At 44.2% G+C, this 255,964-nt stretch overlaps 6 protein-coding genes and 1 long non-coding RNA gene across 11 annotated transcripts; 2 read left to right on the top strand and 5 right to left on the bottom strand.

Moving 5' to 3' along the window:
* Window positions 1-4,040: 4,040 nt before the first annotated feature.
* Window positions 4,041-11,803, bottom strand: LOC139530937 (uncharacterized). The gene is made up of 2 exons (XM_071327746.1): window positions 7,927-11,803; window positions 4,041-6,999 (listed from the first exon to the last, which is right to left on the bottom strand). Exons 1-2 carry the CDS (start codon window positions 11,801-11,803, stop codon window positions 6,287-6,289), a joined length of 4,590 nt encoding a protein of 1,529 aa, XP_071183847.1. The 3' UTR covers window positions 4,041-6,286.
* Window positions 11,804-35,071: 23,268 nt separating this feature from the next.
* On the bottom strand, window positions 35,072-46,217 carry LOC139584585 (uncharacterized). The gene is made up of 2 exons (XM_071416609.1): window positions 45,833-46,217; window positions 35,072-38,048 (listed from the first exon to the last, which is right to left on the bottom strand). Exon 2 carries the CDS (start codon window positions 37,737-37,739, stop codon window positions 36,330-36,332), a length of 1,410 nt encoding a protein of 469 aa, XP_071272710.1. The 5' UTR covers window positions 37,740-38,048; window positions 45,833-46,217; the 3' UTR covers window positions 35,072-36,329.
* A 49-nt stretch (window positions 46,218-46,266) lies between these two features.
* Window positions 46,267-81,161, top strand: LOC139584584 (lysine-specific demethylase RSBN1L-like). Of its 3 annotated transcripts, none has more exons than XM_071416606.1 (8): window positions 46,267-46,811; window positions 47,067-47,195; window positions 47,350-48,032; window positions 77,077-77,214; window positions 77,373-77,515; window positions 77,737-77,904; window positions 78,036-78,144; window positions 78,341-81,161. In XM_071416606.1, the coding sequence occupies exons 1-8, from the start codon at window positions 46,349-46,351 to the stop codon at window positions 80,117-80,119; spliced, it is 3,612 nt and encodes a 1,203-aa protein (XP_071272707.1). In that variant the 5' UTR covers window positions 46,267-46,348; the 3' UTR covers window positions 80,120-81,161. The 3 variants fall into 3 exon arrangements, with proteins under 3 accessions (XP_071272707.1, XP_071272709.1, XP_071272708.1); XM_071416607.1 differs by having other exon boundaries at window positions 46,321-46,796; XM_071416608.1 differs by lacking the exon at window positions 47,067-47,195 and having other exon boundaries at window positions 46,309-46,811.
* A 7,077-nt stretch (window positions 81,162-88,238) lies between these two features.
* LOC139584582 (transmembrane protein 60-like) lies at window positions 88,239-90,909 on the bottom strand. The gene is made up of 2 exons (XM_071416605.1): window positions 90,545-90,909; window positions 88,239-90,242 (listed from the first exon to the last, which is right to left on the bottom strand). Exon 2 carries the CDS (start codon window positions 90,167-90,169, stop codon window positions 89,765-89,767), a length of 405 nt encoding a protein of 134 aa, XP_071272706.1. The 5' UTR covers window positions 90,170-90,242; window positions 90,545-90,909; the 3' UTR covers window positions 88,239-89,764.
* Window positions 90,910-104,883: 13,974 nt separating this feature from the next.
* Window positions 104,884-169,192, bottom strand: LOC139584581 (proline-rich protein 5-like). The gene is made up of 12 exons (XM_071416604.1): window positions 168,985-169,192; window positions 163,616-163,744; window positions 127,200-127,327; window positions 125,174-125,299; window positions 124,969-125,049; window positions 107,837-107,885; window positions 107,665-107,722; window positions 107,309-107,400; window positions 106,929-107,069; window positions 106,675-106,813; window positions 106,294-106,581; window positions 104,884-106,125 (listed from the first exon to the last, which is right to left on the bottom strand). Exons 2-12 carry the CDS (start codon window positions 163,625-163,627, stop codon window positions 105,857-105,859), a joined length of 1,383 nt encoding a protein of 460 aa, XP_071272705.1. The 5' UTR covers window positions 163,628-163,744; window positions 168,985-169,192; the 3' UTR covers window positions 104,884-105,856.
* A 6,105-nt stretch (window positions 169,193-175,297) lies between these two features.
* On the top strand, window positions 175,298-176,273 carry LOC139584580 (uncharacterized). Its single transcript, XR_011676787.1, has 2 exons — window positions 175,298-175,821; window positions 176,073-176,273. It is a non-coding gene; the product is annotated as an uncharacterized lncRNA (long non-coding RNA).
* A 1,470-nt stretch (window positions 176,274-177,743) lies between these two features.
* Window positions 177,744-246,708, bottom strand: LOC139584579 (serine/threonine-protein kinase WNK1-like). 3 transcript variants are annotated; one of them, XM_071416601.1, is made up of 26 exons: window positions 246,588-246,708; window positions 242,358-243,617; window positions 198,842-199,014; window positions 198,477-198,697; window positions 196,663-196,820; window positions 194,696-194,784; window positions 194,305-194,524; window positions 193,950-194,051; window positions 193,477-193,846; window positions 193,196-193,356; window positions 192,976-193,053; window positions 192,588-192,623; window positions 192,038-192,175; window positions 189,743-189,822; window positions 189,360-189,519; window positions 187,540-187,656; window positions 187,230-187,355; window positions 187,082-187,133; window positions 186,837-186,980; window positions 185,566-186,608; window positions 185,339-185,413; window positions 184,523-185,148; window positions 183,833-184,020; window positions 183,559-183,660; window positions 183,199-183,407; window positions 177,744-183,021 (listed from the first exon to the last, which is right to left on the bottom strand). In XM_071416601.1, exons 2-26 carry the CDS (start codon window positions 243,138-243,140, stop codon window positions 182,668-182,670), a joined length of 5,805 nt encoding a protein of 1,934 aa, XP_071272702.1. In that variant the 5' UTR covers window positions 243,141-243,617; window positions 246,588-246,708; the 3' UTR covers window positions 177,744-182,667. The 3 variants fall into 3 exon arrangements, with proteins under 3 accessions (XP_071272702.1, XP_071272701.1, XP_071272703.1); XM_071416600.1 differs by lacking the exon at window positions 246,588-246,708 and adding an exon at window positions 246,259-246,485; XM_071416602.1 differs by lacking the exons at window positions 192,588-192,623; window positions 246,588-246,708 and adding an exon at window positions 246,259-246,485.
* Between the last annotated feature and the right edge of the window lie 9,256 nt (window positions 246,709-255,964).

Here is a 255,964-nt window from a genome sequence, read left to right as displayed (position 1 = left end):
GGACCCCGGCCATGGAGCTGGGTTCGACGCCGCACACGGACTGGGCACCGGCGCCGAGGAAGGCTCCGGCCATGGAGCTGAGTTGGCCGCCGTGCCTGGACTGGGCATCGACGCAGAGGAAGGCTCCGGCCTTGGAGCTGGACTGGACGCCGTGCCCGGACTGGATCCCGACGCAGAGGAAGGCTCCGGCCTTGGAGCGGGACTGGATGCCGTGCCTGGACTGGGCACCGGCGCAGAGGAAGGCTCCGGCCTTGGAGCGGGACTGGACGCCGTGCCTGGACTGGACATCGGCGCAGAGGAAGGCTCCGGCCTTGGAGCGGGCCTGGACGCCGTGCCTGGACTGGGCACCGGCACAGAGGAAGGCTCCGGCCTTGGAGCGGGACTGGACGCCGTGCCTGGACATCAGCGCAGAGGAAGACTCCCGCCCTGGAACAGGACTGGACGCCTTGCCTGGAAGCTCCGGACCGTTGACCGTCGCTGGCTTTCCGGACCGTTGACCGTCGCTGGGAACTCGGGAAAAACGAGCTATGACTGGGAAAATACATTTTGAACTTTCATCCAACTCGGAATTGTAAATCGGGAACTCTGCCTCTTTCTAGAGCTAGGACCTGAAGATCACTGACGTCATCATGATTCAACCTTTTTTTTTGGTGCTTTCAAGTTCCCAGTCTTGAAAGCACAATAAATCCAGAGAATGCCAGACTTTGATGACAAAGTATGATGACAGAATTCACAGACAGTGCCACCTTCCTGTTCAAGTGAGCACAGCACAACAAGGTGAGTCCAAAAATGTGAGTCCAACAATGTCTTGTATGCTGCTGCATAAATGATGTAATACGCCAGGGAGATATATATACTGTAGCTAAGAAAGTAATACTAAGTGTATGTTGTGTAGTAAGCTGTTAGTAGACCATGTGCCTCACCATAATAATTTGGTCTATTTTCACCTCTTAATTTCGCCTACTGTTCTGACTTGGTGGTGCACATGTAGCCTGCAACCTGTTTTTGAGAAATGTAATCATCGAGTATTGTAAGAGCTTTCATTGTCTGCTTATATGACCCCTTTATTTATCCTATGGTTCTGACTTGGTGTACAGGGAGAACACTGTAAGAATGGCCCATGTTCTGAGTTCTGTCACTGTACATTTCAAAAGTGCTGAACAAATAGTTATATTGACTACGTCCATCCTAGCTCGCTCATTAATGTCTTAATTGAAATTACAGATTGCCTCTTATCCACGTGTTGTCCCCTTATGCCATAGTTTGCACATCTCAAATGTAGTAGAAACCACATTTGTTTAAGCAAGTCAGCCATATCAGCTATGTTTTTTTTTAAAGGCAGTAAATGAGGCTGAATGAACTATTTAGCTGCCAGACAATGCTCTGCTGATAGCCAGCTGTAGCAGTGGTAAGGTGTTGGGACTGCTGTTGAGACTCTGCTGTTGGGACAGCTTTATGTAGGCCCAAACAGTTTGTGGGCACCGTTTGTCACCGTTATAGTGCAATTCATGTATTGTTTAGTGTTGTGTAGTGTAGCTTTGCTGGCATGCATCCCACAATTTCTTTTTTTGCCCCACCAAGATTTACACGCTAAAATCGGCACTGTATAGTAGGGTATTTGAATCAGAAGAGTAATAGGTATACTTCATTTCCTGGGCTTAGTTCCAACATGTTTGTATAGAAAGTCAAGAGACTGAACACATCAAAAAAGGAAATTAAGTTATGTTTTTTTGACCTCATTACATTTTTTCCCGTAAACATGACTGATAATTAAAAAAACATTACAACAATCATCAATCATTCCAGTACAATGAAAAAGTCTTTCTACATCTTTTCATTACAATAATGTGTGCCATTTAGCAGTGACTTTTATCCAAAGCGAGTTACAGCAATGCGTGCATACATTTTATGTGGTCCCGGGAATCTAACCCACAACCCTGGCAGTGCAAGCGCCATTCTTTAACAACTGAGCCATACAGGACCACCCTCTGAGTATTTTTCTTTCTCGTCGCAGGCGAAAGACTTCTACGAAACCGCTTTCCAACAATACTTTCACACAGTAACCTTACATACCATAGATAATAAGGTATTTTATAATACATTACTTCAGGAACTCTATACATCTTTTCCACAGATTAAAATTGTTCCATTTTAATCCATAAAAAAATGGTGTTTCATTTCAGAACACTATGTGGCAGTATTGTACCAACAGAACAGGCTTTTCCAAGGCCCACTGATATTAATTTTATTTCAATCCCTTTCGTGCAATTTTCACAATTTCCTCCATGCCATGGATGAGGCATGCATTGACATCAATCCAGACCTATGCTATTGTTCAAAAGTTTTAGAACCTCTATTCATTCAAGGGTTTTTCTTTATTTGTACTATTTTCTACATTGTAGAATAATAGTGAAGACATCAAAACTATGATTTTAGATTTTTCAAATAGCCACCCTTTGCCTTGATGACAGCTTTGCACACTCTCAACCAGCTTCACCTGGAATGCTTTTCCAACAGTCTTGAAGGAGTTCGCACATATGCTGAGCACTTGTTGGCTGGTTTTCCTTCACTCTGCAGTCCAACTCATCCCAAACCATCTCAATTTGATTGTGGTCGGGGGATTGTACAGACCAGATCATCTGATGCAGCACTACATCACTCTCCTTCTTGGTAAAATAGCCCATACACAGCCTGGAGGTGTGTTATGTCATTGTCCTGTTGAAAAACAAATGATAGTCCCACTAAGCCCAAACCAGATGGGATGGCGTATCGCTGCAGAATGCTTTGGTAACCATGCTGGTCAAGTGTGCCTTGAATTCTAAATAAATCACAGACAGTGTCACCAAAAAAGCACCCCCACACCATAACACCTCCTCCTCCATGCTTTACGGTGGAAAATACACATGCGGAGATCAGCAGTTCACCTACACCGCGTCTCACAAAGACACGGCGGTTACAACCAAAAATCTACAAATTGGACTCCAGACCAAAGGACACATTTCCACTGGTCTAATATCCATTGCTCGTGTTTCTTGGTCCAAGCAAGTCTCTTCTTATTATTGGTGTCCTTTAGTAGAGGTTTCTTTAAAGCAATTCGACCATGAAGGCCTGATTCACAGTCTCCTCTGAACAGTTGATGTTGAGATGTGTCTGTTACTTGAACTCTGTGAAGCATTTATTTGGGCTGCAATTTCTGAGGCTGGTAACTCGAATGAACTTATCCTCTGCAGCAGAGATAATTCTGGGTCTTCCATTTCTGTGGCAGTCCTCATGAGAGCCAGTTTCATCATAGCGCTTGATGGTTTTTGCGACTGCACTTGAAGAAACTTTAAAAGTTCCTGACATTTTTCCGTATTAACTGACCTTCATGTCTTAAAGTAATGATGGACTGTTGTTTCTCTTTGCTTATTTGAGCTGTTCTTGCCATAATATGGACTTGGTCTTTTACCAAATAGGGATATCTTCTGTATACCCCCTACCTTGTCAACGTACGTTACCCCCTAACGTATTAAGAAGGAAAGAAATTCCACAAATTAACTTTTACAAAGGCACAGCTGTTAATTGAAATGCATTCCAGGTGACTACCTCATGAAGCTGGTTGAGAGAATGCCAAAAGTGTGCAAAGCTGTCATCAAGGCAAAGGGTGGCTATTTGAAGAATCTCAAATATAAAATATATTTTGATTTGTTTAACACTTTTTGGTTACAACATGATTCCATATGTGTTATTTCATAGTTTTGATGTCTTTACTGTTACTCTACAATGTAGAAAATTGTAAAATAAAGAAAAACCCTGAATGAGGAGGTGTTCTAAAACTTTTGACCGGTAGTGTATTGTCAGGCTTATATTCACCATGCCAAAACGTTTTTTCCCCATGTGGATTAACAATGACGACATTTACTGGGATGTCAATGAGAACCTTTGGGCAAATGTTCAAGACATCCTAGATGCAAACTAGTCCATGTTAAATGTTATGTTTCTTTAATTAATTTAATTTGTTTAATTTGATTACAGTACACCTAAACTCAGCAAAAAAATAAACGTCCTCTCACTGTCAACTGTGTTTATTTTCAGCAAACTTAACATGTGTAAATATTTGTATGAACATAACAAGATTCAACAACTGAGACATAAACTGAACAAGTTCCACAGACATGTGACTAACAGAAATTTAATAATGTGTCCCTGAACAAATCAAAAGTAACAGTCAGTATCTGGTGTGGCCACCAGCTGCATGAAGTACTGCAGTGCATCTCTTCCTTATGGACTGCACCATACTTGCCAGTTCTTGCTGTGAGATGTTACCCCACTCTTACACCACGGCACCTGCAAGTTCCCAAACATTTCTGGGGGGAATGGCCCTAGCCCTCAACCTCCGATCCAACAGGTCCCAGACGTGCTCAATGGGATTGAGATCCGGGCTCTTCGCTGGCCATGGCAGAACAAAGACATTCCTGTCTTGCAGGAAATCACGCACAGAACGAGCAGTATGACTGGTGGCATTGTCATGCTGGAGGGTCATGTCAGGATGAGCCTGCAGGAAGGGTACCACATGAGGGAGGAAGATGTCTTCCCTGTAACGCACAGCGTTGAGATTGCCTGCAATGACAACAAGCTCTGTCCGATGATGCTGTGACACACCGCCCCAGACCATGATGGACCCTCCACCTCCAAATCGATCCCGCTCCAGAGTACAGGCCTCGGTGTAACGCTCATTCCTTCAACGGTAAACGCGAATCCGACCATCACCCCTGGTGAGACAAAACCGAAACTCGTCAGTGAAGAGCACTTTTTACTAGTCCTGTCTGGTCCAGCGACGGTGGGTTTGTGCCCATAGGCGATGTTGTTGCCGGTGATGTCTGGTGAGGACCTGCCTTACAACAGGCCTACAAGCCCTCAGTCCAGCCTCTCTGAGCACTGATGGAGGGATTGTGCGTTCCTGGTGTAACTCGGAAAGTTGTTGTTGCCATTCTGTACCTGTCCCGCAGGTGTGATGTTCGGATGTACCGATCCTGTGCAGGTGTTGTTACACGTGGTTTGCCACTGCGAGGACGATCAGCTGTCCATCCTGTTTCCCTGTAGTGCTGTCTTAGGCGTCTCAGTACGGACATTGCAATTTATTGCCCTGGCCACATCTGCAGTCCTCATGCCTCCTTGCAGCATGCCTAAGGCACGTTCACGCAGATGAGCAATACCCTGGGCATTTTTCTTTTGGTGTTTTTCAGAGTCAGTAGAAAGGCCTCTTTAGTGTCCTAAGTTTTCAGAACTGTGACCCTAATTACCTACCGTCTGTAAGCTGTTTGTGTCTTAACGACCGTTCCACAGGTGCATGTTCATTAATTGTTTATGGTTCATTGAACAAGCATGGGAAACAGTGTTTAAAGCCTTTACAATGAAGATCTGTGAAGTTATTTGGATTATTACGAATTATGTTTAAAAGACAGGGTTCTGAAAAAAAGAGTTTATGTTGTAATTGTATCTGAATAAAATATAAATTTTTTGCATCAATGATTTTGACCTTTGATCACACATTGGATAGAAATTATGGAAATTCAATTTTTTTTGTCAATTGTGATGGGTAGTGCAAGTGTATTACCTAATGCTAAAACTGTGTAACGTACTGTAATTTACAGTACTGTAGCATATTACATTCAGAGGGCAATTTTGGACCATGTATCTTGCATATTTTGCTATTTAATTAACTGGTTGTTAAAACAACTAAATTGAGAAGATATCATTATGTTGTGTTTTGGTGATTAAATCAATGTTATCATGGTATTTCACTGTAAACTTATATGTTGGATCAATGGTTGTGTGGTGAAAGATGTCTCCAAACAAAATGAATGCACAGTAAAAGGTTTTGAATAAAATATTTGCTGTGTTATATGTGTTAGCAGTTTGGAGTTTTGTTCTAAGATTTTAGAAAATTTACCACATACTTGAGAAAATAGCACCAAAGCGATTGAAAAAAAAACTGTGTCAAGCAATCAAGAAGATGTAGGGGTTGACCCACTATAATATTTCAAAGAGTAAATAAGATACAATATATTCAAACTGCTTGTTAAACAACAGCCACTATAAACACCCAAAATATGAAACAGCAGTACAATCTGAATGTCTGCATTTGCACATTAATAAACAGTGCTCCTACCAAAAAAAATACATATTTTTCCTGTTTTTGTCACGGACCCATTGAAAAATTGCTGAGGCCTTATAGGGTTTCCCAGCCCCCCTGTTTGACAATTGCAACAGCTGAGTACGCCAAACGAAGAGCCAGCCGTCTAGCTCACTTTGCATAGCCTCTCGGCCTGATCATCATTCTGACAGTCTTGAAAGATTGTCTGTCATTTGTTGGGTAGTACTCTGTAGATATATTATGCCATGTCCCCCAGTAGATCCCGTTCCTCACCCCTTTGTACTTTCCCACATAATATATCCCGTTGAGATTGGCAGCCATGCAGGCATCAAACCACCAGCCTGAGTCGTAGTAGGCCCCACAGTTCCCTGAAGGGTAGCGGTCATAGTCCCTGTCAGGAGTCGTAAAGAACCTGTTGTTGTGGTTGTAACTCTTGCTGAATTGAAGTGCATCTCCCGCCGTGCCTGAGTACCCACCCACAGACAGGCGGTACCGCAGCCGTTCGCCAGCCACACGGAAGAGCCTGTACTCTGCGTACTCCCTCACTCTGTTAAAGTCTTCCAGCTCCACCCTGAGGACCATCTCCCTGTGTCGGGTCAGGAGATGGATCTGGTCATTGCCCAGCCAGAACTCCCCAGCCCTCATGTTACCGAAGCCCGTCCGGTATTCAGCCCATGTCCTGTTGAAGTTCACACTGCCGTCCTGACGGAGCTGAATGACGGTCCACCCTCCGTCATGAGACTCCATGTCACAGAACACTGCGATGGTCACATTCTTAGGGTCAGGGATCACTTGGTAGACCCCACTGTTCCTCTCCCCCTTGACCATGTGGTCAGAGCAGTCTCTGGGTGCCATGGTAACTGCTGAGTGGAAGGATAGTGGAATGAGAAAATTAGAGTAGTCTGTCATCCTTTCTGAAAAAAAGGTGCTTTGGCGCGTAACACAAACACAAATGTTCTTACTGCAGGCCTTTCTTACTGTAGGACTTACTGTAGGCCTATGTTCGGTCATTTCCTGCAGTCAATGACCGAACGTGCCCTATTTGGCCTCATGGGTGGAATGTTATTAAAATATTTTTTTAAACAGACAAAAATGCTGTGTTTCTATGTCAAAAAGTGTTGTTATATTTCAGTCTTCTGTGATGTATATACAGTGTAATATTGGAATGCAAACTCAAAAGTGAATACATTTCAACTCTATATCTGACATGGTACAGGTGTCTTATTTTTTAAAAGCCCAGAACCATGTGTGTGAGGTGTATACCTTTGTTTAATGTTTTCACTGGTCTTTGAAGGGTCAACCAGGAGTAGAAAGAATAAAATGGTAAACAAGGAAAACACCAATCATATTTAACAGCCCTTGTTATTCAAAAGGTATTGAATACCTTTCCAATGAGTGTCAATAGAAGTTTATAATTTATCTTAACCACTGAGGATAGCAATAGGGTTTTCGTAGACAGTATTCTGAATTTTTAATCGCTATATCTGTATAGCAGGATTCTATATAGTTTACACATTTAAAAAAATCTTACTATGAATAAGTCAGCACATTTTGTTTCTACTATAGCCTACCTGGTAACAAATGGTACATAATATGGCTTGATATGGCTTCATTCAGTGAACCCTTAAGAAAGATTGACTTTCAGTTTATTTGTATTTTTACAGGAACAGTGCACATGAATCAACGTTAAGTTCAAACTAAACTGTATGTATTCATCAACTGCAATGTAATTATCATAATCCATTTAAATAGCAGACAATAGCAGGTAAAGTAAAATGTATTTATCTTACCTCCTGGTGAAATCTGTGCAGGGTTTTGAGGCTGGTTCCCTGTTCTGTCAGTCTTGCTGCCTACCTGGTCCTTCTCCGTGAGCAGGACCTTTGGGTGCCCTCCTTGTAAAACCTTTGGCCCTCCACTTGTGTCCTTTGTGTCATTCAGACTAGCAGATACCCGGCTGGTCTTCACACGAAGTTCTCTCACACTGGGGGTGGAAGACTCAGGTATTGGGCTGGGGGTAGAGGACTCAGGGTTGGTGGTAGTTGGACTATGGTTAGAGTTGGCCAATGGGATGGGTTTAGTAGTGGAAGTTTCGGGGCTAGGGTTTATGCTAGTCTGTTGGCTTGAGCTGGTCTTACATTTTAGACTGGCGATAGTAGTGGTAATTGTGCCAGGGCTAGTGGTTGTTTTCCGGCTACTGTTAAAGATGTTTTTTGAGCTAGAGCTGAAGGTAGTTTGTTGGTTAGGTCTTGTAGTTCTTGAGCCAGGGTTTGCGGTCATTTGTGGGCTGGGGTGAGTCATGGTCCTTTGGCTTGAGGTACTAGATGTCTTGGGGCTAGGTGTGGGGGAAGTGGTCCTTTGACCTTGGGTGGTGGTTTTGGGCTTTTGGTCTGGTTTGGGTTTTAGGCCAGGTTTGGGCTTAATGCTAAGTCTGGTGATTGTTGAGCTGGGTTCAGGATGTTGTGCAGAATTTGTCTCTGGACTGATGCTGGTACTGGGGGTCCTTGAGCTGAGGCTAGTGAAGCTGGTCATTGAGCTGGGGCTAGTGGTGGTTTTGGTTTGGTTTAGTTTGATGATGCTTGACCTGAAAGAGCCTGTCCGGATCCTTGAACTGGTGATCTTTGAGCTAGAGCTAGTGGTGGTTGCTGGAGATTGACTTGGTGTGGTTCTGCTGAGACTGCCTGGACTGGGGGTAAAGCTAATCCCTGTGCTGGAGCTGGTAGTCCTGGAGCTTGGACTGGTGGTCTTTGGGGTGAGGCTAGTGTTGGTGTCTGGAGTTGAGCCAGGTCTGAAGGAGCTGGTTGGACTGGGTGCTCTGGGCTTAAAGGCAGGTTTGAGCTTTGGTTTGGGTCTGGGTTCTGGAATAGTTATTGTGCCTGGTTTGGGCTTTAAGCCGGGTCTGCGAGTCCACCAGGACCCAATTCTGGAGCTTGGACGGGTGATCCTTGAGCTAGGTCTAGCGGAGGTAGTATTTCCTGGAGTTGGGGTACTGCTACTGCTGAGGTTGGCCCCAGGGCTGGAACTAGTGGTCTTGTAACTTGGGTTAGTTATCTTTGGGGTGGTGCCTGGAGAGTGGCCCGGTGTGGTGCTACTTTTGCTTGTCGTCATGGTCTGTCGACTGTGGCTTCTGATCCCAGGTCTGAGGCTAGTGGTGGGGGTTAAAGTTGCACCAGTTATGTTACTGGTCTTTGGATTGAAGCTGGTTGGGCTGGGTGGTCTGGGCTTTAAGATGGGCTTTGATTGTGGTCCAGGTTTAGTCCTTAAGCCTGGAATAGGCTTTGGGCCTGGTTTGGGCTGTAGTTCAGGTTTTAGGCCGGGTTTGGGCTGTGGGTCAGGTCTGGGCTGTAGGCCAGGTCTGGGCTTAATCCTAGGTCTGGTAGTTGTTGTGTTGGGTTCAGGGTTTTGGACAGATGTCATCTCAGGGCTGGAGCTGGTACTAGTGGACCTTGAGCTGAGAGAAGTGAAGCCAGTCCTTGGGCTGGGGCTTGTGGTGGTTGTTGTTTCTGGAGTTGAACTTGAGCTGGAAGAGCTGGCCTGAATGCTTGAACTGATGGTCTGTGGGCTAAGGTTAATGGTGGTGGCTGAAGGAGAACCAGTTCTGGGATTGGCCTCTGGAATGGAGCTGGAGGAGCCAGTTGGACTTGATGGTCTGAGCTTCAGGAGAGGCTTTGGTTTTGGTCCAGGTTTAGGTCTGGGGCCTGGAATAGGCCTTGTGCCTGGTTTTGGCTTTAGGCCAGGTCTGGGGGTCCACCGGGACCCAATTCTGGAGCTTGGACTGGTGGTCCTTGGGCTAGGTCTAGCGGTGGTTGTAGTTCCTGGAGTTGAGCTACTGCTACTGCTGGCCACAGGACTGGAACTAGTGGTCCTGTAGCTTGGGCTGGTAATTTTTGAGCTAGGACTAGTGGTGGTGGCTGAAGAGTGTCCCGGCATGGTGCTGATTTGGCTGGTACTTGTCTTAGTGGACTGTAGACTGGGTCTTGTAAAGCTGATTGCAGGGCTAAGGCTACAAGTAGTGTTTGAAGTTGAGCCAGTTCTGAGAGTGGTCTTAGAGTTGAAGCTGGAGGAGCTGGTTGGGCTGGGTGGTCTGGGCTTAAGTCTGGGTCTGATGGCCTGTTTAGCATGGTTGGGCTTGTGCTTCTGGACAGGTCTGTTTCTTGGGCTAGTAGTCCTTTTTGATGAGCTGGTGGTTGTTTGGTTTGTGCTTGTTGTGATACTTGGGCTGGTTCTGGCAGTCCTGTAGCTGGTGCCTGAACTTGGGGTTGTGATGGGGTCAGACCTGGTGGTTCCCTGGTGAGGTAAAGAGGAGATGGTCCTTTGACTGGAGCTTTTGTTAAGGCTTGAGCTTGTGCTGGAGATGGAGGAAGATCTGGGGCTAGAGGTTGAGCTGGAGGAAGGACTTGAAATATATCCATGGCTGGTGTCTGAGTTAGATCCTGGGCTGGGATTGGTGGCAGGTCTAGGGATGGAGTTTGATGTTTGATCTGGTCCTGAGGAGTCAGGTCTGGGGATTGAGTCATGTTTAAAACCAGTGCTTGGGCTAGGTGAGGTCGTGTCCTGATCATCTGTCATCACCGGCCCTATGCTGTCTCTCTGCACACTTTGGACAGTTTTTTCTACCTCTTTCTCTATCTTCTTCCCGGTCTCTTCTTGATCACTTTCTTTCTTTTCTTGATCACTCTCATTCTTTATCTCCTTCCCTTGCCAAGGATGTTGACTCTGCCTCTCCTTCTCTATCTTCCCCTCCCTCTCCCTCTCTATCACCACCTGATGTTCTTCCTTCTCCTGGATCTCTTCTCTATTTCCCCTCCCTCTCTCTTCCTCTTTCTCTCTATCCCCCTTACGCTTTCTCTCAGTCTCCAGCTCCTTCTTCCTTACCTTATCCCCCTGACTCTCCTTCTCAGTTTGCATCTTTGTTTCCCATAACCTCTCTCTTTCATTTTCACTCCCCCTGTCTATCTCACCCCCTCTCCCCCTCTCCCCTTCTAAAATGCTCTCTTTCTCCCTCTCTATCTCCCATTCCCTGTTTTCCTCCCTATCGGTCTCCTTTTCCCTTTCCCATTCGCTCTCACACCCTTTCTCCCGTTCTCTCTTTCTCTCCTCTACAATATTCCTCTCATTCTCCATGGCCCTTTCTTCCACTCCGTCTCTCTCTTCCACAATTTTTCTCTCTCTGTTTCTTGCCCCCTCTCTGTCCTTCTCCATCTTCCTTTCTCTGCCCCCTTGTCTCTCTGACTTCTTTTCCCCCTCTTTCTCCTTCTCCCTCTCTCTGTCTCCCAATCTCACCTTCTCCTTCTCTTCTTTCTCCTTCTCCCTCTTTCTGTTCCCCAGCCTCTCTCTCTCTCTCTCCCTCTGGCTCATCTTGCACTCCATGCAGGCTCTCTTCAGCTGCTCCACAGTCTCCTTTAGCCTTTGCACCTCCTTCACCGTCCTCTCCAACTCCCTGAGCTGCCAGGGCAGCATGATGTCCAGCGGAGGCAAGATAAATCGGTAGGGGCATGCTTCCTCTTCTATCCCCTCTCCCCCACACTTCCCTGCAGGCTTTAGAGTTACTAGGCAGCTCCCAGATTCTGTACCCCACTGGAAGGTTCCCTCGCTGGGGTTTGCATAGTTCCCAGGGGTCATGGAGATGGCCAGCAGGGCTCCGCACACGTAAAGCACAGCTAACCTCATCGCTATCCTGAGTTATAAGAATGGTGAGAGGGTGAAAGCCCCACCTCGGTGTGTGGGAAGCTGTGACAGAGAGAGGGAGGGAGGAAAGGAGGGGAATAAGGAGGAGGGGGCTGAGGAACTTCTTAAGAGTGGTGTCTGCATATGTGAGAGGGATGGAGAAAGAGAGAGAGAAAAACGGAATGGACATGAGGGATAAAGAATTGGGCGTCCACTTCAAGGGGGTATCCATGTCTGTGAGAGAGACAGGAAAGGAGAAGGGAAATAGTTTTGGGGGATTAAAGTAGTCTTTGGTTGCTTCAGCATGTCACCAAACAAACAGGTGCAGAGCTAAATCGGTCCTAAAAAGAACAAGGCACGGAAAATCTTTAAAAGCGAAAGGCATTAATACAGCATATTGTAATCCTATTATTATTTTCCACATTATCTTTAACGTAATCAAAACATCTAATGAGGGCCATTCACAACGCATTCTCACTCCATGCTGTAATGATAAGCACACATTGTTTTCTTTCCTTGTATATCACTTCTGTGAATATGCATGTGTGACAGTTGCTTTGGCTGGCATTTACCCATGCTTCCTGACAATAGGGCTGACACACATGTGAATGACAGATGAGACAGGTCCAAATATACATTTAAAGCACAACCTTGTCAGATCCTGGGCTGTAGACAAATGTTTGTTGCATTACTGTTCATAAATACTGTATCTCATATCTTTCTCTCTTCGGTTCTTTCTGGCTTCGGTTCTCTCAGGCTTCAAAGAAATAGCAGGCAAGAATTGATCTTCACATATTTATCCCAGAGGGTTTGTGGTTGCTAAATACAGTGTATGGGTAATGATTTGTCTTAGTTAGAAGAATTGTAGGCCAATTATACACATTCTATTCATGGAAATAACAGAGTTTTATTGCTTTTGGAATGTGAAATACAATACTGTACTTTAGATTTTTGTTTAAAAATGAATATGGAAAAACAATACATTTTGGGCCGGTTTCCTGGTCCCAGATTAAGCCAATTTCTGAAGATTCAATATTGAGCTTTATAGTCCAGGAGTAGGTTTTACCTGGACCTGAGAGGCTGGCCCGTTGGGTAGAGTTTCACCACATTTAAAGTCCCAGTTTATCCCCTGGTGACAACACAACAATTACTTTGTATCTCCCTCTTTGACCTTCCTTGACCTCTGCTCTGCTATTTGATGCTGGAGAGTATGCTTCTCAGATGTGTTTCAGCAAAGACAACCAGAAGTTGTATTTTCCTTTTGTTTGACAAGGACAGTGTGATGGTGTAGAGAGAGACATTGAGGGATGTAGGGAAAAGAGAAGGAGCATCTGAGGATATCTCAGGCTCATGCGTCAAATGATAGTGATAAATTAAAGGCTTAAAAAACATACTTTTTTGGTGGTGTCACTATTTCTTGCCATGTAATCGACCTCCAATCCTATTTATCACGTATTATAGTGATTGAATGCAGCAACAGGATTTTAACCATAGCACTACAGCACACTCCTTCCTGCAGTGGTGTAAAATACTTAAGGAAACTACAGATACCCAAAAAACGACTTAAGTAGTACTTTAAAGTATTTTTACTTAACTAATTATATTTTTGACAACTTTTACTTTTACTTCTCTACATTCCTAAAGAAAATAATGTACTTTTTACTCCATACATTTTCCTGACACTCAAAAGTACTCGTTACATTTTGAATTCTTAGCAGGACAGGACAATGGTTCAATTCACGCACTTATCTAGGAGAACATCCCTGGTCATTCCTACTGCCTCTGATCTGGCAGACTCACTAAACACACATGCTTGGTTTGTAAATTATGTCTGAGTGTTAGATTGTGCCCCTGGCTATACATAAATAAAACAAAAACAAGAAAATGGTGCTGTCTGGTTTGCTTAATATAAGACATTTGAAATGATTTATATTTTTACTTTTGATACTTAACTATATTTTAGCAATTACATTTACTTTCGATACTTAAGTATATGTAAAACCAAATACTTTGAGACTTTTACTAAAGTTGTATTTTACTGGGTGACTTTCACGTTCACTTGAGTCATTTTCTATTAAGGTATCTTTACTTTTATGACATTTGGGTACTTTTTCCACCACTGCCTTCCTGTTCCATAAAGGTTTACTCCTCTTCACTGATGCTGTAGTACATTTCAAATAAACAACTATACATAAAAGGGATGCTTGGCCGCGTTCTCTCTTTCAAAGTGGCCATGACAAGGACACAAACCAGGACCAGTTATCCTGTCACCACTTAGCTGAAAAGCTAAAAGCAAATCCAGCCGTCTCTCAAGGATTGGTGTGAGAGAACTGTTTACACTCTAGCCATCTTTTCTCAAGAGGACCACAATGGAAATAAGTCCAAGACTTTATTGTGTGTTCTCCTCGATGATTTTACTCATGTAGATGTATCGCTTTTTCTAGTTTTATGTGTGCTTGTTTTTTATAATGGTTGAATTAATAAACAAAGCCGTACGTACTAACCCTAATCCCTTGACTGATGGGTATTCATTTAACAACCAAGAACAGACTATTTATAACACAACCTGGTATAAACTCACAATGCCTACGTAGTTGAAGAATGAAGTTGTCCCGAGACCCTAGACTAGACTCCTCACCCAATGGCTCAGGTTAGGATTTTGGTAAGAGAAGGCTGATCTTCTAGATCTGTGCCTAAGGGCGATTTCTACCCAGAGCGATAGCACTACACTGCACAGCCAATTTCCTTTATCATTTTTTATATCCAAGCCATTAATACCCTCTGCTGTGGCTGTAGCCATGTATGGTCAGGAGGTGTTTTTCATCTTCAGGGTGCCCTCTCTGAACACAGTGTTTTGAATTCCCCTGGTAAGCTGGCTTGGCCCACTCTCTGTCCTGGGTTGTGTAAGCACTACGCAGCACTGTAGTTTTTCCATAAACCGGCTAAAATAAACATCTGACCATCAGTGAGGCTTCGCTGCCTAGACTAGACTAATAGATCAGGCCTCCTGGCAGGCCTCTCCATCTCTATCCACTCTGGGCAGAGAAGTGACGGTCGTCTGGCCTGTATGTCCGTCTGTGTGTAAGTGCCCTATTCCTGACTGAGCTGAAGTCACATATCTGTCTGTGACGCCATGCCACTTCCCTGTAATGCCATACTTCCTGGTAGGCCACTCCAACTCTATAGAGAGAAGTGGCAGTTATGCCGGCTCTATGCTTAAGTTTTTTTCCTTAGCAAACCAACCAGAGTCTCATCTGTCTGTGACACCATGCCAGTCCCCTGTAATGCAGCACTTGATCTGTGGATCTGATAGCATAAACACAGTAATATAATGAAGTATTAGGCATGACAAGTCACCTGTCATTGCCATGAGGTTATGTTCACTCTAGAAACTGTAGTTGAGGCTGATCAGCTGAGTTCTGGCTAGATAGGACAAGGTGAGGTTAAGTACTCTGACAGAAGCTGTCAAATAATTACTATACTAGTATCCACAAAACACACACACATACACACAACCAGTAATAATGAATTCATATCTTCCCCAGCCTCTGTCACAGTCAATGTCACGATCGTGTGGAAGAGATTCGGACCAAAACGCAGCATGAGGAAAATAAGCCATCTTCTTTTTATTATTGAAGAAGGCAAAACGAAACAAAACACTTACAAACTACCAAAACAACAAACGATCGTGAAGCTAAATAACGTAGTACACACACAGGCTACAAACGTTCTACATAGACAATTCCCCACCACAAACTAAAGCCTATGGCTACCTTAAATATGGCTCCCAATCAGAGACAACAGAAACCAGCTGTCTCTAATTGGGAACCCATTCAGGCAACCATAGACTTTCCTAGACAACTACACACAACATAGACACAGCTAGACAACTATACTAAACATAAAGCCAACTACTCTAAATAAACCCCCTAAACCTTACAATCACCCTGGACACTACAAAACCCACATAAATACCCATGTCACACCCTGACCTAACTAAAATAATAAAGAAAACAAAGAATACTAAGGCCAGGGCGTGACATAGCCCCCCCCCTTAAGGTGCGAACTCCGGGCGCACCAGCACAAAGTCTAGGGGAGGGCCTGGGTGGGCATCTGACCACGGTGGTGGCTCAGGCTCAGGGCGAGGTCCCCACCCCACCATAGTCAATCCCAGCTTATATCTCCCCCTACAAATGACCACCCTCATATTACCCCCACTTAATCTTTTGGGTAACATCGACACAAGGGGCAGCACCGGGATAAGGGGCAACACCGGGATGAGGGACGGCAGCTTCGGGCTGAGGGACGGCAGCTCCGGGCTGAGGGACGGCAGCTCCGGGCTGAGGGACGGCAGCTCCGGGCTGAGGGACGGCAGCTCCGGACTGGCTGGCGGATCCTGGCTGGCTGACGGCTCTGGCTGGTCATGGCTGGCTGACGGCTCTGGCTGGTCATGGCTGGCTGACGGCTCTGGCTGGTCATGGCTGGCTGACGGCTCTGGCTGGTCATGGCTGGCTGACGGCTCTGGCTGGTCATGGCTGGCTGACGGCTCTGGCTGGTCATGGCTGGCTGACGGCTCTGGCTGGTCATGGCTGGCTGACGGCTCTGGCTGGTCATGGCTGGCTGACGGCTCTGGCTGGTCATGGCTGGCTGACGGCTCTGGCTGGTCATGGCTGGCTGACGGCTCTGGCTGGTCATGGCTCGCTGACGGCTCTGGCTGGTCATGGCTCGCGGAAGGCTCTGGCTGATCCGGTCTGGCGGAAGGCTCTGGCTGATCCGGTCTGGCGGAAGGCTCTGGCTGATCCGGTCTGGCGGAAGGCTCTGGCTGATCCGGTCTGGCGGAAGGCTCTGGCTGATCCGGTCTGGCGGAAGGCTCTGGCTGATCCGGTCTGGCGGAAGGCTCTGGCTGATCCGGTCTGGCGGAAGGCTCTGGCTGATCCGGTCTGGCGGAAGGCTCTGGCTGATCCGGTCTGGCGGAAGGCTCTAGCGGCTCCTGTCTGGCGGACGGCTCTAGCGGCTCCTGTCTGGCGGACGGCTCTGTAGGCTCATGGCAGACGGGCGGCTTTGCAGGCTCATGGCAGACGGGCGGCTTTGCAGGCTCATGGCAGACGGACAGTTCAGACGGCGTAGGGCAGACGGGCAGTTCAGGCGCCGCTGGGCAGACGGGCAGTTCAGGCGCCGCTGGGCAGACGGGCAGTTCAGGCGCCGCTGGGCAGACGGGCAGTTCAGGCGCCGCTGGGCAGACGGGCAGTTCAGGCGCCGCTGGGCAGACGGCAGACTCTGGCCGGCTGAGACGCACTGTAGGCCTGGTGCGTGGTACCGGAACTGGAGGTACCGGGCTAATGACACGCACCTTAAGGCTAGTGCGGGGAACAACAACAGGGCACACTGAGTTCTCAAAGCGCACTATATGCCTGGTGCGTGGTACCGGACTGAGGGCACGCACCTCAGGACGAGTGCGGGGAGAAATAACAGTGTGTACAGGACTCAGGAGACGCACAGGTGGCTTAGTGCGTGGTGCCGGAACTGGAGGCACTGGGCTGGAGACACGCACCATAGGGAGAGTGCGTGGAGGAGGAACAGGGCTCTGAAAACGCACTGAAAGCCTGGTGCGTGGTGTAGGCACTGGTGGTACTAGGCTGGGGCGGGAAGGTGGCGCCGGATATACCGGACCGTGAAGGAGGACACGTGCTCTTGAGCACCGAGCCTCCCCAACCTTACCAGGTTGAATGGTCCCCGTAGCCCTGCCAGTGCGGCGAGGTGGAATAGCCCGCACTGGGCTATGCAGGCGAACCGGGGACACCACCTGTAAGGCTGGTGCCATGTACGCCGGCCCGAGGAGACGTACTGGAGACCAGATACGTTGGGCCGGCTTCATGGCACTCGGCTCGATGCCCAACCTAGCCCTCCCAGTGCGGCAAGGTGGAATAGCCCGCAGTGGGCTAAGCACGTGTACTGGGGACACCGTGCGCTTTACCGCATAACACGGTGTCTGACCAGTACGACGCCCTCTTACTCCACGGCAAGCCCGGGGAGTTGGCTCAGGTATCCAACCCGGCTTCGCCACACTCCCCTTTAGCCCCCCCCCAAGAAATTTTTGGGTGTTACTCACGGGCTTCCAGCCACTCTGCCTTGCCTTTGCCTCATAAAACCGCCTCTCCGCTTTCGCTGCCTCCAGCTCCGCTTTGGGACGGCGATATTCCCCTGGCTGAGTCCAGGGTCCTTTGCCGTCCAGGATCTCCTCCCATGTCCATGAGTCCTGTTTACTTTGCCGCTGTTGTTGGTTCCGATCATGCTGCTTGATCCTGTTGTGGTGGGGAATTCTGTCACGATCGTGTGGAAGAGATTCGGACCAAAACGCAGCATGAGGAAAATAAGCCATCTTCTTTTTATTATTGAAGAAGGCAAAACGAAACAAAACACTTACAAACTACCAAAACAACAAACGATCGTGAAGCTAAATAACGTAGTGTACACACACACACACACACACACACACACACACACACACACACACACACACACACACACACACACACACACACACACACACACACACACACACACACACACACACACACACACACACAGGCTACAAACGTTCTACATAGACAATTCCCCACCACAAACTAAAGCCTATGGCTACCTTAAATATGGCTCCCAATCAGAGACAACAGAAACCAGATGTCTCTAATTGGGAACCCATTCAGGCAACCATAGACTTTCCTAGACAACTACACACAACATAGACACAGCTAGACAACTATACTAAACATAAAGCCAACTACTCTAAATAAACCCCCTAAACCTTACAATCACCCTGGACACTACAAAACCCACATAAATACCCATGTCACACCCTGACCTAACTAAAATAATAAAGAAAACAAAGAATACTAAGGCCAGGGCGTGACATAGCCCCCCCCCTTAAGGTGCGAACTCCGGGCGCACCAGCACAAAGTCTAGGGGAGGGCCTGGGTGGGCATCTGACCACGGTGGTGGCTCAGGCTCAGGGCGAGGTCCCCACCCCACCATAGTCAATCCCAGCTTATATCTCCCCCTACAAATGACCACCCTCATATTACCCCCACTTAATCTTTTGGGTAACATCGACACAAGGGGCAGCACCGGGATAAGGGGCAACACCGGGATGAGGGACGGCAGCTTCGGGCTGAGGGACGGCAGCTCCGGGCTGAGGGACGGCAGCTCCGGGCTGAGGGACGGCAGCTCCGGGCTGAGGGACGGCAGCTCCGGACTGGCTGGCGGATCCTGGCTGGCTGACGGCTCTGGCTGGTCATGGCTGGCTGACGGCTCTGGCTGGTCATGGCTGGCTGACGGCTCTGGCTGGTCATGGCTGGCTGACGGCTCTGGCTGGTCATGGCTGGCTGACGGCTCTGGCTGGTCATGGCTGGCTGACGGCTCTGGCTGGTCATGGCTGGCTGACGGCTCTGGCTGGTCATGGCTGGCTGACGGCTCTGGCTGGTCATGGCTGGCTGACGGCTCTGGCTGGTCATGGCTGGCTGACGGCTCTGGCTGGTCATGGCTGGCTGACGGCTCTGGCTGGTCATGGCTCGCTGACGGCTCTGGCTGGTCATGGCTCGCGGAAGGCTCTGGCTGATCCGGTCTGGCGGAAGGCTCTGGCTGATCCGGTCTGGCGGAAGGCTCTGGCTGATCCGGTCTGGCGGAAGGCTCTGGCTGATCCGGTCTGGCGGAAGGCTCTGGCTGATCCGGTCTGGCGGAAGGCTCTGGCTGATCCGGTCTGGCGGAAGGCTCTGGCTGATCCGGTCTGGCGGAAGGCTCTGGCTGATCCGGTCTGGCGGAAGGCTCTGGCTGATCCGGTCTGGCGGAAGGCTCTGGCTGATCCGGTCTGGCGGAAGGCTCTAGCGGCTCCTGTCTGGCGGACGGCTCTAGCGGCTCCTGTCTGGCGGACGGCTCTGTAGGCTCATGGCAGACGGGCGGCTTTGCAGGCTCATGGCAGACGGGCGGCTTTGCAGGCTCATGGCAGACGGACAGTTCAGACGGCGTAGGGCAGACGGGCAGTTCAGGCGCCGCTGGGCAGACGGGCAGTTCAGGCGCCGCTGGGCAGACGGGCAGTTCAGGCGCCGCTGGGCAGACGGGCAGTTCAGGCGCCGCTGGGCAGACGGGCAGTTCAGGCGCCGCTGGGCAGACGGGCAGTTCAGGCGCCGCTGGGCAGACGGCAGACTCTGGCCGGCTGAGACGCACTGTAGGCCTGGTGCGTGGTACCGGAACTGGAGGTACCGGGCTAATGACACGCACCTTAAGGCTAGTGCGGGGAACAACAACAGGGCACACTGAGTTCTCAAAGCGCACTATATGCCTGGTGCGTGGTACCGGACTGAGGGCACGCACCTCAGGACGAGTGCGGGGAGAAATAACAGTGTGTACAGGACTCAGGAGACGCACAGGTGGCTTAGTGCGTGGTGCCGGAACTGGAGGCACTGGGCTGGAGACACGCACCATAGGGAGAGTGCGTGGAGGAGGAACAGGGCTCTGAAAACGCACTGAAAGCCTGGTGCGTGGTGTAGGCACTGGTGGTACTAGGCTGGGGCGGGAAGGTGGCGCCGGATATACCGGACCGTGAAGGAGGACACGTGCTCTTGAGCACCGAGCCTCCCCAACCTTACCAGGTTGAATGGTCCCCGTAGCCCTGCCAGTGCGGCGAGGTGGAATAGCCCGCACTGGGCTATGCAGGCGAACCGGGGACACCACCTGTAAGGCTGGTGCCATGTACGCCGGCCCGAGGAGACGTACTGGAGACCAGATACGTTGGGCCGGCTTCATGGCACTCGGCTCGATGCCCAACCTAGCCCTCCCAGTGCGGCAAGGTGGAATAGCCCGCAGTGGGCTAAGCACGTGTACTGGGGACACCGTGCGCTTTACCGCATAACACGGTGTCTGACCAGTACGACGCCCTCTTACTCCACGGCAAGCCCGGGGAGTTGGCTCAGGTATCCAACCCGGCTTCGCCACACTCCCCTTTAGCCCCCCCCCAAGAAATTTTTGGGTGTTACTCACGGGCTTCCAGCCACTCTGCCTTGCCTTTGCCTCATAAAACCGCCTCTCCGCTTTCGCTGCCTCCAGCTCCGCTTTGGGACGGCGATATTCCCCTGGCTGAGTCCAGGGTCCTTTGCCGTCCAGGATCTCCTCCCATGTCCATGAGTCCTGTTTACTTTGCCGCTGTTGTTGGTTCCGATCATGCTGCTTGATCCTGTTGTGGTGGGGAATTCTGTCACGATCGTGTGGAAGAGATTCGGACCAAAACGCAGCATGAGGAAAATAAGCCATCTTCTTTTTATTATTGAAGAAGGCAAAACGAAACAAAACACTTACAAACTACCAAAACAACAAACGATCGTGAAGCTAAATAACGTAGTGTACACACACACACACACACACACACACACACACACACACACACACACACACACACACACACACACACACACACACACACACACACACACACACACACACACACACACACACACACACACACACACACACACACACACACACACACACACACACACACACACAGGCTACAAACGTTCTACATAGACAATTCCCCACCACAAACTAAAGCCTATGGCTACCTTAAATATGGCTCCCAATCAGAGACAACAGAAACCAGCTGTCTCTAATTGGGAACCCATTCAGGCAACCATAGACTTTCCTAGACAACTACACACAACATAGACACAGCTAGACAACTATACTAAACATGAAGCCAACTACTCTAAATAAACCCCCTAAACCTTACAATCACCCTGGACACTACAAAACCCACATAAATACCCATGTCACACCCTGACCTAACTAAAATAATAAAGAAAACAAAGAATACTAAGGCCAGGGCGTGACATAGCCCCCCCCCTTAAGGTGCGAACTCCGGGCGCACCAGCACAAAGTCTAGGGGAGGGCCTGGGTGGGCATCTGACCACGGTGGTGGCTCAGGCTCAGGGCGAGGTCCCCACCCCACCATAGTCAATCCCAGCTTATATCTCCCCCTACAAATGACCACCCTCATATTACCCCCACTTAATCTTTTGGGTAACATCGACACAAGGGGCAGCACCGGGATAAGGGGCAACACCGGGATGAGGGACGGCAGCTTCGGGCTGAGGGACGGCAGCTCCGGGCTGAGGGACGGCAGCTCCGGGCTGAGGGACGGCAGCTCCGGGCTGAGGGACGGCAGCTCCGGACTGGCTGGCGGATCCTGGCTGGCTGACGGCTCTGGCTGGTCATGGCTGGCTGACGGCTCTGGCTGGTCATGGCTGGCTGACGGCTCTGGCTGGTCATGGCTGGCTGACGGCTCTGGCTGGTCATGGCTGGCTGACGGCTCTGGCTGGTCATGGCTGGCTGACGGCTCTGGCTGGTCATGGCTGGCTGACGGCTCTGGCTGGTCATGGCTGGCTGACGGCTCTGGCTGGTCATGGCTGGCTGACGGCTCTGGCTGGTCATGGCTGGCTGACGGCTCTGGCTGGTCATGGCTGGCTGACGGCTCTGGCTGGTCATGGCTCGCTGACGGCTCTGGCTGGTCATGGCTCGCGGAAGGCTCTGGCTGATCCGGTCTGGCGGAAGGCTCTGGCTGATCCGGTCTGGCGGAAGGCTCTGGCTGATCCGGTCTGGCGGAAGGCTCTGGCTGATCCGGTCTGGCGGAAGGCTCTGGCTGATCCGGTCTGGCGGAAGGCTCTGGCTGATCCGGTCTGGCGGAAGGCTCTGGCTGATCCGGTCTGGCGGAAGGCTCTGGCTGATCCGGTCTGGCGGAAGGCTCTGGCTGATCCGGTCTGGCGGAAGGCTCTGGCTGATCCGGTCTGGCGGAAGGCTCTGGCTGATCCGGTCTGGCGGAAGGCTCTAGCGGCTCCTGTCTGGCGGACGGCTCTAGCGGCTCCTGTCTGGCGGACGGCTCTGTAGGCTCATGGCAGACGGGCGGCTTTGCAGGCTCATGGCAGACGGGCGGCTTTGCAGGCTCATGGCAGACGGACAGTTCAGACGGCGTAGGGCAGACGGGCAGTTCAGGCGCCGCTGGGCAGACGGGCAGTTCAGGCGCCGCTGGGCAGACGGGCAGTTCAGGCGCCGCTGGGCAGACGGGCAGTTCAGGCGCCGCTGGGCAGACGGGCAGTTCAGGCGCCGCTGGGCAGACGGCAGACTCTGGCCGGCTGAGACGCACTGTAGGCCTGGTGCGTGGTACCGGAACTGGAGGTACCGGGCTAATGACACGCACCTTAAGGCTAGTGCGGGGAACAACAACAGGGCACACTGAGTTCTCAAAGCGCACTATATGCCTGGTGCGTGGTACCGGACTGAGGGCACGCACCTCAGGACGAGTGCGGGGAGAAATAACAGTGTGTACAGGACTCAGGAGACGCACAGGTGGCTTAGTGCGTGGTGCCGGAACTGGAGGCACTGGGCTGGAGACACGCACCATAGGGAGAGTGCGTGGAGGAGGAACAGGGCTCTGAAAACGCACTGAAAGCCTGGTGCGTGGTGTAGGCACTGGTGGTACTAGGCTGGGGCGGGAAGGTGGCGCCGGATATACCGGACCGTGAAGGAGGACACGTGCTCTTGAGCACCGAGCCTCCCCAACCTTACCAGGTTGAATGGTCCCCGTAGCCCTGCCAGTGCGGCGAGGTGGAATAGCCCGCACTGGGCTATGCAGGCGAACCGGGGACACCACCTGTAAGGCTGGTGCCATGTACGCCGGCCCGAGGAGACGTACTGGAGACCAGATACGTTGGGCCGGCTTCATGGCACTCGGCTCGATGCCCAACCTAGCCCTCCCAGTGCGGCAAGGTGGAATAGCCCGCAGTGGGCTAAGCACGTGTACTGGGGACACCGTGCGCTTTACCGCATAACACGGTGTCTGACCAGTACGACGCCCTCTTACTCCACGGCAAGCCCGGGGAGTTGGCTCAGGTATCCAACCCGGCTTCGCCACACTCCCCTTTAGCCCCCCCCCAAGAAATTTTTGGGTGTTACTCACGGGCTTCCAGCCACTCTGCCTTGCCTTTGCCTCATAAAACCGCCTCTCCGCTTTCGCTGCCTCCAGCTCCGCTTTGGGACGGCGATATTCCCCTGGCTGAGTCCAGGGTCCTTTGCCGTCCAGGATCTCCTCCCATGTCCATGAGTCCTGTTTACTTTGCCGCTGTTGTTGGTTCCGATCATGCTGCTTGATCCTGTTGTGGTGGGGAATTCTGTCACGATCGTGTGGAAGAGATTCGGACCAAAACGCAGCGTGAGGAAAATAAGCCATCTTCTTTTTATTATTGAAGAAGGCAAAACGAAACAAAACACTTACAAACTACCAAAACAACAAACGATCGTGAAGCTAAATAACGTAGTGTACACACACACACACACACACACACACACACACACACACACACATACACACACACACACACACACACACACACACACACACACACACACACACACACACACACACACACACACACACACACACACACACACACACACACACACACACACACACACACACACACACACACACACAGGCTACAAACGTTCTACATAGACAATTCCCCACCACAAACTAAAGCCTATGGCTACCTTAAATATGGCTCCCAATCAGAGACAACAGAAACCAGCTGTCTCTAATTGGGAACCCATTCAGGCAACCATAGACTTTCCTAGACAACTACACACAACATAGACACAGCTAGACAACTATACTAAACATAAAGCCAACTACTCTAAATAAACCCCCTAAACCTTACAATCACCCTGGACACTACAAAACCCACATAAATACCCATGTCACACCCTGACCTAACTAAAATAATAAAGAAAACAAAGAATACTAAGGCCAGGGCGTGACATAGCCCCCCCCTTAAGGTGCGAACTCCGGGCGCACCAGCACAAAGTCTAGGGGAGGGCCTGGGTGGGCATCTGACCACGGTGGTGGCTCAGGCTCAGGGCGAGGTCCCCACCCCACCATAGTCAATCCCAGCTTATATCTCCCCCTACAAATGACCACCCTCATATTACCCCCACTTAATCTTTTGGGTAACATCGACACAAGGGGCAGCACCGGGATAAGGGGCAACACCGGGATGAGGGACGGCAGCTTCGGGCTGAGGGACGGCAGCTCCGGGCTGAGGGACGGCAGCTCCGGGCTGAGGGACGGCAGCTCCGGGCTGAGGGACGGCAGCTCCGGACTGGCTGGCGGATCCTGGCTGGCTGACGGCTCTGGCTGGTCATGGCTGGCTGACGGCTCTGGCTGGTCATGGCTGGCTGACGGCTCTGGCTGGTCATGGCTGGCTGACGGCTCTGGCTGGTCATGGCTGGCTGACGGCTCTGGCTGGTCATGGCTGGCTGACGGCTCTGGCTGGTCATGGCTGGCTGACGGCTCTGGCTGGTCATGGCTGGCTGACGGCTCTGGCTGGTCATGGCTGGCTGACGGCTCTGGCTGGTCATGGCTGGCTGACGGCTCTGGCTGGTCATGGCTGGCTGACGGCTCTGGCTGGTCATGGCTGGCTGACGGCTCTGGCTGGTCATGGCTCGCTGACGGCTCTGGCTGGTCATGGCTCGCGGAAGGCTCTGGCTGATCCGGTCTGGCGGAAGGCTCTGGCTGATCCGGTCTGGCGGAAGGCTCTGGCTGATCCGGTCTGGCGGAAGGCTCTGGCTGATCCGGTCTGGCGGAAGGCTCTGGCTGATCCGGTCTGGCGGAAGGCTCTGGCTGATCCGGTCTGGCGGAAGGCTCTGGCTGATCCGGTCTGGCGGAAGGCTCTGGCTGATCCGGTCTGGCGGAAGGCTCTGGCTGATCCGGTCTGGCGGAAGGCTCTAGCGGCTCCTGTCTGGCGGACGGCTCTAGCGGCTCCTGTCTGGCGGATGGCTCTGTAGGCTCATGGCAGACGGGCGGCTTTGCAGGCTCATGGCAGACGGGCGGCTTTGCAGGCTCATGGCAGACGGACAGTTCAGACGGCGTAGGGCAGACGGGCAGTTCAGGCGCCGCTGGGCAGACGGGCAGTTCAGGCGCCGCTGGGCAGACGGGCAGTTCAGGCGCCGCTGGGCAGACGGGCAGTTCAGGCACCGCTGGGCAGACGGGCAGTTCAGGCGCCGCTGGGCAGACGGGCAGTTCAGGCGCCGCTGGGCAGACGGCAGACTCTGGCCGGCTGAGACGCACTGTAGGCCTGGTGCGTGGTACCGGAACTGGAGGTACCGGGCTAATGACACGCACCTTAAGGCTAGTGCGGGGAACAACAACAGGGCACACTGAGTTCTCAAAGCGCACTATATGCCTGGTGCGTGGTACCGGACTGAGGGCACGCACCTCAGGACGAGTGCGGGGAGAAATAACAGTGTGTACAGGACTCAGGAGACGCACAGGTGGCTTAGTGCGTGGTGCCGGAACTGGAGGCACTGGGCTGGAGACACGCACCATAGGGAGAGTGCGTGGAGGAGGAACAGGGCTCTGAAAACGCACTGAAAGCCTGGTGCGTGGTGTAGGCACTGGTGGTACTAGGCTGGGGCGGGAAGGTGGCGCCGGATATACCGGACCGTGAAGGAGGACACGTGCTCTTGAGCACCGAGCCTCCCCAACCTTACCAGGTTGAATGGTCCCCGTAGCCCTGCCAGTGCGGCGAGGTGGAATAGCCCGCACTGGGCTATGCAGGCGAACCGGGGACACCACCTGTAAGGCTGGTGCCATGTACGCCGGCCCGAGGAGACGTACTGGAGACCAGATACGTTGGGCCGGCTTCATGGCACTCGGCTCGATGCCCAACCTAGCCCTCCCAGTGCGGCAAGGTGGAATAGCCCGCAGTGGGCTAAGCACGTGTACTGGGGACACCGTGCGCTTTACCGCATAACACGGTGTCTGACCAGTACGACGCCCTCTTACTCCACGGCAAGCCCGGGGAGTTGGCTCAGGTATCCAACCCGGCTTCGCCACACTCCCCTTTAGCCCCCCCCCAAGAAATTTTTGGGTGTTACTCACGGGCTTCCAGCCACTCTGCCTTGCCTTTGCCTCATAAAACCGCCTCTCCGCTTTCGCTGCCTCCAGCTCCGCTTTGGGACGGCGATATTCCCCTGGCTGAGTCCAGGGTCCTTTGCCGTCCAGGATCTCCTCCCATGTCCATGAGTCCTGTTTACTTTGCCGCTGTTGTTGGTTCCGATCATGCTGCTTGATCCTGTTGTGGTGGGGAATTCTGTCACGATCGTGTGGAAGAGATTCGGACCAAAACGCAGCATGAGGAAAATAAGCCATCTTCTTTTTATTATTGAAGAAGGCAAAACGAAACAAAACACTTACAAACTACCAAAACAACAAACGATCGTGAAGCTAAATAACGTAGTGTACACACACACACACACACACACACACACACACACACACACACACACACACACACACACACACACACACACACACACACACACACACACACACACACACACACACACACACACACACACACACACACACACACACACACACACACACACACACACACACACACACACACACACACACACACACACACACACACACACACACACACACACACACACACACACACACACACACACACACACACACAGGCTACAAACGTTCTACATAGACAATTCCCCACCACAAACTAAAGCCTATGGCTACCTTAAATATGGCTCCCAATCAGAGACAACAGAAACCAGCTGTCTCTAATTGGGAACCCATTCAGGCAACCATAGACTTTCCTAGACAACTACACACAACATAGACACAGCTAGACAACTATACTAAACATAAAGCCAACTACTCTAAATAAACCCCCTAAACCTTACAATCACCCTGGACACTACAAAACCCACATAAATACCCATGTCACACCCTGACCTAACTAAAATAATAAAGAAAACAAAGAATACTAAGGCCAGGGCGTGACAGTCAAACCTTTGTACGTACTGTAACTGATAGATTCCTGCTCGTCGGTGTGAAAGTTTTCCAATTATTCATTGGTCAGTGGCCAGATTTTTTTTTCCAATGAGAAAGCGAGGACCTAGAGTCCACATCTGGGCTGGATTTCCTACACAGCATCAAAAACAGATTTTTGTTTCCATTTCCAAGAGCCTGGACCTCATTAAGACCCTTAAGACCTTCTCAGATTCCCTGAGTCGATGCAGGGTTTCGAAAACGTGCTTTAAAGAAGGAGTGGGTTGTTTGGTTCTAACACCTCTCACCCAGGGGAGTCTGGTGGGCTTCAAGGTACGACTGGATTGGACTGACTCAACCACCCACACAATCTTTATAAAACAAAGTTTATATTTTTCAGGGTTGGGTCAATTCCATTTCAATATCAGTAAATTCAGGAAGTACACTGAAATTCCAATTCCAAATCTGTTTAAATACTTAAACAATTTGGAAAATGTGGAATTGAAATTGGAAATTGGTTTACTTCTGAATTGACTTGAATTTAAATGGATATAACCCTAACCCTGATATTCTTCACCTGAAGGAGATGTGGTGTACTGGAAAACAGTGTGTTTGTACCTTTATGTTTACCAGCAAATTTACAACGGGACATTCTATATTTATAATCCTCATTGTGTGTCCTGGGGGACCACTGTATAACTGTATAACTGTTATTGTTCAACTGTGCATGTCTCCATTTAGTTTCATAGTGCATGCAGGGCCGTAACCAGGATTTGAGTTTGAAGCTCATTTACTGCATTTCTATACAATTAAAAAACTTTAAAATGGTATTTAGAGAACAGCAAAAACAAGAAGAAAATGACCCCAGACATTATCACCTTGGCTGCTGTAGGCTTATTCACCTCAGTCGATCTACAAACACATAGCCTATTAGCTATACAATTGTAACGTTATACCTCTTTTTGTTTGTTTGGGGGATGTCTGTAGACGCTGCAGGTGGTCGTGGGACAGTTTATAAATTGCTTTTTTGTCCAGCATCTTTTACACGTCTCAGGCTCTCGGCCTGTGCCGCGAGAGGGTGGAGTTAGCTGAGAGAGTGGCGAATGTTCTGCTAGTAGAAGTCTTCACAGGTCCACCCAAACGCAAATACCCGAGACCCGACCCGGGACCCGAGCGGACCGAAAATTCTAACTTTTTCCTCGGGTCCGGGTCAGGTCCTGTTTGATTGTTATCAGGTCTCTGGTCTATGTAACTACAGCTGAGAGACCAAAGCGGACCTGAATGGACCCAACCACGGCTCTGCATAGCCTATAACATATTTATTTTATGATGAATTTATTGACTTATAGAAGGCCAAGCCAACATATCTGTTCAGAAGAGCAACTTGGCTGATAAATATGATATTTTTGTTACTCAGGTCCAATCGGGTCTGGTCTAGACCTGAACCCATTGGGATATGGGTCGGGTCTAGGTCTGATTGTCGTCGGGTCCATTTGGGTTCGGGTCTGATTGTTCTCAGGTCCGGGTTTCCTTTAAAAAAATTGTATCGGGTCCGTTCGGATCCTGGTCTGATTGTTCTCGGGTCCGTTCGGGTCCAGGTCCATCTTTTTGGACCCGAGAAGACCTCTAGCTGCTAGGGCTAGGCAAATCTGGGAGGGAAATCCGGGGGACGCAGGTGAACATTACGAACAAACCACTGTTTGTGATTTCACTCGATCACAAAGAGGCAGCTAGGCGTGATTATTTACTCAGTCAGAGCAAGAATATAAGCGTTCTGAGCTTTGATCAGCGCTGGGAGCAATATTTAGATGTTGACCCGTAATATATTTTCTTTCTTGTGTACAAAATATATATTATATATATATAAACTTCAGGACCCTGTCTTTCAAAGATAATTCGTAAAAATCCAAATAACTTCACGGATCTTCATTGTAAAGTGTTTAAACACTGTTTCCCATGCTTGTTCAATGAACCGTAAACAATTCATGAACATGCACCTGTGGAACGGTTGTTAAGACACAAACAGCTTACAGACGGTAGGTAATTAAGGTCACAGTTCTGAAAACGTAGGACACTAAAGAGGCCTTTCTACTGACTCTGAAAAACACCAAAAGAAAGATGCCCATCTGTGTGAACGTGCCTTAGGCATGCTGCAAGGAGGCATGAGGACTGCAGATGTGGCCAGGGCAATAAATTGCAATGTCCGTACTGTGAGACGCCTAAGACAGTGCTACAGGGAGACAGGACGGAGAGCTGATCGTCCTCGCAGTGGCAGACCACGTGTAACAACACCTGCACAGGATTGGTACATCCGAACATCACACCTGCGGGACAGGTACAGGACGGCAACAACAACTGCCCGAGTTACACCAGGAACGCACAATTCCTCCCTCGGTTTTGTCTCACCAGGGGTGATGGTCGGATTCGCGTTTTCGTCGAAGGAATTAGCGTTACACCGAGGCCTATACTTTGGAGCGGGATTGATTTGGAAGTGGAGGGTCCGTAATGATCTGGGGCGGTGTGTCACAGCATCATCGGACTGAGCTTGTTGTCATTGCAGGCAATCTCAACGCTGTGCGTTACAGGGAAGACATCCTCCTCCCTCATGTGGTACCCTTCCTGCAGGCTTATCCTGACATGACCCTCCAGCATGACAATGCCACCAGCCATACTGCTCGTTCTGTGAGTGATTTCCTGCAAGACAGGAATGTCATTGTTCTGCCATGGCCAGCGAAGAGCCCGGATCTCAATCCCATTGAGCACGCCTGGGACCTGTTGGATCGGAGGTTGAGGGCTAGGGCCATTCCCCCCAGAAATGTCCGGGAACTTGCAGGTGCCTTGGTGTAAGAGTGGGGTAACATCTCACAGCAAGAACTGGCAAATATGGTTCAGTCCTTGAGGAGGAGATGCACTGCAGTACTTACTGCAGCTGGTGGCCACACCAGATACTGACTGTTACTTTTGATTTTGACCCACCCTTTGTTCAGGGACACATTATTCCATTTCTGTTAGTCACATGTCTGTGGAACTTGTTCAGTTTATGTCTCAGTTGTTGAATCTTGTTATGTTCATACAAATATTTACACATGTTAAGTTTGCTGAAAATAAACACAGTTGACAGTGAGAGGACATTTATTTTTTTACTGAGTTTATATTTATATATCTTTTTTTAGAACGAAAAAGGAGAGGAGAGGATGAAGACAGGATGAGGAAAGGAGGACACTTCAGACAATTGACACACACCCTTAAGACCTCTGATGGGTGTGTGGACGGAGAGTGTGTGTGAGGGTCAAAAGGGAGTTACTGACTCTTACTATTGAGTCATCGACGTATCCATGGAAACCCACTCACTGAGTGTCATTTCTCTATCCAATATACACTCACAAATCATTTAGGGCCTGAGAAATAAACAAACTCTGTTGGAGTAATTCGCTGTCAGGATTTAACTATGCTGTGTTTTCTCTATTCTCTATTCTCTATTCTCTATTCTTTCTGATGGATTTTGAGCCCTATACAGAATTATTTAGATATGGTACAGTTTGCATATTTTCACTGTGTTTATTTGTTGATGTATGTTACTGCACATATAAGACAAACTTAACTTTTCCATATTAGAAGTGCATTACTGGAAACGTTTGAACACTGTTTATAGCACTTAGTTTTTTTGCCCTGTAACTGAGACACAAGATATGTAATATAAATAATTAATAAATGTGAAGAAGAAAATTGCTGAAGTTGAGAGTAAACAGGCCTATTATTATTATCAAGGTTGTAAATTAATCTGAATCATGTTTTGGAATGACATCTCTCTCTTCCTCACACTATTTGGGTTTTTACTAGACCTATGAAAGGTTAAGGGTTGAGTAAGTTAGAATTTCGTCCAGAAATTTACCCAAATTTCTATGTAAATAGTTTATGATTAGTGAATGGTATAATGTAGTTATTTTGATAGATACTTCTCCCTATTATTACAAAGCTATTTCAGCAGTCACACTAGCTGTTTGATCCAAACAGATTCACAAATAATGGGAATTTGTCGCTCTATGCAGATGTTGCTTCCCTCGAGGCAACTATTGCTAGGCAACCCCCCTGCACTTAAGCCAGTGTGAGAGATTTGCTTGCAAACGTTTATGCTATGAAACTAAAGAAATACTTATTTGCTAGATTCATGATAGTGTTGTTAGACAAAGCAAGGAAAGTGAACTTCAAAACGTAATGTTGTTTTATTGTGATTTGCAACTTTTGTTGGTAAGTAATGAGTCTGCTAGCTTCTGAAATAACTTAATCATATTTTAAAGTGCACCTGATGTCACTCCCCAGCTAACATCAAATGTTCCCACAACTTTTGAGAAAATAATTTCAGACATGAGTTTTGAAAGTAGTTCTCACGAGCCAAAACGGATCCATGAAAATTGTACACAACTGTGTACTACGTCATCCATTTTTTTTATTTTTAAATGTGTATGCAATTCATATGATATGTTATGAATTTGTAAGTGCTTAAGATCCCAGGCTGCATCTTTAAGAGTCTCATTAGGTCATTCCCAAACGTTTTCTTAGGAATGTTCCAGTGATTTTCCAGAATGTGGTTACCATGTTCTGAGGATATTCAATATTAATAATCTAGACAGTGTCATTGGAATGTTGCAAGAACATTAATGTGTCCAGTTTTCTGAGGGTTAGGAGAATATTTCACCAACATCATGCCAAACATACACAGAACATGGTTGCCATGTTCTCAGAATGTAAGATATTAATGTTCTAGACTTTTCATGGGAGCGTTGTGTCTAAATTATGTTTAAAACATAGGACGTTTGAAGCTTAGAAATTAAGAGCATTGTACCAGTAAACAAAAGGTCGCTGGTTCATATCCCTGAGCCGATTAGGTGAAAAATCGTATCCCTTCTTGCTCCTGTAAGTCATTCTGGATAAGAATGTCTGCTAAATTATAAAAACGTCAAATGTATTCAAGACCCTGATTGGGCTTTGGAGGGGTTCCAGTGCGCTGGGACAGCACTGCCCCGACTCCTACTTTGGAGGGGTTCCAGTGCGCTGGGACAGCACTGCCCCGACTCCTACTTTGGAGGGGTTATAGTGCGCTGGGACAGCACTGCCCCGACTCCTACTTTGGAGGGGTTATAGTGCGCTGGGACAGCACTGCCCCGACTCCTACTTTGGAGGGGTTATAGTGCGCTGGGACAGCACTGCCCCGACTCCTACTTTGGAGGCATCCACCTCGACGATGAAGGGGAGTGAGGGGTCGGGATGTGCCAGCACGGGAGCAGTGGTGAAGCGTGCATTCAGCGTCTCGAACGCCCTCTCCGCCTCCGCCGTCCGACGAAGCCGCTGGGGACCTCCTCTCAGCAGGGAGGTAAGAGGCGCGACCACTGTGCTGAAGCCCCGGATGAACCTCCGGAAATAGTTGGTGAACCCCAGGAATCGCTGGACTGCTTTCACGGAGTTGGGGATGGGCCATGACTTGACTGCGCTGACACGTTGCTCCTCCATCTCCACTCCCTCTGTGGATATGAGGTAGCCCAAAAGGGACACGGACTGCTGGGAAAAAAATGTTTTTTCTAGTTTAACATATAGATTATGCTCCAACAGTCTTTCCAGCACAGACCTGACCAAAGAGACATGCTGGGTGCGGTCAGCAGAATAGACAAAAATGTAATCTATATCAACCACAACACCCCGTCCCAGCATGTCCCGAAACACTTTGTTAATAAAGGCCTGGAAGACTGAAGGAGCATTAGACATGCCAAAGGACATCACGAGATACTCGTGATGCCCCGTGGTCGTGGAAAAGGCTGTTTTCCATTCGTCACCTGTACGAATGTGCACCAGATCGTAGGCACTCCTCAAGTCCAGTTTCGTGAAGTACTGTGCCCCGTGCATTTGTTTGATGATAGTCGGGATGAGGGGTAAAGGATAGCTGAACTTAACAGTGGCTTTATTCAGTGTTCGATAACCATTGCAGGTGCGCAGTCCCCCATCTTTCTTCTTAACAAAAAATAAGCTAGAGGAGGCTGGTGACATAGAGGGGCAGAGAAAACCGTGCTGGAGGCTCTCCTGTACGTAGGTCTCCATGGCCTCAGTCTCCGCATAGGAGAGGGGATAGACGTGTCCTCTCGGGAGGGCTGCGTCAGACAGCAGGTCAATGGCACAGTCCCAGGGGCGATGAGGAGGCAGGCGTGTAGCCTGGGTCTTAGAGAAAACCCGGTGCAGATCCTGGTATTCCTCCGGTAAATCCACTTGAGGGGTGTGGTCCGGACTTTCCACCGTAGTGGTGCTGACAGATCAGCGATCAACCCAGCAGTCTCCTCTTGGACCAATGAATTACAGGGTTATGCCAACTCAACCAGGGGAGACCTAAAACAATGGGGTGCGTGGGGCTGTCTATAATCAAAAAGGTGATCTGTTCTAAATGAGTGTCATGGGTCAGCAGAGAAACGGGAGCAGTGATGTGATGTACGAGCCCTGTCCCTATTGGACGATTATCCAGGGCTTGAACCGGAATGAGTGACTGTAGGGGAACCAAAGGAATGCGTAATGCAGTGGCCAGATTGGTGGATAGAGGGCAGGTTGGGGAGAAATTACCCCTTTCTCCACAATAGGAGCAGAAACCCAGATTCCTCCTTCTCCTACGCGCTGCCTCGGGCAAACGTGCAGAGCCCACCTCCATCGGGACCACAGGAGGTTGTCCAACCGGATCGCCATACTGATGAGCTGGTCGAGTGACAGGTTGTCATCACGGCAGGCTAACTCTGTTTGTACATCCTCCCACAGTCCGCTGCGGAAAACAAAATGGTGACCAGAGCCGACTTGTTCCATCCGGTGGAGGCCACGATGGTCCGGAACTCCAGGGCAAAACTAACACAATACGTAAACTGTAATACAATGCAAAGTAAACGTAGCATGAAAGCGGATACCACAGAGCACAGGTACTCACAAGAACAATGGAACCATAATCGACAAGGACAATGGGGAACAGAGAGCACAATTATACACATACTAATCAGGGGGAATAGGAACCAGGTGTGCGTAATGAGACAAGACAGACCGGGGTTGGTGGTAATGATCCAGTTCAGTGACACCTAGAAGGCCGGTGACGTAGACCTCCGGAGCTGGTGAACGAAATGAGCAGCAGTACTGGGGGGATCCATTACAAATGTATTATTCAAATTCAATACTTATATATTCATTTTCACTGTTTATTGCATTCATTATCTGCGTATTAAGTTTACAAACTGTCATTTTAAGTTTACAAAAGTTGAATATATTCAACTTCTCAGATTCAGGTCTCAAAATTCTGAGAGTGACCATCGGGTTCTTGGTAACTTCCCTTTCCAATTGCTCAGTCTTGGTGGTTCCAAAATTCTTCCATTTAAGAATGATGGAGTCCACTGTGTTCTTGTGGACCTTCAATGCTGCAGAAATGTTTTTGTACCCTTCCCCAGATCTGTGCCTCAACACAATCCTGCCTCGGAGCTCTACGGACAATTCATTCGATCTCATGGCTTTCTTTCTGCTCTGACATGCACTGTCAACTGTGGTGTGTTAAATAGACAGGTGTGTGCCTTTCCAAATCATGTCCAATCAATTGAATATACCTAAGGTGGACTCCAATGGAAACAGGATGCACCTGAGCTCAATTTCAAGTCTCATAGTAAAAGGTCTGAATACAAATATAAATTCACCTTTCAGAAGGACATTAACCTAAAACACAAGGCCAGAAGACAGTGAATATTCCTGATTGGCCGAGTTACAGTTTTGAATATAATCTGCTTGAAAATGTATGGCAAGACTTGAAAATGGTTGTATAGCAATGATCAACAACCAATTCGACAGAGCTCGAAGCAATTTGAAAATAATAATGGGCAGATATTGTACAATCCAGGTGTGCAAAGCTCTTAGAGATTGACTCATTAAAACTCACAGCTGTAATCTACGTCATCAGAGTGTGCAGCTGAACACTGCATGCTGGAAACACTTGCTTTGTTATTTTAACTAAAACATAACCAACCATAATTTGCAAATAAATTCATTAAAAATCCTACAATGTGATTTTCTGGATTTTTTTTCTCATTTCGTCTGTCATAGTTGAAGTGTACCTATGATGAAAATTACAGGCCTCTCTCATCTTTTTAAGTGAACTCATATGACAGGCAAAAACCTGAGCAAAAATCCAAACAGGAAGTGGGAAATCTGAGGTTTGTAGTTTTTGAACTCAGCCCCTGTAATGAACGTCGTCAGGAGAAGGAGAAGAGGACCAAGGTGCAGCGTGGTAAGTGTTCATATTACTTTTAATAAAATACGAAACACTTGACAAAACAACAAAACGACAAACGAACAGTTCTGTAAGGTGACGACACACAAAACAGAAAACAACTACCCACAAACACAGGTGGGAACAGGCTACTTAAGTATGGTTCTCAATCAGAGACAACGATATACAGCTGCCTCTGATTGGGAACCATACCAGGCCAAACACATAGAAATACAAAACAAGGACAACATAGAACACCAGACATAGAATGCCCACCCAAACTCACGACAGTACCTCCCCCCCCCCAAAGGTGCGGACTCCGACCGCAAAACCTGAACCTATAGGGGAGGGTCTGGGTGGGCATTTCACCGTGGTGGCGGCTCTGGTGCGGGACGTGGACCCCGCTCCACCTTAGTCTTGGCCCACTTAGGTAGCGCCTCTGGAGCGGGGACCCTCGCAGCGGGCCCCGGACAGGAGGGCGACTCTGGCTGCTCCGGACAGGAGGGCGACTCTGGCTGCTCCGGACAGGAGGGCGACTCTGGCTGCTCCGGACAGGAGGGCGACTCTGGCTGCTCCGGACAGGAGGGCGACTCTGGCTGCTCCGGACAGGAGGGCGACTCTGGCTGCTCCGGACAGGAGGGCGACTCTGGCTGCTCCGGACAGGAGGGCGACTCTGGCTGCTCCGGACAGGAGGGCGACTCTGGCTGCTCCGGACAGGAAGGAGACTCTGGCTGCTCCGGACAGGAAGGAGACTCTGGCTGCTCCGGACAGGAGGGAGATTCTGGCTGCTCCGGACAGGAGGGAGACTCTGGCTGCTCCGGACAGGAGGGAGACTCTGGCTGCTCCTGACTGAAGCCCGTTGCTGGAGGCTCCGGACTAGAGGGCGTCACGGGAGGCTTTGTGCCATGGATCATCACTGGAGGCTTCGTGCCATGGATCATCACTGGAGGCTTCGTGCCATGGATCATCACAGGAGGCTTCGTGCCATGGATCATCACAGGAGGCTTCGTGCCATGGATCATCACAGGAGGCTTCTTGCCATGGATCATCACTGGAGGCTTCATGCCATGGATCATCACTGGAGGCTTCGTCCCATGGATCATCACTGGAGGCTTCGTGCCATGGATCATCACAGGAGGCTTCGTGCCATGGATCATCACTGGAGGTTTCATGCCATGGATCATCACTGGAGGCTTCGTGCCATGGATCATCACTGGAGGCTTCGTGCCATGGATCATCACTGGAGGCTTCGTGCCATGGATCATTACAGGAGGCTTCGTGCCATGGATCATCACTGGAGGCTTCTTGCCATGGATCATCACTGGAATGGAGAGACACACAGGAGGCCTGGCTCTGGGAGAAGGCACAGGACTCACCAGGCTGGGGAGACATGCAGGAGGGTTAGGGCTTAGCACAGGCCTAGGACTCACCAGGCTGGGGAGACATGCAGGAGGCCTCTTCCTTGGCCGAGGCACCGGATACACTGGGCCGTGGAGGCGCACTGGAGGTCTCGAGCTAAGAGCCTGCACAACCTGTCCTGGCTGGATGGTGACTTTGGCCCGGCACGTACGGGGCGCAGGCACAGGACGCACTGGAGACACAGTGCGCAGAGCCGGCGCAGGATATCCTGGGCCGTAGAGACGTCCTGGAGGTCTGGAGAGCAGGGCTGGCACACTCCGTCCTGGCTCGATGCCCACTCTAGCCCAGCCGATGCGAGGAGCTGGGATATAGCGCACCAGGCTAAGAACACGTACTGGAGACACCGTGCGCTCCATGGCATAACACGGTGCCTGACCAGTACGACGCCCGCCACGGTAAGCACGGGGAGTTGGCTCAGGTCTCCTACCTGACTCCGCCAATCTCCTCGTGTTCCCCCCCCAAAAAAATTCTGGGGCTGCCTCTCGTGCACTTTTCCTCGAGCCAATTCCTCGTAGCGTCGCCGCTCCGCTCTAGCTGCCTCCAGCTCCTCTTTAGGACGGCGATACTCTCCCGGCTGTGCCCAGGGTCCTTTGCCGTCAAAGAATTCCTCCCATGTCCAGGAGTCCAATCCACCACGCTGCTTGGTCCTTTGGTGATGGGTAGTTCTGTAACAAACGTCATCGGGAGAAGGAGAAGAGGACCAAGGTGCAGCGTGGTAAGTGTTCATATTACTTTTAATAAAATACGAAACACTTGACAAAACAACAAAACGACAAACGAACAGTTCTGTAAGGTGACGACACACAAAACAGAAAACAACTACCCACAAACACAGGTGGGAACAGGCTACTTAAGTATGGTTCTCAATCAGAGACAACGATATACAGCTGCCTCTGATTGGGAACCATACCAGGCCAAACACATAGAAATACAAAACAAGGACAACATAGAACACCAGACATAGAATGCTCACCCAAACTCATGCCCTGATCAACCAAAATAGAGACATAAAAAGGATCTCTAAGGTCAGGGCGTGACAGTCCCTATCGCATACACAGTGGGATATGGGTTATTTTGTACTTCCTAAGGCTTCCACTAGATGTCAACCGTCTTTAGAACGTTGTTTCAGGCTTCTACTGTGAAGTGGAAGCGAATGAGAGCTGTTTGACTAAGGGGTCTGGCAGCAGCCTCGTTCTCAGTCACGCACGTTCACATGAGAGGTAGCTCTCGTTCCATTGCTTTTCTACAGACAATGGAATTCTCCGGTTGGAACATTATTGAACATTTATGATAAAAACATCCTAAAGATTGATTCTATACTTAGTTTGACAAGTTTCTTCGACCTGTAATTTAACTTTTTTAACTTTTCGTCCGACTGGACCTGAACGCTTTTGGATTTGTTTGCCAAACGCCCTAACAAAAGAAGCTATTTGGACATAAATGATGGACATTATCGAACAAAACAAACATTTATTGTGGAACTGCGATTCCTGGGAGTGCATTCTGATGAAGATCATCAAAGGTAAGTGAATATTTATAATGCTATTGTTGACTAATGTTGACTGCGCAACATGGCAGATATTTATTTTGGCTGGTTTGGGCTCTGAGCGCCGTACTCAGATTATGCTTTTTCCGTAAAGTTTTTTGGAAATCTGACACAGCGGTTGCATTAAGGAGAAGTGTATCTAAAGTTCCATGCATAACACTTGAATTTTCATCAACATTTATAATAAGTATTTCTGTGAATTCATGTGGCTCTCTGCACAATCACCGCATGTTTTAGAACTACTGAACGTAACGCGCCAATGCAAAATGAGATTTTTTGATATAAATATGCACTTTATCGAACAAAACATACATGTATTGTGTAACATGAAGTCCTATGAGTGTCATCTGATGAAGATCATCTAAGGTTTAGTGATTCATTTTATCTCTATTTGTGCTTTTTGTGACTCCTCTCTTTGGCGGGAAAAATGGCGGTGTTTTTCTGTAGCTTGGTGGTGACCTAACATAATCGTTTGTGGAGCTTTTGAAATCAGACACTGTGGCTGGATTAACGAGAATTGTATCTTTAAAATGGTGCCTAATACTTGTATGTTTGAGAAATGTGATTTATGAGATTTCTGTTGATTTGTATTTGATGCCCTGCAATTTCATTGTCTGTTGGAGAGGGGTTCCGCTAGCGGAACAGGTTAAGAAACATGGTTCATGAAATTAAGAACTTGCTAGTAACAGATTCAATTCATATTCTGACTATCTCTGAAACTCACTTAGATAATACCTTTGATGATACAGTGGTAGCAATACAAGGTTATAACATTTACAGAAAACACAGAAATGCCAGTGGTGGAGGTGTTGCTGTTCATATTTAGAACCACATTCCTGTAAAGATTAGAGAGGAGCTGATGTTAAATACTGTTGAAGTAATATGGCTACAGGTTCATCTACCTCACCTAAAGCCCATTCTTGTGGGAAGCTGCTATAGACCACCAAGTGCTAACAGTCAGTATCTGGATAACATGTGTGAAATGCTTGATCATGTATGTGACATCAACAGAGAGGTATATTTTCTGGGTGATTTAAATATTGACTGTCTTTTATCAAGCTGCCCACTTAAGAAAAAGCTTAAAACTGTAACCAGTGCATGCAACTTGGTTCAGGTTATCAGTCAACATACCAGGGTAGTTACAAACAGCACAGGAATTAAATCATCAACATGTATTGATCACATCTTTACTAATGTTGCAGAAATTTGCTTTAAAGCAGTATCCAGATCCATTGGATGTAGTGATCACACTATAGTAGCCATATCTAGGAAAACCAAAGTTCCAAAGGCTGGGCCAAATATAGTGTATAAGAGGTCCTACAATAAGTTTTGTAGTGCTTCCTATGTTGTTGATGTAAAGAATATGTGTTGGGCCATAGTGTGTAATGAGGAGCAAACAGATGTTGCACTTGACACATTTATGAAATTGCTTATGTAACGGATGTGAAATGGCTAGCTAGTTAGCGGGTACGCGCTAGTAGCGTTTCAATCAGTTACGTCACTTGCTCTGAAACCTAGAAGTAGTGTTGCTCCTTGCTCTGCAAGGGCCGCGGCTTTTGTGGAGCGATGGGTAACGACGCTTCGTGGGTGTCAGTTGTTGATGTGTGCAGAGGGTCCCTGGTTCGAGCCCGTGTCGGGGCGAGGGGACGACGTAAAGCTATACTGTTACATTGATGCTGTTGACCCGGATCACTGGTTGCTGCGGAAAAAGGAGGAGGTTGAAAGGGGGGTGAGTGTAACGGATGTGAAATGGCTAGCTAGTTAGCGGGTACGCGCTACTAGCGTTTCAATCAGTTACGTCACTTGCTCTGAAACCTAGAAGTAGTGTTGCACCTTGCTCTGCAAGGGCCGCGGCCTTTGTGGCGCGATGGGTAACGATGCTTCGTGGGCGACCGTTGTTGATATGTGCAGAGGGTCCCTGGTTCGCGCCCGTGTTGGGGCGAGGGGACGGTTTAAAGTTATACTGTTACACTTATCCCAGTTACTAATAAGCAAGCACCTATTAAGAACATGACTGTAAAAACTGTTAAATCCCCGTGGATTGTTGAGGAATTTAAAAATTGTATGGTTGAGAGGGATGAGGCAAAAGGAATGGCAAATAAGTCTGGCTGCACAACCGATTGGCAAACGTACTGCAAATTGAGAAATCATGTGACTAAACTGAATAAAAAGAAGAAGAAACTACACTATGAAACAAAGATACATTTGGGGAAAAAAGGCTAACTCAGATCCATCATTCATTGAATCAGATGGCTCATTCATCACAAAACCGACTGATATTGCCAACAACTTTAATGATTTTTTCATTGGCAAGATTAGCAAACTTAGGCATGACATGCCAGCAACAAACGCTGACACTACACATCCAAGTATATCTGATCAAATTATGACAGTAATTGTAATTTTGAATTCCGTAAAGTGAGTGTAGAAGAGGTGAAAAAAGTATTGTTGTCTATCAACAATGATAAGCCACCGGGGTCTGACAACTTGGATGGAAAATTACTGAGGATAATGGCGGATGATATTGCCACTGCTATTTGCCATATCTTTAAGCCTACTAGAAAGTGTGAGCCCTCAGTCATGGAGGGAACCAAAAGTCATTCCGCTACCTAAGAATAGTAAAGTCCCCTTTACTGGCTCAAATAGCTGACCAATCAGCCTGTTACCAACCCTTAGTAAAGTTTTGGAAAAAATAGTGTTTGACCAGATACAATGCTAGTTTACAGTAAACAAATTAACAAATTGGTATTGGAGTAGGGGCCTGAGGGCACACACTTAGTGTGTTGTGAATCTGTTATGAATGTATTTGTCACGTTCGTCGTAGTGAGGAGACCAAGGCGCAGCGTGATTTGAATACATTGTTCTTTTATTAACGAAGACCACTTAAACAAACTAACAAAACGAACGTGAAGCTAATCAAACGAGTGCTGACATGCAACTACACATAGACCATAACCCACAAAACCTAAATGGAAAATGGCAACCTAAATAGGATCCCCAATCAGAGACAACGATAAACAGCTGCCTCTGATTGGGAACCAATTCAGGCCACCATAGACCTACAATAACCTAGACTTCCAAAAAAAACATAGATCTACAAAAAACCCGAGACAACACAAAACACGCATACCCACCCACGTCACACCCTGACCTGACCAAAATAATACAGAAAACATATCTAACTAAGGTCAGGGCGTGACAGAATTGTAATATTTAAAATTGTATAACTGCCAGACCCCAGGAAGATTGCCTTGGCAGCAGCAAATGGGGATCAAAAATAAATAGAAAAACAAATCGCTGACAAAGGTGATTCAAACATGTATTGGCTCAGGGGTGTAAATACTTATGTAAATTAGATAATTATGTATTTCTTTTTCATTAAATTAGCAAACATTTCAAAAAGCATTTTTTTACTTTGCCATGATGGGTTATTGTGTGTAGATGAGTGAGAGAAAATCTATAGAATCTATAGAATCCATTTTGAATTCAGGCTGTAACACAACAAAATGTGGAATAAGTCAAGGGTATGAAAACTTTCTGAAGGCACTGTATATGGAGGTGTAGGTGATGTCATTGTTCAGTTCTGCTTCCACCGTGTGGCACATTTTAATATTTCAGCATGGCCGTGATCTCATCCCATTCATATTGCCTCAAATTGTAGTGATAGTACACTGAGTTCCCAAGCAAGGATAACCAAACAAATGTGGATGGAAAATTACTGAGGATAATAGCAGACGATATTGCCACTTTTAGAAAAAGTAAGCTACTAGAAAGTATGTGCCCTCAAGCCTGGAGGGAAGCAAAAGTAATTCCGCTACCCAAGAATAGTAAAGCCCGATTTACTGGCTCAAATAGCCGACCAATCAGCCTGTTACCAACCCTTAGTAAAGTTTTGGAAAATATGGTGTTTGACAAGATACAATACTATTTTAATGTAAACAAATTGACAACTGAATTTCAGCACGCTTATAGGGAAGGACACTCAACAAGCACGGCACTTACACAAATGACTGATGATTGGCTGAGAGAAATTGATGATAAAAAGATTGTGGGAGCTGTTTTGCTAGACTTCAGTGAGGCTTTTGACATTATCGATCATAGTCTGCTGATGGAAAAAAGTATGTGTTACGGCTTTACACCCCCTGCTATATTGTGGATAAAGACTTACAGTTGAAGTCGGAAGTTAACATATACTTAGGTTGGAGTCATTAAAACTAGTTTTCAACCACTCCACACATTTCTAGTTAACAAACTATAGTTTTGGCAAGTCGGTTAGGACATCTACTTTGTGAATGACACAAGTGATTTTCCCAACAATAGTTTACAGACAGATTATTTCACTTATAATTCACTGTATCACAATTCCAGTGGGTCAGAAATGTACATACACTAAGTTGACTGTGCCTTCAAACAGCTTGGAATATTCCAGAAAATTATGTCATGGCTTTAGAAGCTTCTGATAGGCTAATTGACATCATTTGAGTCAATTGGAGGTGTACCTGTGGATGTATTTCAAGGCCTACTTTCAAACTCAGTGCCTCTTTGCTTGACATCATGGCGAAATCAAAAGAAATCAGCCAAGACCTCAGAAAAAAAGTGTAGACCCACAAGTCTGGTTCATGCTTGGGAGCAATTTCCAAATGCCTGAAGGTACCACGTTCATCTGTACAAACAATAGTACGCAAGTATAAACACCATGAGACCACGCAGCTGTCATACCGCTCAGGAAGAAGACGCGTTCTGTCTCCTAGAGATTAACGTACTTTGGTGCGAAAAGTGCAAATCAATCCCAGAACAACAGCAAAGGACCTTGTGAAGATGCTGGAGGAAACAGGTACAAAAGTATCTATATCCACAGTAAAACAAGTCCTATATCGACATAACCTGAAAGGCCACTCAGCAAGGAAGAAGCCACTGCTCCAAAACCGCCATTAAAAAGCCAGACTACGGTTTGCAATTGCACATGGGGACAAAGATCGTACTTTTTGGAGAAATTTACTCTGGTCTGATGAAACGTTTGGAGGAAAAAGGGGGAGGCTTGCAAGCCGAAGAACACCATCCCAAACGTGAAACATGGAGGTGGCAGCATCATGTTGTGGGGCTGCTTTGCTGCAGGAGGGACTGATGCACTTCACAAAATAGATGGCATCATGAGGCAGGAAATGTTGTGGATATATTGAAGCAACATCTCAAGACATCAGTCAGGAAGTTAAAGCTTGGTCGCAAATAGGTCTTCCAAATGGACAATGATCCCAAGCATACTTCCAAAGTTGTGTCAAAATGGCTTAAGGACAACAAAGGTATTGGAGTGGCCATTACAAATCTCTGACCTCATTCCTATAGAAAATGTGTAGGAACAACTGAAAAAGAGTGTGTGAGCAAGGAGGCCTTACAAACCTGACTCAGTTACACCAGCTCTGTCAGGAGGAATGGGCCAAAATTCACCCAACGTATTGTGGGAAGCTTGTGGAAGGCTACCCGAAATGTTTAACCCAAGTCAAACAATTTAAAGGCAATGCTACCAAATACTAATTGAGTGTATGTAAACTTCTGACCCACTGGGAATGTGATGTAAGAAATAAAAGCTGAAATAATTAATTCTCTCAACTATTATTCTGACATTTCACATTCTTAAAATAAAGTGGTGATCCTAACTGACCAAAGACAGGGGATTTTTACTAGGATTAAATGTCAGGAATTGTGAAAACCTGAGTTTAAATGTATTTGGCTAAGGTGTATGTAAACTTCTGACTTCAACTGTACCTGTCTAACAGAATACCGAGGGTGTTCTTTAATGGAAGCCTCTCCAACATAGAATCAGGAATTCCCCAGAGCAGCTGTCTAGGCACCTTACTTTTTTCAATTTTTACTAATGACATACCACTGGCCTTGAGTAAAGCCATTGTGTCTATGTATGCGGATGACTCAACACTATACACATCAGATACTACAGGGAGTGAAATCACTGCGACACTTAACAAAGAGCTGCAGTTAGTTTCAACTAAATATTGTAACCTCAACTAAATATTGTAGTAAATAATGTGGAAATTGAGCAAGTTGAGGTGACTAAACTGCTTGGAGTAACCCTGAATTGTAAACTGTCATGGTCAAAACATGTTGATACAACAGTAGCTAAAATGGGGAGAAGTATGTCCATAATAAAGAACTGCTCTGCCTTTTTAACAACACTATCAACAAGGCAGTTACTTCAGGCTCTAGTTTTGTTGCACCTGGTCTACTGTTCAGTCTTGTGATCAGGTGCCACAAAGAGAGACCTCGGAAAATTACAACTGGCTCAGAACAGGGCAGCACGGCTGGCCCTTAAATGTACATGGAGAGTTAACATTAATAATATGAATGTAAATCTCCCATGGCTCAAAGTGGAGGAGAGATTGACTTCATCACTACTTGTTTTTGTAAGAAGTGTTGACATGCTGAATGCACCAAGGTGTCTGCTAAACTACTAGCACACAGCTCGGAAACCCATGCATACCCCACAATCCCCAAGTAAAGAACAGACTATGAGAGGTGCACAGTACTACATAGAGCCATGGCTACATGGAACTCTATTCCACATCAGGTAACTAATGCAAGCAGTAGAATCTGATTTTTTTTAAATAGATAAAAATACACCTTATGGAACAGCAGGGACTTTGAAGAGACACACACACAGGCACAGGCAGAGACACATAAGACACACACTCTACACACGTACACATAGATGTTGTATTGTAAATATGTGATAGTGGAATAGTGGCCTGAGGGAATTCACTAAATGTATTGGATAAAGTGTTAAGAAATGTAATGTCATGTAATATTTTAAATAATATATAACTTCCTTAATGTTGCTGGACCTCAGGAAGAGTAGCTGCTGGGGGATACTTAATAAATACAAATACTCACATCTTTGTGGCGCAGAGGTTTAATGCACTGCATCTCAGGGCTAGAGGTGTCACTACAGACCCTGGTTTGATTCCAGGCTGTATCACAACCGGCCGTGTTTGGGAGTCCCATAGGGTGGCGCACAAATGGCCCAGCGTCTGGGTTGGGATTTGGCTGGGGTAGGCCGTCATTGTAAATACGAATTTGTTCTTAACAGACTTGCCTAGTTAAATAAAAATGTTCTAATGTCCTCATTTATTTCACTATCTCAAGTATATCTCTCACATTGAGATAACGTTACAGTGACAATGTCCATTATATAAATGCATTGTAAGAATGTAGTTGACTTACATTGTGCATAGTGTAAATTGTATAAATGACATCTCGATTTTCCCGCTTGCAACATGTAAACAACAGTGTTTACTGTTTTCACCCCCCGCTTCTTGTCTTCTGACGTACTACACAAGGGACCGCCCCTCCTCTGTCTCTCAGTCACGCAGCAGCTACGTGTGAGCGTAAAAAATAGAAACTTCCAAGATGGCCGAGTCCGTAGGTTCCATGCATTTCTCAGCTAATGGCAAAACAAATCCCCTAAACCCCTTGGCACCCAAAATACCACCAGAGAGTCGACTACAGTCTTCCAATGACGTCTACCCTCCACCGCCAAAGAAAGTCCGAATCGAGGAGAAGAGTTTGAAACACAATAAATTGAACGGGGACTTAGTGTGTGCAGGGGAAAAACACAACGGGAAGCAGAGTTATGGAAGCCCAGCGAAATGGAGTTTCGGCCCGGCCAAGCCGAGCAACTCCACCGCGCCAGCTCTCACACGAAAGATCTTCAAGATCAGCAACTTTCTTGCCTCTCCTGCGAAAGTGAAGAAACCGAATGAGAAACGGCACAAGGAAAAGGAGAAGAGCGCTAAAACGCAGAGTTCACTCATGGAGAAAGTGAACCCTGGGAGCTGCCATACAAAGACGGAGAACGGTGATACAGCGTGTGGTAGGGTCAACATTGTCAGTCTTTTGATTCACAGATGGAATGTAAAAACTATGTTTGAAATAACTAAAGCCAGCTGATAACATTAGTTAAGCAGTGCTACTGTACAGTAGGCCTACATAATGCTACTAGGCCCAGTAGATTATTATACCACTGATTGACAGAAAGGCCTACAGTTGAGATTAAGTTGAATTAAATGTTGATGGTTCAGAATCAATGTGTTTGTTACTTAAACTGTATTAAATTTCTGTATTTTAGACCACACTGGCAAAGATGAGAGAGAGAAGAGAAAGGAGAGTGATAAAGAGAGGGACAGGGAGAAGAAGAAACACCAAGTTATGGTTGTGAATGAGAGGGAGAACAGAGAGGTGAAATCTCCACTGAAAGGTATGGATTAAAAATAAATAATGGTGAATAGGTGAGTTGTTGACACTGTTTTAGTTTCCCTCATAATAAATTGAGTCAAAAGCTGTGAAGTAGGTAGGTCATGCACACATCTTATTTACACCTGTTGGCTTACACTGTCTTCTCTTCCTTGCAGAATCAACAGAGAAGCCAAAAGTCAACTCGGAGGACGAGCTCCTCTTGAAAAAGCTAAAGAAGAAGAAGAAAAAGAAGCACAAAGACTGTGAGAGGGAAAGACGCAGCCGGCCCAAGATGTACCACCGCTCCAGTCAGACGGTGTGTTCTGGTGTGTCTGTGGACCTGCCGGACCTGCTCAACACACCAGACAGGAGTAACTACAACACCAATAACAGTTTCTTCCACACCTTCCCAAGTCCCCATCAGGATCCTTCCAGCATCACCACTACTACCTCCGTGTCCACCTCCACTACCTCCATGGTCAGGGAGAGGTTGGGCTACGGCTCCCCCCTCCACAGTGCCCAGTCCCAGGGCATGTCAGGGCTGGAGTTTGGCCATCTGATCCACGTGGAGCAGCAGGCCAACGGAGGAGCCTCGGTGGCCCACGCCTACTGCCAGCAGCTGGCTTGTCTCTCCCCGGCCGAGATGCAGCGCTTCGCCCAGGAATTTGTCACCCTGTCATTCAGCGAGGACCAAGCTGAAGCGGCCCACTACGTCATGGGCATCATCCATGGAGCGGCCTCCTACCTACCAGACTTTCTGGACTACTTCTCCTACAAGTTCCCCAACGCGCCGGTCAAGATGGAGGTGCTGGGGAAGAAGGATATAGAGACCACCACCATGGCCAACTTCAACACTCAGGTCAGTGGATAGATGAGAATGCTTTATAATCATCCCAAAGAATCACCACCTCAGTACCAGCCACTTACACACACTGGTGCTGATGTATATGTGTGACTTTGAAGTGCATGACTCTTCCCTAGGTTCTACTAATGTAAATCATTGACTCTTCACTAGGCTCTGCTAGTGTGACACCTTGACTCTTCAGTAGGTTCTGATAGTGACTCCTTCACTCTTCTCTGTGTTTTTGTTTACTTTCAGAATCTGCATTTATATTTCCTCTCGACCAGGGATTCTTAGTCTTGTATCCTAGCAACCCTGTTTCCTTCCTCCCTGCAGATAGTTTGAAAGGTCTACTGCTCTCTGTGAGACACCACATGGTTGAGCATTCAGCGATGCTGAAGCTGAAAGGCCGTCACTTACTACTTAATGTGATTCTATCATGTGAACAAACATTGCAGCATGTTGAAGGATTATTAGTGGGCTTCGGTTGCCATTAGCTATGTGAATTGGAGCGTAAGACAGACACTTGCTACTGCTAGATGTTGCTGGTATGAATTAATTATTTATTCAAAACATTTTCTCAATATTATTGAATGGCTAGATGAATTCCCTTGATCAATTACATGACTACTCACCTTGTGAGCGGGTTAAAAAGTAGCAAATCTGCATGACCACAGATGGTTGAGTTCCTCACGTTTTAACCTTAAGAGGTCATTCCCTCCTAGTTCCAGTTTTACAGTTAAGAATAAACACACGGCAGCAGTTTGTTTTGTTACAGAGCTTGCACAGGTTTCAGAGTTGTCTCTACTAGCAGACACTATCACACGGCTGCATGAGATGTACACCGGGTTAGGTAAACAAAGCTTTTATCATTACAGTGGCATGTACCAACTCAGTGATATCTGGCAGAGAAGCATGAGTTAAAATGGGCTTTAAGAAGTACAGTTGTAAATGTAATCTCCCAAATAAAGCCTGAGTAATAGTGGTTGGATGACTGTGGGACTGGGCTTACACATTACAAACAAGAACATAATCAACTTGCGCATTTGAGGTGTTTTCCTGTTTGTGTTTGCATGCGGCGTCAGGCCTCCTGAGGTAAGGCAGGTGAGAGGTTAAAGATTGTTGATATGTGAGGTCAGCGGAGATTTGTAAACCGAATGGTGAGAGGGCAGTGTTTAATAACTCTCTAGAATCGAAGCCCTGTCTAAACAAGGGGGGGTTCTAAGCTAACATATGGAATTGTTTTAAGATTGTGATACCAACGATTATTTAGCGATTTGATTTAGAATTTTAAGACCCTTAAGGTATATAAAATAAAATAAACATGAAAAAAAAAAATGATTGCATGAATTTGGCATTGTTGCTCATAGCCAATAGAAACTCATTGAATGGCTGATTTACTACATGGAACAACAGATAGTCCCCCAAAAAATCAAAAGGAAGTTTATTCTGAAGTGTCTGTCCTATATTTGAGAGAGATAAAGATCAGGAAACAATTTTTATTTGTACATGTATTTATCCCCTTATTTTAGGCAGTAAACTATCTCCATACTGGTATGGTACCAGGGACCTTCAGATGAATCTTGTGCAAAACGGAGTGCACCATCCTATTCATGAGTCTCATCTTTCAATAGTGTTTTCATAATAGTTTTTAGGCCAACCCGTTCGAACGCTACAGACGCTACAGTTTTCGTGAGAAGAGCGATTTTCGGGATGTCTCATGATCTGACAAACACCACTCTAGCTCTGCCACCTTTCACTGCAGATACAGAAGGGCGATATCTGCGGATGTGATGGATTGAGATTTCCGCGGGGGCACACACATTTTAGTCTAAGGGTTTTAAAGGACCCTCCAGAGGAAGTTCCTGCCGCTATTTCAATGTAATTTCCTGTCCTAGCGAGTTTAGGTTTCACCTCCGAAGAATGACAAAGGCTACTTGTACTTATTCACAAATTGGGTGTGGGAATTTCCACGTAGTTGATAAACAACAAATAGGCAGTAGCGGTGCGTGGGTAAAATCACTGAGGAAGCCAAGCCCCCCGACCCATAGCCATATTACGACCTACAGTTGCAAGAAAAAGTTTGAGCCCTTTGGAATTACCTGGATTTCTGCATTGATTACTCATAAAATGTGGTCTGATCTTCATCTAAGTCACAATAATAGACAAACACAATCTGACTAAACTAATGACACACATTTTTATTGAAGACATTGAGTAATCATTCACAGTGCAGGCTGGAAAAAGTAAACCCTTGAATTTAGTAACTTGTAGATCTTCCTTTAACAACCTCCACCAAACGTTTCCTGTAGCTGCTTATAAGACTTGCACAACGTTGAGGAGGAATTTTGAATCATTCCTACTAGTGATGCACCGATATGACATTTTTGGACGATACTGATATCCAATATTTTCCTTGCCAAAAAATCCGATACCGATATTTAACATTTTTGCGCCCTTTCAAGCATTCTAGTACAGTTAAATAGTTGACACACGCGGATGCATCGGTCTAAGGCACTGCATCTCAGTGCAAGAGGCGTCACTACAGTCCCTGGTTCGAATCCAGGCTGTATCACATCCAGTCGTGATTGGGAGTCCCATAGGGCGGTGTACAATTGGCCCAGCGTTGTCCAGGTTTGGCTGGGGTAGGCCGTCATTGTAAATAAGAATTTGTTCTTAACTGACTTGCCTAGTTAAATGAAGGTTACACCACACATACCAAAAAATGATTTTGTTGTCATTTAAGTATGTCCCCATTACCAGTAAAACATAATCACAACTCACTTACTTGCTGTGCTGTTTCGTTGTTCATTTGTTCAGTCATTTCATTCTCAACCAGGATTTCTATGGTCTTTGCATGTCAAAAAAGATAAACGTCAAATAACACTATTTGACGTGTCAAATAAGCTTGTTAACCAATCAAGACCTGAATATGACTGCACATCACATAATCATTTAATGCGTTCATACATTTTTTAAGTAGTTATTACACATAGTGTAATCAATCTCTCGTATTTCATATGTCACAACGATTCATATGCTATGATGCTGATAAAATTGTCTCGTGCACCTACTGTGCTGGTCATAAAAAAAGCTAGCTAGCTCATGGATGCAAACAATGTTCTTCCCCAAAAACATGGCAAAACAACATCTGTTTCAGTAGCTATAGTTAGCTAGCTAACTATATAGCTAGGTGTCATCTAAAATAACTCATTTATAAGACAGTTCTTATTTGATTAATGGTGGTGGGACCCATCTATGTGACGCTAGCCACAATAAGGATTAGCCACAATAGTGGACTTAGGTTAGCCTTCAAATTAAAAGTGTCATTGACAGTGATGCAAATTAATACAAATAATAGAATTATGCCATAATTGAATAGATCATGCTAAACGAGATTGGAATGTTATATAAAATCAATAAAAGACAATCATTTGGTAATTTGACAAAAATCTGTTGAAATCACACGATCTATTATACTTTAGAATTGCATTGGGGGGCATAGTTATTTCACTGTACAGTTTACCTATGGATTGTGGATCAATGACATGGGGTATCAGTCTACTCAGTGACACCCAGAGAACATTAGCGTCGTAGCTCTTATTGTGGGACCCTGAAACAACTGTGAATTGAAAAACATTTATTGTCAACTTGTGTGTATTGAACACTATTTCAGAGTAAAAACAATACTGCGTGGATGTTTTGGAGTCTGATAACTCTGAGGATGACGTTGGGAAAAAATAGCTTGGGTATTGAGTAGACTGTTACCCCATTTCATTGATCCCCAATCCTTAGGTAAAGCTGTACAGTGCAATATGAATGTCAATACACACAATAGGCTGACTGGGGAGGTGATTTCACACAGTCACAGTCCCGCGATAAGAGCTACAACGCTAATATTTGCATTTATTTATTTATTTTTTATTTAACCTTTATTTAACCAGGTAGGCAAATTGAGAACACGTTCTCATTTACAATTGCGACCTGGCCAAGATAAAGCAAAGCAGTTCGACACATACAACAACACATAGTTACACATGGAGTAAAACAAACATATAGTCAATAATACAGTGAAAAAAAAAAAAATAATAAGTCTATATACAATGTGAGCAAGTGAGGTGAGATAAGGGAGGTGAAGGCAAACAAATATATGTATAAATAAATAAAATAAATAAATAAAAATATAAAAGGCCATGGAGGTGAAGTGAATACAACACAGCAAGTAAAATAAAACTAAAAAAAAACCCTGGAATGGTTGGTTTGCAGCGGAAGAAAGTGCAAAGTAGAGACAGAAAATAATGGGGTGCAAAGGAGCAAAATAAATTAATAAAATAAATACAGTAGGTAAAGAGGTAGTTGTTTGGGCTAAATTGTAGATGGGTTATGTACAGGTGCAGTAATCTATGAGCTGCTCTGACAGCTGGTGCTTAAAGCTAGTGAGGGAGATAGGTGTTTCCAATTTCAGAGATTTTTGTAGTTCGTTCCAGTCATTGGCAGCAGAGAACTGGAAGGAGAGGCGTCCAAAGGAAGAATTGGTTTTGGGGGTGACTAGAGAGATATACCTGCTGGAGCGCGTGCTACAGATAGGTGCTGCTATGGTGACCAGCGAGCAGAGATAAGGGGGGACTTTACCTAGCAGGGTCTTGTAGATGACCTGGAACCAGTGGGTTTGGCGACGAGTATGAAGCGAGGGCCAGCCAACGAGAGTGTACAGGTCGCAGTGGTGGGTAGTATATGGGGCTTTGGTGACAAAACGGATGGCACTGTGATAGACTGCATCCAATTTATTGAGTAGGGTTTTGGAGGCTATTTTGTAAATGACATCACCGAAGTCGAGGATTGGTAGGATGGTCAGTTTTACAAGGGTATGTTTGGCAGCATGAGTAAAGGATGCTTTGTTGCGGAATAGGAAGCCAATTCTAGATTTGACTTTGGATTGGAGATGTTTGATGTGAGTCTGGAAGGAGAGTTTACAGTCTAACCAGACACCTAGGTATTTGTAGTTGTCCACATATTCTAAGTCAGAACCGTCCAAAGTAGTGATGTTGGACAGGCGGGCAGGGGCAGGCAGCGATCGGTTGAAGAGCATGCATTTGGTTTTACTTGTATTTAAGAGCAGTTGGAGGCCACGGAAGGAGAGTTGTATGGCATTGAAGCTCGCCTGGAGAGTTGTTAACACAGTGTCAAAAGAAGGGCCAGAAGTATACAGAATAGTGTCGTCTGCGTAGAGGTGGATCAGAGAATCACCAGCAGCAAGAGCGACATCATTGATGTATACAGAGAAGAGAGTCGGTCCAAGAATTGAACCCTGTGGCACCCCCATAGAGACTGCCAGAGGCCCGGACAACAGACCCTCCGATTTGACACACTGAACTCGATCAGAGAAGTAGTTGGTGAACCAGGCGAGGCAATCATTAGAGAAACCAAGGCTGTCGAGTCTGCCAATGAGGATGTGGTGATTGACAGAGTCAAAAGCCTTGGCCAGGTCAATGAATACGGCTGCACAGTATTGTTTCCTATCGATGGCGGTTACGATGTCGTTTATGACCTTGAGCGTGGCTGAGGTGCACCCATGACCAGCTCTGAAACCAGATTGCATAGCGGAGAAGGTGTGGTGGGATTCGAAATGGTCGGTAATCTGTTTGTTGACTTGGCTTTCGAAGACCTTAGAAAGGCAGGGTAGGATAGATATAGGTCTGTAGCAGTTAGGGTCAAGGGTGTCCCCCCCTTTGAAGAGGGGGATAACCGCAGCTGCTTTCCAATCTTTGGGGATCTCGGACGACACGAAAGAGAGGTTGAAGAGGCTAGTAATAGGGGTGGCAACAATTTCAGCAGATAGTTTTAGAAAGAAAGGGTCCAGATTATCTAGCCCGGCTGATTTGTAAGGGTCCAGATTTTGCAGCTCATTTAGGACATCAGCTGACTGTATTTGGGAGAAAGAGAAATGGGGGAAGCTTGGGCGAGTAGCAGAGGGGAGGGCAGTGCTGTTGTCCGGGGTAGGGGCAGCCAGATGGAAAGCATGGCCAGCCGTGGAAAAATGCTTATTGAAATTCTCAATTATAGTGGATTTGTCGGTGGTGACAGTGTTTCCTATCTTCAGAGCGGTTGGAAGCTGGGAGGAGGTGTTCTTATTCTCCATGGACTTTACGGTGTCCCAGAACTTTTTTGAATTTGTGTTGCAGGAAGCAAATTTCTGCTTGAAAAAGCTAGCCTTGGCTGTTCTAACTACCTGTGTATATTGGTTTCTGGCTTCCCTGAAAAGTTGCATATCACGGGGGCTGTTCGATGCTAATGCAGAACGCCATAGGATGTTTTTCTGTTGGTTAAGGGCAGTCAGGTCAGGAGAGAACCAAGGGCTATATCTGTTCCTGGTTCTAAATTTCTTGAATGGGGCATGCTTATTCAAGATGGTGAGGAAGGCATTTTTAAAAAATGACCAGGCATCCTCTACTGACGGGATGAGATCGATATCCTTCCAGGATACCCCGGCCAGGTCGATTAGAAAGGCCTGCTCGCTGAAGTGTTTCAGGGAGCGTTTGACAGTGATGAGTGGAGGTCGTTTGACCGCTGACCCATTACGGATACAGGCAATGAGGCAGTGATCGCTGAGATCTTGGTTGAAAACAGCAGAGGTGTATTTGGAGGGCAAGTTTGTTAGGATGATATCTATGAGGGTACCCGAGTTTACGGAATTGGGGTGGTACCTGGTAGGTTCATTGATAATTTGTGTGAGATTGAGGGCATCAAGCTTAGATTGTAGGGTGGCTGGGGTTTTGAGCATGTTCAAATTTAGGTCGCCTAGCAGCACGAACTCTGAAGATAGATGGGGGGCAATCAGTTCACATATAGTGTCCAGAGCACAGCTGGGGGCAGAGGGTGGTCTATAGCAGGCGGCAACGGTGAGAGACTTGTTTTTAGAGAGGTGGATTTTTAAAAGTAGAAGTTCAAATTGTTTGGGAACAGACCTGGATAGTAAGACAGAACTCTGCAGGCAGTCTTTGCAGTAGATTGCAACACCGCCCCCTTTGGCCGTTCTATCTTGTCTGAAAATCTTGTAATTGGGGATGAAAATATCTGAGTTTTTGGTGGTCTTTCTAAGCCAGGATTCAGACACGGCTAAAACATCCGGGTTGGCAGAGTGTGCTAAAGCAGTGAACAAAACAAACTTAGGGAGGAGGCTTCTAATGTTAACATGCATGAAGCCAAGGCTATTACGGTTACAGAAGTCATCAAAAGAGAGCGCCTGGGGAATAGGAGTGGAGCCAGGTACTGCAGGGCCTGGATTCACCTCTACATCACCAGAGGAACAGAGGAGGAGTAGGATAAGGGTACGGCTAAAAGCTATGAGAATTGGTCGCCTAGAGCTACTGGAGCAGAGAGTAAGAGGAGGTTTCTGGGGGCGATAAAATAGTTTAAAGGAATAATGTACAGACAAAGGTATGGTAGGATGTGAATACAGTGGAGGTAGACCTAGGTATTGAGTGATGATGAGAGAGATATTGTCTCTAGAAACATCATTGAAACCAGGTGATGTCATCGCATATGTGGGTGGTGGAACTGAGAGGTTGGATGAACTCTTGACAGTTGTGTTCTGTTGGTGTCACCGAGTAGACTGATACCCAATTTCATTGCTTCACATTCCTACCTTGTTTAACGTTATCTAGTATAAATATGGCATGATTCCACTAATTGTAACATTCTGCATCACTTTCAAAGAGGTACTTGTATTTTGAAAGGCAGACCGCAAATTGCGCTATTGTGCCTAATCCTACTTCTGGTTAGCTTCACAACACATAATCTGGTCAGGTCGAGCCTCACTAGCCAGATGAAGCTAGCTGGCTGCTTATAACGTTAGCTTTGGGCAACATGGTTAAGTAGCTGGCTAGCTATTAATTTTCATGAACTAAAGTTCAATTTCAATAGGCGAACAACAAGTGGCTACCTAGCTAATAATTACTCACAAGGATTCCTATGTCAGTGCTAAGAATAGTGAAAATGACTGCAGGTTCTACTGGTCATTGTTTTCAGGCTGGTTGTATTGGTGCTAGCTAGGTACCAAGCTAAATCAAGCTAGCTACCCCAGAAGTTGCGGTCGAAGAAATTATGCATTATTACCAACATCGTTCGTGGCCGGTGTTTGCTTGTTTGCAGACTTTTTTGTATAGCTTTGACAGTGCTACTGATAGTAGTGGTGGCGCTTGGCTTGCACGTGCAAATTCAGAACACACAATCTATAATAGAACTGTTATTTGCCGTGTCAAACTAAAAGCTTATTTAACGCGTCAAATAGTGTTATTGTTAAATAGTGTTATTTGTCATATCTTTTTTGACTCGCAAAGACCCAAACGGTGTTCCATAGTAGGTCGTGAAGCTAATAGCAGTGGTGCTATTACTGTGTAACTCCGGTAGGGCGACATCTGAACAATAGTGCACTTGGTAACGTTAGTATGTACCGGTGCTCAACCAGTCGCGAAAACCAACATCACCCACGAATGACTGCTCGACTTGTTGACTGCTCGATCCACACAGCAGACATTGTGGGCTAGGTTAGGAATGTTGTGTTTTATGTGGCGTCATTACGTCATGTACCTACGTTATATAGGTATGCACGACAGCTTTGACATCGGTTTTTCACATCGGCGTTAAACTAGACATTGGGCCGATATCGATGTTGGCATTTTTAGTTAATATCGGCCAATAACCGATATGTTCACTGATATATTGTGTGTCCCTAATTCCTACCCTCAAATCTGTTTCAGTACATCAATATTTCTGGGTTGTCTTTATTGCACAGCCCTCTTCAGGTCATGCCACAGCATTTCAGGGGCGGCAGGGTAGCCTAGTGGTTAGAGCATTGGGCTAGTAACCGAAAGGTTGCATCACCCAACCTCTCTTAAGCTTGAGGTCATAGACTGCTCCCCTGACATTCTTCTATAAAATGTCTTGATTCACTTGAATTCATTGTTCCTTCAATGATTACAAGGTGTCCAGGCCCAGAGGCAGCAGAGCAGCCCCAAACCATGATGCTCCCTCCACCATGCTTCACAGTTGGGATGCGGTTTTGGTGTTGGTGTGCAGTGCCCTTTTTCCTCCACACATAGCGTTGTGGCATTTTCCCCAAATTTAAACAAATAAATCTCATCTGTCCACAGCACATTTTCCCAGAAGCGTTGTGAAACATCTAGGTGGTCGGTCTTGGGCAAACCTGAGACATGCCGCAATTTTTATTTTTAGACAGCAGTGGTTTCCTTCATGGTGACCATCCATGAACACCATTGTTGTTCAGTGTTTTTCTGATAGTGGACACATGGACACAGACTTCCATTGTTTGTACAGTTTTCTGGAGGTCTTTTGCTGTTACCCTTTGGTTATTTCTCACCTCTTTCATGATTGCCCTTTTTTCCTCTTGGAGTGATCTTTGCAGGACACCCACTCCTAGGGAGAGTAGCAACAGTCCTGAATCTTCTCCATTTGTAGACAATTTGTCTTACCGTGGAATGATGAACACCAAGGTCTTTAGAAATGCTTTTGTAACCTTTTCCATCTTCGTGCATCTCTATAATGTGTCTTCTAAGGCTCTGTGAAAGTTGTTGGGATCGAGGCATGGTTCACACTAACCAATCTTTCTGGAGAAGAACACATTTGTCAGTAACCAGGCTTTGTGTGCATTTATTTAAAGGGCAGGGCACCTGTGCAACCCACACCTCCAATCTCATCTTAATTGAAACACCTGACCCCAAATAGCTTTTGGAGAAGTCGTTAACACAGAGGTTCACTCACTTTTTCCATCCTGCATTGTGAATAATTACTCAATGTCTTCAATAAAACTGTTTGTGTGTTATTAGTTTAGTCAGATTGTGTTTGTCTATTATTGTGACTTAGATGAAGATCCGACCACATTTTGAGTAATCAATGCAGAAATCCAGGTAATTCCAAAGGGTTCACAAACTTTCTCTTGCAACTATATGTCAAATCAAATCAAATTTTATTAGTCACATGTGCCAGATAACAGTGAAATGCTTACTTATCAGCCCTCAACCAACAATGCAGCAAAAAAAAATTGGGGTAAGAATAAGAAATAAAAGTAACAAGTAATTAAAGAGCAGCAGTAAAATAACAATAGTGAGACTATATGGGGGGGGGGGGGGGGGGGGGGGGAGTACCGGTACACAGTCAATGTGCGGGGGCACCGGTTAGTTGAGGTAATATGTACATGTAGGTAAAGTTTTAAAGTGACTATTAGTGGTGTAACGGACCCTAGTTGATCCGTACGGATCAGCCCCCACGGTTCGGCACGGATGTGAACCGCGGATCAATTGCAAAGTTTAACCATCATAGTGTGAAATACAGTTTTACTGCCGCTGTTACTTTTTAAAGTAGTAATTCCCTAAATATCGATGCAGAGTTGCAGTGAAAAGTTAAGACAAGACAGATGCGTGCTGTGTTTTACTCTGAAGGTTGATTTGATAATTTTTTTAAAAGCAGTTGTGTGTACTGTTCACGTGAACGAGGCATGTTGAATCAATCCTGGATGCTCGTGTTGCAAAAAGCAAAGAATAAAAAAGAGCAGTGACAGCCATGGCTAGTGGAGGAGCTAAAGAACTGGAAAAGCCTCCCGCTTCATTTAAGTCTCATGTATGGGAGCATTTTGGCTTCCCTGTCAAATATGATGACAGAAGAAGGGGGGTGGACATCACCATTACGGTGTGTAGGCATTGTGCCGCAAGAAAGCTGTATGATCATGGAAATACATCGAGCATGGCCAAACATTTAAAGCGTCATCAACCTGGTGTGTCAGTGACAGGAGCCAACTCAGCCAAGAGACAACTTTTCACCGCGGCATTTAAGCAGCCCTTTGCTGCAGAATCAGACTGGGCTAAAGCCTTCACCAAATCTATTGGGATGTTTACCGCTGCAGACATGAGACCATACTCTGTTGTGGAAAACAAAGGATTAAAAAATATGGTGAAATTGCTTGAGCCACGCTACAAAATTATTTGTCATATTTTTGACACGCAAAGACCCAAACGGCGTTCCATAGTATGTCGTGAAGCTAATAGCAGTGACGCTATTACTGTGTAACTCCGGTAGGGCAACATCTGAACAATAGCGCACATACTCTGTTGTGGAAAACAAAGGATTTAAAAATATGGTGAAATTGCTTGAGCCACGCTAGGAAATCCCCTTACTTCAGTATGAAGATCGTGCCAGATCTTTATGAACAGGAAAAGATGAAAATTGTTGACTAATTATCCAAGGCATCCTCTGTTGCCCTCACCACATACGGGTGGACCTCCAGGGCAATGGAAAGCTATGTGACTGACTTCTCACTACACCACAGAGGAGTGGCAGTTGCGAAGTCCGGTGCTACAGACATGCTCCCTCAGAGTCACACAGGCACAAATCTGGCGCAGGTACTGCTAGGAGCATTAGAAGAGTGGAAGCTAGAGAGGCCCAATAGCAATATCCCAATCTCCACAGATAATGCAAAGTAAATGCAGTGATAGAAGCTGGACTGTGGCCACAGATAGCTTGCTTTGCACGTGATCTATTTAGCATCCCAAAGGGGAATCTCAGTGGACCAGATGGACCGCCTCCTTGGGAGGATCAGGAAGGTGGTATCCTTTTTCCACCGCAAGAAATGCTACAGCTACCGACCCACAAGCTCATACACAATGTCACACCCTGGACGGTTCTGACCTGGAATATGTGGACAGCTACAAATACCTAGGTGTCTGGCTAGACTGTAAACTCTCCTTCCAGACTCACTTAATCTCCAATCCAAAATCAAATCTAGAATCGGCTTTCTATTTCGCAACAAGGCCTCCTTCACTCACGCCGCCAAACTTACCCTAGTAAAACTGACTATACTACCGATCCCCGACTTCGGCGATGTCATCTACAAAATAGCTTCCAATACTCTACTCAGCAAACTGGATGCAGTCTATCACAGTGCCATCCGTTTTGTTACCAAAGCCCTTTATACCACCCACCACTGCAACCTGTATGCTCTAGTCGGCTGGTCCTCGCTACATATTTGTCGCCAGACCCACTGGCTCCAGGTCATCTATAAGTCTATGCTAGGTAAAGCTCCGCCTTATCTCAGCTCACTGGTCACGATAACAACACCCACCCATAGCACGCGCTCCAGCAGGTATATCTCACTGGTCATCCCCAAAGCCAACACCTCCTTTGGCCTCCTTTCCTTCCAGTTCTCTGCTGCCAGTGACTGGAACGAGTTGCAAAAATCGCTGGAGCTGGAGACTTATATTTCCCTTACTAACTTGAAACATCAGCTAACCGATCGCTGCAGCTGTACATAGTCCATCTGTAAATAGCCCACCCAATCTACCTACCTCATCCCCATATTGTTTTTATTTACTTTTCTGCTCATTTGCACACCAGTATCTCTACTTGCATATCATCATCTGCTCATTTATCACTCCAGTGTTAATATGCTTAATTGTGAATAACTTCACTACTATGGCCTATTTATTGCCTACCTCACGCCATTTGCACACACTGTATATAGACTTTCTTTTTTTCTATTGTGTTATTGACTACGCTTGTTTATTCCATGTGTAACTCTGTTGTTTGTGTCACACTGCTTTGCTTTTTCTTGGCCAGTTGTAAATGAGAACTTGTTCTCAACTAGCTTACCTGGCTAAATAAAGGTGAAATAAAATTATTATTTTTTCCTCGAAGTGAGTATTGAAGTAGTTTAGCTTGTCTGTTCGGCTCGTGTCACTGGGCAGCTCTCGGCAGTGCTTCCTTTTGTAGTGTGTAATGGTTTGCAAGCCCTGCCACATCTGACGAGTGCCAGAGCCGGTGTAGTACGATTCGATCTTAGTCCTGTATTGATGCTTTGCCTGTTTGATGGTTCGTCGGAGGGCATAGCAGGATGTCTTATAAGCTTCCGGGCAGCTCTAGCCTTTAGATCAGTGTGGATGTTGCCTGTAATCCATGGCTTCTGGTTGGGGTATGTACGTACGGTCACTGTGGGGACGACGTCATCGATGCACTGATTGATGAAGCCAATGACTGTTGTGGTGTACTCATCAATGTCATTGGAGGAATCCAGGAACATATTCCAGTCTTTGCTAGCAAAACAGACCTGTAGCTTAGCATCTGCTTCATCTGACCACTTTTTTTTATTGGCCACTGGTGCTTCCTGCTTTAGTTTTTGCTTGTACACAGGAATCAGGAGCATAGAATTATGGTCAGATTTGCCAAATGGAGGGCGATGGAGAGCTTTGTATGCTTCTCTGTTTGTGGAGGAAAGGTGGTCCAGAGTTTTTTTTTTTTTCTCCCTCTGGTTGCAAATTTTTAACATGCTGATAGAAATTTAGTAAAACAGATTTACGTTTCTCTGCATTAAAGTCCCCGGCTACTTGGAGCGCAGCCTCTGGGTGAGCGTTTTCTTGTTTGCTTATGGCGGAATACAGCTCATTCAATGCTATCTTAGTGCCAGCCTCAGTCTGTGGTGGTATGTAAACATCTACGAAAAATACAGATAAACTCTCTAGGTAGATAGTGTGGTCTACAGCTTATCATGAGATACTCTACCTCAGGCGAGCAATAGCTCGAGACTTCCTTAGATATCGTGCACCAGCTGTTATTTCCAAAAATACATAGTCTGCCACCCATTGTCTTACCAGAAGCCGCTGTTCTATCCTGCCGGTACAGCGTATAACCAGTCAGCTGTATGTTGATGGTGTCGTCGTTCAGCCACGACTACGTGAAGCATAAGATATTACAGTTGTGAACGTCCCGTTGGTAGTTTAATCTTCCGCGTAGGTCATTGATTTTATTCTCCAAAGATTGCACGTTTGCTAGCAGAAGGGAAGGAAGTGGGAGTTTATTAGATCGTCTACGAATTCTCAGAAGGCAGCCCGCCCCCTGGCCTCTTTTTCTCTGCTTCCTCTTCACGTAAACCTCGGGATCTGGGCCTGTTCCCGAGAAAGCAGTATATAATTCGCGTCAGACTCGTTAAAGGGAAAAAATGGATTCTGCCAGTCCGTAGCGAGTTATCGCAGTCCGGATGTCCAGAAGTTATTTTCTTTCATAAGAGACGGTAGCGGCAACATTATGTACAAAATAAGTTTACAAAAATAAGTTAAACAACGTAAATAAACTAACAAAAATCACAATAGGTTGGGGACACGTAAAACGTCAGCCTTCTTCTCCGGCACCATTTTGATTATGTGTTGTGATAATTGCGTTGTTTGCTTTATAACCTGTTGATTCATATGCCTTGCGATCGTGATATATAGGCCTAAAGGCCGAGACAATAAGAAGACAGTGGCACAATAAATTTAACCACACCTTTGTTTTATCACAAAACCGGATTCCAACCTCTGTCAAGTCCACAAAGCATATTGCATGTAGCAGACCTACAGCATGGTCAAGCAAATTAATGTTTCCGGCATTTTCGTACGACTTAACAACTATTGATTTAGAACCACAGCGAGTTACCGCAAGTCACAAAGAAAACAGGAGCTGCCTCCACTATTCCAGGACCATTTCAACATCAAATCACCTCTGCTTAGTCTAATACAGTGACAACTAAAAGATACCAAAAACAATTTAGTCCAATCAACTTAAACTAAATATGTGGCTGTCCATGGTTCTGATTTCTGTGTGTGTGTGCGCGTGTTCGTCCAAGTAGAAAAACATGTTGACGCACCCTAATTGTAGAGAAACGCCAATGCCACCCTTCTCTCTTTCATAATGACGAAATGGTCTATCACTCTGTCAGAGAGTACACACTTTTATTTTTTGTTGTCCTAGGCTACCTGACTAAAATGCTTGCTCGCTAACCTAACTTCTTCTTTTCATGGGCATCGTTAGCTAGTTAACTTCTTCGGGGTAGGGGGCAGCATTTTCACTTTTGGATAAATAGCGTGCCCAATTTCAACTTCCTTCTACTCATCCCCAGAATATAAGATATGCATATTATTAGTAGATTTGGATAGAAAACACTCTGATGTTTCTAAAACTGTTTGAATCATGTCTGTGAGCATATCAGAACTTATGTAGCAGGCAAAACCCAGAGGACAAACCATTCAGAATTTTTATTTTTTTGAGGTCACTGTCTTTTCAATGAGTGTTCATTGGGACACCAGATTTCTAAGGGACTTGTTTGCAGTTCCTACCGCTTCCACTGGATGTCACCAGTCTTTGGAAGTTGGTTGAGGTTATTCCTTTGTGTAATGAAGAAGTACGGCCATCGTAAAGGAGGGTCACTTAAAGTAAATTGTTTGAGAGAGGCACATTACCAAAAAAGTTGTGTCAGTTTGTTTTCTTTTTGTATTGAACACAGATCATCCCGTCTTCAAATTGATCGATTATTAACGTTTGAAAATACCTAACGTTGTATTACAAAAGTAGTTTGAAATGTTTTGGTAAAGTTTACATGTAACTTTTGATATATTTTGTAGTAACGTTGCGCAAGTTGGAAGCTGTGTTTTTCTGGGTGAAACGCGCCAAATAAATTTACATTTTGGATATATATCGACGGAATTAATCGAACAAAAGGACCATTTGTGATGTTTATGGGACATATTGGAGTGCCAACAAAAGAATTTCGTCAAAGGTAAGGCATGAATTATATTTTTATTTCTGCGTTTTGTGTCGTGCGTGCAGTGTTGAAATATGCTACTCTCTTTGTTTACTGTTGTGCTATCATCAGATAATAGCATCTTATGCTTTCGCCGAAAAGCCTTTTTGAAATCTGACATGTTGGATGGATTCACAACGAGTGTAGCTTTAATTTGGTATCTTACATGTGGAATTTAATGAAAGTTTGATTTTTATATCATTTTATTTGAATATGGCGCTCTGTATTTTCCCTGGCTATTCGTCCCACCTACCCCAGAGAGGTTAAAGTTAGCCTTCTACATCTAGCTACATTTCCATCCTCTCTGTCCAGGGGCACAATGTATGAATTTATGGTTGGATCAGAATCACCATTATAATTATTGGCCTGTACGAAGAATTAAGTAAAACCAGATGTCCAAATCCCTATTTTCATCTATGGCTAATTTAGGGAAGGGACAATTTTAGCTAGCTAGCCACCGGAGGACAACAACACAACAATATGCAACAATTCAAGTTTTTCTATCAATGACGTATGTTCTCAATGGGATTTCATAGGAGTGACGCCAAAATCCAAGCTCGCTTCCCTTGACTGTTTTTTTTGGGTGCGCCAGGACCATTCCCAGCTGAGCTCGCACAGTTTAGCTCAACGCTGATTGGCAAATGTGTTTTATACTTTTTTTTTGTTATCAAGGGAGGCCAAATGCTTGCTAGCCTGCTAGCTTCCCTTGCCTTCAATGCTATGGGCAGCTACAATGTCATACTCGTTTGGACCAGACCGCATCAATTAGATGGCCTAAACGTAGAGAGAAAGAGGGGTGCTGTTTCGCTCACTCTGATGCTTTCTCCTGTGATACATTCCACCTTTTGCGAATTGAAGGAACATGATGAAACGCAGAGAGACAAAAGATAAATAAAAAATGTTTTATTGGTAAATGTTTTTGGGACACCTGGCTTCCCTTGGCATCCATGAATACATGCCACTGCAAATAGGGCACTGACAACTATCAGTGTAGCTAGCGAGCTGCTAACCTTAGCTAGCTATCTTTCTAACCTTATCTAGCTAGCAACCGTTATCTGTTACTGTTTTTTTTTTTTTTTCACTGCATGCAAAGGATTTGCCAGCTGACTCTATGGCTGGTTCTGGAGCTGGATTTGTCATAAACATTGATTTAGAGAGACCTTTGCCACAGATGGAAACCACTGCCCTATTTTTGACTTTGCCATCAATTGTTATCTCAAGTTTTGACATCTTCCATCAATTGCGGCCTGTGTGTGAACTGCTGACTGCTCATAATTAGCAGATAGTTGTTTACACATCAACCAGGATCAAGGGGGGGGGGGGGGGGTTTGTGACTTTGTTTGGTAATCAGTGGCTGTCTTGGAAAGTGGTTTCACCTCTCCTAGGCAATCATCAATTAGTACAGGGAGGTGTGCTCTCCACCTCTGCTAGGCAATTAGTGTTAGTACTTCAGTCTCCCCTGGTTTCTCAGCGGAAGCTTTATGCGGCAATCGTGTCAGTGACACTTCTGTCACAAAATGAAGATCGTCGCCGAAACAAAGACGGTTCTGCCGAGTTGTTCAAGGAAAGAGAGGAAGGCTCTACACCACTCCCACTTGATTATCTTACCTAGTTATTTCCAGGTCAAATTTTTGCTCTTTTTGCAGCTTTGGCAACCATGTTTTCTGTACCTGTTCACTCCTCTCCCTATAGGCTTTACAGATGCTCCCCACCCCTTGGCTGCAACCCTTCTAATTTAGTGTGCCCTGCGTGCACAACCCATGTGGCATTCCGGGTCTCTGGCAGTGATGTCAAGAACGCTGAGTTCATCTCTGCGGGGAGACTTTGTCAACCACTTTGAAAAGAAGGTTGATGACATCCGCTACTCATTCATTCCGCCTATTGAGTCAACTGGTCTCACTCACACAGAACTATCCTACACCTTGACCTCTTTCTCCCCTCTCTCCAGATGACATCATGTGACTAGTGATGTCTGGCTGCCTGACAACCTGCCCGCTCAACCCCATCCCCTCCTCTCTTCTCCAGACCATCCCTGGAGACCTTCCCTCATTCCTCACTTCCCTCATTCCTCACTTCGCTCATCAACTCATCCCTGACCACTAGCTGCATCCCCTCTGACTTCAAAATGGCCAGTGTTGCTCCCCTCCTCAATGAACCAACACTCGACTCATCTGACGTCAAAAACTAGGGACTTGTATCCCTTCTTTTCTTTCCAAAACACTTGACCATACTGTGTATCTGATCAACTTTCTCGTTATCTCTCTCAGAACAATCTTCTTGACCCTAACCAGTCAGGCTTCAAGACGGGTCATTCAACCGATACTAATCTTCTCTGTGTCACGGAGGCTCTTCACACTGCTAAAGCTGACTCGCTGTTCTCATACTCCTAGATTTATCCGCTGCCTTTGACACTGTTAACCATCAGATCATCCTCTCTACGCTCTCAGGGCTGGGCAACTGCATACTCTTGGATTGGATCCAACCTGTTAAGTCGCTCCTACCAGGTGACGTGGCAAAGATCTGTGTCTGCACCACATAACCTCACTACTGGTGTCCCCCAGGGCTTCTAGGCCCTTTCCTCTTCTCTCTATACACAGTCACTCGGCCCCATCACATGGTCTCTCCTATCATTGCTATACGGGTGACACTCAACTACTTTTCTCCTTCCCCCTTCTGACACCCAGGTGGCAACACGTATCTCTGCGTGCCTGGCAGATATCTCAACATGGATGTCAGCCCACCATCTCAACCTTGACACGGGAGAGCTGCTCTTCCCCCCGGGAAGGCCTGCCCGCTCAAAGACATCTCCATCACGGTTGACAACTCCACAGTGTCGCCCTCCCAGGGTGCAAAGAACCTTGACATGACCCTGGACAACACCCTGTCATTCTCTGCAAACATCAAAGCAGTGACTCGCTCCTACGGGTTCATGCTCTACAACATCTGTAGAGTACGACCCTACCTCACACAGGAAGCGGCGCAGGTCCTAATCCAGGCATTTGTCCTTTCCCGTCTGGACTACTGCAACTCGCTGTTGGCTGGGCTCTCCGCTTGTGCCATCAAACCCCTGCAACTTATCCAGAACACTGCAGCCCACCTGGTTTTTAACCTTCCCAAGTTCTCTCATGTCACCCCGCTCCTCCGCACACTCCACTGGCTTCCAGTCAAAGCTCGCATCCACTACAAGACCATGGTGCTTGCCTACAGACCAGGTAGAGGAACTGCCCCTCCCTACCTTCAGGCTATGCTTAAACCCTACACCCCAACCCAAGCACTCTGCTCTGCCCAGTCCAAGCTCTTCTCTGTCCTGGCACCCCAATGGTGGAAACGGCTTCACCCTGAAGTTAGGACAGCAGAGTCCCTGCTGCACTAACTCTAAGTCGCGCTGGATAAGAGTATCAGATAAATGACTAAAATGTAAATGAAACACAGGCTGAAAATAATTTGTCATATCACAGGCTCCCGAGTGGCGCAGCGGTCTAAGGACTAACTTACAGTTAGTGCTGCCTGACCCTTTACTGCCGACACGGAGCCCCGCCGATCCATCACGACTGGTCTGCCGACGTAATCGTCCGTGGTGGTTTCAACAGGCTCTTCCGTTGCAACATCGCCGAAGGCCCATCTGCTAGCTGAATCGCAGTGTCTCCAGCTCGCCTAGCATAGTAGCGACTACTGAATAGGCTCCCTGACTCACCTATTGCTACTCATTGGACCCTATAATCACTCGGCTACACATGCCTCTCCCTAATGTCAATATGCCTTGTCTATTGTTGTTTTGGTGAGTGATTATCTTATTTCACTGTTGAGCCCCCAGCCCTGCCCAATATGCCTTAGATAGCCCTTTTGTCCCACCCCCCACACATGCGGCGACCTCACCTGGCTTAACTGGTGCCTCTAGAGACAAAACCTCTCTCATCGTCACTCAATGCCTAGGTTTACCTCCACTGTACTCACATCCTACCATACCCTTGTCTGTACATTATGCCTTTAATCAATTCTTCCACGCCCAGTAATCTGCTCCTTTTACTCTATGTTCCGAACACACTAGACGACCAGTTCTTATAGCCTTTAGCCGTACCCTTATCCTACTCCTCCTCTGTTCCTCTGGTGATGTGGAGGTTAACCCAGGCCTTGCAGCACCCAGCACCACTCCCATTCCCCGGGTGCTCTCATTTGTTGTCTTCTGTAACCGCAAAAGCCTTGGTTTCATGCATGTTAACATCAGAAGCCTCCTCCCTAAGTTTGTTTTGTTCACTGCTTTAGCACACTCCGCCAACCCGGATGTCCTAGCCATGTCTGAATCCTGGCTTAGGAAGGCCACCAAAAATCCAGAAATGTCCAACTACAACATTTTCCGACAAGATAGAACTGTCAAAGGCGGCGGAGTTGCAATCTACTGCAGAGATAGCCTGCAGTTCTGTCATACTATCCAGGTCTGTGCCCAAACAATTTGAGCTTCTACTTTTAAAAATCCACCTTTCCAGAAACAAGTCTCTCACCTTTGCCACTTGTTATAGACCCCCCTCAGCCCCCAGCTGTGCCCTGGACACCATATGTGAATTGATTGCCCCCCATCTATCTTCAGAGTTCGTACTGTTAGGTGACCTAAATTGGGACATGCTTAACACCCGGGCCGTCCTACAATCTAAGCTAGATGCCCTCAATCTCACACAAATCATCAAGGAACCTACCAGGTACAACACTAAAAATGTAACCATGGGCACCCTCTTAGATATCATCCTGACCAACTTGCCCTCTAAATACACCTCTGCCGTCTTCAACCAGGATCTCAACGATCACTGCCTCATCACTGTCAAACGCTCCCTAAAACACTTCAGCGAGAAGGCCTTTCTAATCAACCTGGCCCAGGTATCCTGGAAGGATAATGACCACATCCCGTCAGTAGAGGATGCCTGGTTGCTCTTTAAAAGTGCTTTCCTCACCATCTTCATTAAATAAGCATGCCCCGTTCAAAAAATGTAGAACTAAGAACCGATATAGCCCTTCTTTCACCCCAGACTTGACTGCCCTTGACCAGCACAAAAACATTCTATGGTGTTCTGCATTAGCATCAAATAGCCCCTGCGATATGCAACTTTTCAGGGAAGTCAGGAACCAACATACACAGTCAGTTAGGAAAGCTAAGGCTAGCTTTTTCAAACAGATATTTGCATCCTGTAGCACTAATTCCAAAAAGCTTTGGGACACTGTAAAGTCCATGGAGAACAAGAGCACCTCCTCCCAGCTGCCCACTGCACTGAGGCTAGGAAACAATGTCACCACCAATAAATCTACGATAATGGAGAATTTCAATAAGCATTTTTCTATGGCTGGCCATGCTTTCCACCCGGCCACCCCTACCCCGGCCAACAGCTCTGCCCCCCTGCAGCAACTTGACCAAGCCCCCCCCCCCCCCCCCCGCTTCTCCATCACCCAAATCCAGACAGCTGATGTTTTGAAAGAGCTGTAAAATCTGGATTCCTACAAATCAACTGGGCTAGACAATCTGGACCCTCCCTTTCTGGAATTATCCGCCGAAATTGTTGCAACCCCTATTACTAGCCTGTTCAACCTCTCTTTTATATCGTCTGAGATCCCCAAAGATTGGAAAGCTGCCACGGTCATCCCCCTCTTCAAAGGGGGAGACACTCAAGAGCCAAACACTTTATAGACCTATATCCATCCTGCCATGCCTTTCTAAAATCTTCGAAAGCCCAGATCACCGACCATTTCGAATCCCAGTGCAGTCTATCACAGTGCCATCCATTTTGTCACCAAAGCCCCTTATACCACCCACCACTGCGACCTGTATGCTCTAGTCGGCTGGCCCTCGCTACATATTCGTCGCGAGACCCACTGGCTCCAGGTCATCTATAAGTCTATGCTAGGTAAAGCTCCGCCTTATCTCAGCTCACTGGTCACGATAACAACACCCACCCGTAGCACGCGCTCCAGCAGGTATATCTCACTGGTCGTCCCCAAAGCCAACACCTCCTTCAGCAGCCTTTTCTTCCAGTTCTCTGCTGCCAATGACTGGAACGAATTGCAAAAATCGCTGAAGCTGGAGACTTATATTTCCCTCACTAACTTTAAACATCAGCTATCTGAGCAGCTAGCCGATCGCTGCAGCTGTACATAGCCCATCTGGAAATAGCCCACCCAATCTACCTACCTCATCCCCATACTGTTTTTATTTACTTTTTTTGCTCTTTTTGCACACCAGTATCTCTACTTGCACATCATCATCTGCTCATTTATCACTCCAGTGTTAATCTGCTAAATTGTAATTCTTTGCTACTATGGCCTATGTATTGCCTACCTCATGCCTTTTGCACACACTGTATATAGACTTTCTTTTTTTCTACTGTGTCATTGACTTGTGTATTGTTTATTGCATGTTATTCCATGTGTAACTCTGTTGTTGTATGCGTCACACTGCTTTGCTTTATCTTGGCCAGGTCGCAGTTGTAAATGAGAACTTGTTCTCAACTAGCCTACCTGGTTAAATAAAGGTGAAATTAAATCAATAAAAAAAATAAAAAAATGTAAACTCTCCTTCCAGACTCACATTAAGCATTTCCAATCCAAAATTAAATCTAGAATCGGCTTCTTATTTCGCAACAAAGCCTCCTTCACTCATGCTGCCAAACATTCCCTCGTAAAACTGACTATGCTACCGATCCTTAACTTCGGCGATGTCATTTACAAAATAGCCTCCAACACTCTACTCAGCAAATTCTATGTAGTCTATCACTGTGCCAACCGTTTTGTCACCAAAGCCCCATTTACTACCCACCGCTGCGACCTGTATGCTCTCGTTGGCTGGCCCTTGCTACATATTCGTCTCCAAACCCACTGGCTCCAGGTCATCTATAAGTCTTTGCTAGGTAAGGCCCCGCTTTCTCACCTCACTGGTCACCATAGCATAACTCACCCGTAGCACGTGCTCCAGCAGGTATATTTCACTGGTCATCCCCAAAGCCAACTCCTACCTTGGCCGCCTTTACTTCCAGTTCTCTGCTGCCAATGACTGGAACGAATTGCAATAATCACTGAAGCTGGAGACATCTCCCTCTCTAACTTTAAGCATCAGCTGTCAGAGCAGCTTACCGATCACTGTACCTGTACACAGCCAATCTGTAAATAGCACACCCATCTACCTCATCCCCATGTTGTTATTTATCTTCTTGCTCTTTTGCACCCCAGTATCTCTACTTGCACATCATCATCTGCACATCTATCACTCCAGTGTTAATGCTAAATTGTAATTATTTCGCCTCTATGGCCTATTTATTGCCTTACCTCCCTACTCTTCTACATTTGCAAACACTGTACATAGATCTTTCTATTGTTTTATCGACTGTAGGTTGTTTATGTGTAACTCTGTGTTTTTGTCGCACTGCTTTGCTTTATCTTGGCCAGGTCACAGTTGTAAATGAGAACTTGTTCTCAACTGGCCTACCTGGTTAAATAAAGGTTAAATAAATAGGAAATAGGCTTGGGTGGTATCCAGATTGTCATACTTTCATACCAAGCCACTTCCTCAATTTGTGGACTCTAATATTAGGGACATGGTACATATGTTTCCCTTTTACCTCAAGGGCACTACAGACTTTTTAAAGAAATTAGAGACTTGTTCGGTGGACTCAAATGACTTGTTGTGTACTATGGATGTCTCTAGCCTTTATAGAAATATTCCTTATCAAGAGGATTTATGCAATGAAACATTATTTGAATCAAAGAACATAACTGGATCCTGCCACTGACTTACTGTTGAGCTTGACTAATGACATATTGACTAAGAATTATTTAAGACCTTAAGGAAAGAACTGCTATGGGAGTGCCAGTTGTGGCCAACTATGCAAATGTGTTTCTGGGGAAATTTGGGTTAGACTTCGTTTACAATAATAATCCCTATTCTAAGTTTTTCAAAGTGTTTATGAGATATATATATTTATTTTCTTTTTCATTTGGTCAGGTGATGATCTTGAATTGGAGGAATTCTTTACATTCATGAATTCCAGGATACCGTGTATTGAATGTATGTTAGTATCCGATAAAGAACATGTTTTGGTTAAGAAAGATGGCACTGGCTTGCATACTGAGGTGTATAGAAAAGAAACTGATAGAAATACCTTTCTTCATTTCAGCAGTTATCATACATCTTCATTAAAAAATGGTTTACCATATAGCCAACTCCTTCACATTAGGTGCATTTGTGACTCTGATTTATCATTTGATGTACATGCCAAAGGTTTATGTGAACAATACAAAATAAGAGGGTATAAAGAATAATTATTGGACAATTGCCTTAAGAGAGTAAGACAAAGTGAGCGGAATGCATATTGCAACCACGTCAAAGGAATCCCCTTCCACCTACAGTCCTATTTCAAGGTTGATCAAGGAAGTGAGTAATAGACATTGCCACATCTTACACAGTGACCCCAGCTTTGGTCATGCATTGGTCATGCATTTTACACTGCTGCTACTCGCTGTCTATTATCTATGCATAGTCACTTTACAAATTACCTCAACTAACCTGTACCCCCGCACATTGACTCGGTACCGCTCCCCACTATATAGCCTCGCTATTGTTATGTAATTTTCTTGTTATTTATTTATTTTTACTTTTGTTTATTTAGTAAATATTTTCTTAACTCTATTTCTTGAACTGCATTATTGGTTAAGGGCTTGTAAGAAAGTATTTCATGGTAAGGTCTATTACACCTGTTGTGTTCGGTGCATGTGACAATAAAATTTGATTTGAGATAGGGATAAATTACTTGTCCAAAGAGAGACATTGGATAGACTGCTTGGCCACTCTTGCCCCAGCAGGCCTTAATGAGGAATGTTATTTTTCTTGTTTTTTTGTGGTAGGTTATAAATAGGCTGAACATTTAGGTAATGACATAATTTATTTGTATTGTGTCTGTCTTTATTTGATTCTCATGTTTCCCCCACAGCTCCCTCTGCTGGGTACTCTTGATTGGGCCAATACTGACTGTGAATTTGAAATTATGCCCACCTGTGTGGTATTGTTGTTGTGACATTGATTGCCATTGCCTTGCACACTGAAGGCCTCATACCCAAAACGTTTGTGCGGCAATAAAAAAAATATTTTTTTACCAGTGCTTTCCTATTTCCATTCATCATACCGGCCTTGTGCCATACCGGGATATTTGGTAGTACCGGCACTGAACACAAGGGGCGCTATTTTCAAACCCCACTGAACCTCTGTAATCTCATAGAATGCTAACTAAATGCTAACGAGCGCATTGCAAACATTTTTATAGTCTCTGACCTAAAGTATTTGCAGGAAAAATGCTACTCACAGTTTGCTACACGCACAAAACAAATATTAGCCACTCCGACATTGCTCAATATAATATTTATATATTTCTTAATTCCATTATTTTACTTTTAGATTTGTGTGTATGGTTGTGAACTGTTAGATACTACTGCACTGTTGGAGCTAGGAACACAAGCATTTCGCTACACCCGCAATAACATCTGCTAAATGTGTACGTAACCAGTCAAATTTAAATTGATTCAGACAGCAAGGCGTTTGATCTGCTGTTAACAAGCAAATCTTGATTTTGGAAGAAGCTAACCACTTAGCAAGATAGCTAACTAGCTACTAAATTAGCAAACCAAATGCACAACTGCAGAGCATTTAGCATATTTCAGACAGTAAACTTAATAGCTTTTAATTATCTAGCTTGCGAACATTTATTTGTGAATACCATACTGTAACTAGATCACCTGGCACATGCTCCACAAAAGTGAGTGATTTACAAGGCTCCGGTCTCGCATCATTGTGTGCTTGTCAACAAACACCATCTGATTTGGATTTATGGCAAGCTTCATAATTAACATTTATGTTACAGGTGAAATGAAAAATGCATCTTTATCTCCCTATGTATTGCACAAGTTGACTGCAGGTATTTACAGTGAGGGAAAAAAGTATTTGATCCCCTGCTGATTTTGTACGTTTACCCACTGACAAAGAATTGATCAGTCTATACTTTTAATGGTAGGTTTATTTGAACAGTGAGAGACAGAATAACCACAAAAATATCCAGAAAAACGCATGTCAAAAATGTTATAAATTGATTTGCATTTTAATGAGGGAAATAAGTATTTGACCCCCTCTCAATCAGAAAGATTTCTGGCTCCCAGGTGTCTTTCATACAGGTAACGAGCTGAGATTAGGAGCACACTGTTAAAGGGAGTGCTCCTAATCTCAGTTTGTTACCTGTATAAAAGACACCTGTCCACAGAAGCAATCAATCAATCAGATTCCAAACTCTCCACCATGGCCAAGACCAAAGAGCTCTCCAAGGATGTCAGGGACAAGATTGTAGATCTACACAAGGCTGGAATGGGCTACAAGACCATTGCCAAGCAGCTTGGTGAGAAGGTGACAACAGTTGGTGCGATTATTCGCAAATGGAAGAAACACAAAATAACTGTCAAACTCCCTCGGCCTGGGGCTCCATGCAAGATCTCACCTCGTGGAGTTGCAATGATCATGAGAACGGTGAGGAATCAGCCCAGAACTACACAGGAGGATCTTGTCAATGATCTCAAGGCAGCTGGGACCATAGTCACCAAGAAAACAATTGGTAACACACTACGCCGTGAAGGACTGAAATCCTGCAGCGTCCGCAAGGTCCCCCTGCTCAAGAAAGCACATATACATGCCCGTCTGAAGTTTGCCAATGAACATCTGAATGATTCAGAGGACAACTGGGTGAACGTGTTGTGGTCAGATGAGACCAAAATGGAGTTCTTTGGCATCAACTCAACTTGCCGTGTTTGGAAGAGGAGGAATGCTGCCTATGACCCCAAGAAACCATCCTCACCGTCAAACATGGAGGTGGAAACATTATGCTTTGGGGGTGTTTTTCTGCTAAGGGGACAGGACAACTTCACCGCATCAAAGGGACGATGGACAGGGCCATGTACCGTCAAATCTTGGGTGAAAACCTCCTTCCCTCAGCCAGGGTATTGAAAATGTGTCGTGGATGGGTATTCCAGCACGACAATGACCCAAAACACACGGCCAAGGCAACAAAGGAGTGGTTCAAGAAAAAGCACATTAAGGTCCTGGAGTGGCCTAGCCAGTCTCCAGACCTTAATCCCATAGAAAATCTGTGGAGGGAGCTGAAGGTTCGAGTTGCCAAATGTCAGCCTCGAAACCTTAATGACTTGAAGAAGATCTGCAAAGAGGAGTGGGACAAAATCCCTCCTGAGATGTGTGCAAACCTGGTGGCCAACTACAAGAAACATCTGACCTCTGTGATTGCCAACAAGGGTTTTGCCACCACGTACTAAGTAATGTTTTGCAGAGGGGGTCAAATACTTATTTCCCTCATTAAAATGCAAATCAATTTATAACATTTTTGACATGCGTTTTTCTGGATATTTTTGTTGATATTCTGTCTCTCACTGTTCAAATAACCCTACCATTAAAATTACAGACTGATCATTTCTTTGTCAGTGGGCAAACGTACAAAATCAGCAGGGGATCAAATACTTTTTTCCCTCACTGTACTTTAAAAGTAGCTACAAATATAAACATGTATTAAAACAAATTCTAACAATTGTTTCAATGGCATTGGTAAAACCCTCCCCTGGCTATTTCCAAATACCCCGGTATACAGTATACCGCCCAAGCCTAATAGGAAAAGACACCTCATTCACACTGATTTGCACAAAGTAGGCAGTTCTGATTTGTCACTTCAAGCCCAAATACATCATACTTTGACTAAAACGATGACTTAAATCATTGTGCAACATCATGGGTAAGTGATTTGCACTAACGTGTATTTCTATCCTTACTGTAATGATATAAAGGTAAAACCATCACATCCTTAACTGTGCAAGAGATGGCATGGATGACATCACTGGCACTTTCTAAAGGGTTTCACTGTTGTGATCATCTGCTGTTAAGATTGAATTCAGGAAAAAATGGATCACTAACCAGGTCTCCATGTGAGCAAAGTACTTGGACAAAAATAAATCACAGGCCTGATGGAAACAGCACTTTTTTTGGCAACCCCTCCAAATGTCGACAAAACAAAATACACTAGACAAGGAGGATCTTCCTGTGTCTGCTCAATTAATTATGCGTGAAATGGTGGTGGAAATGCCTCCATGCGCAAACACTGATTAGAATAACCATCATATCAAAGTAAACTCTGAGTCATGTGATGACATGTTCTGTGGTCCTCCCACCACAACATGGGAAAACATGCAGCGCACCAGGCCACAGCTGAAATAAGTCCTAATGAAACCCCACAGGGTGGTGAAAGTGCACAGTGATGAGCTCGATGCTCCTCTACAACATATTGAGGGTCTTATTTTGGTGACGTTATGATTGACGCCTGACCGCCGACAAACAAAAACAATCTCGCTTTTTTGTCCATAATAATCTCATGTAGGTAGCTAGCCCGCAATGCGTCCGCGACACGCTGCCGAGACCAGGGTGGGCGCACTGCCACACAGCGCAACATTTTCCCTGACAAAACCATCAGCAGAGCCGAAAATGCGATGGAAACCCACCTAACCTGCATTTTATTCATTTTTTTTACATATGGATTTTTGATAGACATACAGAATAGCGGGAACCGGGTTACTGAGATTTACTAAGATTTACAGCCAAAACCCACTCCCTAGGATAAATAACTTAGAGAAACCAGTAAATTATAAAACATTATTTCTAGGAATGAACAGCACCACGTGAAATGGAACTGTTATATTAAATGATACATCTGGATTCTCTATTGTCTTCTCTGCTCTGGTATCTTCATGATCAATCATCAACGTTTAGGGTGGGTACAGACGGCGCATCTCAGTATGGAGCGCAGTTCACAATGCTAGTATCTCATCAGCTGGTAACTTTTTGTCTTGTGACCGGTACATTTGCTGCAGCATAGCCTATGCTACATTACTGTTAGGACTAATATATCTGAATTCACATCTAATTTACACATCTTCATTTGTGTTTCTGCAGTCACCTTGTTTTTTTGCAGCCTATCAGTCGAATATCGCTGCTTTAAATCACTGCTCACGCGAGCACAATGTGTTTCTCTATAAATTCCATTAAAATTGCATCCAAAATAGATAATCCTGTTCAAGATGTCCTAGTACCTCTTTCAGGTAATACATTCAATGCAGTGTTAGCCTTATATTTAGCTAATGAATGATGGGTTAATATGCTTCTAATTTATAGCCTCTGTCTTAAAGGGAAAATCCACTCAAACTATCTTTTGGTACTTTTTTATTAGGCCACTGTTGATACAATCCCAAGATATTTTGCATGTCAGCAGTTAAGTTTATTAAAGATATTGGACTTTTATGAAGCAGAATGTCACCAGCTACATAATCATGGTAATGCAAAAATATTCTAACCTGTTTGTCCCCTGTGCCTGCCCCCAGGTGAAGCGTACCTACTCCCAGGGGACGTACCGTGCGGGGGCCATGCGGCAGGTCAGCCTGGTGGGGGCCGTGGACGAGGAGGTGGGAGACTACTTCCCCGAGTTCATCAACATGCTGGAGGAATCTCCCTTCCTAGAGGTTGGTTTAGAGTGTATGTCTGAGAGAGTGTTTGTAATTTCATCAGCACTGTGCTATTCTACTTTTGTTTATTTGCACATAAAATAAACTGAAATAACATAAATAAATATATACCAGTAAATGAGCCTATGTATGTGTGTGTGTGTGTGTGGTCCCAGCGTACCCTGCCCTGGGGCACGTTCTCCAGCCTGCGCCTGCGGAGCCCCACAGAGAGTGACGACGGACCCATCATGTGGGTCAGACCAGGGGAACAGATGATCCCTGTGGCTGACATTCCAAAGTCCCCCTTCAAGAGAAAGAGGTACATTGCTTGGTTTTGTTTGGCATGGTTGTTTGTCCACCATTGTGAAAAGATTGCTGTAGGTCTAAGTTTGCTAGGGACAAGAACCAAGTCATTGCAGCAAGCCACCAACATGACATAAGACATTCAATTTAATGAAGCAGTCTGTGGTATCCTCATGCCACATCCTATGGCATTTAGTTTTCACTTTAAAAATGCATTTACATTTCCCTCTGTTCCAGGTCGACCAATGAGATCAAGAACCTGCAGTACCTGCCGCGGGCCAGCGAGCCCAGGGAGATGCTATTTGAGGACCGGACCAGAGCCCACGCCGACCACATCGGACAGGGCTTCGAGAGACAGACCACCGCCGCCGTGGGGGTGCTCAAGGCCGTGCGCTGCGGAGAGGGGTGGGTAGACATCTAGTCTCTAGCCCTGACCTAGTGTGTGTATACACACACACACAACCCCCTTCCGTACCTGTACACACCGGAGTTCCTCTTTATGACAGTCTCTCCCTCTCCATTGTCTCTCTCTGTAGTGATGCTCCTGCCAGGGTAACCAAAGACGTGGTGTGTTTCCACGCTGGAGACTTCCCAGAGGTGGTCCAGAGGCTCCAGCTAGACCTGTACGAACCACCCCTCTCACAGGTACGTCTGAGATCAATGGATTCTACATGGATCCTTAGAACAGATTATTAACCAATGATTGTGTGTGAATGGTGGCTTTAACTAACAAAATAATCTCCTCTACTGCCCTTTCCTCTCCCTCCTCCCATTCTACTCTCCTCCCTCCTATTCTCCTCTCCCTCCCATTCTCCTCTCCTCCCACTCTCCCCCTCCGTAGTGTGTGCAGTGGATAGATGATGCCAAGCTGAACCAGCTGAGAAGAGAGGGCATCCGCTACGCCCGTATCCAGCTCTACCACGATGACATCTACTTCATCCCCAGGGGAGTGGTGCACCAGTTCAAGACTGTGTCTGCTGTCTGCAGCCTGGCCTGGCACATCCGCCTCAGACAATACCACCTGGACCAAGAGAGGGAGGAGGAGAGCTGTACTTCTACAAGGGCAAAAAGTCAAGTCATAGAAGAGGAGGAAGAAACAGAGGAGAGTGAGGAGGAGTGGGGGAAAGAGGAGGACACTCCTACACAGCCACGGACGCAGGTGAAGACTGAGGAAAAGGAAGAGGGAGGGGAACGGACACCCGTACAGGAGCCGCCACTAGTTTGCAAGGAGGAAGACGACACAGAGGAAGAGAAGGGAGGGGAGAGAGGAGGCTGTACACCTACACTGACATCACCTTTGGTCAAGGAGGAGAGAGTGGAAGGAAACCCACTCACAGAGACACTACTGGAAGTCAAGGAGAGAAAGGAGGTTGATGAGCATCACAAGATAGAAGAGATGGAGAGAAAAGGAGCAAGAGATGTCAGCACATCCACACAGATGGCACCACAAGTGCAGATGGAGGGAGAGAGAGATGGAGAAGATATGGAACTCTCAAATGCATCACAGCAGGCTGGGATAAAGAGAGAGGAGGAAGAAAGACACCACAGGACACCTCCACAAGTCCAGAAAGAAAGAGAGAGGGGAAAGGATGGTAGCACAGCCACACAAACACCACCAGTCAAGAAAGGGAAGGGGAAAGATTTGGAGAAAGATGGAAAAGAGAGGGAGAAAGAGGAGAGGGTGAAAGATAAGGAGAAAGTGGAGAGGATGAAAGAGAAGGAGAAAGTAGAGAGGGTGAAAGATAAAGAGAAGGAGCGGGAGAAAGATAAGAAAGAGAGGGTTAAAGATAAGGACAGAGAAAGGGAGAGAGGGAAAGATGGAGAGAAGGTGAAGGGGAAAGATGAGAGTGTGATGGAAAGCACCACACAAACACAGACGTCTCCACCCATTAGGAAAAAGGAGGATGAGGAGAGGAAACACACACATCCATCCCAACACGCCCAGAGGGAGGAGAAGGGAATGAGGGAGGCAGACACAGCCTCAAAGACACAACCTCAAATCAAAAAGGAACGAGACAGGGACAGAGGTGGTAGTAGTACACAGACACAGTCTCACACACGGCTAGAGAGAGAGGAGGGCAGAGAGAGCAGCACACATGGACAGAAACCCTCACATGGAAAGAAGGAGAGAAATGGGTACAGGGAGGGGAAAGAGGGTAACCCATCCATACACACTTCACACACCAAGCCAGGGAGAGAGGAGGAAGGAAAGGCTGTCATTTCTAGAAACACACCGTCTCATGTGAAGAAGGAGGGGAAGAGGGATAGAGGGGTCAACCATAAGGAGGAAAGGAAGAAACCGCCCCCTGCCCCTAGCTGCCCCCCCTCGGACCACAAACCCCCACGGACGCTTGTAACCTTTGACCTCTTTAAGCCTATGGAGGCATTTCAAGCCCCGCCCCTCTCCCTGGCAGACAAGTCTCACCACCACAGCGACTGTCGAGGTGCTCTCTCCAAGTCCGAGAGCCGGACGCTAGCACCCTCTAAAGGACCAAAAGTAAAGGACACAACACAGACCAAACCTGCAGTTCCTTTCCAGGACACACGGCCGCAGCACTCCCTAAAACACCCCATGAAACCACACACCACACACGCACAGCAGAAAGCCTTTTTATTATGAATGTGTAGTTTTCTCTCTTACTTAGTCTGCTCCCAGATCTGTTGCTGCTTCAGCCATACTATCATTGTCATGCCATAGTACATATACAGAGGAGTTGAATTGGCTAAAGCACATACAGATCTGGGACCTAACCCTGTTTGAAAACTTTGAAAATCCTTTCCTTTCCTCCATTCCTTGAAGTAATCACTGATCTAACACAGTTGGGTAAGTAAACGCAAATGTTCCACCACGTAGCTCATACCAATAGTCATGTCAGCATCAGATCTGAGGAAGGATGCATTTCATAGCATCCGAAGAGGGCTAAAGTAAGAATTTACGCTAAGTAGCTCACTTTACGTTTGTTAGTGAATGTACGTAGTAGGTTCTTTATATGAAAACCGTTGTGATCTGTGCACTACTTAGCTACACTATTCTCTTAAAGCACCTACTCTAGGTACTATACGACTCAGTCCCAAAACAGCCCCTTGGTTCCTTTGTCTTCTCCTAGCCTTTCCTACTTTGAAGTTTGCAGATCTGACAGGACCAGATTGTTGTACTTTGGCAGTATGGTTCCCCATCTAGACAGGATTCAAATCCCCAATCCCTTAGTCTACACTAGACTATACAGAAGTGGGTAGTAGGGGATAGGCGTGTATTTTAAATAGAGAACTAGCCTGCCTGTATGCTATGGGGAGCTTCTACCACGTTCCTTATACCTATCCAGGCACTTCAGTTCTGCCAACACCGAAGGGCTCAGAGCTAGGGGTTGTTTTTGGACCAGGCTTACATGTATGATTCAATACAGGGCTGTAAATGATATGTACCGAATCTGTACAGTATGGATGTACTAGTACTGATGTGAGAAAATGTATACAGAAATGCATATATTTTTTGTAAGACAAGTTTTATTTTCCATAGAACTTATTTATCATTTTATGTATTTTTTTGTTCAGATGTATGTGAGAAACTCTTGTAAATACCTTTTATTTCCTAAAATTAAGACTTGGTAGTGTGATTTATACTTTGACCAGAACCTCTCAATAAAAGGTTCCTAATATTACAATGGCCTCTTATTCATTGTGCGCATTCTCATCTGACTAAGTTGAAAACTGAATTGACCCCAGCTCTGATCACACACACTCACTGAATCCATCATCAAAATAGTGTAGTTTTTAATGCACATGTCTGTTAAAGGGCAATTCCACCACTTTTCAACCTCATTTTCATTATATCCAGCGTCAACATATGCAAAAACGGTGCATTTCTATGTTTTGTTGAAAAAAAAAAAAAGTAATGAGTTTTTTGGTGACTTGGGTAGCAAGAACATACACTCGCTTGGGCTAGAAACTCGATCCTACCCTGTGTTGTCACAGAGAATAATTTCCCCCCTTATCTTTTTAACCACATATCATAGAAACGTGCTGTTTTCACATATGTAGACACTGGTTTGGTGCTGGAGATTATGAATATGCGGTTGAAAAGTGGCAGAATTGCCCTTTAACCTTGTACAACCAACCGGAAATCTTGCGAGCTTACATTCTGTTTCGCAATGCGGATGGCTCCGCAGTAAAAAGTCTAGTAAAAAGAAAGTTAGACGCACAAATATCATACCCCTGCAAAATGCTAACCTTATTGTAATGGTGAGAGGTTAGCATGCCTTGAAGGTATAATATTTGTGCGTCTAACTTTCATCATTATTCACGATTGATTCAGGACTGTCTGTAACAACCAAACAACCAAAACAAACAGCAAATGCATCCAACAAGTTTCTAGAGTCACAAGCTTGATGTAATCATTGCGTGCTAGGAATATGGGACCAAATACTATACTTTGACTACATATAACTGAATTTGTCCCAATACTTTTGGTCCCCTAAAATGGGGGGACTATGTTCAAAAAGTGCTGTAATTTCTAAACGGTTCACCCAATATGAAAATTCTCTCTAGTTAAAGTGGACAGTCTGCACTTTAATCTCGTAGTCATTGTATCATTTAAAATCCAAAGTGCTGGAGTACAGAGCCAAAACAACAAAAATTGTGTCACTGTCCCAAAACTTTTGGAGCTCACTGTACATTTAAAGTGAAACTCCCAACACATACCATGGGCCCAACAGACAAAGCCATGGCCGGGAACATCCAAGATCCCCTTCAGTGTCTGCAGATCTGATGGAACCTGATAGGTGTAAGGCTGCCGACAATGGGATTTTGTGTCTGAGAATTTCGGATGCTTTTTCAATGGGAGTCATCTGTTCCCCGATGAATGACAAAAGACGGTGATTCTCTGACAAAAAAGGCACAAATGGTCCGTCTTTTGGCAGACAAACTTGTGCGAAAATAGTTGACTTGAGTTGATCTACATCATACTAAATCATACTAAATGATCTAAATCATACGATTTCATCTATGTTCAGGAGTATGAGTTTGGCCGTAGCCCGTTACAGATAGAATATAAAGGAATGTTCTAAGAAGTGTTGTCAAACCAGGCACACCCCAGCCGGTGTTTCTCAATCCATTCCTGTGGGACTCTAAAGGGATGCACAGTTTGGTTCGAACCCAGCATTAGCCTTATTCAGCTAATATGGCTTGATGATTCCTTGCTTAGTCGAATCAGGTGTGTTAGTGCTGGACTAAAGCAAAATAACATGCACCCTCCTGGGTGTGCCACAGGAATATATTGAGAAACTCTGCTATAACAAACACAACAAAATATCACAGAAGACAACATGGCGTTAATATGGTTATAGATCCCTTTCTAACCCTGATTCCCTGGTTGCCAGTAACAGTAGGAATCATTCCACCAATTTGGTGCCTTTTGAGATGTGTAATTTGTGGAAAAAAAACATAGATTTCATCAAATTGTAACATTCTGTCATAAAGAGGAAATGTTCAACTTAATGAATAACACGTTTTACCATCTCAATACTATATTAAGTCTCAAATAAAGTAACAGGGTTGACAATTTCATCTTAAATCAGCCATAAATCCCATTGCAACAGGGAATGGGGAATGGAAGCATGTTGTGTGCAACAGGTAGTGGCAATTGAATGCAAGAAAATGTTAAAACATTTCTAGCCTGTCTATGGTTAACAGGGTTGAAGTGTTATGCTTGACCAGCTCAGTTTTACACCACTAAACACCAGAAAATGTCCAGAAAGGGTAGAACCAGCTCACCTGCTTTTACATTATGATTTGACTATTAGATGTTCAATGTTCCTATTTTTGAATGAATCACTAATCATATGAAATAAATAATCTTCAGATATGTCTTTGTCAAAGCAACAAAGTAAGGGATGGATCGGAATTTACAGAACGGTTACCCGGAGGAAAATGGGGGAGGGTTACGCTTTTTTCAATTTCAGTCAAGGGGAGGGTTAAGTATTTTTAAAATATAGTTTAGGGGAAGGTCATGTCATTTGTAATTGATAACATGTCAATATTTCTCAATGTTTTAGAATTAGTTGCTTATTAGGCTATACACTGAGTATATAAAACATTAGGAACACCTTCCCCCTTTTTCCCTCAGAACAGCCTCAATTCGTCGGGGCATGGACTCTGTTCAAAGGCACTGACATTTTGCGCATGGATTAGCCTATAGCCTATGTTCTGTTCAGTTTGAGGAGGACTGCTTTGATAGCTTGCTACTACTAAAATGTATTTTATTAAAAACAATATGTTTCTTGCCCATGATGTATTATCAGAGTTATTGAATTCACAATAAGCCAGATTCAAGTAACTTACATTGTGGTGTGTGCCTCCTAATTGTCCCTTGAATTTCTAAGCAAACAGCTGGAGGCAGGGCTTTCTCCTATAGATCTCAATTTTTATGGAATGGTCTGCCTACCCATGTGAGAGACGCAGACTCGGTCTCAACCTTTAAATCTTTATTGAAGACTCATCTCTTCAGTAGGTCCTATGATTGAGTGTAGTCTGGCCCAGGAGTGTGAAGGTGAACGGAAAGGCTCTGGAGCAACGAACCGCCCTTGCTGTCTCTGCCTGGCCGGTTCCCCTCTCTCCACTGGGATTCTCTGCCTCTAACCCTATTACAGGGGCTGAGTCACTGGCTTACTGGTGCTCTTTCATGCCGTCCCTAGGAGGGGTGCGTCACTTGAGTGGGTTGAGTCACTGACGTGATCTTCCTGTCTGGGTTGCCCCCCCCCCCCTTGGGTTGTGCCGTGGCGGAGATCTTTGTGGGCTATACTCGGCCTTGCCTCAGGATGGTAAGTTGGTGGTTGAAGGTATCCCTCTAGTGGTGTGGGGGCTGTGCCTTGGCAAAGTGGGTGGGGTTATATCCTTCCTGTTTGGCTTTGTCCAGGGGTATCATCGGATGGGGCCAGTGTCTCCTGACCCCTCCTGTCTCAGCCTCCAGTATTTATGCTGCATTAGTTTATGTGTCGGGGGGCTAGGGTCAGTTTGTTATATCTGGAGTACTTCTGTCTTATCCGGTGTCCTGTGTGAATTTAAGTATGCTCTCTCTAATTCTCTCTTTCTCTCTCTCTCTCGGAGGACCTGAGCCCTAGGACCATGCCTCAGGACGACCTGACATGATGACTCCTTGCTGTCCCCAGTCCACCTGGCCGTGCTGCTGCTCCAGTTTCAACTGTTCTGCCTGCGGCTATGGAACCCTGACCTGTTCACCGGACGTGCTACCTGTCCCAGACCTGCTGTTTTCAACTCTCTAGAGACCGCAGGAGCGGTAGAGATACTCTTAATGATCGGCTATGAAAAGCCAACTGACATTTACTCCTGAGGTGCTGCACCCTCAACAATTACTGTGATTATTATTATTTGACCATGCTGGTCATTTATGAACATTTGAATATCTTGGCCATGTTCTGTTATAATCTCCACCCGGCACAGCCAGAAGAGGACTGGCCACCCCTCATAGCCTGGTTCCTCTCTAGGTTTCTTCCTAGGTTTTGGCCTTTCTAGGGAGTTTTTCCTAGCCACCGTGCTTCTACACCTGCATTGCTTGCTGTTTGGGGTTTTAGGCTGGGTTTCTGTACAGCAGTTTGAGATATCAGTTGATGTACAAAGGGCTATATAAATAAATTTGATTTGATTTGGTGCTGAAATTTGAAGCAGCAGCCGCAGCACTATCAATCAGAAATGGACTGCTCATAGTGCTGAAAGTAGGCAAATTCGAGTAGACATAAAGCATATCAACTTCTTTATTTTAATTAGACTTCACTAACAACAAGTGGGCTTTGTGTTGGAGCTCTTTCTTCCTTTTTAAGAAATAATTGGTAGGCCTACCTGTTTGACAGACTAAATTAGGCTGTAGGCTGCTATATCCATACATTTGCCAATCAATTCCGCCACCAACCATGCACTATAAATAGTCTACCTCCTTTAAATAGCCTACCTCCGTCTCAGTGAAGGGCTGTTATGAGAGGGTATAGGTCTACCTTTTATTAAAGAAAATGGCAAAAAGCACAGACATTAGGAATACGTTCCCCTTTTTACCATTATTAGCTTAAGATTTTGAAGAAAATAAAACGGATCCGACTATATAAAGTGATTTATAACAGCGCTTTGGTCCGTGATGCTTTATGCTAGAAACAAGCTGTAACATTCCTGGGAAAGATGTGACGCCAATGCATATGGAGATATCATTGTTTAGCTTCTTTGACATTCAGACGCTGAGATACAACCTTCTATAGCAGAGACCAAAAATAACTTTGCTTGGGAAGTAATCTAATTCTGTTACTATCAATTGATTAGGCTATTCACTTTCTGTACAATAGAATATGTTTAAACCCAGCCAGCTTTTATGGAAACACTTGTGACCGTCTCTCGTTGTGTTAAGCCACGGAAGAAGAGTAGCCAGAAGCCAAAGCTTAGATTTTTCTACATCGGTAGGTCTACTTTGTCTGGGGTGGAAAGGTAAGCCTAACTTTTTTTGAAAGTACCATGCTCAGATTCTTAACGACGTCTCCGATTAAATTATTTGCAAACAGGGACAGTTTTGTTGCAAACAAGACATACTGATTTGGCTTTGGAGAAATATGAAAAGATGTACACATAGAACTATGTCCGTTCTTAGCCTGTGATTTTGGTAATTTGTGTGGTATTAAAAGATTCTGCTAATATGTAAAATTATGTTAAATTGCATTAAATGTTTATAAACTGCAATTTTTTTCTCTGACCTGCAAAAACGATTATATATTCATGCAATGCTTTTACTATAAAAAAAGATTTTCCCAACACTACTCTTGTCCACAGTGGTCTGTGAACCCACAACCTTCTGATATCAAAATTCTGGCGTTGCCATGTAATGCTTACAGGACAAAGAACAGTTTGTAAAACTCCATATCTACAGTGCCTTCAGAAAGTATTCATACCCCTTGACTTATTCCACATTTTGTTGTGTTACAGCCTGAATTCAAAGTTAATTAAATATGTATTTTTTCTCACCCATCTTCACACAATACCCGATAATGACAAAGTCAAAACATGTTTTTAGACATTTTTCCAAATTTATTGAAAATTAAATAGAAAAATATCTAATTTACATAAGTATTCACATCACTGAGTCAATACTTTGTAGAAGCACCATTGGCAGCGATTCTTCAAGCTCTGTCAAATATGCTGTTGATTATTGCTAGACTTCAGGTCTTGCCATAGATTTTCAAGTAGATTTAAGTCAAAACTGTAACTCGGCCTAGAAACATTCACTGTCTTCTTGGTAAGCAACTCCAGCGTAGATTTGGCCGTGTGTTTTAACTTATTGTCCTGCTGAAAGGTGAATTCCTCTCCCAGTGTCTGGTGGAAAGCAGACTGAACCAGGTTTACCTCTAGGATTTTGCCTGTTCTTTGCTCCATTCCATTTATTTTTTATCCTGAAAAACTCCCCAGTCCTTAATGATTACAAGCATACATGATGCTGCCACCACTATGCTTGAAAATATGGAGAGTAGGACTCAGTAATGTGTTATATTGGGTTTGCTCCAAACATAACACTTTGTATTCAGGACGAATAGTGAATTGCTTTGCCACATTTTCTGCAGTATTACTTTAGTGCCTTGTTGCAAACAGGATGCAAATTTTGGAATATTTTTATTCTGCACAGGCTTCCTTTTCCCACTGTCAATTAGGTTAGTATTGTGGAGTAAATAAAATGTTGTTGAGCCATCCTCAGTTTTCTCCTGTCAAATACATTAAACTCTTTAACTGTTTTACAGTCACCATTGGCCTCATGGTAAAATCCCTGAGCAGTTTCCTTCCTCTCTGGCAACTGAGTTAGGAAGGAGGCCTGTATCTTTGTAGTGACTGGGTGTATTGATACACCACCCAAAGTGTAATTAATAACTTCATTCTCAAAGGTATATACAATGTCAGATTTTTTGTTGTTTTACCCATCTACCAATAGGTGCCATTCTTTGCGAGGCATTGGGAAACCTCCCTGGTCGTTGTGCTTGAATTTGTCTTTGGAATTCACTGCTCGACTGAGGGACCTTACAGATAATTCTATGTGTGGGGTACAGAGATTAGGTATTCATTCAAAAATCATGTTAAACACTATTACTGCACACAGAGTGAGTCTGTGCAATTTATTATGTGACCTGTTAAGCACATTTTTACTCCTGAATTGATTTAGGCTTGCATAACAAAGGGGTTGAATACTTATTGACTGAAGACATTTCTGCTTTCAATTTTTTATTAATTTGTAAAAAAAAAAAAAAAAAATACAAACATAATTCCACTTTGACATTAATGTTGTATTGTGTGTAGGCCAGTGACCAAAACATCTCTGTTTAATCCATTTTAAATTCAGGCTGTAACACAACAAAATGTGGAAAAGGTCAAGGGGTGTGAATACTTTGAAGGCACTGTAAGGCTCTGGTCTGTCCAATAAGTGAGGGTAAACGGTAGACATGTTCTCTGCTATCCACTTTGTTTTAATTATTATTTTTGGTATAGGGTCATTTTTTTGTAGTTCTTCAGCGTTCAGGGAGGGTTTATGTAAAATATATTTTGCTGCAGTGAGGTCTGCTTTTCTCCATGTAACCCTTATTTTAAATAATGTTCACTCCCTAACTAGGGCTTTACAACAATGGTAAAAACGTTGAGATTTTGGGGATAAGTGGGTTAAAATCTTCCTGGAAGTCACATGTAAAAATGCTGAATTTTTACACTTTAGCAACTCTTTATTCAAATAAAAAATCTGATTTATTGAATTCTCCATGTGGTCTATATTAAAGGGAACTTCATTGAATATAACAGGCTTTTAAATTTTCATGCTTTTAAAATGTCTACTTAAAATATCAAAGGCACTCATTTTGTGGAACGATCCAGTAACAGTACACCCAGTAACAGTACAAGTCCTGTCCCTGAGTCACCAGTGACCTCTTACACAACACAACGGAGGCCAGGCAATTCCTCCCTCCATACTCTCTGGATTGGGTCAGGTTACCAGTTATGTAATTCACTTCATATCAGACTCTGAGCCATGTTCCAAACCATAGAAAATGTACACCTTCTCCCTTCTTTGAGGTAGTCACTGATCTGCATGTGATTGGATAAATGAAAGCAGGGACATCCTGTTGTATAATCAGTCATTCTGCTTTCATCAATCCAACCCAGGCAGATATTAGAAAACTTCAGCAAAGTGAAGACATTTTATGATGTGTGTTTCTTCATGGTCTCCAGGGGAAAACATATCCCTATCACACTTCAAAGAAACATAATCAATACCAATGTTCACATATAAACCCATTGGAACTAACTGTCCCAGTTATCAGAGAATAACACAGGCACATGCACAGACCAGTCAGTTTGTCTGGAAAGCAAGGGTTCGAGTCTGCTTACGAATACTCTGAATTCTCAACCAACACGTCTCGAATATCACACGGCAGAATAATTATCCACTGGAGCATCAAATGAGTCAATTACCACTGAGTTTCACACATATATTTGAAAAACAATGAAAAGTTAGTTAACAAAATGACAGTAAACAGCACAAAATGTAATTCAGTTACCAAACTTTGCATTTCTTCAAGTAAATGTATTTTCGTAACATTTTCTGAAGAAACAGGAAAAAGTTTCTGCACACTTCCAGTCAGATGCAAATGTTCTTAATTATAGCTGAGCAATAACAAATCAGCTGTGGGTTTGCGGTAGATTCTGCCTATTATCTACAGTAACATTTTCTGTGCAAAATATTAAAAGTAGTCCTTGTGCATGGAGTTTGCAATCATTGTTTTCTGTTTCACATACATTTTAAAGTCGAAGATCTGAGTCTCAGCATCACTCGGTTACCGTGGAATAGTCCCAGTCTTGACTTCAGTTCCCCTGGCAGAGACCATCATGGCTGCAACATTGCTTGATGCATCACTATGGCGAAATAAAGATTACATTTGGGAGCATTATAAACTCAAATACATTGTCATTAGTGCCATTTCACTACTCTCTCCTTCCACTCGGTCTCTCTTGTAGTAGTCTTTACATCCTGTACTAGTGGGAGCAATCTCCCTTCCCCCCCCTTCTTTCCATCTCTGCTGTAGTAAAATAAACCAATCCATTTGTTATCTTCATCACAGTCCTTTTCAGTTCAGTTTCTCCTGCAGTGGATTACAATAATCTCCCATTCACCTCCCTTACAGACTCACTTGCAGTCTTTAGACTGAGTAAATAAAATCCATCTCCATCTTTCTCCCTCTCCATCCTCTCAGTCTCTCCGGTAGTGAAAGACATTGTAGCCAAGCTCCACCATGGCCCCGACCAGCATGGCCCAGAGGGGGACACACACCACACTGAGCCAGATGTCCGTCAGCCTCTCCAACCGGGCGCACAGCGTCAGACAGAAGCCCAGTTTCAGCAGCATTGCCACCAGGTACAACACCCTCTGCCGCAGGTTCTGCTGGTCGTCCCGTGGGTCATAGCCGGGCTTGCACCGACCCGCCATCTTCACCACCAGCATAAGGATGAGAATGGTGTCAAATGTCCATACAGGGAGGAAGATGAGGAACCAGTTCCAGTGGATCTTGGAGTCCAGTTTGAGGACCAGCATGATGAGGAATATGATGGTGAAGGTCCATGACAGGAGGACTCTCTGGGCCAGAGACATTCTCATTTAAGTGAGGGGTGGCCTGGAGGGGGAACGTTAACTGTGACACTGGCAGGTTCTGGTCAAGCGTGAGATGAGCCTGAAGGTGGGACACACACACACACAACTAGGATGAGAGACAATATTTGCTAAACATGCCGAATTACACTGGTTGTAGTAGGAGGGAGTAGCAATGTTGTCTTCCTGGCAATGGTGGATCATCATCATGATCAATCTAGTTTGCCATTGATATGACAATTTCCACTTAGTCAATTAATGACAACAATATATTGGTTAGCGTATTTAGCTATAGTTCAGCAACTGCCGGTAGCTAGCTAGTCGAATTTAGCCAAATCTAATCTAGCCGAATTGACATTTGAGACAGGCAGCCATTCTCCTTACCTGGATCAGAGGATTTGTCACCCAAAAAATGTATCTGTAAAATCCATATCATGAATAATACTGTGTTTTCATTGGAAGTTGGTTACGACATGGCTACCGCATTTTCTAATGTTTAGGTTTATCTTCCGGGAGTAGTTAGTGGAAAATAAATTGGACCCTCCTATAAACCACTACGATGAAATATTGTCTGTCAATCATACAAAACACCCCTCTGATTGAAGGAAAATAAAAATGTGAAACCGTAAAGTACACAAACGCTGTCCATACTTTGTTTAGTTCAGTCAATAAATTTAATTAAATATCGTCTATTATATCACAGATAAGCCATTATATTGTCCAGACCCTCCATTGGCCACTCTAACATTGAAAATAAATGTCTTCAAAAATGGAAGGAAGTCGGGGAGGCAAGATCAGGTGGGACCCTTCTAGCCAATGAGAGGGCAGATACGAGTGTGATAACAGGCACAACTTCGGCATAAAGTGTTTTCTCTCAAAATGTCTACTTAAATCCGTACACTCTTAACAACCTAAGTATTGTGAAACTTTTATTTGCTCAAAAAAGCCACACGAAACAAATAAACCATGACATTTTTTGTTTACTAAATTCGACACTCATTGACCTCCATACAAAAACTCCTCACTTAGTGACCGAATAAAACGCCACCTGCTGGAGAAGACAGATTTTGGGCCCAGTTATCCCTCGCATCGCCTCTGCCTCTGATTATATTGACAAGATAGACATGTGACCGCTCTAACAATGGAAATACATGTTGTCCTCACAGATGGAAGGCAGACGGTAGGAGGCGAGATCAGGTGGGACCATTCTAGCCAACGAGAGGGCAGATACGTGTGTGAGCAACACGCCATAGAGATAGTTAGGACTCAATCTTTGTATCTGTGCCATTATAAACTGGGTGGTTCGAGCCCTGTATGGCCGTGGTATATCAGACGGGTATAGCACGGGTAAGGCAAAATATAATTTTTTTACTGCTCTAGTTGCGTCGTGCCTAAGAACAGCCCTTAGCCGTGGTATATTGGCCATATACCACACCCCCCGGGCCTTATTGCTTAATTATAGCATCTGTAACAGCATTGGCAGCGCCTTCTAGGCCATCTCCATTTTTTATAAATAGTTTCACATTTAAACATCCAGTCAAATATCTGTCTCATTGTTCTATCTGTGGTAGTAGTAGTATGTCGCTAGGTAACGATGTAAATTATAGCACTTTTTATGAACGTGTATGTTGTTTACCATATCATGGGCAGGAGGATCTAACAATGGGAATTCCAAATCACCTGTTGTATTCACCTCTGTCACTCGGTCGCATTTTTGCCATTGTTAATAAAGCAATTGTTCACGAGAGGGCGTGCTAAACAACAGTTGTTTAGCACGGCTGTGCTGCGGTCATATGAACGCCCTCTAGTGTACAACTACTTTAAAACCTCTTAAGGATCCAACCCTTTTTTTCACCTTTTGCCTAAAATTACATACCCAAATCTAACTGCATATAGCTCAGGACCTGAAGCAAGGATATGCATATTCTTGATACCATTTGAAAGGAAACAGTTCGAAGTTTGTGGAAATGTGAAATTAATAATGAAAGCTCTGCGTGTAACAAATCCGGTATCAGGATAAATAAAAAGCAAGGTCTGCTAACTTTCTTTAATTATGTTTAATTAACGCAAACAATGAATGGCAAATGCAATTTTCGTATATACGGGTTCACTGTATCTCCACGCAGGGTAGAACAGGGAACTGGCAGGAAGTACGTAAACAGCTGTTCTTATACCGTGATGACGTAGTTCCAACGCGTCTTTTGGCCTATCACAGTAGAGGCTGAGCGCGGTTTAGACTTTGCCCAGCCTATGCTGGCACTCGGACTTGTCCAAGTCCCTTAGTGCTCTCCTCTGTCCACATCTGGTTGTTGGGTAGATTAGATCCGTCTTGTGTCTGTCGATTCTACACTGAAACAGTTCCTAATATGGTATTGTCCAGTGCCATACCCCCCCTGGTTGGCCTAGAGAGATGCACCCCTCACCTCTCCAGATTGACCACAGCTTTTATGGCCTGTCACTCAATGTTGGTCAGTCTTTACACACATACATCTGTATTGTTTGTGTGTGTGTGTGTAACAAAACAATATGCATACAATATGGTAGCAGGCTATAGTGCATAAACATAAATCCTAACAATTACAATGGCAATGACGCCACCGAGTGATTGCTTACAATTGCTTTTCTACAACTGGTTTACATTTAAATAAAAAACGTTATTTTGATAAATAGGCTACTTTTTCAGTCGTTAAGTCTTTTTGTTCCAAATCTATGGACGCCACACAGTTGTTCATTCTAAATGTTCCGTTGCCAGCACTTATCGCTTGCTAGCTAGCCAACTACAGTTAACACAGTCAATTCAAACCATGCAGCTAGAATATCAGCAAAGTAGCTGCATTTCATTTCGTTTGACCTGTTTTTCTATTGGCATTTATTTGCATATATAGATTAAAATTATGTTGATTCATTTCGACTGGCTGAGAAAAGATGTCCTTCTAGTCCTGATACATAAATTCAAAATAGAACAGTGGAGATCGAATTTCAATATTGAAACAATGCTGCAAATGTCAAGAGACAGACAGCAATGTTTGTACAAACCTCGGTTGTTACAAACCAAATGTTAGGCTAGAAGCAAGGGGAAATAATGTCTATATGCGTTTTACAGTGGAGATCAAGCTAATGAATTGGCTGGGCTGAAGGGACACTGGATGCGCAGGAAATTCTCAGATGGAATGGAAAACAAGATGCCCATTTTTGCATTATAGGAGTACCCATGCTAAATGTTTTTTTAGTATGTGTCTTGTTTTGGACACTTTGTACAAAATAATAAAATGCAGTACTACAGGATATTTCTTAAAGTAGCTCTTTATTAGCTAGCTATAACTGGCATGTTAACGTGATTGTGAAGTCGTATTTTTGTAGTTGAAGGATCATTCTCTGTAGCCTTGGCGGGGCTGTGGCTAGTGGTTTCCTCATAATTGACTCAAGGGGCTTGTGGTCTGATTCCACAATGACTTGTCGTCCATATATGTACTGATGGAAACGTTTACATCCGAACAGAATGGCGTAGAGCTCCTTTTCGATTTGAGCATAGTTGATTTCACAGTCTGTGGGAGATTTGGAAGCGTAGCCGATGGGCTTTCCTTCTTGAAGTAGCACTGCACCTAGTCCATACTTTGACGCGTCCACTTGGAGTCTGAGGTCTTTGTCGGGGTCGTAGTAGGCAAGGATTGGTCCTGGTTCTCTCGTGATCAAGTCTTTCACATTCTGGAAAGCAATGTCGTGTTGCTTGTCCCAGAGAAACTCACTGGACTGCTTTAGCAGTTGACGCAGGGGTGCATTAGCATTGGAGAGGCTGGGTGCGAACTTGGCTAAGTAGTTGACCATGTCAAGCACTGTTTCCAGCTCTGCACGGTTCTTTGGTGGCTCCATTTCTTTTATGGCTAAGATCTTCTGTGGATCTGGCTTGATTCCAGTCGCTGTAAGAAGATGTCCGAAGTAGCTGACCTCTGTAGCGCCGACTGTGCTCTTCTCGGGGTTGAGCTGGACTCCTCTCTCGCGGGACCTTTGCAGCATCACGCAGAGGTTTCGGTCGTGCTCCTCTTTGGTTCGACCATAGACAAGGATGTCGTCCACAATTGCCACAACTCCGTCGAGGCCTTCGTACACTTCGTCGATCTTTCGCTGAAACTCGTCTTGGGCTGAGATAATCCCAAAAGGCGACGGAACCTGTAGCGTCCAAACGGTGTGTTGAATGGTGTGATCTTAGATGACTCTTCTGTGAGCTTGATAGCCCAGTAGCCTGATCTAGCGTCCATGACAGTGAAGTAGTGTGCTCCCGCTAGCTTGTGTGTGATGCCATCTAGCGTCGGTAAAGGATAATGGGGGCGTTTGATAGCCTTGTTCAAGTCTCTTGGGTCGAGGCATACTCGGAGCTTGCCTGTGCGTGGTTTCTCCACCACCACTAAAGCGTTTACCCAGTCAGTCGGTTCTGTAACCTTGGTGACTATGTCAGATTGCTCCATGCTCTCCAACTCTTTCTTCAGACTGGCACGGAGAGCAAGGGGAATCTTTCTCGGTGGGTAGACCACAGGGATTGCGTCTGGGTCAAGGTGAATGGTACATTCTCCTGGGAATAATCCTATTCCTGTAAAAACATCAGCAAACTCCTCCAGTACATTGTCTGTCTCTACTGGTGCTGTCACTGATAAAACTAGCTTGATGAGGTCCATGTCTAAACATGCTTTAAGACCTAGCACTGCAGGTGCTCTATTGTCAACAACATAAAAGTCCAACATCATGTCACTTTCCTTGTATTTGCATTTGAAAGTGCATGTGCCTTTTACTGGGAGCTGTTCACCACCATAACCAGTCAGTCTGCGCGTGGTGGGCTGTAGCTCGCACTCAGATGTCAAGCTGCGGTACTTATTCAGAGGAATAATGTTTACTTGTGCACCAGTGTCTAGTTTGAACTTTAGCTTTGTGGCTTGTGTTCCTATCTCAATGTCAGCAAAGGCTTGCTCTGTCTCTGATATTTGACTTTTCTGTGTCACTGAATCAATAAACAGTTCATCAGCGTTTGACTCTTTACTGCAGCGTTACTGCATTGTCGGAACTAGAAGCACAAGCATTTCGCTACACTCGCATTAACATCTGCTAACCATGTGTATGTGACTAATAAAATTTGATTTGATTTGATTTGATTGACATTTCATCTTCACTCACTGTGTGTACTGTTTTTCCACGGTAAGCTCTGCACACTTTTGCAAAGTGATTCCATTTTCCACATTTAGTACACTGTTTGCCTTTAGCTGGGCAATTTCCTTGTTCGCCATGCACTTTGTATCCACAATATCCACATGTTTTGGGGCGTTTTGAGTCTGTGTCTGTTTTGGAGTTATGTCTCTCTCCGTTCTAAAACGCGCTCTCTGCGCACCGGAGGTGTGCTTTGATGTCTGCCTGACTGCATGCACTGCTTGTTCACGTGATGCGCTCGTGCTGCAGCGCGAAATGGTTTTCATCTGAGCCTGTGGTAGCTCGTGAGATCTGGCTATGTCGATAGCTTTGTCCAGCGTTACCTCAGACCCAACATTCAAAAGTTTCTCTCTCACTCGCGGTGAGTGTATTCCAAATACAATACGGTCCCTGACCATCTCATCCTTGTTTGCATAATCACAGTCTTTCACAAGCAGACGCAGCTCTGTCACAAACTGTTCAAAAGACTCGCTAGCTCCCTGTACTTTCTCATGGAATTTGTACCTAGCGAATATCGTATTGGTCTTTGGCACAACATATGCTTCAAAACGATCGTAGTGTTTCTCTCCCTTTTTCACCGATCCAGAGGAGCAGGTAGCTACACTTTTCCTCTTCTCCTCTTTCCTTCAGAGGACCCGTGAACATTAGCTCCACATGCTGTTTGTATTTACGCCATGCATCTGGTAAGTTTGTAGACTCCCAGTCCATTCGAGGTGAAGGAACTCCAGAAAAATCCATATTTTAAGACCTTTTACTCTGACACCATGTCTTGTTTTGCACACTTTGTACAAAATAATTAAATGCAGTACTACAGGATATTTCTTAAAGTAGCTCTTTATTAGCTAGCTATAACTGGCATGTTAAGGTATTGCCAACCAGGATCAAACTGACCATGACCTAACCATTTGGGTGGTCTTAACCAATCATAGCACAGTATGATATGGCGGTAAAATGCATCCAATTATAATTCAGTATGTTTACACATATGAATATTACAGTATGGTTTAGAATATGTCTCAACCAATCACAATGCTTTTTTTGACCAACCCTTTTTAGAACAACGTTTTTCAGCCGCCATATTGATGCTCGAAGGTAGAACGGGGCTAAAGACTTTAAACCGGGGCTTGTGACTGTTTCATCTAAAGTATACTATAGGGGCTTGGGAATATAATGACATTGCTAAAGTAGGCACATATGTTGTAGGAAACAACTTTGCCATCATCATATTGTCAAATTTACTTTAGACAGATCGCAATGTTGTCATTAGCTAGCAAAGCTTGTGAAAAATAGATAGCAATGCTAATGTTAGCTAGTTAAAATCTGGAGGTCTCCCCTCAATCGTAGTTAGGTAGTGTCGTGGAGAATCGTCTCAGAAATATAACACTCTTACAAGAACTTGTGAATTCAATATTGGCTTTTAATACAAGTTATCAAGAGCCGTGCTGGTCCGCGGAATAGCCGACCCTTCTTAGCACTGGCTGTGTTCTTATACACATACAGCATATGAGTCCATCCCACATGCAAATGAAGTTCCTTCCCTCAGTCCATCTGCCACCATTATCTTTTAGTTTAAGCTTCCTGCTTGTTCACGCCCAATAACGCCCATATCTGCTTTCAGTTAGGTTATAATGGTGGCAGGACCCCTTCTTGTCCTAAAAATATCCTATGGGCCTATGTCTTTGGCCTTCGTACTTATGTTTAGCTTGGTGTGCTCTTTGGTATGTTTGCCCTTATTAGGACCAGCAGACTATGTGTCCCTCTAACATTAGTATGTCCAGCTGTCCTATGCACTTAAGTGTCGCCTTCTCCTCCTGTGGTCTGATGTACACATGTTTTTGCTCTATGGTATTATATCTGTCCCTATATGTGACAATAACTCCCACAGTAGCTAACGTTATACTGCATCTAAAGTCAATCTGGCGACAAAAGGTTTCCTCCTACTAATTATTTGCCTTTAGAAATGTCATCGTGTTTTCAAGCCACAGTAATGCACTTTAGAAATAAATCTTCATCACCGCCCAATGTGGATGCATTGAGTAGAATGCTCAGTTGGGCATTAGTCCTAAAACTTTATCAATAAAACGTCACAATAAGGTGCTGAGGGCTAGATTTGCCTGCTGAGGGGCAATGAGATCCTCAGCTAAAAGCATTGACAATTTGGTGCCGTTTTCAAGGTGTTGTTAAATAAATGTTAACTACGATCAACAAAAATACAAACGCAATATGTAAAGTGTTGGTCCCATGTTTCATGATCTGAAATTAAAGATCCCTGAAATGTTCAAATTTTGAGCAGAAATTTGTTTACGTCCCTGTTAGTGAGCATTTCTCCTTTGCCAAGTTAATCCATCCCTTTTACAGGTGTAGCATATCAAGAAGCTGATTAATATATTGTAATGAAACAGCAGGGCGCGGGTCTCGAACCCTCGACCTTCTAGCCCGAGGTCCGGTGCGCTATCGACTGTGCCGCAAAAGCATGCTCGTGCGATTTCCGCGCTTATAAACCCAGGGTCGTTACAATATTGATAAAAGTCATCTTGTCCGAAAGAGATTTACAAGGTCATCAAAACGTCACGCCAGGGTAAGCCTACACATAACACAGCCCTTTAAGTGTTAGGTTTTATGGGTATTATGACCCCTCCTCTTAAACGAAATGACGGCTTACCTCTTATCCAATCATCGTTCCCTTATGCCATAGTTTGTACATCTCAATTGTTATATTGCTTAAATAGGTCTCTCATTAGTATCTTATTCATAATTTTAGGCAATGTTGGAATGATGCATTTCACTGTTTTGCTTACTTTGTGTATTATAATTAGCTCATGTGCTTTTCTTCACCAGGAGGGGACACTATATAATGTTTTTGGGTCTGTAACCATGTTTGCCAGTGACAGTTCAAATCAAATCAAATCAAATCAAATCAAATTTTATTAGTCACATACACATGGTTAGCAGATGTTAATGCGAGTGTAGCGAAATGCTTGTGCTTCTAGTTCCGACAATGCAGTAATAACCAACAGTAATCTAACCTAACAATTCCACACTACTACCTTACACACACACACAAGTGTAAGGGATAAAGAATATGTACATAAAGATATATGGATGAGTGGTGGTACAGAACGGCATGGCAGATGCAGTAGATGGTATAGAGTACGGTATATACATATGAGATGAGTACTGTAGGGTATGTAAACATAAAGTGGCATAGTTTAAAGTGGCTAGTGGTACATGTATTGCATAAAGATGGCAAGATGCAGTAGATGATATAGAGTACAGTATATATACATATGAGATGGGTAATGTAGGGTATGTAAACATTGTATTAAGTGGCATTGCTTAAAGTGGCTAGTGGTACATTTTTACATAATTTCCATCAATTCCCATTTTTAAAGTGGCTGGAGTTGAGTCAGTATGTTGGCAGCGGCCGCTAAATGTTAGTGGTGGCTGTTTAACAGTCTGATGGCCTTGAGATAGAAGCTGTTTTTCAGTCTCTCGGTCCCTGCTTTGATGCACCTGTACTGACCTCGCCTTCTGGATGATAGCGGGGTGAACAGGCAGTGGCTTGGGTGGTTGTTGTCCTTGATGATCTTTATGGCCTTCCTGTGACATCGGGTGGTGTAGGTGTCCTGGAGGGCAGGTAGTTTGCCCCTGGTGATGCGTTCTGCAGACCTCACTACCCTCTGGAGAGCCTTACGGTTGTGGGCGGAGCAGTTGCCGTACCAGGCGGTGATACAGCCCGACAGGATGCTCTCGATTGTGCATCTGTAGAAGTTTGTGAGTGCTTTTGGTGACAAGCCGAATTTCTTCAGCCTCCTGAGGTTGAAGAGGCGCTGCTGCGCCTTCTTCACAACGCTGTCTGTGTGGGTGGACCAGTTCAGTTTGTCCGTGATGTGTACACCGAGGAACTTAAAACTTTCCACCTTCTCCACTACTGACCCGTCGATGTGGATAGGGGGGTGCTCCCTCTGCTGTTTCCTGAAGTCCACAATCATCTCCTTTGTTTTGTTGACGTTGAGTATGAGGTTATTTTCCTGACACCACACTCCGAGGGCCCTCACCTCCTCCCTGTAGGCCGTCTCGTCGTTGTTGGTGATCAAGCCTACCACTGTAGTGTCATCCGCAAACTTGATGATTGAGTTGGAGGCGTGCATGGCCACGCAGTCGTGGGTGAACAGGGAGTACAGGAGAGGGCTCAGAACGCACCCTTGTGGGGCCCCAGTGTTGAGGATCAGCGGGGTGGAGATGTTGTTACCTACCCTCACCACCTGGGGGCGGCCCGTCAGGAAGTCCAGGACCCAGTTGCACAGGGCGGGGTCGAGACCCAGGGTCTCGAGCTTGATGACGAGTTTGGAGGGTACTATGGTGTTAAATGCTGAGCTGTAATCGATGAACAGCATTCTCACATGGGTATTCCTCTTGTCCAGATGGGTTAGGGCAGTGTGCAGTGTGGTTGCGATTGCGTCGTCTGTGGACCTATTGGGTCGGTAAGCAAATTGGAGTGGGTCTAGGGTGTCCGGTAGGGTGGAGGTGATATGGTCCTTGACTAGTCTCTCAAAGCACTTCATGATGACGGAAGTGAGTGCTACGGGGCGGTAGTCGTTTAGCTCAGTTACCTTAGCTTTCTTGGGAACAGGAACAATGGTGGCCCTCTTGAAGCATGTGGGAACAGCAGACTGGGATAAGGATTGATTGAATATGTCCGTAAACACACCAGCCAGCTGGTCTGCGCATGCTCTGAGGACGCGGCTGGGAATGCCGTCTGGGCCTGCAGCCTTGCGAGGGTTAACACGTTTAAATGTTTTACTCACCTCGGCTGCAGTGAAGGAGAGCCCGCAGGTTTTGGTAGGGGGCCGTGTCAGTGGCACTGTATTGTCCTCAAAGCGGGCAAAAAAGTTGTTTAGCCTGTCTGGGAGCAAGACATCCTGGTCCTCGACGGGGCTGGTTTTCTTTTTGTAATCCGTGATTGACTGTAGACCCTGCCACATACCTCTTGTGTCTGAGCTGTTGAATTTCGACTCGATTTTGTCTCTGTACTGAGACTTGGCCTGTTTGATTGCCTTGCGGAGAGAATAGCTACACTGTTTGTATTCTGTCATGCTTCCGGTCACCTTGCCCTGGTTAAAAGCAGTGGTTCGCGCTTTCAGTTTCACGCGAATGCTGCCGTCAATCCACGGTTTCTGGTTTGGGAATGTTTTTATCGTTGCTGTGGGTACGACATCGTCAATGCACTTCCTAATGAACTCGCTCACCGAATCAGCATATTCGTCAACATTGTTGTTGGACGCGATGCGGAACATATTCCAATCTGCGTGATCGAAGCAGTCTTGAAGCGTGGATTCAGATTGGTCGGACCAGCGTTGAACAGACCTGAGCGCGGGAGCTTGTTGTTTGAGTTTTTGTTTGTAGGCTGGAATCAACAAAATGGAGTCGTGGTCAGCTTTTCCGAAAGGGGGGCGGGGGAGGGCCTTATAAGCGTCGCGGAAATTAGTGTAACAATGGTCTAGTGTTTTTCCAGCCCTGGTAGCACAATCGATATGCTGATAGAATTTAGGGAGTTTTGTTTTTAGATTAGCCTTGTTAAAATCCCCAGCTACGATGAATGCAGCCTCAGGGTGTGTGGTTTCCAGTTTACAAAGAGTCAGATAAAGTTCGTTCAGGGCCATCGATGTGTCTGCTTGGGGGGGAATGTATACGGCTGTGATTATGATTGACGAGAATTCCCTTGGTAGATAATGCGGTCGACATTTGATTGTGAGGAGTTCTAGATCAGGTGAACAGAACGACTTGAGTTCTTGTGTGTTGTTATGATGATCACACCACTTCTCGTTAATCATAAGGCATACCCCCCCGCCCCTCTTCTTACCGGAAAGATGTTTGTTTCTGTCGGCGCGATGCATGGAGAAACCAGCTGGCTGCACCGACTCCGTTAGCGTCCCTTGAGTTAGCCATGTTTCCGTGAAGCAGAGCACGTTGCAATCCCTGATGTCTCTCTGGAATGCTACCCGTGCTCGGATTTCATCAACCTTATTGTCAAGAGACTGGACATTGGCGAGTAGTATGCTAGGGAGTGGAGCGCGATGTGCCCGTCTCCGAAGCCTGACCACGAGACCGCCACGTTTTCCCCTTTTTCGGCGTCGCACAGGGTCGCCGGCTGGGATCAGATCCATTGTATTGTGTGGAAGGCAAGACACTGGATCCGTTTCGGGAAAGTCATATTCCTGGTAGGAACGATGATGAGTTGACGTTAATCGTATATTCAGTAGTTCCTCCCGACTGTATGTAATGAAACCTAAGATTACCCGGGGTACCGATGTAAGAAATAACACGTAAAAAAACAAAATACTGCATATTTTCCAAGGAACGCGAAGCGAGGCAGCCATCTCTTTCCGGCGCCGGAAGTTTCTGTATACTGAATACTGTATTCTCTTTCAACAAGAATTTTAGTAATAGACCCATGTAATTTCAGTTGATATAGCCAGGGTTGTGCTGTCTGTGCGTTGGTATATGGTCTATAAAAGGGGATCCTCGTGATTGTATTTTCCTTACTTTTTAGAGCACCTAATAAAATACTTAAAATGGTAGGCTAACCGCATCTCTCTCTCTCTCTTTGTGTCTTTGTGTCTGTCTCTGTGTGGTGACTTAGAAAAGAGTAAAGTTAAGGCCTCAAAATCTTGCTGAATTATCTGACTAACATCTATCTGAATTTCTGTCCATTTTGAAAGTGCTGAACGAATAGGCCTACCTCGTCACAGCTCGTATGCTTGCACTTAAAAGCTAAGTGTTAATGATATAAGAACAAACATTATGAATCTACTGAACATAAACGTAATAAGGTTTGTGTATAGTTCAAAAGTCAAAACTCATGTCCACAAGAAGTCAGTAGAAACCATATTTGTTTAAACAAGTCAGCTATGGTTTTTAAAAAGGCAGTAAATTAAGCTGAATGAACTGCCAGACAAGTCTCCGCTGATAGCCAGGTGTAGCGGTGGTAAGGATTCACTACATGGTGCATCTCTCTTCTTCTGTTTTCTTGTATGGCTCAATTGGTAGAGCATGGTGCTTGCAATGGCAGAATTGTGGGTTTGATTTCTGGGCCGCCCTTGTGTAAAAATGTATGTTGCTTTGGATAAAAGCATCTGCTAAATGGCATGTTATATTATGAAAGGAAAGCTCTGCTGTCAGGATAGCTTTATGTAGGAACTAACAGTTTGTGGGCACCATTTGTCACTGTTATAGTGCAATAAATGTATTGTTTAGTGTCATGTAGTGTATTGGCTTTGCTGGCATGCATCTAAAAAAAAATGTTGCGTTTTCCCCACCAAGATTTACATGCTAAAATCGCCACTGTAGAGAAGTGTGCTGTTCACGGATGAATCCTGGTTTCAACTGTACCGGGCAGATGGCATCCTTGTGGGTCGAGCGGTTTGCTGATGTCAATGTTGCGAACAGAGTGCTCCATGGTGGCGGTGGGGTTATGGTATTGGCATGCAATAACTACGGACAATGAACACAATTACATTTTATCTATGGCAATTTGAATGCACAGAGATACCGTGATGAGATCCTGAGGCCCATTGTCGCGCCATTCATCCGTCGCCATCACCTCATGTTTCAGCATGATAATGCTGTACACAATTCTGTACACAATTCGTGGAAGCTGAAAATGTCCCAGATCTTCCATGGTCTGCACACTCACCAGACATGTCACCCATTGAGCATGTTTGGGATGCTCTGGATTGACGTGTATGACAGCGTGTTCCAGTTCCCGCCAATATCAAGCAACTTTGCACAGCCATTGAAGAGGGGTGGGACAACATTCCACAGGCCACAATCAACAACCTGATCAACTCTATGAGAAGGAGATGTGTCGTGCTGCATGAGGCAGATACTTACTGGTTTTCTGATCCACGCCCCTACTTTTTTTTAAAGGAATCTGTGACCAACAGATGCATTTCTGTATTCCCAGTCATGTGAAATCCATAGATTAGGGCCTAATGAATTTACTGATTTTCTTATATGAACTGTAACTCAGTAAAATCTTTGAAATTGTTGCGTTTATATTTTTGTTCAGTTTGGTTGTAATATAATCACCTTTTCAAGAGCATAGTCAGAACTACAAATGTTTGATTATTCCATGCAAAACAATTGCGCATATTTAGCTCTATCATCAGAGTAATTCAGCAAGTAACTTCATGCTTTTCGTGATCGGTAAACATCAATTGATCATGTAATTTCAGATATGTGATGGTATAGCCTCACGATATCGCTCAATATTGGCCACCGCCATTAATTGGATATTTGAGTGATATAAAAGTGAGCTATACCGGAGTATATATAGTCCTTTTTGGCCTCTGCCTGTCAAGCAGGAGAAGGGTGAAATTTGCAGATGTAGGCTACTGTTAGCTGATAATGTTTACTTTGCAAACTAGCAAACTACTGGTTGAAACTTTGTACAGTTGGCTAAACATAGTGGTGAGTAGACCTAATGTACTTTTTTCTCCAACCAATGTAGGCCTACCTAGCAAAGTTAACTAACATTATCCCCTTTTCAACATTGTTTTTAAGAGCGTATTTAATCACAATTGCTGCTAACAGACATGATAGGCTACATTGATTGATTTACCACGTCGAATTGGCTAGCTAACATATCACCTCAATATGGCTAGTTAACGAACTAACTTTAAGGAGATAAACTAGATGGCTATATACAAATATTGTTTGAGTTGCTTGCCATCTATAGTGGTGATGACCGTAGTTCGACTGACAACTTTACCAGGACGAGGGTTTGCCGATGTCAAGCTCTTTTCAAAAGCCTAATCTCTGATAAAGCAAGCTAAATGTTCTTTGCTTAGCTAGCTAGCTACATGCCAAATGGATAGGCCCTCTAGTATCTGAAATTACATGATCAATTGTTTACTGATCATGAAAAGCATGCAGTTACTTGGTGCATAACTCTGATGGAACTAAATGTGGAATAATTGGAAATGTGGTGTTCTGACTGCTCTTCAAGAGGTGATATTAAAACCAAATAGTCGTAACATTTATTTAATAATCTCTAGAAAACGGCATGCAGTTGTCAATGGTTTTAGCAGAGCTGGTGGTCTCCTTGCCCCCAGCAGCCAAATCTAAGGCACTGCACTGTATTGTGAAGTTTTGTTGATAACGACCTATAACGGGTTATATCCATGATGAGTACTCTATCTATCTCTATGACAACAGGCACAACTGAGATATAAAGTCATTTTTTTCAAAGTTGCTTAAATGCCACGTGTGTCCACTTACTGTATATTAGTGCATTAGTAACACTCTAACCATTATGAAACTTCCTCACGTAGCAAATTAGCAATTACATTTGTTTTTGACAGTCTTTGACCGCCATACAAAAATTCCTTACTTCATGGGTTTATTTTCACGGACAGATTTATTTTTTTGTTGCCCTGAGTGAAACCTCTTGCTTTGCCTCTTCCTCTCTGATTAAATTAAGTCAATGGACTAAATAACATTTTATTTAAGAAGGCAATGGAAATCTGTACTTAGCCACTGAAATCTTTATTAAAATCTGATATCACAAATTAATGATAATTTACAATCATGGATAAAAACTTCTAATTACAGATTTTTAAAAAAGCAAAGTATACAAAAACGGTTGAGGTAAAACATCATAAAAATAGCTTCAGTTAAAAAGGCCTTATTGAAGTCACAAGTTAAGTTAAAAAGCTTACTTCACAATATCTAGCTGTCCTAAAAAACAAAAATGTATTTACAGTTGAAGTGCCGCACAACACAGTGAATGATACAACATTCAATATCATTAAACCCTCATTTTCTCTTCCTATGTAAACAGGAAACAAACAGTTACATTTCATTATTAAGTAAATCATAACATGACTGCTTTATGACCTTTGAAAAGAGGATGATAGACCGATCCCAGATGTATTTTAGCCATCTCTGACTATCATTTTCACGCCATACATGTTTGGCATGACAGTGAAAAATCACAGAGGGGGGAGGGAACATACAGATGGGACAAGCCAGGTTAATACATACTGAACTATGCAGGTTCTTAGAATGAGGAGCAAGATGTGACCAAATCATATTCACATACTCTATTTACTCCAAAAGCTTTTCTGGTAACTGCAGTTCTCCCAAGCTTTTGTAGAAAACCCAGACACAATCCAAGGGCCCACAGGTTATGGCATCATAGTGGTGAGAGTTAAGTTTCAAAACACACAAAACAAAACACATCCCAAAAAATGCAGACATTATCAGATCGAATCAAATGCTTACAAAAGTTAGTTTTTTCTTCTCCAAGGAAATGCTGACTAAAAAGAGGTATCTTGTGGAGAGAAGTATGGAGTGCACTTAGCCACAAAATCCTTATAAGGACGAGGTTGCCTCTAGCCTAAAGACTTCCCTCCAATGTCTAAGCTAAGATATTTGGGGAGGGTAAGCTGATCCTACACATGTGTGCCTAAGGCGCATCTTCTACCCATGATTCCCTCTCTACACAGTGCTCTGCCTGCTCTCCCGACCATATCCCACTGACTCCGAGCAGCAGGGTGGGAATTCTATGAATATCCCATCTAAATCTGTGTCCAGGGACTCCAGCACCTGTCCAATGATGGTCTCTGGGCTGGAAGATCCGCTGGGGAGAGAGGAGGGGGCACCCTTGACCATGTCTGTGAGGGTCATTGTTACCTCCGTCCTGTGGAGGGGTCCTGGGGAGTGGAGAGGGGGGATTAAGGGGGAGGGGAGAGGAGACTCCATAGTTCCTGCCAGAGGGAAGGTTGTCGGTTAGGATCAATCAGTCTGGCAAGAATATTTTTCTTATTTTTCCTACTATGGCAACTTTTCCACCCTGCGCCTCTGGAAGTTTACAGTTTGTAGTGTATGCATAGCCTAACCTAGTAAGGACCTAGTGAGGAGGACTGAGGCCCTACCTGTGGACTGTGGAACCACACAGAGCTTGTTAGCAGAGGCGCTGGAGGTGGAGGGATCAATTCCAGAGGCAATGTCGGCGTAGGCCAGGCCCTGTTCCTCTAGGCAGGAGATGATCTCACAGGCAGAGTGGCGTCTGATGCCCCCGCTGCCCACCGAGCTGGCATCAGGGTCGTACTCTGCCACGGGCGTCAGGAGGAGAGGGATGTTGTAACTCTTAGAACGAACCACAGGGTTCTTAGATGGCTGGTCCACAGGCTGCTTAGGCCAGCACCACTGGAAACGATTCTCTGTGGGAGGGACAGAGTGTGTAAGAGAAGGAGAGTAAAGGAGAGGGAAAACGTAGTGGAAGAACAGTGAACAGGGCAGTATATGTATCTAACCAAGCACACAGGAGCAGTGTGCCACGCTGCCCTCTCCAGAGTAGAGGCCGTGGGTGCCCAGGTAAGGAGAGACCACCCTCTGGACCAGAGACTCCAGACGCAGGTAGTCCTCACTCACACCCCGCGACTCATGGACACCCTACAGAGAGAGAGAGAAGACAGGTCAGAGCGTGCATGTGTGTGTGTGAGTGAGGGACATAAAGAGACAGAGAAAAGGGGAGAGAAAGACAGAGAGAGAGGTGTTCTGTACATGCCTGCAGTATAAGCAGCATTTGCGTGATGGAGGGGGGAATGCGGGCGCGAGGCCGAGACAGAGCATCCTCCAGCTTCACACTCAGAACTATGGTGTTCCTGAAATGGAGCAGAGACAGCTGTCTCACACTAGGCTCCTTACCCTGCAGAAAGAAAGGAGAGAAGAAGGGGAGAGGTAGAAAGAGGAATGGAGCGAAGGGTGAGGCGAGGGGGATGTAGGGTTATGAAAATGCAGCTTTAATTCCCTGAGAGAATGTTCTTCTTTATTGTCTGCTGAGATAGAATCAGAGAGCGAGAGAGAGAGAGAACAGGTTAGAGGAGAGTCAGGACAGAGAGAGACAGAGAGATAGAGTGAGAGAGAGATGAGGAAGGAGAGTGATACCTGTACTGGGTGAAAGATGGCCTGTAGCATGTTGAGAACATCACAGAAGAAAAAGTCCCATGTCTCTGCCAGAGAGTCCAGTAACTTCTGACCTTAACATCAAAGGAGGAGCAAACCAACTGCTGTTAGTACTAAAATAATCTCACAAAGCACAGCAGTTTGGGACCTATTGACTTTGGTGCGTTAAGCACAGAACATCACAGACCCTGACAATGGTAACCCTGACAAAGGTAACCCTGACAAAGGTAATGTAAGCTTCAGTTCAATTATTTTTATTTGGAGCACTGACTGCTCTCTCTACTGTCACTGTTAACACATCTACTAAAATTATATGAAAAGTAAGACACCACAAATACCTTCGTAGAATCTTATTTTGTCCCGGAGAATGACCATGCCCTTTGTCAGCAACTGGTTCTGAGTGACAGAGAGGTTCAATAAAAAAAGCATTGGTAAAAATGTATATTATGGCCCAATCAGAAACAATCTATCCATTATATTATTTCACCATTTAGCAGTAACATCACTTACCTGGAGGTATTCTGTGAAAAATGACCCCAGCTCTGTTTTCAATAGGTGCCTGAGTAAACAAAGTCAAGAGAGTTAACACACATGAACAGAGCCTACATTTGTCTAGTGCAATACACTAATAACACAAAACAGGTCAAAGCTTCAAAGCCATCTATGTGAAATTAGATACTATATTATTGTGTAGATATATATACACTACATTACCAAAAGTATATGGACACCTGCTCATCGAACATCTCATTTGTATTTGTATTTATTATGCATAGGCAGCAGCTACTCTTCCTGCGGTCCAGAAAAATTAAGCCAGTTATACAATTTTTAAAACTTGACAATACATTCACAGATTTCACAACACACTGTGTGCCCTCAGGCCCCTACTCCACCACCACCACATAGCTACTATACAAAATCTATGTGTACGTGTGTGTATAGTGCATATGTTATCGTGTGTGTGTATATGCATGTGTCTGTGCCTATGTTGGCTTCACAGTCCCGGCTGTTCCATAAGGTGTATTTTTATCTCTTTTTTTTAAATCTAATTTTACTGCTTGTGTCAGTTACTTGATGTGGAATAGAGTTCCATGTAGTCATGACTCTATGCAGTACTGTGTGCCTCCCATAGTCTTTTCTGGACTTGGGGACTGTGAAGAGTCCTCTTGTGGCATGTCTTATGGGGTATGCATGGGTGTCCGAGCTGTGCACCAGTAGTTTAGACAGACAGCTCAGTGCATTCAACATGTCAATACCTTTCATAAATACAAGAAGTGATGGAGTCAATCTCTACTCCACTTTGAGCCAGGAGAGATTGACATGCATATTACTGATGTTAGCTGTCTGTGTACATCCTAGGGCCAGCCGTGCTGCCCTGTTCTGAACCAATTACAATTTTCCTACATCCCTTTTTGTGACACTTGACCACACGACTGAACAGTAGTCCAGGTGTGACAAAACTAGGGCCTGTAGGACCAGCCTTGTTGATAGTGCTGTTAAGAAGGTAGAGCAGTGCTTTATTATGGACAGACTTCTCCCTATTTTAGCTACTGTTGTGTCAATAATGACGCGCCCACCTCAGAGAGAGACACAGCTTAATGTGAGCTCTCACATCTTTCAACATGTTTTTTTACAAAAGGATAGATTTGGAGTTAGATAAACTTGGATTTTTCGGCAGGTACATATGCAGGATGCTACTCTCCACAGCATGGCCTTCGCTCCAGATCAAAACTCCAAACCTACGGCATCATTTTGACCAAAATTAACCGGAGAGATTACTGCTTCCAAGGTTTTCTTTTTCCAACCTATACAGAGGGTGCTCTAGCCAACAAACAGCAGAGACCTGAGGACACCATTCCAACCTGGAACTGAGCCAGATACACATTCAATTAGCACTAAGGTGTGAAGTAAAAGGTCTTTGGTCCCAACAAGTGTCAGGAGTCTTTGAAGCGTCCTCTGAAGCCCCCTCCTGCTGTTCAAAGACCATTCACTGGCATTTTCTACAAGCAATCTGCCTCCAGAAATAAAAGCTTCTCCCATTGCCTGCTGCATCGCTGCTTGGATTCCCCCTGGCGATCTGTTCACTGTCTGCCCTGGCCTGTCTCCGCCTGTCTGGTACAGGTACCTCCACCTCACTCTCCCCTCTCTCCCGAGCTTTCACTCCCGAGCTTTCACACTCCAGCACACACGCACTGTTGGGGCGAGTGGCTCTGAACTTACAATGGCTAGCCCCAAGTCGTTATATATATTTTTTAATTATTGTGCATTTTGCTATTTGCCTCATGACTCCTGCATACTTTGTTGACTACAAACTTTCTTTACCCAACCATGGGACAGACTGTTTGTTCCCACAGTCGGTATTCTGACTCTCTATTGGTTACACGGACTTTTGGCCTCCCGTCCTATTCTAACCACCTCTCGCCGGCTTTGTATTCATGTTACCTGATGAAATTGCTGTACAATATGATCTTGTTGCCATCTGATGCACATTCAGATGTCATAAATCAGCACTGTAGAGTTCTCCCTTTATTTATTTTTTATATTTAACCTTTATTTAACCAGGTAGGCCAGTTCTCATTTACAACTGCGACCTGGCCAAGATAAGGCATAGCAGTGTGACAAAAAACACAAAGTTACACATAAACAAAAGTACAGTCAATAACACAAAAAAAAGAAAAATGGAAAGAATCGTTGTACAGTGTGTGCAAATGTAGGAGAATAGGGAGGTAGACAATAAATAGGCCATAGAGGCGAAAATAATTACAACTTAGCATTAGTACTGGAGTGATATATGTGCAGATGATGATGTGCAAGTAGAGATACTGGGGTGCAAAAGAGCAAGAGGGTAAGTAATAATATGGGGATGGGGTAGTTGGGTGTGCTATTTACAGATTGGCTATGTACAGGTACAGTGATCGGTAAGCTGCTCTGACAGCTTATGCTTAAAGTTAGAGAGAGAGATAAAAGACACTCATTGGCAGCAGAGAACTGGAAGGAATGTCGGCCAAAGGAAGTGTTGGCTTTGGGGATGACCAGTGCAATATACCTGCTGGAGCGCATGCTACAGGTGGGTGTTGCTATGGTGACCAGTGAGCTGAGATAAGGTGGGGCTTTACCTAGCAAAGACTTATAGATGACCTGGAGCCAGTGGGTTTGGCGACGGATATGTAGTGAGGCCCAGCCAACGAGAGCATAGAGGTCGCAGTGGTGGGTAGTATATGAGGCTTTGGTGATAAAACAGACGCACTGTGATAGACTACATCCAGCTTGCTGAGTAGAGCGTTGGGGGCTATTTTGTAAATGACATCACCGTAGTCAAGGATCGGTAGGATAGTCAGTTTTACGAGGGTATGTTTGGCGGCATGAGTGGAGGCTTTGTTGCGAAATAGGAAGCCGATTCTAGATTTAATTTGGGTTTGGAGATGCTTAATGTGAGTCTGGAAGGAGAGTTTACAGTCTAACCAGACACCTAGGTTTTTGCAGTTGTCCACATATTCTAGGTCAGAACCGTCCAGAGTAGTGATGCTAGTCGGGCGGGAGGGTGCGGGCAGCAATCGGTTGAAGAGCATGCACTTAGTTTTATTAGCATTTAAAAGCAGTTGGGAGGCCACGGAAGGAGTGTTGTATGGCGTTGAAGCTTGTTTGGAGGTGTGTTAGCAGTGTCCAAAGAAGGGCCAGATATATACAGAATGGTGTTGTCTGCGTAGAGGTGGATCAGAGAATCACCAGCAGCAAGAGCGACATCATTGATATATACAGAGAAAAGAGTCTGCCTGAGAATTGAGCCCTGTGGCACCACCATAGAGACTGCCAGAGGTCCGGAACAACAGGACCTCTTGCATAGTGGAGAAGGTACGGTGGGATTCGAAATGGTTGGTGATCTGCTTATTAACTTGGCTTTTGAAGATTTTAGAAAGACAGGTGTCATGACGTGGCCCTCTTTGGGTATAGCGAGTTCCTTCCCCCCCTCTCCTCTCCTACACCCAGGTTCTGTTATCTCAGGTCGTAAATTCCTGGAGGAGACTCTCTCCCCCTGGCCATGCAGAAAGAGACACATAGAGAGAGAGAGTTTCACAGTAGAACAAAGGAACTTCTTCTACATCACAGAACTTGAACTGAACAATATCCATGTTTTTGAGAATGTGTAAACGGTCGGTGGAGAAGTCAGCTACGACCCGGTCCGTTTTGTTTCATGTTAATGACCTCATGAAGGACAATACAGCCACATTACCATAACTCTGTTTATACAGGAGCCTCCATTATGAGGTTTGCATCTAATTATTTTATCAAATTAATGAGTAAAGATGAAACTATTTGTGAAATTATGCTATGTTAAACCATTAATGTGAGAGAATTGTATTCCCTTTAAAGTTTAACTAAGCCATTGACCCGCTCCCATGAGCACAGACATGATCTGGCTCATGGGACAGCCCTTTTCTACTGTTAAAAATTTTAAAAAACGCCTGAAGAAATCCTCTTCAGACCATGCATACCTCGGTCAGCTGAGGGGGTTTGAGTAGAGACCACAAAAACCTCAGTCTAAGCTAATGTTGTAATGGTTGTTGAATTCCTAACCATACCACGTGGAGCATTGGCTACATGGGTGGAAATGGTTCAACTCTGAGACTATCGATCCCGACAGAATAAGAGCAAATCTTAGATACTAATTACTAATTGTATGGTCAGGGCGTGAGTTGGGGTGGGCAGTCTATGTTTTCTGTTTCTATGTGGGGTTTCTTGTTTGGCCTGATATGGTTCTCAATCAGAGGCAGGTGTTAGTCATTGTCTCTGATTGGGAACCATATTTAGGTAGCCTGTTTTGTAGTGTGTTTTGTGGGTGATTGTTCCTGTTCGTGTGTTCCTGTTTTGTCTGTGTTCACTAGTTCGGGACTGTAGCTTCGTTGGTGTTCGTCTGTTTATTGTTTTGTTCATAATTGAAAAGTATTCAAATAAATATGGATACGTACCACGCTGCGCATTGGTTCTCCGATCCTTGAAACGAAGACGAAAGCCGTTACAGAATCACCCACCAAAACCGGACCAAGCAGCGTGGTAAAGGACAGCAGCAGGAGCGGCAGCGATCGCAGGACTACTGGACCTGGGAGGAGAATCTGGACTATACAACTTGGGAAGAAATAGAGAGGTGGTCGGTCGACCCAGGGAGAGTGCCGGAGCCCGCCTGGGATTCGCTGGAGCAGTGCGAGGAGGGTTACAGGAGAATGGAGTTGGCGACACGCACATGGCAGCGCAACAGGAGAAAGAGGCAGCCCCAAAAATGTATTGGGGGGAGGCACACAGGGAGTGTTGTTAAGCCAGGTAGGAGACCTGAGCCAACTCCCCGTGCTTACCGTGGAGAGCGAGAGTACGGGCAGACACCGTGTTATGCAGAAGAGCGCATGGTGTCTCCTGTACGTGTGCATAGCCCGGTGCGGTACATAGCAGCACCTCGTATCGGCCGGGCTAGATTGGGCATCGAGCCAGGTGCCATGAAACCGGCTCTACTCATCTGGCCTCCAGTGCGTCTCCTCGGGCCGGGGTACATGGCACCAGCCCTACGCATGGTGTCTCTTGTACGTGTACATAGCCGCACTGGCATGGCTACAGTGAGCATCCAGCCAGGTAGGGTTGGGCAGGCTCGGTGCTCGAGACCTCCTGTGCGCCTTCACGGTCCGGTCTATCCGGTGCCTTCTCCAAGCACCAGCCCTCTTGTGGCAGCCCCACGTACCAGCCCTCCTGTGGCAGTCCCTTGCACCAGCCCAGTACCACCAGTGCCAACACCACGCACCAGGCTTCCTGTGCGTCTCCAGAGTCCAGTACGCCCTGTTCCTCCTCCCCGCACTCGCCCAGTGGTGCGTGGTGCCGGAACTGGTGGTACCGGACTGGGGACATGCACCACTGGGTGAGGAACAGGCAGTTTACTTTGGGCACGCTTCTCATCCAGATGTCGAAATACTGCCCCCAAGCCATAACAAGTTAACCTTGTTCTGAACACCTCCAATACAAAGGTCATGTGGTTTGGTAAGAAGAATGCCCATCTTCCCACAGGTGTTATTACTACCTCTGAGGGTATAGAGCTTGAGGTAGTCACCTCATACAAGTACTTGGGAGTATGGCTAGACGGTGCACTGTCCTTCTCTCAGCACATATCAAAGCTGCAGGCTAAAGTTAAATATAGACTGTGTTTCCTCTATTGTAATCGCCCCTCTTTCACCCCAGCTGCCAAACTAACACTGATTCAGATGACCATCCTACCCATGATAGATTACGCAGACATAATTTATAGATCGGCAGGTAAGGGTGCTCTCGAGCGGCTAGATGTTCTTTACTATTCGGCCATCAGATTTGCCACCAATGCTCCTTATAGGACACATCACTGCACTCTATACTCCTCTATAAACTGGTCATCTCTGTATACCCGTCGCAAGACCCAACTGGTTGATGCTTATTTATAAAACCCTCTTAGGCCTCACTCACTCCTATCTGAGATATCTACTGCAGCCCTCATCCTCCACATGCAACACCCGTTCTGACAGTCACAATCTGTTAAAGGTCCCCAAAGCACACACATCCCTGGGTCGCTCGTCGTTTCAGTTCGCTGCAGCTAGCGACTGGAACGAGCTGCAACAAACACTCAAACTGGACAGTTTTATCTCAATCTCTTCATTCAAAGACTCAATCATGGACACTCTTATTGACACGTATGGCTGTTTTGTATGATGTATTGTTGTCTCTACCTTCTTGACCTTTGTGCTGTTGACTTTGCCCAATAATGTTTGTGCCATGATTTTGTGCTGCTAACATGTTGTGTTGCTACCATGTTGTTGTCATGTTGTGTTGCTACCATGCTGTGTTGTCATGTTTTGCTGCCTTGTTATGTTGTTGTCTTAGGTCTCTCTTTATGTAGTGGTGTGTCTCTCTTGTTGTGATGTGTGTTTTGTCCTATATTTATATTGTATTTATTTTTTTAATCCAAAGCCCCCGTCCCAGCAGGAGGCCATTTGCCTTTTGGTAGGCCATCATTGTAAATAAGAATTTGTTCTTAACTTCTCTAGGGTAGGGGGCAGCATTCGGAATTTTGGATGAAAAGCATGCCCAAATTAAACTGCCTGCTTCTCGGGCCCAGAAGATATGATATGCATATAACTGGTAGATATGGATAGAGAAAACACTCTAAAGTTTCCAAAACTGTTAAAATAGTGTCTGTGAGTAAAACAGAACTGATTTGGCAGGCGAAAACCTGAGAAAAACCTATTCAGGAAGTAGTTTCTTTTTCTCAATGCCATTACAGTATCCATTGACTTAGGACTCAAATTGCAGTTCCTATGCCTTCCACTAGATGTCAACAGTCTTTAGAAATTGTTTCAGGCTTGTATTCTGAAAAATGAGGAAGTAAGAGCAGTCTGAATGAGTGGACCCTAAAGTGTCACAGAGCTTTTTCATGCGCTCGACCGAGAGAGTGCCTTTCTTGTCTACCTGTTATATTGACAACGTTATTGTCCGGTTGAAATATTATCGATTATTTAGGCTTTGACATATTTCTATGAACTTTACGGATACAATTTGGATTTTTTGTCTGCCTGTTTTGACTGCGTTTGACCTTGTGGATTCTTGAAGAAAACGCGAGAACAAAACTGAGGTTTTTGGATATAAAGAGACTTTATCGAACAAAAGGAACATTTATTGAGTATATGAATGTCTGCTGAGTGCAACCATATGAAGATCATCAAAGGTAAGGGATTAATTGTATCTCTATTTCTGACTTGTGTAACTCTTCTACTTGGCTGGTTACTGTTTGTAATGATTTGTCTGCTGGGCTATGTTCTCAAATAATCGTAAGGTATGCATTCGCCGTAAAGCATTTTTTAAATCTGACACCGTGGTTGTATTCACAAGAAGTTAATCTTTAAACCTATGTAAAATATGTTTTGTTTTCTGAATTTTTATAATAAGTATTTCTGTATTTGAATTTGGCGCCCAGCAGTTTCACTGGCTGTTGAAGAGGTGGGACGCTAACGTCTCACGTACCCAAGAGAGGTTAAATGACTTGCCTAGTTAAATAAAGGTTAAATCAAAAATGTCAAATATGTTTTGACCATGACAGTTTACAATCCAGGGTCACTCCAAGCAGTTTAGTCACCTCAACTTGCTCAGTTTCCACATTATTTATTACACAATTTAGTTGAGGTTTAGGGTTTAGTGAATGATTTGTCCCAAATACAATGCTTTTAGTTTGATAAATATTTAGGACTAACTTATTCCTTACCATCCACTCTGAAACAAACTGCAGTCATTTCTGTCGTTGTAGTAGCTGACGTGTATAGTGTTGAGTCATCCACATACATAGACACACTGGCTTAGGGGGCTTAGACAGCTGCCCTGGGGAATTCCTGATTCTACCTGGATTATGTTGGAGAGGCTTCCTTTAAAGAACACCCTCTGTGTTCTGTTAGACAGGCAACTCTTCATTCACAATATAGCAGAGGGTGTAAAGCCATAACAAATATGTTTTCCTAGCAGCAGACTATGATAGATAATGTCAAAAGCCGCACTGAAGTCAAACAAACAAGCCCTCAAACATTTGATCATCAATTTCTCTCAGCCAATCATCAGTCATTTGTATAAGTACTGTGCTTGTTGAATGTCCTTCCCTGTAAGCGTGCTGAAAGTCTGTTGTCAATTTGTTTACTGTAAAATAGCGTTGTATATGGTCAAACACATTTGAATAAATAGAAACCCTTGAATGAGTAGGTGTGTCCAAACTTCTTACTGATACTGTATATTGAAACAATGTTAGGACTAGACCCTACACAGCAAACTGGATAGTTTTACCTAGTGTTCATTTTTCAGTGTAACACTTCTAGTGTTGATTCAGGAGTTAAATTAACTTTCTAAGCGTGAAATTAACACTCAGTGGTGTACAAAGAACCTCAGTGTTGGTGTTAATAAGTGTTGAGTGTGACAGTGTGATTGTGTCAGTTTTACTCTGTGGAGAGTAAAACATTCCATCAAAATCACAGCCCTCATTATCATATTTCTCAGCATGCTCTACTGCAGATAGATGTTTTATATATGTGTTTTTACATGTTCATTTATCGATTGATTAATCTTATGCCATACAAAGATAAAACAATACAAAAAATAAACTTATTCAATCAGTTACTTATATTTATTGCATCCATTACTGAAATGGTTGTTCCAGTTTAAATTGTTTAGCTAGTCTCCTTTATCAATGTTCCTAACCATGACAGTCATTCTGAATGCAGGTTGCGGGTGAATAAAGATTCCAACTGTTGGATGTTCTAACTCTGGCTGGATTCCAATAGGAAGTATACATCACTTTGCAAGCCAACATAATGTGACTTGCAGGCCTGATGTGGCCTGTAAACCAGGAGGTTTACACCACTGTGTTAGGGTAAAACATGGCCATCAGAGTAAGGCCTTATGGTGTACAGTGCATTTGGAAGGTATTTAGAACCCTTGCCTTTTTCCACATTTTGTACTTTACAGCCTTATTCAAAAAATGATTAAATAAATGTTTTCCCCTCATCAAAATACACACAATACCCCATAATAACAAAGCAAAAAATGTTTTTAGAAAGTTTTGCATATGTATTAAAAATAAAAAACTGAAATACCACTGTAATGGGAACTGTAATGTTCGTGCTTTTTTTTTTTTTTTTTTTACATACATTTTTCTTCAAGAGCATATAAAGAACATGTACCATATATTTCAAGAGTCTGAATAAGTATACAATTTGGATTAAGTCACACAAAAACAACAGAAACAAACAAAAAGCCCAGAAATGACAGAATAAGACCTGTACGATATGTCAGGAACTCTGATCAGACACCTTTATACCTATGCTGGCTATGCTGCAAGATTGATGTAGTTCTCTCCATGTCAGCAAGTTCCCCGCATAGACCTAACCAAATATCTTTTGAGGGTGCATGTTAATTTTTCCATAATTTTGTTACACATTTCCTTGCTGCTGCTAAAAGATAATCTATCAATTTAAGTGGGGAGGATTGGAGTGTATCCACAGGAACAATACCTAGAAGGAGATGACATGGGTCTGGTTGAATAATAATACCTGTGATGTCCTGTATAACATGGAAACCTTTAGACGAAAAAGACTGTATTTTCAGACATTGCCAAAATATATGTGATAAAGTACCTATTTGTCCACACTGCCTCCAACACTTTGCTGATATTCCTTTTTTACATTTTATTAAGTTTATCAGGGCTCATAAAAAACGACGTAGTACTTTGAATTGAAACTATCTTGTTCGGTTACATGTAGAGTGGCTTTATATACTGTTTTCCATATGTTCCCCCAGCTCTCCTCTGATATCTGAACCTGTAACTCAACCTGCCATGAGTTCCTAAGATTATCTATTCATGTACTGTTCTAATAACCAATTTCTGTGTTCATGCAAGTGGCTGACTGTACAAATCCTCACTATCAGTAGCTGCAATTTGGCAGTACACCCAGACCTTGTTTTGAGAACGAACAAAAGATATCTCAGTTTCAAGGTCTCAGCTTACAGAGAAGAAGCCTCGTGAGGTATTGGTCTGTCACATGTTATAAACCAGTATTGATCTGTCACATGTTATGAACCAGTATTGATTTGTCACATGAATGAAACAAAACGATAATGATGAATTAATTATGCTAAATCATGCAAATACAGTGGCGTGCCGTGGGCCTGGGGCCTGGGCCTTCAGTGACGTCCTACACAGTCCCACCCAAATTAATCCACCTCTTATTACCATCATTATGATGCCATGGCTCTAGACACTATACATTTAGACAGAAACGCAGTATAACCAGGCGTTGCGTCACCTTGAAATTGACATTTTTATTCAGAGAATTGCAGGGGAAGAGTACAATACAGTACAGTTCAACTAATAGGCAAGAACATAGTCGAGTGCAACAGAGTTATATTAACATTCTTCTTCTATCCATTTCTGGTCCACAAACTTTGAGCTTTAAGTCCCCCCCCCAAAAAATACAGTGTGTTCACTAAACAGCGCATTGTCGCACCCAAAGCAGTTTCACCGTGATGATAAAGACACATAACTATTCACTGAAAATAAAAGAAAGAAAACAAATAATTTGCAAGATAGGCTATTTGCCATTTTATTTTGTTAATATATAGGCTATTTAATATTAACAAAATAAAATGCGAAACATACATACACATTTAATAAAAAATAAAATGCATTGTATGCCTACTCACCAAAGACTGATTATTTGAACACAAAATCCTTCCTCCTTTCTTTCCTCAAGAAGACTTCAATGACTCTGTTGTACAGTCTATCTGTGCATTTTAGTTTCACCAATAAGTCCTTTTCTATCGACATGGAGGCTAATGCTGAAAGCCGAGTCTGTCCAGTAGCATTTCTGGAATACGTTTTGATTCGCTTTAAGGCCGAGAATGACCGCTCGACAGAAGCCGTGGACACAGGGATAGTCACTGTCACACATGCCAATGTGTAAAGTTGCCCCATGTCCTCATTCAGATTTTTCTGCTTAAGGAAATCAAGGAGATCAGAGGGACTTTTCCCTTCAAAATCAGTCATAGCATACATTACAGTCAGTTCTGTTTTTAGCTTGGATAGGTCGAACAGTGTTCCGTGACTCTCTGTTAAGCTGGAGAAGGCTGTTTGCGGGAATTCTTTCCGATAGGTCTGAAAGTGCTGGGGGTCCAGGAGGGAGAGAAACATACATTTTTCGTGGTCTTGAAACCTGTTTCGTATCTGGTAAAGAATGTTGTCCAGAATATTGCTGTGGAGTTGTTGGTAGTATGTGCGAGGGTCTCCTTGTGCTGGGCCTCTGCGTGCGCTAGGTGAACTTGAGATGCGCGCTGTGTCATCGTAGATTTGACTGAACCTGCGCCTCTCTCGCTCAATTGTGTCACAAAACTCGTTCACCCTTGTCAGGCAGAATTGTACATCCAAAGTTTGTTTCTGTAGAATTCCAAAAAGCATATCCGAATAATTAAAAATCCCATTGAATGTTTCAAGCAAAAAACTAAACTCAAAATCATCCAAACATGCATTAAATCCATCAGCCATAAGCACAGTATCCCCGTCATGGTCATCATGATGTTCCAGTAAGTGGTTAAACAGCTCCTTTAGGGCAACTCTCTTTTCAAAGACTGCATTGACCAATCTAGATGTATATTGCCACCTCGTTGGTGCAACCTTAGGAAGACGACGCTTGCAGATGTCATCCAGCAGTTGCGTGCGCTTAGGGGATCGTGAGAAAAATGCTGCAAGGCCATTGAGGTTGGCAAAGAAGACCTTGCATTCTTTAAGCTTTGAGGCTCCTTGAGTCAGTACTACATTTAGTCGATGTGCATAGCAGTGAATGAATAAGGCCATCGGTGCCCTCTCCTTAACTTTAGCCTGCACCCCATTGAGTCCAGCTGCCATGACTGCTGCGCCATCAAAACACTGTGCCACAACTTTATCCAGACTACATTCATTTTCCTCCAAGAAACGGAAAATAAGAGCGGCAATGTCATCAGCTCGCTTGCCGCTTGTCACATCTTCAAATCGGATAAATCGCTCCTTGACTCCTGTGTCCGTCACATAACGCAGGACGAGTGAGAGCTGTTGTCTCGTCCACCATAATAGCGACAAAGGGAGCTTTTTTAATCTCCATTTTGATCTCTTCTCCCATCACTTCAGCAATAGCATAAATTAGGTCATTTTGTATTTTGCCTGACGTCCCAATGAACACTTTGTTAGTGGACAGGTGATATTGTAAATCTGTGTTGCTTTCAGAAAGAAAAGAAAGAAGCTCCATGTAGTTCCCTTTGTTTGTGGAGTCAGCACTTTCATCGTGTCCCCTAAATGAAAGTTCCTGTTTACCCAAAAACATGACACAATCAATGAGTCTTTTCAATATTTCCCTATGTTTCTTCACCTTTTCATTGTGCAGCTCCGTTGCCCTGCGCGCTTGTTCGTTGAGCTGTAGATCCACTCGGGTGTCCCCAAAAGTTTTCAAAAGCACCATTGCTTGTAAGTGCCCAGCCGTACTTTGGTGTCTCGTTGCTGCCTTGGTTAGACAACTCAAGTTTGCAAAGCCAGTGTGGCTCCAAACACCAAATCGATCACTTGCAAATAATAGGCATTCCCAGCAGTACAGTTTGCAGTGCTTCTCGGAGCCTGTGAGCCATTGATAGCGCTCGTAGTTGGAACTTTGAAAGTGGCGAACGAACCCCTTTCCCGCCTGTGACAGGCTTTGTAGCGTCGGCGTCGGGCGACCTCTCCTTACAATGTCTAACTTTTCTTGAAAAGTTCGTCTTGAGAATGGCGTTATAATTATATCCTCGACCAAATCGATATCTTCTCCTCCTTCCGCCATTGTGGGTTGAAAAAACAGCTTAGTAGTACGCGAATTAATTTGTTTATCAAATTCAGTTTCCTAGTTCTGAGGTTCTGCATAGACCTGCCCATAGGACCTGCCTCTCAATATTGGTAATCCAATCAAAAGACGTGCACGCACTACGCCTGCTAGCTGGCTCCTGTGTAACACTGGAGCCAGCCAGCAGGCGTACAATAGCCAACTCTAAAGCTGATTGGTTGACACTAAATTTTCATTTCCATTCACTTTAAGCTACAAGCGCCCGCACTGTTGATTCTGAAGGCCTGAGGGCAGATTTTAGACCCCTGGCAACACATGATGGCTGAATATGATTGGATAAAAGATCTAACATAAAGACCAACCCTCCAAATCTCAACCTGGGGCTGGAAGCAGTGCAACCAAGAGGAAAGCTATGAAATGAAGAGTATAACTCTTACTCTGGGGAATAATTTAATACATATTTGTGGGAAAATATATATATTTTTAAAGTATATTCTGATGATGTTTAGGCCAGCAGAGAAGGCCTTGCTGGCCCTGACGGCCCACCACTGTGCAAATATAACATGTCTGTGTATAGCCGTATATAAGACAACTGCTGGATCTGCCCAGGCAGAGTTTCTGATTGACATGTGTACTATGGTACAGTGAGTTGGTTGGAACCTCTCCAGCGCGCTGACAATAAACAATGATTCATTTAAGATTGACTTTGAATGTCCCTGTGTAAGAATTTCCACAACACCACATTTCCATAAGTATTCAGACCCTTTAATCAGTACTTTGTTGAAGCACTTTTGGCAGCGATTACAGCCTTGAGTCTTCTTGGATATGATGCTACAAGCTTGGCACACCTGTATTTGGGGAGTTTCTCCCATTCTTCTCTGCAGATCCTCTCAAACTCTGTCAGGTTGGATGGGGAGCATAGCTGCACAGCTATTTTCAGGTCTCTCCAGAGATGTTTGATCGGGTTCAAGTCTGTGCTCTGGCTGGGCCACTCAAGGACATTCAGAGACTTGTCCCGAAGCCACTCCTGCGTTGTCTTGGCTGTGTGCTTATGGTCGTTGTCCTGTTGGAGGGTGAACTTTCGCCCAGTCTGAAGTTCTGAGCGCTCTGGAGCAGGTTTTCATCAAGAATCTCTCTGTACTTTGCTCCGTTCATCTTTCCCTTGATCCTGACTAGTCTCCCAGTCGCTGCCGCAGAAAAACATTCCCACAGCATGATGCTGCCAACACCATGCTTCACAGTAGGGATGGTGCCTGGCTTCCTCCAGACGTGACACATGGAATTCAGGCCAAAAAGTTCGATCTTGGTTTCATCAGACCAGAGAATCTTGTTTCTCATGGTCTGAGTCCTTTAGGTGTCTTTTGAGCAAACTCCAAGCGGGCTGTCATGTGCCTTTTACTGAGGAGTGGCTCCGTCTGGCTACTCAACCAGAAAGACCTGATTGGTGGAGTGCTGCAGAGATGGTTGTCCTTCAGGAAGGTTCTCCCATCTCCACAGAGGAACTCTGGAGCTCTGTCAGAGTGGCCATAAGGTTCTTGGTCACCTCCCCGACCAATGCCCTTCTCCCCCGATTGCTCAGTTTGGCCAGGCGGCCAGCTCTAGGAAGAGTCTTGGTGGTTCCAAAGTTCTTCCATTTAAGAATGATGGAGGCCCTGTGTTCTTGGGCCCTTCAATACTGCAGACGTTTTTTGGAACCCTTCCCCAGATCTGTGCCTCGACAAAATCCTGTCTCGGAGCTCTACAGACAATTCCTTCGACCTCATGGCTTAGTTTTTGCTCTGACATGCTGTCAACTGTGGGACCTTATATAGACAGGTGGGTGCCTTTCCAAATGATGTCCAATCAATTGAATTCACCACAGGTGGACTCCAATCAAGTTGTAGAAACATCTCAAGGATGGTGAATGGAAACAGGATGCACCTGAGCTGAATTTCAAGTCTAATAGCAAAGGGTCTGAATACTTATGTAACTGCGTATATTTTTTTACATTTGCAAACATTTCTAAAAACCCGTTTTTTCGCTTTCTCGTTATGGGGTATTATTGTGTACAGAATGCTGAGGAAAATTTTTTATGGAATCCATTTTAGAATAAGGCTGTAACGTAACAAAATGTGGAAAAAGTCAAGGGGTCTGTGTGCTTTCCGAATGCACTGTATGTATTGTCATACATTTTTTAATTTGAATGACAATATTCGCCTGCAGTAGGAACTAACTTGGTGAAGTCCACAGAACAATAATTGAACAAATTCAACAACCATGTCTTTTTCACTAACAAATACAGTCATGGGTGGTATATCTGCAATTCACCCGAAAAGGCAAGGCACCTTGGGAAATTATATTGGAGGCGTGGCTTAGTGGGGGCATGGCTTTCAATTAGTTATTTTTGGCCACCAGTGAGTATAAGTGTTGTACCAGTTGAAGTGGTGTATGGTTATGTTAATTAAAGTTAAGCATGTCTGCTGCCACTTCTGAAGTCTTTATAAATGCTTACATAAGATCATTCGACGATAGGAGATCCCGTACAGGGAAGAAATTAAATCTACTTTCACCTCTGTGTATATTACTGTGTAGTAGGATTGGCGCAGACCAACAACCAGACCAGGCATCATCAAGACCCAAAACAACACCCACCTGAGCGAGATGGCCGTGATTAACCTAGGAGCGGTGCGCTGCTACAACACAGTGAGGCTAAAGCTGATCCCCAACAAGGAGGCTGCTGAGGACGGAGGCACCAATCGCCGAGGAGCAGCAACAGCAACCATAACCGCCAGACCAGAAACCATGACCCGCCTGGAATTCAGCAGGAACTGCCTGGTGAAACCCCAGGGGCCACAGGAATCATTTGAAGCCAGTTTCAAGACCCCCCAGTCACTAGAACAGTTTTAGTAAAATTTCAGAAATTGTAAAGATTCAGCCTCATTTAACAGAATCAGAGCATACCTCCTTTCCGACACTGAATCCAAGGTAGTTACAGTACGGTTAACAATGAATGCATCCAGGACTATGACACACATGTTTTGTTAAGCAGGTTCGCCACCCTCAAGTCAGTGGCTAGGAGGGTCCTGGACTGGGGCACAAAAATGGCTGGTCCAGTTAAGACCACACCCAACCTGAGTGGGCAGAGTCCAACACCTCCCAAGCACCATCACGCTGGGGAACAACAGAGGCTCCGTCCACTACTACGGCATGACCAAACTGTGCAGGAACTGGACCATCTGGCCACAGCCTGCACAGGCATCATCTGCAAGATCTGTAAAGACAAGCATCCCAACTCAGACTGTACGTCCACACGCTCCTGCAACCTGTGCGGGATAGGCGGCCACCTACTTCAGAACCTGCCCCAGTTCCTATCCCGGCAGAGCAAGGGCCAGCGCCACAAACCCTAACCCAAATCCCAACCCCACCAACCCACTCCGCCAGACAACAACAACGAAGACCCAGAACCAGACCTTTCCACAGGTAATGGCCAACCCACTTCCCAATATGTCCCACTCCTGTCACCACCCAAGACCCTCCAGAAACAACCCCTACCCCTGCCGGCCCCTCTATCTCTGCCCCATCCCAACAAATCCCTTCCTAGCCACCTCCACCCCCATCAAACCCCAGGTCAAAAATTACCAAATGATAACTCCTCCCCCTGCTCCTTAGTGGCCCAGATCCATCCTCCTTAGCCCTCCCTACCCATAATCCCGCACAGCAGCAAGCTAGCCTCAGTCCAGACCCCCCGAACCCTCCAAACCGTCTTCACCCCTCCCAGCACCCTCAATTCTATCACCAAGTCAGTACAGGGGCCACGAGGTAATCAGTGGGGCGGCATGCCAAGACCTGTGAACAGCCAAGAACCACCCAACAACACAAACGACCCGCTAGAGGCCCCTCACCCACCTCTGCAATGAAATGATCAAACACAGACCTGGTTCAGACTAAAGATCACACCTTCAAGTGTGAACCCATATAGACACTGGCCCAGTGTTTAACACTGAAGAATTTGCTGTGTATGATTGACTCAGCTCTCTGGCCTGTTGGTTTTCTTCTATAGTGTGTGATATGCGTGACTTCAGTTGTTTACTGGGCTGTAATCGAGGCTGACATGACAGAACTGACAGCTCTGGTCTGGTCTTGAAAGATAATGAGATATCTGGCAAGACCACATGGCCTCCCACAAACACACACACACATACACACACACATACATACACACACACGTGGCAGATAAACGCCATGCTAGCAAACAGATGTGTGTGTTTGCTTGTGTTTGTAACTCACCTGACACCTTCGTTGAGGACATAGAGTTCATTGTCAGCCAGACCTTTCTTCTGGAAGACGGCAATGACAGCATTGTGGATGCTAGTGGACACACACACAAACATCAACATGTACCACTCAGATTCCATTTACCCATTTACCCATTAAATTATATTTAATATTCTACATCTACATATACTACATGCATGGTCAGGCTGCAGCATACCTGTTCCAGGTAGCGTTGGCCCCAGCCCTCTTCTGTTTCTCTCCTCTCTCCTCCGGTGATCCCTTCTCACTCTTTCCTAGCTCACTAAGACTGGGAGAGCTCATCAACTTCAGCCTGTGTAGAGTTCTCATGACGGAAGAGAGGGAGGGAGAGAGAGAAAGACAGCAGACTAAGCATTGAGCTACAGCAAAGACTAGAAACTGAACAAGAAGGAGATCATTCAAATAGGGAAATAGAGAGAGGGGCGGGGTTGTGAAGAGAAGCGAAGAGTATGAACCAAGAGTGTAAAGTGAAAGACGGAAGAGAGACTGTGCATCTGGCCAAGGCAGAGACCAGAGCAGAAGACTCAATGAGACACTGAGGAGAAGAGAGAGAGGGGTGAGGGGAGGAGGAAGAAGGCGGGGCCATGGTCTGTGACTATTGCTTATTGTCTGAGGTCTCAGGAGAAAAAAAACAATACCATTTCCTTGCTTCCCCCTCCCCTGGCTGGAGCGGAATTAGTGGATGGTGGTTTCCACATGGTTTCCATGTGTTTAATGCCATTCTATTTGCTCCGTTCCAGCCATTATTATGAGCCGTCCTCCCCTTAGCAGCCTCCACTGATACACACATACATGCAGACATACAAATACAATAAATTCATTCACAGCACAAAATCAAATGCATATCGGACCGCAGAGAAAGGGAACTAATATATATATTTTTTGCTGTTTACCTGATAGCGACACCATGAGCTTAACAGGAAGAAGTCTAGCTCTTTGACAACAAAAACAGGGACAGGAAACAGTGACACAATAAGGCACAATGAGAGACGGTTTCCTGCATGGTAGGGGATGTATCGCGGGACAAAAGATGCAGCGAGACAAGCTAGGATAAAGGAAGTAGCCTTGCTAGGCTTCTAGGCTCTCCTGTTAGAAGCATAAGACAGTTTGAGGTTAACAACAGATCTTGGATCAGATTACCCAACCCCCAATCGTAACCTTAAGCGGTAGTAGGATGAAAACGATCTGAACCTGTATCATTGGTTATGGGCAACACGGCCGGGAATGAGACGAGAAAGCAATGCTCTGATGGGAGAAGGACTAAAAAGACAGAATTAGAAATTACCGCACAGAAAATAGATTAAATACAGTGATATGATTACTGAGGGCAGTTAAAGGGTTGAAGTCTGGTTGGTTAGAAGGTTAGAGGTTGTCTGATTGGTGAAACGGATTGAAAATGTGTATTCTGATCGGTGGAGGGGTTAAAGTACAGTGTGAATAAATGCTTGTGTTTCTGGTCAAACCCACACAGTCCAGGAGAAGTCTGCTGACACCAGACCACTGAACAATAGACCTTTTCAACACCCCACTCCCACTCTCACAGACGCAGGAACACACACAGGCATTGAGTACGCATAGGCATTTGGATAGACGTAGAAACAAGCTCATACACACCAGCATGCACACACACACGCGTGCACACAAGCACACACACACTCACTACACACACAGGGTGTAACCACATTTTCTGTGCTGTTCTGATCTCTCTCTGTGTGTGTTTCACTATACCTCACCCACAAAACCCCACACTCAGTCTCTTCTTTTGATTACTCCCTTTAGCCATTTCTGCAGAACTTTTCAGTATTAACTGATGAAACAACTCAGCAATGTTGCGTAAGGCCAGCAAAATGTTACACACAGTCAATGGGTCAAAGTTCAAAGACCCATTATCCAATAGGCCAGATGTGTTGCACACTTATACAATCCTTAGAGGGAGTAGGGACAGGTGGGTAAGGATTGGATAACTATATGGTCAAATCTTACCCTTTGACATGCAAACTGGAGTTTCTGCCCTATCGCTTACACCCATCATTTTTTTTCTAATTTCCAGTTATTGCATGTTAGGTGTACCATTGAGATGGTAGGGAAACTCTCCGTAGTATCATCTGCCATCCACTACATAAGGAATCGAGCTTGGGGTTGATTTCAGACTGGCTATAGTTTTATGACCACCCAAAATGTTAATCCTTGGAATTGATCCTCACCTCCTGATTGGATGATCGCTATTGTCCACATCATGGCTTGGGGGCGGGGCTGAGAAGGTGGTGAAGTTGAGTGACAGGGGTCGGGGGGAGGGGCGAGAGCCGTGCCGCCGACGGAGTCCATCCAACATCTGTCAAAGGAAACATTGAGAAAACAACAACATAAAAATTAACCAACAAGAAACTTCAAGAAACCCTTGACTCGCCAGGGTCTTTCTATTCAGGGTGGGGTCAGGGTGCAAAGTGACAAAGCATGCTCAGAAAGAACCATATTATAAAGAACAGGCATTCCTCTTCATCATGTAGAATAAGGAATTGATTGTGTCTGTCAACTTAATATTTTATAGATTATTATTATTATTGTCACAGCAGCTAGCCAACCAAGAAACATTCAACACACGGAAAGAGAGAGAGTAGTCAAAACCACAATGAACTCTGAACGGCCTCTCGATACTGTTGATGTAGCAGCCTATCATTTGAGACGTGTAACAACAGTGGAATTTTGAAATCAAAAGGGTGTGTAAGGCTTACTCAATACTCATACAAACTCATTCAGTCTACACACACAGAGATGCACGCAGGCACACGCACACACACACGCACACACACACAAACAGGGCCAGTTCCAGGCATAAGCAAAATGGGTAGAATTGCAAAATGGGTAGGTTTGCAGGAAATTAGCTGTAAAATTGCACATTACTTCTCTCCGCCCATGGCAGAATGTGTAGAATTGCAGGATAAAAAAAAAGTCCTCTCCACCATCAAGAGGGGGGTCACAATTTGGCTGTAAAGAAAATACAAAATAAATACCATTGCTAAATAATTTATGGAAATACTTGTAGATGTAAATACATTTGACCTCATGCTTATTGGTCTATAGGTTAATTTGCATAATTTTGTGGAATTCATTTTATTTTGAATTTTTTTACCTTTATTTAACCAGGTAGGCTAGTTGAGAACAAGTTCTCATTTACAACCGCGACCTGGCCAAGATAAAGCAAAGCAGTGTGACACAAACAACAACACAGAGTTACACATGGAATAAACAAACATACAGTCAATAATACAATAGAGCAAGTCTATATACAGTGTGTGCAAATGAGGTAGGATAAGGGGAGTGAGGCAATAAATAGGCCATAGTGGTGAAATTATTACAGTATGGCAAATTAAACACTGGGGTGATAGATGTGCAGAAGATGAGTGTGCAAGTAGCGGTACTGGGGTGCAAATGAGCAAAAATAAATAAATAACAATATGGTGATGAGGTAGTTGGATGGGCTATTTACAGATTGGCTATGTACATGTGCAGTGATCTGTGAGCTAGTGAGGGAGATATGAGTCTCCAGCTTTAGTGATTTTTGCAGTTCATTCCAGTCATAGGCAGCAGATAACTGGAAGGAATGGCGGTCGAAGGAGGAATTGGCTTTGGGGGTGACAAGTGAAATATACCTGCTGGAGCGCGTGCTGCGGGTGGGTGTTGCTATGGTGACCAGTGAGCTGAGATAAGGCGGGGCTTTACTTAGCAACAATTTATAGATGACCTGGAGCCAGTGGGGTAGCCAGGTGGAAAGCATGGCCAGCCGTAGGAAAATGCTTATTGAAATTCTCAATTATCGTAGATTTATCGGTGGTGACAGTATTTCCCAGCCTCAGTGCAGTGGGCAGCTGGGAGGAGGTGCTCTTATTCTCCATGGACTTTACAGTGTCCCAGAACTTTTTGGAGTTAATGCTACAGGATGCAAATTTCTGTTTGAAAAAGCTAGCCTTTGCTTTCCTAACTGCCTCTGTATTTTGGTTCCTAACTTCCCTGAAAAGTTGTATATCGCGGGGGCTATTCGATGCTAATGCAGAATGCCACAGGATGTTTTTGTGCTGGTCAAGGGCAGTCAGGTCTGGAGTGAACCAAGGGCTATATCTGTTCCTGGTTCTACATTTTTTGAATGGGGCATACTTATTTAAGATGGTGAGGAAAGCACTTTTAAAGAATAACCAGGCATCCTCTACTGACGGAATGAGGTCAATATCCTTCCAGGATACCCGGGCCAGGTCGATTAGAAAGGCCTGCTCGCTGAAGTGTCTTAGGGGTGGTCGCTTGACCGCAGACCCATTATGGACGCAGGCAATGAGGCAGTGATCGCTGAGATCCTAGTTGAAGACAGCAGAGGTGTATTTGGAGGCCAGGTTGGTTAGGATGATATCTATGAGGGTGCCCGTGTATACGGATTTTGGGTTTACCTGGTGGGTTCATTGATAATTTGTGTGAGATTGAGAGCATCAAGCTTAGATTGTAGGATGGCCGGGGTATTAAGCATGTCCCAGTTTAGGTCACCTAACAGCACGAGCTCAGAAGATAGATGGGGGGCAATCAATTCGCATATGGTGTCCAGGGCACAGCTGGGGGCAGAAAGTGGTCTATAGCACGCGGCTACGGTAAGAGACTTGTTTCCGGAGAGGTGGATTTTTTAAAGTAGAAGCTCAAATTGTTTGGCCACAGACCTGGATAGTAAGACAGAATTCTGCAGGCTATCCCTGCAAATCTCTTGTCGGAAAATGTTATAGTTAGGGATTGAAATTTCAGGGGTTTTGGTGGTCTTCCTAAGCCAGGATTCAGACACGGCTAGGACATCCGGGTTGGCAGAGTGTGCTAGGGCAGTGAATAAAACAAACTTAGGGAGAAGGCTTCTAATGTTAACATGCATGAAACCAAGGCTTTTACGGTTACAGAAGTCAACAAATGAGAGCGCCTGGGGAATGGGAGTGGAGCTAGGCACTGCAGGGCCTGGATTAACCTCCACATCACCAGAGGAACAGAGGAGGAGTAGGATAAGGGTACGGCTAAAGGCTAAAATAACAGGTCATCTAGTACGTTCGGAACAGAGAGTAAAAGGAGCAGATTTCTGGGCACAGTAGAATAGATTCAAGGCATAATGTACAGACAAAGGTATGGTAGGATGTGAATACAGTGGGGGTAAACCTGTGCATAGAGTGACGATGAAAGAGATATTGTCTCTAGAAATATAATTTAAACCAGGTGATGGGAGGTGGAACTAAAGTGTTAACTAATGCGTATTGAGCAGGGCTAGAGGCTCTACAGTGAAATAAGGCAATAATTACTAACAAAAACAGCAATGGACAAGGCATATTGACGTTAGGGAGAGGCATGTGTAGCCGAGTGATCATATTAGTCCAGTGAGTGGCTTCAGGCAACTAGCGGGCCGGGGCCAGCAAGCTAGCAGAAGGGCCTTTGAGGGACGTCGCAATGGAAGAAAGTCTGTTGTGGCCCCCTCGTGTTGTTACGTCAGCAGACGGATCAGCAGGGCTCTGTGTGGTAAATCAGGCCAATTGGCAAAATAGGTATAGTGGGCAAAGAATTTGTCCGATGGGCCTCTTAAGCTAACAGTCCGATGTGCTCTAGACAGCTAGCGGGCCACGGCTAGCAGGCTAGCGGATGGGCATTCAGGGGACGTTGCAACGGAGGAGCCAGTTAAGAAACCCCCTCGGGCGAACCACTTCGGTAGTCCAGTCATGATGGGTCAGTAGGGGTCCAGGCCAATCGGCAAAATAGGTATTGAAGCCCAAGGAGTGGCTGATGGACCTCTTCCGCTAGCCGGGAGATGGGCCTATCAGATGGGCCTAGCAAGGCTAGCTCCAGGCTAATTGCTTGTTGCTTCGGGACAGAGACGTTAGCCAGGAGTGGACACTCGGATAGCAGCTAGCTAGCTGCGATGATCCAGGTGAAAAAAAAGGTTCAGAGCTTGCGGTAGGAATCCGGAGATATGGAGAAAAATAAGTCAGATTTGCTCTGGTTTGAGTCGTGCTGTGCAGACTGGTAAGAGTTGTCCGGGCTAAAGGTAGCTGAAGGTAGCTGAAGTTGTCCGGGCTAAAGGTAGCTGATGACTGCTAGCAGTGGCTAGCTGACTACTAGCTAGTAGCAAGCTAGCTGGCTAGCTTCTGTTGGGGGTTCCGGTTCAGAGGACGGATCAGCAGGGCTTCGTGTGGTAAACCAGGCCAATTGGCAAAATAGGTATAGTGGCCGATAAGCCTCTTAAGCTAACAGTCCGATGTGCTCTAGACAGCTAGCGGGCAGCGGCTAGCAGGCTAGCGGGTGGACATTCAGGGGACGTCGTGAAGGAGGAGCCAGTTGAAAAGAAAAACTCGGGGGCGGAGCTAGCATGTTGGAGTGAACGGCTGTGTGTGAGAGGCTCCTGCAACTTTTTTGCGAAATAATCTAACTTAACCTACTTTATGACACTTTTTACAACAAACGTTTCTTTCTAATACAACATTGTAACTTTCTGTGTAAAAATGCCGAGTAATAAGCGACCAAAGGACAATAAATCCTTATCGGAGGCCTACTCCTCACCAAACAACGAGACAGACATGGCGGAAGGCACAGGCAAAAACGTGACACTTACAGAACTTACCCGGGCGTTGGGAGAACTACGTGTTGCGTTAGCTGAGGATCTTAAAGCTACTATTGCTGAACTGGACACCAAAATCGAGGGCACCATTCGAACGGTCGCGTCGCAGGGCCAGAGTATTGTGGACCTTGAGAGGGCTTCTGAATTCAACGCTGGTAGGATCGACGAGTTAGAGAGGCTGTGCTCGTCACTGCAGGGTAGGGTGCAGAGGCTCTCTGTGAAAGTGGTCGACCTGGAGGGCCGTTCCAGACGTAATAATCTTCGCGTTGTTGGTCTGGCAGAGGGGGTAGAGGCGGGCTCTCGCCCCACCGACTTCTTCGCCAAGCTACTGAAGGATGCAATGGGATCGGATGTTTTGGCTTCGGACCCCCAGCTGGACCGTGCACATCGCGCCCTTGTTCCGGTGCCTGGACCGGGCCAACGTCCTCGCCCAGTCATCATCTGTTGTCACAGTTTCAAGACCAAGGATCTTGTCCTGCGCGAGGCCCGAATGAGGGGCAACCTGTTACATAAAGGGCACCCCTTCCGTGTCTATGATGATTATGCGCCCGATGTGGCAAAGGACCGCGGCGCCTACAGAGATGTCATGACCAAGCTCTACAAACTCCATCTTCGCCCAGCCTTGCTCTTCCCTGCAAGACTAAGAATTACCCCGCCTTCCGGTGAGAAGATCTGGCTCTCCTCGGTTTTGGACGCAGAGAAGTTTATCCGGGAACATACGCCAATCCCCCGTACAGGTTAGAGTGCATTGTCATTGTGTGTTAGGGTCTGCTCATGGAATCGAATCCATACTATACCATAACGGGTGAAACCGTAATGAACGGTCTCAACGAGGGCTACCGAACATGTAAGATGCTGTGGAGGGCGGTCAGTTAAAGTCACTTTCATTCTGGCTGTGTTCAGAGCGATGCCTTCCAGGTTTGACCATTGACACTTTCGGTTGAACATACTTATATTCCCCCATTTTTTGTTGCTGTTTGGTTTCGTTATTTATTTTTCAATTCTTACATTTATTGTTATTACAATACCATTTATTTACTGCTTGCATGGGACTGGGGGTGACGGTTGGGAAGGGGCAGACACAGACACCTGGATAGCAAGTTGAAGTTTTGTGCCGTTCTGCCTCTGTCTTAGCCGAGGGCCGCTCTCCCGATTTAGACCCCCACCAGCCCTCTGTAGTGTCTGTATAGGTGTGTGTACATATAATTACTATTCGTACTTTATAATTATTTTCTCTTAGCATGTTACCATAATGTATGTGTATATTTTAAACTAGTGTAGATTATTATTCTGGGGCATGAATGTTTGTGTAGGTATGTGTATGTATGCATATATATATGTATATATATTTTTTTATATATTCTTTTACATGTATTTTGGGTGTGGTGTGTGTGTATGTGTATGTATATATATATATATGTGTATATTGTGTATGTATGTGTGTATGTATGTATATATATATATATATATATATAACCTTTTTATTTTTTATTTTATTTTCTGGTTGGGGGTACGTTTAATTTAGAAAAATTCTTGTTTCCTATCTAACCCACAATATGTAAATGTTCTGCTGTCTGTCGGTTGCTGATGGTTCATGTTTAGACCGGCATTGCTTAGCAATATAATCTTGTGCTGCTATATCTTGCTTATCTCAGGGATTGACCCAAGATGACGCTTAAGTGCGCAATATGTTTAAGTTGCAACTTATCCTCTTTAGGTTTATTAGATGTTAATTGAACACTTTACTCGCGGGAGCCTCCTCAGTTCATATGTTAGTAGAAGTTCTAGGATAGTGAGAGGTGAACGTATAGTTGGGATTTTATTTTTGTTTCACCTCTTGTTCGAGGTCGCGCCGTGCTTTTTTGGCATCGGCCAGACAATGTGTTTATTATTTTTATTTTTATATTTTTTTCTCTCCTATTTGTGTATGCCTGTTAAAGGTGGGTTGATCGGGGGGGTAAATGGTGGGGAAAGTAGGGGTACAGGGTGGGAAGTAAAGGTGCTTGTAGGGGGGGGGGGCTGGTTGGACACTGCTCGGGTGTAGGTGCTACATATGCTGATCGTGACGGTTTGGTGCGCTTGCTTACCTTTTTACTGAGTTACATGTTATGCAGGCCACCATAGGAACTACAAATGAGATTGGTGCGGGACTCACATTCACTTCCTGGAATGTCAAGGGTTTAAACGAACCAATTAAGAGAGGCAAGGTCCTAGCCCACTTGAAAGCACTCTCGTCTGATATTATATTTTTGCAAGAAACCCATCTGAAAAATAATTCTCATAGCAGACTTAAATGTAGGTGGGTGGGGCAAGTGTATCACTCTAACTTCTCTGCCAAAACGAGAGGCACAGCGATTCTGGTACGGAAAGGAATTCCCTTTCTACATAAAACCACTATTGTGGATAAAGAGGGTCGTTATGTGATCGTAATAGGAGAGATCCACTCTACTTCTGTAACTCTACTAAATATCTATGGGCCAAACATTGATAACCCCTCTTTTTTCAAAAGAGTCCTTGCCCTGATTCCAGATGTCTCCCACACTAACCTGGTCATCGGAGGGGACCTTAACTGTGTGCTAGACCAATACTTGGACAGATCCTCTACCCGGCGAACCCCCACCTCCTATTCAAGTGAATTCTTGAATACCTACATAAAGAATTCTAACTTATTTGATATATGGAGGATCACTAACCCTACGGGTAGGGAATACTCCTTTTACTCTCATGTTCACAATGTTTATACTCGAATTGACTACTTTTTGGTTGATGCTAAACTACTCCCCTATACCTGTAATGTGAGGTATCATGATATTATAATCTCGGACCACAGTCCACTCACCTTCTCCCTGAGACTGGCTGACATCGTACCAAACGAGAGGGTCTGGAGGTTGAATCCTCAGCTCCTCACAGAACCAACATTCTGTGAACATCTTAAAGACCAAATTGCATTTTTCTTTGATACCAACGACAACACAGAGACTTCCCCAACATTATTGTGGGAAACACTGAAGGCTTATTTGAGAGGCTGTATCATCTCCTTTCAGACTACCAGGAGTAGGCAAAACAGGGGAAAATTGGTAGAACTGGAGGGACAAATTCACTTACTGGATAGGGACAATGCTAGACATCCATCTATGGAGAAACATAAAAAAATTACCTCTTTAAAATTTGAATATAATCAGATTCTCTCAGCTAAAATTGCTAAATCCTTTCTCTACGCCAAGCAAAAATATTTTGAGTTTGGTGACAAACCACACAAATTACTCGCCAGACAACTTCGAAAAAATGTGAGCGACCGAATGATTCACAAAGTTAAATCGACTTCTGGGGAATTACTCTCTTCCCCCAAAGACATCAATGACAGATTCCGACAGTTTTATGAGACTCTATATACATCTAAAGCAGATCCTAACCCCTTAATTATGCAAAACTTTTTGGAGGACTGTAATCTTCCTGCCCTGAACCAGGAAGATTCTAACTTCCTGAATAAGGAAATTTCTCTAGCAGAAATTCGAGAAACAATTAAATCTCTAAAGAGTGGCAAGACCCCGGGCCCAGATGGATACCCTGGTGAATTCTATAAAACATTCAGCAACATGCTCTCTCCCTACCTGCACAAAATGTTGGTTCAGGCCAAGGAGGAGGGAGCTCTCCCATCTACTTTGGATGAAGCATTCATTACAGTTATACATAAGAAGGGTAAAGATCCGGAAGAGGTAGGGTCATACAGACCAATATCCCTCCTTAATACAGACCAAAAGATTTTAGCAAAAACCCTGGCTAACAGGCTTAGCACTTTAATTGGCAAATTGGTCCACTCGGACCAGACCGGCTTTATCCCGAACAGAAACTCATACTTCAATCTCAGGCGCCTCTTCAACATTATGTATTCTCAGAGGTTAACCAACATGGACCTTGCCGTGATATCTCTTGACGCCGAGAAGGCTTTTGACCAAGTTGAGTGGTCCTATCTGTTCAAAGTCCTACAGAAATGTAATATTGGAGATGGGTTCATAAATTGGATCCAGCTTTTATATAGGAACCCCTGTGCGAGAATACTCACTAACCAATCACTGTCGCCCCGATTTAACCTTTACAGAGGGACAAGGCAGGGTTGTGCGCTGTCGCCTATGCTCTTCGCCCTAATCATTGAACCTCTCGCTCAGGCGATTAGATCTGATCCAGCAATACACGGCTATAATACTAAAGATACTCTAAATAAGATCTCCCTATACGCAGATGACATTCTCCTCTATGTAACAGAACCCCAAGCTAGTATTCCAGCTATTCTTGATGTGATTAATTTGTTTGGTACCTTCTCGGGATACAGAATAAATTGGAACAAGAGTGAATTAATGCCCATACGGTTACAAAACACCTCCTGGCTAGAACATCTTCCAGTTAAGTCTTCAGAAAAATTTACCTATCTAGGAATTGTAGTTACCAAACAATACTCCTTACTATTTAAAGAGAATTTCCCCCCTCTGATGCAAAAACTCAAGACAAACATACAATTTTGGAGAACTCTCCCAATTTCTCTGCTCGGAAGAATTAACGCCATTAAAATGGTCTTCCTCCCACAACTACTCTACCTATACCAGAACATCCCAGTATTCATACCTAAATCCTTTCATAAACAACTGGACTCAATTATCAATCCTTTCATCTGGGATTATAAAACACACAGGATAGGTAAAAAACACCTCTGCAAATCCAAGATGGAAGGAGGATTGTCTCTCCCAAATTTTATATTTTATTACTGGGCCGCTAACCTCCGCGTGGTTACGTTTTTGCTGGATGACGCACGTCCGTCACCCAGCTGGCTTAGTATGGAACGTGAGGAGTGTCACCCCTTCTCTATCGGTGCTGTGATTTTGTCGCCTGTCAATCTGGAGAGGTCACTTTATCGTAACAATCCTATTATAGATAGCACAGTCCGAATCTGGAAGCAAATTAAAACCCACTTCGAGCTTAGACCAATGTCATTCATGCTCCCTGTTGCCAGGAACCCCTCCTTTTCCCCCTCTAACCTTGATAACACCTTTGAGCAATGGGGAGAGTTGGGGATAAGTACCATAGGGGATTTATATATAGAAGGGACCTTTGCTTCCTTTGAGTTGCTGAGGGAAACTTATAATCTTCCCAGAAGTAACTTCTTCAGATACCTACAAATCAGAGACTATGTTAGAAAACACCTCCCAACATTCGGGAACGCTAAGCCTTCCATGTTTGACGGATGCCTAAAAACATCCCCCACCTCAGACAAACTGATATCTCGTTTATATGATGCTTTTCAATCTGTTAGCACACCTTCTACAGATGCCATTAAGGCAAAATGGGAGGAAGAACTAGGGACTGACATCTCAGTGTCAGACTGGGAAGATAGCTTGGAGTACATCCACACCTGCTCCATTAACTCCAGACACCGTCTCATACAATTCAAGGTATTACACAGATTACACTATTCCAAAACCAAACTGCATAGGATATTTCCTGATACATCCCCTATGTGTGATAAATGTCAGGCTGCACAGGGTACACTACTCCACTGCTTTGCCCTATGCTCTAGCTTGTATGGATACTGGAGTGGAATTTTTAGGATCCTCTCGGAAGTTTTGGAGACTTCAATTGATCCAGACCCGCTTCTGATAATCCTGGGAGTGTCGGATTCCCTAAACGGATTAACCAACCCCCAAAAACAACTCATCTCTTACAGTCTCATTTCGGCAAAAAAAATAATCTTGTTGTTTTGGAAAAAGAGGGAAGCGCCCACTACCAAATTATGGCTCAGCGAATTGGCAAACACTGTACACTTAGAAAGAATTAGATATATTCTGAACAATAAATTATCAACATTTGATCAAATCTGGCAGCCTTTCCTCTACTACTTAGACCATGTGGCGCTGTGAATTTGTACTGTTTAACGCACTCTCAATTGTAATATTTTAATCCACCTTTGGTCAGCGTGTGCTGGCACCGCCACCCGAGCAGTGGGGAGGGTAATAAGGGGTAGGGATAAAGGGGGGGAAGAAGGGGGGGAGGGATAAAGGGGGGGAGGGGTAAGGGGGGACACCTACCCTCTTTCTTTATACCTGTCCATGTTCTGTATGTCTTGTTTTGTAATATTTGTTTTGTACCCGGAACCCTGGGTCTTTTTGTTTCTGTCTGCTATTTTATGTATAGATAAGAACTGTATACCTGGCTTTTATACCGATACACCATTCTTGTATGTGTTCAATAAAAAATATTTGAACGAAAAGAAAAACTCGGGCGGAATTATGTCAGGTAGTCCATTTGGCATATGTATTTTAAATAGCCTTCATGTATCTTATTATCCAACACAACTATTACACACACACACACACAGCATACAAAGTATATTTTGATTAGTATTTCTCCTGCAGCTCCTCAGCTGGTTGCTGCTGGAGTAAAACATGTGCTTTTATTAACCCATTCATTGAGCAACAATTTTAAATGCAATCGCATGTTAAAAACTGTTTTGGTGCACGATTAAAAGAGCTACTATATTTTATTTCTCAACTGATAATTTAATGCTCGCCTCCGATTCACCATTTAAGTGCAGGCAACAGATTATCAGCGCATCAACATGTGAGCTGGAGGCATACTTAATTGTTTGAAACCGGCAAAGTGTACTTCATATTATGAGGCATGTCTACTTACCTTGCTTCAAAGTAGCCTATAGGCAAAATCCGACGATGGAGGCAATTATTTTATAAATAGCCTACTTCATAGGCAGCATCTGTGTTTCAAGTTTGTGGAAGCTTACAATTTATCTTACAATTTTACCTATCTGCGTCCTAGTTATGATTGAATATGCACATTTTCGTGGAACAGTTTCATTTCAATGATAATGTTTCTACAAATCACTGTTAATCATACAAATCTACAATAAAGTGATAAAAATCAACTAATTTGAATTTGAAACATTTGTTAGAAAATTTGAAACTAATTTGGGATTTGAAACAATCAACAGATATTTTTTTTAAGAAGCTAATGATCCTCGATTCCTCTGTGGCTAAGTCATGCTTTCTGGTGAAGTATTTTATTTATTTCTGTATAATTTTGGCAAATGTATTTTAATTTACTACCCCAGCTAGCACATTGGACCTGCCGCTATGCCATTTCTCTCCTGTTCTATTGGCTCATACTTTATTTATTTGTCCAGAAGCTAAAAGCAATCCTAGTCATATCAGCCACTCATTCTTGCGGTTTATCTTTAGATTCCCCTTCTTTCTAAGTTTCTAACGGAGATTTTCATCTCTGTCAAATACAGAACCACTCTCATTTTGGCAAATGTTTGAAAATTACGTTTTACTGGCTGCTTCATTACAGGAATTGCATGTTCTGTTAAGAGGAATTACCATAATCTAAATGTGATTTCTGTCATTCTAAGCACCGTAGGTTATTATTATAATATTTTTTTTTCACCTTTATTTAACCAGGTAGGCTAGTTGAGAACAAGTTCTCATTTACAACTGCGACCTGGCCAAGATTAAGCATAGCAGTGTGAACAGACAACAACACAGAGTTACACATGGAGTAAACAATAAACAGGTTATGTACCCAATGCATATGGGTCCGGTAAATCTCTCACAGAGTGCAAATTACACCATGACATTCAGGGAGTCTCTATTGAGTGCACTGCTTGAATACATTTTATGGGCCTAATAATAAAGACAATTAAAATGGTAAAAATTAATTACCTTTAATTGTGGTATGAACACAAACACTCAAGATATTTTCATCTGATTGTCAAACAAATCACTTCAAAAGTAGGCTACCTGGCACCTACTTCAAAAGTAGCTCAGCAGTCATGTACATCCACTCCAAAATAATACCATCACCCAAACTGCATGTATACTTGCCATTTGATCAATGGAAATAGACATCTGTTAACACCAAAAAGTGTTCCTAATGACATTCAATGGTTGTCATTGATTAGGCATACATAAATTGATGCGTCTTGCTGACAAATTTACCTTTTTTGTAGTCTGAAAGTCGCGACACCTGAAATGGGGCTGAAACTGTCCCGGGAAAAACAGGATGGTCACCCTAACACACATGGTCTTACTAGACTAGGCTACAATGTGTATTACCAGGAACTTCAAACAGGCCTACCGGTAGCCAGTGATGTAGTGGTGAAAAAAGTAACGCTCCCTATAATTTCAATGCATACTTATCTGTGGGCCGGCTAAGGAGTATTGGTGTCTCTGAGGGGTCTTTGGCCTGGTTTGGTAACTACCTCTCTCAAAGAGTGCAGTGTCTGAAGTCAGAACATCTGCTGTCTCAGCCACTGCCTGTCACCAAGGGAGTACCCCGGCTCGATCCTAGGCCCCACGCTCTTCTCAATGTACATCAACAACATTGTTCAGGCAGTAGGAAACTCTCTCATCTATATATATGCAGATGATACAGTCTTGTACTTAGCTGGCCCCTCCCCAGATTTTGTGTTAAACGCTCTACAACAAAGCTTTCTTAATGTCCAACAAGCTTTCTCTGCCCTTAACCTTGTTCTGAACACCTCCAAAACAAAGGTCATGTGGTTTGGTAAGAAGAATGCCCTTCTCCCCACAGGTGTGATTACTACCTCTGAGGATTTAGAGCTTGAGGTAGTCACCTCATATAAGTACTTGGGAGTATGGCTAGATGGTACACTGTGGTTCTCTCAGCACATATCAAAGTTGCAGGCTAAAATTAAATCTAGACTTGGTATCCTCTGTCGTAATCGCTCTTCTTTCACCCCAGCTGCCAAACTAACCCTGATTCAGATGACCATCCTACCCATGCTAGATTACGGAGACGTAATTTATAGATCGGCAGGTAAGGGTGCTCTCGAGCGGCTAGGTATTCTTTACCATTCGCCCATCAAATTTGCCACCAATGCTCCTTATAGGACACATCACAGCACTCTATACTCTTCTGTAAACTGGTCATCTCTGTATACCTGTCGCAAGACCTGCTGGTTGATGCTTATTTATAAAACCCTCTTAGGCCTTGATCCCCCTATCTGAGATACCTACTACAGCCCTCATCCTCCACATACAACACCCATTCTGCCAGTCACATTCTGTTAAAGGTCCCCAAAGCACACACATCCCTAGGTTGCTTGTCTTTTCAGTTCGCTGCTGCTAGCGCTGGAACGAGCTGCAACAAACACTCAAACTGGACAGTTTTATCTCATTCTCTTCATTCAAAGACTCAATCATGGACACTCTTACTGACAGTTGTGGCTGCTTTGTGTGATATATTGTTGTCTCTACCTTCTTGCCCTTTGTGCTGTTGTCTGTGCCCAATAATGTTTGTACCCTGTTTTGTCGGATCGGATGTGCATTGGTGTCTAGCTGTAGGCTAGTTGTCCAGTGATATTGTCGACCATCATCAGCTGATCCAGGAAAGAAAATAAATATTGATAAAAAATAATAAAGCTAAATAAACGGTCTGCTACTTCTGGCCACAGATGGCACGGAGAACACCAGTACCTGCGTGCACCTGAAAAACAAAGTAATGAGCGCTCTAAACAGCTGACCGACAAAAGCAAACAATGATAAATCAACAAAGGAAAATCGGGAAAATCGATGCATAAAGGAGCTCAGAAGAGGATGAAATTCAGCACTACTGAGTGGACAGCGCCACCACATAGAAATAAATGGTTTAAACAATGACAGAGAGGTGGGGGCGTTCGTTTCATTTGGAAGCTTTTATTTTAATATTTACCACTGCATTTTAAAAATAGAAAGAGTTAAATGTAGAGACCCCCCCCCAAAGCTAGACTTTTGTTGTATTTAGGGAGGCTAACGTCTCATTCGGGGGAGCTGAGCCCTCCCTTGCTCCCCCGTAATATGCACCCTGCATGCAAACAAACACACACTCTAACAAATGAAAATACAAGGTTTAGTTTATAATCTTTTGCATGAAGGAGCATGTTCTCCAGGCAGCAGGGAAAACACAGCTCTCCTACTAAGGCAACATCCAACTCTTCCCTGACTACACTGTGGAGGTATCCAAAAAGCGAGCGTAATTTAAGAAGGTTAAATCTGCCCTCTACAATGATGAAATAAGATTCAAACTACTCTACCCGGCGAGTCTCAAAATCACCCACAAAGACCGGGACATAACCTTCCAATCTGGCCATGACGTGGATAGACACTTGCCTGATTAATATTGAAACAGAACTTGATAAAAACTGAACTGATTATGGCAAAGCAACCACGCTGATACAGTATCAGTCAAAAGTTTGGACACACCTACTCAATCCAGGGTTTTTCTTTATTTTTCTTTTTTTTGACATGGCATAATAATAGTGAAGACATCAAAACTATGAAATAACACATATGGAATCATGTAGTAACCAAAAAAGTTTTAAACAAATCAAAATATATTTTATATTTGAGATTCTTCTAATAAGAGCGTCTGCTAAATGACCTTAATGTAAATGTAAATGTAGTCACCCTTTGCCTTGATGACAGCTTTGCACACTCTTGGCATTATCTCAACCAGCTTCATGAGGTAGTCACCTGGAATACATTTCAATTAACAGGTGTGCCTTGTTAAAAGTTCATTTCTGGAATTTCTTTCCTTAATGAGTTTGAGCCAATCAGTTGTGTTGTGACAAGGTAGGGGTGGTACACAGAAGATAGCCCTATTTGGTAAAAGACCAAGTCCATATTATGGCAAGAACAGCTCAAATAAGCAAAGAGAAACAACTGTCCATCATTACTTTAAGACATGAAGGTCAGTCTATCCGGAAATTTTCAAGAACTTTGAAATTTTCTTAAAGTGCTGTTGCAAAAACCATCAAGCGCTATGATGAAACTGGCTCTCATGAGGACCGCCATAGGAAAGGAAGACCAAGAGTTACATCTGCTGCAGAGGATAAGTTCATTAGAGTTACCAGCCTCAGAAATTGCAGCCCAAATAAATGCTTCAGAGTTCAAGTAACAGACACATCTCAACATCAACTGTTCAGAGGAGTGAATCAGGTCTTCATGGTCAAATTGCTGCAAAGAAACCACTACTAAAGGACACCAATAACAAGAAGAGACTTACTTGGGCCAAGAAACACGAGCAATAGACATTAGACCGGTGGAAATCTGTCCTTTGTTCTGATGAGTCCAAATTTGAGATTTTTGGTTCCAACCGCCGTGTCTTTGTGAGACACAGAGTAGGTGAACGGATGATCTCTGCATGTGTGGTTCCTACCGTGAAGCTGCCTGCTTTATTGTTGACTGTCTCCTGCATTCTCTCTCCTCGTGAATTAAGTAAAAATGTAACTTTTGCATTATTTAGGGGGGGTAACTTCCTTCTTGAGATATTTATTTTGGGACATTTTGCATCTCGGGTCTGAGATTTTTAAATTATTATTACTATTATTTTTAATATTCATAATACATTTTGGGGGCTTTGGGGTGCCGAATAATATTGCTGGCGGCCCAGATTTGGCCCGCGGGCCGCCAGTTGGGGAACCCTGCGATAGCCCAATCAGTCTTAGGTAGGTTATGTTCGTCATTTTCCCATGGAAATATCAAGTTCATATTCGCAAGATTGGGGAAGTAGGCTACTAAAGACATGTATACCTAAAAAAAGGATTAAAGCAGAGACAAATTAATTAATTAAACACAAAAGATTTCCAAAGACAAATATTAAACCAAACTGTAGCACTTTAGAAGAAGAAAAAACAGTTGAGAGAGAATGCAGGAAACAGTCAACTAATAAAGCAGACAGTGGACCATTTGGTGGTGCTGAAATGTAAAGCTGCAACCGTAGCACAAACAATAGGTCTGGTGGTCTGGTGCGGAAAATATAGCTAACTTGTTATGCAAGTGGCGCACAGCAACAGATGGAAAGAAACTACACCAGTTGAGTAATTAATTTAAACAATCATTTTTATTGGTGGAGAAATTACAAAATTATGTTATAATACTGTAATTGCATCAAATGGTTGTTTTATGCAACAGAATAGAAGGTTCTTATAACTCTATTGTGTCTGTGTGAACTGAAAGTGGGCCTCTGGGAGATTTAACACTGACAGTTATCCCTCAGCTGCTTGATGAAATCTTCCATCACCTCTGTGACAATACTGCGGCCTGGTCCCTCTGCCTGTTGTTTCTTCAGTGTGCTGAAGTGCAGTAGCCTTCCAGTCCAAATCGAACAACTCAAGCTTCCTAGTAAAGGCCTCAAGTTTTTCCACCACGTCCACAACTGTTTTCCCTCTTCCTTGTACCTGCAGATTTAGCCCATTTAAGTGACAGAATATCACCAAAAAAAGCAACACTGGAGAGGAATTCCTATATTTCCAGAATACGAAGATGGTCAGCTGCTGCCCTCATTTAGATTTTTCTGAGAAAATCCACAACCTGGTCATGCAGCTCACAGAACTGCTCCAGCGCTTTTCCTTTACTCCGACAGCGCACGTTGCTGTGAAGCAGGAGATCATCGTAGGTGGCCTCTGATTCTGTCACAAGCTTGTGGAAAAGACGGTGTTGGGTGCTTGATGTCACCGGTAGCCTAGTGGTTAGAGCATTGGACTAGTAACCGAAAGGTTGCATGGTTGAATCCCTGAGCTGACAAGGTAAAAATATGTCGTTCTGCCACTGAACAAGGCAGTTAACCCACTGTTCCTAGGCCGTCATTGAAAATAAGAATTTATTCTTAACTGACTTCCCTAGTTAAATAAAGGTAAAATAAATAAAACCCTAACAAAGTTGATTATGCGGCATTACTTTATCCATCACATATTTTAGCTTGCCGTTTAGTCTGGTATAGGGCTGTTACAGTGACCGTATTACCGCCACACCGGCAGTCATGAGTCATGATGGCAGTCAGATTCCATGTGACCATTTAGTCATGGTAGGCTTCTCCAAGCTCTGATGCTGCTGATGGTCATTAGTAGCCTACCAAACTTGCTAGCTGCATGGTACTCCGCACTCTATTGTCCCTCTAACCACTTTGACATCAATGCAAATGTAATCAAAAATCTAATCAAACACTTCATGAGAGCCCATGAGCTCATGTTGCGCAACATTTCTATAGGCTATGCAATTGCATGAGAAAACTGTGTGATGGCCTCTATTAAAAAGAGGAGGTTCCCAACAGCTTTCTATAGGCTAGGCCTAGTATATTTATTTCTCAACCTTCCTAATATTAAGTACATTGCATCTCTTTAAAACAGGATTATATGAAAATTAACCACAGGAAAAGCGTCCTCCATTCGCTATTTAAGTGCAGAGATAACATGTATTTTTCCCCTGGCCCCTGTTTCGAGACAGGTGCATGATAATGGTCCATTCTAAATCAAAACAAATTTCACACATATATTATTTAGTATATGTAAAGACAAGATTAAATCAAGAATAGTCTGATCGGTGACAATATTAGCTGATCACTTGTGAATGATATATTATCACTTGTGAATGATGCCCAGCTTTAGTAAAACAGTGCATGTTTTTTTAGCGAATTTTTCAAATCATAGTCACACACCTCAAGTAGCCTAGCCAATAGGCCTATATGTTTTGATCAGGTTTATTTCACAACTAGTGGCCAAATAACTTCTTAAAATTAAGCACATTAATCCGCTTTACAAGCGGTGTATAGCCTAACTGTAATACATACGCAGCGCGTGAGTTTCAAGTTTAAGGATGTCATGACGTTGCCCTCTTTGGGTACAGCGAGCACCATCCCCCTCTCTCTGCACCATCCCCCTCTCTCTATACTCCCTACACCATGCTATGTTAGGCAGGTCATAAATTCCTTGAGGAGTTCTCTCCTCATGGCCAGAGTATAAGAGAGAGTGAGTTTTCATAGAGAGAACAAAGGAATTTCTTCCACCTCAAAGAACTTGAGAACCGAACAATATTCATGTTCTGGAGAATGTATAAAAGGTCGGTGACGTAGCCAGCTACGAACTGGTCCATTTAGTACAATTTTGTGAAACTCATGAGAGACAATACAGCCACATTACCATAACCCTGTTTATACAAGAGGCTCGGTTGTGGGGCTTGCGTCTAATTGTTGTATGGGGTGAATGAGTAAATATGAAACTATTTGTGAAATTATGAAATTTGATTTTAGACTGTTTAATGAAGGAAACTCCAATTCCCTTTGGAGTTCAACCTAATCAGAGGCCCGCCCCATGAGCACAGGCCTGATCTGGCGTCGTGGGACAGCCCCTTTCTGCTCTCCCGAATATAACACCCACCTTGGGAATTTATCTTTAGACCAAGCTTAACTCGATTACCGAGAGGGCTAAGGTTTGAGTATAGACCAGTACCTCATCACAGAGGGCTAAGGTTTGAGTAGAGACCATGCATTTCTCTTGCTGAATTCTTAACCATACCACGTGGTTAAACTCTTAGACTATCTAACCAACAGAATAAGAACAAATCTTTGATACTAATTACTAGTCTGCAGCTAGGAATTCGGTATCATTGAACGCGAAGACCGACAACCGCCGAAACATCTATTCTATAACGACATTGCTGAATGTTACTCTGAACTATCCATTCTAACCACGGCAGAGAGAGAGAGAGAGAGCGAGAGAGTGAGAGAGAGAGAGAGAGGGCGGACAAACTCTCCAACAAAAACAAACTTTCCAACAGAGATCAAGACGATACACTGAGCGTAAATATATATATTGATTGCAATTATTCCCGAATGAGTGAGCGTTCATGTGCAAAGGATTAGCATTTCAATTGTTATAATTATCAACTTTGTAGTGTCTTTTATCTCAGTCGACCCCCACTTCCCTTTTGTCCACCAAGCCGCGATGCCGGTTTAGCCCACTAGGGCACATCCGCTATCATTTCCTTGTAACTATACCTACTGTTTGTTTATGCGTTTCTGTGATTTATTTAGTTAGTAAATAAATGATTTAAGACAATTGATGTATGGATGACTCATAGTGAAGACTGGGTTCGTGCAGATAACCAACAATTTACGACGTTTGGAATGAGACTAAAGTGAGGTAAAGAATAATTCATTAATTGGAAGACTAATTGATCAGATATTAAAATATCTTTGTAATCTGAATATTTTCCTTGGTGCCCCGACTTCCTAGTTAATTACAGTTACATGATTAAGTTAGTTTAATCACGTAATAATAATTACAGAGAATTTTTGATTAGCCTAGCTGGCTCGGCGGTCTTAAAGGGAGGCCGCTATTGAACGTTTCCAGTATTGCAGGAACTGTGTTTACTTTGCTTTGTTCCGGGACAATGTGGACTGCGATTTTTGATAAAAATAAGTCTTCAGTTTAATGATGCCAAAGACACGACAGGGAAGAACATTTTCAACATAAAAATGCACCTTTATAATAAAATAATTACATGCATAATCTCATTTGTGGTCACTTTTGATGATGGTGTTTTCCTGCTAATGGAACATTTGTGCTTATAGCCTACTTCCGTGTGCGCAGTGCTGCACTTATAATGTGAAGAAATAGCCTAACAGTTCATCAACATTTTAAGCTAAATGTTCTCATCTGTTGCACCAGGCAAATCTTTTAATAACAGGTTTTTTGATGCTAGTGGTTGTATTAATTTGGGAACTATCGCATCGGGCTATGTTTGGAATATTTATTTCTCGCACAGAATGGAATAGGTCAACTTTTGTACTATGGGGGATAGTAGATTGACATAGACTAGTGCTTTTGCTGACGAAAAGTAAATATGAACAGTTCTTCCAATATCTTCAATATGCGCCTCGGAATTGGATAAGGACGCACACAGTTGCGTCCCCGATGTGTCTGTCTTCACTTGTAGCCGGTGACAAAGACCCGATCACGTGACTAAGAGCTATATGAGTGAGAGGTGCACTGGCACACAGCGTGAAGAAGGGAATTATAATTATTATATTCAGCCACTGGCCGCAAAAGGCATGGATTGTTTTAGGGGGATTATGGCCACACAAAGGGGATGCAGCCGGGAAATTTGAGGCATTAGGTTGCAGTTAACACTCGCATCGGGCCTCTGTCTGGGGCGGAAAGGCCACTTTGAAAGTACCATGCTTTCTTGTCTCAAAAGTGGTTGAAAGATTGCTTCTGTATGCATTGCTCTAGCGCATCAATATGTGTGGTGTGTCTTGCTTGGCGAACGGGACAAATTATGGCGCGTGGAAAATAAACTTATACAGTGCATTTGGAAAGTATTCAGACCCTTTCCCCTTTTCCACATTTTGTTAAGTTACATTTTATTCCAAAAGTATTATTTTTTAAATCATCATCATCATCATCAATCTACACACAATACCCAATAATGACAAACCAAAAATAAAAATATGAAATAGCTTATTTACTTAAGTATTCAGACCCTTTCATATGAGACTCGAAATTGAGCTCAGGTGCATCCTGTTTCCATTGATAATCCTTGAGATGTTTCAATTTGATTGGAGTCCACCTGTGGTAAATTCAATTGATTGGACATGATTTGGAAAGGCACACACCTGTCTATATAAGGTTCCACAATTGACAGTGCATATCAGAGCAAAAACCAAGCCATGAGGTCAAAGGAATTGTCCTGTAGAGGATTGTGTCGAGGCACAGATCTGGGGAAAGGTACCAAAAAATGTTTGCAGCATGGAAGTCCCTAAGAACACAGTGGCGTCCATCATTCTTAAATGGAAGAAGTTTGGAACCACCAAGACTCTTCCTAGAGCTGGCCGACCGGCCAATTTGAGCAATCAGGGGAGAAAGGCCTTGGCCAGGGAGGTGACCAAGAACCCGATCGTCACTCTGACAGACCTCCAGAGTTCCTCTGTGGAGATGGGAAAACCTTCCAGAAGGACAACCATCTATGCAGTACTCCACCAATCAGGCCTTTACGGTGGAGTGGCCAGACGGAAGCCACTTCTCAGTAAAAGGCACATGACAGCCCGCTTGGAGTTTGCCAAAAGGCACCTAAAGGACTCAGACCATGAGAAACAAGATTCTCTGGTCTGATGAAACCAAGATTGAACTCTTTCACCTAAATGCCAAGCATCACATCTGGAAGAAACCTGGCACCATCCCTACAGTGAAGCATGGTGATGGCAGCATCATGCTCTGGGAATGTTTTTCAGCGGCAGGTACTGGGAGAATAGTCAGGATCGTCATACCCAAGAAGATATATTTGCTAACGTTGCTTTGTCATATGGGGTATTGTGTGTAGCTTGTTGAGGAAAAACACTATTTAATACATTTTCGAATAAGGCTGTAATGTAACAATATGTGGAAAAAGTCAATGGGTTTGAATACTTTCCGAATGCACTGTAGCCTACTGTGCAATTTATTTAATTTAGGAGCTAAAGGTTGTCAGCACAGTGTTTCTAATTCGGGTTGACAATTATCTTCTAAATATATTTGTGTGGTTACAATGTCATCTTTAGTACACAACATTTTCTGGTTTGCAGAGAAATTTATTGAAAGAGAGAAATGAAACTAGAACGACATCTAATAGATCTACCTTCTAATTTCGTATGCTTTCTAATTTCTGATGTATGAATTTCATCAATGTATTTTCGCTGTTATCAAAATAACTCATGGTAAGCGCATACAGCCACTCATCCTACTTGCTTCATAGTGTGCGTTCACTACATGACAGACACAAGCGCGTAGATCTCTTGCACTAAACGTGTATTTTGTATTTGTATTCATTAAGGATCCCCATTAGCTGCTGCCAAGGTCCAGCAACATTAAGGTAGTCATATACAATAAAAAAATATTACATGACATTACATTTCATAACACTTTATCCAATACATTTAGTGTGTTCCCTCAGGCCACTACTCCACTATCACATATTTACAATACAACATCCATGTGTACATGTGTGCAGAGTGTGTGTCTTGACCTTTAACGTCATCAGAGAACAATGTATGTTTGTTATTGTTGAACGCTGTCAAACGCCAAAACATGAACTAAAGACCTCGGTTTAAAAGCTGACAGTGTTTTTATATACTTTTATTTTACTTTGAATTCTGCGGCTCTGTTGGTCTAAATTTCTGTGAGCGCTGCTATCTGTCCCGGGATCCTGCCAGATTCCGTATAGGGGAATCCCAGCTAATCCCCGTATATGGGCGAAAGCCCAGCTAGCCTAGCTGGCTCGGCGGTCTTAAAGGGAGGCCGCTATTGAACGTTTCCAGTGTTGCAGGAGCTGTGTTTACTTTGCTTTGTTCCAGGACAATGTGGACCGCTCTGACTTTCAATGTAGCAACTGCTTGCTTGCGGAGGACTACAGGTGCGAAGTAGCTACTCTCTCTTGGAAGTTTCGTCGCCGCTCTCCACAGCCGACTGGCCGGTGCTAGGCAGGGTTCCATCACTGAACGGGTTTTCCCCTTCCCTGGAGAACGAAGCTGTTCTCGACCCAACCAAACCGTCCATGGAGGTACGTCACTCACCGTGGAAGTCGAAGAAGGCGTCCTCTGGCAACGGAGGTCTCCATGGAGATGTTGAGCCATGAACTGACACAGACCAGAAACAGCTTTGTCGCCCTGGATCCAGAGGTTCCGGCTCCTTCGTCCTTTGTGGCTTCCCCAGATCCGGAGGTACCTGCGTCTTCGTCCTCGGTTCTGTTTCCCTTTCCAGTGGCTTCTACCTCAGGTTCAGATCCTTGGAGCTCCCAGCCTCACCAGACCGTGAGGCTGCCTGTGAGACCGGCCCATTCAACATCACCAGCTGTCATCATAGGCAGCTCTATGGTGAGAAACATCTCGGTCCCCAAGGCAAAAGCCCTGTGCTACCCAGGAGCACGAGTACAGGACATAACAAGGCTGCTTCTGACTGTTCTCCCACAGATGCCGGGAGCTGACGCTGTGGTAGTCCATGTGGGGTCAAACGACATCAGGAGGGCTAGCTCGGAACATTTGAAAATTGATTTTAAAGAACTGATTTTAGCATTAAAAGACTAAAAAAAAACTGGCAATAATTTCAGGTCCAGTACCATCGTTGGGCCGCGGGTGTGAAAGACTCAACAGACTGCTGGCATTACACATCTGGCTAAAAGACTACTGTAGCTCTGCTGGAGTCACTTTTATTGATAACTTTGACACCTTCTGGAAACAGAAGATACTCTACAGGAATGACGGAGTCCATCCAAATCATCTTGGCTCCTGAACTCTGTCCACACATTTCAAGGCTGCGTTGAAACAATGACTGGTAAATGATTCAAGACCAGCTCAGTTAATCCCTACCATTGTGACAATGAGTCGTCATAATGCTGCATCAAATGTAAATGATCTTAGGGGCATTGGCAAACACAATGTACAGTAAGTCATTTAATTTATGTACCCCTAATTGCACCGCATACATCTGTTTATCCTACAGCTATTGTAAGCAGTAATCATGAGCTTATAAACCAGAGTTACACTGTTAGCACTGAGGCGGTGTGCAATAGTAGGAAGACTACATTATGCAGCTCACCCTGCTCTATCAGCTCCAATGTTAATAACATGAGTAAGTATACCTCTGATACGTTTCCCAGTAAAGCATTAAAAACAATCAAGCAACCCAAAAAAGTGCTAGAAATAGCCCATATTAACATATGTAGCCTAAGAAACAAGGTCCATGAAGTCAATAACTTGCTTGTAACAGATGACATTCATATTCTGACTATCTCTGAAACTCACTTAAATAATACATTTGATTATACAGTGGTAGCAATACAAGGTTATAACATCTACCAAAAAGACAGAAATGCCAGTGTCTACATTCAGAACCACATTCCTGTGAAGCTTAGAGATGATCTAATGTTAACTACTGTTGAAGTAATATGGCTACAGGTTCATCTACCTCACCTAAAGCCCATTCTGTTGGGAAGCTGCTATAGACCACCAAGTGCTAACAGTCAGTATCTGGATAACATGTGTGAAATGCTTGATCATGTACAGTATGTGACATCAACAGAGAGGTATATTTTCTGGGTGATTTAAATATTGACTGGCTTTTATCAAGCTGCCCACTCAAGAAAAAGCTTAAAACTGTAACCAGTGCCTGCAACCTGGTTCAGGTTATCAGTCAACCTACCAGGGTAGTTACAAACAGCACAGGAATTAAATCATCAACATGTATTGACCACATCTTTACTAATGCTGCAGATATTTGCTTTAAAGTAGTATCCAAATCCATAGGATGTAGTGATCACAATATAGTAGCCCTATCTAGGAAAACCAAAGTTCCAAAGGCTGGGCCTAATACAGTGCATAAGAGGTCATACAATACGTTTTATAGTGATTCATATGTTGATGATGTTAAGAATATTTGCTGGTCTGTGGTGTGTAATGAGGAGCAACCAGATGCTGCACTTGGCGCATTTATGAAACTACTTATTCCTGTTACTAATAAGCACGCAGCCATTAAGAAAATGACTATAAAAACTGTTAAATCTCCTTGGATTGATGAGGAATTTAAAAATTGTATGGTTGAGTGGGATGAGGCAAAAGGAATGGCAATTAAGTCTGGCAGCCCAACTTATTGTCACTGCAAATTAAGAAATCATGTGACTAAACTAAATAAAAATAAACTACACTATGAAACAATGATAAAATATATAAAGAATGATAGTAAAAAGCTTTGGGGCACCTTAAATGAAATTTTGGGGAAAAAAGCCAACTCGGCTCCTTCATTCATTGAATCAGATGGCTCATTCATCACAAAGCCCACTGATATTGCAAACTACTTTAATGACTTTTTCCATTGGCAAGATAAGCAAACTTAAGGATGACATGCCAGCAACAAATGCTGACACTACACATCCAGGTATATCGGAACAAATTATGAAAGATAGGAATTGTACTTTTGAATTCTGTAAAGTCAGTGTGGAAGAGGTGAAAAAATGTTGTTGTCTAACAACAATGACAAGCTGTCGGGGTCTGACAATTTGGATGGAAAACGACTGAGGATAATAGCAGACGATATTGCCACTCCTATTTGCCACATCTTCAATCTTCAAAGCTCAAGTCATTCCGCTACCCAAGAATAGTAAAGCCCCCTTTACTGGCTCAAATAGCCGACCAATCAGCCTGTTACCAACCCTTAGTAAACTTCTGGAAAAAATGGTATTTGACCAGATACAATGCTATTTCACAGTAAACAAATTGACAACAGAATTTCAGCATGCGTATAGGGAAGCACAGCATTTACACAAATGACTGATGATTGGCTGAGAGAAATTGATGATAAAATTATTGTGGGGGCTGTCTTGTTCGACTTCAGTGCAGCTTTTGACATTATCGATCATAGTCTGCTGCTGGAAAAACGTATGTGTTATAGCTTTACACCCCCTGCTATAATAGGGATAAAGTGTCACATCTGCTCCTGCCACACCCTCTAGTGCTCATCCTGTGTCTCCTTGACCTGCCGCCACCCCCCCCAGTGCTCTCTCCCTCTCTGTGTGTGTGTGTCTGATTGTGTGGGCGGAGACAGGTGTGCTGGAGTCAGAGCAGATCCCCACCAGCTGCAACCTGTTCCATAATCAAGACCTCTACATATACTCAGTCCTGCCTCTTCCATGCTGCCAGATCGTGATCTCTGCTCAGTCAGTATACAGTTTCTAGCCATTTGTTACTGTTTAGATCCTGTTATTCTGTTGTGCCTGTTTTCCTTGCCTGACACGATTTTCCTCTCCACTACAGTTTTGCCCGCTCTAACTCTGGTCCCTGTCTCCAGTCCCATATCTCGTCATCCTGCTACTCTGTCCTGGATTCCCCACTCTACTGCTCCCTTGGATTACCCTCCGGACCTGCTTACCCTGTCCCAACCCCTCTCGCTCCAGCCTCAGCACCTGGTTTCCTGCAACCCACCCGAGCTTCCCCTGGCCTGCAATCCATCTCCCCCCTGTGTTTCAATAATAACCTTGGTTACTTCATCCCAGTCTCCTCGTTTGAGTCTGCTCTTGGGTTTCCCTGTTCCACCCCTCGTAACATAAAGAGTTACTTGTCTAACAGAAGGGTGTTCTTTAATGGAAGCCTCTCAAATATAATCCAGTTAGAATCAGGAATTCCCCAGGGTAGCTGTTTAGGCCCCTTGCTTTTTTAAATTTTTACTAATGACATGCTACTGACTTTGAGTAAAGCCAGAGTGTCTATGTATGCGGATGACTCAACACTATACACGTCAGCTACTACAGCGACTGAAATGACTGCAACACTCAACAAAGAGTGACTACTGTTCAGTTGTGTGGTCAGGTGCCACAAGAAAGGACTTAGGAAAATTGCAATTGGCTCAGAACAGGGCAGCACGGCTGGCCCTTGAATGTACACAGAGAGCTAATATTAATAATATGCATGTCAATCTCTCCTGGTTGAAGTGGAAGAGAGATTGACTTCATCACTACTTTTATTTATGAGAGGTATTGACATGTTGATTGCACCGAGCTGTCTGTCTAAACTACTGGCACACAGCCCGGACACCCATGCATACCCCACAAGACAGAGTTCCATGTAGCCATGGCTCTAAGTAGTACTGTGTGCCACCCATAGTCTGTTCTTGACTTGGGGATTGTGAAGAACGCTTTGGAGGCATGTATTGTGGGGTACTGTATGCATGGGTGTCCGAGCTGTGTGCTAGTAGTTTAAACAGACAACTCGGTGCATTCAGCATGTCAACACTTCTTACAAAAACAAGTAGTGATGAAGTCAATCTCTCCTCCACTTTGAGCCATGAGAGATTTACATGCATATTATTAATGTTAGCTCTCCGTGTACATTTAAGGGCCAGCCGTGCTGCCCTGTTCTGAGCCAACTGTAATTTTCCGAGGTCCCTCTCTGTGGCACCTGACCACACAACTGAACAGCAGTCCAGGTGCGACAAAACTAGAGCCTGTGGCTTTGAAAAACAGAAGCATATGCAGAAAAGTACCTCATACCTACAGTAAAATATGGTGGTGCACCTGTTATGGGGCTATTTTCCTTCCACTGGTCCTAAGCCCTTGTTAAGGTCAACGGCATAATGAACTTTACCCAGTACCAGGAAATTTTAGCCAGAAACCTGGTTGCCTTGGCCAGGAGGCTGACACTTGGCCACAAGTGGATCTTCCAGCAAGACAATTACCCAAAGCACACATCAGAATTCACTAAGAAATGGTTAATTGACCACAAAATCAACATTTTGTAATGGCCACCTCAGTCTCCGGACTTGAAACCCCATTGAAAACATGTGGTTTCAATTGAAGAGGGCACTCCATAAGCGCAGACGAAGGATATCAAGAATCTGGAATGATTCTGTATGGAGGAGTGGTCTAAGATCGCTCTCAACGTGTTCTCCAATCTCATAAAACATTTTTATAAAAAGGCTCAGTGTCGTTATCCTCACAACGGTAGGGTGCTGGAGTACTGAAAACAGGGGTACCAATAGTTTTCACCCCTATCTTTTTTTAGATTGTTTTATTTTTTTTAAATTACTTTTTTAACAAAATCTTTCTCTGAGCAATTGTATTAGTATAAAAATATATAATTTCCCCATTTGTTTTGCATACAGTATACAGTAGCTCAGTATTTGTACAATTTATTTTATAACATATTTTTTGCTCATCTTTATTTTACTAGGCAAGTCAGTTAAGAACACATTCTTATTTACAATGACGGCCTACACTGGCCAAACCCAGACGATGCTGGGCCAATTGTGCGCCGTCCTTTGGAACTCCCAATCACGGCCAGTTGTGATACAGCCTAGATCGAACCAGGGTGTCTGTAGTGACACCTCTAGCACTGAGATGCAGTGCCTTAGACCGCTGCGCCAATTGGGAGCCAATAATGATGGACCCCACTGCGTCTCGTTTTTCCAACAAATATATTAACATGTCATTGCGTCATCATGTTTTACTACAAAAGGTAAAGGGGTACTAATTGTTGCCAGGTGTAATTTTCAATACACTAACTTAGGTGGAGGATCCCTTGGAGAGGGGAGAATTACTTTTAATTAGTAACTTTTTAAAATACTTTTATAATCAATTACAAAAGTACTTTTTAAATAGATTATAAGCGGAAGTAACATTTCTATTTTGTCTGTGTATGCACTGAACATTTACGACAGCTCATTTTATGATCAATTATCTACCCTGACAATAGATTTAGCTGACATATGACTAATAATTGGTGGCAATTTTTATTCAGTTTGGAAGCACAGACTTGACAGATCAGGGCAGACTGAGGGGAGAGACCAGCATCTTGCCCTTTTGGCATTACGGAAATGGGCAAATGAGGCGGTGGTTGATGATTAATGGCAAATTATGAATCCTTCCTTTTGAAATGTTATCCTTTTCTCCTCTCGACATAAATCCTTCACCCGTTTAGACTGTTTTCACTTCAAAGGGCCTATTCAAATAAGTGAATGTATAGATCTATTACCCATGGCCCTCTCCAACCATCGAGACATGCTTTGCAGAGACTTTATCATTAATCACAACAAGCATGCAGCACGTTGGCGGTTTAACCCATCATTGCTCCAGATTACACATTTAAAAAGGAATTTGAAGAACAATTACTAGAATTCATTAGCATTAACCAACCATCAGCGTGTGGGACCCCTGTATGCTGTGGGATGCAGTGAAGGGCTTCATTAGGGATAGGTCCGTAGCATTCGCATTGGGTCTCAACAAAGCGCAAACCATAGAGTACTACAGCTCAAAACAAAACTGTCACAATTGGAAGCAAGTATCTGCACATCTGCACTACCTCAGACCAAATATTTACTGGGATGAATCTTGTCCTGGAGGCAGAGCTGAGCGGTTTCCGCTTGATGGGCCGGCCGCAAAGTCAAAATTGGCTATGTTAAAACATTTATGAAAAGAAAATTTGCTTTTTGGTCTTAGTTTAAGGTTAGGGTTAGGCACAGTGCTAGCAGTGTGGTTAAGGTTAGGGTTAAGGTTAGGTTTTATGACTTTGTGGCTAGGCCAGCAAGTGACCACCCTGCAGAGTTGCCTCCAGGACAAGATCTATCCCAATAAATGCCAACCTGCAAATTTCAGGTTTACAATCGAAGTTACCTGCTGCAGTGTATCTCCGAGTTCTGTGCTCAGGTCTTTTGCCGCCAGTTGCTAAAGTGCAGAGGCCTGCCTGCCGTTCCGCCATAGATGGAGCCCCATCTGTACAAAAGCCCACCATTCAATTCCATGGTATCTGTTTTTCATCAATATAGCCACGCAGCACACTGAACATCCATCCCCTGTGCCGTTTCATGCTCGGGAATCGTGAGACAGAACAATATGTCCTCGTGAATAGCATCCCACGTCATGTATAGCGAACCAAAGTCAATGTATGGGCATCTCAGCCCTCACATCTAATGTCCATTTGGAGAGCATAAGCTGGGGAGTTTCTGAGTCGTTCAGTCAGTTTCCTCTTGTTGCTAGCAGTAGCATAAATCATTTGTTTAATAGTGTTATCTGACAAAGGTATTGATGTGAGTCTCTGTGCCTCTGCCTCCCCACACATTGTTTTCACCATAGCTCTATGTACAGTGGGGCAAAAAAAGTATTTAGTCAGCCACCAATTGTGCAACTTCTCCAATTGTGCAATTATGGTGGAAAATAAGTATTTGGTCAATAAAAAAAGTTTATCTCAATACTTTGTTATATACCCTTTGTTGGCAATGACAGAGGTCAAACGTTTTCTGTAAGTCTTCACAAGGTTTTCACACACTGTTGCTGGTATTTTGGCCCATTCCTCCATGCAGATCTCCTCTAGAGCAGTGATGTTTTGGGGCTGTTGCTGGGCAACACGGACTTTCAACTCCCTCCAAAGATTTTCTATGGGGTTGAGATCTGGAGACTGGCTAGGCCACTCCAGGACCTTGAAATGCTTCTTACGAAGCCACTCCTTCGTTGCCCGGGCGGTGTGTTTGGGATCATTGTCATGCTGAAAGACCCAGCCACGTTTCATCTTCAATGCCCTTGCTGATGGAAGGAGGTTTTCATTCAAAATCTCACGATACATGGCCCCATTCATTCTTTCCTTTACACGGATCAGTCGTCCTGGTCCCTTTGCAGAAAAACAGCCCCAAAGCATGATGTTTCCACCCCCGTTCTTCACAGTAGGTATGGTGTTCTTTGGATGCAACTCAGCATTCTTTGTCCTCCAAACACGACGAGTTGAGTTTTTACCAAAAAGTTATATTTTGGTTTCATCTGACCATATGACATTCTCCCAATCTTCTTCTGGATCATCCAAATGCTCTCTAGCAAACTTCAGACGGGCCTGGACATGTACTGGCTTAAGCAGGGGGACACGTCTCGCACTGCAGGATTTGAGTCCCTGGCGGCGTAGTGTGTTACTGATGGTAGGCTTTGTTACTTTGGTCCCAGCTCTCTGCAGGTCATTCACTAGGTCCCCCCGTGTGGTTCTGGGATTTTTGCTCACCGTTCTTGTGATCATTTTGACCCCACGGGGTGAGATCTTGCGTGGAGCCCCAGATCGAGGGAGATTATCAGTGGTCTTGTATGTCTTCCATTTCCTAATAATTGCTCCCACAGTTGATTTCTTCAAACCAAGCTGCTTACCTATTGCAGATTCAGTCTTCCTAGCCTGGTGCAGGTCTACAATTTTGTTTCTGGTGTCCTTTGACAGCTCTTTGGTCTTGGCCATAGTGGAGTTTGGAGTGTGACTGTTTGAGGTTGTGGACAGGTGTCTTTTATACTGATAACAAGTTCAAACAGGTGCCATTAAGACAGGTAACGAGTGGAGGACAGAGGAGCCTCTTAAAGAAGAAGTTACAGGTCTGTGAGAGCCAGAAATCTTGCTTGTTTGTAGGTGACCAAATACTTATTTTCCACCATAATTTGCAAATAAATTCATTAAAAATCCTACAATGTGATTTTCTGGATTTTTTTTTCTCATTTTGTCTGTCATAGTTGAAGTGTACCTATGATGAAAATTACAGGCCTCTCTCATCTTTTTAAGTGGGAGAACTTGCACAATTGGTGGCTGACTAAATACTTTTTGCCCCACTGTATGTGTGTCCAGTATGAAGGAAGTTAGAGATTGTTTCCCCAATGTTAACTAGCGTTAGCGCAATGACTGGATGTCTATTGTATCTACTAAGCGAATCCTTTCGGTCAGCACTCAACACTGTTGACTGGAAGTTGAGGTCCCACGTTCGGTAGTGTTAACCTTGCAGTTCGCCTGAGAACAGTGAAGCAGGAAGACGGGGATCAAGTCATGCTGAGGAAAGCTTAGAGAACGCAGTTTCCAATCAATGTGAAGTCTTTGCTGCCCTCCCAAGCAAAAAGGCAATAACTGCTCATAGAGTGGAACTGAGAAAAATGGCTTCAAAGTTTTTTAATTGTCCAGTCAAATGAATTCTAGTGAGATCATTGGAGATGTAATGATCTGTTGCCTTACAATGAGTATTTTTTTAAATTCATGTTGACCCTGACCTCTGACATGACCTTTGACCCTTAAACGGCAGTTACTGCCTTCTTCTTTGGCATGATATGTTATAAAATTGCAGGGAAATACCAAAACAAAGAGCAGTATCTGCAATTTTAATTTGTTAGTTTACTATACTTCTCATTTATGCTATTAATAAAAGAGCAGTGTAATTACTGACAGTGTAACAGAGTTGAAACGGCATCCTTTGTGTGTCTTCCGCTAAGATACCAGTTGAATTTACATAGAGATGTAGGTTCTGCATTAGTCACATTACATACTGTGTTTGACAAGTAGCCCATGTCTTGTTATAAGAATACATGTTAAAAGCAGCACTGCAATTATTTGAATTACATGAAATGATTACCTGTCTTGTAATATATAATGATGGAACATGATAGAAATATGACGTAGGGTAATACAAATTATAAAAAATGACCAGGAGGTTGCTAATAAAAACATTTTATTTGTATGTTTTCAAATGACACTTTTGAATGAATAAATAAATTACAGCTTTAAGAGTACATTTTAAACATATTTACATGTTCATATTCATAAGAGGATGCAAATTACATTTAGCTACAATTGATCAAATGCTGAATAGTTACATTTAATTTTTAAGTAACATTTAATTTTTAAGTAAAACTTCTTCAGTGCTCTTCCATATCACTCCTCATCCTCAGCAATGCTGTTTACAGCCAAGGCATTCCAGAACTGCCTTCAATTTGCAGGCATCAGAGGACACAGCTTGGTGATTATGTCCATTTTCTTGGACTCTTCTATCCCTCTATCCTGTGTACGTAGTATATGTGTACGTCGAGGGTGTCTCTAGAGTGACTTTCTTCATGATGAAGTCAAGCTCTGTGAAGTCCTTTTCTTCATGGGATACTTTGTAGAAGAGGCTCCTGGATCCACTCCTCAACTGGATCTCAGCCATCTCTGCCAGCTTTGGTGCTGCTGCCTTCTTCAGCTTGACGATGGAATGGCCAGCTTTCCATGCCAGGATGTTTTCCTTTTTCATTTCCACCACCTCGCCTGCATTGGAAGTTGCAACCACATGGAGGAAGTCCCCGAAGTCGTACACCACACCTCCAGGTCGAGCTTTCATTTCCTGTTCCACGCCATGGTGGAAACTGTCTGCACTCATGAAGGTGTGTCCTGGCTCGAAGAACTTGAGGGTGATGTCCTCCATCAAAGTTGAGTCAGCATTTACAACACTCACCAGTGATGTTAGCAGGCACCAGTTTTTGTTTTGTGAAGTGCAGTTATCCACCCAATACACTGCATTCTTGACATCTCTCTCCCTTTCCAGTGCTGTTACATAAGATGAAGTAATCTCCTGGCCTTCCAACCAGCTGTTCCTTCATGCCATACCACTGAGATTGTTTTCTTCTTTTGAGACTTCTTTCCAATGGTGGTGAATGTCTCGATAGGCAACGATTCTTGTGAACAATGCTGTTTCCACACCTCTCATGCGAGCGAGCATGATGACTTTTTTCATATCAACGCTCCTCACAGACCAGTCCTCAGGCCAATCTTTCTGTGCATCAGCCTGGTAATGGCTTCTGCTCTGCAGACTTCTTATGCTCCTCATATTTCCTACATTGCATGCAGTCGGGGTTGGGGATGGTGAATTCAGGTGCTGCATGGCTGTTGTCTTGGCAGGCATGGGTCTCCATGGCCTCATTCTCCCTGTGCTCCATCTTCAGATGATGACGCTGCACCAAACAGAGCTCGCACTCCTCCTCTCCAAGCTTCACAAAGCTGATGTTCCTTCTCTTTACCGCCTTGCAATAAGTTTCGTAACCACAGCTGGCATCATCCTTGTAGTCATTATGCATGAACCGAAAATTAACGTCACTAGGGAGGTAGAGGGGCATGCTCTCGTCTGTAGTGGCTGATTTGGGGATGGAAGGACTCAATGTGTTGCAGGATTGGATTCATGTTCAATTTGCTCGCTGAAGCTTTCTTTCCCCTATGATCCTTTGGTGGAATCAGTTTGGTGGTGATTGACTTGCCCATCATCGTGACAATCAGCCTGTCATTTTTGGGGTGGCAAGCACAATGTTGTCAGAAAAAAACCTTTGCACACCTGTTGTGCAGAACCGCTCTGGTTTGGAAGATGGTACAGAAACCATCTTCTAAACCAACTGTCCCGCCAACAGTGATATTTTTCTTAGATTGCTGTGCCACCATGTGAAAGATCCATGGCCTCTTCTCCTTATACTTCATCTCCTAATACTTTTCCCATATTACCTTTTGCCTACCCTCTGAAATATTCTGAGTACATTGCCTCTTGCATTTGGGACCACATGGCTTACCCATTGGTGGAATCTTGGATTTCTTGTTTGATAGGTGTTCTGGAGTTGTGTCCAGGGGCTCAGCTGCCACTTGTGCTGGAACATCCAACTCTGAAGGTGGATGATAATCTTCATCATCATCATTGGCAATTGATTTCTCATCTGATAGACTGATGTCTAAAGAGTCAGAGACCACCCACTGGTTCTCTATTTCTTCAAATAGTGTTGACACTGTGACTTCAGTTAAAGGGGGTAGATCAGGAATCTTTGTTGGAATGTGGCCCTCAAACTCAACTGAAATAAACAGAGCAAATAATCAGGGACATGCATCCTAATGATTCTATTCTGTCATGGATGATAATAATCAATACTGACATTTTCTGGTGTGCAAACATATGATCATAATCCTTTTCGGTTATTCTATAATATAGGATATAATCAATGTTGATTTTATCTTGTGCAAACATTATCATAATAATTTTCACTGTCATATAACTCAGTTGTTTACAAATAAAAATACAAACAAATTGCATGGATGGACATTGACAGGAATAAAACCTAGTATTGACATGGTTGTACTGTCCTAATACACCCTCACATGGCAACTTTGATCCGCATAGATGCCAATCATCTAGACCACAAGGATTGGTGGAAGTCATGCAAAACTGTTTTTTCCCCATTCATGTAATGATGGCACTGAAGCAGACACACTGAGCACACATTTGGCACACATTGGTACTAATTACATATGCCACCAACAAAAGGGATGGTTACAATTTGGGATTTTAACTTTCCTGACCGGGACAGTCAAGCAATACTGGAATATAAAAGAAAACCAGAAACCCTGAACATGTGAGTAGATATATTAATAATGAGCTAGCAATGCTGTGTGTGCTCATCCGGAAAACGAGTGTGCGTGGGTTTTGACAATTCAGTATGGGGTGCACGTCCAACTGACCGTCAGCTGGCTAGAGATTGTGTGTGTGGTGTAATGTTACTGATTCAAATAACCCATGGAATGTCAGAATACAACTATAGGGATTATACTAATTCTATGTGTAATAGATTTAAGCTAGTATAAACTGCTGATCGTCTCTTATGGGAGCATGTAGCACAAATCTATTACTTCATGCTAATGCTAGCTAGCTAGGTTTTGACGTTTTGGTAGGGCGCGTAAGTTTTAGCTAGGTGGCTGTCACTGGCTAGAAATCGTGTGTATGGTGTACTGATTCAAAGAAACCATCAGATGAAATTTCAGAATATACTTCATTATATGGCTAATAGATTGAAGTTAGTATCAATTGCAGATCTCCTCTTATGAGAGCAGGTAGCATTGTTAGTCTATGCACGCTAGCTAGTTAGCTAGCTAATTAATTTTGATCTCAGATCTACTTAGCTAGCTAGTTCTTACCAGTGTCTGGATGTCGGCGTTTCAGAGCAAGTACAACCATCATTTCCCCCTGGGAATGCTGTGCCATGGTGTTGTATCCCTAGATTACCAATGTATATGTGTGTAGCTGTCAGTCAGTGTCATACAGGTTCGATTGCATCACTATCAGAATAAAATTATATGAAACCATGGTAAAATGCAGTAACTGCAGCCAAGGGCAGGTTGAAACGAAGGTAAAACTGCCATTTACCTCCCTTTCACAGTAACTTTTTGCAGTTACTGCTAATACGACCACCATTTTCTTCCAAACACAATACAATAGAGGCAGGATACTTGTCCACATGATTAAGCATGCATTTAATGTAACAAAAATTACATTAACTCATGTTCGACCAAATTAGCAGTTACTGCCTTTTTGCTTGGGAGGGCAGTATGCTAGCATATACCCATAGACTTCCAATAATTTAATTACGCTAGCGCTAGTTGGCAATTTCCTTCAAACTGCACGCTGAGACATAAAAATGGTATTCATGAGTTCATCTGACTGTGGGGAAGTAGATAAAGGGCTTAAATGACAAAATCCCGAAGTACGCATTTAAGGCAAAAGCGAAAAGGAAACCCAGCTTCCCAGTGGCGTGAGCCTACCAGACGAGCTAAATGCCTTCTACGCTCGCTTCAAGGCTAGCAACACTGAACCATGTATGAGAGCTCCAGCTGTTACAGACGACTGTGTGATCACACCCTCCATAGCCTATATGAGTGAGACCATTAAACAGGTTAACATTCACAAGGGCAATACTTATTACCAGGACGTTTACTCTGAGCATGTGCTGACCAGATGGCAAGTGTCTTCACTGACATTGTCAACCTCTCCTTGACCCAGTCTATAATACCTACACGTTTCAAGCAGACCACCATAGTAACCTGTCTAAATGACTATCGGTGCACTATCAGGGTACTCACATCTGTAGCCATGAAAGGCTGGTCATGCCTCACATCACCACCATCATCCCAGACACCCTGGACCAACTCCAATTCACATACCGCCCCAACAGATGGATCTCTGTTGCACTCCACGCCGCCCTTTCCCACCTGGACAAAAGGAACACCTGTGAGAATGCTGTTCATTGACCACAGCTCAGTGTTCAACACCATAGTGCCCTCCAAGCTCATCACTAAGCTAAGGAACCTGGGACTGAACACCTCCCTCTTCAACTGGATCCTGGACTTCCTTATGGCTGCACCCAGGTAGTGAGAGTAGGCAACAACACATCTGCCACGCTGACCCTCAACACAGTGGGCCCTCAGGGATGCATGCTTAGTCCCCTCCTGTACTCCCTGTTGACCCACGACTGCGTGGCTGTGCACGACTCCAAACGACTCCAACGATGAGACAGCCTATAGGGAGGATGTCAGAGACCTGGCAATGTGGTGCCAGGACAACAACCTCTCCCTCTAGAGCCAAACTGTTATAGACCTATATCCATCCTGCCCTGCCTTTCTAAAGTCTTCGAAAGCCAAGTTAATAAACAGATCACTGACCATTTCGTAACCCACCGTACCTTCTCCGCTGTGCAATCTGGTTTCCGAGCTGCTCACGGGTGCACCTCAGCCACGCTCAAGGTACAAAACGATATCATAACCGCCATCGATAAAAGACAGTACTGTGCAGCCCTCTTCATCGATCTGGCCAAGGCTTTCGACTCTGTCAATCACTGCATTCTTATCGGCAGACTCAATAGCCTTGGTTTCTCAAATGACTGCCATGCCTGGTTCACCAACTACTTCTCAGATAGAGTTCAGTGTGTCAAATCGGAGGGCCTGTTGTCCGGACCTCTGGCAGTCTCTATGGGGGTGCCACAGGGCTCAATTCTCGGGCCGACTCTTTTCTCTGTATATATCAATGATGTTGCTCTTGCTGCTGGTGATTCTCTGATCCACCTCTACGCAGAAGACATCATTCTGTATACATCTGGCCCTTCTTTGGACACTGTGCTAACAAACCTCCAAACGAGCTTCAATGCCATACAACACTCCTTCCGTGGCCTCCAACTGCTCATAAACGCTAGTAAAACCAAATGCATGCTCTTCAACCGTTCGTTGCCCGCACCCGCACGCCGACTAGCATCACTACTCTAGACGGTTCTGACTTAGAATATGTGGACAACTACAAATACCTAGGTGTCTGGCTAGACTGTAAACTCTCCTTCCAGACTCATATTAAACATCTCCAATCCCAAAAAACTAAATCTAAATCTAGAATTGGCTTCCTATTTCCCAACAAAGCCTCCTTCACTCACGCCGCAAAACATACCCTCGTAAAACTGACTATCCAACCGATCCTCGACTTCGGCGATGTCATTTACAAAATAGCTTCCAATACTCTACTCAGCAAACTGGATGCAGTCTATCACAGTGCCATCCGTTTTGTCACCAAAGCCCCTTATACCACCCACCACTGCGACCTGTATGCTCTAGTCGGCTGGCCCTCGCTACATATTCGTTGCGAGACCCACTGGCTCCAGGTCATCTATAAGTCTATGCTAGGTAAAGCTCCGCCTTAACTCAGCTCACTGGTCACGATAACAACACCCACCCGTAGCACACGCTCCAGCAGGTATATCTCACTGGTCGTCCCCAAAGCCAACACCTCCTTCAGCAGCCTTTCCTTCCAGTTCTCTGCTGCCAATGAATGGAACGAATTGCAAAAATCGCTGAAGCTGGAGACTTATATTTCTCTCCCTAACTTTAAACATCAGCTATCTGAGCAGCTAACCGATCGCTGCAGCTGTACATACCCCATCTGTAAATAGCCCACCCAATCTACCTACCTCATCCCCATATTGTTTTTATTTACTTTACTGCTCTTTTGCACACCAGTATTTCTACTTGCACATCATCATCTGCTCATCTATCACTCCGGTGTTAATTTGCTAAACTGTAATTACTTCGCTACTATGGCCTATTTATTGCCTTACCTCCTCAATCCATTTGCACACACTGTATATAGACTCTCTTTTTTTTCTATTGTGTTATTGACTGTACGCTTGTTTATTCCATGTGTAACTCTGTGCTGTTGTTTGTGTCGCACTGCTTTGCTTTATCTTGGCCAGGTTGCAGTTGTAAATGAGAACTTGTTCTCAACTAGTCTACCTGGTTAAATAAAGGTGAAAAAATAATAAAAGAATAATAATCAGCTAGACAAAGGAGCTGATCATAGACTACCGGAAATGAAGGGCAGAGCATGCCCCCATTCACATCAAAGGGGCTGCAGTGGAGTGGGTCGAGAGCTCCTTTGTGTCCACATCACTAAGGACCTATCATGGTCCAAACACACCAACAGTCGTGAAGATTGCACGACAATGCCTCTTCCCCCTCAGGAGGCTAAAAAGATTTGGCATGGGCCCTCAGATCCTCAAAATGTTCTACAGCAGCACCATTGAGAGAATTGTGACTGGCTGCATCACCGCTTGGTATGGCAACTGCTTGGCTGGCTCTATGCACACTCACTGGACTCTACCCACACACTCACACATATCACACACACACACACACACACACACACACACATTGACACCACACACACACTCACACATAGACACACTTTCACACTCTTCACATACGCTGCTGCTACTGTGTTTATTATCTATCCTGATTGCCTAGCCACTTTTACCCCTACCTACATGTACATATTGCCGCAATTACCTCAACTACCTCACACCCCTGCACATTGATTCTATACCGGTGCTCCTTGTATATAGTCGTGTTATTGTTATTTTATTGTGTTACTATTTCCTTTTTTATTTTTGTGAATTTTTTTCACTTTTTAACTCTGGATTGTTTGGAAAGGGCTCGTAAGTAAGTATTTCACGGTAAAGTCTATACCTGTTGTATTCTGCGTATGTGACAAATACAATTTTATTTGATATCATACTAATTGGAGCTTCCTGCATATATGTTTACTATGTTACATCTACTACTGAGTCCAGGTTGCAATAATAGGGCGCCAACAGCTGGTCATTGGGAAAAATACAATCTAGGCACACTGTTAATTAAACTAAGAGTAGGCTATCAATAAAGAGTTGTCTTGAATATAAAACAGGTAATACAGTGGATGTATCTGAGACTAGAGATGAATTACAGATGAATTTCCCTCTTTTAAACAAGTCTAATCTTCCACAATAACCAGGCTTCAATGTCTACTCTATACGAAGGATATTGGGACATGGGGCTGTTACAATTTGTAATGCTGGTGTCATAAGGTTTCTAAAAAAACATAGTAATTTAGTAATGATTGTGTAGCCCATGCTAATTTTGACAGTCACTAACTTCTTTACACTAATTGTATGGGTTGAGAGTTTGTTGATCTCGCTCTCTTTCCACCTTACTTTGTAGAGAGTGCCGACGAACTGTGAAGCCGAAAGAAACTTAGAAGAAAATTAGAAATATTGAAAGTTGATAACTGAACTTAAACGTAGAAAAAAAGTTGTAAAGTATTTACACTGAGTATACAAAAGATTAATAACACCTGCTCTTTCCATGACATAGACTGACAGGTGAAAGCTATGATCCCTTATTGATGTCACTTGTTAAATCAACTTAAATCAGTGTAGATGAAGGGGAGGAGCCAGGTTAAAGAAGGATTTTTAAGCCTTGAGACAATTGAGACATGGATTGTGTATGTGTGCCATTCAGATGGGCAAGACAAAACATGTAAGTGCCTTTGAATGGGGTATGGTAGTATGTGCCAGGCGCACCAGTTTGTGTCAAGAACTGCAACATTGCTAGGTTTTTCACGCTCAACAGTTTCCCGTGTGTATCAAGAATGGTCCACCACCAAAAGGACATCCAGCCAACTTGACACAGCTGTGGGAAGCATTGAAGTCAACATGTGCCAGCATCCCTGTGGAATGCTTTCGACACCTTGTAGAGTCCATGCCCCGACGAATTGAAGCCGTCCTGAGGGCAAAAAGGAGGGTGCAACACAATATTATGAAGACGTTCATAATATTTGGTATTCTTAGTGTATTTTCAACTAAAGAAGAATCAAGTGCTCAAGGATATCAGTGTGCTAAACCAGAAGGGAATTGAGATATATTTTCCATTGATGTTTGTGAACAGAGAATCCTAACTGGTTTTGTACCCCCTCCTTTTGATTCTACGTCACCAGCACCACCTGCCATCTTCTACAATCTACTTTGCCATCTAAAGAGGCTTGTCGTCAATAGCTTCTACAATCATCATTATCGTCGCCTCTTCTCTCTAGAGAGAGATATTTGACTGGTACATTGTGGTAGGAACTGAACTGAGACAATTGAGGGCACTGACTTACATTTTTATTGGGTACCCAGTTTATTATTTTTGATTAACTTATTGGATAAAACTGTATTGTTATGAATGAATGGTCATTGCAGTTGTGATACTCTGGTGTTGTGTATTGATCTTGAACATGAAAAAAGATAATGAAAAAACTAATGTTTTCAATTATAGATAAACTTCCATTTAAAATGCATACCCCTGCGTCCTTGCAGTATTCTTCCTTCAGTAGATATTGAATGTTATCCTTTGCCTTACTAGATAACATTGCTTTAGAAACCAGTCTCATTTCAAACCTAAATAGACTGTATGCACATCATACATAGTAACTCTAAAGTAGTTCCTAGTGTGTTACAATTGAATAGGAACCTACAACCCAATTTAAAAAAGAAATGTAATTCATTCAACTAACAAAACATATATGCCCTATTTGCATATGCTTATTGTGACTGGAGATTAGAATGTTTGGATGACATCTAAGAAATAGTAATAATAGCAGGAGGAGAGAATCCACACACACACTCCATTCGGACTGTCTGCCCCGCAAGCCACGCCAGTCTGGTTATTATGCTTTTGTTCTTGCGGAGCGGCTGAGGTTCCTTCCCTTCCATAATCCACAGATCGATATCTTTCATTTGCAAACGAAGGCATTTACTTCATTAATTTATGAGAACCCCTTAGGCTACAGAATAATATCCTTGCTCTATACATATGTGTTATACAATTGTTGATGCGCAGGCTACAGGCTTGCCTACACAAAGGAAATGTATCCCCATAGAACACGATGTCCATGTCATAGGGAGGGACGTAGCTTACATTACACGTGAAGTAGGCAACTTTAACATGTGCGCTACAGAATATGCAAACAAACAAACCCATGTAAACAATGCGAATGTAGGCCATCTTACCTTGCTCAATCAACAGACACACATACCTTTAAAAAATCGACCATAAATATCCTACCCATACAGTAAAGTTCACTGACTGTACACACACATCCACCGCACGCTACTCACCGTTCCTTCTCCTGATCGTGTTGCTTATAATAGAATGAGGTGGATATAGCATTGATGAACTGTATAGCCTATCTGCAATAAAACCCAGTCTATATCATTGTTGATTTTTTAGTCTGCACTGACCAAACAGGCATTTTGGTGCAGTTGTGCGATGCGCCAGCGACCTATCCTGCGGGAGTCATTCCAGGAGCATGCATGCTCGCCCCCGTGTTGTTTTGACGAGATGCAAGCCACTGTACCAGACGCCGTGCGTGTTTTGCGTCTGTGAGCGTGTACGCGCGTATTGGTGTCTGGTGTTGTAGGGTGGATGAGATAAACGTTCTCATTCAAGCACGGCAAGTTTAGGCCTATATGCTTATATTTAAAGGTCCAATGCAGCCGTTTTTATCTCAATATCAAATCATTTCTGGGTAACAATAAAGTGCCTTACTGTGATTGTTTTCAATTAAAATGATCAGAAATTAACAAAAATAACTGAGCAAATACAATTTATCAAGCAAGAATTTTGCTATGACTGTCACAAAAATAACTTAGCAAATACAATTTATCAAGCAAGAATTTTGCTATGACTGTCAGGGAGTGGTCTGAGAAAGGGACCTAATTGGAGGAGCCTAATGGGAGGGATATGTAACCTGAAAATTAGCTGTTATTGGCAGAGAGAATGGCAAAGTCTCTTTGTTATTGGTTTATTAACTTATTTGGCCCAAAACCCAACCAAGCCGCTCAAGCTGAAATATCGGGTGGTCTTTTCAAAAAGCTCTTACACTAAATATGCATTTTCAGAATTTTCATTGTGGAAATATATATAAAACACAGGAAAAATCTTGTTTTTGACTGCATTTCCCCTTCAATTTTAAGCACTCTTCTATAATTTATTGTTAAACTACACACTTTGTCATCTCATAGCCTACGTACAGTGCAAGACCCCTTAGATTTGTGCGTATTTGGTATATGTTGTGTAAATTGTTAGATATTAATTGTTTGATATTACTGCACTGTCGGAGCTAGACACACAAGCATTTCGCTACACCCGCAATAACATCTGCTAATCACGTGTATGTGACCAATAACATTTGATTTGATTGGACTTTTTCCACATTTAGTTACGATACAGCCTTATTCTAAAATGGATTAAATAAAAACTTTTCCTCGGCAATCTACACAAAATAGCCCAATATGACAAAGCGACAACAGGTTTTATAAATTTTAGCAAATTTATAAAAAGTCAAAAAACATAAATACCTTATTTACATAATTATTCAGACTATTTGCTATGAGACTCGAAATTGAGCTCAGATGAATCCTGTTTCCATTGATCATCCTTGAGATGTTTTTCAGCTTGATTGGATTCACCTGTGGTAATTTCAATTGATTGGACATAATTTGGAAAGGCACACACCTGTCTATACAATGTCTCACAGTTGACAGTGCATGTCAGAGCAAAAACCAAACCATGAGGTCGAAGAAATTGTCCGTAGAGCTACGAGACAGGTTTGTGTCGAGGCACAGATCTGGGGAAGGGTTCCAAAACATTTCTTCAGCATTGAAGGTTCCAAAGAATACAGTGGTGTCCATCATTCTTAAATGGAAGAAGTTTGGAACCACCAAGACTCTTCCTAGAGCTGGCCGCCTGACCAAACTGAGCAATCGAGGGAGAAGGGCCTTGGTCAGGGAGGTAACCAAGAACACAATGGTCACTCTGACAGAGCTTCAGAGTTCCTCTGTGGAGATGGGAGAATCTTCCAGAATGACACCCATCTCTGCAGCACTCCACCAATCAGGCCTTTACGGTGGAGTGGCCAGATGGAAGCCACTCCTCAGTAAAAGGCACATGACAGCCCAATTGGAGTTTGCCAAAAGGCCCCTAAAGACTCTCAGACCATGAGAAAATGGATTCTCTGGTCTGTTGAAACCAAGATCGAACTCTTTGGTCTGAATGCCAAGCGTCACATCTGGAGGAAACCTGGCATCATCCCTACGGTGAAGCATGTGGTGGCAGCATCATACTGTGGGGATGTTTTTCAGTGGCAGGGACTGGGAGACTAGTCAGAATCAAGGGAAAGATGAACGAGCAAAGTACAGAGAGATACTTGATGAAAACGTGCTCCAGAGCATTCAGGACCTTAGACTGGGGCGAAGGTTCACCTTCCAACAGAACAACGACCCTAAGCACACAGCCAAGACAATTCAGGAGAGGTTTCGGGACAAGTCTCTGAATGTCTTTGAGTGGTCCAGCCAGAGCCCGGACTTGAACCCGATCGAACAACTCTGAAGAGACCTTAAAATAGCTGTGCAGCGACTCTCCCCATCCAACCTGACAGATTTTGAGAGGATCTGCAGAGAACAATGGGAGAAACTCCCCAAATACAGGTGTGCCAAGCTTGTAGCTTCATACCCAAGACTCCAGGTTGTAATCACTGACAAAGGTGCTTCAACAAAGTACTGAGTAAAGGGTCTGAATACTTATATAAATGTAATTTTTTAATTTGTTTTATATACATTTGCAAAAATGTTTTTGCTTTGTCATTATGGGGTATTGTGTGTACATTGATGAGGGGAAAAACGGTTTAATCCATTTTAGAATAAGGCGTAATGTAACAAATGTGGAAAAAGTCAAGGTGTCTGAATACTTTCCAAATGCACTTCAATGTTTGGAGAGCTGACTAGTTTGGAATTAGACTACTAACATAATTTTGTCTAGTTGCAATGTGTAACTTACACAGTTACAGGCAATAGTGTTGAGGGAGTGATTTTTTTAAAGATTAAAGTAAGTAAATGAACCAAAGAGAAAGTGGCGAACCGGGACTAAAATAAACTTATTTGTGCACACTATAGGACCATGGAATTGCTGTTTTATAGGCCTACTATTACTATTAGGATAATTAGGCTAGTATAAATTATAGTACTAGCCTAGGCTACTACTTTATTTCTACAGGGAGGGTACTTCGTAAATTTAAGTAAAATATATATTTTTTTCTGCAGGCTCATGATTGGTGTTTAGGATGTTCAGGTGTTGGTCTATCTCCATAACAATGTTTGTGAACAAAATTATTATAACAGTGTAGAACAGAACTGAACAGTCAGATCCAGTGAGTTCTGTGGTTTTACAGTAGTGGCATTAGAGAGGGGCCGGGTGTTTGAACTGTTAAACTTGAAAATGATCGCTGGCACTCACATTATCTATCTATCTATCTATCTATCTATCTATCTATCTATCTATCTATCTCTCTCTCTCTCTCTCTCTCTCTCTCTCTCTCTCTCTCTCTCTCTCTCTCTCTCTCTCTCTCTCTCTCTCTCTCTCTCTCTCTCTCTCTCTCTCTCTCTCTCTCTCTCTCTCTCTCTCTCTCTCTCAATTCAATTCAATTCAATTCAAGGGGCTTTATTGGCATGGGAAACATGTGTTAACATTGCCAAAGCAAGTGAGGTAGGTAATATACAAAAGTCAAATAAACAATAAAAATGAACAGTAAACATTACACATACAGAAGTTTCAAAACAATAAAGACATTACAAATGTCATATTATATATATGCAGTGTTGTAACAATGTACAAATGGTTAAAGCACACAAGTTAAAATAAATAAACATAAATATGGGTTGTATTTACAGTGGTGTTTGTTCTTCACTGGTTGCCCTTTTCTTGTGGCAACAGGTCACAAATCTTGCTGCTGTGATGGCACACTGTGGAATTTCACCCAGTAGATATGGGAGTTTATCAAAATTGGATTTGTTTTCGAATTCTTTGTGGATCTGTGTAATCTGAGGGAAATATGTCTCTCTAATATGGTCATACATTGGGCAGGAGGTTAGGAAGTGCAGCTCAGTTTCCACCTCATTTTGTGGGCAGTGTGCACATAGCCTGTCTTCTCTTGAGAGCCATGTCTGCCTACGGCGGCCTTTCTCAATAGCAAGGCTATGCTCACTGAGTCTGTACATAGTCAAAGCTTTCCTTAAGTTTGGGTCAGTCACAGTGGTCAGGTATTCTGCCACTGTGTACTCTCTGTTTAGGGCCAAATAGCATTCTAGTTTGCTCTGTTTTTTTGTTAATTCTTTCCAATGTGTCAAGTAATTATCTTTTTGTTTTCTCATGATTTGGTTGGGTCTAATTGTGCTGTTGTCCTGGGGCTCTGTGGGGTGTGTTTGTGTTTGTGAACAGAGCCCTAGGACCAGCTTGCTTAGGGGACTCTTCTCCAGGTTCATCTCTCTGTAGGTGATGGCTTTGTTATGGAAGGTTTGGGAATCGCTTCCTTTTAGGTGGTTGTAGAATTTAACGGCTCTTTTCTGGATTTTGATAATTAGTGGGTATCGGCCTAATTCTGCTCTGCATGCATTATTTGGTGTTCTACGTTGTACACGGAGGATATTTTTGCAGAATTCTGCATGCAGAGTCTCAATTTGGTGTTTGTCCCATTTTGTGAAATCTTGGTTGGTGAGCGGACCCCAGACCTCACAACCATAAAGGGCAATGGGCTCTATGACTGATTCAAGTATTTTTAGCCAGATCCTAATTGGTATGTTGAAATTTATGTTCCTTTTGATGGCATAGAAGGCCCTTCTTGCCTTGTCTCTCAGATCGTTCACAGCTTTGTGGAAGTTACCTGTGGTGCTGATGTTTAGGCCGAGGTATGTATAGTTTTTTGTGTGCTCTAGGGCAACGGTGTCTAGATGGAATTTGTGGTCCTGGTGACTGGACCTTTTTTGGAACACCATTATTTTGGTCTTACTGAGATTTACTGTCAGGGCCCAGGTCTGACAGAATCTGTGCAGAAGATCTAGGTGCTGCTGTAGGCCCTCCTTGGTTGGTGACAGAAGCACCAGATCATCAGCAAACAGTAGACATTTGACTTCGGATTCTAGTAGGGTGAGACCGGGTGCTGCAGACTGTTCTCTCTCTCTCTCTCTCTCTCTCTCAATTCAATTCAATTCAATTCAAGGGGCTTTATTGGCATGGGAAACATGTGTTAACATTGCCAAAGCAAGTTAAACTTGAAAATGATCGCTGGCACTCACATTATCTATCTATCTATCTATCTATCTATCTATCTATCTATCTATCTATCTCTCTCTCTCTCTCTCTCTCTCTCTCTCTCTCTCTCTCTCTCTCTCTCTCTCTCTCTCTCTCTCTCTCTCTCTCTCTCTCTCTCTCTCTCTCTCTCTCTCTCTCTCTCTCTCTCTCTCTCTCTCTCTCTCTCTCTCTCTCTCTCTCTCTCTCTCTCTCAATTCAATTCAATTCAATTCAAGGGGCTTTATTGGCATGGGAAACATGTCTCACTCACTCACTCACTCACTCACTCACTCACTCACTCACTCACTCACACACACACACACACACACACACACACACACACACACACACACACACACACACACACACACACACACACACACACACACACACACACACACACACACACAGAGAGAGCTCAGGCCAAAGAGGCACTGCAAGATTTTATTTTTGAAATAAAAGAGGCACTTCACAAATTTCTTCATGAAATAGCTTTTGTGGGGCACTGGGCTATAAGGCTACATCTTTTGGACAGATGTAGCCTAGATGTGATGTGTAAGAAACATGTGTTAACATTGCCAAAGCAAGTTAAACTTGAAAATGATCGCTGGCACTCACATTATCTATCGATCTATCGATCTATCGATCTCTCTCTCTCTCTCTCTCTCTCTCTCTCTCTCTCTCTCTCTCTCTCACTCTCTCACTCACTCACTCACTCACTCACTCACTCACTCACACACACACACACACACACACACACACACACACACACACACACACACACACACACACACACACACACACACACACACACACACACAGAGAGAGCTCAGGCCAAAGAGGCACTGCAAGATTTTATTTTTGAAATAAAAGAGGCACTTCACAAATTTCTTCATGAAATAGCTTTTGTGGGGCACTGGGCTATAAGGCTACATCTTTTGGACAGATGTAGCCTAGATGTGATGTGTAATTAACATTTAGAATATTACCACTATCTCCCCATAAACGCTTGTCTAATGGAGTTTAGAAACATGTTGCTCTATACCCAGCATTGACCCCAATATCACCCAGTTTCAACACAGTGGGGGTCTATGCTCTCTGCCATCTGTCACATCATCATGACACGAACATCATGACATGATCGTGGCGAGCGTCAGTGCAGTCAATCAGGGCACGTCCTGGCACAATTGAGGTAGAGAAACGGTGATTACAAATATTTTTTCGAGGTTGTTATTTGTTTTTCACATATACGGCTATGGTATGCGCAGATCTAATATTCTTGAAAATACAAACCCACTGAACCCGCTTACGACCAATGAACAAAGCGAAGGGCGTGACCAGGGTCAATTTCGAGGAGACACGTCACTCAAACTACGAACCAGGGGCAAGCGGGAAATGCAAATAATATTTGTAGCTAGAATTCACTCGCTAGCTAAACTCAAATGTAATTTACGGAACATTTATGAACTTTTCAACGTTTGTGTCGAGTAGTAAAGCTTCACCTCATAGCTAGCTCCCTTTCCATCGGCAAATGAATGCCAAAACATCTGCTAGCCATTACGCTATATTTACTGTTAGCTAGCTAAACTAGATTCGTTTATTAGTCACAGATGCAATCGCAAGGTACGAGTACAGTGCAATTCTAATGATCCATGCTCCAACAGTGCAGGTCAAAAAAGAGAAGGGAATGAGATAATAGAATTTAGGGTGTAGAATGACCATAAGGGGAGCACGACCCACGAACCCCCACCACACAGCCGAGAGCTTGGGTGGCACCAACCCCAGGACAGCCCCCAAAATCACAACCAGCACCAGGACATCAGACAGGGCAGGTGAGACTGGACTGGGTAATGAATGATCTGCTTTAAAACAGTGTTAACCCTGCTCCTGGAAAACTACTGGGTGTGCAGGCTTTTGTTCCTGACCTGCGTTAACAGATCGGATTCATCTAATCATTAACACCTTGATTACCTGAATCAGGTATTCTAGCAATGTAAAGGAGCCTCCATTTAATGAATTTGAGAAACATTGTTATTGGTACAGTATTTTCTAGATTGTTATTAATTCCCTTCTCCTGTCACAGGTGAGCCCTTCAGTCCATACAGACAAGGACAGTTCCTGAAGAAACACAAGGTCTACACATGAGAAAGAGCTGTTTCACTGTCACCTAAAATCCATTTGAACAACAAATCATTTTAATTTTGGTATTTTAATTCATATGTTGAGTATATAGAATCTCTTGTTGCTACTAAATGCAAATAAATATTTGCATGTGTATCTACTAGTAACCCTCTGTTCTGATTTGAAATGTTTTGATCACATATCTGAATTCAAAGAACATTACATTCCTTCTCAATGTTACATACAGGTCCAGTACCCTGGCCACACACACCAACCTCATTGGCAGAAATAAGTGACGGTCCGTGCCGTTAATGATGAGGGAGGATTATATATATTTTTAATGAGCATGGCTGTATTTCTATTACAGCATATTGGATGACTCATTGATGTTCAATGTAACAGCAATAGGGTTAGGGTACTACATGATACTCAAATTTTCCCAATACCCATCATGAGGTTGCTACAACCTAGCCTATGAATGAAAGTTTACAACGTAGGTGTACACAGGTCGAGATACATTTTTGAGCTGACACATGGACAGACAGGGACATTCAATACCACCGTGCACACTCTTGCCTGCGTCTAACTGATATAGAGTGTAATCATTAGCCCAACAGTTGCAAACGAGTTTCTATTGGACAAATTCAGTATGTTTATCCCATTTTTGTTCCCGTTTAAGAAAAGTTTTTCGGCAGAATGAATATACCTCTATGTGTAAACGCGGCCACATTGCGTTTATGCGCTGTCCCTTCGCTTGTGGACTTCAATGCACAACACAGGCTGTATGTGAGAGAAAAAATCTTTCCATGACAAACCATATAACCGCTACACACAGCCTACATCATTGTCACCATATTAGCTAAAGTAACGTCATAGTCAACATGGCTAATAGAACTAACGCATGAATAAACCCGCTACAATCATGTAACGTTAGAGTAGTCAATAAGCAGTTTAGCGTTTACACCAGTGGGCCTCGGTGGCAATAAATTAGTAAAACCAAAAGCTTACCTAAGCTCGCTAAATTAGAATCCCTCTGAGCAGGGTGTTTGAGTAGGCTAAACTAGCTAGCTGCATTTTCTAGCTAAGTGAAACTCAATTTCTCCTCTTTTGGAAGATATTAATTTGTTCAAAACTGTTGTCTTTCTCTTTGAGTCAACTACTTCCCACATTTTATGCAGTGCTAGCTAGCTGTAGCAGTATTCATTCTCTGATCCTTTGATTAAGTGGACATGTCAGTTCATGCTGCAAGAGCTCTGATAGGTTGGAGGGCATCCTCCATAAGTTGTCATAATTACTGCATAAGTCTATGGAAGTGGGTGAGAACCATGAGCCTCCTAGGTTTTGTATTGAAGTCAATGTACCCAGAAGGAGCTAGCTGTTCTCCAGCGACATCATGGTGCTACCCTACAAAGTGCTGTTGAGGCTACTGTAGACCATTGCAAAATTGTGTTTTAATCAAATATTTGGGGACATGGATAAGACTATACTAAATATAATCACAAGGATAACTTTTTAAACATAAAAAATAAAAATCACTGAGGATGGTCTTCCCCTTCCTCTGAGGAGCCGCCACTGGCAGAAATAAGCATACACTAGGTCTACTTGGTGCATGTAAAAGATGACACTCATAATGATCAGTTCTATTTTTATTTATCTTTTTTTACATTTTGTACAATGTGAAAAAACATACACAAAACCATAGAGTAGACTGGTCACAAGAGCCAGAGAGGACAGGAATCCAAGGGTACAACATTAAATAACTTAGTGATATGTCATTTTGCCGGGATAATCTTTTAACCACTTGAGGATAAATAACATATTTACTGTTAATAGGATGACTAGTAGCTTATGTGTGAGCATGTGCTGTACAGTGGGTTGTGTTGTAAGTAAGCCCAAGGTTTAAAACCAGTTAGCATGCAGAATTCAGGAAACACATAGATACATTGACAACTGAAAGATGTGCCTGTGACAGCGGTGAATGGCAATTAAAGATCGGCACTTTGTGTGGACTCACTTACAGCAAGGCAAAGATTAACAAAAAAAAAAAAGCAGGATCTCGGTTTTCCAAATATCAAAAACACTTTCTGAAGTCAGTAACACCCATCCTCAGCATGCAAACATCTCCATTCCCCCTCTGTTCCTATAGAACTTCAAACATAACATTCTGCAATGTAGTCATTTAATATTCTCTAGAGAAGTGAAAGTAGTTGTTCAATCCAGGACTGGGTAGGTGAGAAGGGCACTGTAGTGAGGGGAATGCGAGGTGGCAAAGAAGCAAGAGAATGGTACCAATGAGGGGAAAAAACGGTTTAGTTCTCCTTTTCTTAAAATAAGTGCTGCTATGCAATACTGTAATGATTACATTCATTCAGAAAACCTAACAGACAAATCTTACCCAAATCTACCTTCGACAACCAATATAGGATACACAGCTTACACACAAAGACAAATACCGTTGGTGACGACAGAAAATAACTTATCTTCATACAACCCTGTGTGCTCTGCATTCAATTAGTCAGTCTTGTGTTGGTATACGACTGTCACCTGCCTCTTCTGACACTGACTTGTTTATGTATGTTAAACTTCCTCTTAACCTCCACATGAGACATTTACTGATGTCTGAGGACGTTTCTGATGGATCTCATTGGTTGGTAATAAAAACAGGTCTTTCAGTCACTGGACTTTAAGCCATCAGAACCGCAGGGCTAGGTGATTATGGTGGAATTTCTCTCAGTAGTGAGAATGCAAGGCACTAAAGAGTTCTGCAAGTTTTTACTGTTACTGTGTGGGGGTGGGTTACAGCAAGACACATAGTACTCTATGATGAGCATTATGTGAAAGCATAATTTAATATGAAACATTTACTGTGTGTGTATAAACACATATATACATGTATGTGTGTATACATATATATATATGTCTATATATATATATATAAACACATATATACATGTATGTGTGTATACATATATATATATGTCTATATATATATATATAAACACATATATACATGTATGTGTGTATACATATATATATGTCTATATACAGTGGGGAGAACAAGTATTTGATACACTGCCGATTTTGCAGGTTTTCCTACTTACAAAGCATTTAGAGGTCTGTAATTTTTATCATAGGTACACTTCAACTGTGAGAGACGGAATCTAAAACAAAAATCCAGAAAATCACATTGTATGATTTTTAAGTAATTAATTTGTATTTTATTGCATGACATAAGTATTTGATCACCTACCAACCAGTAAGATTTCCGGCTCTCACAGACCTGTTAGTTTTTCTTTAAGACGCCCTCCTGTTCTCCACTCATTACCTGTATTAACTGCACCTGTTTGAACTCGTTACCTGTATAAAAGACACCTGTCCACACACTCAATCAAACAGACTCCAACCTCTCCACAATGGCCAAGACCAGAGAGCTGTGTAAGGACATCAGGGATAAAATTGTAGACCTGCACAAGGCTGGGATGGGCTACAGGACAATAGGCAAGCAGCTTGGTGAGAAGGCAACAACTGTTGGCGCAATTATTAGAAAATGGAAGAAGTTCAAGATGACGGTCAATCACCCTCGGTCTGGGGCTCCATGCAAGATCTCACCTCGTGGGGCATCAATGATCATGAGGAAGGTGAGGGATCAGCCCAGAACTACACGGCAGGACCTGGTCAATGACCTGAAGAGAGCTGGGACCACAGTCTCAAAGAAAACCATTAGTAACACACTACGCCGTCATGGATTAAAATCCTGCAGCGCACGCAAGGTCCCCCTGCTCAAGCCAGCGCATGTCCAGGCCCGTCTGAAGTTTGCCAATGACCATCTGGATGATCCAGAGGAGGAATGGGAGAAGGTCATGTGGTCTGATGAGACAAAAATAGAGCTTTTTGGTCTAAACTCCACTCGCTGTGTTTGGAGGAAGAAGAAGGATGAGTACAACCCCAAGAACACCATCCCAACTGTGAAGCATGGAGGTGGAAACATCATTCTTTGGGGATGCTTTTCTGCAAAGGGGACAGGACGACTGCACCGTATTGAGGGGAGGATGGATGGGGCCATGTATCGCGAGATCTTGGACAACAACCTCCTTCCCTCAGTAAGAGCATTGAAGATGGGTCGTGGCTGGGTCTTCCAGAATGACAACGACCCAAAACACACAGCCAGGGCAACTAAGGAGTGGCTCCGTAAGAAGCATCTCAAGGTCCTGGAGTGGCCTAGCCAGTCTCCAGACCTGAACCCAATAGAAAATCTTTGGAGGGAGCTGAAAGTCCGTATTGCCCAGCGACAGCCCCGAAACCTGAAGGATCTGGAGAAGGTCTGTATGGAGGAGTGGGCCAAAATCCCTGCTGCAGTGTGTGCAAACCTGGTCAAGAACTACAGGAAACGTCTGATCTCTGTAATTGCAAACAAAGGTTTCTGTACCAAATATTAAGTTCTGCTTTTCTGATGTATCAAAGACTTATGTCATGCAATAAAATGTTAATTAATTACTTAAAAATCATACAATGTGATTTTCTGGATTTTTGTTTTAGATTCCGTCTCTCACAGTTGAAGTGTACCTATGATAAAAATTACACACCTCTACATGCTTTGTAAGTAGGAAAACCTGCAAAATCGGCAGTGTATCAAATACTTGTTCTCCCCACTGTATATATATACACAGACACACGTGTGTGTGTGTGTATATATATATATATACACACACATACATATATATATATATATACACACACACGTGTGTCTGTATATATATATATATATATATATATATATACACACACGTGTGTGTATATGTATATATATATATATTATACACACATAATATATATATATATATACAGACATAAGATATATATAGACACACACACATATATATATATATATGTATACACATATGTATATATACACACATAAATGTATATATATACACACACACACTGTAAAACAAGATAAAGTTACAGGGTGGTGTATGATAAGAGCAGAAGAAGCACATAACTACTCCCCTGTGTGACAGATTATAATACTAATAATAACCCTGCAATTGCACTTTTATATTCCTTTAACTACATGTTGTTTAACAACCTTTAATAATTACTGTGAAACATCAAAATCTGATCGCTGAACAGGTCGATAAAGAACATCTTTTGTATTTTTATTTAAAATATACACATAAAACAAGCCACAGAAACCCCAGACAATTTGTCATGATTCTGAAAGATGACAATTGGAAATAAGGTTAAATACATTTTTGTTGACATTGCGTAGAGGTCTGTGTGTGAACACCATGCACCGTTCACTCGCGAGATAACCCTATGCCTCAAGAATGTAATGCCTTTCTAACAGAACTGTACCAAGGACCATGGCCTTGCTTACCAGAGTGACTACAGTACACCAGGTGGTGAGGTGTGAGACAACTGACTGACACAGTAGCTAAGGTTGAAAACCAAATGATCACAGTAGCTGAAGCCAACAACTCAAACCGCTGAGCCTAACCAGACGCTAAGGCGTAAACCTAAATCACTCATGGATACAGTCACTTCAGGGTAAATCCAAAGCCTGGACAAGACAGGTGAAGTAGGTATTAATAAACTATCTACAGACAGGTCTGTTACTTAGCTCACACTAACATTAGGTGATGGTCTCATAAGAAACTAACACACCCAGTCAGGCAGAACATCACATCAGACCAGCTCAGAGGGACAGATATAACCATAACTTAGGACAAGAAATATCTCTATATACAAAGACAATGTGTATGTGTTTGGGGGTTTAAGGCCACTCTTACACAGGGGACTCACTCCTTTCCTCACATTGCTATTACTGCATGGCGATCAAATGAGTAACACTAGCCAAACACTATCCACTATAACCGTACCTAACCAACTTCCATTCACCATCTTTCTCTCATTCCACCTCCTTGCTTCTCTACATATCTTGCTCTCCTTTCATTATACAAACTTGTTACCCACAATTAATCAGTTTCTCATACCATTCAACGCCTCAATCTCAGCCAATGACAGTAGTGCTAGGAGGCGCATGTGTATGTGTTTGTGGGGGTTCTCTCCATCTGCTAACTCTGTCCTAGGTAAGCTTAAGGCCAGTTACAGTCAAGAAGTGATTAAGAGTTCCCCCTCCCTACCCTCCTGTTTAAGGGAATGATGAGATCACAATGGTGCTTTCAACAGATGTATTTGGCCGTTGCCAGTTGTGCCCTTGGGTCCATAGCTTTCATTGGACAAACCCAAATGTCAATCACAGCCTGCTTCCACAGCCATTGGCAGAAAAGACTGGGCCCTGGTAAGGGTGAAGGTGTGATTGTGTGCTGTGGGTATGTATTGCACTCTCCCTCCAACTGACAGACATCGCTCTCTGTCTGACAGGACTGAACCACAGCCTCCTCTCCTCCATTTTCACTGCATCCTCTTTATTTCACCTCACCAATTAGTGAAACAGAACGTCAGATAGTAGTTGTCCTCCTATGGCTCTCTTCCTCCCTGCCCTCAGTTCCCATCAGCCCAGCCTTACTAACCCAGGTCCAGGGCTGCAGACTGGGCTATGTGGGCCTCAGGTTGGGACCTCCAGGGTTGCTAACAGGTTTCTGGGTGGCTCCCATGTGGAAGGCCTGCTGAAGGGGAGCTGAGGCTGCGGAAGGGGCATGGTACTGGGCCAGGAGACCCACCTGACAGGGTCCTGCCCACTGGGGGGCGCTATAGGGGGCTGTGCCATAGCCAAATCCCTGGGGAGGGGGGCCTAGAGAGCCCTGACGCTGGCAGAGTGGGTTGGAGGGGTTAGTGGTAATGGGGAGGTGGGCACCTGCCAGGGTGGTAGACGGGAGGGTGGGGCACAGGTGGCCGGGGGCAGAAAACTTTCGGCTCATGTTTGCTTGTGGAGGGATATGTAGAGGGATCTGTAGTTAGGGAGGGGCCATAAGAGGGAAAGACAAGGGGAAGTTGCAGCTCAGTTTAGTTACATTAGCACATAACACGTTCAAAACTACAATTGAGAAAAAAGGGCAAAAATTATGTAAAATAGAGCTAAAAACTATGAGATACACTGGTCTTTAGACTGAGAAGTGTGGCCTTACGTCATGTCCGGGTCCCTGGGCTGTCCCCTTAGGTCCTTTCTTGCCCTGGGAGAGGCTGATGGCATCTCGGGCCCAGTTGTCAACAAGCTGGTGCAGGTCGTCTGTGAACGTGCCCTTTCGGTTCTGTGTTAGGGCCGGCGCTATGTTAGGGCCTGATGGCTGAGACTGGCTGGTGTTCACTCCACTGTCTGAACTGGTCCCACTCACTCCTGGAAGGAACACAGGGACAAGTTCAACCTGGGAAGCCAACTCATTTCTGGAGAGTTATCTCTTGATTTGAGGAATATTGCTTAGGTTTTCCCTTTTTAAAACCTGTAGTGATGGCGCATAGACAATAGGAAAACAGCTCTGTGTGCTTACCCATGGTGGAAGTCCGGCTGTCTGACTCAGAGACCGCTGCAGTGGGGGGAGACGTCTGCTTAGGTGGGGACGCTGGGGGGATCTGGCCTGTGACTGGGGCTCCTAAACACACACACCAACCAGAGAGTTGAGAGGAGAGAAACGGATCACATTACATTTACACATCCTAATCTAGCAGCCTCTACCCTTCAATATCGACTAATTAGTTGTTGCTTGCAGTCATGTAAATTTTCATTCAGCAGTGCACAGACAGACCAATCATAACTCTGGTTACCCGAGTGCTGGGGGCTGGCCTGGGCGCTGCTGCGGGCTGATTTGCTGGCCTTGGTCTTGGGCCTACGTCGGCCCCCGGCCATAGCGGGGGAGAGGACAGCTGAAGGAGGAGGTTTACCCAGCCTGGTGAACAGAGCATCTATTTCCTCCTTCTGCCGTGAGTGGAGGGTTTGGATCTCTATCATATGTCTGTGGAGGGGAGGAGAGGGCAGGGTTGTAACTAGTGCTGGCACAATTAATGTGTAACCGGAGGTTATGGATGAAGATCGTCATAAAAATAAAATGACTCATTACTGTTTATTTTTTGTTGTTGTTACAAGGAACAGCTGACTAAAGACGGGACGGCATTCATGCAGTTGAGTCAGTTTCTGTTGTAACATGGACTCTTAACAATGTGATTAAACTTTGTTGCTCCTTGCTGAAACAAGCAAGTTGTTGGAGCAAACTGCGTATTTATTTGCTATTCTAACAGTTATTACAGAGGCCTCGGTCATTTGGCTGGCCAATTACCGTCATCCAAAATTCCATGACCATCACATCCCTAATTATAACATAAAATCCAGTACAACAGTCACCACTCTCCTTTTATCCTTTACTTATGCAAGTGATCCCATTGAGATAAACAAATATAAGAGAAATATAGCCCAAAACAGCAAACAGGTTAAATATGGGAGGAGTGAAGGTAACATACTTCTCTCGGAGGCAGCTGACTTCGCTCTGGAAGGCCTCGTCCTCAGGCCCTGAGTCGTCCTCGTTGTCGCTGGTCATGTAATGGTTAAATGAACCACTGTTCACGCTGGGGGCGGAGCTACGGAGGTCAGAGGTCGAAGAGGAAGGGCCGTTCTGATGGGAGGGGCTAGACCCCGGAGGTGCCGTGGGATTCACTGCGGCTGGCATCACTGAAAAACGGCCCACCTTTGAGACAGAATTAGGGCTGGGGCCAGTGCTGGCACTAGTAGACACCTGGAAGCGTCCGATGGTGGTGGGCTGTGTTGGGACAGAAGAGAGCGCATCTACGGAGTCTCCTCTCCGGACCCCTTTGGAAAGGAGGGAGGAGGAGCGGTGGAGGGTGTTTTCCGGGCTGGAGAGGGAGGAAGAGGAGGAGGAGGAAGAGGAGGATGAGGAGGATGGGGTGAGAGAGGAAGAGGAGGCAATGTTGGAGGGGTCAGGAGTGCTGCCGGTGCTAGCGTCTGCTGCAACGGAGACTTGGAAGCGTCCCAGTTTAACGACCCTTGTGGAGGGCAAGGCTGCCTCACTGCTCCCTGGGCTCAGAGCTCTCCTTAGCTGGCCATCCAGAAAACCCACAGGCTGCTGGGACTGGACACAAACAAGACATGTCAGTAACAAACATACCAACACAACTCATTCAGAAAGTACCACTTAAAATAACTCACCACTACTATCACAACGCATACCTAACAACAGTAAATAATCACCTATTCCACACACCTACAAAACTCACACAACTTACAACTTCTCAGAGGAACAAGTTGTGAAAAGAACTAACCTGGTTTGGTCCTGGGAATGGAGGCAGTTGCTCGGAGGTAGGGGTGCCTGCCTGCTCGGAGCCAACAGGATACACCTGACACAGACACACAGGAAGATTTCATTATCATCGAGGTGGGAGAAAATCAAACCCAAGTTACAACTGAGGAAAGAGTAGAGGGGAAAAGCATTTAGTAAAAATACTGTATCTTCTCAGTCACTAGACAAAGACAGTTCCGTCCATTGTACCTGTGCACTGGTGGCTTGACCAGGCTTGGTTGGAGGTGTCTGTGCATGTCCCCCTGGTGTGAGGCCCTGTCCTGGGGTCGCGGTGGGGCCCTGAGCTCCCTGTCCCCCGGCGGTGAGAGACAGGTTGGAGGGGGGCACCAGGGCCGCCCCGGGGGGAGGGGAGATGGTCCCTGTGGAGGGGGAGGTCTCAGTGTTGCCAGTGTCCGCAGAGGATGTGTCCTTAAAGAGGGAGCGCAGCTTCTTATCCAGGGCATGTATGTCATCTATACCAGGGACCTTGGACTGGGACTCTACCCCATCTGGGTCCCCTGGCTGGGACGGTTGGGAGGGCAGGGTAGAGGGTGGAAGTTGGGTGGGAGCCATTGCAGACTGTGCCACAGGGACAGAGGCAGGGATAGGCTGGGACTGGGAGGAGGTGGGCTGAGTGACAGGTATGGACTCAGGGATAGGCTGAGAGGACGGAATAGGAACAAGGTCAGCTGCAGGGTGCTGCTCTGAGCTGGTCACAGTCCCAGAGTTACTGGGTGGAGCTCCAGAGACAGGGGGGAAAGGGGCAGAGCTGCTTCCCAGCTGGGGGGTAGCAGCTGGGGGGACAGGGGCCGGGGTGGCCTGGGGAGCAGCTGGAGGAGGGGATGTGATTTGGGCAGGGGTAGGCTGAGAGGGGGCAGCTTGGTAGCCAGGCTGGGGGTGTGGGGTGGGATCAGTGGTAGCAGATGCAGGGGCTGGAACTGGGGTTGGAGACACCCTCCCGGTGGCAACTTGGCATGTGGAGGGGGGAAAAGTGGAGGACCCAGAGGGGATGACTGAGACAGGAGGCAGGGTGGAGAAGCTGGTGTTGGTGGGGACTGTAGCCTCTGGGGGAGCCAAGGTTTGGTGATGGTGGGAGAGAGGGGAGGCTGGGCGCAAGGAGGAGGGGACTATGCTGGTGTCTGGCTCGGCTGGGTGACCCATGGTGGCTCGTCTCTCCCCATGCGGCTGCCTCATCTCAGTGAAGGCCTGCTGGAGGTGGCCTGAGGGGGCAGACAGGGACAGGCCCAGACTCCCTGGGGTTGAAGGGAGGAACACAGAGTCACTTACATAAATTACTTGTTGTAAGTGTACAGTTTATCATCATGACTTCAAACATACTGGTATATGCATCAAGGAACATGTTTTAGAGTTCTCAAATATTCCAGAGATGGAAGAGGGGCACATGTTTGGAACACAGCGTTCTAACATCCTATGAGAGTTCGAGTTGCACTCTATGGCCCACAGATTCCAGTCCCTCTCACCTTGAGGGGGCTCATCCCCAAACGAGGTGTTAGCAGATGGAGGGCCGAAGAATTGCTCCCTCAGACGGGACTCTGGGACAGGGCTGACAATGAACCTCCGGCCTGCAGAGTGGACTACCTGAGCTGCAACGCTGGGAGGAACACCTGGGGGGCAATGGGTTAAAGGTGAGGGGTCAAGGGGTGAGGAGGTGGAGCTCAGACAATCATCTTTCAGTAGAGATAGTAATGTGTAGGTGCATGTTTACCAGGCAGATGAGTGGGCATGTCAGGCTGCTGCGAGGGGTCATCTACCACAATCTGTGGAGAGAGAAGGACAACACCATGTCAACTAAAGGCTGCCAAGGAGTTAGTGGGTGGGTACGTGAAGGATGACGTGTTGTTTGAGTATGTTACCTGTGTAAAGGGTGGTTGAGCGTAGCCTTCCTTCATGCCCTCTCTATCGTCCGCCATTTCGATGACTTCACGAACCTGCTCGATGAACGACTCACGTTCGCTCTCCAGGATAAACTCACTCAGCACCTGAGAGAAGGACAGATATTGAACTACAATACCCACAAATCGTGCCCATTTCAATCCACATAGATCTGTGGAGTTACCAAAATAAAATATCAAATTCCTTTACTTTTGACTACAGAGCCTTAGGGAACATTTGATGGAGATTCAATACAATCCAAATCGGTGCTTGTGTTTTTACTATCATTACCATGATCTGTGCAATCTCCTCTGGGTTATCTCCGTCCAGGTCAAACTTAAAGGTCACCATCTTCCTGTTGTGGGTCTCCAGCTGGCACTCTGCCACCCGGTCTCCCAGGTTGGAGATCTGAAACAGACACACAAAGATTAGTTCATTCTTCCTGCCATCCAGGACCTCTATACTAGGCGGTGTCAAAGACTCCAGCCACATTTTACATTTGTCATTTAGCAGACGCTCTTATCCAGAGCGACTTACAGTAGTGAGTGCATACATTTTAATCGAACCCACAACCCTGGCGCTGCAAGCACCATGCTCTACAAACTGAGCTACATGGGACCAGCTTCCAGCCACCCAAGTCATCTCTCTGCTACTGCACGGCAAGAGGTACCAGAGCGCCACGTCTAGGTCCAAAAGGCTTCGTAACAACTTTTTACACTGCTGCTACTCAATGTTTATTATCTAGTCATAGTCACTTTACCCCTACCTACATACATATTACCTCGACTAACCTGTACGCCCGCACATTCACTCGGTATCTGTACACCCTGTATATAGCCTCGTTGTTACTTTAATTTATTTTTAAAAAATGGCATGGTTAAGAGCTTGTAAGTAAGCATTTCATGGTAAGGTCTACACCGGTTGTATTTGGGGGCATGTGAAAAACAACATTTTATTTGGTGTGTCAGATGACACCAACTGAAATGTACATGTAACAATTTCAAATATTTGACTGAGTTAGTTCATATAAGGAAATCAGTCAATGTAAATAAATGCATGAGGCCCTAATCAATGGCTTTCACATGACTGGGAATACAGAGATGCGTCCTTTAGTAAACTTTTTGTTAAGTAGGGGAGTGAATCAGAAAACCAGTCAGTATCTGATGTGACCACCAATTGCCTCATGCAGCACAACATCTCCTTGGCATAGAGTTGAGCAGGCTGTTGATTGTGGCCAGTGGAATGCTGTCCCACTCCTCTTCAATGGCTGTGCGAAGTCGCTGGATATTAGCGGGAACTGGGCCGTGCATTATCATGCTGAAACATGAGGTGATGGCAGCAGATGAGTGGCATGACAATGGGTCTCAGGATCTCGTCATGGTATCTCTGCATTCAAATTGCCATCGATAAAATGCAACTGTACTCGTTGTCCATAGCTTATGCCTGTCCATACCATAACCCCACCACCACAGGGCACTCTGTTCACAACGTTGACATCAGCACACCGCTCGCCCACACGACGCCATGCACATAGTGTGCGGTTGTGAGGCCGATTGGGCGTACTTGAGACATCTGTGGCATTGTGTTGTGTGACAAAACTGCCCATTTTGGCCTTTCGTTGTCCCCAGCACAAGGTGCACCTGTGTAATGATCATGCTGTTTAATCAGCTTCTTGATATGCCAAACCTGTCAGGTGGATGGATTATCTTGACAAAAGAGAAATGCTCACTAACAGGGGTGTAAACAAATTTGTACACAACATTTGAGAGAAACAAGCTTTTTTTTGTGCGTATGGAACATTTCGGGGATCTTTTATTAATATGATATTTTTGTTCAGTGTACAACTGGACATCTGTATAGACAGAAAGAGGATGAAAAGTCAACATAGGGTTGTAGTAATCCTGCAATTTCCCCAGAATTCACAGGTTTTCCTGGAATCCCGGTTGGAAGTTTCCCAGTGTTAGTAGGGAATAAGCAGAAATGTTGGAATCCTCCAACCAGTATTTCGGGAAAACCTGGGTATGTTGAGAAAGTTAATGGAAATATGGCCAACAAAGGGGGCCGAGGAGATAGTGGGAGAATGTGGGAGTTGTGGTGAAAGTGACTCTTACATTGAGGACGTTGAGCTTGGCCTTGGCGGTCTTATCATGCCGAGAGCGGCTGCGTACGGAGCGCCGCTGGTGCCGCTTGATCATGGAGCGCCCCTCGTGTCTACCACCCGACGCCCCTTCATAGCCGTCACTCAGACCTGACGCTGCGTCTGACAGGCAACTGGGAGAGAGAGAGGAGGGGGGAGAGGGAGAGAGAGGAGGGGGGAGAGGGAGAGAGAGGAGGGACAGAGATACATTTTGCAATTACTAGGAGGACATCACGATGAACACAGGGCCGTTCCATATAAATATGTATTTTTAATAGAACATATTGAGTAGCAGAAAAGGCGTTCTGGTGTGAGCTAGGTCTAGGGCTGTTGTGGAGAGATGATGTGATGCCTTACCTCTCCACAGACTGAGGGACAAGTGTTGTCGGTCCTGCTGCCTGCTCGGCTGGCGCCGGCTGGGATACAATCACAGAGGCCTGAAACATCATCACACACACACTGTTCGTTAAAGGAGCTTTCCAACCATGTCATGTCAGGCATGAAAGCAAGGGCTGGATCTGTCTTCACCTTAAGCACTAAAAGGTGTGTGATCTGACCAAGGAATTAGCAGTGCTTTGAGCAAACACACTAAAATCAACTCAGTTTATTGTTCGCGTGCACAGATTTGCAGATGTTTTTGCAGGTGCAGCGAAATGCTTGTGTTTCTGGCTCAAACAGTGCAGTAATACCTATCAATCATTTAGATATATCACACCGAGCACTCTCATAGACCGGAATATAAATGTATATACATATAATGAACCGTTTGGACACTATATAAATAGAAAAGGTATGTACAGCAGTAGTTATATAGGATTAGCCATGACTAGAATGCAGTATCATAACACTGGTCACCAACCGGTCCATCGCAATAGACTGGTCGATCTCCAAGGCATTCCTAGTTGATCACCAAACATTTCTGTAAAAAAACAACAAAGCCTTGCGTTCCTATTTAAAAAAAATTATTTGTTGCGCTGTTGGCAATAGGTGCACTTGATTCAGCAGCCCTAGTGTTTCCATTTTGAACCATTTCACACGTCTGAAGGTAGAACTCCATCTAGCCGGCAGGCCCAGAGAACAAATCAAGTGCACCTATAGGCCTACCACTGGCCAATCAGATAGCTCAGATCGCTGTCTGCACAGTTTCCTCGAGCCATAGACTGTAAAAACAAATCTTGAACGTACAGCAAAGTTGATACTGTGAGATTTAAAAACTTGTTCAACACCGTTATAAGCCATAAAAAGTGTGTTCTCCCTCCTTCCACTCACACTACAACCAGCACTGCAGCTGCAATGAATTACTATAGCAAAGTGTTCCCATACGCTTGCCTTATTATTAGCAGCTTGTGTCTTTTTTAATATCCAGGAATATTTTAACTTTCTCTGGTCATAGCAGTAACAACATGAATGGTGCATGAGGCAGAAATAATGCAGTGCGACTTGAGTTTTGCCATCAGCTGGAAGACTGTTCCCTTTTCTCAGCCGAGGGAGAGCGGATGAACAGTGAGCGAGGTGAGAGGCAGCCTCACCGCTGCACTCTCCCTCCCCTCAGACTGACCATCAGATGCAGGCCATCAGTCCAGTAAAATCAAAACAATTCTAAAATAAATGTATGCTGATTCAGCTGTAATATTACCAGTGTGATCACTAACCAAATGGTTTAAAATATAATTTCTAAAATGTTCTGATATGAACATTGGCAGGGCAATTCAAGCATAGCCAATATGCAGTGTTAATGTATTGGGCCTATAGCCTACTGCACAAACCTCATAGGTTTACGTTTAAATCATGTTTAAAAAAAATCTGAGCGGTAGATATCGGCTTGCATTTTGACTCAGTGATTTTGACTAAGAAAATCTTGGTAACCACTGGTATATACATATGAAGTGGGTAAAACAGTGTGTAAACATTAAATGTGATGAGCGTTCAATGACTATGTACATAGGGCAGCAGTCTCTAAGTTGCAGGGTAGAGTACCGGGTGGTAACCGGCTAGAAACCGTGACTATGGTTCAGGGCAGGGTACTGGGCGGAGGCCGGCTAGTGGTGACTGTTTAACAGTCTGATGGCCTGGAGATACAAGCTGTTTCTCAGTCTCTCAATCCCAGCTTTGATGCACCTGTACTGTCTTCACCTTCTAGATGGTAGCGGAGTGAACAGGAAGTACAAGGTTTTACGTCTCATAGGACATGTGTGTCTGTTTGTAGGCTCCTTAAACTACCAACACATGTCAAGCCTAACAACTAACACTAATCACACACGTTGCCCCTGGCCTGTGGGTACCTGCATCACAGAGACGTTTGTGGCCTGATAGAGGAAGTAGAGGTGCTCTGCATTGATTGGAGGAGACAGGATAGGAGGGCTTGGTTCATTGGCCCATGACTGACAGCCATGCAGGAAAAAGCAGCAGCATGCAAGAGAAACTCATGAAAGAAAGTGGATGAAAGAGTGGAGACCGACACAGAGCCGTTAAAAATAATTTTTAAAAGAGGGAAAGAATAGAAAAGAATGACGAGACCGTACATGCGTGATAAAACATTTACTAGATGGAATACATTCTGTGTCCTTGTTTGTAGATTGTCTGAGTGTTTTAGAGTTAGTATGAGGGTACGCTGGGGTTGTTGTGCACTTGACCAATGTGTTGGTGTCTCACCTGTATTTGCTGGGCTCCAGGCTGGAGAGGTGGTAGTGCTGAGCTCTGAGGTGCATCGCTGCCCTCTGGCTGTGGCTGCTGGAGGTGCAGAGGAGGGATGGGCTGAGAGGGGGGCAACGTCACCTGCTGGGGGGGCACCTACAGGGGGTAGCGTGAGTGACAGAGATAAGAGATCTGCACCAATCAAACGGCCATATCTCAGAGAAGACCGACAAGACTCTCTCTTCATTATCTATTCCCCAACACACTGCTCTTCAAACAAACCCACCATCCCTCCCCCAGAGGCCTAACTACCTCAGTTGCACACTGGCTCTCATCCAACTCCCCCAGGCACTTACCTACTGCATCACATAGGATTACTATAAATCAGTCTCATATAGCCTCAGTACAGGTTTTATAGCATGGATTCTACAGTACACACACTACTCAAATAGCAGAAGGATAGCATATAAATTGTGTATGTATACCATATAAACAGTATATGTTAAGAGAAAGGATGGGTGTGACAGTAGAGGGAAGAGGTGTGCGTTTGCAAGGGACAGTTAAGTACCTGAGGGGGTAGCGGTGGGTGGTAGTAACCTCCGTACTACAATAAGAAACAAAATACAACAAAGGGTAAGAGGGAGAGAACAGAGGTGAGCAGAAAAAAGAGAATGAGAAAGAGGATGGAGAAGAAAATATAAGTAGAGAAAGCATAGGAAGAAAGAAAAACAGAACCAAAAGGAACGCATAAAGAAACAGAAAGAAAGAGCGAGAGAGAGAAGTGAGATGGTCCACCAATGTTTTCAACAACATGCTAATATTGGACTTTTGGTAAGAGCCTACAGAAGCCTCTGATCCAGATCTATTCATAGTGTTTTGATCGTTGATCTAGGTGTGATCAGCTGAGGAACAGCAGTGTTGTGGTGGTGAAGTTGTATTGTGATGGCGACGTGTACCTGTTGTGGGGCCCCAGGGGCAGGCTGGGAGCTTGGAGTCCCAGGTGCAACAGTGGTATGCTGGGCAGCAGGAACCACCTGACAAACAGGACAGAGGGAGAAGGAGAGAGAATGAGATCGAAACTACATAGGACTTTATGATAAATGCAGAGACAAGAGTTGGGTACTGTTACTGTGAGCACATATTAAATGCATTGTGTGTGCCACGTTAATGACTCACCATGGTCTGCTGCGGCTGACGTGATGGGTCTGTTTGGACAGGAGGAGGAGCCTGTGGCTGAGGCTGCTGACTGGGAAGAGAGGTGTATGACATCACCGGCTGAACCGGGTGCGTCTCATGAAGGACTGAGGAACCCTGAGCACCATCTGTCATTTGATTGGCTGAAAGAGGGAGGGGTAGAGAATGGGGAGATGGTTTGTCAATTGATAGTTCATAAACACTAGATTAAGTCTATAATGTAGGTCAATAATACAGAGCCCTGAAAGCAAAAAGGCACAGACCAGTCTCAGTCTGCTGTGGGTACTGGTCCACCTCTGGCCTCTCTGATTCTGTCTGGACTGGAACCTGGACCGATACTGGGACTGGGAGCTGCCCTGTAGACTGGGGTATATAGGGAACCCCCTGTGGCCCCAGCTGTGCTGTCTGAGGGGGGATGTATGGGGCCATGGGCTGGGGAGCCATGGGCTGGGCGGGCTGTGTGGGGATGTAGGGGGCAGCCTGTTGGCCTGGCTGGGGGGCTGCCTGAGCTGGTTGGGGGGCCTCTGTGCCGGGCTGGAGCCCTGGTTGTGGTTGGCCCTGCTGCTGCTGCAGTAGTTGTTGTTGCTGGCCCTGCTCCTCCTCCAGCCTCCTCTTCTCCTGTTCCTCTCTCACCTTAAATTTAATCCCATCTAGTTTAGCTTAGTTTAATTCATGATTGCAATACATCACATTTATCCAGGATTCAAACCAAAGATTCCATTGAGCCGGTACAGACCTGTTGCCTCTGCTCTCGCTTCCTGCTGATGAGGGAAACTCTGTCCTTGATGGCCTTAGCCATGGTCTTATGGTCCCCTTCACACACGTAACCAGACTCCACCTGACAAAGAAAAACACACACACACAGAATAGGGCAGTGTTAGGACTTGACTCACATTTAATGTTATTTAGTCTAGATGATGTTTGTAAATCAAGGATTCCTAATAAATAACCAGGAAGAATAAAGACTGTGTCTCAAATGGCAGCCTATTTCCTATGGGCCCTGGTGAAGATTGATGCACTATATAGGGAAAAGGGTGAAATTTGGGACACAGTCAATCTCTCTCTGAAGTGGACATTGTGTTGTCACCCACCATCTCCTGGGCCACATCCTCAGGGACGTCCTTGCTGAGGTCGAAGGAGAACTCGATGGCCTCGTTGTCCTTGTATTTCCCCTTCAGCTTCTTGACATCCTCTATCCTCAGCCAAAGCTTGATGGCCTCCATTTCCCCGTCGTCCTCCTCGGCCAGCTCCACACGCACCCCTGTCTCCTCCTGGAAGAAGGCATGGTTCAGCAGGTCCTTTATCGAGTACCTGGGAGAACGTGAGAGGGGGGTTAGAGAACAGAAGACGGAGAGAGGATGAGTCAAATCAACAGACATCTTTAACACACTTTGAAACGGGTCATATTTTGAGAAGGTCCTGGGTGGTTGAGTATGAATATTCTCCCTGTATCTGTGTCTCAAAATGAGAATGTGAGCTGACCTCTCGTCCTTGTTTTGTCGGATGCATCCCTCGATGATCTCCTTCACCTCGGGGATCGCCACCTTGTCGAAGCTGGCCGGCTTCACCCCCTATAAGACACAGACCTCCCAGTCACAACCCACACATTGTCAACACTCTGTTTCCGTGATTCTAACTTCCGGGTCTATCCAGGGTTGCAGATAGAAATGTCTTGTACAGAGCTGAAATTATGACATATTTTACATGACAGAAGTATGCCTGTTCTATGTAATATATTTCTATCTGCGCCTTCTGTGGCGTTGCTCTGTTGCCTCATATCAGAGAACAGTGTATAACACTGTATTGGGCTGCAGTGCACGCTATATGTTCAAACTCATGTAATCCACTTGAGTGTTCCTTGTGGGAAAACAAAGTTGTTCAGGGGGAAAAAAGAGCCAAATAGTAATGGTCTTTTTACAGGCACGAACTCAGTGATGGTTAGTTGGACAAAGCGTATGAGGAAAATGAATGGCATTTTTGTAGGGGTTTTGGACAAACACAGAAAATAAGGTCTGTGGTAAACACAGGTTTAGGAGGTCTTACACGTTCTGTTCTATGAGATAATCGTCATCAGCTAACATCACGTTTTGTGAATTTTGAAGAATTTATGTAATAATAAAAAACACAAATCACATAAAGGCTTCATAATTCATAAAGGTCATGTTAACTGACTAATCTCAGAACAAAATGTAAAAGATCTCCTAAGCCTGTGCTAACCTCAGACCTAAGGAATGGCATTCCCATAGGGATGTCTGAACAAACCAGAGGTAACTTATTTCCGGGTTTTAAGACTACAAGCTGGCGAGCTCCATAGTCACCAGGTACAGCAGTCTTGTCTCAGAGCAAGGTTCAGTAGCAACCCACTGTGTCCTGGGACTGTGCTGCTGAGGAGCACTAACCTAGAAATCTACATGTGAACTCTGGCGTTATGGTGACACTCCCACTCTTTGAAGATTAGGGGCTGGTGCTGTTGTTGCTGGGAGTTGGGGAGAAGAATGGTGGGGGAGAGCATCGATTCCAGAAAACAGGGTTGATGAGGGGAGAGGAAGGAGAAGTGAAGGAGCAATGCGGTGAAAGAGGAGTAGAGGTGATAAAGAGTGAAAAGGAGGAATGGAGGAGAGAGCAGAGGGTGTATGTGTGACAGTGTCAAGTGATGGATAGGTCTACAGAGACAGCAGCAGACTGTCATATATGATATCTGAAGCGCTGATACAGTCATAAGGTTGCACACTTCTGATGGTCTCAATGCGATAAGTCTGTGGCGTATATACGGATTCCGGGAATGCATGTTACTTATCAAGGGAGTTTAACAATGTTTAGCTAAGGTAAAAAGTAACCGGTGTCATGTGGCGCTCATGGAAGAAACAGGCACGTGCGAGAAGGTGTATCTACTACCTCCCAACGTAGTTGATGATCAACCGTGCTCACTGAAACTGGCAGCAGACATTCGATTCCTAGAATGGCAATGCTGATTGGTGAGAAAATAGGCTCACCTTCAAGGCCCATTTCTAACCATAAATCATGAAGTATCTATGCTGAGGTGTGTGTGTTTGTGTGTGTGTGTGTGCGTGCGAGTGTTCTTCCTTTGGATCCAAGCCGAGGCCCAGTTACACCCAACACAAATGACAGACACTCAACACGCCTCAATAGACAGAACGAGAAAAAGCGCAAAAGATAGAGAAAAATAATGTAGGTTGCAGGATTGAAGGAGGTGGGAAAAGAAGAAACGGAGAGAGAGGAAGAAGGCTCGCAGGGAAGACAGAAAGAGTGGGGAGAAAAAGACAAAAGTGGCAAAGAATGGCTAATGATGCAAATTAAAAAGAAATTACCTCAAAAGGGACAACCAAGCAGTGAGGGAGAAGGGCCAGGTAAAGAGGGAACTGGAAAGAGGAGAGCGAGCGGCAGAGCGAGGACAACAGGCAATTGGGGTTGAGGCAGCGGAGACTTACGCTGGTGACTCGGCGGTAGATCTGTGCAGCGTTCTGGCACTCGGAGTATGGGTACTCTGAGGTGGCCATCTCCAGCATGCACATCCCAAAGGCATACACATCCACTGACTCGTCGTACTTCTCCTCATACATCTCAGGCGCCATGAACTCAGGGGTACCTTAAATCAAATACAACCATTCAGAACTCTGTGTCTCTCTGTGTGTTCGTCTCCATCTCCGAGTGTCACACCCCAAACGCCCCTCTTCTCCTCTAACCAAGAGGAGGAAGAGTGACCGGTCCACCGCTGCCTCCAGGTGAGCAGAAGCTGTGAAGGAGAGTAGAGAAAGAGAGAGGAAGGAGAGAAAAAAAAAAAGGGGGAGGCCGGGTTCAGTTAGACTGTAGAGAAAGAGGCACAAGTTTCTCTGTGTAAGACCTGGTTATCTGTGGGGTGACACCTTGTATAGGGAGTCTACAGAAGATGGCTGGTGTACAGAAAACACTGTAGGGGGGGCCAAACTGGTGTTAGACACACACTTTGTCAGTTTAACTACTGACAAGCTGAAGAATGGCCCGGTTTACCAATCAGAACCTGGTTAGTGAGTTGAGCGTCAATGATCAGGGGCCTCAAAATGGCATAGAAGGGGCACAAATAGTAAAACTAGCTATGGAAATAACTTGTGTCAAGACCTTACATTTCACAACTAAACCCTCAAACATAACCTGTTTCATACAAACATACCTTTGAGTAGTTTGACTCACCTGTCCTCCTTGACCTGGGGAGTAAGGTGTTATGGTGAGGGCCGAGAGAAGCAGATCCCATAGCTAGTTAGTGAAACAGTGCATTTCTGGACACCAGCCTTATTCAAATAGCAGATACTCTGCTCTCAATCTTCTAATGGTCTTAAACAGAAAAACTCTAATGGTTATTTGAAATTATTCGTTTTTTGTAAGGTGTGTGTCACAGTGCACTCGCACACTTACCAGGTCATTACAATACTCACTGACCAGCAGTACCCTACTTATTCCTTTACTGCAGAACGGAGCACAGCTGAGGCTACAGCCTACAGTCTCAAAACATACCCGAGAGTGTGAAAGAACAACAACAAAAAGGCTGATAAAGGAGAAGAGGAAAGTGGGAAGGGGGGGGGCTTTCCAGACAGAAAAAGAAGCAGACATTATTCTCTGTGCTCCTGAAATTTTTTAAAGGACAGAGACAAACACTGACAAAAACCTGTAGGGGCAAACCCTTCAAAAAACAGAAACGGCAAACGTTATTGGCATCACTGGCAAACAGACCACATATTTCCAAACCACAGAGCAAAGACCAGTCTGAGACAGAACACATAACCAGAGGCCATACCTGTAACCCTGGCCTGGCCTGGCTAGCCTGACGGTTAAGGCATGACAAGTGGATTGAGATTCATATTTCACAGAAATTGGCGCTACTTACTCTCAGTAGGAGCCTGAAAGTGAACTTTCACTTTGTGGAGGAAAAAGATAATCAAATCAATTCTGTCACGAGTAACCAGCCCTGGTGGACTCGCTGACATAACACAGTGTGTGTAAAGAGAGGGTTAGTGGGTCTCCCCATGGCCTGGCCTCCACTCGAGCTGTGGTTTGAAAGGAGAGCTGAAACATTGTGGTCTGCTTTCCAACCACATTGTCAGTCAAAAAAAAGAGACTATAAATAAAAACCAACCCTCCCCCAATCTAACCCTTCACAACCTCAATGTTAACCACAGTATAATAACCTTACACAAGACATCCCCATTGGAGTGTAGTGAGGAAGAAAGCACAGCACAGTAAAATGTAGCTGGTGATGTTGGGGTCTTACCTATGACACTCTTGGCGAAAGAGGACCTCTTGAGTGTGGCCAATCCCAGGTCTCCTATCTTGACAGAGCCTGTGGGGCCCGTAATGAAAATGTTGTCACACTTCAGGTCCCTGTGGATGATAGGCGGGGCCCTGGTGTGGAGGAAGTGAAGGCCCTTCAGGATCTGCCTACACCAGCTCCTCAGAACTTTGATCTTCATGACCTTGAAGCGCTTCAGATACCTACAGAACAGGACGGACATAGGGGTAAAGATGGACATCACACAACCATCCTCATCACATTTCACTGATTTGGGTAACTAGGACCAACAATTTAATCATGATGATAGACTGGTGTTGATGTCTGTGTGTGAAAGTGAGACTCACGTTTTGAGTGTTCCAGAGGTCATGAGCTCTGTGACCAGCACAATACACTTCCTGCCTTTAACAGGGGCCTCCCAGGAGTCGTAGAAGCGGACAATGTTGGGGTGCTGCAGCCCCTTCAGCATGCCCGCCTCCTCCTTGAACCGCTGGCGCTCCGACTTGGACAGCTTACGGTCCTACAGGGGGGAAATCATAGGAACGTTAATGTTACATACAGGAGGGGGAGAGCGTCAATACAGTTGAAAAGAGTGGATTTAGCTTACATGCTTATATGACAAATACTTTTTATATGCAGGAGAGTCAAATAACAAATGGGAACAGTAGCCTATTACTAGTATGCCAAAGTGAAAGCAGTTAGTCTACATTTTGGCAGTTAGGCCTAGTGTTGTTCTTACAATAAGAATGCTTAGCTCACTAAACTCTTGGCAAGAGGACAAGTCTGTAAACATTTCCGTCAGTTAGCCTACAATTAGAAAGTCTTTAGCATGCTTGGGACAAAATGCTTCCGCACTTGTATCTTTCAAAGCTGTAAGGGGCATTGAGTTGGATGAAAGTGCTTTAGAGTATAAAGAACACTAGTGTGTAAACCCATCTAGACCTACAGGTTATCACATCAGATGAAACAGCTTTCAAACATCTCACACTCAACGCCGGCTCACACCACACACACAGAGAGTCTGGGGTGTATGGCAATTGTCAATGTTTTCTCTGGCGTGGGGCACTGACATGAGATGTGTGCAGCTTTGGCCTACTTTTCCACCAAACGAAAACAAAAGAGCCAAAGTGTGAGAGATGAATGTGAAGTGGATACATGTGAAAAACCTAATTTCCCCTGTCTACTAACCAACTCCCCTCAGTCTAACATCGCAAAGCAAACAAAATGTCATCAGTAGGGACAGGCGTTTTTCTTGGTCAGGTCATGTGGTCAGGAAAAACAGCTAAATCTACTCAGCAGACAAGGCCAGCCTACCACAAAACACACAATACAGCTTTATGCATCTATTTGAAACAATTGATTGCTGATTAAGAGTTCAAGTCAACATACAGATTAAGCAGACTACTACTACTCCTAGTGCACTCTAATACACAGAGTTCTGTCTGGCAACATTCAACAGGTGGCCAGCCTAAAGCCCTTACAGAATATCAATTACAAGTCAAATACCTTCATACATGTGTAGGCTAGAATTCTTTTGAACTCTTTATGATAGCCAATCCCTACATTTTTGGACAAATATAAAGAACCAACATTTTCTTCACTAAAAGAGCCCGCGAATAAATTGTTCTAACTAAAAAGTCAAATTTTACAATAGGCTTTTGTAAATACTAAAACAAGATTAAAAACGTCCAGAGTCGTTAGGCCAATATGAAGCCAATAAGCCTCCGTCTCAGGGTTGCCACAAGTTGCCAGATATACTGCTGGACTGGCCTACATTTGCACTGAGACCAGACCACAATATAAAACCTCAGTGCAAGATCTGGCAACCCACCACCAGTCAACCCAGCCCAGAAGAGAACCCCCCCAGTCAAAGACCTGGCACCCTGCCAGGTTGTCCAGGAAACACTCCCCATTGTTTGAGGAGAGCACAGGGGGAGGAGAGAGAACTTTCTCAACAAAAGAACAATGAAACATCACACTGCACTGCAGTTAAAGAGGAACTGAGCTGTTCCAACTCTGGGGCTTAGGTCTGACTGATGAGTTTTGGGGGCCGTTACTAGGGAGGGGGTTTTGGCAGACAGGAGACAGAGGGATGAGGATTCTTTGGAAACGAGGCAGCGTTTGTTGTAGGGGGGAGGGGGACAGGGTTGAGGGGGTGACAGGGAACCAGAGTATATTTTAGTCGGAGGGGTGACCCTGAGCCTGGATGAGGGTGAATGTCAGGGTCGAGGGGGTGCTTGCTGTGCCCCCTGACCAACTGACCTAGTTTCAGTTTCTGCTAGGCCCGTGGTGTGGGCCAGTGGTTCCCCTTCCAATTTCTTTGCTCTTTCTTCAGTGCATGTGAAAACAGTCGAACAAAACATCCCCGGCAGAATTCAATAGCTGCATTCTTCACCCCCCCCCCACCCCACCTTTGCTCTCCCCCCCCCTAATCCCAAACAGACCCCTCGCCCCTACACATTAGGACTGGGCGGTATTGATGCACAGATCGGTTTTAACTTCACCTTCTATCACAGTATGTGAATGTTTGGTTTGTTAAATGTGATACACCATGTGTAACATCCATTTATATACAGTACCAGTCAAAAGTTTGGACACACCTACTTATTCAAGCGTTTATATTTATTTTTTTACTATTTTCTACAATGTAGAATAATAGTGAAGAAATCAAAACTACGAAATAACACATATGGAGTCATGTAGTAACAAAAAAGTGTTATTTTACATTTCAGGTTCTTCAAAGTAGCCACCCTTTGCCTTGATGACAGCTTTGCACACACTTGGAATTCTCTCAACCAGCTTCAACTGGAATGTTTTTCCAACAGTCTTGAAAGAGTTTCCATATATGCTGAGCAGTTGTTGGCTGCTTTTCCCATACTCTGCGGTCCAACTCATCCCAAACAAACTGAATTGGGTTGACGTCGGGTGATTGTTGCTCGCTCGCTCGCAACAGCAAGCTATCTAGCAACAGCAAGCTATCTAGCAACAGCATGCTAGCTAAATTGCCATACATGCTTAATGCTTTTCGAACTGTCCCCAAATTAATATAGTTGGTTCAGAGTTTGTTTTGATATTTCAACCTATGTGTTCTGATCACATCTGGTATGGGTGGACAAAATCAAAATGCGCGCGATGGCACATATTAGGCAGCATGTTAGGCCTACACATGCATATACAAACACCTGCGTACACAGCCTTTCTCTGAAAACACTATTGTTTTCATTTGTAAATGGACATCACGCTGGCACAGAATGCTCTGGGTTATGGGTAGGGTAAATATGCAAATTAGAATGTCCACCACTGCATAATGTAAACATTACCATGGCAGCCCAGCCACAAATCCAGAGCCGAAATAGGCCCAGTATCTCAAAGGAGTCTGGCTGCATCAGATACCTTCTCATGGCATAAATACAGTGAGAAATACGAGCTGAGACAGGATGTCGAGTGGTGACAGAGGATGGTGCGTTACCACTACCACCAACAGCACGGATGGAGAAATTACATTTAGAATGAGAAGCTAGCCTACTAGCTAGAGGCTAGCTAGTAGTGCTAGCTTGCAGCAGAGATAAAAAGGGTTAGTTATTAGTATTAGGGATGTAATGATTCACCGATACGCATCGGTCCCCAGTTCAAATGTTTAAGATAAGTGCATCAGTCTGCGGCAGCCCAAACCGATCCAAATATAGCATGCATTGGCCAGAAAAACAATTCAAATGTTAAGAATTGCCGGGTCACTAATGTTTTTTATTCATATTGTTTTCCCGGAATTGATGCGTCCTCTCCTTCAGTTCAGTAGCACATCAAAACAAACAATAAAAAGCATGTCACTACGTATTATGGTTGGGCGGTATCCAGATTTCCATACCTTTATATTGTGTCTGTGCATTCCCAGGATATACCATATTACCAGTAGTGCACAAAAGGGGCGCAATTGTTTTTCCAAACGTAAAAACACACCACTTACCAGAATGCTAAAAAGTACTAAGGAACTCTCATAGCGGATGCTAGGAAAACACTAACGAGCGCATGCAAACATTTATTACTAGGACAGGCAACCCAAGTATCTCAAAACGCAGTTTGCCACACACACACACACACACACACACACAATACAAACATTAGATAGTTAACTTAATAGTTAAGAAATATAGCTGGCAAACATTGGTAGTGAATTTCATACAAGTGTAATAACATGATCACCTGACTTAAGTCGCTCTGCAGGAGTGACTCACCTCAAAGCTCCCATTTTGCTCTGGGAGATTCTTTGTAAAGAAACACACGTGACTAGCTTAAACCTCTGTTTTGGGAAACAAGTAACAGAAAGCTTCATAATGAAAAATTTGCTAGTACACAAGTTGACTGCAGGTATCTATTTAAAAATCACTAATATTCAAAGCCCCAAAAAAGTTACTTACCAGAATAAAAAAAAAAAATGCTAACACATACTAAGGAATCTTCATAGACAATGCTAACTAAATTCTAATGAGTGCATTGCGAACATTGAGTTTCTGACCTAAACTATACAAGTAAGTCAAAAACGCTACTCACATTTTGCTGCACGCACAAAACAAAAATCTGCCTGCAAGTCTCTTTAACCAAGAGGGGAATTTCTGCTGGCGCATGTTGCATGACAGTAATTGACTGAAGGCTCAGGTCCCTTGTCAACGTGCGCTTGTAAAAAAAAATATATAATAATAAAACACACCACATGACTGGGGACTACCATAAACTACATAATAATGTGACAGATGAAATGAAGAACGCAATGTTCTTTATCTCCTAACGTATTGCATAAGTTGACTGCAGGTATTTATTTTTAAAAAGTAGCAACAAATATTCAAATTAATAAAAAAAACTTCAAAGAAATAAATTATATTGAAAAACCATCCTGTGGTTTTTTCAAAATACCCCGGTATACACAGTATACCGCCCAAGCCTACTGCGTATGACTGTCAGAACTGTGCAGACAGTGTGGGGGAGACAGCTCGCGCCAACGGGAGGTAGGCCCATCCCTGTTCAAATAGGCTATTCGCACATTTGCATTCAGATGGCAGAGGCTTTCACTATGTCAAATAATAGGCGTTTATTAGTTTGACAACCAATGTCATTTTCTGGGCCATTGTTACCAAATGCCCTGTAGAAAATTGTGTTTTACCAGAGTGAACATAACTCACATCCAACTGCTGATTGGGGTTGTCAATCATTCAGGTTTTATTTAGATTTTTCAGGTTCACCATAAGAAATAGTTTTGGTAGTTTTGCTTTAAAAACAGTCAGTGTATTTGGCCATTTTAACTTGAACAGGGTAATTTCATAAAGGACAGCAATATTTTTTGTGAGCTGCGCATGGTCACATTTATTGGTCAGAGCGGGAGAAGCTCTCCACGGTTTAAACAGTTCGCTTTTGATACGGTAAAATCCAAAACTGTATTATATGAATTGGCTAAATACCATGTTAATTTCTAAAAATAAATATTGACATAGTACTACCTCAAATGTATTATCTGCAAAAATGACAAGTTAATCAGTAGGTGATTGTGATTTCAAATAAAATGTGGGAGACAAAAAGCATAAATTGTCACACACACACTAACAGAGAGCCACTCAGCTTAGAGAAGTCATCTCAGACAGATCCAGCTGAGGTCCAGGGCCTGGTTGCATAAAACATCTTAATTGTTTACCTTAAAGCTGCACTATGAAACTTTTTGGGCAACTCAACCAAATTCACATAATCTCAGTTATAGATCTGTGATTCTCATTAAAAGCAGTAGATCTGTTCTATGAGTGCTATTCAGATCCTTCCTGTTCTTAAGTTATATTTTTGTGTCTTTCACCTCCGGTTTTGTACACCAACTTCAAACAGCTGAAAATACTATATTCTTGGTTATTGAAAAGATATTTCCTAGTGGTTTAGATTGTACAATCTCTCTCTACACTAACAGGCTGACTACACTCGCGTGCGCAAGCATTGTAAAATAAATGTAGAAATCTATGTTATTCAATTATTGCACCCACACTGCTCACGCACGCCAACGAGCGTCTGCGTTGCCAAGGGCTAAAATAGAAATCAGTTCTATTTCTGATGCAGATCGCGCTGCAAGTCCTCCCTCTCCCATCTCCTCATTGGTTTATAGAAGCAGGTACCCACATGCCATCTCATCATTGGTTATACCCACGTAGGTGACTGAAAGACGACCGAGGTCAGTGGCGGTAATGCACCTAATTTATGAAAGTTGCCAATCGTAATATAAAGTCAAGAGAAGAAAAGGCCTGGAAGGAAGAGAGATGACTAGAAACGATTCAGTTGACCGTTTTATGTGTGGATTAATTGGCGGAGTAGAGGACCTTGTGCATTTCAGGTAAAATAACTCAATGTTTATATCCCGGAACAAATTAGCTAGCAACAGCAAGGTAGCTAAATAGGACAAATTAGCTAGCATGTGCAAGCTAACTAACCATAAATGTTTAATGCTTTTCGACCTGTCCCCAAATTAATATAATTGGTACAGAGTTTGTTTTGATATTTTAACCTGCGTGTCGTGATCGCGTTTGGTGTGGGGGGACAAAATACATTTATGCACAATGGCGCACGCGCGCAGCCGGTTTGGGTTCCATGTAAACATTGCTTGTTTTGTCACAAACTGAAATTGGGTGAACTATTTGTGGCGGAGCAATTTCTGCACATTGCACCTTTAAGGAAATATTCCCTTACCCACGAGAATTGTTTAAAGGTGTTGCATAGAGCCCCTCAAACAGTTCCTTAGGTGAGTGCAGAATTTAAGAGTTTTACGGTAGTTTGAAGGCCTGTATGGCAAAAAGAGTCTCGGGTTACAATAGAGACGACTTGATTCGCTGGCTGAACGTGTCAAAGATATGCATTTATTCATTAGATAATAAAAAGTTTATTTTAGTAACTTTTTCAGAACTTGTTCCTATTACTTTCGAGCGCGTCAAGTTAACTGACTAGCTAGCTAGCTTTGTAGCCATTGAATGTGTACCTTCCATTGTTTAGCTAAGTACCTAGCTAGCTGGGTGATGGATGTTTTACTTTTGAAACCAGGGCAGAGGCAAGCAACATTAGCCTCCACAAATGCTGTTTACATTGATATAAGCTTTTCTCTCTATATAAAACTCAGCAAAAAAAAGAAACCTCCCATCTCCAGGACCCTGTCTTTCAAAAAAAGAATTAGTAAAAATCCAACTTCACAGATCTTCATTGTAAAGGGTTTAAATACTGTTTCCCATGCTTGTTCAATGAACCATAAACAATTAATGAACATCCGCCTGTGGACCGGTCGTTAAGACACTAACAGCTTACAGACGGTAGGCAATTAATGTCACAGTTATGAAAACTTAGGATCCCTGGGTCCCTGCCCAGGGTCCCTGCTCATCTGCATGAACGTGCCTTAGGCATGCTGCAAGGAGGCATGAGAACCGCAGATGTGGCCAGGGCAATAAATTGCAATGTCCGTACTGTGAGACGCCTAATACGGCGCTACAGGGAGACAGGACGGACAGCTGATCATCCTCGCAGTGGCAGACCACGTAACACCTGCACAGTATCGGTACATCCGAATGTCACACCTGCGGGACAGGTACAGGATGGCAACAACAACTGCCTGAGTTACACCAGGAACGCACAATTCCTCCATTAGTGCTCAGACTGCCCGCAATAGGCTGAGAGAGGCTGGACTGAGGGCTTGCAGGCCTGTTGTAAGGCAGGTCCTCACCAGATGTCGCCTACGGGCACAAACCCACCGTCGCTGGACCAGACAGGACTGGCAAAAAGAGCTCTTCACTGACGAGTCGAGGTTTTGTCTCACCAGGGGTGATGGTTGGATTCGCGTTTATCTTCGAAGGAATGAGCGGTACACCGAGGCCTGTACTCTGGAACGGGATCGATTTGGAGGTGGAGGGTCCGTCATGGTCTGGGGCGGCAATCTCACCGCTGTGCATTACAGGGAAGACATCCCCCTCCCTCATGTGGTACCCTTCCTGTAGGCTCAATCCAGACATGACCCTCCAGCATGACAATACCACCAGCCATACTGCTCGTTCTGTGTGTGATTTTCTGCTAGACAGGAATGTTCTGCCATTGTCAGCAAAGAGCCCGGATCTCAATCCCATTGAGCACGTCTGGGACCTGTTGGATCGGAGGTTGAGGGCTAGGGCCATTCCCCCCAGAAATGTCTGGGAATTTGCAGGTGCCTTGGTGGAAGAGTGGGGTAACATCTCACAGCAAGAACTGGCAAATCTGGTGCAGTCCATGAGGAGGAGATGCACTGCAGTACTTACTGGTGGCCACACCAGATACTGACTGTTACTTTTGATTTTGACCCACCCTTTGTTCAGGGACACATTATTCCATTTCTGTTATTCACATGTCTGTGGAACTTGTTGAATCTTGTCATGTTCATACAAATATTTACACGTGTTAAGTTTGCTGAAAATAAACGCAGTTGACAGTGAGGACTTTTCTTTTTTTGCTGAGTTTATGTACTGAATTAACTTCTACTTAGTACTCATCCCGGATCCGGGAGCACCCCCACAGTAAAAAAGCTGACTAGCATAGCCTAGCATAGCGTCACAAGTAAATACAAGCATCTAAATATCATTAAATCACAAGTCCAAGACACCAGATGAAAGATACAGATCTTGTGAATCCAGCCATCATTTCTGATTTTTAAAATGTTTTACAGGGAAGACACAATATGTAAATCTATTAGCTAACCACGTTAGCAAAAGACACCACTTTTTTTACTCCACCAGTTTTTTACTCCATCAGTAGCTATCACTAATTCGACTAAATAAAGATATATATAGCCACTAACCAAGAAACAACTTCATAAGATGACAGTCTGATAACATATTTATGGTATAGGATATGTTTTTTGGGGGAAAAATGTGCATTTTTCAGGTATAAATCACAGTTGTACATTGCAGCTGCAATCTGAAATAGCGTTGGAAGCAGCCGGAATAATTACAGAGACCGACGTCAATTACCAAAATACTCATCCTAAAACATTTCTGAAAAATACACAGCCTACAGCAATCGAAAGACACAGATCTTGTGAATCCAGACAATATTTCAGATTTTCTAAGTGTTTTACAGCGAAAACACAATATATCGTTATATTAGCATACCACATGAGCTAACATCACACCAGCATTAAATCAAGGCAAAGGGGGCGATAACGTTATCGCCACCAAAATATATTAATTCTTTCACTAACCTTCTCAGAATTCTTCAGATGACAGTCCTGTAACATCATATTACACAATGCATATAGAGTTTGTTCGAAAATGTGCATATTTAGCATCACAAATCGTGGTTATGCAATGTAATCTGTCAAAACATGGCATGCATTCGGGCCGGCACCATCTTGGAAAGGCACCTATGTTTACGATTATTTATCGATTAGATTGACTAAAAAAATACAGGTTGGACAGCTAATGAAAGATGCATTGGTTATTAATGCAACCGCTGATTTAGATTTTTAAAATTTACGTTACTAGACATACATTGTGAGTTACAGCCAGACTAGTGCCGCAAAAAATGGCTGACAACTGCGTTTACATTTTTCCACATAAATACGGAATAAAATCATAAATAACTCTTACTTTTGGACGAGCTTCCATCAGTATCTTGGGCAATGTGTCCTTTGTCCAAAAGAATCGTTGCTTTGTTGTAAAACGACCTCCTCAACTTCAGAACTAGCAGCTAACGATAGCTACACGGCACACACATGCCCAAATCCTCAAACGCAATACTAAGGAAATTCAGAAAAATAGCAATATACTCGCATAAACTGATATAAATCGGTTTCAAATAACTTCGTTATGATGTTTCTAACACCTATATCGAATTAAATCACAGACGGATATATCTTTGATCAATAACGAGAGCTTTTGAGCATGCGATTCTGATGTCCTCCCTTGCGTCCTGGCGAGCGTCAAAAAGAAGGGTCATCTCACTCCATTCCCTTTTATAAACTCTGAGAAACACCTAGAGACACCATTCCACTTCTCATTGGTTACTGACATCCAGGGGAAGGCGGGTGCAGTTCATTTCGATCCATAGGGCGCACACAGAGTTTTAAACTGATCCGAGATCAGAGACTATTTTTCAGAGCTTCGCATGTCCTGTCATGATTTTCGCTGTAGAAAGAGTTCTGGTTCACCCACAGACATAATTCAAACGGTTTTAGAAACTAGAGATTGTTTTCTATCCAATAGTAATAATAATATGCATATTGTACGAGCAATAATTGAGTATGAGGCAGTTTAATTTGGAGACGATATTTTCCAAAGTGGAAACAGCACCCCCTGTATTGAGAAAAGGGGCCTCATGAACTTTTTCACTTAAACGTAAGGGGGAAAGTCACCTTAAAATGTTCTATGCAACTGACAACGGTAAAGAAATTATGGGAAAAGTAGGAAAATGTTTTATCCAGCTCCTGAGCTCCCATCAGCAGCAGATATGGATTTAAAATGGAAAATGAACGTGTTCATGCAAAAAAATGAACTGCATCAAATCGTATTGCATCAATTCATTTCCCTAATCAAACCGAATCACACCAAATAATTTCAAAATAAAGTATCGCTCTTGTCTCGGAGCCAATCCGTATCTTTTCTATTAGTAGTAGTAGCTAGCTAGTCAGTGTAGCCAATTTATCAAGGTGACAGATATAACACAAGCAGTGGTTACTTGGTTGTAATGATTTTTGGCATTAACATTATATTCAAAAAAATGATCAAAACTAAATGAATCCTGCACACACAGATAGCCAACTCTCTCAACTTCAACCACTACAATACTAACATAATGCCCTGGACCAGAGCACGGGCACCGACTGACACCCTGGAACTTATCCCAAGTTCAGGTTGCATGCGCGCATAGCATCTGAGACCAAAAACACCATCTGATTCCATTAATTGTCAGACGCACGCGCTTTGAGAATCGCAGACCAGGGGGCCTCAGCCCGCATAATCTGCAGATGGATGCATCTCTGTCAATCACAGCACAGCCTACTGACTGTAGCTAAGGGGAACCATAAACACAGGTTATAGCGGTCACCACCAGGAGAGATGGCCAAGACCACCACAACATTTACACGGGTGCAATGGCTCCCTTCCAGCCCTACTTTCCTCCTTTCCTCTAAAACTAGCAGGTGAAAATACACTGCTCAAAAAAATAAAGGGAACACTTAAACAACACAATGTAACTCCAAGTCAATCACACTTCTGTGAAATCAAACTGTCCACTTAGGAAGCAACACTGATTGACAATAAATTTCACATGCTGTTGTGCAAATGGAATAGACAAAAGGTGGAAATTATAGGCAATTAGCAAGATACCCCCAATAAAGGAGTGATTCTGCAGGTGGTGACCACAGACCACTTCTCAGTTCCTATGCTTCCTGGCTGATGTTTTGGTCACTTTTGAATGCTGGCGGTGCTCTCACTCTAGTGGTAGCATGAGACGGAGTCTACAACCCACACAAGTGGCTCAGGTAGTGCAGCTCATCCAGGATGGCACATTAATGCGAGCTGTGGCAAGAAGGTTTGCTGTGTCTGTCAGCGTAGTGTCCAGAGCATGGAGGCGCTACCAGGAGACAGGCCAGGAGACATGGAGGAGGCCGTAGGAGGGCAACAACCCAGCAGCAGGACCGCTACCTCCGCCTTTGTGCAAGGAGGAGCACTGCCAGAGCCCTGCAAATGACCTCCAGCAGGCCACAAATGTGCATGTGTCTGCTCAAACGGTCAGAAACAGACTCCATGAGGGTGGTATGAGGGCCCGACGTCCACAGGTGGGGGTTGTGCTTACAGCCCAACACCGTGCAGGACGTTTGGCATTTTCCAGAGAACACCAAGATTGGCAAATTCGCCACTGGCGCCCTGTGCTCTTCACAGATGAAAGCAGGTTCACACTGAGCACATGAGCACATGTGACAGACGTGACAGAGTCTGGAGACGCCGTGGAGAACGTTCTGCTACCTGCAACATCCTCCAGCATGAACGGTTTGGCGGTGGGTCAGTCATGGTGTGGGGTGGCATTTCTTTGTGGGGCTGCACTGCCCTCCATGTGCTCGCCAGAGGTAGCCTGACTGCCATTAGGTACCGAGATGAGATCCTCAGAGCCCTTGTCAGACCATATGCTGACACATGCACATTTGTGGCCTGCTGGAGGTCATTTGCAGGGCTCTGGCAGTGCTCCTCCCTGCACAAAGGCGGAGGTAGCGGTCCTGCTGCTGGGTTGTTGCCCTCCTATGGCCTCCTCCACGTCTCCTGATGTACTGGCCTGTCTCCTGGTAGCGCCTCCATGCTCTGGGCACTACGCTGACAGACACAGCAAACCTTCTTGCCACAGCTCGCATTGATGTGCCATCCTGGATGAGCTGCACTACCTGAGCCACTTGTGTGGGTTGTAGACTCCGTCTCATGCTACCACTAGAGTGAAAGCACCGCCAGCATTCAAAAGTGACCAAAACATCAGCCAGGAAGCATAGGAACTGAGAAGTGGTCTGTGGTCACCACCTGCAGAATCACTCCTTTATTGGGGGTGTCTTGCTAATTGCCTATAATTTCCACCTTTTGTCTATTCCATTTGCACAACAGCATGTGAAATTTATTGTCAATCAGTGTTGCTTCCTAAGTGGACAGTTTGATTTCACAGAAGTGTGATTGACTTGGAGTTACATTGTGTTGTTTAAGGGTTCCCTTTATTTTTTTGAGCAGTGTATATGACCACCTTCTCTCACAACAGTGGTGGTGAAGGAAGAGAGAAAAGGCAAGGAAGCTAGTGGAGACTTGACACAGCCAACATCCTTCAAATGTCATTTGAAAGGTGTGCCAGCCAAAGGAAGGGACCTATAAAATACAGGAATAAAGCAGTAATAAATCCCCGGGTGGCAGGCAGCCATTCAGTGGTCAGGCAACAGCAGTAATGAGTGACTAGACTGCAGTCGTGAGTCACAGCAGCAGCTCTGTGTGTGTGTCAGACTGGGAATGAGTCAGCTCAATAAATAGCTATGTTGCCACTGCTGTATTTCAAGCCGATACCCTAGCATGGATAAGAAATAGCTAGCAGGTGTATGCCTTTTTTACTTCTTAACGAGGGGAGATTCCTGGCACAACAGCCAGCACTGGGCTGTCAAATGGCCCAGGTGCTGTGAGGCCGCTTTCACACAGAGCATTATGGATCCGCTCTAAAGCCAGTCAAGCCCAGGCCTCCATGGAAGAGCACACACTGCTACCAGGCAAAGGCTGTCATAAATAACCTATGTAGTCTATAAATAGAGCAAGGAAAAATAGAAGGGTCTGTGCCCACTCTGAGGCCTGGCTCTGTCAGGTCTCTGCCCTGAGGATGACATAGTGGGAAAATACACTTAAAAAAGGGAAGCGGTTTCACTGGTCTGACTCAGGCCATACTGGCAACAGTGGCAAGGCACCTATTTTCCATGGATAAGACCGTAACACATTTAATCAATTAGCCCTCACATAGATTTGGTGATACATTGACTGCATACTTGGCTGATGTTGTTTGGCTACAATCCATCAACTGTTACTTCCAATTGTGGTGTCCTCTATACATTTTACATGCACGTGTGGAGCTCCCCGATGGCCACAGGGCATGACAGTAGAGGTCAGTGGTTCAGCATATACAGAGACGAGCAGTCAGCCAGGCTGAACTAGACTAACAAAATGACAAGCTGAGTTCCGCAGGTCAGTGGAGGCTGGTAGAAAACTCACACATACACATTAACCCCATAACATATGTGGGTTAGTGAGTGCATGCAGGCGGGTGTGTGCCCAGCGCCGTGCGGGTTAGGACATCATTGTAAATAAGAATTTGTTCTTAACTGACTAACTGTGTGTAGCAACTAGCGAGATTGTATGTGTGGAGAGCTGGTGCACGGCAGTAGGCTATATGGGGGGGGGGGGGGGCAGAGAGGGTGAAGCACATGGTATCTCAGGCGTTCTGGCTATATAGTGCCTTAAAATTGTACTGACACACGTGATGTTGGCCAATGAATGACTGCTTTTGCTTGTCAAGGCCCAGGAGAAAAGGTAATGATTGACACTGAAGATTTTTTGCTGACATACGGGAAAAAATGTCACAGAAAAATATTGCCAGGTGTAAATTCACTAGAAAATGTATTGAATCAATGAAGTACAAGCCAGCTAACCAGCTAGGAGAGGCTGTTTGAGCTCAGAGCAACAAGCTCATACAGATCTGCTTATCCTCCTGATCACATTAGATTTAGCGTTTTCTTTGGTTCACACAAAACATAAAAGAGCTACAGCAAAGCTCAGTCTTCCCCTCTTTATCCATTAGATTAAGATTTAAAAAGATTCAAAAACAAGGACTGTCTTTGTACAGAGAAGCCTCTAGAAATATCTAGTCTGAATCACGCTAACAGAGTTAGCCAGAAATCCTGCTTGTACGAACCTCGGAAATGGCTAATCTCGTTAAAAACAACATTGCGGGTTGGAAAATAACCAATAAATTCTGGCACAGAATGGTTTCCTAATTCCACAGTGGTCAGCTTTCTAATACAATAGCTGGCATCTAACGAGTGTTCTGGCACAAAATGGCTACCTTGTGTCACTGGCCGCAATGGAAGAAACACATTGGTTTTGCCACGTGAATGGATGGGATGTTAAGCATTCACTGGCCAAACCAAAATTGAATATAGTCATCCACTGAAACGATGACCCCTCCATAACGTTTTTAACCCATCAATGGGTTAACAGCTATGGATGCAAAAGTCTATGGGAGGGGTCACTCATCTCCACATAGTGATTGACTAAAGGGAATTTCAGAGGATCATATTACAGGCCCTCGAACCCATATGGCCCAGAATAGCAGCACAGTTGCTCCAACATAGCTCTGGAATGCCATTGAAGAGCAGTCAGGAGAAGAGACAAGGAGAGGCCACTAGAATACTATGGGGAACATAGCCTGACCAGCTGGCATCGTGGCAGTCCCTGGATTATACCAGCTCTGAGCCAGGCTGGCAACCTTTTGCACCAGGCCTTCTGAAGGATGCCTGCCTCACAGTTCTCCTGCTCAGCTTTCTATGCTGGGGCTCAGCCAAAGGAGGGCGGGAGGGGGGGGATGACATGCTTCATTGAGGCCGGGTGAGAGAGGAGTCTCCTAAATGTATTCGTCTCTTCCTCCCCCCCTCCTGTGCAGTGACCTACTTATTGTTCAAACATGCCTGCAATGTGAGATCCGAATGAGACAGAGGGTGTGTGCGCACGGGTGGGTGGATGATTCAACGTTTTTACCAGACCAGTATGGACATATGGCTTCCAGATTGAAAGTATCAAGGGGCCATTCCATTAACAGTTTGTTTGTTGTTTTAACACTAAAACAAGATTTAGGAGCTTTATGTGGGGAAACTTGTCAAATGTGTTGCTGTCTGGAGTAGTGCTGTTGCATTCAAATGCTTCCAGCTTCATCTTACACTTCCGTAGAGCAAGCAATAGCAAGTCTGATTAACATATGCGCTGATGAACACAGATCAACAGGCTCTTCCACTAAGACAGGTTCCTGCCTGAGTCCGATTAATTTATCAATATCATAAACATCCTACAGATACATCAGGGAACGCATTTCAACATGATCACTTTCATAACTAGGGTTGTCACGATACCAGATTCGCGATACTCAAGAGGTATTGTGGCAAGGAAACAAAACAAAGCTGACTGAATTTCCTGAGGAAAACAGCCCTAATGTTGGAAACTAGCAGCCTTATGTTGTCACCCAGAATCACATTTATTCTCCAAGCTATAGCACACAATATTTTACATCCAGTAGGTTTAGTCTGCTTTGCGTTTTCCTTTTTGCCATTGAAAATCAAGTTTCGTAGTATCGGGATACTGGTATCCTGACAACCCTAGACATTACTTGTACACAATGTACATTTACTACAATAACAGTTGGGCGCAATTTTTTGCCTTGGCTTTTTTATCAACATTACACGGTTGTGTGTGTGTGTGTAGTGTACAATAGTCAAATCCACAAGAATTGTGCTGTCAGTCAAATACTAAGACGCACTGTCCCTTTCATGTCTGTCTGACCACATATGCTTAAGATACAGACAACAGAGAAATCAATACACATGGAGCAGCAACAACTCCACTTCAATACCCAAGGTACTGTGGCCCACCCAGATCAGATAGGCCTCAAGAGGCTCTTGGCACTAACATGCAGTAAAACAATAAGTTGAAACCTGACTGATGCCATGCCAGTGAAGAGCTGTGTATTTAATACTGTAATGACTTAGGTCCACAGAGACATGGGTGGACTGGGTTACAGGCAGGGAGGGAGGAAGAGAAAAGCAGCACGTAGTTTTGCATGGGTCAATGGAATCTTTCGTAGACACCTTTTAGGATTTTACATTCAAATCATATCAAATATTATTTGTCACATACACATGGTTAGCAGATGTTAACGCGACTGTAGCTTAATGCTTGTGCTTCTAGTTCCAACAATGCAGTAATATCTAACAAGTAATCTAACAAATTCACAACAACTACCTAATACACACAAATGTAAAGGAATGAATCAGAATATGTACACATAAATATATGGATGATCGATGGCCGTGCGGCATAGGCAAGATGCAGTAGATGGTATAGTATACAGTATATACACATATGAGATATGTAAACATTAAAGTGGCGTTAATAAAGGTATCACTAGTCACTTTAAATAAGTCCATTTATTAAAGTGGCCAGAGATTTGAGTCTATGTTGGCAGCAGCCTCTCTGTTAGTGATAGCTGTTTAGCAGTTTGATGGCCTTGAGATAGAAGCTGTTTTTCAGTCCCTCTGTCCCAGCTTTGATGCACCTGTACTGACCTCACCTTCTGGATGGTAGCGGTGCGAACAGGCAGTGGCTCGGGTGGCCTTCCTGTGACATTGGGTGCTGTAGGTGTCATGTAGGGCAGGTAGTTTGCCCCCGTTGATGCGTTGTGCAGACCTTACTACCCTCTGGAGAGCCTTGTTGTTGAGGGCGGTGCAGTTGCCGTACTAGACGGTGATACAGCCCGACAGGATGCTCTTGATTGTGCATCTGTAAAAGTCTGTCAGGGTTTTAAGTGACAAGCCAAATTTCTTCAGCCTCCTGAGTTTGAAGAGGCGCTGTTGAGCCTTCTTCACCACGCTGTCTGTGTGGGTGGACCATTTCAGTTTGTCCGTGATATGTACGCCGAGGAACTTAAAACTTTCCACCTTCTCCACTGCGGTCCCATCGATGTGGATAGGGGGGTGCTCCCTCTGCTGTTTCCTGAAGTCCACGATCATCTCCTTTATTTTGTTGACGTTGAGTGAGAGGTTATTTTCCTGGCACTAAACTCCCAGAGCTCTCACCTCTCTGTAGCCTGTCTCGTTGTTGGTAATCAAGCCTACTGTTTGTAATGGTTGAGTCTGCAGACGTGTTGCTGTGCGTTTTGCTGCCAACTTTACTTTACTTTGCTAGCTGACAACTTTACATTTTTTTGTTTTGTTTTTAATTACCGTTTATATTTTTAGTTTTTCCATCGCAACTTTTTTCCCTCATTCAACTTTTTCACTCCGGACGCTTTATCTGGACATGGTTCGTCAACACCTTCAACAGCCGAAGCTAAGTACTAACATTAACATGATGTCTTTTAATTGCAGTCGCTGTACTCATAATATGCAGGAGAACGATCGCCTTACGGCGAGAATAGCTGTGCTACAAGCCCAGCTTCAGACGCAATCGTTAGGCAAGGGTAATTTCAGTGTAGGAAAGGAAGAAACAGCGTCTGTGCCACCAGTAAGTACAGATAGTAACGTTAGTATAAATCCCCCGCACAGTCCCCGCAGCCGGACAACTTTCTCATGGCTTCTGGAGGGAAATGCTGTTGGAATGCTCAACCGGTGTCGCTCATTCAGCCGACAGAAACTTTCAACCGGTTCTCCCCATTATGTAGCGAGTCGGAGTCTGAGTTTTCTCGTCTCTACTCCTCCCGTTACGGGGTCTGAGACGCCGAAGGCTCCCACCATTAGCTCTGACAAATTGAAAACCCTAGTCATTGGCGACTCCATTACCCGCAGTATTAGACTTAAAGCGAATCACCCAGCGATCATACACTGTTTACCAGGGGGCAGGGCTACCGACGTTAAGGCTAATCTAAAGATGGTGCTGGCTAAAGCTAAATCTGGCGAGTGTAGAGAGTATAGAGATATTGTTATCCACGTCGGCACCAACGATGTTAGGATGAAACAGTCAGAGGTCACCAAGTGCAACATAGCTTCAGCGTGTAAATCAGCTAGAAAGATGTCGGCATCGAGTAATTGTCTCTGGCCCCCTCCCAGTTAGGGGGAGTGACGAGCTCTACAGCAGAGTCTCAGCACTCAATCGCTGGTTGAAAACTGTTTTCTGCCCCTCCCAAAAGATAGAATTTGTAGATAATTGGCCCTCTTTCTGGGACTCACCCACAAACAGGACCAAGCCTGACCTGCTGAGGAGTGACGGACTCCATCCTAGCTGGAGGGGTGCTCTCATCTTATCTACCAACATAGATAGGGCTCTAACTCCTCTAGCCCCACAATGAAATAGGGTGCAGGCCAGGCAGCAGGCTGTTAGCCAACCTGCCAGCTTAGTGGAGTCTGCCAATAGCACAGTCAGTGTAGTCAGCTCAGCCATACCCATTGAGACTGTGTCTGTGCCTCGACCTAGGTTGGGCAAAACTAAACTTGGCGGTGTTCGCCTTAGCAATCTTATTAGGATAAAGACCTCCTCCATTCCTGCCATTATTGAAAGAGATCGTGATACCTCACATCTCAAAATAGGGTTACTTAATGTTAGATCCCTCACTTCAAAGGCAGTCATAGTCAATGAACTAATCACTGATCATAATCTTGATGTGATTGGCCTGACTGAAACATGGCTTAAGCATGATGAATTTACTGTGTTAAATGAGGCCTCACCTCCTGGTTACACTAGTGACCATATCCCCCGTGCATCCCGCAAAGGCGGAGGTGTTGCTAACATTTACGATAGCAAATTTCAATTTACAAAAAAAAAAATGGCGTTTTCGTCTTTTGAGCTTCTAGTCATGAAATCTATGCAGCCTACTCAATCACTTTTTATAGCTACTGTTTACAGGCCTCCTGGGCCATATACAGCGTTCCTCTATGAGTTTCCTGAATTCCTATCAGACCTTGTAGTCATAGCAGATCATATTCTAATTTTTGGTGATTTTAATATTCACATGGAGAAGTCCACAGACCCACTCCAAAAGTCTTTCGGAGCCATCATCGACTCAGTGGGTTTTGTCCAACATGTCTCTGGACCTACTCACTGCCACAGTCATACTCTGGACCTAGTTTTGTCCCATGGAATAAATGTTGTAGATCTTAATGTTTTTCCACATAATCCTGGACTATCGGACCACCATTTTATTACATTTGCAATCGCAACAAATAATCTGCTCAGACCCCAACCAAGGAGCATCAAAAGTCGTGCTATAAATTCTCAGACAACACAAAAATTCCTTGATGCCCTTCCAGACTCCTTCTGCCTACCCAAGGACGTCAGAGGACAAAAATCAGTTAACCACCTAACTGAGGAACTCAATTTAACCTTGCGCAATACCCTAGATGCAGTTGCACCCCTAAAAACGAAAAACATTTGTCATAAGAAACTAGCTCCCTGGTATACAGAAAATACCCGAGCTTTGAAGCAAGCTTCCAGGAAATTGGAACGGAAATGGCGCCACACCAAACTGGAAGTCTTCCGACTAGCTTGGAAAGACAGTACCGTGCAGTACCGAAGAGCCCTCACTGCTGCTCGATAATCCTACTTTTCCAACTTAATCGAGGAAAATAAGAACAATCCAAAATTTCTTTTTGATACTGTTGCGAAACTAACTAAAAAGCAGCATTCCCCAAGAGAGGATGGCTTTCACTTCAGCAGTAATAAATTCATGAACTTCTTTGAGGAAAAGATCATGACCATTAGAAAGCAAATTACGGACTCCTCTTTGAATCTGCGTATTCCTCCAGGGCTTAGCTGTCCTGGATCTGCACAGCTCTGCGAGGGCCTGGGATCGGGAGAGACACTTAAGTGTTTTAGTACTATATCTCTTGACACAATGATGAAAATAATCATGGCCTCTAAACCTTCAAGCTGCATACTGGATCCTATTCCTACTAAACTGCTGAAGGAGCTGCTTCCTGTGCTTGGCCCTCCTATGTTGAACATAATAAACAGCTCTCTATCCACCGGATGTGTACCAAACTCACTAAAAGTGGCAGTGATAAAGCCTCTCTTGAAAAAGCCAAACCTTGACCCGGAAAATATAAAAAAAACTATCGGCCTATATCGAATCTTCCATTCCTCTCAAAAATTTTAGAAAAAGCTGTTGCGCTGCAACTCACTGCCTTTCTGAAGACAAACAATGTATACAAAATGCTTCAGTCTGGTTTTAGACCCCATCATAGCACTGAGACTGCACTTGTGAAGGTGGTAAATGACCTTTTAATGGCGTCAGACCGAGGCTCTGCATCTGTCCTCGTGCTACTAGACCTTAGTGCTGCCTTTGACACCATCGATCACCATATTCTTTTGGAGAGACTGGAAACCCAAATTGGTCTACACGGACAAGTTCTGGCCTGGTTTAGATCTTACCTGTCGGAAAGATATCAGTTTGTCTCTGTGAATGGTCTGTCCTCTGACAAATCAACTGTACATTTCGGTGTTCCTCAAGGTTCCGTTTTAAGACCACTATTGTTTTCACTATATATTTTACCTCTTGGGGATGTTATTCGAAAACATAATGTTAACTTTCACTGCTATGCGGATGACACACAGCTGTACATTTCAATGAAACATGGTGAAGCCCCAAAATTGCCCTCGCTAGAAGCCTGTGTTTCAGACATAAGGAAGTGGATGGCTGAAAACGTTCTACTTTTAAACTCGGACAAAACAGAGATGCTTGTTCTAGGTCCCAAGAAACAAAGAGATCTTCTGTTAAATCTGACAATTCATCTTGATGGTTGTAAAGTCGTCTCAAATAAAACTGTGAAGGACCTCGGCGTTACTCTTGACCCTGATCTCTCTTTTGACGAACATATCAAGACTGTTTCAAGGACAGCTTTTTTCCATCTACGTAACATTGCAAAAATCAGAAATTTTCTGTCCAAAAATGATGCAGAAAAATGTATCCATGCATTTGTTACTTCTAGGTTAGACGACTGCAATGCTCTACTTTCCGGCTACCCGGATAAAGCACTAAATAAACTTCAGTTAGTGCTAAATACGGCTGCTAGAATCCTGACTAGAACCAAGAAATTTGATCATATTACTCCAGTGCTAGCTTCCCTACACTGGCTTCCTGTTAAGGCAAGGGCTGATTTCAAGGTTTTACTGTTAACCTATAAAGCGTTACATGGGCTTGCTCCTACCTATCTTTCCGAGTTGGTCCTGCCGTACATACCAATACGTACGCTACGGTCACAAGACGCAGGCCTCCTAATTGTCCCTAGAATTTCTAAGCAAACAGCGGGAGGCAGGGCTTTCTCCTATAGATCTCCATTTTTATGGAACAGTCTGCCTACCCATGTGAGAGACGCAGACTCGGTCTCAACCTTTAAGTCTTTACTGAAGACTTATCTCTTCAGTAGGTCATATGATTGAGTGTAGTCTGGCCCAGGAGTGTGAAGGTGAACGGAAAGGCTCTGGAGCAACGAACCGCCCTTGCTGTCTCTGCCAGGCCGGTTCCCCTCTCTCCACTGGGATTCTCTGCCTCTAACCCTGTTACAGGGGCTGAGTCACTGGCTTGCTGGTGCTCTTTCATGCCGTCCCTAGGAGGGGTGCGTCACTTGAGTGGGTTGAGTTACTGACGTGATCTTCCTGTCTGGGTTGGCGCCCCCCCTTGGTTTGTGCTGTGGTGGAGACCTTTGTGGGCTATACCCGGCGTTGTCTCAGGATTGTAAGTTGGTGGTTGAGGATTTCCCTCTAGTGGTGCGGGGGCTGTGCTTTGGCAAAGTGGGTGGGGTTATATCCTTCCTGTTTGGCCCTGTCCGGGGGTTTCTTCGGATGGGGCCACAGTGTCTCCTGACCGCTCCTGTCTCAGCCTCCAGTATTTATGCTGCAGTAGTTTATGTGTCGGGGGGCTAGGGTCAGTTGGTTACCTGGAGTACTTCTCCTGTCTTATCCAGTGTCCTGTGTGAATTTAAGTATGCTCTCTCTAATTCTCTCGTTCTCTCTTTCTCTCGGAGGACCTGAGCCCTAGGACCATACGTCGGGACTACCGGCCGTGGTGACTCCTTGCTGTCCCCAGTCCGCCTGGCCTTGCTGCTATTCCAGTTTCAACTGTTCTGCCTGCGGTTATGGAACCCCTACCTGTCCCAGACATGCTGTTTTCAACTCTTAATGATCGGCTATGAAAAGCCAACTGAGATTTATTCCTGATTATTATATGACCATGCTTGTCATTTATGAACATTTTGAAAATCTTGGCTCTCTCTAATTTTCTCCTTCTCTCTTTCTTTCTCTCGGAGGACCTGAGCCCTAGGACCATACGTCGGGACTACCGGCCGTGGTGACTCCTTGCTGTCCCCAGTCCGCCTGGCCTTGCTGCTATTCCAGTTTCAGCTGTTCTGCCTGCGGTTATGGAACCGCCACCTGTCCCAGACCTGTTGTTTTTCAACTCTTGATGATCGGCTATGAAAAGCCAACTGAAAATTATTCATGATTATTATTTGACCATGCTTGTCACTTATGAACATTTTTGAACATCTTGGCATAGTTCTGTTATAATCTCCACCCGGCACAGCCAGAAGAGGACTGGCCACCCCTCATAGCCTGGTTCCTCTCTAGGTTTCTTCCTAGGTTTTGGCCTTTCTAGGGAGTTTTTCCTAGCCACCGTGCTTCTACACCTGCATTACTAGCTGTTTGGGGTTTTAGGCTGGGTGTCTGTACAGCACTTCGAGATATTAGCTGATGTACGAAGGGCTATATAAAATAAAATTGATTGAAAATTGATTACTACTGTAGTGTTGTCTGCAAACTTGATTGAGTTGGAAGCGTGCATGGCCACGCAGTCATGGGTGAACAGGGAGTACAGGAGGGGGCTGAGACGCACCCTTGTCGGGCCCCTGTGTTGAGTATCAGCAGGGTGGAGATGTTGTTTCCTACCCTCACCACCTGGGGGCGGCCCGTCAGAAAGTCCAGGACCCAGTTGCACAGGGTGGGGTCCAAGACCCAGGGTCTCAAGCTTAATGATGAGTTTGGAGGGTACTATGGTGTTAAATGCTGAGCTGTAGGCAATGAACAGCATTATTTCATAGATATTCCTCTTGCCCAGATGGGTTAGGGCAGTTTGATGGCGATTGCATCGTCAGTGGACCTATTGGGGCGGTAAGCAAATTGGAGTGGGTCTAGGGTATCATGGAATTAGAATGATTGTGGTTGACCACAATGCTCCCCCTCGGACTTCCACAAAGAAGAAATATGAGCCCGGGCAGAGAAGCGCAAGATTGAACTTCACTCAACTTTCTACAGTTTTCCCATTTAGTTAACATTATCAATGGTTCGCTCTACTGTGGGAATTGTGATCGAATCAACGGATTAGCCACTTCCAATGTAATATACTGAAACAAAACTATGCAAGATTTAATATGTAAAACCGTGCAAGAAATGTTCTTGTTGGCAGAGCACATTGGAACAGGATTCTATTGCATTGACAGGCACGACTCTACACAGACCGGTCCACCATAACCAATCAGAGCTGCAGTAGGCCTATATGCAAATAGCCATTGCCATACACGGATCTGTGCAATTCTCTTTGAACTGGACTGTGTTTAGGCTACACTATCTGCTCGGTTTGGTATCAAAGTGAGAGCTGCATGTAGCCACCTGTGCACATTTATTCATATTATTTCCTAGTTAGTGAGTTATCGGCCCAATTACAGCTCATTTGTAGTCAATGGGGGAATGGTTGCTTCCAACAGGAGCACAAAATGTGAGCATTTCTAGCGATCTTTGAAAAGCAAATCAGGTTTAAGGGATTTTTGGTGTTTTAAAAGGGGCAGTGTTGCATTTTGAGAGGGTCTTGAATAAGCTAAGTACCCAATAGACAGAGTAGCATAATTTGTCTGATTCTCTCTCACAATGGTATGAGAACAATGACTTATTACTTAAAGTGGATTCTAGCATCAATCAACATTTTCAGTCACACTGAAGGACAAGTGGATAAACAGGTTTATGTCAAGCCCTGCAAGTCTCATGGAATGTAGATATTGAACACCACACATTGGCTGCTACTGTAGGCTGAATGACAGAACAGCTATTTCCATGTTAAAATGTTATGGGATGTATTTTCCTCCATTGTTTTTGATAATAGGCGACTCTGGTAGGCCTATATTATGATCAAATAGCCACAGAGCCTACTGGGCCACTTAAAACTAACTTTAAGTGGGTACAGCCTCTATGTTCACAGTAAACGTGCACCGGAAGTTGCACAGAATTGTCAAAACTTTCAAATTGCCGCTCAGCTGAATTTTTTTTGTACGAACATTGGTTGACTACACACTCCAAAGCCTGTGGTTTGATAAATGGAAAGCAGATCTGAAAATAAGCTACATATACAGTTGAAGTCGGAAGTTCACATACACTTAGGTTGGAGTCATTAAAACTCATTTTTCAACCACTCCACAAATTTCTTGTTAACAAACTAGAGTTTTGGCAAGTCGGTTAGGACATCTACTTTGTGCATGACACAAGTAATTTTTCCAACAATTGTTTACAGACAGATTATTTCACTGTATCACAATTCCAGTGGGTCAGAAGTGTACATACACTAAGTTGACTGTGCCTTTAAACAGCTTGGAAAATTCAAGAAAACTATGTCATGGCTTTAGAAGATTCTGAAAGACTAATTGACATCATTTGAGTCAATTGGAGGTGTACCTGTGGATGTATTTCAAGGCCTACCTTCAAACCCAGTGCATCTTTGCTTGACATCATGGGAAAATCAAAAGAAATCAGACAAAACCTCAGAAAAAAAATTGTAGACCTCCCCAAGTCTGGTTCATCCTTAGGAGAAATTTCCAAATGCCTGAAGGTACCACATTCGTCTGTACAAACAATAGCACGCAAGTATAAACACCATGGAACCACGCAGCCGCCATATTGCTCAGGAAGGAGACGCGTTCAGTCTCCTAGAGATGAACGTACTTTGGTGCGAAAAGTGCAACTCAATCCCTGAACAGCAGCAAAGGACCTTGTGAAGATGCTAGAGGAAACAGGTACAAAAGTATCTATATCCACAGTAAAACGAGTCCTATATTGACATAACCTGAAAGGCCGCTCAGCAAGGAAGAAGCCAGTGCTCCAAATCCGCCATAAAAAAGCCAGACTACGGTTTGCAACTGCACATGGGGACAAAGATCGTACTTTTTAGAGAAAGGTCCTCTGGTCTGATGAAACAAAAATAGAACTGTTTGGCCATAATGACCATCGTTATGCTTAGAGGAAAAGGGGGAAGCTTGCAAGCCGAAGAACACCATCACAACCGTGAAGCACGGGGATGGCAGCACCATGTTTTGGGGGTGCTTTGCTGCAGGAGAGACTGGTGCACTTCACAAAATAGATGGCATCATGAGGCAGGACAATTATGTGGATATATTGAAGCAACATCTCAAGACATCAGTCAGGAAGTTAAAACTTGGTCGCTAATGGGTCTTCCAAATGGACAATGACACCAAGCATACTTCCAAAGTTATGGCAAATTGGCTTAAGGACAACAAAGTCAAGCTATTGGAGTGGCCATCACAAAGCCCTGACCTCAATCCTACAGAAAATTTGTGGGCAGAACTGAAAAAGCGTGTGCGAGCAAGGAGGCCTACAAACCTGACTCAGTTACACCAGCTCTGTCAGGAGGAATGGGCCAAAATTCACCAATTCACTTATTGTGGGAAGCTTGTGGAAGGCTACCCGAAATGTTTGACCCAAGTTAAACAATTCATAGACAATGCTAGCAAATTCTAATTGAGTGTATGTAAACTTCTGACCCACTGGGAATGTGATGAAAGAAATAAAAGCTGAAATAAATCACTCTCACCTATTATTCTGACATTTCACATTCTTAAAATAAAAGCGTTGATCCTAGCTGACCTAAGACAGGGAATTTTTACTAGATTAAATGTCAAGAATTGTGAAAAACTGATAAATGTATTTGGCTAAGGTGTATGTAAACTTCCGACTTCAACTGTATGTATGTGTGTGTGTATATATATATATATATAACTCAGCAAAAAAATAAACTGGTGTAAAATATGAGGAGATGCACTGCAGTACTTAATGCAGCTGGTGGCCACACCAGATAAGGACCGTTACTTTTGATTTTGACACCCCTTTGTTCAGGGACACATTCAATTTATGTTAGTCACATGTCTGTGGAACTTGTTCAGTTTATGTCTCAGTTGTTGAATCTTATGTTCATAGAAATATTTACACATTTTAAGTTTGCTGAAAATAAACGCAGTTGACAGTGAGATGTTTCTTTTTACTGAGTTTAGAAGGGCCTCACTGAAGCGCTCAGTGACTCTCTCAACGTGGCACCGTCATAGGATGCCACCTTTCCAACAAGTCAGCTCGTCAAATTTCTGCCCTGCTAGAGCTGCCCCGGTCAACTGTAAGTGCTGTTATTGTAAAGGGGAAACATGTTGGAGCAGCAACGGCTCAGCGTGAAGTGATAGGCAACACAAGCTCACAGAAAGGGACTGTCGAATGCCGAAGCACGTCCTCGGTTTTAACACTCATTACCAAATTCGAAACTGCCTATGGATGCAACGTCAGCACAAGAACTGTTTGTCAGGAGCTTCATGAAAGGGATCAAGCCTAAGATCACCATGCACAATCACCTTGCTTTAGCAGCAAAGGGGGGAGCAACCATATTAATGACCATGATTTTGGAACAAGATGCTCGACTAGCAAATGTCCACATACTTTTGGTCATGTAGTGGTCTTAAAATTCAAAATCAAATAGCAAAACAATCCGTGGTATGACCTTCTAAAACAATTCCGTATAGCTTAATAAACCCCCCCCTGCTTAGACAGGTCTTAGACTCTTATGGGTTTAAGTCTCCATGAAGGTTTCTGAGGCGGCAGTTATGAGAATAAGCTACAAGTTAACAGTGTGGTTTTTATAAAGAAAGCAGTTCTGAAAGTATATAGTCACTGTAGATGGTAATTGTTACGTGTCCACTCAATTACCACCACTTTACTCATTCATGAAACCCTTTTAAGATGGATCGTAAAGACATGTTAGACAACTGAATGGCCTCTCCATGACCTGTCTTCACACATAGGCTCTGTCTGGAGCTGGGAGGCTTGAAAGGCTGTCTGGTCTAGTCTAGAAGGGAGGAGATGGGCCTCAGTGTACATGGGGTTAGGGTGGTTGGTGTGTAGCCTTCTTAGGTAATGTCCGGGCAATAAAGCAGAGTGCTTCAGTTTACCTGATCATGGGACAGCTTTAATAAATGTGTGAGGGGATTTCAGGTCCTCCCAGCGTAGTGCCTACAGCAGAGTCTAGTAATGAAAAGCTGCTAGACAGATGAAAGATTCATTGAGGCATTCCATCCCTATAAACGCATATTAGCCTGCAGGCATACAGCCATGGGGAGCCCAGATCAGGTTACACACACATAACTTTGTTTATGGAAGTCAGCTAGTGTCCCCATCAGACTTGACAAATGGACTAAATCAGGGTTGGCGAGAGGTCCCACACACCTGAAGGCTTGGATGAAAGCCAACATTCTGCTTTCTTAGAACAGTGTTTTCCCAGTGATGGGTCAGGCAGTGGACTGTGGCCAATCATTACCTGGTCATGAACGATTGAACTGGGCAATGTTTTGTTAATCTAAAAGGCCAAAAGAACACCTGAAAAGCTTTAGGTATAAAAAAAAAAATGCATTTTCAAAAACAGTCGATCAAAAATCTGCATTTTAAACCATTTGACCTGGGTTCCATATCGGAAGGCAACAATAGTTTTGCGCTTCAATAGAGGGGCGTGTAACTAGTTTTCATCACACAAAATAAATGAATGCAAAACAATAGCTTTGTTTTCATTAGATTACAACAGAAGCGCAAGTTACCGCAAGGCTATTTGGCTAGCAGCAACACATAATTAAATGAGCAGCATTTCATTACTAGACTATATAATGAATGACAAAAGTATTTTTTGCAAAGACTATGCATGGCCGTGATGTTTACCATAGAAAAAAGGTAACCAGCTACATTTCCCAATGTTTTTTATTATTATTTTTATTTCACTAGCAAGTTGGTTAAGAAAGCTTTTTTGTAGAGTGTTTAACACATTCCGGGGAGGGGCAGCTGAGTATAAGACTGTATAATCGGCATATAAAAATGGATGAGAGAGCTTCCTACTGCCTGAGCTATGTTTTTGATGTAAATTGAGAAGAGCGTGGGGCCTAGGATCAAGCCTTGGGGTACTCCCTTGACAGGCAGTGGCTGAGACAGCAGATGTTCTGAATTTATACACCGCACTCTTCGAGAAAGGTATTTAGCAAACCAGGCCAAAGAGCCCTCAGAGACCCACCAGCCATCCTACAATCTAAGCTTGATGCCCTCAATCTCACACAAATTATCAATGAACCTACCAGGTACCACCCCAAAGCTGTAAACACAGGCACCCTCATAGATATCATCCTAACCAACTTGCCCTCTAAATACACCTCTGCTGTTTTCAACCAAGATCTCAGCAATTACTGCCTCATTGCCTGCATCCGTAATGGGTCAGCGGTCAAACGATCTCCACTCATCACTGTCAAACGCTCCCTGAAACACTTCAGCGAGTAGGCCTTTCTAATCGACCTGGCCCGGTACCCTGGAAGGATATTGACCTCATCCCATCAGTAGAGGATGCCTGGTTATTTTTTTTAAATGCCTTCCTCACCATCTTAAATAAGCATTCAAGAAATTTAGAACCAGGAACAGATATAGCCCTTGGTTCTCTCCAGACCTGACTGCCCTTAACCAACACAAAAACATCCTGTGGAGTTCTGCATTAGCATTGAACAGCCCCCGTGATATGCAACTTGTCAGGGAAGTTAGAAACCAATATACACAAGCAGTTAGAAAAGCCAAGGCTAGCTTTTGAGCAGGAATTTGCTTCCTGGAACAAAAACTCAAAAAAGTTCTGGGACACTGTAAAGTCCATGGAGAATAAGAGCACCTCCTCCCAGCTGCCCACTGCACTGAGGATAGGAAACTGTCACCACCGATAAATCCACGATAATTGAGAATTTCAATAAGCATTTTTCTACGGCTGGCCATGCTTTCCACCTGGCTACCCCTACCCCGGTCAACAGCACTGCACCCCCCACAGCAACTCGCCCAAGCCTTCCCCATTTCTCCTTCTCCCAAATCAAGTCAGCTGATGTTCTGAAAGAGCTGCAAAATCTGGACCCCTACAAATCAGCCGGGCTAGATAATATGGACCCTTTCTTTCTAAAATGATCTGCTGAAATTGTTGCCACCACTATTACTAGCCTGTTCAACCTCTCTTTCGTGTCGTCTGAGATTCCCAAAGATTGGAAAGCAGCTGCGGTCATCCCCCTCTTCAAAGGGGGGGGGGGGCGGGAGTCACTTGACCCAAACTGCTACAGACCTATATCTATTCTACCCTGCCTTTCTAAGGTCTTTGAAAGCCAAGTCAACAAACAGATTACCGACCATTTCGAATCCCACCGCACCTTCTCCGTTATGCAATCTGGTTTCAGAGCTGGCCATGGGTGCACCTCAGCCACGCTCAATGTCCTAAACGATATCTTATCCACCATCGATAAGAAACAATACTGTGCAGCCGTATTCATTGACCTGGCCAAGGCTTTCGACTCTGTCAATCACCACATCATCATCGGCAGATTCAATAGCCCTGGTTACTAAAATGATTGCCTCGCCTGGTTCACCAACTACTTCTCTGATAGAGTTCAGTGTGTCAAATCGGAGGGTCTGTTGTCCGGGCCTCTGGCAGTCTCTATGGGGGTGCCACAGGGTTCAATTCTTGGGCCGACTCTCTTCTCTGTATACATCAATGATGTCGCTCTTGCTGCTGGTGAGTCTCTGATCCACATCTACGCAGACGACACCATTATGTATACTTCTGGCCCTTCTTTGGAAACTGTTAACAACCATCCAGACGATGCCATACAACTCTCCTTCCGTGGCCTCCAACTGCTCTTAAATACAAGTAAAACTAAATGCATGCTCTTCAACCGATCGCTGCCTGCACCTGCGCGCCCGTCCAGCAGTGACTAGCATCACTACTCTGGACGGTTCTGACCTAGAATATGTAGACAACTACAAATACCTAGGTGTCTGGTTAGACTGTAAACTCTCCTTCCAGACTCACATCAAACATCTCCAAACCAAAGTTAAATCTAGAATTGGCTTCCTATTTCGCAACAAAGCATCCTTCACGCATGCTGCCAACATACCCTCGTAAAACTGACTATCCTACCGATCCTCGACTTCGGCAATGTCATTTACAAAATAGCCTCCAATACCCTACTCAATAAATTGGATGCAGTCTATCACAGTGCCATCCGGTTTGTCACCAAAGCCCCATATACTACCCACCACTGCGACCTGTACGCTCTCGTTGGCTGGCCCTCGCATCATACTCGTCGCCAAACCCACTGGCTCCTTTGGCTGCCTCTCCTTCCAGTGCTCTGCTGCCAATGACTGGAACGAACTGCAAAAATCTCTGAACCTGGAAACACTCATCTCCCTCACTAGCTTTAAGCACCAGCTGTCAGAGCAGCTCACAGATTACTGCACCTGTACATAGCCCATCGATAATTTAGCCCAAACTACCTCTTCCCCTACTGTATTTATTTAGCTCCTTTGCACCCCATTATTTCTATTTCTACTTTGCACATTCTTCCACTGCAAATCTACCATTCCAGTGTTTAACTTGCTATATTGTATTTACTTCGCCACCATGGCCTTTTTTTGCCTTTACCTCCCTTATCTCACCTCATTTGCTCACATTGTATATAGACTTATTTTTCTACTGTATTATTGACTGTATGTTTGTTTTACTCCATGTGTAACTCTGTGTTGTTGTATGTTTCGAACTGCTTTGCTTTATCTTGGCCAGGTCGCAATTGTAAATGAGAACTTGTTCTCAACTTGCCTACCTGGTTAAATAAAGGTGAAATAAAAAAAAATAAAAAATAAGAGACCAATACTCCTTAACCGGCCCACAAGATTGGAATGGTCTACCGTATCAAAAGCTTTGACCAAGTCAATAAAAATAGCACAACATTTCTTAGAATCAAGGGCAATGGTGACATTGAGGACCTTGAGGTTGCAGTGACACATCCATAACCTGAGTGGAAACCAGATTGCATACCAGAGAAAATACTATAGACATCAAGAAAGCCAGTCAGTTGATTATTGACACGTTTTCCAACACACACAAAATCCTCTAGCACCTCGGACTCAGTGACTGCCTGCATGGAGAAACTTTATAACAGGGCAGGCGAAAAAGAGGGAGGAGCATTGGGGCTAGTCGCATTAGAAATGGTGGGAGGTGAGGAAATGTTGGACGGGCAAGGAGGCATGGCTGAGTCAAATAGGAATCCTGACTTAATGAAGTGGTGATTCAAGAGCTCAGCCATGTGCTTCTTGTCAGTAACAACCACATCAACGTTAAGGGACATGGGCAGCTGTGAGGAGGTTTTATTCTCCTGGTCTTTAACCATACTCCAGAACTTGTTGGGGTGAGACCCACAGAGAGAGAACTGCTCTTTTTTAAATTTTCGCCTAAAAATGACATACCCAAATCTAACTGCCTGTAGCAAGGATATGCATATTCTTGATACCATTTGAAAGGAAACACGTAAGTTTATGGAAATGTGAAATTATTGTAGGAGAATATAACACATTAGATCTGGTAAAAGATAATATAAAGAAAAAAACAACTGTTTTTTGTATTTTTTTTGTACCATCATCTTTGAAATGCAAGAGTAAGGCCACAATTTATTATTCTAGCCCAGGCGCAATTTAGATTCTAGCCACTAGATGGCAGTATATGTGCAATGTTTTAGACTGATCCAATGAACCATTGCATATCTGTTCAAAATATTGTATCAAGACTGTCCAAATGTGCCTAATCTTCAAACAGTAGCATGGTATTCTTTCACTGTAATAGCTACTGTAAATTGAACAGTGCACTTAGATTTACAAGAATTTAAGCTTTCTGCCCATATCAGATATGTCTATGTCATGGGAAATGTTCATGTTACTTACAACCTCATGCTTATCACATTAGCCCACGTTAGCTTAACCGTCCCGTGGGGGAACACCGATCCTGTAGAGGCTAACTTGTTATGGATAGGGGGCAGCATTTTCACATTTGGATGAAAAGCGTGCCCGGAGTAAACTGCCTGCTACTCAGTCCCAGTTGCTAATATATGCATATTATTAGTAGTATTGGATAGATAACACTCTGACGTTTCTAAAACTGTTTGAATGATGTCTGTGAGTATAACAGAACTCATTTGGCAGGCGAAAACCTGAGAAAAAAATCCAACCAGGAAGTGGGAAATTTGAGGTTTGTAGGTTTTCAACTCTTGGCCTATCGAATACACAGTGTCTATGGGGTCATTTTGCACTTCCTAAGGCTTCCATTAGATGTCAACAGTCTTTATAACCTTGTTTGATGCTTCTACTGTGAAGTAGAATGAGAGGGGAATGAGTCAGAGGTCTGCCAGAATGCCTTGAGCTCGTGACGCTCGTTCACGTGAGAGCGAGCTCTGTTCCATTGCTTTTCTGAAAACAAAGGAATTCTCCGGTTGGAACATTATTGAAGATTTATGTTAAAAACATCCTAAAGATTGATTCTATACTACGTTTGACATGTTTCTACGAACTGTAATATGACTTTCGTCTGAACTTTTGCCTGGACCTGCCCGCACGTCGTGAGTTTAGATTGTGTACTGAACGTGCGAACCAAAAGGAGTAATTTGGACATAAATTATGGACTTTATGGAACAAATCAAACATTTGTGGAACTGGGATTCCTGGGAGTGCATTCTGATGAAGATCAAAGGTAAGTGAATATTTATAATGCTATTTCTGACTTATGTTGACTCCAACATGGCGGATATCTCTTTGGGTTGATTTGTCGTCTGAGCGCCGTACTCAGGGTATTGCATGGTTTGCTTTTTCCGTAAAGTTTTTTTGAAATCTGACACAGCGGTTGCATTAAGAAGAAGTATATCTTTAAATCTGTGAATAACACTTGTATCTTTTATCAATGTTTATTATGAGTATTTCTGTGATTTGATGTGGCTCTGTGCAAATTCACGGGATGTTTTGGAGGCAAAGCCAAATGTAAACTGAGGTTTTTGGATATAAATATGAACTTGATCGAACAAAACATACATGTATTGTGTAACATGTTGCCCCGGGAGTGTCATCTGATGAAGAATATCAAAGGTTAGTGATTCATTTTATCAATATTTCTGCTTTTTGTGACTCCTCTCTTTGGTTGGAAAATCGCTGTATGCTTTCTGTGACTAGTTGCTGACCTAACATAATGATATGTTCTGCTTTCGCCGAAAAGCTTTTTTGAAATTGGACACTGTGGTTGGATTAATGAGAATTTTATCTTTTAAATGGTGTCTAATACTTGTATGTTTGAGAAAATTGAATTATGAGATTTCTGTTGATTGAATTTGGCGCCCCGCAATTTCATTGGCTGTTGGCGAGGGGTTCCGCTAGTCCTAGACAGGTTAATTCACCCGTTTCCATACATGTTTCATTTTAAAACATTTATCTTACAAAAGGAGTTTAATCTAACTGCTTAACTATTTATCTGTACATGGAATTGTATTTGTTGTTCTTTTACAAATATTTCCCTAATCTTTACAGGAAAATTCCACGGGCACTATCTGATGGGTGGAGACATTTCACTGCAGCTAATGTAGAAGGAAAAGCTGTGTACATTTGCAAATACTGTGCCAAATCATATGTGAAGAATGCAACAAAGATGCAGAATCATCTGGCCAAGTGCATAAAGTTCCCTCCAATGATCACAACAAGCAACCTCTGACAAAAGTCCCTGTACTTCAATTTGAGGTGAAAATGATGAATCAGACACCTTATTGATAGCAACAGCTCATGGTCCTCATGGAATCAGATTTTTTTTTGACTCAATGGAGGAACGTAGTCAGAGAAATGCTGATGAATGTCTTGTTCGAGCTGTTCACCTCTTATGCTCACAGGCAATATGTATTGGAAGAGATTTCTGAATGTTCTTTGCCCAGCATACATCCCTCCAACCAGACATGCTTTATCTACTCATTTGCTGGATGCAGAGTTCAACAGAGTTCAAGTGAAGGTCAAGCAAATCATAGAGAAAGCAGACTATTGCAATCATCTCTGATGTGTGGTCGAATATTTGTGGGCAAGGAATAATTAACTTAATCATCTCTACCCCTCAACCAGTATTCTACAAAAGCACAAGCACAAGGGACAACAGACCCACCGGTCTCTACATTGCAGATGAGCTGAAGGCAGTTATCAATGACCTTGGACCACAGAATGTATTTGCTCTGGTGACAGACAATGCTGCGAACATGAAGACTGCTTGGTTAAAGTGGAGGAGTCCTACCCTCACATCACACCCATTGGCTGTGCTGCTCATGCATTGAATCTGCTCCTCAAGGACATCATGGCACTGAAAACAATGGATACACTCTACAAGAGAGCCAAGGAAATGGTTAGGTATGTATAGGGTCATCAAGTTATAGTAGCAATCTACCTCACCAAGCAAAGTGAGAAGAATAAGAGCACTGCATTTAAGCTGCCCAGAAACACCTGCTGGGGTGGTGTTGTCATGTTTGACAGTCTCCTGGAGGGGAAGGAGTATCTCCAAGAAATGGCCATATCACAGTCTGCCGATATCGACAGCCCCATCAAGAGGATCCTCCTGGATGATGTATTTTGGGAGAGAGTGGTAAGCAGCCCGAAACTTATAACAGTAGCCATTGCACGGATTGAGGGAGACAATGCCATCCTGTCTGATGTTCAGACTCTGCTTGCAGATGTAAAAGAAGAAACCCATACTGCCCTGCCCACTTCACCGTTGCTCCAAGCAGAGGAAACTGCAGTTCTGAAATACATCAAAAAGCATGAAGACTTCTGCCTGAAGCCCATACACGCCACAGCGTACATGTTGGACCCCAAGCATGCTGGCAAGAGCATCCTGTCTGGTGCAGAGATCAACAAGGCCTATGGTGTCATCACTACCGTGTCTCCCTACCTTGGCCTGGATGAGGACAAGGTTCTTGGTAGTCTGGCGAAGTACACTTCCAAGCAAGGGCTTTGGGATGGAGATGCAATATGGCAGTCGTGTCAACATATCCTATCAGGAACTTGGTGGAAGGGACTTCGTGGATCTGAGGCTCTTTCCCCTATTGCCTCCATCATCCTCCAAATCCCACCAACATCAGCCGCCTCAGAGCGCAACTGGTCCTTGTTTGGGAAAACACACAAAAAAAGCACGCAACAGGCTGACCAACACAAGGGTTGAAAAAGGGGTGGCCATCCGGGCAAATGAGGCTTTTTGAGCCTGACAACGAGCCATCCTCAACAAGGTTGGAAAGTGACAGTGAAGATGAGGCCTCAGAGCCTGATGTTCAAGAGGTGGACATTGAGGAGGTCCAGGGAGAAGACATGGAAGCCTGACAGGAAGACAACCAAAGCTTTAGTTTCTAAACTATCATTTTACAGATGCATGTTGAAAATGTTTTTGGGAAATGCGATGGGGATCATTCAATATTCCCTTTAGTTGTTCAGTGAAATCAGCCCATGTGAAGAGTCAACTCATTTAATTAAATTTCGTAACGAAATTGTTTTTTTAATTTATATTTGAAGGATTTAATCATTTGCAATTATGTCTACCTATGATAAGGTAAAATGTTTGTCTCCATATGATTTGGTAAATATATCCAATGCAAAAAACATCTACATTTAATTGGTATATTAATTTGCATATATTCCCGTTAATTCCTACGGTAAGTTTCCACCTCTGAATATTCCCCAAAATGTGCAACCCTACTGCTGATCGAATGCCTGTTCGTGAATGCAGGAATTTAATTGGTCTAAAGACAAGAGCAAAGATCTCTCATCCGAGTGGAAGTACAAAATTAGTCAGAAGCTGAGCAGAAATTACAATAAGAAGCATTTTAGATCGGAGTTTACAAAACGCAGCAAGAGCTTTCTGCGTTCTCTTTTCTTTTTATGCGTGAAAAATGCAGAACTCTGTATTACAGCGACCCCTGTTACACAGATAAAGAACAGTGCACATTCAACACTGATGTGCACAATAATGACTGAGTAATAGTTGCATTAATATGAGGCAACTCACGGGGATTGTTCATATGAGATGACAACATGCTCTTCACCAAACCAAACATTTATCCATTCTCTACAGGACTTTTGGTAGGCCGTCATTGTAAATAAGAATGTGTTATTAACTGACTTGCCTAATTAAATAAAAAATAAGGACGATAAAGGTTTGAGATGGAAAGTTAGAGGGAGCATAAATGAAGGCGAAAAGGCAAGAATATATTGAGAGTCAAAGCAACAAAAACATTTACGAGCAGTTTGATTTAGTTATATGCTTTAGGTCTGAATCCTGTGGAGATAGTGGAGATATGCCTCACTAAGTCAGTCACATGCCACTGTCAACATCATCTCTGAAGAATGGAGGGGGCTGAAGAGAGAAGGAGGAACGGGAGGAAGGAAGGGGAGAGAGAGGGTGGATGCATAGAGGGCTGAAGGGGGACTGGATGGGTAGAAACCGGTTGTACTTCACACAGAAGTTAGAAATGCCTCTGTCAGGAATCTGACCCATTTCACATTCAAACAAGCATTGAGCTCAGGAGCGCACTGAGCATGTGCAGGATTGTCTCTGCACTGAGCGACAGGGGAGGGGCCTGGTCTGTGTCAGCAGTATCTCCACAGGCTGTGTTGTCAGTGTGTGTGTTGTGTGGGGTCTGTGCTGGTTCTGACAGGCTGAAAGTGAGTCAACATAAATATACATGTACTGAATGGGGTTAACCTCTGCTGTGCGTCTTGTCCTTTTCCCTGGAAAAGCAGACAGCCCGTCTGAGCCTGTGCTATCGTTGGGCCTTTGGCTTGGCCAGAATCACCCTTAGCTACAGCTACTAAGCTAAAGCAGAATGCTGCAGCCCTTTCACTATAAGGAGTAGAACAAGAAACAGCACTACAGAGTTACAGAAGACGCAGAGTCAAAAAATAAACTCCAGGGGGAAATGAAAGTGTTATTGACTGTATTCAGGTGGTCTATTTAACTAAGGCCCGAAGCCAGGTCAACATCTAATAAATAAATAACGCTTTTAGAAGAAATCAGGCCCGGCCTCTTAAAGGGGAAACATCCGTGGCTGTGACTCAGGGAGACTGAATCAGCGAGGAAATCACTCTGGCTGTGGGCCACGAGAACAAAGTCTACTGGAATGCAAAGACAAACCAGTCACCGGTGTTGCGTGGACCTAAGGAACAGTACTGGGTCCAGTAGGCATGAAACGATTTAGAAACGGATCAACAAGAACAAAGACTGAATATGACAATTTCAAAAAGCTTTGCTGCTTTTTGGACTAATGAACAAGACCCTTACATTCAGAAAGGGGTAGGTCCATCCTGAAAGAAAATATATTTTCAGCTCTGTAAGATTATATTCTATTGGCAACGGGATAGATCTCAAAGAGTAAATGCCAGCAACTCATGACTAAGGAGATAAGGCCCATCATAAATACAAAGGGAGATTGCAATAGTGTAAGCAGCAAATGTCAGGAGAATTATTCTGTTTCCCCTATAGTCATTTAGCAGTGGCGGGCCGAGAAATACTCCAAGAAATATGATGCAAAAATGTTTTGACATACTTTTTAATTTTTTTTTAATAATAATTTGAGATGGTAAAACATTGTCAGTGTAAACTTAAACTGGATGTAAAGTATGAAAAGATAAAGGAGCTATATATATTTTTTTAAATAAGATCTTCTTTGAGAACTATCAATCACCAATAAAAACTAGACAGCCTGAGGAAAAAAAACAAAAATAAGTGTCATGTATGGGGGACCCATTGATTTTGTTAGAATGTTTGAGTCACAGATAGCATAAGAACACGGCATGGCAAAATGTGTAGAATTGCACGAAATCTGCTTTAAAACCGCAAAATTGTGTCTCCGTGGCCAAGACGAGGACCTTTAAAATCTTTGGTCAGAGACCGTGCATGCAATTGGCCACGCCCACGCCCCATGCTAATGGCTGCTGAAAAAAATTATAAGGGAAACATTGTTATTGGACTGTCCATTTCCCTTTTAAGAATGAGTTCTACGATTACAATGGACCACTCTATCCATCAAGAGATCCTTACTTTGATGGATGTAATTTATATGGAGTCTACAGCTCGCATTCATGGAGCTAAAGACACGTTGAACTAGTGATGCACCGATATTACATTTTTGGCCGATACCGATATCCGATATTTTCCTTGCCAAAAAAAGCGATACCAATATTTAAAATTTTACCGGCCTTAAGCATTCTAGTACAGTTAAATAGTTGACACACACATGGACGCAGCGGTCTAAGGCATGGCATCTCAGTGCAAGAGGCGTCACTACAGTCCCTGGTTCAAATCCAGGCTGTATCACATCTGGCGTGATTGGAAGTCCCATAGGGTGGCGCACAATTGGCCCAGCATCATCCGGGTTTGGCCGAGGTATGCAGTCAAGGTAAAAAATAATATGTTGTTAAATGACTTGCCTAGTTAAATAAAAGGTTACACACACACACACTGACCCCCCAAAAAATCCCCATTACCAGTAAAACAATCAAAACCTATTTCTTTCACTTACTTTCTGTTTCTTTGTTCAGTCGTTTCATTCTCAAACAGGATTTCTATGGAATACCGTTTGGGTTGTTGCGTGTCAGAAAAGATACACGTCAACTAAGCTTGTTGACCAATCAGGACTGCATGTCACATAATAATTAAACACATTCATGAATTGTTTACGTAGTTATTACACAATCACTCGTATTTCATATGTAAGAACGATTCATCGATACGTACAGTTGAAGACGGAGGTTTACATACTCTTAGGTTGGAGTCATTAAAACTCGTTTTCAACCACACCACAAATTTCTTATTAACAAACTATTGTTTTGGCAAGTCGGTTAGGACATCTACTATATGCATGACACAAGTCATTTTTCCAACAATTGTTTACAGACAGATTATTTCACTGTATCACAATTCCAGTGGGTCAGAAGTTTACATACACTAAGTTGACTGTGCCTTTAAACAGCTTGGAAAATTCCAGAAAAGATGTCATGGCATTAGAAGCTTCTGATAGGCTAATTGACATCATTTGAGTCAATTGGAGGTGTACCTGTGGATGTATTTCAAGGCCTACCTTCAAACTCTGTGCCTCTTTGCTTGACATCGTGGGAAAATCAAAAGAAATCAGACAAAACCTCAGAAAAAAAATTGTAGACCTCCACAAGTTTGGTTCACCCTTGGGAGGAATTTCCAAAATGCCTGAAAGTACCACGTTCATCTGTACAAACAATAGTATGCAAATATAAACACCATGGGACCACGCAGCCATCATACCGCTCAGGAAGAAGACGCGTTCAGTCTCCTAGAGATTAACGTACTTTGGTGCGAAAAGTACAACTCAATCCCTGAACAGCAGCAAAGGACCTTGTGAAGATGCTGGAGGAAACAGGTACAAAAGTATCTATATCCACAGTAAAACGAGTCCTATATTGACATAACCTGAAAGGCCGCTCAGCAAGGAAGAAGCCAGTGCTCCAAATCCGCCATAAAAAAGCCAGACTACGGTTTGCAACTGCACATGGGGACAAAGATCGTACTTTTTAGAGAAAGGTCCTCTGGTCTGATGAAACAAAAATAGAACTGTTTGGCCATAATGACCATCGTTATGCTTAGAGGAAAAGGGGGAAGCTTGCAAGCCGAAGAACACCATCACAACCGTGAAGCACGGGGATGGCAGCACCATGTTTTGGGGGTGCTTTGCTGCAGGAGAGACTGGTGCACTTCACAAAATAGATGGCATCATGAGGCAGGACAATTATGTGGATATATTGAAGCAACATCTCAAGACATCAGTCAGGAAGTTAAAACTTGGTCGCTAATGGGTCTTCCAAATGGACAATGACACCAAGCATACTTCCAAAGTTATGGCAAATTGGCTTAAGGACAACAAAGTCAAGCTATTGGAGTGGCCATCACAAAGCCCTGACCTCAATCCTACAGAAAACTTGTGGGCAGAACTGAAAAAGTGTGTGCGAGCAAGGAGGCTAACAAACCTGACTCAGTTACACCAGCTCTGTCAGGAGGAATGGGCCAAAATTCACCCAACTTATTGTGGGAAGCTTGTGGAAGGCTACCCAAAACATTTGACCCAAGTTAAACAATTCATAGACAATGCTAGCAAATTCTAATTGAGTGTATGTAAACTTCTGACCCACTGGGAATGTGATGAAAGAAATAAAAGCTGAAATAAATCATTCTCTCACCTATTATTCTGACATTTCACATTCTTAAAATAAAGTGGTGATCCTAACTGACCTAAAACAGGGAATTTTTACAAGGATTAAATGTCAGGAATTGTGAAAAACTGAGTTTAAATGTATTTGGCTAAGGTGTATGTAAACTTCCGACTTCAACTGTATGCTATGATGCTGGTAAAGTTGTCTCGCGCACCTACAGTGCTGGTCATAAAAAAAACGAACTACCTCATGGATGCAAACAATGTTCTTCAACAAAAACATAATCTGTTTCAGTAGCTATATAGTTAGCTAGCTAACTATATAGCTAGGTGTCATCTAAAATAACCCTAATTTATAAGACAGTTCTTATTTGATTAATGGTGGTTGGACCCATCTACGTGAAGCTAGCCACAATAAGGATTAGCCACAATAGTGGACTTTGCGGTTAGCCATCAAAATAAAAGAATTGCATAATTCTGTCAATGTCATTGACAGTGATGCAATTGAATACACAATAGTAGAATTATGCCATAATTGAATAGATCATGCTAAACGAGGTTGGAATGTTATATAAAATCAAAAGACAATAATTTGTTCATTTGACAAATCTGTTGAAATCACACTGGATGTATTATACTTTAGAATTGCATTGGGGGCATAGTTATTTCAATGTACAGCCTTACCTATGGATTGTGGATCAATGACATGGGGTATCAGCCTACTCAATGACACCCAGAGAACATTAGCGTCGTAGCTCTTATTGCGGGACCCTGAAACAACTGTAAATTGAACAATATTTATTGTCAACTTGTGTGTATTGAACACTATTCCCGAGGAAAAACAATACTACGTGGATGTTTTGGAGTCTAACTGAGGATGACTTTGGGAAAAAATAGCTTGGGTATTGAGTAGACTGATAACCCATTTCATTGATCCCCAATCCTTAGGTAAAGCTGTACAGTACAATATGAATGTCAATACTGCTGCCAATGACTGGAACGAATTGCAAAAATCACTGAAGTTGGAGACTTATATCTCCATCACTAACTTTAAACATCAGATATCTGCGCAGCTAATCGAATAGCCCATCCAATCTACCTACCTCATCCCCATATTGTTTTTATTTACTTTTTGCACACCAGTATTTATACTTACTCATCATCATCTGCACATCTATCACTCCAGGGTTAATTTGCTAAATTGTAATTACTTCGCTACTATGGCCTATTTATTGCCTTACCTCCTTACACCATTTGTACACACTGTATAAAGACTTTCTATTGTGTTATTGACTGTACGCTTGTTTATTCCATGTGTAACTCTGTGTTGTTGTTTGTGTCGCACTGCTTTGCTTTATCTTGGCCAGGTCGCAGTTGTAAATGAGAACTTGTTCTCATCTAGCCTACCTGGTTAAATAAAGGTGGGGAGAAAAAACACAATAGGCTAACAGGGGAGGTGATTTCACACAGTCACAGTCCCGCGATAAGAGCTACAATGATAATATTTGCGTGAATTCTAATATGGCATGATTCCACCAATTGTAACCTTCTGCATCACTTTCAAATAGGTACTTTTATTTTGAAGGCAAACCTCAAATTCCACTACTGTGCCTAATCCTTCTTGTGGCTAGCTTCACAACACATAACCCGGGCAGGTTGAGCCTCACTAGCCAGATGAAGCTAGCTGGCTGCTTATAACGTTAGCTTTGGGCAACAGGGTTATGTAGCTGGCTTGCTATTTATTTTCATGAATTGAAGTTCAATTTCAATAGGCAAACAACAAGTGGCTACCCACCTAATACTTACAAGGATTCCTAAATCATTGCTAAGAATAATGAAAATGACTGCAGTTTCTACTGGTCATTGTTTTCAGGCTGGTTTTATTGATGCTAGCTAGGTACCAAGCTAAAACAAGCTAGCTACCCCAGACATTGCGGTCAAACAAATTATGCTTTATTATCAACGCGGTATTGTTTACACACCATTCGTGGCCGGTGTTTGCTTGTTTGCAGACTTTTTTGTACAGCTTTGACAGTGCTACTGATAGTAGTGGTGGCAGTTGGCTTGCACATGCAAATTCAGAATAGAACTATGTTATTTGACTTATCAAAGTAAAAGCTAACTAGACATCGGGCCGATACTGATGTTGGCATTTTTAGCTAAGATGATACCGATTTTGGCATTTTTAGCTAATACCGTCCATTTACATTTACATTTACATTTAAGTCATTTAGCAGACGCTCTTATCCAGAGCGACTTGTAATATGTTCACCGATATATCGTGCATCCCTACTTTGAACCAATGGCTTCAAATGGTCCAGTGTTCACTGGATTTGCAACACCACAACTGAAGGGATAACTATGACTGATTGACAGACCCTTAGGTGTTTAACCGGTGACAGTTACAATGTCCAAATGCCCCAAATGTGACTCAGACAGCATAAAGGCCAATAGTCACCGCAGAAGAAAAGAAAGGCAGACTTTTGGGCCTAGCCTGACTTGGCAATATGAGCAGCCTCGTCTCATAGACTAGACATGACATAGTAAATGTAAATCGGGAAAGTCAAATGTTTGGTATGGCTACATAAGGCAGATGGTTACTTAATTAAGGCAAAAACATAAGTAGGGTGGTTGGTCAGCATGGATGGGTGGGCATATAACGCAAACGTTTAGCAACCCAAAGGTCACGTGTTCGAATCTCATCAAGGACAACCTTGCAACTTAATTGAACCTTTATTTAACCATTTTAGTTAACCCTACACCTAACCTTAACTCAAAGCTAACATTAGCCAACTAGCTAACATCAGCGGTAGCCACCTAGCCAACAGCTACAAATTGGAGATCGTAACATACTGTACTTTTTTCAAATTCGGAATATATTGCACAAATTGCAATTTGTAACATATCACATGAAATGGATGAGGAACATCCACAAATTAATATATACCATACGAAACTCAACATACAGTATCCTACTAATGATTTACGTACAGAATAATACAAAATGCTCTGAGAACAGGTTGAGATGAGACTAGTATATTCTTCTCATAGATTTTGTAGGTTATGAGTGACTCAACAGGTTTTGTATGGGTCTGATTAGGGATCAACCGGTAACCTTTAAAGAGACAATTTTGTAAAAACTGGGCTTATCAGTGGTGCTCTTTCATATCAGTATTCATGGAGGGAAATGAGGATGCAAGTTTGTTAAACTACATAGATAGTATTGAGATGTAGCCCAGTCTTACCTGCAGCTCACACCATGCCACCTCCACTGTGGTCTCTGTGTCCAGGCCCTTGTAGACCGTCTTGAAGGAACCACGTCCAATCTCAATGTCAAACTTCAGGAAACGCCCATCCGGCGACGTTCCCACCGCTTTCGTCTCGGCTTCCTCAATGTCATCTTGCACCTTCTTCTCCGCCTCTCTCAGTTCAGCCTCTACCCGGGCTTTCTCCTTCTCTTCCTTATCTGCTTCCCTCCCCTCTCCTTCACCCTCTCCTCTCTCCTTCACCTCACTCTCAGGTTCAGGTTCTGTTGTTTGGCTCAGAGGTTGGGCAGCTAGACTGTTTGCTTGCTGAGCCACCACTGGTTCCCCATCACAGATATCCTGTAGAACAGCAGCCTTCTGCTCTACAGACACCACATCCACCTTGACTCCACCTTCGCACTCAGCCAACTCCTCCCTCACAGTCACACGGGGTGCAGGTCTTGGGGTGGGGAGTGCACCAGACTGACGGGGCGCGACATCTCGTACGCGGGGTACCAGGGGTGCAAGGACAGGGATTTTACTGGGTAAGGGGAGGTCAAGGGCTGTGGCGTTGGAGTCGCTGATGACGCTGCGACGGAAGAATGGTCGATGTTCTGCGGCGCAACGGTCGCGCTCCATGGTGTGGTGGCGCCGCCTCACCTCCGCTGCCATCCGTTCACCAACAAGCGAGTCCGAGCCAGACCCGTTGTTTCCGTTACCATTACCACTCTTGGGAAGGGGAGTCAGGAACTTAACCATCTTGTTGTTGGGCTTTTCCGACATCCCACCACCCCCAACGATAGTGAGCGGATATGATTCAACAAAGAAAAGAAAACTCAAACTTCCTCCATAAAGGCTTTGGAAAGAAATGGAAATCTATGTGGTCAAAAAAAAAAAATCTGACTGACCAATTAAAACAGGAGCTTGTTTTGCAAATCTCCCTCTCCTATTCCTACCTGAGTGACTGCTGCTTAAATACAGTTATTAGGTATACAGGGCTCAGAGTCTGGGTGGAGGATGGGGGGGGTGTTCTTTTGTAAATAGAAAAGAAGAGAACACTGTCACAGAACAGGGAGCGCTGCCAACACACGAGACCCTTTAGATCCACACCATCCATCCTGCAAGACACAGGGTACAGCTGCAATCCAGCATAAGGAGCCACCAGAAGGGAGGGGGAAAGAGCTAGACTCAGCTCCAGGCACCAAGCCTCACTGTGCAGGCAACGACAGGCCACACACTCCCAGCAGAGATCCAGTGTCACTGCAGGGGGAAAGAAACAGGGACAGATGAGATCAGTACAGCAATGAAATTTAGGGGGAAAGGGGCAAACTGGTTTAACTGTGTGAGGGGGTGGTCAACAAATCTGGAATTCCTGACTTAACAGGTAAAATTCCATCACTGACTGCAAAGAGAGGTTGGAGAGGAGTGTCTGATTAAAATCGTTTTTAAGAAGCAGTACAAACTACAAAGTGAATTTTCAGTATTTATATATAAACAAGATGTGTCCCTGTCATGGTGGTCAAGTGCAGACAGTTCTCATGCTTTACAATACACAGCAAACCAAGTGTACTACTACGTAACTAAATATCATAACACACATAATACAATAGCTTCACTAGCTTGTGGTGCAGTCACGCTATTCAAAATATTGCCCATTTATTCCAGCTGGCTGATCAATTCTGTGTGCTACGGCAAACAGTGCCTACAACCGACCATAACTTGTCGATACTTCCTCAATTCCCGATTTGGAAGACGGACGTTTAGAAGACAGTCTATGTCTAGTTGCAGGGGGTTCTTTTGAATTTAGAAAATGCTCTGTTATTAAACTGTTTCCATTTTTCGCACCATTAAGTAATCCAACAATGTGTATGCCACCTTCTTGTCTATTTTAAATCTCTCATTGATTGGGACAGGTGGGTGTCCATCCCAAAGTGCTGCATATCATTATGACACTCACCTGTCTCGATAAATGAGAGAAGATTTCAATTAGAAAAGATGGATAAATTCATTTAATAACAGAGCATCTTCTAAATTCAATTATAAACTGGGTGGCTCGAGCCCTGAATGCCGATTGGCTGACAGCCGTGGTACCACAGGTATGACAAAACATGTATTTCTACTGCTCTAATTACGTTGGTAACCAGTTTATAATAGCAATAATGCACCTCAGGGTTTGTGGTATATGGCCAACATACCACGGCTCAGAGCTGTATCCAGGCCGCGTTGCGTTGTGCCTAAGAACATCCCTTAGCCGTGGTATATTGGCCATATACCACACCGCCTCCTGCTTTATTGCTTAAACAAACCCTCTGCAACTAGACTTTGGCTGTCTTCCCAAAGCCAAGTTAAGGTTGGTTGAAAATTTGCTGTGTTAGGCCAAACAGTAACAGCTAACGGAGAAACACATTAGCCCATTACAATCTGCTAGCTAGGTGTAGTCTGAATCAGTATCTGGGCAAAGAGGAGATGATTAATATGATGAGTCTCCTCTCTAGCCCAGTTAGGTACCATTCATTTTCCTATTAAAACAGCTGTGCAAGTGTTGGGTCAAAATACATTCCTTTGTCACCAAATATGGAGTTTCGATGAGCAACTGTAGTCATTTACTGTTTTCACGCCCGTGTGTACTTCCAAAAAGGGTCTTAAAACATAAGCAGCACAAAAATTGTATTGTCAGGAAAGAATATGTATTGTTTTTTTACCAAGTGTGCACGTGCTTCCACCTCTTCAGTACTTCCAATAAAATCACAAATAATCTGAATAATTAGTGACTAATTACCGCAGCAGTACAGTATCCCGAAAGATCATTGATTTTATCACCTACAACAGTATTAATATAGGTGACGTTTTTACAGTAATCTTAATGAATATGTGGATTTGGCGCAGACACATTTTTATTTAGAGATTTTTCTGAAGTATCTACCGGGCGTGACAGCAGTAAATTACAATGGCTACACAAATAATCTCCACGCGTGGGGAGTAACTAAGGTATTTTGACAATATAACGCTTGCAGAGCGGTCTAAAGGAAAACGAATGGTAGCTAACTGGGCTAGAGAGGAGACTGGTCATATTAATCGTCTCTGCTTGGATTAATTTCGGAGTTTTGCAGAGAAAATCATGTGTTACATTTGAGCACAGCCATAGCCGACACTTGACTGGCTGCTGACTGTAGATAACAAGGCTTTTAGTTTACCACAACGGCCTTAGCTACGACAAACAATATTACAGAACATGAAGCTGACGTTAACTAGCCATTGCTGGTATATACCGTTAGCTAGTTATGTCATCCATCAATGTAAACTAGTTGACATTGAAAACAGTAAACAACATTTCACACATTAACGTAGTTAATATATTTAAAATTGAAGATGTAATTTTTTTTGTCTGGACAAACGTTAGTGTTAACTTGCTCACAGGCATCATCGTTCCATGTTGGATTGCGCATTTAGCTAGTATCTAGCTAACGTTAGTGATAGTTACACTCTAATGCCTGATGATGGCGGCAAGCCAGCAGCTTTGTAGCCATCTAACTAACGTTAGTGATAGCTACACTCTCCTGCTTGATGGCGGCTAGCCGGCTAGTTAGCAGCTAGCTAACTACCCCAGCGTAACTAGTAAAAGAGCAATTGAATAGCGTCGTTTGTCAAAATACATAATCGAGAAATCGAAACGACAAAACAAATCAATACAAATACAAAAACGAACATTGAATGTTCCCCTTGACCGTTTAAAATATGTCTGATAAACGTTAGCTATGGCTAGCTGGAGCGAGGGTTCTTTGTTAACGTTATCTCCGCATAGAACATCGAATATAAGTTCCGCGTTGCCATAACTGCGATTCACTCCCCGCCATAGTAGGCTTCAACTAATATAAATACGTTGATTTGTAGTGTCATTTACCGTCGTTTGGTCAAGTTTCCATCCATAAGTAGTCTTCAAGCTGTGAGATAACTCTAACACGTTTACCAAAGTCACGGAGCCTGTTGGAATCACTGAGGTATAATAATTACTGTCGGAACGTTCCCAGATGAGGCGGGTCTTCTCTCGTGCTAGCGGAGGACTAGAACCGCCTCCTTCCCACTAACGACGGCAGTTTGATAGCTTCAAACCAGGCACTCCCCCAAATTCATCCGGCTACTAGCGGCAAGATAGCTACTGCTACGTTGTGGGTGGTCAATAGACACCACCGCTAGCGTAACTGAATATGGCGACCTCACAAGAACACTCACCTCAGTGTTGTCACAAGTAGAACATATTTGGTGTTGTCCATAGAAATAGAATCGTATTCTATAATGGATCCTATTTGTATGGCGCTGTGCAAAAGTGATGCAGCTTCGGAGAGACGATAACCTGTAAACCGATTATGAAAATGTAAACAAGAACACTCAAAAATGAAATGTAGGCGGAGTTTTAGACAGCATAATTTCCCATTAACTATAGCATCATGACTTGTTTGAGATCATGTAGAAGAAGAGTAATGACAAAACATACCATGCATGTTTGTTGCAATTGTACAGGGATAGTTAAATCGACTTTAGTTCAAGGGATAGGGGGCTTGAGGCCTCACCGTTATCATAATATAGGTTAGAAAGGCAGGCCAGAGGTAAACACTGCCCTCTGCTGATTTGACAAAGAATACAGATTGTATGTGTGAGTGAGATTGAAAAAGCTTCTTCCACTTCCCCTAACACAGTTAAATTTAAAAATAAAAAACACACAAGTGGTCATCTCCATCCTGCTACCACAAAAATATGTTCACCCTGCCACCATACAACTGGTGAATGCAAGCATTTCCCAGGACTGTGCCTCAAAACCTAATGTCTACCTGGCCCACCACTACACCCTGGACTTGAACAGCCTTTACGACCAGGTCCACCTCTACAAGGCAGCAATCACAACTTTTGCAAGGACACTGAAGGATGAAACCCTCAACCGCAGCCCCAGCACCTCACACTGGAGCAAGACACCCCACCCAGACCTGTGAGACACCCTCCCGAAGAACTTGCACCAAGCGAACCCACATCCCCAGCCGAGACGCCCCCAAACAAACCTTGGCCACACCCTATATAGGCCCTCCCAGATCAGACATGCCCCTTCTGCCCCACCCCAATAATACAGCTGCCCATGCCCCACAGGATGCATGTTATGGATCATTTTTTATTCTTTACAGGTTTTGTTCTTTTCCCATTGTCAATTAGGTCAGTATTGTGGAGTAACTACAATGTTGATCCATCCTCAATGTTATCATATCACAGCCATTCAACTCTGCAACTGTTTTAAAGTCACCATTGGCCTGATGGTGAAATCCCTGAGCGGTTTCCTTCCTCTCCGGAAACTGGGTTAGGAAGGACGCCGATTACTTTTGTAGTGACTAGGTGTATTCATACACCATCCAAAGTATAATTAATAACTTTACCGTGCTCAAAGGAATATTCAATGTCTGTTTTTTTTTACCAATAGGTGCCCTTCTTTGCGAGGCATTGGAAAACCTCCCTGGTGTTTGTGGTTGAATCTGTAAAATTCACTGCTCGACTGAGGGACCTTACAGATACAGTGCATTCGGGAAGTATTCAGACCCTTTGACTTTTTCCACATTTCGTTAGGTTACAGCCTTATTCTAAAATGGATTAAATCGTTTTTTTCCACTCATCAACCCCATAATGACAAAGCAAAAACAGTTTTTTCTAAATGTTTGCTAATTTACAGCCTCGAGTCTTCTTGGGTATGACGCTACAAGCTTGGCACACTTGTATTTGGGGAGTTTCTCCCATTCTTCTCTGCAGATCCTCTCAAGCTCTGTCAGGTTGGATGGGGAGCATCACTGCACAACTATTTTCAAATCAAATCAAATTTTATTAGTCACATACACATGGTTAGCAGATGTTAATGCGAGTGTAGCGAAATGCTTGTGCTTCTAGTTCCGACAATGCAGTAATAACCAACAAGTAATCTAACCTAACAATTCCACAACTACTACCTTACACACACACACAAGTGTAAAGGGATAAAGAATATGTACATAAAGATATATGAATGAGTGGTGGTACAGAACGGCATGGCAGATGCAGTAGATGATATAGAGTACAGTATATACATATGAGATGGGTAATGTAGGGTATGTAAACATTATATTAAGTGGCATTGTTTAAAGTGGCTAGTGGTACATTTTTACATAATTTCCATCAATTCCCATTTTTAAAGTGGCTGGAGTTGAGTCAGTATGTTGGCAGCGGCCGCTAAATGTTAGTGGTGGCTGTTTAACAGTCTGATGGCCTTGAGATAGAAGCTGTTTTTCAGTCTCTCGGTCCCTGCTTTGATGCACCTGTACTGACCTCGCCTTCTGGATGATAGCGGGGTGAACAGGCAGTGGCTTGGGTGGTTGTTGTCCTTGATGATCTTTATGGCCTTCCTGTGACATCGGGTGGTGTAGGTGTCCTGGAGGGCAGGTAGTTTGCCCCTGGTGATGCGTTCTGCAGACCTCACTACCCTCTGGAGAGCCTTACGGTTGTGGGCGGAGCAGTTGCCGTACCAGGCGGTGATACAGCCCGACAGGATGCTCTCGATTGTGCATCTGTAGAAGTTTGTGAGTGCTTTTGGTGACAAGCCGAATTTCTTCAGCCTCCTGAGGTTGAAGAGGCGCTGCTGCGCCTTCTTCACAACGCTGTCTGTGTGGGTGGACCAATTCAGTTTGTCCGTGATGTGTACACCGAGGAACTTAAAACTTTCCACCTTCTCCACTACTGACCCGTCGATGTGGATAGGGGGGTGCTCCCTCTGCTGTTTCCTGAAGTCCACAATCATCTCCTTTGTTTTGTTGACGTTGAGTGTGAGGTTATTTTCCTGACACCACACTCCGAGGGCCCTCACCTCCTCCCTGTAGGCCGTCTCGTCGTTGTTGGTAATCAAGCCTACCACTGTAGTGTCATCCGCAAACTTGATGATTGAGTTGGAGGCGTGCATGGCCACGCAGTCGTGGGTGAACAGGGAGTACAGGAGAGGGCTCAGAACGCACCCTTGTGGGGCCCCAGTGTTGAGGATCAGCGGGGTGGAGATGTTGTTACCTACCCTCACCACCTGGGGGCGGCCCGTCAGGAAGTCCAGGACCCAGTTGCACAGGGCGGGGTCGAGACCCAGGGTCTCGAGCTTGATGACGAGTTTGGAGGGTACTATGGTGTTAAATGCTGAGCTGTAATCGATGAACAGCATTCTCACATGGGTATTCCTCTTGTCCAGATGGGTTAGGGCAGTGTGCAGTGTGGTTGCGATTGCGTCGTCTGTGGACCTATTGGGTCGGTAAGCAAATTGGAGTGGGTCTAGGGTGTCCGGTAGGGTGGAGGTGATATGGTCCTTGACTAGTCTCTCAAAGCACTTCATGATGACGGAAGTGAGTGCTACGGGGCGGTAGTCGTTTAGCTCAGTTACCTTAGCTTTCTTGGGAACAGGAACAATGGTGGCCCTCTTGAAGCATGTGGGAACAGCAGACTGGGATAAGGATTGATTGAATATGTCCGTAAACACACCAGCCAGCTGGTCTGCGCATGCTCTGAGGACGCGGCTGGGAATGCCGTCTGGGCCTGCAGCCTTGCGAGGGTTAACACGCTTAAATGTTTTACTCACCTCGGCTGCAGTGAAGGAGAGCCCGCAGGTTTTGGTAGGGGGCCGTGTCAGTGGCACTGTATTGTCCTCAAAGCGGGCAAAAAAGTTGTTTAGCCTGTCTGGGAGCAAGACATCCTGGTCCGCGACGGGGCTGGTTTTCTTTTTGTAATCCGTGATTGACTGTAGACCCTGCCACATACCTCTTGTGTCTGAGCTGTTGAATTGCGACTCGATTTTGTCTCTGTACTGGGACTTAGCCTGTTTGATTGCCTTGCGGAGAGAATAGCTACACTGTTTGTATTCGGTCATGCTTCCGGTCACCTTGCCCTGGTTAAAAGCAGTGGTTCGCGCTTTCAGTTTCACGCGAATGCTGCCGTCAATCCACGGTTTCTGGTTTGGGAATGTTTTTATCGTTGCTGTGGGTACGACATCGTCAATGCACTTCCTAATGAACTCGCTCACCGAATCAGCATATTCGTCAATATTGTTGTTGGACGCGATGCGGAACATATTCCAATCCGCGTGATCGAAGCAGTCTTGAAGCGTGGATTCAGATTGGTCGGACCAGCGTTGAACAGACCTGAGCGCGGGAGCTTGTTGTTTGAGTTTCTGTTTGTAGGCTGGAATCAACAAAATGGAGTCGTGGTCAGCTTTTCCGAAAGGGGGCCGGGGGAGGGCCTTATATGCGTCGCGGAAATTAGTATAACAATGATCTAGGGTTTTTCCAGCCCTGGTAGCACAATCGATATGCTGATAGAATTTAGGGAGTTTTGTTTTTAGATTAGCCTTGTTAAAATCCCCAGCTACGATGAATGCAGCCTCAGGGTGTGTGGTTTCCAGTTTACAAAGAGTCAGATAAAGTTCGTTCAGGGCCATCGATGTGTCTGCTTGGGGGGGAATATATACGGCTGTGATTATGATTGAAGAGAATTCCCTTGGTAGATAATGCGGTCGACATTTGATTGTGAGGAGTTCTAGATCAGGTGAACAGAATGACTTGAGTTCCTGTGTGTTGTTATGATGATCACACCACTTCTCGTTAATCATAAGGCATACCCCCCCGCCCCTCTTCTTACCGGAAAGATGTTTGTTTCTGTCGGCGCGATGCATGAAGAAACCAGCTGGCTGCACCGACTCCGTTAGCGTCCCTTGAGTTAGCCATGTTTCCGTGAAGCAGAGCACGTTGCAATCCCTGATGTCTCTCTGGAATGCTACCCGTGCTCGGATTTCATCAACCTTATTGTCAAGAGACTGGACATTGGCGAGTAGTATGCTAGGGAGTGGAGCGCGATGTGCCCGTCTCCGAAGCCTGACCACGAGACCGCCTCGTTTGCCCCTTTTTCGGCGTCGCACAGGGTCGCCGGCTGGGATCAGATCCATTGTATTGGGTGGAAGGCAAAACACTGGATCCGTTTCGGGAAAGTCATATTCCTGGTAGGAACGATGATGAGTTGACGTTAATCGTATATTCAGTAGTTCCTCCCGACTGTATGTAATGAAACCTAAGATTACCTGGGGTACCGATGTAAGAAATAACACATAAAAAAACAAAAAACTGCATATTTTCCAAGGAACGCGAAGCGAGGCGGCCATCTCTTTTCGGCGCCAGTAGCTAAATTTTCAGGTCTCTCCTAAGATTCTCGATTGGGTTAAAATCCGGGCTCTGGCTGGCCCACTCAAGGACATTCAGAGACTTGTCACGAAGCCACTCCTGCGTTGTCTTGGCTGTGTGCTTAGGGTTGTTGTCCTGTTGGAAGGTGAACCTTCGCCCCAGTCTGAGGTCCTGAGCACTCTGAAGCAGGTTTTCATCAAGGATCTCCCTGTACTTTTCTCCATTCATCTTTCCCTCAATCCTGACTAGTTTCCCAGTCCCTGCTGCTGAAAAACATCCCCACAGCATGATGCTTCCACCACAATGCTTCACTGTAGGGATGGCGCAAGGTTTCCTCGAGACGTGAAGCTTGACATTCAGGCCAAAGAGTTCAATCTTGGTTTCATCAGACCAGAGAATCCTGTTTATCCTGGTCTGAGAGTCTTTAGGTGCCTTTTGGCAAACTCCTACGGGGCTGTCATGTGCCTTTTACTGAGAAGTGGTTTCCGTCTGGCCACTCTAACATAAAGGCCTGATTGGTGGAGTGCTGCAGAGATGGTTCTCCCATCTCCACATAGGATCTCTGGTGCCCTATCAGAGTGACCATCGGGTTCTTGGTCATCTCCCTGAACAAGGCCCTTCTCTCCCGATTGCTCAGTTTGGCCAGGCGGCCAGCTCTAGGAAGAGTCTTGGTGGTTCCAAACTTCTTCCATTTAATAATGATGGAGGCCAGTGTTCTTGAGGACCTTCAATGCTGCAGAAATGTTTTTGTACCTTTCCCCAGATCTGTGCCTCGACACAATCCTGTCTCGGAGCTCAACGTAAAATTCCTTCAACCTCATGGCTTGGTTTTTGCTCTGACATGCACTGTCAACTATGGTACCTTATAAAGACAGGTGTGTGCCTTTCCAAATCATGTCCAATCAATTGAATTTACCACAGGTGGACTCCAATGAAGTTGTATAAACATCTCAAGTATGATCAATGGAAACAGGATGCACCTGATCTAAATGTTGAGTCTCATAGCAAAGGGTCTGAATACCTTATTTACATAAGTATCTGTTTTTTTTAATTTTATACATTTGCAAAAATGTTCCCAGATTAGGCGGGTCTTCTCTCGTGCTAGCGGAGGACTAGAACCGCCTCCTTCCCACTAACGACGGCAGTTTGATAGCTTCAAACCAGGCACTCCCCCAAATTCATCCGGCTACTAGCGGCAAGATAGCTACTGCTACGTTGTGGGTGGTCAATAGACACCACCGCTAGCGTAACTGAATATGGCGACCTCACAAGAACACTCACCTCAGTGTTGTCACAAGTAGAACATATTTGGTGTTGTCCATAGAAATAGAATTGTATTCTATAATGGATCCTATCTGTATGGCGCTGTGCAAAAGTGCTGCAGCTTCGGAGAGACGATAACCTGTAAACCGATTATGAAAATGTAAACAAGAGCACTCAAAAATGAAATGTACGCTGGGTTTTAGACAGCATAATTTCCCATTAACTATAGCATCATGACTTGTTTGAGATCATGTAGAAGAAGAGTAATGACAAAACATACCATGCATGTTTGTTGCAATTGTGTAAATAAGGTATCTGTTTTTTATTTTTAATACATTTGCAAAATGTCTAAAAACCTGTTTTTGCTTCGTCATTATGGGGTACTGTGTGTAGATGGAGGGAACAAATTAATTGAATCCATTTTAGAATAAGGCTGTAAACGTAACAAAATTCGGAATACTTTCCGAATGCACTGTAATTGTATGTGTGGTGTACAGAGATGAGGTAGTCATAAAAATGTTATGTTAAACACTATTATTGCACACAGAGGGAGTCCATGCAACTTGTGTGACTTGAAAAGCACATTTTTACTCCAGAACGTTTTTAGACTTGCCATAACAAAGGGGTTGAATACTTATTGACTAAAGAGATTTAAGCTTTTCGCTTTTAATTAATCCGATTTTTTTTTGGGGGGGGGGGGGGGGGAAACATAATTACACTTTGACATTATGGGGTATTGTTTGTAGGCCAGTGACCAAAAATCTCAATTTAATACATTTTAAATTCAGGCAGTAACACAACAACATGGAAAAAATTGAGGGGTGTGAATACTTTCTGAAGGTACTGTATATTTACAAAATAATACATATATGGGAGCAGTCGCCTAGTACATCAGGATCCACAACTCAACGCGTTTTGACTACTAGTCTTCCTTAGGCAGCATTGTTGATGGAAGCTGGCGTGTCTAGAAATAGAGGTGGGGACAGGTAAATGTCACATGACAGGTAAATAACTACATACAAAACACTTCCACAACATTATCACATCAGTGTATAAAGGCAACATGAGAAATAATATGAAAAATAAATAAGTAGTTGCAGTTGTGCATCCTGATGTACTAGGCTGACTCCTCCCATATTTATTATTTTGTAAATATATTATGTTAATAGTTCACTAAAGTTTATTGCAATGTACTGGCCGCCTACTCATCTTCTTCCTTATTTAAAAATTAACAGAGAAACAATTCCTCATGTGTGCCACCTATATCCCCCCTAATAGAATCCCCATACTTTAATGATGACAGCTTCTCCATCCTAGAGGGGAAGTTCAATCATTTCCAGGCCCAGGGACATGTACTAGTCTGTGGTGACCTAAACGCCAGAACTGGACAAGAACCTGACACTCAGCACACAGGGGGACAAACACCTACCTGGAGGTGACAGCATTCCCTCCCAAATATGCCCCGCAAGACACAACTATGACAAAACAACCAACAAAAACAGGCCTCAACTCCTACAGCTCTGTCACACGCTGGGTATGTACATAGTCAATGATAAGGCTTCGAGTGGACTCCTATGGTGGGTACACCTATAGCTCATCTCTTGGAAGTAGTACTGTAGACTACTTATCACTGACCTCAACTCAGAGTCTCTCAGAGCGTTCACAGTCAGCCCACTGACACCCCTATCAGATCACAGCAAAATCACAGTCAACTTGAACAGAGCAATACTCAGTCATGAGGCATCAAATCCAAAGGAACTGCATTATATTAAGAAATGGTATAGATGTCAGGAAAGTAGTGTAGAAACCTACCAAAAAACAATTAGGCAACAACAAATTCAATCCCTTTTAGACAACTTCCTTGACAAAACATTTCACTGTAATAGTGAAGGTGTAAACATGTCAGTAGAAAGCCTAAACAGTATATTTGACCTTTTAGCTTCCTTATCAAATCTAAAAATTTCAAGCAGACAACCTAAGAAAATGAAAAACAATGGTTTGATGAAGACTGCAAAAACCTAAGAAAGAAATTGAGAAACTTGTCCAAACAAAAACATAGAGACCCAGAAAACCTGAGCCTACGCCTTCACTGTGGTGAATCACTAAAACAATACAGAAATACACTACGGAAAAAGAAGGAACAGCACGTCAGAAATCAGCTCAATGTAATTGAAGATGCCATAGAAGCTAACCACTTCTGGGAAAATTGGAACACACTAAACAAACAACAGCACGAACAGTTATCTATCCAAAACGGAGATGTATGTATAAACCACTTCTCCAATGGTGTTGGCTCTATAACAAAGAACAAACAGCAAAAACATATACATGATCAATTAGAAATTTTAGAATCAGCTATTAAAGACTACCAAAACCCACTGGATTCTCCAACCACATTGAATGAACTACAGGACAAAATACAAACCTTCAACCCAAAAAGGCTTGTGGGGTTGATGGTATCCTAAATTAAATTATAAAATATAAAGACCACAAATTTCAATTGGGTATACTTAAACTCTTTAACAACATCCTCAGCTCTGGCATCTTCTCCAATATTTGGAACCAAGGACTGATCGACTCCAATCCACAAAAGTGGAGACAAATTTGACCCCAATAACTACCGTGGGATACACGTCAACAGCAACCTTGTGATAATCCTCTGCATTATCATTAACAGCAGACTATATTTCCTCAGTTAAAACAATGTACTGAGCAAATGTCAAATGGACATTTTACTAAATTACCGTACGACAGACCACGTATTCACTCTGCACACCCTAATTGACAATCAAACAAACCAAAACAAAGGCAAAGTCTCCTCATGGTTTGTTGATTTAAAAAAATGTTTTACTCAATTTGGCATGAGGGCCTGCTATACAAATTGATGGAAAGCAGTTTTGGGGAAAAACATACAACATTATAAAATTAATGTACACAAACAAGTGCGCAGTTAAAATTGGCAAAATACACGTTTCTTTCCACAGGGCCATGGGGTGAGACAGGGTTGCAGCTTGAGCCCCAGCTCTTCAACATATATACAGTATCAACGAATTGGCGAGGGCACTAGAAGTCTGCAGCACCCGGCCTCACCCTACTAGAATCTGAAGTCAAATGTCTACTGTTTGCTGATGATCT

The sequence above is a fragment of the Salvelinus alpinus genome, chromosome 9, assembly GCF_045679555.1.
Source record: "Salvelinus alpinus chromosome 9, SLU_Salpinus.1, whole genome shotgun sequence".
NCBI classification, from domain to species: Eukaryota; Metazoa; Chordata; class Actinopteri; order Salmoniformes; family Salmonidae; genus Salvelinus; species Salvelinus alpinus.
This window is presented reverse-complemented; position numbering and strand designations above follow the sequence as displayed.

What these genes read in the sequence shown, in the direction of transcription:
- LOC139530937 (XM_071327746.1), bottom strand. Translation starts at nt 11,803, where the DNA reads ATGAGGTTAGCTGTGCTTTACGTGTGCGGAGCCCTGCTGGCCATCTCC. An exon ending in TGCACAGATTTCACCAGGAG is followed by an intron (nt 7,000 to 7,926) that starts GTAAGATAAATA and finishes CCTTCCACTCAG; the next exon opens with CAGTTACCATGGCACCCAGA.
- LOC139584585 (XM_071416609.1), bottom strand. Translation starts at nt 37,739, where the DNA reads ATGGAGCGCACGGTGTCTCCAGTACGTGTTCTTAGCCTGGTGCGCTAT.
- LOC139584584 (XM_071416606.1), top strand. Translation starts at nt 46,349, where the DNA reads ATGGCCGAGTCCGTAGGTTCCATGCATTTCTCAGCTAATGGCAAAACA. An exon ending in GAACGGTGATACAGCGTGTG is followed by an intron (nt 46,812 to 47,066) that starts GTAGGGTCAACA and finishes TCTGTATTTTAG; the next exon opens with ACCACACTGGCAAAGATGAG. An exon ending in TCCCCCTTCAAGAGAAAGAG is followed by an intron (nt 77,516 to 77,736) that starts GTACATTGCTTG and finishes CCTCTGTTCCAG; the next exon opens with GTCGACCAATGAGATCAAGA.
- LOC139584582 (XM_071416605.1), bottom strand. Translation starts at nt 90,169, where the DNA reads ATGAGAATGTCTCTGGCCCAGAGAGTCCTCCTGTCATGGACCTTCACC.
- LOC139584581 (XM_071416604.1), bottom strand. An exon ending in TTTTCACAGAATACCTCCAG is followed by an intron (nt 107,723 to 107,836) that starts GTAAGTGATGTT and finishes TCTGTCACTCAG; the next exon opens with AACCAGTTGCTGACAAAGGG. An exon ending in ACACTGCTCCTGTGTGCTTG is followed by an intron (nt 106,582 to 106,674) that starts GTTAGATACATA and finishes TCCCTCCCACAG; the next exon opens with AGAATCGTTTCCAGTGGTGC.
- LOC139584579 (XM_071416601.1), bottom strand. Translation starts at nt 243,140, where the DNA reads ATGTCGGAAAAGCCCAACAACAAGATGGTTAAGTTCCTGACTCCCCTT. An exon ending in CCCCTGGGGCCCCACAACAG is followed by an intron (nt 192,624 to 192,975) that starts GTACACGTCGCC and finishes TTCTTATTGTAG; the next exon opens with TACGGAGGTTACTACCACCC. An exon ending in CATGCCCACTCATCTGCCTG is followed by an intron (nt 186,981 to 187,081) that starts GTAAACATGCAC and finishes ATTGCCCCCCAG; the next exon opens with GTGTTCCTCCCAGCGTTGCA.